General features: G+C 45.1%; 1 protein-coding gene across 2 annotated transcripts; it reads right to left on the bottom strand.

Annotated features, from left to right (window-relative positions):
- Window positions 1-65226: 65226 nt before the first annotated feature.
- LOC143815566 (uncharacterized) lies at window positions 65227-267193 on the bottom strand. 2 transcript variants are annotated; one of them, XM_077294889.1, is made up of 6 exons: window positions 267074-267193; window positions 180018-180058; window positions 152203-152296; window positions 77847-77944; window positions 68059-68135; window positions 65227-65610 (listed from the first exon to the last, which is right to left on the bottom strand). In XM_077294889.1, the coding sequence occupies exons 2-6, from the start codon at window positions 180040-180042 to the stop codon at window positions 65560-65562; spliced, it is 345 nt and encodes a 114-aa protein (XP_077151004.1). In that variant the 5' UTR covers window positions 180043-180058; window positions 267074-267193; the 3' UTR covers window positions 65227-65559. The 2 variants fall into 2 exon arrangements, with proteins under 2 accessions (XP_077151004.1, XP_077151006.1); XM_077294891.1 differs by having other exon boundaries at window positions 152209-152296.
- Window positions 267194-278104: the final 10911 nt, after the last annotated feature.

Genomic DNA, 278104 nt, shown 5'->3' with positions numbered 1-278104 from the left:
GCATGCGTTTTTTCCCCTATATTTAACATTGAAAACGCATGCATTTTTTTGTACGCGTTTGGTCGCGTTTTCAAACGCATGCGTTTTTTTTCTGCATGCGTCCATTTTCAAAAATGCAACCTGTAGTATTTTTTTGCGCGTTTTTTTTGCCGCGAAAAAACACATGCGTTTTTTCGCGGCAAAAAATGCATTGCTGTCTATGTAAACGCATGCGTTTTTAAGCACATGCATTTTTTGCGTTAAAAACGCATGCGTTTTTATAGAAAAAAAAACAGAAAACACACTGAAAAGCCACCCACCACCATCAAGGTGATAAAGGGATCCAAACCCTAACCCTAACTCTACCCCTAACCTCACCCCTAACCGTTTAATGAACATTTTCTGACAGTCATAGTGCCACGTATTTCAGTGCCACGTATTTCAGTGCCACGTATTTCAGTGCCACGTATTTCAGTGCCACATATTTCAGTGCCACGATATTTCAGTGCCACGTATTTCAGTGCCACGTATTTCAGTGCCACATATTTAAGTGCCACGTCTTTCAGTGCCACGATATTTCAGTGCCACGTATTTCAGGTTAGGGTTAGGGGTAGGGTTAGGGGTAGGGTTAAGGTTAGGCGTAGGGTTAGGGGTAGGGTTAGGGGTAGGGTTTTTTGTTTTTTTCTTGTTTTCTTGTGTTTTTCTATAAAAACGCATGCGTCTAAAAAACGCATGCGTTTTACCGCGTTTACATGCGTTTTTTCACACATGCGTTTTTTTAAAAAACGCATGCAGATAAAAACGCAAGTGTGAAACCAGCCTTAGTCCCTAAAAAAATAAATTTTGTAAATTTCCTTGAAAAAATGAAAAATGACTGCTACATTTTTACAGCTCCTAAAATGCTAACAAAATAAAAGAACATTTTACACATGGTGCTGATGTAAAGCAGACATGAGGGAAATGTTATTTATTAATGTTTTGCTGTGGCATGACTATCTGGATTTAAGGGATAATCATTCAAAGTTTGAAAATTGCTAATTTTTTAAAATTTTTCTCAAATTTCTGATATTTTTTATAAACACAAAACATATCGACCTAAATTTACCATTATCATAAAGTATAATGTGTCACGAAAAAAACATATCAGATTCACTGGGATTTGTTGAAGCATTCCAGAGTTATTACCACATAAAGTGACACTGCTCAGTAGTGTTGAGCATTCCGATACCGCAAGTATCGGGTATCGGCCGATACTTGCGGTATCGGAATTCCGATACCGGGATTCCGATACTTGCCGCGTATCGGATACCGGAATCGGAAGTTCCAAGATTCAAAATGCAGAAATTCAGCCAATGAGAATGATTCCAAGTGTGGGCACATCCTGTTTAGCATGGAGGGCATGAAACTACTGGCAAGGCTGTGATTGGCTGCTGAAATGATGTCATGATGCAGTTTAAAAGTCGCTGGCGCCATTTTGCGATCACTCTGCTGTGAATTCAGTTAGTGACAGGACGCTGTTTGCTGACTGAGGGACAGTTTAGAGATAGCGATTTGCTTCTTTGTGCTTTCCAAAGGCTAATTTAGCAACCGCTGTGTTCACCTACTATTCACCTTGCTTTTGCCTTGTAGCGCTGTTTTCACAGCGATCTGCAAGGTCTGTGTGTGTGTGTGTGTGAGTGCAGCCCACTCTCTAGTCTGAGTGCAGCCACATAGGCCATCCATAGCTGGTTGTATTCAGTTCAGGGAGGGTGGTTCATTGCCTCATACTGTTCTTTTTTTTTTTTTTTCCAAGTAGTGTAGTCTGCTGCTAATTTATTCAAAAAAATCCTATTAGTGTCTTTCCACCCGTCTCCAGCTAATTTGTGGAAAAACACTACATAGGATAACGTAGAGGAGGGTTTTTGGGCCTTGCAGCGCCGTTTACGGCTGTCTGCACGGTCTCCGTGTGACTGCAGCTCGCCCTGTAGTCTGAGCAGCCATAGCCTGGTTGTCTCCAGCTCAGGGTTGTTCACTGCGTCATACCGCCAAATCAATTTTCATTTTGTTTTAAGTAGTGCAGGCTGCTGCACATTTTTTACAAAAATTCCTATTAGTGTCTTTCCACCCGTCTCCAGCTAATTTGTGGAAAAACACTACATAGGATAACGTAGAGGAGGGTTTTTGGGCCTTGCAGCGCCGTTTACGGCTGTCTGCACGGTCTCCGTGTGACTGCAGCTCGCCCTGTAGTCTGTGAGCAGCCATAGCCTGGTTGTCTCCAGCTCAGGGTTGTTCACTGCGTCATACCGCCAAATCAATTTTCATTTAGTTTTAAGTAGTGCAGGCTGCTGCACATTTTTTCAAAAAAATCCTATTAGTGTCTTTCCACCCGTCTCCAGCTAACTTGTGGAAAAACACTACATAGGATAACGTAGAGGAGGGTTTTTGGGCCTTGCAGCGCCGTTTACGTCTGTCTGCACGGTCTCCGTGTGACTGCAGCTCTATCCGTTGTCAGTTCAGCCCCCAAAAAATAAATAAATAATAAAGTTCACCAAACACACCAGTTACACCACTTTACATTTGTGTAGGCCACATTAGCTCATATTAAAGTCTAGTCCACACTTTAGAAAATTAGTGTTTCTTATACCTGTTAGGAGGAGTTGCTCAGGAATAAGCACACAAAGCCGTTAGTACTTTTCTGCTTATCTTTATCAGTCAACCAAGATGAAGAAGGCAGTGAGTAAGGCACGTGGGCGTGGGCGTGGGCGCGGAGCAGGGAGGGGACGTGGGGATTCTGTGCCTGCTGCGGGCACCGGTGACTCATCAGCACCCACTTTCACCAGGCAACAGTCGTTCATGCGCAGCTTTGTGTCAGAGCGCCGTACACCGCTGCTGCGTGAAGACCAAATTGAAGCCGTTGTCGGATGGATGGCAGCTAATGCATCAACTTCAATTAGTGCCACATCCTCTCAGACACAGAGCACTGGAGAGCAGCCATCTGTCTCTTCACCACCTGCCAAATTGCCCAGGCAGACAGAGAGCCCAGGACAGGAGCCGTCTCTACTTCTGTTCTCTGAATCTCTTGGCTTGGAAACAGGGGGCCAGCCAAGCAGCATTGGAGAAATGGAAGAAGAGGCAGGGTGCAGTGATGCCCAACAGCTTTTTCTCTCTTCCTCTGAAGAGGCGGGTGGGCCAGTGACTCCGGTCACCACATCGCAGGCCGCATCAGCTGATGATGACACTCAGGTGCCACTTACTGGTGCGTGCTCTGCTGCTGAGACTACCCAGGAGGAGCAGTTGGGGGCAGAGGGTAGTGTAGATGATGAGGTCCTTGACCCATCTTGGCGTGAGGGACAGGAAGGTGGTGGGAGCAGCTCTGAGGAAGAGATTCCCCGTACGGCCCAAAGAGGGAGTGGGAGGGGGAAGACTGCGGATCCTGCAGCCTCCGCTTTGGCACCCGTTAGGAGCATGTCTCTTCCAAAAGCCAAAAAGGGCGCTCCCAAGACTTGCAGTGCCTGGTCCTTTTTTGACACAGTTGCAGATGACATTTGCTATGTCAGATGCAAGGTGTGTCATCAAAAAGTCAAAAGAGGTCGAAATGTCAGCAACCTCAATACCTCCAACATGTGGAAACATGTGCGCAACAGGCACCCGGCGGAGTTAGAAAAACACACTGAAGAGCTAGGCCAACCAACAGCGGCAGCTACCACCTCTTCAGCTCGTGTTGCCTCTTCCTCTAGCTCACACGCAGCTGGTTCGGCTTCCTCCCAGGATCGCCGTGGAAGAACCTCTGGCCCTGTTGTCCAGAGACCCGCTGTAATTCCACCCGCAGCACCACTTTCCCAGTCATCCACACACTCCCAGCCCAGTCTACAGCCATCGGTAGTACAGGCATGGGAGAAAAGGCGGCCTTTCTCGTCAAACCACCCACGAGCACAGGCTCTGACTGCAGGCATTGCCAAACTTCTGTCACTGGAAATGCTGTCATTCAGGCTGGTGGAGACTGACAGCTTCCGTGACTTGATGTCATTGGCAGTCCCACAGTACAATGTGCCTAGCCGCTTTTACTTCAGCAGGCAAGCCGTCCCTGCCCTGCACAAGCATGTGGAGGGACACATAAAACACGCGCTACTGAACGCCGTCAGTAGCAAGGTCCACCTCACCACCGATGCGTGGACCAGTCAACATGGACAGGGGCGATACCTTTCCCTCACTGCCCATTGGGTTAATGTCGTTGAGCCGGGTACAGACCGTGCGAGTGGCGCAGGACGTGTCCTGCCCACTCCAAGGATTGCAGGAATCCATTCTGTACGCATTGACTCCTCCTCTTACACCAGTTCCTCAGAATCATCGCTGCAGGAGCCGTCACAGTCCACCTCCACATGGACCCGTGATGAACGTGTACCTGTTACGACCGACATGAGCACAGCCGTGGCCAAACGTCAACAGGCCGTCTTGAAATTATTTTTTGGGGGGAATCGTAGCCACACAGCGCAGGAGCTCTGGAATGCCATCAAGCAGGAGAGCGATGTGTGGTTTGTGCCAGCGAATCTCCAGCCAGGCATGGTAGTGTGTGATAATGGCCGAAATCTGGTGGCAGCTCTGGGCCTCGGCAACCTCACTCACATCCCATGTCTGGCACATGTGCTCAATTTGGTCGTGCAGAGCTTTTTGAGGGACTATCCGGATCTTGATGCACTGCTGCACAAGGTCCGCCTAGAGTGTGCTCACTTGCGGCGTTCCAGCACGGCAAAAGCGCGCATTGCGGCTCTGCAGCGCCGACACCGCCTGCCGGAACATCGCATCATATGTGACCTACATACCAGGTGGAATTCCACGTTACATATGTTGGAGCGGTTGTGTGAGCAGCAGCAAGCTGTAATGGAGTACCAGCTGCATCAGGCGCAAAGAAGTCGCACTCCGTGCAGTTCAGACTTCACAACCACAGAGTGGGCCACTATGAATGACGTCTGCCAGGTTTTGCGTCCCTTTGATTATTCCACGCGGGTGCAGATGATGCACTAGTCAGCATGACTGTCCCCCTTATCTGCCTGCTTGAAAAATCACTGCAAGCGCTAAGGGATGATGTTGTGGAAGAGGTGGAGGATGAGGATTCACCATTTCCATCATCTTCTGGACAGTCAGCGCCACGTGGTTCCTCACAAACGCGTAGGCAGGGGACAGTTTGTGAGGAGGATGAGGAGGAGTCAATGGAGGAGGAAGACATCCGTCCAGAGGAGGGAGTTACCGAATTGTCCAGTACTCAGTGTGTACAGCGAGGGTGGGGTGATGACGAGCGGGCAGATATCACGCCTCCAGCAGGGGACAGCGTTTCTTGGGCAGTTGGCAGTCTGCAGCACATGGTGGATTACATGCTGCAGTGCCTGAGAAACGACCGCTGCATCGCCCACATTCTCAACATGTCTGATTATTGGGTGTTCACCCTCCTCGATCCTCGCTACCGGGACAACGTAGAAAGCCTCATCACACCGTTGAACCGGGAGCGAAAAATGCGGGAGTACCAAGACACACTGGTCAATTCCATCATCTTCTCCATTCCAACTGAGAGAAGTGCTGCTAGTGCATTCCAAAGCAGCTCAGTGCGTCCAGGCAGTGGTGGAGGCTCTGCACAAAGAGGGAGCAGAAGCAGTGCCTCTGCCCAAGGCAAGACCAGTATGGCCCAACTGTGGCACAGTTTTCTGTGCCCCCCACAAAAGTCTACACCATCACAGACGGCTCCAGTCAGCAGGAGGCAACGGTTCCGTCAGATGGTGACAGACTACATGTCTTGCCCTCTTGCTGTACTCCCAGACGGCTCTTCCCCTTTCAAGTTTTGGGTCTCAAAGCTGGATACATGGCCAGAGCTAAGCCAGTATGCATTGGAGGTGCTGTCTTGCCCTGCGGCCAGTGTATTATCAGAACATGTCTTTAGTGCTGCAGGTGGTGTACTAACTGACCGTCGCATGCGACTATCCTCCGATAACGTTGACCGGCTTACTTTCCTGAAAATGAACAAGGCCTGGATCTCGCAGGAATTTGCCACTCCTCCTCCTGATTAAATAATTAGGTCACTGTATACGTTATCCAGGTCTCCTGTTGTGTTCATCTTTCTACCACCCGAACTTAAATTCCTGGGCTCCAACACCGCCAGTTGAGGCTCAGAAGTGCCGTCTGCACAGTCAAAACATACGACCCAGTGTTATTGGGTTTCAGTAACGTCAGCTGATCCCCAGCTGTGTAGCCGGCAATGTGTCATGCGACCGCCACGCTGACACAACAACTGAAATGTAAGGGAATCTGTCCCCCCCCCCCCAAGGCGTTTGTTACTGAAAGAGCCTCCTTGTGCAGCAGTAATGCTGCACAAGGAAAAGGTAGCTATTTTGGTTTAGCTCCTTGCACACGCAGAACTTAACACTTATAAAATGTGTCCACTGATACCGTAAAACCGTCCCGGAGGTGGGACTTTCCTTCGTAATATGACGCAGCACAGCCGTCATTCCTCCCCCCCCCCGGCGCCGCGCCCCTGCTCCTCAGCGTTGTTTGATTCCGTCCCGGAGCCTGCGCTGTTATGTTATCCCGTGGCCAGGCACACTTAGCGCTGCCCGTCTTCTGGCATCATTTGGTGTCAGGATGGCTGCGCCTGTGCGGCCGCGCTGGCCGAGAGCCCGCCTCGCAGTGTCTTCTGATTTAATCCCACTGGGGGCCTGGGATCCATGGACATGCGCAGTGCATATCTGAACCTCCACCTCTCACTCATCTCCCTATGGCTTCTTCAGACTGTTTGGTGTCAGCTGGTCCCTAATAGCATGCCACGGCCGTGACACCGCACAGTCTGAAGAAGCCGTAGGGAGGGGAGTGAGAGGCGAGGATATGCACTGCGCATGGCCACGGATCCCAGGCCCGCGGTGGGATTACATTTGACGACACTGTGAGGCGGGCTCTCGGCCAGCGCGGCCGCACAGGCGCAGCCAGCCTGACACCAAATGATGTCAGAAGATGGGCAGCTGTTGTGAATTTGCTTTTTGCTCCCTCTAGTGGTTACTAGTTTTTTGACTCTAGTTTTTCTGTCATTCCTTTTATCCGCACCTGGGTCGTTAGTTAGGGGTGTTGCTATATAAGCTCCCTGGACCTTCAGTTCAATGCCTGGCAACGTAGTTATCAGAGCTAGTCTGCTGTGCTCTTGTCTACTGATCCTGGTTCCAGTTATTTCAGCTAAGTCTGCCTTTTGCTTTTTGCTATTTGTTTTGGTTTTGTATTTTTGTCCAGCTTGTTCCTAATCTATATCCTGACCTTTGCTGGAAGCTCTAGGGGGCTGGTGTTCTCCCCCCGGACCGTTAGACGGTTCGGGGGTTCTTGAATTTCCAGTGTGGATTTTGATAGGGTTTTTGTTGACCATATAAGTTACCTTTCTTTATTCTGCTATCAGTAAGCGGGCCTCTCTGTGCTAAACCTGGTTCATTTCTGTGTTTGTCATTTCCTCTTACCTCACCGTCATTATTTGTGGGGGGCTTCTATCCAGCTTTGGGGTCCCCTTCTCTGGAGGCAAGAAAGGTCTTTGTTTTCCTCTACTAGGGGTAGCTAGATTCTCCGGCTGGCGCGTGTCATCTAGAATCAACGTAGGAATGATCCCCGGCTACTTCTAGTGTTGGCGTTAGGAGTAGATATATGGTCAACTCAGTTACCACTGCCCTATGAGCTGGATTTTTGTATTCTGCAGACTTCCACGTTCCTCTGAGACCCTCGCCATTGGGGTCATAACAGGCAGCGCTAAGTGTGCCTGGCCAAGGGATAACATAACAGCGCAGGCTCCGGGATGGAATCAAACTACGCTTAGGAGCCGGGGCGCGGCGCCCGGGGGGGAGGAATGACGGCTGTGCTGCGTCATATTACGAAGGAAAGTCCCACCTCCGGGACGGTTTCACGGTTTCAGGGGACACATTTTATAAGTGTTTAGTTCTGTGTTTGCAAGGAGCATGATGAAAAGAGCCACCTTTTCCTTTTGCATCTTTTGTGCTGCACAAGCTGGCTCTTTCAGCTACAAACGCCTTGGGGGGGGGTTAAAGGTTCCCTTTCGACTTTCTCAGGCTTCGGCCTACATTGTGTTCCTCTGCTTTTCCACCTGTCCCTGGGCTCCAACACCGCCAGTTGCCGTCCAGAAGTGCTGTCCGCACAGTCCCAACAGTCCCTCCTCTGTTATTGGGGTTCAGTAACGTCAGCTGTTCCCCTGCTGTGTGTGTGGCAATCCCTCCTACCTCCTCCTACCTCCTCCTCCTCCACCTGTCCCTGGGCTCCAACACCGCCAGTTGCCGTCCAGAAGTGCTGTCCGCACAGTCCCAACAGTCCCTCCTCTGTTATTGGGGTTCAGTAACGTCAGCTGTTCCCCTGCTGTGTGTGTGGCAATCCCTCCTACCTCCTCCTACCTCCTCCTCCTCCACCTGTCCCTGGGCTCCAACACCGCCAGTTGCCGTCCAGAAGTGCTGTCCGCACAGTCCCAACAGTCCCTCCTCTGTTATTGGGGTTCAGTAACGTCAGCTGTTCCCCTGCTGTGTGTGTGGCAATCCCTCCTACCTCCTCCTACCTCCTCCTCCTCCACCTGTCCCTGGGCTCCAACACCGCCAGTTGCCGTCCAGAAGTGCTGTCCGCACAGTCCCAACAGTCCCTCCTCTGTTATTGGGGTTCAGTAACGTCAGCTGTTCCCCTGCTGTGTGTGTGGCAATCCCTCCTACCTCCTCCTACCTCCTCCTCCTCCACCTGTCCCTGGGCTCCAACACCGCCAGTTGCCGTCCAGAAGTGCTGTCCGCACAGTCCCAACAGTCCCTCCTCTGTTATTGGGGTTCAGTAACGTCAGCTGTTCCCCTGCTGTGTGTGTGGCAATCCCTCCTACCTCCTCCTACCTCCTCCTCCTCCACCTGTCCCTGGGCTCCAACACCGCCAGTTGCCGTCCAGAAGTGCTGTCCGCACAGTCCCAACAGTCCCTCCTCTGTTATTGGGGTTCAGTAACGTCAGCTGTTCCCCTGCTGTGTGTGTGGCAATCCCTCCTACCTCCTCCTACCTCCTCCTCCTCCACCTGTCCCTGGGCTCCAACACCGCCAGTTGCCGTCCAGAAGTGCTGTCCGCACAGTCCCAACAGTCCCTCCTCTGTTATTGGGGTTCAGTAACGTCAGCTGTTCCCCTGCTGTGTGTGTGGCAATCCCTCCTACCTCCTCCTACCTCCTCCTCCTCCACCTGTCCCTGGGCTCCAACACCGCCAGTTGCCGTCCAGAAGTGCTGTCCGCACAGTCCCAACAGTCCCTCCTCTGTTATTGGGGTTCAGTAACGTCAGCTGTTCCCCTGCTGTGTGTGTGGCAATCCCTCCTACCTCCTCCTACCTCCTCCTCCTCCACCTGTCCCTGGGCTCCAACACCGCCAGTTGCCGTCCAGAAGTGCTGTCCGCACAGTCCCAACGGTCCCTCCTCTGTTATTGGGGTTCAGTAACGTCAGCTGTTCCCCTGCTGTGTGTGTGGCAATCCCTCCTACCTCCTCCTACCTCCTCCTCCACCTGTCCCTGGGCTCCAACACCGCCAGTTGCCATCCAGAAGTGCTGTTTGCACAGTCCCAACAGTCCCTCCTCTGTTATTGGGGTTCAGTAACGTCAGCTGTTCCCCTGCTGTGTGTGTGGCAATCCCTCCTACCTCCTCCTACCTCCTCCTCCTCCACCTGTCCCTGGGCTCCAACACTGCCAGTTGCCGTCCAGAAGTGCTGTCCGCACAGTCCCAACAGTCCCTCCTCTGTTATTGGGGTTCAGTAACGTCAGCTGATCCCCTGCTGTGTGTGTGGCAATCCCTCCTACCTCCTCCTACCTCCTCCTCCTCCACCTGTCCCTGGGCTCCAACACCGCCAGTTGCCGTCCAGAAGTGCTGTCCGCACAGTCCCAACAGTCCCTCCTCTGTTATTGGGGTTCAGTAACGTCAGCTGTTCCCCTGCTGTGTGTGTGGCAATCCCTCCTACCTCCTCCTACCTCCTCCTCCTCCACCTGTCCCTGGGCTCCAACACCGCCAGTTGCCGTCCAGAAGTGCTGTCCGCACAGTCCCAACAGTCCCTCCTCTGTTATTGGGGTTCAGTAACGTCAGCTGTTCCCCTGCTGTGTGTGTGGCAATCCCTCCTACCTCCTCCTACCTCCTCCTCCTCCACCTGTCCCTGGGCTCCAACACCGCCAGTTGCCGTCCAGAAGTGCTGTCCGCACAGTCCCAACAGTCCCTCCTCTGTTATTGGGGTTCAGTAACGTCAGCTGTTCCCCTGCTGTGTGTGTGGCAATCCCTCCTACCTCCTCCTACCTCCTCCTCCTCCACCTGTCCCTGGGCTCCAACACCGCCAGTTGCCGTCCAGAATTGCTGTCCGCACAGTCCCAACAGTCCCTCCTCTGTTATTGGGGTTCAGTAACGTCAGCTGTTCCCCTGCTGTGTGTGTGGCAATCCCTCCTACCTCCTCCTACCTCCTCCTCCTCCACCTGTCCCTGGGCTCCAACACCGCCAGTTGCCGTCCAGAAGTGCTGTCCGCACAGTCCCAACAGTCCCTCCTCTGTTATTGGGGTTCAGTAACGTCAGCTGTTCCCCTGCTGTGTGTGTGGCAATCCCTCCTACCTCCTCCTACCTCCTCCTCCTCCACCTGTCCCTGGGCTCCAACACCGCCAGTTGCCGTCCAGAATTGCTGTCCGCACAGTCCCAACAGTCCCTCCTCTGTTATTGGGGTTCAGTAACGTCAGCTGTTCCCCTGCTGTGTGTGTGGCAATCCCTCCTACCTCCTCCTACCTCCTCCTCCTCCACCTGTCCCTGGGCTCCAACACCGCCAGTTGCCGTCCAGAAGTGCTGTCCGCACAGAGCCAAACACCTCGCCAATGTGTTAGTGGGGTTCAGCACCGCCAGCTGTTCCCCTGCTGTGCAGCCGGCAACGTGTACTGCGACCGCCACGCAGGCACAACAAGTTAAATTTAAGGGAACCTGCCCCCCCCCCCCAGGCGTTTGTTACTGAAGGAGCCACCTTGTGCAGCAGTAATGATGCAAAGGGAAAAAGTGCCTCTTTTCGTGGTGCTCCTTGCACATGCTGATCCTAACACTTATGAAAAGTGCCCCCTCCTACCGTGATACCGTACGGTTGGTGGAACTTTCCTTTGTGATGTGACGCAGCACAGCCGTCATTCTTACCCCCTTGGAGCCGTGCGCCGCCTCCTCAGCGTTGTTTGAATCAGTCCCGGAGCCTGCGCTGTTTGGTTAGCCCTTGGCCATGCACACATTTTGCGCTGCCCGTCTTCTGACATCATTTGGTGTCAGGCTGGCTGCGCCTGTGCGGCCGCGCTGGCCGAGAGCCCGCCTCGTACTGTCTTCTGATTTAATCCCACTGGGGGCCTGAGATTCATGGACATGCGCAGTGCATATCTGAACCTCCACCTCTCACTCATCTCCCTATGGCTTCTTCAGACTGTTCGGTGTCAGCTGGTCCCTAATAGCATGCCACGGCCGTGACACCGCACAGTCTGAAGAAGCCGTAGGGAGGGGAGTGAGAGGCGAGGATATGCACTGCGCATGGCCACGGATCTCAGGCCCCCAGTGGGATGAAATCAGAAGACAGTACGAGGCGGGATCTCGGCCAGCGCGGCCGCACAGGCGCAGCCAGCCTGACACCAAATGATGTCAGAAGGCGGGCAGCGCAAAATGTGTGCATGGCCAAGGGTTAACCTAACAGCGCAGGCTCCGGGACTGATTCAAACAACGCTGAGGAGGCGGCGCACGGCGCCAAGGGGGTAAGAATGACGGCTGTGCTGCGTCACATCACAAAGGAAAGTTCCACCTACCGGACGGTATCACGGTAGGAGGGGACACTTTTCATAAGTGTTAGGTTCAGCATGTGCAAGGACCATAATTAAAAGAGCTAAGTTTACCTTTTCCAGCATTAGTGCTGTACACGATGGCTCTTTCAGCTACAAACGCCTGGGGGGGGGTTAAAGTTTCCCTTTCAACTTGCTCCAGTGCAGGCTTCGGCCTACACTCTGCTCCCTCTCCTCCTCCTGCTGACCCTGGGCTCCAACACCGCCAGTTAGGGCCCGGTACTGCTAGCTGCACAGAGAAAAACACCAGCCAATGTGTCACTGGGGTTCAGCACCGCCAGCTGTTCCCCTGCTGTGTAGCCGGCATCGTGTCCTGCAAAAGCCACGCAGACACAAGGACTGAAATTGAAGGAAACCTGTCCCCCCTCCCCCAGGTGTTTCTACGTTTTACAGCCACCTTGTACGACAGTAATGCTGCATGTGTGCAAGGTGGCTCAGAAACTTAGTCTCCTTGCCCATGGGGAACTGAACACGTCTAAAATGAGTCCTCTGCGACCATTAAAACGTCCCTCAGGTGTGATTTTCCTTTTTATTGACACGCAACAAGCTCCTTGGTAGCGCTGCCCGTCTTCTGGCATCATTGTTTGGCTGCCTGCGCCTCTGCGGCCGCCTTGCCCCACACAACGCCCCTCGGTGTCTTATTTATTTGGACTGCGAGGGTGTGATTGATGGGCATGAACGGTGCATTACTTCGCCTGTCCCTCATCTCCTTCCGCCTTCTTCGGACTGTGCGGCTTCATGGCCGTGGCATGCGATAAGGGATCAGCTGACGCCGCATAGTCTGAAGCGGGTGTAAGAAACCAAGCGAGAGGCGAACATATGTACTGCACCAGGCCATGAATCCCAGCCCCGCAGTGTTTTAACAATGTTAAGACACTGCGGGGCTGGGATTCATGGTCATCGCAAACCGCACCGGCCGACATTACATGATGTCAGAGGATGGGCAGCGCTAACAGCGCAAGGCCAAGGGATAACACGACAGCGCAGACTCCTGTGCAACAAATAACGATGCTCAGGAGGCCGCGCCAAGCACCAAGGTGGCATTTTTGCCAGCTGTACTGCGTCTCTTTACGAAGGGAACTCACGCCTCAAAATCAGTTTGACTGTAAAAGGGCCTAAATGTTATACGTGTTCCTTTCAGCGTGTGCAAGGAGCAAAATTAAAAGAGCAACCTTTGACTTGTGCAGCATTACTGCTGCATAAGCTGTGGCTCTTCTACTTTGTAACACCTGAGTGGGGGTTAAAGGTTTACTTTAAAATTGGTTCAATTAGGCTTCGGCCTACACTCTGCTCCCCCTGCAGAGCCCTGGCTCCAACACCGCCAGTTGGGGCCCGGTACTGCTAGCTGCACAGAGAAAAACACCAGCCAATGTGTCAGTGGGGTCCAGCACCGCCAGCTGTTCCCCTGCTGTGCAGCCGGCAACGTGTCCTGCAACTGCCACGCAGGCACAACAGACCCAAAGCTGCCGCCAGTGCAGGCTTCGGCCTACACTCTGCTCCATCTCCTCCTCCTGCTGACCCCGGGCTCTAACACCGCCAATTGGGTCCCGGTACTGCTAGCTGCACAGAGAAAAACACCAGCCAATGTGTCACTGGGGTTCAGCACCGCCAGCTGTTCCCCTGCTGTGTAGCCGGCAACGTGTCCTGCGACCGCCACGCAGGCACAACAGACCCAAAGCTGCCGCCACTGCAGGCTTCGGCCTACACTCCCCTCCCCCTTGCTCCTCCTCCTGCTCCTCCTCCTGCTGACCCCGGGCTCTAACACCGCCAGTTGGGGCCCGGTACTGCTAGCTGCACAGAGAAAAACACCAGCCAATGTGTCAGTGGGGTCCAGCACCGCCAGCTGTTCCCCTGCTGTGCAGCCGGCATCGTGTCCTGCAAAAGCCACGCAGACACAAGAACTGAAATTGAAGGGAACCTGTCCCCCCTCCCCCAGGCGTTTGTACGTTTTACAGCCACCTCGTACAGCGGTAATGCTGCATGTGTGCAAGGTGGCTCATAAACGTATTCTCCTCGCACATGTGGAACTGAAAACACGTCTAAAATGTGTCCTCTGAGTGACCATTTAACCGTCCCGGTGGTGTGACTTTCCTTTGTAATGACACGCTGCAACCCCCTTGGTAGCGCTGCCCGTCTTCTGGCATCATTCTTTGGCTGCCTGCGCCTCTGCGGCCGCCCTGACCCACACAACGCCCCTCGGTGTCTTATTTCTTGGGACTGCGAGGGTGTGATTGATGGGCAGGAGCGGTGCATATCTTCGCCTGTCCCTCATCTCCTTCCGCCTTCTTCAGACTGTGCGGCTTCATGGCCGCGGCATGCGATAAGGGATCAGCTGACGCCGCACAGTCTGAAGCGGGTGTAAGGACCCGAGTGTCAGAGGCGAACATATGTGCTGCGCCAGGCCATGAATCCCAGCCCCGCAGTGTTTTAACAATGTTAAGACACTGCGGGGCTGGGATTCATGGTCATCGCGAACCGCACCGGCCGACATTACATGAGGTCAGAAGATGGGCAGCGCTAACAGCGCTAGGCCGGGGGATAACACGACAGCGCAGACTCCTGTACAGCAAATAACAACGCTCAGGAGGCTGCACCCAGCACCAAGGTGGGATTCTTGACATCTGTGCTGCGTCTCATTACAAAGGGAACTCGCACCTCCAACACAGTTTGACTGTATAAAGGGCTAAATGTTATACGTGTTTCATTCGGCGTGTGCAAGGAGCAAAATTAAAAGAGCAACCTTTGACTTGTGCGGCACTACTGCTGCATAAGCTGTGGCTCTTCTAGTTTGTAACCCCTGAGGGGGGGTTAAAGGTTACCTTTGAAATCGGTTCAATTAGGCTTCGGCCTACACTCTGCTCCACCGGCAGAGCCCGGGCTCCAACAACGCTAGTTGCTGTCCGGAAGTGCTGGCTGCACAGAGCCAAACACCTCGCCAATGTGTCAGTGGGGTCCAGCACCGCCAGCTGTTCCCCTGCTGTGTAGCCGGCAACGTGTCCTGCGACCGCCACGCAGGCACAACAGACCCAAAGCTGCCGCCACTGCAGGCTTCGGCCTACACTCTGCTCCATCTCCTCCTCCTGCTGACCCCGGGCTCTAACACCGCCAGTTGGGGCCCGGTACTGCTAGCTGCACAGAGAAAAACACCAGCCAATGTGTCAGTGGGGTCCAGCACCGCCAGCTGTTCCCCTGCTGTGCAGCCGACATCGTGTCCTGCAAAAGCCACGCAGACACTTGCTCTTGTACCTTCTGCTCCCCATCCTGGTTCCAGTACCGTCAGCTGGTTCTGGGCAGAGCCTTTGGCTTAGGTGCCTCCCTCTGGGTATCCGAGTTCCACCAACGTCAGGTGGTCCTTGGTAGTGCTTTCAGGCACGGGTACCTCCTGCTTAGTAACCGGGTTCCAGTAACGTCAGCTGGTCCTCGGTAGTTCCATTGGCTCTTGGACCTTCGGCTACCCATCCGGGTTCCAGCACCGTCAGCTGGTTCTCGGCAGTGTCTTTTGCTCTTGTACCTTCTGCTCCCCATCCTGGTTCCAGTACCGTCAGCTGGTTCCGGGCAGAGCCTTTGGCTTAGGTGCCTCCCTCTGGGTATCCGAGTTCCACCAACGTCAGGTGGTCCTTGGTAGTGCTTTCAGGCACGGGTACCTCCTGCTTAGTAACCGGGTTCCAGTAACGTCAGCTGGTCCTCGGTAGTTCCATTGGCTCTTGGACCTTCGGGTAGCCATCCGAGTTCCAGTTCCATCAGCTGGTTCTCGGCATTTTCTCAGCCTTCTTGTACCTTCTGCTACATTTCCAAGTTCAAGAGACTAAACACGATGACCCGGAAGACCACCCCTAAGATGACGACGACACCAGAGACGACAACCACCGTGATGACGACGACCCTGGAGACGATGACCCTGAAGACCACCCCGATGATGACGACCCAGGAGACGACGACCCTGGAGACGACGACGACCTGGAAGACCGAGAAGCAGAAGAACAAGAGGCTGCAGAACAAAGAGCAGAAGAACATTAAGCATAACACTAAATATCAGAGCAAAAAATATTATCTAAATTATAAGCAGAAGAAGACTAAGCAGTGTATGGGGGTGAGTCCGTTCCTCCTCGTGGTGCCCCTGGATAAAGCCTGATGCTGCAGGCCAAACTGAACGCGGACAAATGTAACTCTTTTGTGACAGGCAGAACGGAAGGTGTAATCTTCAAACTTTTATAGATAACAACTACGGGAATGCCTGTCACAAATAAGAATATGATGAAGAAGTAGAAAATGATGAAGATAATAGTAAAATAAAAAGAATATGAACAATGTAACCAAAAAAAATAATAGGTAGAAGATGAAGAAGAAGATGAATAAGGTGAAGATAGTTGATGTCAAAGAAGCTGATGATGAGGATAATGAAGAAGAAAGTGTGGGAGAAGTAAAAAAGAAGGTGAAGGGCGTGGAAGTAGTGAAACATCAATATCTGACAAAATAAAAAAAAAATTAACATAGTCAAAATCTTTCTACCGCCGAACGTCATAAAAAAAACCAAAATCCTGCTATTCTATTACATTGGGCTAAACCTCTGTGCCTTTAATGTCTCCGCCACGTCCCCCAATACATCCTACATTATTCTTAGTTGTTTTCCTTCATGTAGAATGAACCTACAAGTTTATAAAGGGTTTTTTTTAATTCCGATATTTTCGTCCCATTGACTTGCATTGGGATCGGGTATCGGTATCGGATTAGATCCGATATTTTGACGGTATCGGCCGATACTTTCCGATACCGATACTTTCCGATATCGGAAAGTATCGCTCAACACTACTGGTCAGATTTCAAACATTTTGCTCCGTCACTAGAGAACATGTTGTCAGGTTTTTCCCATATTACCTAAAGTCAACAAGTTCCCTTTAACTTGTTGCAGACAAAATACCTCTATAAGGTATGAAGGTACATGCAAATGTAATAGTGCTTGCATTACATGCTCAGCAGTTTTTTTTTGCCTCTTCTTATATCATTTATCATGAAAAATGTTACCCAATTAAAAATTATATGATTCACTTTGTTTTCAGGAACAAACAAAATAAAAGCAGAAGCAAAACTAAGAAAGTGAATAAAATAATAAAACTGGTCACATGCATTCAAAATGAGAATTTTATTTGAAAACAATTCTTCAACTATGATACATATTATATATGTTTTTTCAATGATATATGATATATAAAAGCAAAGTTTTGAGAAAAAAACTAAATGCATGACCTGATTTTATGCAAATTACTATGTTATTTTATTACTAGTGATGAGCAAATAGTGAAGTATTCGAATTCAGGAAAATCAGCGCAAATACTTTCTGACATCCATGTATTTGTACTAACCAGTCCAATCGTGACAACACCTCTCCATTACTAATCCTATAGTTATATGGTAAATAAAGACACAGCATTTTTTCAGAGCATATGAATGTTAACACCAAACCTTTTTCTCCACTCATGGTTAGTGGTTGGGTGAAACCATTTATTGTCAAACTACTGTGTTTTCTCTTTTAAAATCATAATGACAACCCAAAACATCCAAATGACCCTGATCAAAAGTTCACATACCCTGGTGATTGTGGCTTGATAACATGCTCAGAAGTTGACACAAATCGGTTTGAATGGCTACTAAAGATAACATCCTCTGGGATCCAGAAAGACTCTTGCATCTTTCATCCAGCCACTGACATTTCTGGATTGTTAGTAATGGGGAACGCAAAAGAATTATCACGGATCTATGGGATAAGGTAGTTGAACTGCATAAAACAGGAAAGGCATAGAGATATCCAAGGAATTGATAATGCCAGTCGGTAGCAATCAAACTGTGATTAACAAATGGAAAATCAGGGGCTCTGTAAAAACAAAACCAGAGTCAGGTAGACCAACACAAATATCATCCACAACTGCCAGGAAAATTGTTTGAGATGCAATGATAAACCCACAAATAATATCAGCTGAAATACAGGTCTCCCTGACAACTAGCAGTGTGGCTGTTTCAAGATGCACAATAAGGAAGCACTTGAATAAAAATCTTCAGCATAGTTGAGTCGCAAGAAGAAAGCCATTACTGCATGAATGAAGTATCTCACCTACAATACGCAAAACAGTACAAAGACAAGCCTCAGGACTTCTGGAACAAGGTAATTTGGAGTGATGAGTGTCTATAAAACACCTGTCAAGGAGTTACCGTGACAGAGCAGTACCAGAAGACCGCGGCATCTGATGGCTCAGCTTCGCCACTGAGAAGAAGCACTTCTCCAGTGTATGAAAGGTGTTGGGTTTCTTTCAGCAGGACGGGGATTAATAGGCCATGTGGAAATTCCTGCTTTCAGCTGTGCTTGGTTAGCTACTCCTCTCTCCTATAAAAGCTAGGCCTTCTGGTCATATCCTTGTCTGAGATAGCACTTGCTTGATAGACCTGGAGTAGTGAGAAGCTGGTGTTTGGAGAGCTGGAGGAATTTATTGTGCAACAGTTGTTTGGTTTTGTACGCTTGGAAATTCCTCATCCTTAAGCCCCCGTCTCACTAAGTGAGATCGCTAGCGAGATCGCTGCTGAGTCACAAGTTTTGTGACGCAACAGCGACCTCAGTAGCGATCTCGCTATGTGTGACACGTAGCAGCGACCAGGCCCCTGCTGTGAGATCGCTGGTCGTGTCGGAATGGCCTGGACCTTTTTTTGATCGTTGAGGTCCCGCTGGGTAGCACACATCGCAGTGTTTGACACCTTACCAACGACCTCGTTGACGACTCAGACACTGAATCGTCATAATAGCTCCCATGTGACATCGTTGTACAGGTCGCTACAGGTCGCTGGTGAGATGTCAAACAGCGAGATCGCAGCAGCAATCGTTGGGAAGATCTCACTGTTTGACATCTCACCAGCGACCACATAGCGACGCAGCAATGATCCCTGACAGGTCGTATCGTTGTTGGGATCGCTTTAGCGTCACTAAGTGTGACGGGGCCTTTACCTGCCTTATTTACTTCCCTCGTCCTTCACACCCTGGCGATTACCTGTTATTTGTGAGAGCATATTTTGTGTGAGTGGAGTTTACTTTTACCCATGTCTTGGTTCCCCTGTTTGTCGGGTTGGTGTACTGCGTACACGATAACGCCTCTCTTCCCCGGGTGGGGAAGGGGACAGATGCAGGGCTGCAGTTAGGAGACAGGGCAAGGGCAGAGGCCCCGGCATCCTCGTCATCTGAGGAATCCTGGGGAACAGGGCGAGTTAGGGCGCCCCCTGAGCTAGGGCCAGGAAAGGAGCCCCTGGTCCCAGTTTACTAACCAGTCCAATCGTGACAACACCTCTCCATTACTAATCCTATAGTTATATGGTAAATAAAGACACAGCAAAAATAAAGTCCTTTATTAGAAATAAAACACACTTTTCTATTATTATTTAACTATAGCAAACACAGTTATTTTCACCTAACGCCTAATTCCACTGAATCCCTCATCTCCTGTAATAAACCAAAAATAAAAAACAACAATATCCCTCACCTCTCCATTGTTCTGTCCCACGCCATAATCCATGTCTGCAGGATAAGCAATATTCAACCTGGATGGTGCCACGATGCAGCTGTCCAGGCTGAGAACCACTGGGGAATGAGCTGCTGCGAGCGCATCTTCAGTGACCAGCCGTAGTTACCTCCGGTCACTGAGGCTGCGTTCCCAGCCAGGCTGAACTGTGGTGACCTCAACACCGTGGGAAAAAGCCAGTGATGAGGTCCCTGCCGTTTAAGCTCAGTGACTTCACTGCAGATCATGGTGAGAAATTCTCATGGCAAAGGCAAGGCAGACACCTGCAGACTGATATTAATTGTCTTGGAAGTTACAATGGTTATTGGCCCCCTCACAAACTAAAAACATCAGCAGTCAGCATCCCAATTCTGGCTCTTAGCCTCTTCTCTGCCCACATGCCATGGTACATTGGCAAGTAGGGTAATAGGGTTGGGGTTGATGTTAGTTTTGTATTGGCAGATGACATAAGCCCAGCGGTTAGTAATGGAGAGGAGTCTATAAGACGCCCCCATTACTGACCCCATTTTTCTTTTTACTCAAAATAAAAAGCACAGTTATACTCACCTTAATGGCTAATCAACTGAAGCCCATGTCTCCTGTAAAAGAATAAAAATAAACAACCATATCTCTCACCTGTCCGACATGAAAATAATGTTCTGATGCCAATGTCCCCTGTAAAAGAGTAAAAAAAAAACATATTTCTCACCTCTCCAACTGTCTAGAAGATAATTCATTTGTCCCTTGACGAATTTATATTTGCTACATCTATTGCTAGACTGAACACTGGCATGATGCAAGCGCTCAACCTGCCAGCCAGCAGAGACACTGAGCTATGCATCATAGCATGGCATCAGTGCCTTGTCACGAGAAAGGTAAGTGGAGTTCATAACCAATGGACTCCGTTCACCTCAATGACACCATTGCTAGCGTAAGAAAGTCTTAGTGGTGATGTCAGTGAGGTGAACAGTCTGCATCGTAAAAGAACTCTGCCCACCTTATTCACGTCACCGCAAGACATAGATGCTGCACTATGGCGCATAGCTCAGTTTCCTTCCTGGCTGAATGCTTGCATCATGTCAAGGGACAAATCGATTATCTTCTCGTTGGGAGGAATATGGTTGTTTATTTTTTATTCTTTTACAGGGGATATGGGCATTGGAGGATTATCTTCATGTCAGACAGGTGAGGGATATGGTTGTTTATGATTTCAATTATTTTACAGGGAACGTGGGCTTTAGTGAATTAGGAGTCAAGGTGAGTATAATTTAGCTTTTTTATTTTTAATTAAAAAAGGTTTAGTGTCATTAATTAAATTAGAGTACTTTATTCATGATGTTTTTTATTTACAATATGACTACGAGGTTAGTAATGGGGGCATCTTAAAGATGCCTCTCCATTAGTACTCCCTGGGTTTAATGTCATCTGCCAATACAAAGCTGAAATCAACTCCAATAGGATTGCTGCACTTGCCAACGCACCAGAGCAAGTAGGATGAGCAAGGCTAAGAGACAGAATTGACAAATCTTATGCATACTCCTTATCTGGGGTGGGTGACAACTGATGTTATTAGTCTAGGAGGGGGCCAATATTCATGGCCCCTTACTAGCCTGTTAATATCAGCCCGCAACTGTCTGCCTAACTTTTGCTGGTTATTAATTACAGTGGAAACTCATGTAATTTTGGGGGGTGCTCCCCCATTTTGACCAGTATTAACTTGCTACAAGCTGATACAGTAGGAAAAAAAGGAATTAAGTCAGCCACCAATTGTGCAAGTTCTCCCACTTAAAAAAGATGAAAGAGGCCTGTAATTGACGTCATAGGTAGACCACAATTATGAGAGTCAAAATTGAGAAAACAAATCCAGAAAATCACCTTTTCTGATTTGGGGAGATTTATTTTGCAAATTATGGAGGAAAATAAGTATTTTGTCAGCTAAAAACATGCAAGATTTCTGGCTCTCACAGACCTGTAACTTCTTCTTTAAAAGGCTCCTCTGTCCTCCACTCATTACCTGTAGTAATGGCATTTGTTTGAACGTATTATCAGTATAAAAGACACCTGCCCACAACCTCAAACAATCACACTCCAAACTCCATTAAGGTGAAGACCAAAGAGTAGTGTTGAGCATTCCGATGCTGCAAGTATCGGGTATCGGCCGATACTTGCTGTATCGGAATTCCGATACCGGGATTCCGATACTCTTGTGGTATCGGATATCGGGTATCGCAACAACATTAATGTTAAAATGTGTAAAAGAGAGAATTAAAATAAAAAATATCGCTATCCTCACCTCTCCGACGCAGCCGGGACTTCAGCGAGGGAACCGGCAGCGTTGTTTGTTTAAAATTCGCGCTATTACTTGGTTACGTGAATTCCCGGCTTGTGATTGGTCAGGTCGGCCATGTTGCCGGGACGCGGACCAATCACAGCAAGCCGTGACGAAATTACGTCACGGCTTGCTGTGATTGGTCCGCGTCCCGGCAATATGGCCGCCCTGACCAATCACAAGCCGTGACGTCACGGGAGGCTGGACACGCGCCCATTTTAAAATGAGCGCGTCCAGCCTCCCGGCTTGTGATTGGTTGACCGCGGCGCAACCAATCACAAGCCGTGACGTCACGGGAGGCTGGACACGCGCCCATTTTAAAATGAGCGCGTCCAGCCTCCCGGCTTGTGATTGGTTGACCGCGGCGCAACCAATCACAAGCCGTGACGTCACGGGAGGCTGGACACGCGCCCATTTTAAAATGAGCGCGTCCAGCCTCCCGGCTTGTGATTGGTTGACCGCGGCGCAACCAATCACAAGCCGTGACGTCACGGGAGGCTGGACACGCGCCCATTTTAAAATGAGCGCGTGTCCAGCCTCCCGTGACGTCACGGCTTGTGATTGGTCAGGGCGGCCATATTGCCGGGACGCGGACCAATCACAGCAAGCCGTGACGTAATTTCGTCACGGCTTGCTGTGATTGGTCCGCGTCCCGGCAACATGGCCGACCTGACCAATCACAAGCCGGGAATTCACGTAACCAAGTAATAGCGCGAATTTTAAACAAACAACGCTGCCGGTTCCCTCGCTGAAGTCCCGGCTGCGTCGGACAGGTGAGTATAGCGATATTTTTTATTTTAATTCTTTCTTTTACACATTTATATGGTTCCCAGGGCCTGAAGGAGAGTTTCCTCTCCTTCAGACCCTGAGAACCATCAGGAATACCATCCGATACTTGAGTCCCATTGACTTGTATTGGTATCGGGTATCGGTATCGGATTAGATCCGATACTTTGCCGGTATCGGCCGATACTTTCCGATACCGATACTTTCAAGTATCGGACGGTATCGCTCAACACTACCAAAGAGCTGTCGAAAGACACCAGAAACAAAGTTGCAGCCCTGCACCAGTCTGGGAAGACTGAATCTGCAATAGGCAAGTAGCTTGGTGTGATTAAATCAACTGTGGGAGCAATAATAAGAAAATGGAAGACACACAAGACCACTGATAATCTCCCTCGATCTGGGGCTCCACGCAAGATCTCACCCCATGGGGTCAAAATGATCACAAGAATGGTGAGCAAAAACCCCATACGGGGGGGGCCTAGTGAATGACCAACATTGAGCTGGGACCACCGTAACAAAGACTGCCATCAGTAACACACTAACCCGCCAGTGACTCAGACTCCTGCAGTGCCAGATGTGTCCCCCTGCTTAAGCCAGTACATGTCTGGGCCTGTCTGAAGTTTGCTAGAGAGCATTTGGATTATCCAAAAGAGTATTGGGAGAATGTCAAATGGTCTGATGAAACCAAAGTAAAACTGTTTGGTAGAAACAAAACTCAAAAAACACAACATGAAGAACAAACTCACCAAAACCTTGTCAGATGACAAATGCACTCGCAGGGTGCAGCAGGCCCCTGATAATAAATGCTAAAGCAGCACAGGTGCAAGCTACTGATGAGAGTAACCACCCACTCGCCCAAACATTAGAGGGGTTGGCTGCCTAGTAGCAAAAATGCACACAGGTAGGGCTTGCATAAGACACTATTCACACAGATAAATGTGATGCACAGTTTTGTCATCTGACAAGGTTTTGGTGAGTTTGCTCTTCATGTTGTGTTTTTTTTTAATTTTTCTATGTTAGCTGTGTTAGAAACAAAACTCACCGTGTTTCGAGGAGACATAATGCTGAGTTGCATCCAAATAACACCATACCTACTGTGAAGCATGGGGGTGGCAATATCATGCTTTGGGGCTGTTTCTCTGCAATGGGTCCAGGATGTACATGAAAGAATGAATGGGGCCATGTATCATGAGATTTTGAGTGCAAACCTCTTTCCATCAACAAGGGCATTGAAGATGAAACGTGGATGGGTCTTTCAGCATGGTAATAATCCCAAGCACACCACCAGGGCAATGAAGGAGTGGCTTCATAAGAAGCATATGAAGGTCATGGAGTGGCCTAGCCAGTCTCCAGATCTCAACAAAATAGAAAACCTTTGGAAGGAGTTGGAAGTCTGTTATGATCCGGTGGTAGGATCTCCAAACTGACCTGACACATATGACCAGACTATAGGACAAGTTCTGGGGATGTGGAAACTATACTGACCGCAATCCTGATCCTATCCAAACACACTAAAGGCAGCCGTGGAGCGTTCCTGAAATCCTAGACGCCGCGTTCAAAGCCTGAGAAACTGACTACCCCTAGAGAGAAAGCAAAGACCTCACTTGCCTCAGAGAAATAACCCCAAAGTTTTAGATAGCCCCCCAAATAATAAAGGTGAGTTAAGGGGAAAAGACAAACGTAGGAATGAAACAGGTTTAGCAAATGAGGCCCGCTAATACTAGATAGAAGAAAATAGATAGGAGTCTGTGCGGTCAGTACAAAACTATCAAAAAAAAACAACCACGCAGAGAATACGAGAACCCCCACGCCGACTCACGATGTGAGGGGCGCACTCTGCACCCCAGAACTAACCAGCAAGCAAGGAATCACATAAAAGCAAGCTGGACTGAACTCATCATATACTGAAACATGTTCAAGGAAATAATGAGCAAAATGAACAAAGAAACTTAGCTTCTCCAGCGGAGACTGGTCACAAGGAAAATTCAGGAGAACTCAGAAACAGGACTGAATACACCGACAGCAGGCAACAAATGAAGGGCCAGGTGAATTAAATAGACCCAGAAAAGCAGGAAACGAAGCAGCTGACCAGCCATAATGCTAAAGGCCACCAGAGGGAGCCCCAGAACAAAACTCACACAGTACCGCTCACGACCACAGGAGGGAGCCCGAGAACGGAATTCACAACAGAAGTCCATGTTGCCCAGCGACAGGCCCAAAACATCACTGCTCTAGAGGAGATCTGCATAGAGGAATGGGCCAACATTACACCAACAGTGTGTGCTAACCTTGTGAAGACTTACAGAAAACGTTTGACCTCTGTCATTGCCAACAAAGGATATATAACAAATATTGAGATGAACTTTTGTTAATGACCAAATATTTATTTTCCACCATAATTTGCAAAATAAATCTTGCCAAATCAGAGAAGGTGATTTTCTGAATTTGTTTTCTCATTTTGACTCTCATAGTTGTGGTCTACCTATGATGTCAATTACAGGCCTCTCTCATATTTTTAAGTAGGAGAACTTGCACAATTGGTAGCTGACTAAATACTTTTTTCCCACTGTGTTAGTAGCCTGGGATTACTCCCCCCCTAGAGGCTTACAGTCATTTTTGTCAGAAATGTATTTATTTATTACTAAAATGCATTTCCCCTCTTATCTCCTCTTCCCACAATCGTATACAAGATTTCTCTCGCGTATCACCCCTACTCTGGAACCCTCTACCACAACACATCAGACTCTCGCCCACCATCGAAACCTTCAAAAAGAATCTGAAGACCCACCTCTTCCGACAAGCCTACAACCTGCAGTAACCACCAATCGACCAAACCGCTGCATGACCAGCTCTACCCTCACCTACTGTATTCTCACCCATCCCTTGTAGATTGTGAGCCTTCGCGGGCAGGGTCCTCTCTCCTACTGTACCAGTTATGACTTGTATTGTTCAAGATTATTGTACTTGTTTTTATTATGTATACCCCTCCTCACTTGTAAAGCGCCATGGAATAAATGGCGCTATAACAATAAATAATAATAATAATAATAATGTACACTAAGCTACACATGTGAATCACTGATTATATATCTCACATATTTCTATCCATTTATCTATTTCTCTATCTTTCTTATCTATACATTGTGGTAGATCAGCTCACTCAGCTGTACATGAAGGTAGACACATAAGCACTGTCTCTTGAAGACCTTCACTGGTTTATTGTATAAGAGACATAAACCATGGTGAAGTAAAAAATAAACATGGCCCTTTGAACAAAAAACAAGAAAACAAAATACAGTGGTATCACAAAGCACAGTCCTTGTGGTATAATACAGAATCACTAAGACAGAAACATTAAAATATCACGGGCCCCTGGAGAAGCCAATGCGAAACACCCGTTGGGGCAGCATTTGTGACACCACAGACTGAGACATGGGTAAGAGCCATTATATGATTTTCATGCTGCTGCAATCAATGCCATTATCTCTGCCACTGTTGATTCAGTTATGTACTACTTTACCTGTGTGCATTGAGGCGGCTCCATTAATCTCTCAAAGTACTTTTTATGAACTTGCAGCACTGTCACTATATATATACTGTATATATATACTGTATATATATATATATATGTTCTGCTACAAAGGTCTTCCCTACCAAACTAAATCTGTGGTGGTACATTATACTATTACCTTTGCACCCGATTTCCACTAAAAACGGTTCTGTCACTGATATGATCTTTTTACTCTATATTGCTTTGTATGTATTTTTTGATATATTAAAATAAATTTCATGTTTACTTTATTCTGGATTGGATTATATACTCGATTCTTTATGTATACAGTCCTTGTGGTAGCAGGGATCCACCTGCTCAGGATTAGCAAAACACATGGTTCAGTTTAGCAATACGAACACTTCTCTGGAGTTAGCTTCTTCAGACACATTGAACACTGAATGCCTCAGAAGGCAGACTATTTAAACCTCAGACTTCTCCCTGGGTTGGAGATAAGGTGGACAACCTCCCACCCCCTCTATGGTTTTCCTCAAAAACCCAGCCCTGAAAATGGCTTGATTAACCCCTCTCAACACGTAGTGTGTTGAAGCAAACTTCTGCTTTTCAAATCACTGAAGCTAATAGTCTGTTATGACCCCAATGGCAGAGGGTCTCAGGAATAATGCTAAGTCAGTAAATACAGAAAACCAGCTCATAGGGCAGTGGTAACTGGGCTGACCATATAACTAATCCTAGCACCACAAATACCAGCAGCCGGGGAACGTTCCTACGTTGATCCTAGACATCTCGCGCCAGCCGGAGAGCTAACTACCCCTAGAAGGGAAAAGAAAGACCTTTCTTGCCTCCAGAGGAAATACCCCAAAAAGTTGGATAGAAGCCCCCCACAAATAACAACGGTGAGGTAAGAGGAAAAGACAAACATAAGAAATGAGCTAGGAATATAGCAAAGAGAGGCCCACTAGCTAATAGCAGAATATAGAAAGATAACTTATATGGTCAGCAAAAAATCCTATCAAAAATATCCACACTGGAAATTCAAGAACCCCCGAACCGTCTAACGGCCCAGGGGGAGAACACCAGCCCCCTAGTGCTTCCAGCAAGGTCAGGAATCACATTTAGTACAAGCTGGACAAAAATGATAGCAAACAAATAACCCAAAAAACAAAGAAGCAAGACTTAGCTTAATTTAGCACGAACCAGGACCAGCAAACAGGAGCAAACAGAATGTGTCTGATAACACCGATGCCAGGCACTGGACTAAGGTTCCAGGAGGTTATATAGCAACACCCCTGAAGTAACGACCCAGCTGGGTGCAAACAGAGGGAAGGAAATCCCAGAGTCATATCACTAGTAACCACTAGAGGGAGCCAAAAAAGTCTAATTCACAACAATACCCCCCCCTTAAGGAGGGGTCACCGAACCCTTACCAAGACCACCAGGGCGATCAGGATGAGCAGCATGAAAGGCACGAACCAAATCGGCCGCATGCACATCAGAGGCAACCACCCAGGAATTATCCTCCTGACCATAACCCTTCCACTTGACCAAATACTGAAGCCTCCGCCTGGAGAGACGAGAATCCAATATCTTCTCCACCACGTACTCCAACTCGCCCTCAACCAACACCGGAGCAGGAGGCTCAGCAGAAGGAACCACAGGCACAACGTAGCGTCGTAACAAAGACCTATGGAACACGTTGTGAATGGCAAACGAAACCGGAAGATCCAAGCGAAAGGACACAGGATTAAGGATTTCCAATATCTTGTAAGGACCGATGAAGCGAGGCTTAAATTTATGAGAGGAGACCTTCATAGGAACAAATCGAGAAGACAGCCACACCAAATCCCCAACACGAAGTCGGGGACCCACACCGCGGCGGCGGTTGGCAAAACGCTGAGCCTTCTCCTGTGACAACTTCAAGTTGTCCACCACATGATTCCAGATCTGCTGCAACCTATCCACCACAGAATCTACTCCAGGACAGTCAGAAGGCTCCACATGTCCCGAGGAAAAACGAGGATGGAAACCAGAGTTGCAGAAAAATGGCGAAACCAAAGTAGCGGAACTAGCCCGATTATTTAGGGCAAACTCAGCCAACGGCAAGAAGGTCACCCAATCATCCTGATCTGCCGAAACAAAACACCTCAAGTAAGCTTCCAGAGTCTGATTAGTTAGCTCAGTTTGTCCATTAGTCTGAGGATGAAAGGCAGACGAGAACGATAAATCAATGCCCATCCTAGCACAAAAGGATCGCCAGAACCTGGAAACAAACTGGGATCCTCTGTCAGACACAATATTCTCAGGAATGCCGTCTAAACGAACCACATTCTGAAAGAACACAGGAACCAGATCGGAAGAGGAAGGCAGCTTAGGCAAAGGCACCAAATGGACCATTTTTGAAAAGCGATCACATTCCACCCAGATGACAGACATACCCCGAGACACCGGGAGATCAGAAATGAAATCCATGGAAATATGTGTCCAAGGCCTCTTCGGGACAGGCAAGGGCAAGAGCAACCCGCTGGCACGGGAACAGCAAGGCTTAGCTCGAGCACAAGTCCCACAGGACTGCACAAATGACCGTACATCCCATGACAAGGAAGGCCACCAAAATGACCTAGCCACCAGATCTCTGGTGCCAAAAATTCCCGGATGACCTGCCAACACCGAGGAATGAACCTCAGAAATGACTCTGCTGGTCCACTTATCAGGAACAAACAGTCTGTCAGGTGGACAAGAGTCAGGTCTACCAGCTTGAAATCTCTGCAACACACGTCGCAAATCAGGAGAAATGGCTGACAAAATAACTCCTTCTTTAAGAATACCAACAGGTTCTGTGACTCCAGGAGAGTCAGGCACAAAGCTCCTTGAAAGAGCATCAGCTTTCACATTCTTTGAACCTGGTAAATACGAGACCACAAAAACAAAACGGGAGAAAAACAATGACCAGCGGGCCTGTCTAGGATTCAAGCGTTTAGCAGACTCGAGATACATCAAATTTTTGTGATCAGTCAAGACCACCACACGATGCTAAGCACCCTCGAGCCAATGACGCCACTCCTCAAATGCCCACTTCATGGCCAGTAATTCCTGATTGCCCACATCATAATTCCGCTCAGCAGGCGAAAACTTCCTAGAGAAGAAAGCACATGGTCTCATTACCGAGCAACCAGGGCCTCTCTGTGACAAAACGGCCCCTGCCCCAATGTCAGAAGCATCCACCTCGACCTGAAAGGGAAGTGAGACATCAGGCTGGCACAAAACAGGCGCCGAAGTAAACCGGCGCTTCAACTCCTGGAACGCCTCCACGGCTGCAGGAGCCCAGTTAACAACATCAGAACCTTTCTTGGTCATATCCGTCAAAGGTTTAACAACGCTAGAAAAATTAGCGATAAAACGACGGTAGAAGTTAGCAAAACCCAAGAACTTCTGAAGACTCTTAACTGACGTGGGTTGAGTCCACTCATGAATAGCTTGGACCTTGACTGGGTCCATCTCCACAGCAGAAGGGGAAAAAATAAACCCCAAAAAGGGAACTTTCTGTACTCCAAAGAGACACTTTGAGCCTTTAACAAACAAGGCATTCTCACACAAAACCTGAAACACCATCCTGACCTGCTCCACATTTGAGTCCCAATCTTCAGAGAAAACCAGAATATCGTCCAGATAAACAATCATAAATTTATCCAGATACTTCCGGAAAATATCATGCATAAAGGACTGAAATACTGAGGGAGCATTAGAAAGCCCAAAAGGCATCACCAAGTACTCAAAATGACCTTCGGGCGTATTAAATGCAGTCTTCCATTCATCACCTTGCTTAATGCGCACAAGGTTTTATGCACCACGAAGATCTATCTTGGTGAACCACTTGGCACCCTTAATCCGGGCAAACAAGTCCGACAAGAGAGGCAAAGGATACTGAAATTTTACAGTGATTTTATTCAGTAGCCGATAGTCAATACAAGGTCTCAAAGATCCGTCCTTCTTAGCCACAAAAAAGAATCCCGCACCAAGAGGGGAAGAGGATGGACGGATATGCCCCTTCTCCAGAGACTCCTTGATATATGAACGCATTGCGGCATGCTCAGGTACTGACAGATTAAATAATCTTCCCTTAGGAAATTTACTACCTGGAATCAAATCTATGGCGCAGTCACAGTCCCTATGAGGAGGCAGAGCACTGGATCTGGACTCACTGAATACATCCTGATAATCAGACAAATACTCAGGAACTTCCGAAGGAGTAGAGGAAGCAATAGACACCGGCGGGGAATCAGCATGAATTCCCTGACAGCCCCAACTTGACACAGACATTGCCTTCCAATCCAGGACTGGATTGTGGGTCTGTAACCATGGCAGACCCAAAACGACCAAATCATGCATTTTATGCAGAACAAGAAAACGAATCACCTCCCGATGTTCAGGAGTCATGCACATGGTCACCTGCGTCCAAAACTGCGGTTTACTTTCCGCCAATGGCGTAGCATCAATACCTCTAAGAGGAATAGGATTTACTAACGGTTCAAGAACAAAACCACAGCGCTTGGCAAATGACAGATCCATAAGGCTCAGGGCGGCACCTGAATCCACAAACGCCATAACAGGGTAAGAAGACAAAGAGCAAATTAAAGTCACAGACAAAATAAATTTAGGTTGCAAATTACCAATGGCGACAGGACTAACAACCCTTGTTAGGCGTTTAGAGCATGCTGATATAACATGTGTAGAATCACCACAGTAAAAACACAACCCATTCTGACGTCTATGATTTTTCCGTTCATTTCTAGTCTGAATTCTATCACATTGCATTAAATCAGGTGTTTGTTCAGACAACACCACCAGAGGATTAGCGGTTTTGCGCTCCCGCAAACGCCGGTCAATTTGAATAGCAAGCGTCATAGAATCATTCAGACTTGTAGGAATGGGGAAACCCACCATCACATTCTTAATGGCTTCAGAAAGGCCATTTCTGAAATTTGCGGCCAGAGCACACTCATTCCACTGAGTAAGCACGGACCATTTCCGAAATTTTTGGCAATACACTTCAGCTTCATCCTGACCCTGAGAAATAGCCAGCAAGGCTTTTTCTGCCTGAATTTCAAGATTGGGTTCCTCGTAAAGCAATCCGAGCGCCAGAAAAAATCATATTCGCCAATGCCGGATCTCCTGGCGCTAGCGAGAAAGCCCAATCCTGAGGGTCGCCCCGTAAAAAAGAAATAACAATTTTAACTTGCTGAGCAGAATCTCCAGATGAACGGGGTCTCAGAGAAAGAAACAATTTACAATTATTCTTGAAATTCCTAAACCTAAATCGATCTCCAGAAAACAATTCCGGAATAGGTATTTTAGGTTCAGACATAGGACTACTGGTAACAAAATCTTGTATACCCTGCACACGAGCTGCCAGCTGGTCAACACTTGTAATCAAGGTCTGCACATTCATGTCTGCAGCAAGCACACGCCACTCAAAGGTAAAGGGGAGGAAGAGAAGGAAGGAAAAAAAAAATCTCAGAATTTCCTTTCTTATTATCCCACTTCTGCAATGCTTTAAACATTCAATATTGGCCTGGCATACTGTTATGACCCCAATGGCAGAGGGTCTCAGGAATAATGCTAAGTCAGTAAATACAGAAAACCAGCTCATAGGGCAGTGGTAACTGGGCTGACCATATAACTAATCCTAGCACCACAAATACCAGCAGCCGGGGAACGTTCCTACGTTGATCCTAGACGTCTCGCACCAGCCGGAGAGCTAACTACCCCTAGAAGGGAAAAGAAAGACCTTTCTTGCCTCCAGAGGAAATACCCCAAAAAGTTGGATAGAAGCCCCCCACAAATAACAACGGTGAGGTAAGAGGAAAAGACAAACATAAGAAATGAGCTAGGAATATAGCAAAGAGAGGCCCACTAGCTAATAGCAGAATATAGAAAGATAACTTATATGGTCAGCAAAAAATCCTATCAAAAATATCCACACTGGAAATTCAAGAACCCCCGAACCGTCTAACGGCCCGGGGGGAGAACACCAGCCCCCTAGAGCTTCCAGCAAGGTCAGGAATCACATTTAGTACAAGCTGGACAAAAATGATAGCAAACAAATAACCCAAAAAACAAAGAAGCAAGACTTAGCTTAATTTAGCACGAACCAGGACCAGCAAACAGGAGCAAACAGAATGTGTCTGATAACACCGATGCCAGGCACTGGACTAAGGTTCCAGGAGGTTATATAGCAACACCCCTGAAGTAACGACCCAGCTGGGTGCAAATAGAGGGAAGGAAATCCCAGAGTCATATCACTAGTAACCACTAGAGGGAGCCAAAAAAGTCTAATTCACAACATAGTCTCAGTGAAATGTATCTCCACTCTAGCACTTTACCAGTGACTTTGTCAAAATATATACAGTATATATGTATTGTAGAATCTTTCCTTTGAAAACTATCTTTAAAGGGAATCTGTCACCCCCCGGGACGTATATGATCCATTAATATGAGAGAAAAGGTCTTGCTTCAGAGAAATGTTATATTTAGTGATGAGCGAATATACTCGTTGCTCGGGTGACTTCCGAGTATTTGTTAGTGTTCGGAGATTAAGTTTTCATCGCAGCAGCTGAATGATTTACAGCTATTAGCCAGCTTGATTACATGTGGGGATTCCCTAGCAACCAGGCAACCCCCACATGTACTTAGCCTGGCTATTAGCTGTAAATCATTCAGCTGAGGCGATGAAAACTTAATCTCCAAACAACACTAACAAATACTCGGAGGTCACCCGAGCGTGCTTGGGAAAACCCGAGCAACGAGTATACTCGCTCATCACTAGTTATATTCTTTCTTTATGTTAATGATTTCTTCCAGGCTCTGGGGTGTGCTGTGCCTGGAAGAAAGCCCCACCTCCTGTCTTCATTGTAACAGTTACCCCCTCCCACTAGTGTTATGGCCCTGAAATCCTATGCCTGCACCCTTCACTCCCTCAGAAATACATACCTCATCTTCCCTTCTATGGGCTCTGCATTCAGGGATCTTCTGCACTGGCGCCAGCAACTTCTGCTCCAGTGACCTCCAGTGTGGGCCGATAAGGTGATCTCCCCTCTTCCTCCCTGCATAGTCATCAACATGTACACATGGTTCCTAGCGATGACTGTGCAGGAAGGAAGTGAGGAGAGCATATTATCAAGGCGCACACCGTAGGTCACAGGAGCAGGATTCCAGGGCCGTAACTGACGCTGATGGGAGGGGGTAGTACTGTAATGTTAACAGGAGGCAAAGATTTCTTCCAGGCACCGCAAGCCCCAGAGCCTGGTAGAAATCATTAACATAAAGAAAAAAATATAAAATTTCTCAGCATCAAGACCGTTAATATGAGGCATACAGGTAGGACTAGTGCAAAATTTCTATTGCCTGCATGCCCATATTAATAGGTCATATACATCCCAGGGGGTGGCAGATTCCCTTTAAATTACATAGAGTAATTCTCTATGTAAAAGCTCATGTTAAAATTGCATTGCATACGGATTTAATTCTCGTGTCATTCGGACGTCAGGTGATAAAAATTGCATTGTAGAAAAGCCGCGGAGACACCATCACGTGCTTCTCAACGCAAGCAATGAATAGCCAGGTCTTTCACCGGGAAGGAACAACCACGGGAAGGGCAGCATCCAATAAAGGAAAACCACCTATGCCAAAACATGGTATCCATCCACAGACAGCTGTTTCGGGGTATTTGCCCCTCATCAGTGTGGAGTAGGAGACTGGCTATTAGGAGCAGTGCCTAGTCAAAAGACTATAAACAAAAGGATGAATGACCTCGGGGAGATCAAAACATCCAACACTGCGGAGACACCATCACGTGTTTCTCAACGCAGTGATCCAGAACACTGCCCCTATCCCTAAAGTGAAATATGCAAATTCATGTAAAAAAGCCGCAGAGACACCATCACGTGTTTCTCAATGCAAGCAATGAATAGCCAGGTCTTTCACCGGGAAGGAACAACCACGGGAAGGGCAGCATCCAATAAAGGAAAACCACCTATGCCAAAACATGGTATCCATCCACAGACAGATGTTTCAGGGGATTTGCCCCTCATCAGTGTGGAGTAGGAAACTGGAGGGGCAATTACCCCGAAACAGCTGTCTGTGGATGGATACCATATTTTGACATAGGTGGTTTCACTTCGGACGAGTGAAATGCGATAAAAAATCAGATTGCACTCGCCCCAATGTTTCTCTTTCTGTATAGTTTTTGGAAGCGTTTTAGTTTTCCTGAAGATTTTCCTTTCCATGATGACGTTTTGGAAGGTTTTTCTTTTTAAGCCTTTGATTTGATAGCATAGCACCCAATTTAGCTTTCCTTCCAGATCTGTTTTAAAGAGGAGAAATGCATTTTTCAAAATCATTTCAAGAAAAAGAAACTACTCTTATGAACAGCAAAATAGTTTCCCCATAAAAATGAATTGGAAGAGTTTACAAAGAGTTTTTGAAGCAGCTTTTGAGGGAGATTTTGGAGCAGATACACTACAAAAAGTTCTTTAAAAAAGCTCATTGTGAACATATCTGTATAGTATGTTCACATAATGTTTGTTGTGGCAGGTTTGGAGCAGGTTAGCTTCGAAGACATCCTGAAAAGTGCTCAGAAACTGCTTCAAAGAATTTTTTTTTATTTGTATGGTTCACATGTTAAAATTTTTAAGCGTCTTTTATATGCTCCAGGTTTCCAAAAACGCCAATCTGTTAAAAGAAGGGATAAGTCCATTCGTCAGGTGTTTTCCACTAGACATTAAATACTATACAGTTAAAGTGAATGGCAAGGCTAACAAATAAATTGTTTTTGCTTCAAAAACACTAACATTTTCTTCATTGTTTAATGGATTATAAAAACCATCCGGAAAATGGCATTACAGAATGTGTAAAAAATACTGAAAAAAAATCTAGAAAAAACGGTGATGCAAAAAAAAGTAGAAAAAATGTTTAAGAGTCGACCAAATAATAATGCTAAAAAAGATGATTCAAGGTAACAAAACAACAGAGGAAAGGAGTGATACCTGAAGCATCTTCTACTTGGAAAATTGATCTTTTTGTTTGCCAGATAAAAAAGTTGTGTGAATCACACAAAATACGATAGTTAACAAATAAAATTCACCATATATATGTCTAGTTTCCTCAAGAACCATTAAAGACTTAAAAATTTAGCAGCAATTTTTTTCATTTTTTCAACAAAATTTACAAAACCAATTTTTTGCCACTAATTTGTTATGTTAGTCTATATTTTTTCATTTTCAGACAAAATAATAGTAGAAATGGAACTTACAATTTGTTTCCTAATTTTCTATCCCATACATTATGTGGTTAGAAAATACTGTTTGGGGACATGACAACACTCAGATTGGAAGAAACGCCATTTGTCTTTTGGAACACAGATTTTAGCAAAAATTAAGTTAAGGTAAATTTTTACACCAATAGCTTTTCCTGGAGTGTTCAATCTGTGGACAATCTTGCCTGATGCTCCAACAACAGTCGGCTATCATATGTACATCCCATCTACCCTGATACTATTCCTCCATGACCTTCAAATCTTGCTGAAATCGTTCACTTTGCTCATCACTGACTGCTCCATGGTTTTCAGGGAAGTTAGCAAGATGGCTATGTAGAAAATGCACCTTTATGCCCTTGTTGCATCCAAGCTTTTTATAGTTCTTCAAAAGTTTCTGGGAAATTTTGGTGTAATTGTTTGCTTGTGTATTTCCAAGAAAGTCCTTGACAAGCTCTTTGATAGCCAATCATTCTTTTGGAGTCCTAACTTTTTTCCAATGAAATGTTCATCTTTGATGAGCTGCTAAATTTTTGCACCATCAAACACACCAGTCTTTATCTTTTTCAAATGAAAGGCTATAAAATGGAAATATGAGGTACTTGAACCAGTCTCCTTTTGTTGGCAAAGCTTTAACAAATTGCTTCATGAGATCAAGCTTCATGTGCAGAGGTAGGAATATAATGTTATTTCTGTCAACAAGTGGCTCATGTACAATATTTGGATCAACACATCAGATCCAGGGCTGAGGTTAGATCCTGAAGGCCAATTCCTCTTCGCCCAATGTTTCTCACGAGCGCTACTTTCCCACATGTACATAAAACAAGAACACTTGTTGTATCCACCTTGCTGACCAAAAAGTAAGCATATTATTTTAAGGTCAACACAGATGATCCCCTTGTGTTTGCGATATTGCAACTACTCAGTGACTCTCTTTACATCTCTATGTTCTTCACAAAGAAAAAGTGACTATCCAATTGGGACTGCACCAAATAAATTGCCATTGTGGAGGACACACTTCAAACTCCACTTTGTTCTATCGTTAAGCAGTCTCCATTCGTTTGAGTTATTGATTGATATTCCCATTTCCCCAATTAAACTATGCATGTTATGACAAAGCCACTTTACTTCTGTATTGCAGAAATGCATTTTTTCTGGATCAAAATAAGATACGTAATTTTTACCCTTTTTCAGCAAGTTGTTTCACACAATGTTGATGCTAGGAGTTCTAAATAGTGATGAGCGAGTATACTTGTTGCTCAGGTTTTCCCGAGCATGCTCGGGTGGTCTTCGTGTATTTGTTAGTGCTCGGAGATTTCGTTTTCCGTGCCGCAGCTGCATGATTTACGGCTGCTAGACAGGCTGAATACATGTGAGGAATGCCTGTTTGTTAGGGAATTCCCACATGTATCCAGGCTGTCCAGCAGCCGTAAATCATGCAGCTGAGGCTGTTGTGAATTCTGTTCTTGAACTCCCTCCTGTGGTTATGAATGGTACTTCGGCGAGTTCTGCTCATGGACTCCCTCTGGTGGCTGTGAGTGGAGCTGCTGGTTCTGAGGTTCCTTCCCCAGCTGACCTCATTTAGGCCTTGGCTGGCTGCTCTATTTAATTCCACTCAGATCGTTACTTGATGCCAGCTGTCAATGTCCTAGTACTGGTTCAGTTCACGTGGATCTTTCAGATGACCTGTCTACTTCAGCAAAAGCTAAGTCCCTGCTAGCTTATTTGTTACCACTGTGTTTTTGTCCAGCTTGCTATTATCTTTTTGTCTTGTTAGCTGGAAGCTCTGGGATGCAGAGTGGCACCACCGCGCGGTGCTCTCTTTTGCCACACTCTGCGTGGTTTTTTGTTAGTTTTTTATGCTGACCGCAAAGATACCTTTTCTATCCTCAGTCTGTCTAGTTAAGCCTGGCCTCCTTTGCTGAAACCTATTTCATTCCTGTGTTTGTGACTTCCATCTTAACTCACAGTCAATATATGTGGGGGGCTGCCTTTTTCTTTGGGGAATTTCTCTGAGGCAAGGTAGGTTGTATTTTCTATCTTTAGGGATAGTTAGCTCTTAGGCTGTGAAGAGGCGTCTAGGCAGAGTCAGGAACGCTCCACTGCTATTTCTAGTTGTTGTGATAGGATTAGTGGTTGCGGTCAACAGAGCTCCCACTTCCCAGAGCTCGTCCTGTATTACTAGTTTGCTCATCTGGTCATTTCTAGTGCTCCTAACCACCAGTTCAATCATAACATGAGGCGACGAAAACGAAATCTCCGAGCACTAACAAATACTCGGAGATCACCCGAGCGTGCTTGGGAAAACCCGAGCAACGAGTACACTCGCTCATCACTAGTTCTGAAGCCCTTTTTGTAACATTCACTGGACTGATCTCTTGGGTCTTGCCAAACTATAGGTGTATCAAATGGTATCTTATCACATGTTACATTTGTCAACATCCGTAAACTCTTGGCACACTGCTTGCACACCATAAGGAACCCAAGACTTATCTTGATCACCAGGTTTTACTTAGAAATATGCAAAATATGTTGAAGTTCCTTTCATAGGGAATGGTGAAACAGCCACAGATATAACAAAAGGAATCAGGGCTGTTTAGGCACTTACGAGAAATAGCAGAGACAGACGTAATGTGAAAGGAAGTAAGTGTGTAAATAAATAAATAAATTCTGCTAACCCCTTGTTCATAGTTTCGGAATACATTTCACCATATAGTGCAGCACACAATCTCTCCCCACACTGTCTCATGTGTAACTGAATAGGCTGGACAAATAACAACCTATTGCCGGTTGCCAAGGTTGTCCTAAGCCCCTGTGTGCACTTTGTTACTACTGTAGCCAGTCACTGAGCTCAGTGGTGCCGCACACTGAGCCTATGTGCCATCAACTTCTGCATGAGCAATGAGTTCAGTGATATTAGTGACGCAGTCACAATACCGGAAGTGGAGCTGTATCAAGAAGATGGCACTGTAACCAGGAAGAGTGAGCAACTGCTGAGTTTGTTATTTTATGTACTTTACACACATTTGGGATCACGTATTAAAAGTAGTCATCCTTTTCAAAGCGAACATGTCAGATAATTCATACTTCTCGAATTACAGCATTTATTCAAAACATCTATGATGAAACATAGATGACAGCATGTAAATTAGAAAAATAAGCAAAAATCATTCAGCTCCCTGATTGAGGAATCCAAGTCAAGGAAACCAGCAGTGCAGCAGGAAAACGAATCAAATAGAAAATCCAGCTTCAAGGATCCTCTAAAAACATGCTTTTAAAGCAGTATATTAAAAATCAACAGAAATAGCATGGATTTCACAATCCCTATAGGTGAAATGTTGGTCTAGCAGATGCGTGCCAGACAGTAAGGTCTTTAGTCATTGCATATTGTAATGACCATTTGATCAGCATTATATACCATTTACTGTCAAGGACAATTGTGGCAAGCTAGATACGGAGTTAAAAAACATGAAAAAACATTAAAAACATGTATAACTATTGCAATAAGAACAATAAGAACGCATAATTTAGATGATTATAACAGAGAGAAAAAGCAGGAGAGTTATTTATAATGATGTACAGTATAAGGTTGTATTTAATATTCATGCCTAATGGAATCCTGGTTTGTAATAGATAAATCCACCAGGAATTTCGATTAAAAAGTTTCTTGCGGTAGTCCCCTCCCCTGTGTGGTTTATTGATGTGTTCGATACCTTTAACTTGGCATATTGTAGTATCCCCATTGTGGTAAACAGAAACATTTTTAAAATTTTGATGCTGCTGAACATTTAAAGACAAATTTATTTGTAGCATCTGACAAATGACATCTAGTTCTTGATTTAAGAGGGCCACTAGTGCAGCTAACATACCATATATTGCACATTGAACAAGCAATTAAATAAATATATATATGTCAAAGTGAAAATTATAAATTACACAGATCTACAAAAAATGTTTTTGTAATCATCGCAGGTGACTTTGTACTTTTCTGAATCATCTTTTTGTCCTGCTTTAAAGGGAACCTGTCACCACGTTTTTGGAAGATGGGATAAAAATAGCGTTAAATAGGGGCAGAGGTGGGCGTTACATTAGTGTGTGTGTTATGCGTTTATTACCCACCTAAGTTGCCGAAATAACTTTGCAAAGTCTCCGTTTTCGCCTGTCAATCAGGCTGGTCAGGTCACATGGGCGTTGTCTTCCCCCAGATTTGGCGTAGTTTTCCGTTGGTGGCGTAGTGGTGTGCGCATGCCCAAAGTCCGGAATCCTCTTCCAGGGGATTTAAAATAGCGCGGTGTTCGTTATTGCATTGGTGATCGGTGGGCGCGGCCATCTTCCTTTGGCCGCGCGTGCGCAGAAGCGGCGCTCTGCTGGCCGCGGCTTCAGGAAAATGGCCGCCGCGATATCCATCTGCGCACGCGCGGCATCCCGCGGCCATTTTCCTGAAGCCGCGGCCAGCAGAGCGCCGCTTCTGCGCACGCGCGGCCAAAGGAAGATGGCCGCGCCCACCGATCACCAATGCAATAACGAACACCGCGCTATTTTAAATCCCCTGGAAGAGGATTCCGGACTTTGGGCATGCGCACACCACTACGCCACCAACGGAAAACTACGCCAAATCTGGGTGAAGACACCACGCCCATGTGACCTGACCAGCCTGATTGACAGGCGAAAACGGAGACTTTGCAAAGTTATTTCGGCAACTTAGGTGGGTAATAAACGCATAACACACACACTAATGTAACGCCCACCTCTGCCCCTATTTAACGCTATTTTTATCCCATCTTCCAAAAACGTGGTGACAGGTTCCCTTTAAAAAAAAGTATATAGCTTTTCTGTAGCACGTATAGTTTCCATGGAGCAGCATCCTTTTTATAAGGTTATACTGTTATACTGGTGACATTAAGAAAACAGTAATCTACTTATCAGAAAAAATGCTTCACCTTACAAAACAGTATTTATTGAACCAAAATAATTTCACATGCAAAATAGAAACCAAAAAAGGAGCAGAAATTAAAAGTGCTTGACATTAGACTGTCGTTGATACAATTTTTCAGGGTTGTCAATCTATAACATCCAAAAGTAATCTGCCATCATTGAGTCATTCCAAAAACCCTGGTCCATTACGTTAATGTCCTGGTGAAACCACTCTCCTTGTTCATCGCTTACATCCCCAAGATTTTGAGGGAAGAAATCTAAATGTGAACTCAAAAAGTGCATTTTCAGAAACATGCGACATCCAAGACACTGGTATGCATTTAGCAGTTCCTCAACACCTTCAACATATTCTGGAGATTTTTGTTTTACTAAGAAGTTTTCTCAGATCCACTTGAAGCTTTTCCATGATCTTAATTCCTTATCATTTAGAGTTCCTTTAAACACATCATATTCTCATAAGCTCTCTGATCTAAGGACCAACAAATAACCATTCAGTTTTGCTGGTGAAATGCTGGAGAATTTCTGTGAAATGTACTGGAACCCTTGTGAATTTGTCTTTGCCATGGCTTTTACAAAGTTTTTAATCAATCCCAACTTTGTATGTAGTGGAGGAAGAAAGATTTTTTTGTTGAAGAAACTAAAGGATTATGGTGAACATTGTCTCTACCTGGAGCATAGATGTTTCTCTGTCCCTAATCACGACGAACATAATGCTCTACTGTATTTCTACTGTCCCATAAACACAGGAAGCGACAATATTTTGTGAAACCTCCCTGCATTCCCATTAGCAGACCAATCACTTTCATATCTCCACAGATATTCCATTGATGATGCTTATATTGTATAGCATCCAAAATAGCTCACAGATTTTCAGAACTTTCCTTTAGATGACACGAGTGAGCAATAGGGATTGATGGTTTCATATTTCCATTGTGAAGCAACACTGCTTTCAAACATCTCTGGGATGAGTCAATAAACAATTTGCAACAAAATACTCTTGATTCAGTTCCGCAATGAGGCCATTCACATTGTAACAGTACACCATTGGCCCATCAACTGTGAAAAATTATGTTAGTGTTACTTCTGTTTCGGTAACAACACACTTTCACATCATCATGAAGAAGATTCTTCTGTTTCAAAAGATGCAAGAAGTTCAGATTTATCTTTTGACAATGAAAGGTCTCTGATGAGATCATTTAATTCATGTTGAGTAAAGCGTTCTGGCTGCTCGGCTGATACATCAGGTACATACTCATCTTGACTTGAGGTCTCCATGTCTTCATCAGTAGCTTCAGCTCCATAGTCTTCATATTCTACTTCATTTTCATCCAATCCAGACAACGGTGGTACCGGAACTGGCAAGGTACCATCCTGTGGAACTGGCCTAATCGCAGATTCAAGTTCAGGGTTATTAATCTTATGTTTATTCTTTGTAGAAAAGCCCTTCAGTTTGACAAAAGAAAAGTAGCAATCATCACTATGATTTTTGGGTTCTCTCCAAATCATGGGAACAGCAAATGGCATAGCGACTTTCCTCATATTCAACCAGTCATGAAGACCATTTAAACAACTTGAGCATATCACATGAGGGGCCCAGCTTTTGTCTTGATCACCAAGTGGACACTTAAAGTACATCTGGTACATCTTTTTAATATCATGAGTGATTGAACATACTTGGCCTTTTGGTGTAAAAGAACCACACACATATCAGAATCTGTTCAAATGATTGATACACTGTTGGGGCATTTTTCTCCTTAAATCAGATAAAAAAGTAGAGTAAGTTCAGTTCAATGGTGGTGACAAACTAAAAAAAAATGTGATGAGCCGACCGACTATATGTAGATAATTCCCCAGAGATGACAGAGGCAGCTTGTATTTAAAACTGATTTTACTAGAAATAATCTGGTAGATACCTATATACAGTTGTGAGGTAAATGGGTCAGCCCATTCCTTACAGATGAACATTTGCAGACAGGCAGTTTCTCAGTATGATATTGGCTGCTTTCAAGTTTTATCTCTGTGGAGATCCTCACTCAGTTACACCTCAGTGGCTGAACTGTTTTCTTCCCTCTGAGCTGACTTGCCCTCCCAGAAATGCAGTGAAAATTCTCTCACAATGGCGGCCAGCTATCCACTGCCTACTATCTCCCTGTGGCAGGGCCCAGATCCCTGTAGAGGCCTGTCTCCTTTCAGAGTCCCACATACCAGTCCTTGCTGCCATCACCATCCTTTTCTTACTGACTCAAATCTTACCGCCTCATAACAGTTAGCTCCTCCCCCTAACATGTGACTTTGCGAGAAACAGTCATTGGTTGACTGCACTGTCAATACTCCTTCCCATAAAACTCACTAAAATCTTTACTGATATTGTCCTTGTAAGGAAATTCACAATTAAGTAAGACAAGCAAAGAAATTGAAATAACACAGAAAAAAACACATGCATTGAAAATGCAGAAATAAAGTAATAACAAAAATACTTCTATCTCAGAAATTTTATGTGATAAAGCAAAACTAAGAGTGTTTTTGGAATCAGCACATCAAACTCCATAAAACAGACATATTACCTTTGCTGATGATTTTTTTGTGTTGACCAGTGCTATTAATTTTATATGTCTTATTTGTGACTGCCGAAGTGAAATGTGTAGAATTCACTATATGTTTTCAGCCTGTGCAAATGTTGTGCCCGCATTTGAAAAATCCCTTAGTATGAAGCCAGTTGTTTTTAGGTTTATTTTCATAATTTAAATAAAGACTTGGTGAAAAAATGTTTCCTAGGGTAGGAGCTTTTTTAGCAGTAAATCTAACCGGATTGGCTAGAACAGTCATAAGTTTCTTGTCCTGATATAACATGGGAATATATTTCTGTATAATTTTCTTAATTTGAAAAAACTGTACCATATTGAGAGACAAATGAAATATTATTTCCATGTTTTAAATTTTTATTTTTATTTATTCGTGTAGTGAATTCCACTCATTTCATATCGACAGTCACGAATAAAACATATGAAATTAATAGTTTTATAAACTGCAATTTATAATTTGCAATTTGACATATATAGTTTATTTACTTGCTTGTTCAATGTGCAATACACGGTATGTTAGCTGCACTAGCGGCCCTCTTAAATCAAGAATTAGACGTCATTTGTCAGACGCTGCAAATAAATTTGTCTTTAAATGTTCAGCCACATCAAAATGTTTTTTTTGTATACCACAATGGGGATACTACAGTATGCCAAGTTATAGGTATCGAACACATCAATAATCCACACAGGCGAGGGGACGACCGCAAGAAACTTTTGAATCGAAACTCCTAATGGATTTATTTATTACAAACCAGGATGCCTTCAGGCATGAATATTAAATACGACCTTATATATCATTATGAATAACTCTCCTGCTTTTTCTTTTTGTTATAATCATCTAAATCATGTGTTTGTTTCTATTGCAATATTTATATATATTTTTCATGTTTTTCCATGTTTTTTAACTCTGTATCTAGCTTGCCAGCATTGTCTTTGACATATCGAGTGTCTTTAACAGTAAAGAGTATATATTGCCGATAAAATAGTCATTACAATATGCAAACGTGTCTGCTAGACCAACTTTCCCCATCTAGGGGTTGTGAAATCCATGCTATTGCTGTTGATTTTTTATATACTGCAATGAAGTCATGTTTTTAGAGGATCCTTGAAGCTGCTTTTTTTCTGCATTTGATAGTTGAAAGCATAGCTGGGAACAAGGTGACAGGTTCTAAAAGACATGTCCCTGCAGGACACCCCCCGTCAGCTCACCATGACTGACAGGTCTCTCTCTGTGTGTGTACAGTGTCACCTTATCCAGATCTTCAACTATGTATTTTCACTAAAATGCAACAATGTTTCAGGGTAAAACATAGATATATGTAAATCAGGGCCAGACCTCTGATTCACACTTCTGTTTCATGTTGGTCCGGGCAGAATGAATCACCAGACAGGTTATCTGTAACAAAAGTATTTAAAAAAAATAATTGTAAAACAATTTTAAGTGACAGCCGAAAAATGTCTTCTCTACTGCAAAAATTGCATAGGAGAAAATCATTAAAGTCTGCCTGTGTCTGCTTTCTTTTTACTATCATATTACCTTATTTATTATAAGCGTTGAGCAAAGTTATATGTCTGTCATAACTAGACAGTAAAACATATTTCCGTAGTTAAAACAGCCATCCAACAAAACAATGTCATTATTGGCACTGTTGTGTAATTGCGTATGAAGACACTGTCTGCGCCTTTACCACTGGGAAATGGAGTAATAGTGTCTTCGAATAGTGGGAGAGATAACAGTTTGCTAGCTACTTTTACTACAAACCAAAATACCTCATTTTCTATTCTCAAATAAATAGTTTGCCAGATTTGACATAACTAAAAGAAATAATTTGCAAAAATACACCAATTCCTGAAATCCCTGTCTCCTGCAACAAGAGTAATAGCAGGTTCTAATATATAATGAAGAGAGAGTAACAACATGACTAGAGGTGGCAGTTAGAATTTTTTTTAAAAAATGGAAATCAAACACATAATATAAGAACAAATGGAGAGAAAACAGTTACCGTTTGTTTCATCATGAGACGATAGAAGTATACAACAGCTGCAGGCTTATATTGTGTAGGGACTGTCTTTATCAGAGCATAGATGATGCTATGTTCTGAACTATATTGTATGACCTCTTTGCAACAGAAGGAATTCTGATTGGCATGACCATGAATACTGTATTCCATTAGATAAAAAAAAAATCCATAATGGTAGTAGATAAAATTCACTCTGATGTGTTTCTGGCATTACCCGTCGGAGTGAAATTCATCTACTGCCATCATAGATATATTTTAACAAACTGAAATAAAGTATTGAAGATTGTATCCTTGCTTATCCAAATTTATTCTTTTGCCCATGGTCAGCGGAGATTTAACTGCTACTGTCATATTCATCAAAGCAGTAATGAGTGGAGGCAGGGTTATCAGAGATTTGAAGCAGTGATTTAATGACTGGGCTTTTAGAGCTGTGTGTTTTTTGGTTGGTGCAGGATCAGGCTTTTTATCCTGACACAGCACCAACCAGGGAGCACAGAGCTCCAGGATCACGATCACTTAATTACTGGGTCTATTGCTTATAATTTTCTCTCTAATCTCCTGAGACAAGTCTCTCCTTTAGCTTTCTTTACTTCTTGTTCAGTGTGATTCACACCATGATATCAAACAGCCAATCAACAGTTGGGCGAATAAACACCCTCATTTTTTTGGAACTGGAGTGCTGCTATTTCTTTTTTTTCATATATAAATTGCCATTGCATAATGAAAAAAATGTACAAGTAGAATCAACATGTACAAACATAAATTTTTATTAAATGTCAAAAGTACTACACGTACATAGACTAAGCACATTAAAAAGTGGGAATCCACAAGGTGGCGCCAAAATGCTAAGAATCTCCACACACAGAGCTCAAAGTCATTATTGAATCTTAGGTTGGAATAGAAAAATTAGATAGACACATGTGGGGAGGATATACATAGAGTGAGGTAAAAAATTATTTGATCCCTTGCTGATTTTGTAAGCTTGCCTACTGACAAAGACATGAGCAGTCTATAATTTTAAGGGCAGGTTAATTTTAACATTGAGAGATAGAATAGCAAAAATAAAATCCAGAAAATCACATTGCATAAATTATATCAATTTATTTGCATTTTACAGTGAGAAATAAGTATTTGATCCACTACCAACCATTAAGAGTTCTGGCTCCTACAGACCAGTTAGACGCTCCTAATTAACTCGTTACCTGCATTAAAGACAGCTGTCTTACATAGTCACCTTTATAAAAGACTCCTGTCCACAGACTCAATTAATCAGTCAGACTCTAACCTCTATGACATGGGCAAAACCAAACAGCAAGGGACAAGATCATAGACCTGCACAAAGCTGGAATGGGCTACAAAACCATAAGTAAGACGCTGGGTGAGAAGGAGACAACAGTTGGTGCAATAGTAAGAAAATGGAAGAAATACAAAATGACTGTCAATCAACATCGATCTGGGGCACCATGCAAAATTTCACCTCGTGGGGTATCCTTGATCATGAGGAAGGTGAAAGATCAGCCTAAAACTTCATGGGAGGAACCTGTTAATGTTCTCAAGGCAGCTGGGACCACAGTCACCAAGAAAACCTTTGGTAACACATTACGCCGTAAAGGTTTAAAATCCTGCAGTGCCCGCAAGGTCCCCCTGCTCAAGAAGGCACATGTGCAGGCCTGTCTGAAGTTTGCCAGTGAACACCTGGATGATTTTGTGAATGATTGGGAGAAGGTGCTGTGACCAGATGGGACAAAAATTGAGCACACTGGCATTAACTCAACTCGCTGTGTTTGGAGGAAGAGAAATGCTGCCTAAGGCTTCTTTCACACTTCAGTTGTTTGGCGTCAGTCTGCTCCGCCATAATGACGGATCGACGGATCCGTCACAATTGCTGAGAAAACGGTTCTAACGGATCCGTTTTTTTTGACGGATCAGTTACTTGTGGGTTGTATATACTTTTTGGAGCATGCGCAATTGAAAAAACGGATTGGGGCGACGGATCCGCCGAAATGATGGTCGCGACGGATCCGTCGCCCATAGGTGGCCATTCAATGGAATGACGGACGCGACGGATCCGTCGCGATCCGCCATATCAACGCAGACAAAAAACGTTGCAATGACCGTCAATGTCTAGATGACGTCCGACAAATTTTGACGGATCCGTCACATGACGGATGGAACGGACAACCATCCGTCACAATCCGTCGCTAATGCAAGTCTATGGGGAAAATAACGGATCCGTCACAAAAAATGACGGATCCGTTATTTGAGGAAAATGGCGGTTTTAGACTGACGCCAAACAACTGAAGTGTGAAAGAGGCCTAAGACTGTTAAACATGCTTATTTCGCAAATTTGTTTAATCAGGACTGTTTACCCGATGTCTCATAAAAAATGTAGTGGTTTATTGGATTGTCCACCCAAAAGCATCATTGCAGCAAAACATAAAATAGATGAAATAGTTACAAAGAGATTGTCCATTTGTCCATATCAAAGTTTGCTCCCCATCTTTCCTGAGATTCTGAATGGTAAATGGCGTCTGTCTCTGTCATGGAGTAGAAGTCATCAAGAGGCACATAGCTACCAGCTGTTCATTCCGTCTGTTTGGAGTCTGTAATCCATAGAGAGTGAAGGAGGAGGCCCAAAGTGACAGCCCCCCACCCTCCTAGGAGCCGTGATCATATATGTCCCATAGAGCATGTGTTCTCTCTATATGGTGTTAACTTTTACTCAGAGCTAAATATACAGGAATAGCATTTGCAATGGCAGCCAAACCTTCCATGAGGCTCAGTACAGAATTGAGTATAATAATAATTCAATAATTAAAATTTAACAATGACCCAAAGAACACCGTCCCCACTGTCAAGCATGGCGGTGGAAATATATTTTTGGGTGTTTTTCTGCTAAGGGCACAGGACTACTTCACCGCATCAATGAGAGAATGGATGCAGCCATGTACCGTAAAATCCTGACTGACAACCTCCTTCCAGCAAGACAATGACCCAAAACATACAGCCAAGGCAACAAAAGGAATGTCTCTAAAAGAATCACATTAAGGTCATGGAGTGGCCTAGCAAGTCTCCAGACCTTAATCCAATAGAAAACTTATGGAGTGAGTTGAAGCTCCTAGTTGCCAAGGGACAGCGTCAAAATCTTAATGATTAAGAGATGATCTGCAAGAGAAGGGTATCAAAATTGAAAAACAAGGCTTTTGCCACTAAGTATAAAGGTTTGTTTGCCATAGGGATCAAATACTTATTGCTCACCGCAAAATGCAAATACATTTATATAATTTATACAATGTGATTTTCAGGATTTTTATGATATTTTATCTCTCTCAAAATTCACCTACCCTTAAATAATAGACTCTTCATGTCTTTGTCAGAGGGCAAACTTACAAAATCTGCAAGGGATCAAATAATTATTTCCTTCACTGTACAACTAAGGGATTAAATACCTATGGTTATCAACCAAAGGCCCTGCATGGCCAAGCATTGCTTGACACTTTAACAAAGCCACACTTTATGTACAACACTAGACTCATTCCACTTTGACAATGTACAAAATATTTTACACATGCAGTAATATCTCTAGTGTAGTATATAGCACACACCATAATACCCAACGCATGTTTCGGTGGTTAGCCATCTTCTGGTATCCTACCACACTGGTCAGTCCAACCATTTAACACAACCAAACACCAATCAGAGTGCTCATACATACCAGATGCTTAATGAATCATGCTAAAAAACCCTCTGCTAGACCCTTAGGTTATTACACTTGGGGCTATTTAGTTTGGAAAAACGAAGACTAAGGGGTGATCTTATGTTAATGTATAAATATATGAGGGGACAGTACAAAGACCTTTCTGCTGATCTTTTTAATCATAGACCGGTGACAGGGACAAGGGGGCATCCTCTACGTCTGGAGGAAAAAAGGTTTAAGCATAATAACAGACGCGGATTCTTTACTGTAAGAGCAGTGAGACTATGGAACTCTCTGCCATATGATGTTGTAATGAGTGACTCATTGCTTCAATTTAAGAGGGGACTGGATGCCTTTCTGGAAAAGTATAATATTACAGGGTATATATATTAGATTCCTTGATAAGGCGTTGATCCAGGGAACTAGTCTGATTGCCGTATGTGGGGTCGGGAAGGAATTTTTATCCCCATGATGGAGCTTACTCTTACCACATGGGGTTTTTTTGCCTTCCCCTGGATCAACATGTTAGGGCATGCTAGGCTATGGGTTGAAATAGATGGACTTAAAGTCTTCCTTCAACCTTAATAACTATGTAACTTAACCCCTTCATGACCGTGGGATTTTTCGTTTTTCCGTGTTCGTTTTTCACTCCCCTCCTTCCCAGAGCCATAACTTTTTTATTTTTCTGTCAATTTGGCCATGTGAGGGCTTATTTTTAGCAGGACGAGTTGTACTTTTGAACGACATCATTGGTTTTACCATGTCGTGTACTAGAAAACGGGAAAAAAAATCCAAGTGCGGTGAAATTGCAAAAAAATTGCAATCCCACACTTGTTTTTTGCTTAACTTTTTTGCTAGGTTCACTAAATGCTAAAACTGACCTGCTATTATGATTCTCCAGGTCATTATGAGTTCATAGACACCTAACATGACTAGGTTATTTTCTACCTAAGTGGTGAAAAAAAATTCCAAACTTTGCTAAAAAAAAAAATATATTGCGCCATTTTTCGATACTCGTAGCGTCTCCATTTTTCATGATCTGGGGTCGGTTGGGGGCTTATTTTTTGCGTGCTGAGCTGCCGTTTTTAATGATTCCAATTCGGTGCAGATACGTTCTTTTGATCGCCCGTTATTGCATTTTAATGCAATGTCACGGCGACCAAAAAAACGTAATTCTGGGGTTTCGATTTTTTTTCTCGTTATGCCGTTTAGCGATCAGGTTAATGCTTTTTTTAATGATAGATCGGGCGATTCTGAACGCGGCGATACCAAATATGTGTAGGTTTGATTTTTTTTTATTGATTTATTTTGATTGGGGCGAAAGAAGGGTGATTTAAACTTTTATATTTTTTTTATTTTTTTTCACATTTTTTTTACTTTTTTTTTTTTACTTTTGCCATGCTTCAATAGCCTCCGTGGGAGGCTAGAAGCAGGCACAACCCGATCGCCTCTGCTACATAGCAGCGATCTGCTGTTCGCTGCTATGTAGCAGAAATGCAGGTGTGCTGTGAGCGCCGACCACAGGGTGGCGCTCACAGCTACCGGCGATCAGTAACCATAGAGGTCTCAAGGACCTCTATGGTTACAATACTGAAGCATTGCCGACCTCCGATCATGTGACGGGGGTCGGCGATGACGTCATTTCCGGCCGCCCAGCCGGATGTGGTTGTTAAATGCCGCTGTCTGCATTTGACGGTGGCATTTAACTAGTTAATAGCAGCGGGTGAATCGCGATTTCACCCGACGCTATTGCGGGCACATGTCAGCTGTTCAAAACAGCTGACATGTCCCGGCTTTGATGCGGGCTCACAGCGGAGCCCTGCATCAAAGCAGGGGAGCTGACATCGGACGTACTATACCGTCCGATGTCAGTAAGGGGTTAACCATTACTGAGTGGAGGGAGGGGAGAAAGGGGGTAGAGAAAGGTTCTTATCCTATCAAAAGGTCCCAGTTATGATGTTCACATAGGGGTCTACACAGGTCCTGTGAAAGCCCCACCCATCGAGTCACGTCTGCGCGAGTTCGGTCATGTGATCCAGGCCCTGCCCCTGACATGCATCCTGAGAGCGCGGGTTGGAGCCAGCAAGACCCACACGCACAAGGCTGGTGGAGGGAGCTAAGTGCGGGGATGGGGACAGGAAGGTATACAGATCCGAGCAAATATATAGAACACAAGGAGCAAGAGTACAAATACAAGGATATGATCCCTCCATTCATAAATATATATGCAGGTGATGTCCTCTATTTCAGTAAACAGCAGAAGGTATGCATAGAAGTGACCAGGGGATTGTTAAAGGGATCGATGTACCCCATATGCCCACGTAAAAATAACAATAGAGCTAAGAAATCAATAAAGGTCCATACAAAGTGGACTAATATATACAGGTATATGCGTGAGAACATGGGGTCATGAAAAAAACATATACATGAATACGTGCACCCATGCACACATACAGTATATATATAATCCCCATGCATATATACAGAGGCAGAATATCCGATAGGTAGCACATGAAATATAACTACAAATAAAACAATGAATTGTACAGTCATGGGATACTGTTAACTCTACAGTGTACAACCTTGTTGGAAGAATTCCCAGGATAAGAGGATTCCACATCACTGTTGTTTGAATGGATCATCATAATCAACACCTCATGGAGGGTGCATGCGCAGAGCGACCGCCGAGATCTACCGATCAGCACCAGGCAACAATATGAGATTTTTCCTATTGGTTCATTTTGATCACTGTCATATACCGTATCACAATGATCAAAATAAAAAAAATAGTAAATGAAACCCCCCTTTGTCACCCTATTAGTTAGGTAAAATACTAAAATTAAAAAAAATTATTTTTTTCCATTCTTTGTGATTAGGGTTATGGTTGGGGTTAGAGATAGGGTTAGGGTTACTCTAGGGTTAGGGTTGGGGCTAGGGTTAGAGCTAGGGTTAGGGTTGGTCTAGGGTTAGGGATGGGTGTTATGACCCCAATGGCAGGGGGTCTCAAAGACAAATAGCGAAGTCTGCAAACATTAAACCCAGCTCATAGGGCAGTGGTAACTGGGCTGACCATATACCTGAACCTAGCACACAAATAACAGCAGCCGGGGAACGTACCTACGTTGATTCTAGACGTCTCGCGCCAGCCGGAGAACTAACTAACCCTAGCAGGGAAAAGAAAGACCTTTCTTGCCTCCAGAGGAAATACCCCAAAAAGTTGGATACAAGCCCCCAATAAATAATAACGGTGAGGCAAGAAGAAAAGACAAACGCGAGAAATGAACTAGGTTTTTAGCAAAGAGAGGCCCACTAACTAATAGCTGAATATAGGAAGATGACTTATATGGTCAGCGAAAACCCTCACAAAAAAATCCACGCGGAATATTCAAGAACCCCCGAACCGTCTAACGGCACGGGGGGAGAACATCCGCCCCCTAGAGCTTCCAGCAGTATCAGGAATCACATTTAGTACAAGCTGGACAAAAATAAGAGCACAGTAAATAACCAAAAACAAGAAAGCAGGACTTAGCTTAATTTTGCAAAGAACCAGGACCAGCAGAAAGGAGCAAACAGAAGGATCTGATTACAACGATGCCAGGCACCAGACTGAAAATCCAGGAAGTTCAAATAGTGACACCCCTGGACTAACGAGGCCAGGTGGGTACCAAGCAAGGGAAGGAATATCAAAGTGTCATATCACTAGTGACCACAAGAGGGAGCCAAAAGGTCTAATTCACAACAGTACCCCCCCTTAAGGAGGGGTCACCGAACCCTCACCAAGACCACCAGGGCGATCAGGATGAGCAGCGTGAAAGGCACGAACCAAATCGGCCGCATGCACATCAGAGGCGACCACCCAGGAATTATCCTCCTGACCATAGCCCTTCCACTTGACCAGATACTGAAGTCTCCGCCTGGAGAGACGAGAATCCAAGATCTTTTCCACCACGTACTCCAACTCGCCCCCAACCAACACCGGAGCAGGAGGCTCAACAGAAGGAACCACAGGCACAACGTACCGCCGCAACAAAGACCTATGGAACACGTTGTGAATGGCAAACGACACAGGAAGTTCCAAGCGAAAGGACACTGGATTAAGAATTTCCAAAATCTTATAAGGACCGATGAAGCGAGGCTTAAATTTAGGAGAGGAGACCTTCATAGGAACAAACCGAGAAGACAGCCACACCAAATCCCCAACACGAAGTCAGGGACCCACACTGCGGCGGCGGTTGGCAAAACGCTGAGCCTTCTCCTGTGACAACTTCAAGTTGTCCACCACATGATCCCAAATCCGCTGCAACCTATCCACCACAGAATCCACCCCAGGACAGTCAGACGGCTCCACATGTCCCGAGGAAAAACGAGGATGGAAACCAGAGTTGCAGAAAAATGGCGAAACCAAGGTAGCGGAACTAGCCCGATTATTAAGGGCAAACTCAGCCAACGGCAAGAAGGTCACCCAATCATCCTGATCTGCAGAAACAAAACATCTCAAATAAGCCTCTAGAGTCTGATTTGTTCGCTCAGTTTGGCCATTAGTCTGAGGATGAAAGGCAGATGAAAACGACAAATCAATGCCCATCTTAGCACAAAAGGATCGCCAGAACCTGGAAACAAACTGGGATCCTCTGTCAGACACGATATTCTCAGGAATGCCGTGCAAACGAACCACATTCTGAAAGAATAACGGAACCAGATCAGAAGAGGAAGGCAGCTTAGGCAAGGGCACCAAATGGACCATCTTGGAAAAGCGATCACATACCACCCAGATGACAGACATGCCCCGAGACACTGGAAGATCCGAAATGAAATCCATGGAAATGTGTGTCCAAGGCCTCTTCGGGACAGGCAAGGGCAAAAGCAACCCGCTGGCACGAGAACAGCAAGGCTTAGCCCGAGCACAAGTCCCACAGGACTGCACAAATGACCGCACATCCCGTGACAAGGAAGGCCACCAAAAGGACCTAGCCACCAAATCTCTGGTGCCAAAAATTCCCGGATGCCCTGACAACACCGAGGAGTGAACCTCGGAAATGACTCTACTGGTCCATTTATCAGGAACAAACAGTCTGTCAGGTGGACAAGAGTCAGGTCTACCAGCCTGAAATCTCTGCAACACACGTCGCAAATCCGGAGAAATGGCCGACAAGATTACTCCCTCTTTAAGAATACCAACTGGCTCTGAGGCTCCAGGAGAGTCAGGCACAAAGCTCCTAGAAAGAGCATCAGCCTTAACATTCTTTGAACCAGGCAGGTACGAGACCACGAAGTCAAAACGGGAGAAAAACAATGACCAACGGGCCTGTCTAGGATTCAGGCGTTTAGCAGACTCGAGATACATCAGATTTTTGTGATCAGTCAAAACCACCACACGATGCTTAGCACCCTCGAGCCAATGACGCCACTCCTCAAATGCCCACTTCATGGCCAACAACTCCCGATTGCCAACATCATAATTCCGCTCAGCAGGCGAAAATTTCCTAGAAAAAAAAGCACATGGTCTCATTACTGAGCAACCAGGGCTTCTCTGCGACAAAACGGCCCCTGCACCGATCTCAGAAGCATCCACTTCAACCTGAAAGGGAAGCGAGACATCAGGCTGACACAAAACAGGCGGCGAAGTAAACCGGCGCTTCAGCTCCTGAAAAGCCTCCACGGCTGCAGGAGCCCAGTTAGCAACATCAGAACCTTTCTTGGTCATATCCGTCAAAGGTTTAACAACGCTAGAAAAATTAGCGATAAAACGACGGTAGAAGTAAGCAAAACCCAAGAACTTCTGAAGACTCTTAACCGACGTGGGCTGAGTCCAATCATGAATAGCTCGGACCTTGACTGGGTCCATCTCCACAGCAGAAGGGGAGAAGATAAAACCCAAAAAGGGAACCTTCTGCACACCAAAGAGACACTTTGAGCCCTTAATAAACAAAGCATTCTCACGCAAAACCTGAAACACCATCCTTACCTGCCTTACATGGGAGTCCCAATCATCAGAAAAAAACAGAATATCATCCAGATAAACAATCATAAGTTTATCCAGATACTTCCGGAAGATGTCATGCATAAAGGACTGAAACACTGAAGGAGCATTAGAGAGCCCAAAAGGCATCACCAAGTACTCAAAATGACCTTCGGGCGTATTAAATGCAGTTTTCCATTCATCTCCCTGCTTAATGCGCACAAGGTTGTACGCACCACGAAGGTCTATCTTGGTGAACCACTTGGCACCCTTAATCCGGGCAAACAAGTCCGACAACAGAGGCAAAGGATACTGAAATTTAACAGTGATTTTATTCAGAAGTCGATAGTCTATACAAGGTCTCAAAGATCCGTCCTTCTTGGCCACAAAGAAAAATCCCGCACCAAGAGGGGAAGAGGATGGACAAATATGTCCCTTCTCCAGAGACTCCTTAATATACGAACGCATTGCGGTATGCTCAGGTACAGACAGATTAAATAATCTTCCCTTAGGAAACTTACTACCTGGAATCAAATCTATAGCGCAGTCACAGTCCCTATGAGGAGGAAGAGCACTGGACCTGGACTCGCTGAATACATCCTGATAATCAGACAAATACTCAGGAACATCCGAACGAGTAGAGGAAGCAATAGACACCGGCGGGGAATCGCAATGAATTCCCTGACAGCCCCAAGTTGACACAGACATAGCCTTCCAATCCAAAACTGGATTGTGAGTTTGTAACCATGGCAGACCCAAAACGACCAAATCATGCATTTTATGCAAAACAAGAAAACGAATCACCTCTCGATGTTCAGGAGACATGCACATGGTCACCTGTGTCCAAAACTGCGGCTTATTTTCCGCCAATGGCGTAGCATCAATACCTCTCAGAGGAATAGGATTAACCAAAGGCTCCAGAACAAAACCACAGCGCTTGGCAAACGACAGATCCATAAGACTCAGGGCAGCACCTGAATCCACAAACGCCATAACAGGATAGGAAGACAATGAGCAAATTAAAGTCACAGACAAAATAAATTTAGGTTGCAATTTACCAATGGCGACCGGACTAACCACCTTTGTTAAGCGTTTAGAGCATGCTGATATAACATGTGTAGAATCACAACAGTAGAAACACAACCCATTCTGACGTCTATGATTTTTCCGTTCAATTCTAGTCTGAACTCTATCACGTTGCATTAACTCAGGTGTCTGTTCAGACAATACAACCAGAGGATTAGCGACTTTGCGCTCCCATAAACGCCGGTCAATTTGAATAGCCAACGCCATGGAATCATTCAGACTTGTAGGAACGGAGAAACCCACCATCACATTCTTAATGGCATCAGAAAGGCCATTTCTGAAATTTGCGGCCAGAGCACACTCATTCCACTGAGTAAGCACGGACCATTTCCGAAATTTTTGGCAATAAACTTCAGCTTCATCCTGGCCCTGAGAGATAGCCAGCAAGGCCTTTTCTGCCTGAATTTCAAGATTGGGCTCCTCGTATAGCAAGTGCAACCCAAGCGCCAGAAAAAACGCATCAACATCTGCCAAAGCCGGATCGCCTGACGCTAACGAGAAGGCCCAATCCTGAGGGTCGCCCCGTAAGAAAGAGATAACAATTTTTACTTGCTGAGCTGAGTCTCCAGACGAACGAGGTCTCAGAGATAGAAACAATTTACAATTATTCCTGAAATTTCTAAATTTAAATCGGTCTCCAGAGAACAATTCCGGAATAGGTATTTTAGGTTCTGACATAGGACTGCTAGTAACAAAATCTTGAATACTCTGCACACGAGCAGCAAGCTGATCCACACTAGTAATCAAGGTCTGGACATTCATGTCTGCAGCAAGGCTCCAGCCACTCTGAGATAAAGAGGAGGAAAGAAGGAAAAAAAAAAAAAAAAAAACTCAGAATTTCCTTTCTTATAATCCCACTTCTGCAATGCATTAAATATTCACTTAAGGCCTGGCATACTGTTATGACCCCAATGGCAGGGGGTCTCAAAGACAAATAGCGAAGTCTGCAAACATAAAACCCAGCTCATAGGGCAGTGGTAACTGGGCTGACCATATACCTGAACCTAGCACACAAATAACAGCAGCCGGGGAACGTACCTACGTTGATTCTAGACGTCTCGCGCCAGCCGGAGAACTAACTAACCCTAGCAGGGAAAAGAAAGACCTTTCTTGCCTCCAGAGGAAATACCCCAAAAAGTTGGATACAAGCCCCCAACAAATAATAACGGTGAGGCAAGAAGAAAAGACAAACGCAAGAAATGAACTAGGTTTTTAGCAAAGAGAGGCCCACTAACTAATAGCTGAATATAGGAAGATGACTTATATGGTCAGCGAAAACCCTCACAAAAAAATCCACGCGGAATATTCAAGAACCCCCGAACCGTCTAACGGCACGGGGGGAGAACATCCGCCCCCTAGAGCTTCCAGCAGTATCAGGAATCACATTTAGTACAAGCTGGACAAAAATAAGAGCACAGTAAATAACCAAAAACAAGAAAGCAGGACTTAGCTTAATTTTGCAAAGAACCAGGACCAGCAGAAAGGAGCAAACAGAAGGATCTGATTACAACGATGCCAGGCACCAGACTGAAAATCCAGGAAGTTCAAATAGTGACACCCCTGGACTAACGAGGCCAGGTGGGTACCAAGCAAGGGAAGGAATATCAAAGTGTCATATCACTAGTGACCACAAGAGGGAGCCAAAAGGTCTAATTCACAACAGATGGGCTAGGGTTGGGCTACAGTTAGGGTTGGGCTAGGGATAGGGTCGGGTAAGGTTTAGGCTCGGAGTTAGCGCTACGGTTAGGGTTGGGGCTAGCATTAGGGTTGTGTTGGGGTTAGGGTTGTGTTGGGGTTACGGTTGCTGTGTTGGGGTTAGGGTCATGTTGTTGTTAGGGTTGTATTGGGGTTATGGTTGTGGCTAGGGTTGGAATTAGGGTTAGGGATGTGTTGGGGTTAGGGCTGTGCTAGGGTTAGAGTTCGAATTTGGGGGGTTTCCACTGCTTAGGTACATCAGGGAGTCTCCAAACGCGACATGGCATCCACCATTGATTCCAGCCAATTTTGCATTTAAAAAGTCAAACGGTGCTCCCTCCTTTCTGAGCTCTGCCATGCGCCCAAACAGTCTATTTCCCCCAAATACAGGGTATCAGCGTACTCAGGAGAAATTGCACAACAAATTTTGGGTTCCATTTTCTCCTGATATCCTTGTGAAAATAAAAAAGTTTGGTTCCAAAGTAAATTTTATGTGAAAAAGTAAAATGTTCATTATTTCCTTCCACATTGCTTTAGTTCTCGTGAAGCACCTGAAGGGTTAATAAACTTATTGAATGCGGTTTTGCGCACCTTGAGGGGTGGGTATTTTCTGTTATATTGACCCCCCAAAATCACTTCAACTGTGAGGTGGTCCCTAAAAAATTGATAAGAAATTGCTACCAAAACTACCTATCAAAAGTTGTGCTAATGTAAAGTAGACATGTGGGAAATGTTATTTATTAAGAATTTTGTGTGTCCTATTTCTCTGACTTAAGGGCATAAAAATTCAAAGTTTGAAAATTGCAAAATTTTCTAAATTTTGGCCAAATTTCCATTTTTTCCATTTTTTTTAATTCTACCACTATCTTGAAGTACAATATGTCATGAAAAAACAATCAGTTGGATCTGTTAAAGCATACCAGAGTTATAACCACATAAAGTGACAGTGGTCAGAATTGTAAAATTTGGCTTAGTCGTTAAGTACAAAATCGCCTTGTTCATTAAGGGGTTAAAAGCAATGTGATAAAAAGTAGGTCTATAGATGACTCAAAGGTAAGTGGCGAAATTTATAGTCTCATTGGGACCCAAGGGTTGTATGGACTGGAGAGTCCAAATCCACTTGGTCTCTAACTGATGAGGAAGACGGCTAGTTTGACCCCAACGAACACATGGTACAACACGGTCAATCCCCTTAACTAACAGATACTCTGCATTACATTTATGTAACTTTTTGAAATGTGTAGAGACTCGTTTGTCTCCTTGGCAGCCAAAATGTCCCATACGTGCTCACGGACATGCACTTTTTGTGCTCGTGTAGTCTGCCCAATATACAGTAGGTACGGAAAGAATACAGACCTCTATAAATTTTTCACTCTTTGTTTCATTGAAGCCATTTGGTAAATTCAAAAAAGTTCAGGTTTTTCTCATTAATGTACACTGCACCCCATCTTGACTGAAAAAAAACAGAAATGTAGAAATTTTTGCAAAATTATTAAAAAAGAAAAACTGAAATATCACATGGTCATATGTATTCAGACCCTTTGCTCAGTATTGAGTAGAAGCACCCTTTTGAGCTAGTACAGCCTTCTTGGGAATGATGCAACAAGTTTTTCACACCTTTTTCTTCCTTGCAAATCCTCTCCAGTTCCATCAGGTTGGATGGTGAACGTTGGTGGACATTTTCAGGTCTCTCCAGAGATGCTCAATTGGGTTTAGTTCAGAGCTCTGGCTGGGACAGGCAAGAACAGAGTTGTTCTGAAGCCACTCCTTTGTTATTTTAGCTGTGTGCTTAGGGTCATTGTCTTGTTGGAAGGTGAACTTTCGGCCAAGTCTGAGGTCCAGAGCACTCTGGAAGAGGTTTTCATCCAGGATATCTCTGTATTTGGCCACATTCATGTTTTCTTCAATGGCAACCAGTTGTCCTGTCCCTGCAGCTGAAAATTACCCCCATAGCATGATGCTGCCACCACCATGTCTCACTGTTGGGATTGTATTGGGCAGGTGATGCGCAGTGCCTGGTTTTCTCCACACATACCGCTTAGAATGATCACCAGAAAGGTCTATCTTCATCTCAGACAAGAGAATGTTATTTCTCATAGTCTGGGATTCCTTCATGTGTATTTAACAAACTTTATGCGGGTTTTCATCTGTCTTGCACTGAGAACAGGCTTCCGTCTGGACACTCTGCCATAAAGGCCCGACTGGTGGAGGGCGGCAGTGATATTTGACTTTGTGGAACTTTCTCCCATCTGCCTACTGAATCTCTGGAGCTCAGCCACAGTGATCTTGGGGTTCTTCTTTACCTCTCTCACCAAGGCTCTTCTCCCACGATTGCCCAGTCTGGCTGGACAGCCTGGTCTAGGAAGACTTCTGGTGGTCCCAAACTTCTTCCATTTAAGGATGATGGAGGCCACTGTGCTCTTAGGAACATTGAGTACTGCAGACTTTTTTTGTAACCTTGGCCAGATCTATGCCTTAGCACAATTCTGTCTCTGAGCTCCTTGGCCAGTTCCTTTGACCTCATGATTCTCATTTGGTCTGACATGCACTGTGAACTGTGAGGTCTTATATAGACAGGTATGTGCCTTTCCATACCAAGGCCTATCAGTTTAATTAAACACAGATGGACTTCAATGATGGAGTAGAACCATCTCAAGGAGGATCACAAGGAAATGGACAACATGTGACTTAAATATGAGTGTCTGAGCAAAGGGTCTGAATCCTTATGACTATGTGATATTTCAGTTTTTCTTTTTTAATAATATGCAAAAAATTCTACATTTCTGTTTTTTTCAGTCAAAATGGGGTGCAGAGCATAATGAGAAATAAAATGAACTTTTTTGAATTTACCAAATGGCTGCAATGAAACAAAGACTGAAAAATGTAAAGGGGTCTGAATACTTAACGTACCCACTGTAGGTTAGGTATTGTCGGTAATGTAATTTAACAAACCCCTTAAGCAGTAAAAATTGGGAACAAGTTCTAAAAATATTTTTGAGTTATTTATTTTAGTTTCTTTGCCATGCAGCATGAAGCATTTTTGATGGAAGAAACCCTGATATAATTATCTGGGAGAATTCTTGTAAATGTTGTTTAGTTCTATTTATTGCATTGCTTTAGTCCTTTCAGAAATAGATTCTGGTTAATTCAATATTTGCATTGGTGCACAAGATAGAAAGGGAAGCGAACCAACATAAGAAATTAACTTGTAGCAATTTGGCCTTTTTGAGGAAGTAAAATTCTTTAACTGCTATGGCTTTTTTAAACTTTAACATTTATTCAACTTTAAACAGGATATGTTGTAAAACAGTTTTACACTCATTCACTCATTCATTCACTCCAGCAGCACAGCCCATCTACTTGTTTATCCAACTAGATCAAATATCTCCTGAAGGATTTATCCACCAGCCATGGGGCAGCAGATATTTTTCTTAATGCCTATATTGGAGTTGTGCTTGTTGTCACACAACCAGATGAGCGTAAATAGCACTCTCTTACTCTCCCTCCATAGGTATCACCCTATTGTTTGCTCTATTTCTCACTCCTAGATTTACACAGCTCTTAAATGCCGGCATCCTGAGTGCCTCTTCTACTTACAAAGTCCCCAAACCCATAGGTGTCAGGGATCCCGGGTGTAACTACTTCCGGGAGGCTACTCGCCGCAGTAAGGGAGCCCAGAGCAGAATGGCAGAGAATTCACCAGGTAGCAAGCAGGACCTGAACCATGTGACAGAGGGGGAGTGACCAGGGGCAGAGCCTGGCACCGGGGTGCAAAGGAGGTAAACGGCGCCAGAGAGTATTCAAAGGTGCTGAGGTCAATAACCGGGAGATAAGCGAGGTACTGGAGGGTGAGACAGAAGGATAGTTTGGTGGAGGCCAGAGGTCAGAAAGCCGAGTAAGCAAATGACTAGAAACACAAAGCAGAGAAGCCGAGAGAATCAAACAGACCAGATCGAGCACAGAGAGCAAACAAACAACAGAGTATGCACACGCACACCAAGGGGTCAGGCACACAGACAGAACGAAAGTATAACTGACAGAGAATCCTAGTCCCGCGTGGGTATAAATATCCCTCCCAGATCCAAAAGGAGGCCACAACAATTAACCCTGAGAAGGCAGGGCATTAACCCTGTCCAAACCATGACAATAGGCACTAGGTCATGTCATCATGACTTTGCGAGAAACCAAGTAATCACAAGATGCACTAATGATGCAAGGATTTGCCGGCCAGTTAACGAAGTTATCAGTGCTTTTTTCCAGCTGCCATGAAGTATCAGTGTAGACGATGGTCCAGGGGAGTTTGAACCTTTTTGATCATTTCTATCATCTGCCTTATTTGGGTTACATAATTGGTTTCAGAATCAATCTTGGATGTCACAAATCTTTTTCTGGAGGAAAAAATGTGGCTGCATCAAAATGGTGCTGGCGTCTGCGCTTGCAGTAGCGCAGTAGCATCTATCTGTAAGAGCTAGATGTAAAAACTTTTTTCTAAGTCTAAAATTTATATGCATTATGTAAAATAGGGGACAGGTCACTGAAGGATTAGTGTCCTGTCATAAGCCCATAAGGGATGAATATGTGAACAGACCACCACATAAAGCCCCCCACACAGACTATCCCAGAGCATGAGAATCTCATTAACTGAAAACTACAAATGCAGATTAAACAACAACCACAAGACGGATTTCATCAACCAGGGTATCATTTTAATCAGTATAATTTGGGAGTATTTTTGGTCTAATGGGTAGGCGGTCCTATCAATGACTGACACCTATCTCCACAAGCACATTTACACAAAGAAAGCTGTCAGCCCCTAATGGGACCATCCACTGGGCTGAAAATCCCAGAAATAGCATGCTCTATAACATGGTTCCCACAGATTTGATTGCATTTTCATGATGTCATGATGTCAGTGGGAATATTAACACTAGAACCCCAGCAATCAAAACTTCTGGCCCCTCAAGTTTTCTAAAAGTTCATATACTTTTTAACCAAATAAAAAAGGTATTATTGATCACATAAATAAGACATTTTTGCAGATGCAAAGCAAATATTTTAGATCACTTGTACAAAAAGTATTATAACTGCACTTTCTAATGTATTGTTACTAGGACATAACCGGAAAATAAAGGAAAACCTTTTTTGCAATTGAAGGCTCTAGGAGTGAAGGGAACGCAGCGTTGCTCTTTGTACAGAAGCTTGGTCCCCCTTCTGGATTCAACAAGAAGAGAGTAGAGCTGTCATCGGAGATGAGGAGCTTCATGTGTGCATGCCACTAATATGGTATAACATACTACTTTCTTATTCAAATCATGGCTTTGTAAGAGATTTTGTCACAGAATGAAATGTTTAAATCATTATGGCAAGCTTCTTAATTTCCTGCTGCTGAAAGAATCACTTTCATATGAAAGAAAATAATTCAATTCAAGAAAAAAAAAAAAATCTGTGCATACTATTGCTGGACTAAAAATAATTAGTGTATGCCTTCAGTTCTGGCATGAGAAAAAATGACTTTTAGATACTTCAAAGTTTTCACAGATGTTTAAGTGAGCCCTTGCCTATCTGTGGATTTTTTATAAGGCTATGTTCTCATGTTCAGTATTTGATTTGTATTTCACATCAGTACTTGTAAGCCAAAACAAGGAGTGGAACAAACAGAGAAAAAGTATAATAGAAACACGTCACCACTTCTGTGTTTTTGGACCACTCTCGGTTTTGGCTTATAAATACTGATGTGAAATACTGCCTAAGTATTAAACATGGGAACGTGGCCTACAGGAACTATAGGATCAGTCTGCAGTTTGACTTTCTGCTTTTTGGAACTTTGTAAAAGAGAAGATGGCTTTATAGGGAACACAAGATCAGAGCCGGTGTTAGGGGTAGGCAATCTAGGCCCACTCCCAAAAGGGCCCCTAGTGGTGTGCTCCTTGTGGCGGCACACCACGTGGCCTCTATGAGGCCCATGAGTCAGGGAGGCTCAGTGGCAGTGCAGGCTCAGCCACTCACATCGCTCATTCAACTGTATCAGCATCATTCTTCCTCAGTTGGTATAAAGAGACCTGGAAACAAGTGTTGAACGACTTCAATGTTGTCGTCAAGCTCATTTAACGACTTGAACTCAGCCCATGTAAATACAACCAAAATGTTTCTCTATGATGATGCAATATGTTAGTCAAAATGACTTCAAATGAGTTGTGGTCCCTAAAAAAAATGGTGTTGTAAAAATGAGAAATTGCTGCTCAACTTTTAAGCCCTATAACTCCCTAGCAAAAAAAAAATTTTGGTTCAAAAATTGTGCTGATGTAAAGTAGACTTGTGGGAAATGCTACTTATTAAGTATTTTGTGTGACATACTGTATCTCTGTGACTCAAAATTTTCACGAAATTTCAGTTTTTTCACAAATAAATGCAAGTCTTATTGAAGAAATTTTCCCACTATCATGAAGTACAATATGTCATGAGAAAACAATGTCAGAATCATCAGGATCCGATGAAGTGTTCCAGAGATATAACCTCATAAAGGGACAGTGGTCAGAATTTTAAAAATTGGCCCGGCCATTAACGTGCAAACCACCCTTGGGGCTTAAGGGGTTAATAAATATGTTAAAAAGAAGAGGAACCAATACTGACCCCTCTGGTACCCCACTGCTAACCGCAACCCAGTCCGAGTGTGCTCCATTAATAACCACTCTTTGTTTCCTATCCCTGAACCAGCTCTTAACCCACTTACACATATTTTCCCCTATCCCCATTATTCTCATTTTATGTATCAACCTTTTGTGTGGCACCGTATCAAAAGCTTTTGAAAAGTCCATATCCAGTAAGTCCACTGGGTTCCCTTGGTCCAGTCCGGAACTTACCTCTTCATAGAAATTGATCAGATTAGTCTGACATGAACGGTTCCTAGTAAACCCATGTTGATATTGGGTCATAAGGTTATTCCTCTTCAGATACTCCAGTATAGCATCCCTTAGAATGCCCTCCAGGATTTTACCCACAGTAGAGGTTAAACTTACTGGCCTATAATTTCCGAGTTCAGTTTTTGTCCCCTTTTTGAATATTGGCACCACATTGGCTATACGCCAGTCCTGTGGTACAGACCCTGTTATTATGGACTCTTTAAAGATGAAAAATAACGTAGGCTGTATCCTGGATCTCATACCTCCCATAGCCACCGCTGTTATTAATCATGTACGTTCCCATTCCTGTCATCACCATGCCCCTTCTCCTGATCACTTCATCCAATGATTCGTCCACCATATTTTTACTAAAAACCTGTACCTTCCCAGCAGCAACTGTGTAGGAAAACACTTTACAGTTTTGCAAGGTGTTTATGATGCCTGTAAAAAAAATTTTTTGAAAAATTGCCACCTCCATGGGGAAATGTTTGTCAGCCCATGCACTTAGTGTATGGGCATTACAATTGTAGGAGACACAATCCTTTACATTGGGCCTAGGTTTTAATTAGCCCTTCAGCGGTGTTAGGGGTAGGCAATCTAGGCCCACTCCCAAAAGGGCCCCTAGTGGTGTGCTGCTTGTAGCAGCACACCACATGGCCGCTATGAGGTCCGTGAGTCAGGGAGGCTCAGTGGCAGTGCAGGCTCAGCTACTTGTATCAGCATCATTCTTCCTCAGTCGGTATAAAGAGACCTGGAAACAAGTGTTGAACGACTTCAATATTGTCGTCAATCTCATTTAACGGCTTGAACTCAGCCCATGTAAATACAACCAAAATGTTTCTCTGTGATGATGCAATATGTTAGCATTTGGGGCCCCACTTAAAAATTTTTCCCACGGCCCCACTTTGTCTAAAACCGACCCTGCTCGAGATGGCTACCATAATCAGCAGTGTTGAAGCATAGACAGGATTATTGTGTACTAATAGATGTTTTAGTAAAGAGTTTCATGTCCACGACAATGAAAACTGGAGTATTTTGCGTTAGTGTTAGTAGAGGCATGCACCAAGAATAAGTCAATCAGCTGTGTTAGGGCTTCCTTTATTCATTTATTTTAGGCCGTCAGTACTTGCTGCCCATAAAGTCCAGAAGAAAAACATTTTGAGCAGCTATTAAAGTTAATTGTGTAGTCATTGGATCTTATAAGACTTTTTAAATTATTAAGGGCAAATTCAGACACCCACGTAATACAGTGGACTTGCACTGGTCTTCTGACCCAAACATTACAGCTGCATGGACATATATAAGACTGTTGAGTCAGGCCGGGAGACCCACGACCAGTCCGTGATTGATGTTCCATACACAGAACGTGCTTCACGACCGTCTGAGATTGCAATAATGGTGGTTATGTTTTAAAACTTATGGTGGCGTATGACACATTTTCATCTGTAGTTTCCTGAAATAAAAGAAGACAAGGTTCACCATAAAATAGATGGCACAACTTCTATTAGTGCATGGAATTAAATATTAATCACACTGCTTTTTTTTTCTATTATATTTACCTTCATGCTTCCCTGCTGCTATTTTGTTTCCCTTAAAATCTATGGTAAGAATCTAAATGGCCATATACATACACCCATTGTCAGATCCTCAAAATGGGCACCACATCCTAGTAAATTTTGTGACAAATAAACATGGAAAGCTCTGTATCTGTTGTTTATGTATTATTGCTGTGAAGTTCCTTTTTCTTATGTTTTTTAACTTCAAAAATGCCTTATTATGGACAAAAAGTGTCCATAGTTATTAAGGTTGTGGATTTTAATAAGATGTAATAAAGAGAACCTTTGAAGATTATCTGTGCCTTGAAAATCAACTCTGATACTGAGGGATCAAATTATAGTTGCCTGTAGAAGTGTATAGAGAGGGGAGACTGGAGGGAGACAGCGGAAGAAACACAAAAAAGGTGAATTAGCATCTAGTGGATAGAGCCTGCAGAGGGGAAAGTGCTTACTTTTAGCACTAATTGCTAACCATTCCATTTACGGTAGATTACTTCCGTGCAAGACAAAATAGTTATAGTTACATTTTAAAAGCTGATGCTCATTATGCAGACACCATTTTCTCCCATACTGGTATACACATGCATGTTCAGCTTGCCCTTGGCACGTGTTCTCATAGTTTCATGGTTTTAAGGTTGAAATAAAACATAAGTTCATCATCATAATCTAACATGTTGATCCAGGGGAAGACACTTTCCCTGTGATGCAAATGCTAATTGAACAATATTAGGGGAAAAAAATTTTCTCAACTTCCCAACTCAACTGCAAATGGCAAGTAGACAAGTTCCCGATCAACGTCCCATCGGAGAATCTAGTAGCCATAATCTCCCATAACATCAAAATATCTGACATGTGTATATCAAGTATGCATTAACAGAGAGTTGGGATAATTCCATACATATTAGATGGTCAGCAGGTCTGAAAAATCCAGCTAATCACACTCTGATCAGAGTTTGATCAGAATGTGATGATAGTGTGATTCGATTTTCGCAGAAGACGAGCAGATTTTTTCAACAGACTCATTGACTTACATGGCCGAGTGCCATTAGAAAAACAGATGTAAATCGAGCACGCTGCGTTTTTTGCCCTCAGACAAACTCTGTCCAAGGAGAAAATCTGCTTGGCCCCATAGAATAACATTAATCTGAGCGCAATCTGATGTTTTGTTGGCTCGCACTAGGACCGAAAATACGGTCTTCTGTACATTCCTAAGGGTATGTGCACACAACATCTTTTTCAGGTGAATCCGCTCCGTAAGATGTCCGAAAAAGCACTAAATAAACTCCAAAAAGATGGAATATATGCGCTGCAGCGTAAAAGTTTCCAAAGATGAGAAACGATTAAACGAAGTGATAAAACCATTCTTCAGGAGACTTCTGCATGGAAGCTGATCACTAGGTTTTTTTTATATAATTTTACCTAAAGCCAGTAGTAAAAAGATGTTGTAAAAGCATGCCCAATCCTAACAGCGTTTCATATACTCACTGTCAGGATTCAGCTCTTCAGTTATCACATGGCCACTCATATGCGATTTTCATGCTTATGGTCTCCTGCGAACTAGCTTATCTACCTGCTTCTCTCAATGAAGCAGGTGCTGTAGCTTTTCACTGAACATCGAGGAGAGAATTGTGAAGAGTGGCTCGTCAGCACACAGATGTGCAATCTGTGTATATGCAATCACATGACGACAACTCAAACTGCCGGCCTGTGTATAAGAGGGGGCGCCAAACTGAATTATTTGCCAGAAAACCTAGAGCCGCCTCTGCATTGATCACAAGAATTACCGCAATAAAGCATTCATGAGAACTGGATGTGTCAACCTGACGATCTAGGGCACAGTAGAATTGTCGTTTTGATGTTACACTATATTGGATGACAGTGTTTTATAATAAGGTCCATAGTTTAGAAATGCAAGAAACATTTCTTATAACTACCCAATGAAACAATAAAATATTTAATCCATTACTTTGTGTGTTGAATTATTTTATTATATTATTATTATTATTATGATACTCATACAAACCTAAATAATGACATTTCTAGGCCATTTTTACCTTAAAATAAATGCCGCAAAACAAAACAAACAAAAGCAATTTTGGCATTGTATTTTTTTTACTATTTTAGCACACTTGAATTTTAAAATGAAAACTTGCCCTGAAAAAAAAGCCTCCTTTTGCTTAATTGATGGACAAGTGAAAGGGCTATGGTTCTTGGAAGAAGGGGAGTAAAATTTGATAGCACAGAAATGGGAAATTTTCCGGCCATTAGGGGGTTAATGTTTCATAGTCCATTATTATTATCGTCAGAGGATCATTATTTCCATAAAATTGCACGTGAGGTCTTACCAAGTGCTGACCACCAACACTGTTTGAAGTCTCCTGATTTTGACATCTGTATCCAGACTGTTCAGACTTCTTGTTAACTTAAAAGGATAAAAAATAATTTTTTAGCAACAAAAACATTGTTGTATTGCCACTTAGAATATGTTAAGAAACAGACAGATGATAGATTGTATAGTATCTAACCTAAGGCTAAGGCAAAATTTGAGAAACTTGCACTTTCAGCCAGAACATTTTTAATCATGGGCCAAAATATATGCATTGCTGGAGTAGTATCACCTATTGCTATAACATAAGAGACACAGAGATGCATAAATACAAACTGCGCTGTACATAAAATGGGCTGCCCAATATCTTTCTACCAGATACAAGTTTTGCATTTTACTAAATAAAGAATTTGTGTGGATCCTTCCATAAGGTAAAATTAAATTTTCATTTTTAGCACTTACCTTAATCTTTGACTCAATCATAGCATGTGATGTAGAACTTACGTTCAGTTCTCATCACTGTTAATCTTTTCCATTTGTCTGTTCCGTTTAGACTAGAAAAATGGAATTAGCCTCCTGTGCATTACTGTTTCAAATGGAAACAGAGGCCTCACTTATTTATAAGAGGTCCGTCTGGTTTCAGTTTGTTCCTTATTTTTAGAATAGAAGAAAAAGTCCTGCTTGCACAACTATCTAAAAGTAATCAATGGTCAGCCATTGGTTTGTAAGGGCTGATACCAACTAATTTATAGTGCTACCTCCTGTAGTTTTGATGATGTTTCTTTTTCTTATCCTAGGTCATATGGCAAGGCTCATTAAAGGGTAGATATTGACTTTTAGGATTGCTACATCCAATAGGCTAAATTAAAATACTTAAAGGGGTATTCCCATCTCCAAGATCCTATTCCACTATGTAGTAGGTGTATTAATAATAACATTAGCAAATACCTCCAATTAGAAATGTAGTATAGTTCTTCTCATTCGCTTTGTCACTTACCCAATGTACAAGACATTGTAGTAGCTTAGGTATTCATGGTTATGACTACTAACAGCTAACTGTTACTATATGAGTAGTAATAGATATAGATTACATCTATTTCAATTAATATTATAATAAAGTAGTATGCATTAGGATAGAGAACACTAGGATAAAGGGGACACTTAAACAACACATTATAACTCCATGTCAATCACACTTCTGAAATAAAAACTGTCCAGTTACGAAGCAACACCAATTGTGAATCAATTTCTCCTGCTGTTGTACAAATGTAACAGACAACAGACAGAAATGATAGACAATGAGCAAGACCCCTATAAAGGAGCAGTTTTGCAGGGGGTGACCACAGACCATTTATCTGTTCTCAGCTATCTGTTCTAGCTGGTGTTTTGGTCACTTTTGCATTTTGTTATAGCTTACACTCCTAGAGGTACTGTATAGTAGCAGGCTGTGTCTAAAACCCACATAAGTTGTTCCAAGTACTGCAGCTCATCCAGGATGGCATATCTGTGCGAGCTGTGGCAAGAAAGATAGCTGTCAGTATCATTCACATTTACAGTATTTTATATTCAGCCAGCCTGGGTTCAATCAATTCATAAAATATTTTTCAATGTTAATATTATTTGTATTACGGTAATTACAGTGCTACCCAGTTATTATAATGTCACTCCTGATTATAAGGGACAACTGTATCCCATAGACCAGAATTTAATTTGGGGACCCCAGCTTATCCTCTCCCACTTGATTCTTGGTCAGGGTGTTGTGGATTCTGTTTTTGGGCTCCCTCTGGTGGTTACAACTGGTACTGGGTGACTTTGGTGGGTGGCGGTCTCTGGTTTCCACCTGTCCATCAGAGGCTGGGTGTTTCCTATTTAACCTGGCTTTCCTGTCATTCCCTTGCCAGCTATCAATGTATCAGTGTGTCTCTGTTACCTGCTCCTAAAGCCTTCAAGACAAGCTAAGTTCTGATTTCCCTGTTTCATGTTTGCTTTCATGTTTTTAGTCCAGCTTGCAGATATGTAATTCTCTGCTACTGGTTGCTCTGGTGGGCTGAAATTACCACTCATGTACCATGAGTTGGCACATGAGTTCAAGTAATTTCAGGATGGTATTTTGAAGGGTTTTTAAGCTGACCGCGCAGTGCACCTTTTGTATCCTCTGCTATCTAGCTTAAAGCGGGCCTCATTTTGCTGAATCTATTTTCATAACTACGTTTGTGCCTTCCTCTCATTTCACCGTCATTATATGTGGGGGGCTGCTATTTCTTGGGAATATTTCTCTGGAGGCAAGATAGGTCTGTGATTCTTCTGATAGGGGAAGCTAGATCTCCGGCTGGCGCGAGGCGTCTAGAGTCCCCCCAGGAACGCTCCCCGGCTACTGTTAGTTGAGTGTTGAGGTTCAGGATCGCGGTCAGCTCAGGTTCCATCACCCTAGAGCTCGTCCTGTTTTTGCCCATGTTATTTGTTAAATTCCCTGCCATTGGGAACATGACAGTATAGCCGGCCCACAGAGTGTTAATTGTTTGGGCTGAAGCAGGAGGAAAAGAAGTGTTTAAGGGTAATTTTTTTTTTTTTTTTTTCCCCTCAGAGTTTTGCTGCCTAACCCTTAATTGCTGTCTAGCTGCTTCTTACCTCCTCTTAACCCTTGAATGGCTCTGACCTTAGCTGTTTAACATGGATGTCCAGAGTTTGGCTTCCAGCCTGAATAATCTTGCTGCAAAAGTTCAAAACATACAGGATTTTGTTGTTCACACTCCTATGTCTGAACCTAGAATTCCTATTCCAGAGTTTTTTTCTGGAGATAGATCTACCTTCCTGAATTTCAGGAACAATTGCAAATTGTTTCTTTCTTTGAAATCTCGCTCCTCTGGAGACCCTGCTCAGCAGGTCAAGATTGTAATATCTTTCCTGCGGGGCGACCCTCAGAATTGGGCATTTGCATTGGCACCAGGGGATCCTGCATTGCTCAGTGTGGATGCGTTTTTTCTGGCACTGGGATTGCTCTATGAGGAACCTAATCTGGAGATTCAGGCTGAAAAGGCTTTATTAGCCCTCTCTCAGGGGCAAGATGAAGCGGAAGTATATTGTCAAAAATTTCGGAAATGGTCGGTGCTTACTCAGTGGAATGAGTGCGCCCTGGCTGCAAACTTCAGAGATGGTCTTTCTGAAGCCATTAAGGATATTATGGTGGGGTTCCCTGCGCCTACAGGTCTGAATGAGTCTATGGCTATGGCCATTCAGATTGATCGGCATTTACGGGAGCGCAAACCTGTGCACCAGTTGGCGGTGTCTTCTGAACGGGCACCTGAGACTATGCAATGTGATAGAATTCAGTCCAGAAGTGAACGGCAAAATTATAGGCGGAAAAATGGATTGTGTTTTTATTGTGGTGATTCAGCTCATGTTATATCAGCATGCTCTAAACGCACAAAAATGGTTGATAAATCTTTTGCCATTAGTACTCTGCAGTCTAAGTTCATTTTGTCTGTAACTGATTTGTTCACTGTCATCCATTTCCGTCGATGCCTATGTGGATTCGGGCGCTGCCCTGAGTCTTATGGATTGGTCATTTGCCAAACGCTGCGGTTTTAGTCTGGAGCCTCTGGAAGTTCCTATTCCTTTGAAGGGAATTGACTCTACACCATTGGCTATGAATAAACCGCAGTACTGGACACAATTGACCATGCGCATGACTCCCGTTCATCAGGAGGTGATTCGCTTCCTTGTACTGTATAATTTACATGATGTACTAGTGCTTGGTCTGCCATGGTTACAAACTCATAATCCAGTCCTGGATTGGAAAACAATGTCTGTGTTAAGCTGGGGATGTCAGGCGGTTCATGATGATGCACCTCTGATTTCAATCGCTTCATCTACTCCTTCTGAGGTCCCTGCGTTTTTGTCTGACTATCGGGATGTTTTTGAGGAGCCTAAGCTCAATTCGCTCCCTCCTCATAGGGATTGTGACTGTGCTATAGAATTAATTCCTGGCAGTAAGTTCCCTAAGGGTCGTTTATTTAATCTGTCAGTGCCAGAGCATACTGCTATGCGGAATTATATTAAGGAGTCCTTGGAAAAGGGACATATTCGTCCATCTTCGTCCCCTCTGGGAGCAGGTTTTTTTTTCGTGGCTAAAAAAGATGGTTCCCTGAGGCCTTGTATAGATTATCGCCTTCTGAATAAGATTACAGTCAAATATCAGTATCCATTGCCATTATTGACTGATTTGTTTGCTCGCATTAAGGGGGCTAGGTGGTTCACTAAGATAGATCTTCGCGGTGCGTATAATCTTGTGCGGATAAAGCAGGGTGATGAGTGGAAAACCGCATTTAATACGCCTGAGGGCCATTTTGAGTATTTGGTAATGCCTTTTGGACTTTCTAATGCTCCTTCAGTCTTTCAGTCCTTTATGCACAATATTTTCCGTGAATATCTGGATAAGTTTATGATTGTGTATTTGGATGATATTTTGGTGTTTTCTGATGACTGGGAGTCTCATGTTCTACAGGTCAGGAAGGTGTTTCAAGTCCTGCGGGCCAATTCTCTGTTTGTGAAGGGCTCAAAATGTCTCTTCGGAGTCCAGAAGATTTCTTTTTTGGGGTACATTTTTTCTCCTTCTACTATTGAGATGGATCCCGTCAAGGTTCAGGCGATTTGTGACTGGACACAACCTACATCTGTTAAGAGTCTTCAGAAGTTTTTGGGTTTTGCTAATTTTTATCGTCGGTTCATTACTAATTTTTCCAGTGTTGTTAAACCTTTGACTGATTTGACTAAAAAGGGTGCTGATGTTGCTAGTTGGTCTCCTACGGCTGTGGAGGCCTTTCAGGAACTTAAGCGCCGGTTTTCTTCTGCTCCTGTGTTATGTCAACCAGATGTTTCACTTCCCTTTCACGTTGAGGTTGATGCTTCCGAGATTGGAGCGGGGGTGGTTTTATCACAGAGAAGTTCCGATGGCTCGGTGATGAAGCCATGTGCGTTCTTTTCTAGAAAATTCTCGCCCGCCGAGCGCAATTATGATGTGGGTAATCGGGAGCTTTTGGCCATGAAGTGGGCATTTGAGGAGTGGCGTCATTGGCTTGAGGGTGCTAGACATCGTGTGGTGGTCTTGACTGACCACAAAAATCTGATTTACCTTGAGTCTGCCAGGCGTCTGAATCCTAGACAGGCTCGTTGGTCGTTATTCTTTTCTCGTTTCAATTTTGTGGTTTCATACCTGCCAGGTTCAAAGAATTTGAAGGCGGATGCTCTTTCCAGGAGTTTTGTGCCTGACTCTCCTGGAGACTCTGGGCCTACTGGTATCCTTAGGGATGGGGTAATATTGTCCGCCGTCTCCCCAGACTTGCGACGTGCATTGCAGGAGTTTCAGGTGGATAAACCTGATCGTTGTCCACCAGAAAGACTGTTTGTTCCGGATGATTGAACCAGTAGAGTCATCTCCGAGGTCCATTCTTCTGTGTTGGCTAGTCATCCTGGAATATTTGGTACTAGAGATTTGGTGGCCAGGTCTTTTTGGTGGCCTTCCTTGTCAAGGGATGTGCGCACCTTTGTGCAGTCTTGTGAAGTGTGTGCTCGGGCTAAGCCTTGCTGTTCTCGGGCCAGTGGGTTGTTGTTACCCTTGCCTATCCCGAAGAGGCCTTGGACGCACATTTCCATGGATTTTATTTCAGATCTCCCTGTCTCACAGAAAATGTCCGTTATCTGGGTTGTGTGTGACCGCTTTTCTAAGATGGTTCATTTGGTACCCTTGCCTAAGTTGCCTTCCTCCTCTGAGTTGGTCCCTTTGTTTTTTCAGAACGTGGTTCGTTTGCATGGGATTCCGGAGAATATCGTTTCTGACAGGGGATCCCAGTTTGTGTCTAGATTTTGGCGGACGTTTTGTGCTAAGATGGGCATTCATTTGTCTTTCTCGTCTGCATTCCATCCTCAGACGAATGGCCAGACGGAGCGAACTAATCAGACCTTGGAAACTTATGTAAGGTGTTTTGTTTCTGCTGATCAAGATGACTGGGTTGCCTTTTTGCCACTGGCCGAATTTGCCCTTAATAATCGGGCTAGTTCTGCTACTTTGGTTTCTCCTTTCTTTTGTAATTCGGGGTTTCATCCTCGTTTTTCCTCTGGTCAGGTGGAGCCTTCAGATTGTCCTGGAGTGGACGTGGTGGTGGACAGGCTACATCAGATTTGGAATCAGGTGGTGGACAATTTGAAGTTGTCTCAGGAGAAGGCTCAGCAGTTTGCTAATCGCCGTCGCCGCGTGGGTCCCCGACTTCGTGTTGGGGACTTGGTGTGGTTGTCTTCTCGTTTTGTCCCTATGAAGGTCTCTTCTCCTAAGTTCAAGCCTCGGTTCATCGGTCCTTATAAGATCTTGGAGATTCTTAACCCTGTATCTTTTCGTTTGGATCTCCCAGCATCGTTTGCTATTCATAATGTGTTCCATCGGTCGTTATTGCGGAGGTATGAGGTGCCCGTTGTTCCTTCGGTTGAGCCTCCTGCTCCGGTGCTGGTGGAGGGAGAATTGGAGTATGTTGTTGAGAAGATCTTGGATTCTCGTGTTTCCAGACGTAAACTCCAGTATTTGGTTAAGTGGAAGGGTTATGGTCAGGAGGATAATTCCTGGGTGGTCGCCTCTGATGTTCATGCGACTGATTTGGTCCGCGCCTTCCATAGAGCTCATCCTGATCGCCCTGGGGGTTCTCGTGAGGGTTCGGTGACCCCTCCTCAAGGGGGGGGGTACTGTTGTGGATTCTGTTTTTGGGCTCCCTCTGGTGGTTACAACTGGTACTGGGTGACTTTGGTGGGTGGCGGTCTCTGGTTTCCACCTGTCCATCAGAGGCTGGGTGTTTCCTATTTAACCTGGCTTTCCTGTCATTCCCTTGCCGGCTATCAATGTATCAGTGTGTCTCTGTTACCTGCTCCTAAAGCCTTCAAGACAAGCTAAGTTCTGATTTCCCTGTTTCATGTTTGCTTTCATGTTTTTAGTCCAGCTTGCAGATATGTAATTCTCTGCTACTGGTTGCTCTGGTGGGCTGAAATTACCACTCATGTACCATGAGTTGGCACATGAGTTCAAGTAATTTCAGGATGGTATTTTGAAGGGTTTTTAAGCTGACCGCGCAGTGCACCTTTTGTATCCTCTGCTATCTAGCTTAAAGAGGCAAGATAGGTCTGTGATTCTTCTGATAGGGGAAGCTAGATCTCCGGCTGGCGCGAGGCGTCTAGAGTCCCCCCAGGAACGCTCCCCGGCTACTGTTAGTTGAGTGTTGAGGTTCAGGATCGCAGTCAGCTCAGGTTCCATCACCCTAGAGCTCGTCCTGTTTTTGCCCATGTTATTTGTTAAATTCCCTGCCATTGGGAACATGACATCAGGGATAGGGACAACTTTAATAGTACCGTAAGTATTTTAACATTGACAAAATTTACATTTTAGTAATATATATTCACACTCTTACTCATTTTCCCCTACTTTGTATTATTAGTCTACTGGTGGTGTACCTTCTATGGGAATAGACATGGGTGAGCGTATTTTGTATACATCCAATAGGTAGCTCTAGAGTTCAAGTTCAAAAAAGTCGAATACCTTAATGATGAAACTCTGATATAAAATGCTTGGCTGTGAATGATACATTACGATTACATTCTGTACAATTAATATTATCATTAAGATATTCCAGAATATGCACTATCATTAAAAGCATATGCTATTAGGATCTATAATATAACGCTGGGAGCATCACTCTGTCCGAAGCCTTTATAGACTGCGCAAGCGCAAGTGCCGGCGCAGTCTGGACCCCACAGAGCGACGCTCCCAGGAGATCGCGGTATGCGTAAGCACTGAACGCACACCGCGATCTCCAATGGAGAAGCAGGGACGAGCCAGGAGGGTGAGTATGCTGCTATATTTACCTGTCCCGTTCCAGCGATGCGCGCTGCTCTGTCCTCCACATCCTCTGCCTGTGACGTTCAGTTCAGAGGGTGCGATGACTCGCTTAATGCGTGCCGCCCTCTGACTGAACAGTGAGTCACAGCCAGAGGAGGTGGAGGATGGAGGAGCAGCGCGCACCAGTGGACCGGGAGGACAGGTGAATATAGCAAGTGCTGGGGGCCTGAGCTAGCGGCGACTCCCCCCCTGACCCCCACAGCGTGCCGGTGTCCCCGCCTGCTCAGGCCCCCGGCACTCGGCTCCCAGCACAGCCGCCCGCACTCACCACAGCCACGCACAGCCGTCCGCACTCACCACAGCCACGCACAGCCGCCCGCACTCACCGCAGCCACGCACAGCCGCCCGCACTCACCACAGCCACGCACAGCCGCCCGCACTCACCACAGCCACGCACAGCCGCCCGCACTCAGCACAGCCGCCCGCACTCAGCACAGCCATGCACAGCCACCCGCACTCACCGCAGCCACGCACAGCCGCCCGCCCGCACTCAGCACAGCCGCCCGCACTCAGCACAGCCACGCACAGCCGCCTGCACTCACCACAACCTCGCACAGCCGCCCGCACTCAGCACAGCCGCCCGCACTCAGCAACGCCACGCACAGCCACCGGCACTCAGCACAGCCACGCACAGCCTCCCGCACTCAGCACAGCCGCCGGCACTCAGCACAGCCACGCACAGCCGCCTGCACTCAGCACAGCCACGCACAGCCACCCGCACTCAGCACAGCCACGCACAGCCGCCCGCACTCAGCACAGCCGCCCGCACTCAGCACAGCCACCCTCGGGCACTAGAGCCCGCACTTAGCACAGCCGCCCGCACTCAGCACAGCCGCCGGCACTCAGCACAGCCACGCACAGCCGCCTGCACTCAGCACAGCCACGCACAGCCACCCGCACTCAGCACAGCCACGCACAGCCGCCCGCACTCAGCACAGCCGCCCGCACTCAGCACAGCCACCCTCGGGCACTAGAGCCCGCACTTAGCACAGCCGCCCGCACTCAGCACAGCCGCCGGCACTCAGCACAGCCACGCACAGCCGCCTGCACTCAGCACAGCCACGCACAGCCACCCGCACTCAGCACAGCCACGCACAGCCGCCCGCACTCAGCACAGCCGCCCGCACTCAGCACAGCCACCCTCGGGCACTAGAGCCCGCACTCAGCACAGCCGCCCGCACTCAGCACAGCCGCCCGCACTCAGCACAGCCGCCCGCACTCAGCACAGCCGCCCGCACTCAGCACAGCCGCCCGCACTCAGCACAGCCGCCCGCACTCAGCACAGCCGCCCGCACTCAGCACAGCCGCCCGCACTCAGCACAGCCGCCCGCACTCAGCACAGCCGCCCGCACTCAGCACAGCCGCCCGCACTCAGCACAGCCGCCCGCACTCAGCACAGCCGCCCGCACTCAGCACAGCCGCCCGCACTCAGCACAGCCGCACTCGGGCAGTAGAGCCAGAGAGAGAAAGATGGGAGCAACATATGGCAGAATGGAAACAGGAACAGGCAGAATGGGTGTAGCACATTACAACAGAATGGGGGCGCGGGATGGGAGCGGCACATGACAGAATGATTGCGCACGATGGGAGCAGCACATGACAGAATGGGGGCACAGGAAGAGAGCAGCACATGACAGAATGGGGGCACACACATGACAGGATGGGGGCGCAGGATGGGAGCACATGACAGGATGGGGATGCAGGATGGAGCAGCACATGACAGGATGGTAGAGCAAGATGGGAGCAGCACATACCAGGATGGAGACCATATACCAATATAAATGCTCGCCACCCGGGCGTAGAACGGGTTCAATAGCTAGTAATGGTATAAGACAAGAACACTAATTAGTAATTGAGTTTATGAAAATTCATACCTTTCTCTTTAATTTTAAATGCACAGAAGCCAACGGCAAAAAGGATGAGCGTAACCAATATTCCACCAAAAAATGCTAAAAGCAATTCAATAAGACAACTGCAAATAAAAGGGAAGAAAATAGTTATTAAGCTATTCTATAACGAGGTCTTCATATTATATAATGCCCGATTCTCCACGTATGGAGACGCAGTCCTGTGTTATGAATATGGCAACATTATGCATTCTTCAGACTCTTTGATTTACCACACTCCTGATCACTTATGTTTCTGGCTGGTTATAGATGAAGGGGGTTGAATTTGGAGAAGTGGTGCCGGTGGACTTAACAATTCTTGTGTCTTACTGCAGAGAGCCGTACGGTCAGACACAGATGAATTATTGAAAAAATACTGACAAATTCTTTGTATATTTTTAAGTTTAAAATTGCAATAAGATAATAAAATGCAAAAGCATCAATGAAAAGAGTAAAATAAAGTGAGGAAATCCTGGATTATTTTTTTATTGCATTTGTTTATTGTTTTGGTCTTTTTGAAGAATGCATCCAATATTGGCCTTGAATAAGCACAGAATGTTTTTTTCCCAATGTATTCAAATAGGAGGACTTCATTATTAAAATGACTTGTATTATTCCAGAGCACCATCTGGGAGTACGTATATCTTTCAACTTTTCAAAATTTTGTTTGGCCGGATAATTAGAAAAAAAGCAATGCCACTATCATACTTACTTATGATATGTACTTTTTTATGGAGAGAAAAAAAAGCACTTAACAATTTTCTCAAAGAAAACTTACAGGAATGATTTATGCAATGTATTAGAACCAGACTAATAGGCATTAACATATGGCAGTCCTTTGGGCCGTTCAAATGCCAAGGCCCCCACATATCATATGTCTACAAGCAAAAGGCATCATCGATGATAGAACAAAGGGTGATATTTTGGGCCCTACTGACCACAGACGCTGCCATGGGAAGTCAGCTTTAAATCACAGGGTGGACTCCTGTACCCATGTATGAAGGCACCATGTGGCTATAGGTCAGAAGTGCACAAGCCATGGCCCGCATACTGTCCCCATTGCTTCTAGTTTTGGCATGCACTGCTTCTACTTGTGGCCCACGCAGTACCGACCAGAAACAAATTATCACAAACCTTTGAGACCAGCTATGCCTGTCTCACTGCATGAAGTCGACTGGGGGCCGGCATCTTCTGTACTACTCAATAACCACCATTATGTGAGCAGTGTGTTCTGTATGTGTCAGATACGTGAGCGGTGTGTGTACTGGATGTGTCTGATATATGAGTGGTGTCTGTGCTGGATGTGTCAGATACGTGAGCAGTGTGTGTGCTGGATGTGTCAGATACGTGAGCGGTGTGTATACTGGATGTGTCTGATACATGAGTGGTGTGTGTGCTGGATGTGTCTGATATGTGAATGGTGTGTGTGCTGCGTGTGTCTAGAATCAAAGCAGTGTGTGCACTGCATGTGTCTAATATGTGAGCGATGTGTGCACTGCATGTGTCTGATATGTGAACGGTGTGTGCTGCATGTGACTAGACTGAGAGCAGTGTGTGAGTTGCACGTGTCTAATATGTGAGCCAGGTATGTGCAGCATATGCCTGATATGTGAGCGGTGTGCATGCTTCCTTTGTCTCATATGTGAGCTGTTTAAGCATACCTCCTAACTTTAGCAGCACGTGCAGCGCATCGCGGCAAATTCTAGGCCACAACTCTGACCACACCCATTTCACAGCTAGTGATGCCCCAACCACACCCATTTAGCACTTCTGATTACAATGCTTCATAAACAATAATTATAAACAAAAAAATATGGCCACACAGTGCTCCATACTGTATAATGGCCACACATGATGCTCCATACTGTATAATGGCCCCACATGATGCTCCATACTGTATAATGGCCCCACATGATGCTGCGTACAGTGTACTGGCCCCACGTGATGCTCCATACTATATAATGGCCACACATGATGCTCCATACTATATAATGGCCACACATGACGCTCCATACTGTATAATGGCCACACATGATGCTCCATACTGTATAATGGCCCCAAATGATGCTGCGTACAGTGTACTGGCCCCACGTGATGCTCCATACAGTATAATGGGCCCACATGATGCTGCATACTGTATAATGACCACACATGATGCTCCATACTGTATAATGGCTCCACATGATGCTCCATACTGTATATTGGCCACACAGTGCTCCATACTGTATAATGGCCACACATGATGCTCCATACTGTATAATGGCCACATGATGCTCCATACTGTATAATGGCTATACATGATGCTCCATACTGTATAATGGCCACACATGATGCTCCATACTCTATAATGGCCACATTATGCTCTATACTGTATAATAGCCCCACATGATGCTTCGTACTGTATAATTGCCACACATGATGCTGCATACTGTATAATGGCCACACATGATGCTCCATACTGTATAATGGCCACACATGATGCTCCTTACTGTATAATGGCTCCACATGATGATCCATACTGTATAATGGCCACACAGTGCCCCATACTGTATAATGGCCACACATATTGCTTCATACTGTATAATGGCCACATTATGCTCCATACTGTATAATGGCCCCACATGATGCTGCGTACAGTATACTTGCCCCACGTGATGGTCCATACAGTATAATGGCCCCACATGATGCTTTGTACAGTATAATGGCCCCACACGATGCTGGGTACAGTATAATGGCCACACATAATGCTGGGTACAGTATAATGGCCCCACATGATGCTCCATACAGTATAATGTGTTATGATCCTAATGGCAGAGGATCTCAGGAGTACCAGCTAAGTCTGCAAACACAAAAAACCAGCTCATAGGGAAGTGGTAACTAGGCTGACCATATACCTGATCCTAACACAAACAACTAGCAGCAGCCGGGGAACGTACCTACGTTGGTTCTAGACGTCTCGCGCCAGCCGGAGAACTAACTAACCCTTTCAGAGAAAAGAAGACCTCTCTTGCCTCAAGAGGAAAGACCCCAAAGTTAATACAAGCCCCCCACAAATAATAACGGTGAGGTAAGAAGAAATGACAAACGTAAGAATGAACTAGATTTAGCAAAGAGAGGCCCACTGACTAATGGCAGAAAATAGAAAGATGACTTATACGGTCAGCAAAAAACCCTACAAAATATCCACGCTGAATATCCAAGAACCCCCGCACTGACTAACGGTGTGGGGGGAGAATAACAGCCCCCCTTGAGCTTCCAGCAAAATCAGGAATCACATTTTTAACAAAGCTGAAACAAAATAAGGAAAATTCAAATGCACAAAAATAAGAAAGCAGGACTTAGCTTATCTTGCAAAATCAGGAGACCAGGAGACAGGAGAAAACAGACATGGTCTGATAACAACGATTCCAGGCACAATACAGAGTATCCAGGAAGTTTATATAGGCACACCCAAGGCCAAACGAATCAGGTGGGTGCCAACCTGGGGAAAGACACTCCAAGTGCCATACCGCTAATGACCACAAGAGGGAGCAAAGAAATATAGTTCACAACAGTACCCCCCCTTTAAGGAGGGGTCACCGAACCCTCACCAAGACCACCAGGGCGATCAGGATGAGCAGCGTGAAAGGCACGAACCAAATCGGCCGCATGAACATCAGAGGCTACCACCCAGGAATTGTCCTCCTGACCATAGCCCTTCCATTTGACCAGATACTGAAGCCTCCGTCTAGAGAGACGAGAGTCCAAGATCTTCTCCACCACATACTCCAACTCACCCTCAACCAACACCGGAGCAGGAGGCTCAGCAGCAGGAACCATAGGCACCACGTACCGCCGTAACAAAGACCTATGGAACACATTGTGAATGGCAAACGACACCGGAAGATCCAAACGAAACGACACCGGATTAAGGACTTCCAAAATTTTATAAGGACCAATAAAGCGAGGCTTAAACTTAGGAGAGGAAACCCTCAGAGGGACATACCGAGAAGACAACCAAACCAAATCCCCAACACGAAGTCGGGGACCCACACCGCGGCGGCGGTTGGCAAAGCGCTGAGCCTTCTCCTGTGACAACTTCAAGTTGTCCACCACAAGATTCCAAATCCGCTGCAACCTATCCACCACGGAATCCACCCCAAGACAGTCAGAAGGTTCAACATGACCCGAGGAAAACCGCGGATGAAAACCAGAGTTGCAGAAAAATGGCGAAACCAAAGTAGCGGAACTTGCCCGATTATTAAGGGCAAACTCAGCCAATGGCAGGAAGGTCACCCAATCATCCTGATCCGCAGAAACAAAACATCTCAAATAAGCCTCCAGCGTCTGATTAGTTCGCTCCGTTTGGCCATTAGTCTGAGGATGAAAGGCAGATGAAAATGACAAATCGATGCCCATCCTAGCACAAAAGGATCGCCAGAATCTGGACACAAACTGGGATCCTCTGTCAGACACGATATTCTCAGGAATGCCGTGCAAACGAACCACATTCTGAAAGAACAAAGGAACCAAATCGGAAGAGGAAGGCAACTTAGGCAAGGGCACCAAATGGACCATCTTGGAAAAACGATCACAGACCACCCAGATGACAGACATTCCTTGAGACACCGGAAGATCTGAAATGAAATCCATGGAAATGTGCATCCAAGGCCTCTTCGGGACGGGCAAGGGCAAAAGTAACCCGCTGGCACGAGAACAGCAAGGCTTAGCCCGAGCACAAATCCCACAGGACTGCACAAAAGATCGCACATCCCGCGACAGGGCGGCCACCAAAAGGACCTAGCCACCAAATCTCTGGTACCAAAAATCCCAGGATGCCCTGCCAACACTGAGGAATGAACCTCAGAAATAACTCTACTGGTCCATTTGTCAGGAACAAACAGTCTGTCAGGTGGGCAAGAGTCAGGTCTACCAGCCTGAAATCTCTGCAACACACGTCGCAAATCAGGAGAAATGGCCGACAAGATTACTCCCTCTTTAAGAATACCCGCTGGCTCTGAGACTCCAGGAGAGTCAGGCACAAAACTCCTAGAAAGAGCATCAGCCTTCACATTCTTTGAACCAGGCAGGTACGAGACCACAAAGTCAAAACGGGAGAAAAACAACGACCAACGAGCCTGTCTAGGATTCAGGCGCTTAGCGGACTCGAGGTACATCAGATTTTTGTGATCAGTCAAGACCACCACACGATGCTTAGCTCCCTCGAGCCAATGACGCCACTCCTCAAATGCCCACTTCATAGCCAACAACTCCCGATTACCAACATCATAGTTCCGCTCAGCAGGCGAAAACTTCCTAGAAAAAAAAGCACATGGTCTCATAACAGAGCAACCAGAGCCTTTCTGCGACAAAACAGCCCCTGCACCGATCTCAGAAGCGTCTACTTCAACCTGAAAGGGAAGTGAGACATCAGGCTGGCACAAAACAGGCGCCGAAGTAAACCGGCGCTTCAACTCCCGGAAGGCCTCCACGGCCGCAGGAGCCCAATTAGCAACATCAGAACCTTTCTTGGTCATATCCGTCAAAGGTTTTACAACGCTAGAAAAATTAGCAATAAAACGACGGTAGAAATTAGCAAAACCCAAGAACTTCTGAAGACTCTTAACGGATGTGGGTTGAGTCCAATCATGAATAGCTCGGACCTTGACTGGGTCCATCTCCACAGTAGAAGGGGCGAAAATAAAACCCAAAAAGGAAACCTTCTGCACTCCAAAGAGACACTTTGAGCCCTTCACAAACAAAGCATTATCACGCAAAACCTGAAACACCATCCTGACCTGCTTTACATGAGAATCCCAATCATCAGAGAAAACCAGAATATCATCCAGATAAACAATCATAAATTTATCCAGATACTTCCGGAAAATGTCATGCATAAAGGACTGAAACACTGAAGGAGCATTAGAGAGCCCAAAAGGCATCACCAAGTACTCAAAATGACCTTCGGGCGTATTGAACGCAGTTTTCCATTCATCTCCCTGCTTAATGCGCACAAGGTTGTACGCACCGCGAAGATCTATCTTGGTGAACCACTTGGCACCCTTAATCCGGGCAAACAAGTCCGACAATAGTGGCAAAGGATACTGAAGTTTGACAGTGATTTTATTCAAAAGCCGATAGTCTATACACGGTCTCAAAGACCCGTCTTTCTTGGCCACAAAAAAGAATCCCGCACGAAGAGGGGAAGAGGATGGACGAATATGTCCCTTCTCCAAAGACTCCTTAATATAAGCACGCATCGCGGCATGCTCAGGTACAGACAGATTAAATAGTCGTCCCTTAGGAAATTTACTACCAGGAATCAAATCTATAGCACAGTCACAGTCCCTATGAGGAGGAAGGGCACTGGACCTGGACTCACTGAATACATCCTGATAGTCCAGCAAATACTCAGGGACTTCAGAAGGAGTAGAAGAAGCAATAGACACCGACGAGGAATCGCAATGAATTCCCTGACAACCCCAACTTGACACGGACATTGCCTTCCAATCCAAAACTGTATTATGGATCTGTAACCATGGCAGACCCAGAACGACCAAATCCTGCATTTTATGCAAAACAAGAAAACGAATCACCTCCCGATGTTCAGGAGACATGCACATGGTCACTTGTGTCCAATACTGCAGCTTATTCTCCGCCAATGGCGTAGCATCAATTCCTCTAAGAGGAATAGGATTTTCTAAAGGCTCTAGGACAAAACCACAGCGCTTGGCAAACGATAAATCCATAAGACTCAGGGCAGCACCTGAATCCACAAATGCCATAACAGGGTAGGAAGATAATGAGCAAATCAAAGTCACAGACAAAATGAACTTAGGCTGCAAATTACCAATGGCGACAGGACTAACAACCTTTGATGGCCGTTTAGAGCATGCCGAGATAACATGTGTAGAATCACCACAGTAAAAACACAACCCATTCTGACGCCTATGATTTTGCCGTTCGGTTCTAGTCAGGATTCTATCACATTGCATTGAGTCAGGCGTCCGTTCAGACAACACCGCCAGAGGATTAGCAGTTTTGCGCTCCCGCAAACGCCGATCAACCTGGATGGCCAGAGCCATAGAATCTTTCAGACTTGTAGGAATGGGAAAACCCACCATCACATTCTTAATGGCTTCAGAAAGGCCATTTCTAAAATTTGCGGCCAGAGCACACTCATTCCATTGAGTAAGCATGGACCATTTTCGAAATTTTTGGCAGTACACCTCAGCTTCATCCTGGCCCTGAGAGATAGCCAGCAATGCTTTTTCTGCCTGTATTTCAAGATTGGGCTCCTCATAAAGCAATCCGAGTGCCAGAAAAAACGCATCAATATTTGCCAATGCCGGATCTCCTGGCGCCAATGAGAAAGCCCAATCCTGAGGGTCGCCACGCAAGAAGGAGATAACAATTTTAACTTGTTGAGCTGAGTCTCCAGACGAACAAGGTCTCAAACATAGAAACAATTTACAATTATTCCTAAAATTCCCAAATTTAAATCGATCTCCAGAGAACAGCTCAGGAATAGGTATCTTAGGTTCTGACATAGGACTGCTAATAACAAAATCCTGAATGCCCTGCACACGTGCAGCAAGCTGATCCACACTAGTAATCAGAGTCTGAACATTCATGTCTGCAGCAGAGCTTCAAGCCACTCAGAGATAAAGGGGAGGAAGAAAAAAAAAACAAAAAAACTCAGACTTCTTTTCTTATAATCCCGCTTCAGCAATGCACTTGTTTGGGCCTGGAATACTGTTATGATCCTAATGGCAGAGGATCTCAGGAGTACCAGCTAAGTCTGCAAACACAAAAAAACAGCTCATAGGGAAGTGGTAACTAGGCTGACCGTATACCTGATCCTAACACAAACAACTAGCAGCAGCCGGGGAACGTACCTACGTTGGTTCTAGACATCTCGCGCCAGCCGGAGAACTAACTAACCCTTTCAGAGAAAAGAAGACCTCTCTTGCCTCAAGAGGAAAGACCCCAAAGTTAATACAAGCCCCCCACAAATAATAACGGTGAGGTAAGAAGAAATGACAAACGTAAGAATGAACTAGATTTAGCAAAGAGAGGCCCACTGACTAATAGCAGAAAATAGAAAGATGACTTATACGGTCAGCAAAAAACCCTACAAAATATCCACGCTGAATATCCAAGAACCCACCGACTAACGGTGTGGGGGGAGAATAACAGCCCCCCTTGAGCTTCCAGCAAAATCAGGAATCACATTTTTAACAAAGCTGGAACAAAATAAGGAAAATTCAAATGCACAAAAATAAGAAAGCAGGACTTAGCTTATCTTGCAAAATCAGGAGACCAGGAGACAGGAGAAAACAGACATGGTCTGATAACAACGATTCCAGGCACAATACAGAGTATCCAGGAAGTTTATATAGGCACACCCAAGGCCAAACGAATCAGGTGGGTGCCAACCTGGGGAAAGACACTCCAAGTGCCATACCGCTAATGACCACAAGAGGGAGCAAAGAAATATAGTTCACAACAATAATGGCCCCACACAATGCTGGGTACAGTATAATGGCCACACATGGTTACCCCACCCCCATCATTGCCTTCTCCATCACTACACACACACACCTTTCACAGCGCACCCTCGCAGCAGCCGGCAGCTTCCACTCCCATGGCGCTGAATGGTGTCATCCAGCTACGCCGCTGACTGCTCACGTCGCTGCAGCAGTGATACACCACTGATAAAGACCTCTCCGTGTCTCCTGTGCCTGTCAGTGTCAGAGCGAGGAGCAATATCTGCTCCGATCCGACACAGCCAGCGTCCACTCCGTACACCTCGTACACATGCGACTCCGCTCCATACATCTCGTACACACACGACTCTGCTCCATACACCTTGCACATGCGGCTCCGCTCAGTACACCTCGTACACACAAGGCTCCTCCCCATACACCTTGTACACACACAGCTCCACTCCGTACACCTCATACACACACGGCTCCACTCTGTACACCTCGTGCACACACACCTCCGCTCCATACACCTCGTACACACACGGCTCCACTCCGTACACCTCGTGCACACACACCTCCGCTCCATACACCTCGTACACACACGGCTCCGCTCCGTATAACTCATACACACACGGCTCCTCTCCATACACCTCGTACACACACGACTGCGCTCCATACACCTTGCACATGCGGCTCCGCACCGTACACCTCGTACACACATGGCTCCGCTCCGTACACCTCATACACACACGGCTCCACTCCATACACCTCGTACACACACGGCTCCGCTCCATACACATTGCACATGCTGCTCCGCATACCTTGCACACACATGGCTCCACTCCGTACACCTCATACACACATGGCTCCACTCCGTACACCTCGTACACACACGGCTCCGCTCCGTAAACCTCGTACACACACGACTCCGCTCCATACACTTTGCACACGCTGCTCCGCTCTGTATACCTTGCACACACACACGGCACCACTCCGTACACCTCGTACACACACGGCTCCGCTCCATACACATTGCACATGCTGCTCCACTCCGTATACCTTGTACACACATGGCTCTGCTCTGCACACCTTGTACACACGTGGCTCTGCTCGGTACACCTCATACATGTGGCTCCGCTCCATACACCTCGTACACACACAGCTCCGCTCCGTACACCTTTCATACACACAGGGCTCCGCATACCTTGTACGCACATGGCTCTGCTCCGCACACCTCGTACACATGTGGCTCCGCTCCATACACCTCGTACACACACGGCTCCGCTCCGTACACCTTTCACACTCTGCTCCGATCCGCACACCTCTTACACACATGGCTCCGCTCTGTACATGTCTTACACACGCAGCTGTGCTCCGTACACCTCTTACACACACACGACTCCGCTCCATACACCTTTCACACGCTCCTCCGATCCATACACCTCGTACACACACGGCTCTGCTACATCCACACTTTAAACACCTCCTGACCTCACACATACGCTTACCCTCGTCCGGCGCCATGACAACCAGCAGAGTCCTGTACACAGAGGTCCTCCCGATCATGTGACCCCCTGACTCCTCCCATCCTGTGACTTCATCACAGGTCCTGTGCGCACAGAGCAGCCAATATGTGGTGTGCTGCTCTGCGGGTGCAGGGACTCAGGGAGCTGACCGGATGATATTACACACCTCCCAACCAGTGCAGGACAACTAATGTCACGCCCGGGATCGCGGGGCTGACTGTCAAAATCGTGACAGTCCCGCTGGATCCGGGACGGTTGGGAGGTATGAAAGTGTGTCTGATATGTGAGGAGTCTGTGTGCTGCATGTGTCTGATATATAAGCAGTGTGTATACTGCATGTATATGACATGTGAGCGATGTGTGTGCTGCATGGGTCTGATATGTGAGCAGTGTGTGTTTTGCATGTGTCTTATAAGTGAACACCATGTGTTTCTGATATGTGAGCAGTGTGTGCGCTGCATGTATCTAATATGTGAGCAATGTGGTTCTTGTGTGTGTCTGATAAGTGAGCGGTATGTATGCTTCATCACGTGTCTGATATGTGAGGGGTGTGTGTGCTGCTTATATCTGATATGTGAATAGGATATGTATCTGATATGTGAGCAGTGTGTGCTGCATCACGTGATATCTGAGGGGTGTGTGCACTGCTTGTGTCTGATATGTGAACAGTGTGTGCCTTGCATCATGTGTCTGACATGTGAGCAGTGTGTTTCTTGCATGTGTCATATGTGAGAGGTATGTGTGTCTGATATGTGAGCGGTGTGTGTGTGTGTTGCATGTGTCTTATATGTCAGTGGTGTATGTACTACAGTTGTGCTCAAAAGTTTACATACTCCGGCAGAATTTTTTGCTTTCTTGGTCTTTTTTTAGAGACTATGAATGATAATGTGTCGCCCCCACCGCCGCAGGGCCAAGGGGTACCCGGTACCGGGCCTCTAAGTCTATGCCCCGGGATTGTCACGGTGGCTGGACCCGGTCCATGACCCTGCTGAGGGGTGTCCAATGAAAGGTGTAGATGGTGGTGAGGTTGTGGTGCAGCGTAGGTCGCAGTAAATAACAAGGACACCAGGTTGCAGTCTCTTTACCTCTTTACTGAAGGCTTCGAGGTGCTCAATCCGGAGCACTGTTAACTGGGCTGTCTGAGACCGGCCGGTCCAAAGGCACATCAGGAGTTCTCTTTGCAGGTGGGAATCAGTGTCTACCTTCTAGCGCCTGTGTGTTGTAGTCCTTCCCTGCTGAGCACCCCGGGATAGTCCTCACAACTGCTGTGTCTGTCTCTGATGTTCGTTCTCTCCGTCCCCCAGATGCTATGGCTAGGACGCACCCGTATGACGGGGTAGGCCTGGAGTTCTTCCGGGACCCTAGAGTCGCCCCTCTCCCACAGCTGCCTCCGTTGTCTGCTTAGGTGTTTAAGTGAAACAGCCAACCTGTAATTGGCTGTCCGGCCGTGGTTTGAAGTATTGCTTATAGTCTCTTACTTGCTCGGTGTTCCGGCCACCGACTGTTTGCGCGCCTCAGTAGGATGTTGCCTCGTCTTACAGCACGACTCCTACTGGTATTCTCCTTGTTGCATTGATCTCGTTTCTCACTCAGCACAATAAACCTCGCTTCTTGTCCTTTCTTAGGGCACCGCCGCAATGACGTGCAGGCGCGGTCCCGTAACGTTCTCTCTGTTCGCTAGGCCTCTGTCAGGATCCCACCCCTGACAGGGACCCCTCTGAATCTTCCCCCTGCAACACCCTCTGCCACAGGATGTTGCCTGGTTCCAACCCAGTCAGCTTTCTGATCTAGCTTCCTATCCAACCCCCAGTTTTACCAGACTGTGAGGAGTGGCCTAATACATAGCGCCCTTAGCTCCCCCTGGAGGCCAGACTGTGAAGTGTATTGGTGTCTATGATACCTGGTCAGGTGAACTCCTTCAGTGCCATCAGACGTACCACAGCCCCCCTTAGTGGCGGAGCATCAGTACTGCAACGACCAGGACTCTGGGGCGCTGCAATAACACCAAAACGTTTTCTCCACTCATGGTTAGTGGTTCGGTGAAGCCATTTATTGTCAAAAGATGATGAAAATCCAAAACATCCTGTATATGTGTCTAATATTTGAGTGGTGTGTGCGCTACATGTGTCTTATATGTGAGTGGTGTATGCGCTACTTGTGTCTTATATGTGAGTGGTGTGTGTGCTATATGAGTCTAATATTTGAGTGATGTGTGTGCTGTATGTGTCTGATATGTGAGCAATGTGTGTTTCTGATATGTGAGGGGTAGGGCACTGGGGCATGATATTCCTTATAAGTAAACTGGTAGGAAGTACTAGATAAATCCTGCATGGAGCATGGTTACCCTAGGGGTGGTGGCACCGCAGCTCTCAGGTAGCCATGCTCCATGCAGGATTTATCTCCTCACAACTTTAAAACATTAGTGTTTTTCCCTTCTGGATTATGTAGTACTACCTACCAGTTTATGAATAAGGAATACCTGACCGCACTCTGCACATCTATGTCTTTTTCACATATTTGTGTATTATGTTTATCTATGCTGTTACCATTTTGTAGCTGCTCTGCTTCTTTCTGACCATTTTCTGTCATCACTCATTTTAATACCTTTTATGTATGTTCTATTTTAACAATTTTTGATTTAATAAAAAATACACTTTTTAACCTTATGTTCTGGTTCTGGGTGCCTGTTTTCCACTATATGCTCTTATAGGCCTCCATATAATAAAATGCACTCCCCATAGGCAGACTCTATATAGTATAATGCACTCCCCATAGACCTCTATATAGTATAATGCTCACCCCATAGACAGACTCTATATAGTATAATGCACTCCCTGTTAGGCCAGCGCCACACTGGCATATTGCATCCGATGTGAGAGCATCAGATGCGATATGCTAATGACACTCGGCTCCTGCTCGCAGCATAGCAGGAGCCGAGTGTCATGTGTCTGTGCTCCGATTCTCTCGCACAGGGAGGATCGGAGCACAGCTGCGGAGGAGGCGGAGAAATTAATTTCTCCATCTCCTCCATTGCTGGGGTCCGCTTATAACGCACATCACCCGGATGATATCCAAGTGATGTGCGTTGTCTCACTCGCACCCATAGGCTTATATGGGTGCGAGTGAGCCCAGAGTTTTCCTCGGTCCGAGACAATCGCAGCATGCTGCGATTGTCTCGGACCAAGGAAAACGGCTGACAAAAAGCGAGCTGGTGGGAGCTGCCCCATAGCTTAACATTGGTCCGAGTGCAATGCGATTTTTTATCACATTGCACTCGGCCATATGAAACGCCAGTCTTAGGTGTCAAGTTCCCGCCGCTGAACAGGGGGAATCTCGAGCCACCTCTGCTGCGGTCTCCCATTCTTCTTCAGCCACTGTGGAGCCTGCTCAGCAGAGACGTCGGTCCCAGCGTCTGGCTCAGTTTGATACTGTGCGCTTGGTTACTGCTGATCTTCCAGGCTCAGCCATTGTAACCAGCACTGTTCAGTGTCGAGCATTGGAGGTCGGGGGTCACATGCTCAGGTCCTGAAGCAGTTACAATTGGACCACTAGGAAGGTCCTGGAGAGCTTCCTCTATAAAAGCCTCGCATGGCCGCACGGCCATGCACTAGTATCAACCTATGTTCATGTGTGTATGAGCTTAGCTACCTCGTGGTCTTTGTCAGCATGTGCTCAGGGTCGGCTGTAAGCCATTAGAATTCCAGCTCCTCCGGAGAGGAGTTTGTGTGTATGAATTCAGGGCTGGCGTATAGCCACTAGAATTCCGGCTCCTCCGGAGAGGAGGAATTTGAGTGCTGTTGTGTTATGACCTGGTGGTTAAGAAGCAACATGGGACAAGCTCTGAGGAGGTGGTATCTGTACTGACCGCAGTTCCTAATCCTAACGCCAACACTAGAAGTAGCCGTGGGATGTTCCTGTCACTCCCTAGACACCTCATCACAGCCTGAGAACTACCTACCCCTAAAGATGGAAACAGAAAGCTATCTTGCCTCAGAGAAAACCCCCAAAGGAAAGATAGCCCCCCACAAATATTGACTGTGAGTGGAGAGGGAAATGACATAAACAGAATGAAAACAGGATTTAGCAAAGGAGGCCAAAACTACCTAAATAGACAGAACAGAAAAGGATACTGTGCGGTCAGTATTAAAAGCTAAAAAATTCCACGCAGAGTTTACAAAAATAATCTCCGCACCGACTCACGGTGTGGAGGGCAAATCTGCTTCCTCAGAGCTTCCAGCTAAGGTGAATATATCATACTGAAAAGCTGGACAAGAAAAAACATAACATGAGCTGAGCGATTAAGTCCACAGCAGGTGGACAACAAAAGAACAAGCAAGGACTTAGCTTTGCTGAAATGGACCGGCAATCAGAGAAATCCAAGGAGAGATCTGAATCCAACCAAGAAACATTGACAGCTGGCACTGGCTGAAGCCCAGAGCCAGGTTAAATAGCAGAGCCAAAAGAGACGATCAGTGGAAGCAGCTGCTAATGCTAAACCCAAGGAGCAGCAGTTCCACTCAAAACCACCAGAGGGAGCCCAAGGGCAGAATTCACAACAGTACCCCCCCTTGAGGAGGGGTCACCGAACTCTCACCAGAGCCCCCAGGCCGATCCGGACGAGCCAAGTGAAAAGCACGAACCAAATCGGCAGCATGGACATCGGAGGCAACAACCCAAGAATTATCCTCCTGGCCATAACCCTTCCACTTGACCAGATACTGAAGCTTCCGCCTCGAAAAACGAGAATCCAAAATCTTCTCCACCACATATTCCAACTCCCCCTCAACCAACACCGGAGCAGGAGGATCAATAGAGGGAACCACGGGCACCACATATCTCCGCAACAAAGATCTATGGAAAACATTATGGATGGAAAAAGAAGCTGGAAGGGCCAAACGAAAAGATACCGGATTGATAATTTCAGAAATCTTATAAGGACCAATAAAGCGAGGCTTGAACTTAGGGGAAGAAACCTTCATAGGAACATGATGAGAAGATAACCAGACTAAATCCCCAACATGAAGCCGGGGACCAACACACCGACGACGGTTAGCAAAACGTTGAGCCTTTTCCTGAGACAACGTCAAATTGTCCACCACATGAGTCCAAATCTGCTGTAACCTGTCCACCACAGAATCCACACCAAGACAGTCAGAAGGCTCAACCTGCCCTGAAGAAAAACGAGGATGAAAACCAAAATTACAAAAAAAAGGCAAAACCAAGGTAGCCGAACTAGCCCGATTATTAAGGGCAAACTCGGCCAACGGCAAAAAGGTCACCCAATTATCCTGATCAGCAGACACAAGGCATTTCAAATAGGTTTCCAAGGTCTGATTGGTTCGCTCAGTTGGGCCATTTTTCTGAGGATGAAATGCTGAAGAAAAAGACAAATCAATGCCCATTCTAGCACAAAAGGACCGCCAAAACCTAGAAACAAACTGGGAACCTCTGTCAGACACAATATTCTCCGAAATGCCATGCAAACGAACCACATGCTGAAAAAACAGTGGAACCAAATCAGAGGAGGAAGGCAATTTAGGCAAAGGTACCAAATGAACCATCTTAGAAAACCGGTCACAAACCACCCAGATAACAGACATCTTCTGGGAAACAGGAAGATCCGAAATCTTATGATCGGTCAAGACCACAACGCAATGCTTGGCTCCCTCAAGCAAATGTCGCCACTCCTCGAATGCCCACTTCATAGCCAACAACTCCCGATTGCCGACATCATAATTACGCTCAGCAGGCGAAATCTTTCTGGAGAAGAAGGCACACGGTTTCATCAAAGAACCATCAGAACTTCTCTGAGACAAAACGGCCCCTGCCCCAATCTCAGAAGCGTCAACCTCAACCTGAAAAGGAAGAGAAACATCCGGCTGACGCAACACGGGGCAGAAGTAAAACGACGTTTAAGCACCGGAAAGGCCTCAACAGCCGCAGAGGACCAATTCATCACATCAGTGCCTTTCTTCGTCAAATCGGTCAGGGGCTTAACCACACTGGAAAAGTTAGCAATGAAACGGCGATAAAAATTAGCAAAGCCCAAAAGTTTCTGAAGGCTCTTCACAGATGTGGGTTGAATCCAGTCATGAATGGCCTGGACCTTAACAGGATCCATTTCTATAGCCGAGGGAGAAAAAATGAAACCCAAAAAAGAAACCTTCTGAACTCCAAAAAGGCACTTAGAGCCCTTCACAAACAAAGCATTAGCACGAAGGATCTGAAATACCATCCTGACCTGTTTCACATGAGACTCCCAATCATCGGAAAAAAACAAAATATCATCCAAATATACAATCATGAATTTATCAAGATAATTCCAGAAGATATCATGCATAAAGGACTGAAACACAGATGGAGCATTAGAGAGCCCGAATGGCATCACCAGGTATTCAAAATGGCCTTCGGGCGTATTAAATGCTGTTTTCCATTCGTCACCTTGTTTAATACGAACAAGATTATACACCCCTCGAAGGTCAATCTTAGTAAACCAACTAGCCCCCTTAATCCGAGCAAACAAATCAGAAAGCAAAGGTAAAGGGTATTGGAATTTGACCGTGATCTTATTGAGAAGGCGATAATCTATACAGGGTCTCAAGGAGCCATCCTTCTTAGCAACAAAGAAGAATCCAGCTCCCAACGGTGACGAAGACGGGCGAATATGCCCCTTCTCCAAAGACTCCTTTACATAACTCCGCATGGCGGCATGCTCTGGCACAGACAGATTGAAAAGTTGGCCCTTAGGGAACTTACAGCCAGGAATCAAGTTAATAGCACAATCGCAGTCCCTATGAGGAGGAAGGGAGCTGGACTTGGGCTCATCAAATACATCCTGGAAATCCGACAAAAACTCAGGAACTTCAGAAGAGGGGGAAGAGGAAATTGACATCAAAGGAACATCACTATGTATCCCTTGACAACCCCAACTAGTCACAGACATAGATTTCCAATCCAGCACTGGATTATGTACCTGTAACCATGGAAAACCCAGCACAACAACATCATGCAAATTATGCAACACCAGAAAATGACAATCTTCCTGATGTGCTGGAGCCATGTACATGGTGAACTGTGTCCAGTACTGAGGTTTATTCTTGACCAATGGTGTAGCATCAATCCCCCTTAAGGGAATAGGGCTCTGCAAAGGATGCAAGGAAAAACCACAGCGTCTGGCGAACTCTAAGTCCATTAAGTTCAGGGCAGCGCCTGAATCCACAAATGCCATAACAGAAAAGGTCGATAATGAGCAAATCAGGGTAACAGACAAGAGAAATTTAGGCTGTACAGTACTAATGGTAACAAACCTAGCGACCCTCTTATTACGCTTAGGGCAATAAGAAATAGCATGAGCAGAATCACCACAGTAAAAACACAGCCTATTCTGACGTCTGAATTCCTGACGTTCTGCTCTAGTCAAAATCCTATCACAGTGCATAGGCTCAGGACTCTGCTCAGAGGACACTGCCATATGGTGCACCACCTTGCGCACGCGCAGGCGCCGATCAATTTGAATGGCTAGAGACATTGATTCGTTCAAACCAGCAGGCGTGGGAAACCCCACCATAACATCCTTAAGGGCTTCAGAAAGACCCTTTCTGAAGATTGCTGCCAGGGCATACTCATTCCATTTAGTGAGCACAGACCACTTTCTAAATTTCTGTCAGTATACTTCTGCCGCTTCCTGACCCTGACACAGAGCCAGCAAGGTTTTTTCTGCCTGATCCACAGAATTAGGTTCGTCATACAGCAATCCGAGTGCTTAAAAATGCGTCTACATTGAGCAATGCAGGATCCCCTGACTCAAGGGAGAATGCCCAGTCCTGAGGGTCTCTACGCAGCAGAGAAATGACAATCTTCACCTGCTGAATGGGGTCACCAGAGGAACGGGGTCTCAAAGCAAAAAACAATCTGCAGTTATTTTTAAAGTTCAAAAATTTGGATCTATCCCCAAAAAACAAATCAGGAGTAGGAATTCTAGGCTCTAAAGCCGGAGTCTGAACAACATAGTCTTGGATACTCTATACCCTTGCAGTGAGTTGATCCACACGAGAGAACAAACCCTCAATATCCATGTCAGCGCCAGAATCCTGAACCACCCAGAGATTAAGGGGGAAAAAAAGGACAAAACAGGCTGCAGAGAAAAAGAAAAAAAAATGGCTCAGAACTTTTTTTTTCCCTCTTTTGAGATGCATTCAACACATTGAGGGCCAGCTGTACTGTTATAAAGAAAAAACCTAGCACTCAACTGATGCTTATGTGCAAATTTTATTGTAGTACCCAAAAACGTTTCGGTCCCTCAAGCGGACCTTCATCAGTTACTACAGGTGAAAACAAATAACCAAAAAAAATACAGTAAAATTAACAAAAGTATTTACATAATATGGAGAGCAGAAAATAATATATATTCATATATATACAGCATCTATAGAAAAACAGGTCCAGTGCATAAGCGAAATATAAGCTGAAGTAGACCATACAAAATATAGAGGCATTAGGTTATCCACAGGGTGAAACAATGGAAGGAGTGAGTGTGTGACACGTACCGTACTAAACTGAAGCTCGGGCATAAGAGACAATATTGTCTCAGGGCACTTGTACCTGCAGCGTCTATAGATCATGGGAGAGTACAGATTAAAAGCATGCTACAAGGTGCTGTGGCCAGAAGGAGTGCTAGTGTGGGCATACCTTGGCTGTACTGGATAGAATGCTAGGGGTAGAAAGGGGTATGAGGTGAGAATAAATGCAGGAGCTATATGGAGGTGGTGCTGAGCCGTACTAAATGCATGTTACCTGTGGAGGATCAGGCGTGATGTGCTGCTGTCAGACGCGGTGTCCACCGCTGGTCTGTGCAGGGGATGTGGAAAATGCCATTAAATGAGCCTGGGGAGGGTCCGTGTCGGCGTTGTAGCCAATAGCCTGTGTAAGTCCGAAACCGGAAGTGACGTAATCGGAGCTATGTGTCACTGTTAGACAGGCGTGCGGCTGTGAAAGCAGCCTGCACAGGGAACTATGTAGCGGTCAGAATGGTTCCACCTGGTAGAAAGAGAACAAAGGTGCTGGCAGGGATAAACAGGGGGGCGGTGCCTAGCGGAGATACAGTGAGTGGTGGAGGATCTCCGGGGTGTAAATAGTCTTCCTGTACGGTATTCAGCCATGCAGATTAAGACATGGTGAAAAGAGAAGATCATGCTTCAGTGCGGATGGTGCCTATGCCAGTGGACAGTGGCAGAAAGTAGCTTCAGTATAATCGGCTCTATAGGTAGAGAGAAAAAAACAGTTACAAGTATGCCACTTAAAAATGTAACCTAATGATAACAGATTGTCGCCTGTGTAATAAAATGAGCAAATACATAGAATCATAGTATAGCAAAACAATAACACAGTATTTCATGTGATACATTCAATAGGAAAATCCAACACAGGGATAAAGGTTGCAATAATGAATATAAGAGGTCACAAATCGTACCATGAATAGTGTTGAGCATTCCGATGCTGCAAGTATCGGGTATCGGCCGATACTTGCTGTATCGGAATTCCGATACCGGGATTCCGATACTCTTGTGGTATCGGGTATCGGGTATCGCAACAACATTAATGTTAAAATGTGTAAAAGAGAGAATTAAAATAAAAAATATCGCTATACTCACCTCTCCGACGCAGCCGGGACTTCAGCGAGGGAACCGGCAGCGTTGTTTGTTTAAAATTCGCGCTATTACTTGGTTACGTGAATTCCCGGCTTGTGATTGGTCAGGTCGGCCACGTTGCCGGGACGCGGACCAATCACAGCAAGCCGTGACGAAATTACGTCACGGCTTGCTGTGATTGGTCCGCGTCCCGGCAATATGGCCGCCCTGACCAATCACAAGCCGTGACGTCACGGGAGGCTGGACACGCGCCCATTTTAAAATGAGCGCGTCCAGCCTCCCGGCTTGTGATTGGTTGACCGCGGCGCAACCAATCACAAGCCGTGACGTCACGGGAGGCTGGACACGCGCCCATTTTAAAATGAGCGCGTCCAGCCTCCCGGCTTGTGATTGGTTGACCGCGGCGCAACCAATCACAAGCCGTGACGTCACGGGAGGCTGGACACGCGCCCATTTTAAAATGAGCGCGTGTCCAGCCTCCCGTGACGTCACGGCTTGTGATTGGTCAGGGCGGCCATATTGCCGGGACGCGGACCAATCACAGCAAGCCGTGACGTAATTTCGTCACGGCTTGCTGTGATTGGTCCGCGTCCCGGCAACATGGCCGACGTGACCAATCACAAGCCGGGAATTCACGTAACCAAGTAATAGCGCGAATTTTAAACAAACAACGCTGCCGGTTCCCTCGCTGAAGTCCCGGCTGCGTCGGACAGGTGAGTATAGCGATATTTTTTATTTTAATTCTTTCTTTTACACATTTATATGGTTCCCAGGGCCTGAAGGAGAGTTTCCTCTCCTTCAGACCCTGGGAACCATCAGGAATACCGTCCGATACATGAGTCCCATTGACTTGTATTGGTATCGGGTATCGGTATCGGATTGGATCCGATATTTTGCCGGTATCGGCCGATACTTTCCGATACCGATACTTTCAAGTATCGGACGGTATCGCTCAACACTAACCATTAGTCCATGAGCCAAGAACCAAATTTGACGATATCGGTACCAAGCGGAGTGACTAATTCTCTTTGGTATTTTTAGGTAGATGCATGTCTGTAGTTTATTTTTTGATATGATAGCCCTTACATATACGTAGCTTATTAACCCCTTCAGCCCTAGGCCTATTTGTACCCAAGTGCCTAAGCCAATCTGACCTGTGCCACTTCATGGGCTAATAACTTTGGAACGCTTTCACCTATCCAAGCCATTCTGAGATTGTTTTCTCGTGACATATTGTACTTCACGTCAGTGCTAAATGGGAGTCAATATATTTTACCTTTCTATATAAAAAAAATGCTAAATATTCGGAAATTTTGGAAAAATCGGCAATTTTTTAACTTTGAAATTCTCTGCTTTTTACAAAAATACTGATACCCCCCATAATAGTTATTAATTTACACTCCCCACATGTTTACTTCATATTGGCATCATTTTGAAAATGAAACCTTATTGTTTTACGACGTAATAGGGCTTATAGTTTTATGCGCAATTTTTCACATTTACAGCAAAACCCACTTTTCAAAGGACCAAGTCACTTCTGAAGTCACTTTAAGGGGCTTACATAACAGAAACCACCCATAAATTACCCCATTTTGCAAACTACACCCCTCAAGCTGTTCAAAACTCATTTTTAAAAACTGTTAACCCTTTAGGTGTTCCACAGGAATTTTAGCATGAGCCAAGAACCAAATATGACGATATCGGTACCACCCGGAGTGACTAGATGTAGTATTTGTAACAAAATTTAATCCAAGTTATGTAAATACACACTGAACATGTCATGTGCATATATATATATATATATATATATATATATATATATATATATATATGTTACTCCATAATATCTTCAACATCGGACTCTGAATCTGACTGTTGTTCTACTGGCTCGTCTTCAGTACCCTTGTTCTGGCATGTCTGTAATCTGCACATGTCTGTGCACTTCAGGCCATTGCTGAGGCAAGTACACTGAGGAAGTTCACATGACCGCACACACTTGCAGGACAGTAGCTGTATAATAGCTTCTGGTGCTGGTGCCCCTTGCATCCACTTGACAACAAGCTTTCCGTCGTTATCTATCATCCAACCGCAGTCTGTTGGGTTTGCAACCCATGGCTGGCTCTGCAGACTTCTCCTCCAGATCGCAGCCTGGTAGTTTGCACGCAGTGCATGCATGAAAAGGCAGTCCTGGCAAGGAGGGAGTTGACTTGACTCTACCACTCCACGTCTGGCACAGAACAGCTGATAACGGAGCCTGTTTACCTCAGTTGTTTGGGTAGTTGGCAGGTACATGTGGCAGGTGATTTCCTGTAACTTCTCAAAAAGTTCGGTAGACACTTCCCATGAACGACCAACTTCCTGAAAGGCATCCTGGTATGTCTTGTTCATCTTCAACTGCTTGAGTGTCGTCATCTTCCCACGGCCAGCGAATGCACTGACGGTGTCACAGCCTGTAAATGCATGCATACCAATCAATGAATCACATACGCTGCCTCCCAATGTTCGGCTCAGAGTGGTGATATCCAGGAATCTTGTCCGGTTCTGTGTACCGCATTTCTGGAACAGGTGGGATGGGATTTTGTGGCACATGCCCAGACACAGGACCATGACATCAGTATCCTCCGAAGTGATGATGACCGACTTGTAACCAGATTCTGCTGCATGAAGAGCATGGAGAAGGAGGCGTGTGTCTGCTTCTTCTTGATTTGACTTAAGGTCAGCAGCCTCTTCCCACTGTTCTTTGGTGATCTTAAAGCAGAGCTGCTCACATGTGACATACAGCTCCTTCTCCTCAAGCTTCTCCCTGTGGTGTTTCGCCTTCCATTCTTCTACCAGAAACTTTATGAGACTTGCCTTGTTGGAGGAACTACTTAGAAGCTTTTTCCACTGCTGGATGTTGTGCCCATGTTGAATGTTCTTGAAATGGATCCCTGTGCCTTCATATCTGTTGACTCTTTCTGTATCTTTGATGGATGTCTCCTTGTAGACGTCAAAGACAATATCAATGCGCTTGCTCTTAGCACCCTCATGGATAGCGCGACTCATTGCTGTGCCTGCTAGCTGGCCAAATGTTGCATTGTTTCCCTTCAGTTTCTGAACCAGGCTCATCCCATCAATGATGGTTGCAGAGGGCTCGGGGATCACTTCTGCAGGACGAGCATTCCTCTCCAACTCCCTTGCGAGGGCAGCCTTGTTGGTCTTGCGGATAGACCCATCACCATTGGCAAGTGCCCATGGCAATGGACCCAGGGGATGAGTCAAGACATCACTCATTTGTAGCTTTCTGTTCTCAGCTACAAGTATCATCTGGCCAAATAGGTTTCTGTCAGCCTTCAAAATTACCTCCTTGCCAAGACCTTGTCTGCGTGTCTTCATTTGGATGTTAGAGAACGTTTTAAGTTTGTTCTTCGTCATCTTGTCATGAAACAATGTAGTTGGCTTATCGGTACCCAAACGCTCATCCTTGAATGTTTGATATGCATCCTCTCCTATACTGTATGCCCCTTGAAGGTCTTTGGCTACATCTGGTGGTGCTACAGTCGCTGTTGACAAACTGATAAGTTCACCATTATGCTCTTTGTTGAAGGGGTTCACCCAACCTGTCTCCAGCAGTTGAACGAAAGATTGGACATCGGCTTCATCTCTTCTAATCCTAGACACCTGTAGGTCTGAATGGCTGAAGTCAGTATATTGTTGGCCTACCAGGGCCCTCAGCTGCCTCAAGTACATACTGCGGTACTCTGATGTCAGGTAGAACCTGGAAACAGCTCCAACTTTGAGGCTGAAGCCTTTTGTGCCCCCTGGTGTCTGGGTGTCTTTGTTGATTGTCTCTTCAATGGTCTGGTCCACAGGAATTCGTCCAAAAGGATTCTTGCTACCGATCTGGACCGAAAAGCCACCTTGCATGAAGTATTCATGGACCTCTGGGTGTTCTATGGGCAGCCGAGACATTGTGGCATAGTAATAGGTTAGGTATCGGGCATAGTTGACCTTGTCATAGGCAAAACACCATGGTATCATCTGTCGGATTGCTCCTAGGTGAAGCATCCAGTTGCCTTCTCTTGAAGCTCGAACCAGGGCCAGCATGGTCTCGACCATGTCCAAGTATGACATCCAGAATGCTGAGAGTTGTTCATTTCTGAGGGTCTCAAGATAAACTTGAAAGAGCTTCAGGGTAAGTGTGCAAGATTCATTATCCAAGAGCTTTTCGAAGGATCCCTGCGACACACTGATGCGAAAGTTTGTGATGTTCTTCAGTGTTTCATCCAGATGGTGAAGGTCCCTTGCATGGTTTTCTTCTAGCCATGGAAGGAAGTTTTTCCATGCAAGCCTCATAAGTGCTTCATAGACCAGCTTGTGTAGTCTCACTGCTCTGTTGTACCTCCGGCCGTCCATCACTCCAGACACTGATCCTTCAGCGATTACACCGGATTCAACACACAGATCTCTAAGGCCTGCATCCTGAAATAGGTGTCAGCCTCTACAGAGGGAGATAGGAGCTCTGCAGAGAAGACCGGAGAGTCCTGTTCAGCACAGAACGTGTATGTGTCAGTGTGTGTGCGTGTGTTGGGGCACCTCAGGGTGTCTTCAAATGTGACATAGCCCCCTAGATTTCTTCCAGTAAAATTTGCACTCCAAAAGTCATTTGGCGCTCCTTCCCTTCCGAGGCCTGCCGTTCCCCAATACTGCAGTGTACGACAACATATCGGGTGTTGTTGTGTTCGGGAGAGATTGGTGAACAAATAGTGGGGTGCATTTTTTGCTGGTACACCTCTTAAAAATAAAAAAATGAGCCTAAAATGACACCTTCATGTAAAAAATGCACTTTTTCCATTTTCTCAACCAAGTGTTTCCAACTACTGTGAAACACTGGTTGGGTCAAAGTGGTCACTATACCCCCTAAAAGATTCCTTGGGGGTGTAGTTTCCAAAATAGGGTCACTTTTTGGGGTTTCCACTGTGGGGGTACCTCAGGCAGCCTTCAAATGTGACATGGCCCCCTAGATTTCTTCCAGTGAATCCGCCACCCAAAAACCACATAGCGCTCCTTCCGTGTTGAGCTGTGCTGTGTGCCCATACTTTAGTTTACGAGTACATGTGGGGTGTTTCTATAAACTGCAGAATTAGGGTAACCAAGTTTGGGTTTGCCGTTAACCCTTGCTAGGTTGCAGGTAAAATTGGATTACAATGTAATATCTGGAAAAAAAATGAAATTTTGAAATTTCGCCTTCATTCTGCTAAAATTCCTGTGGAACACCTAAAGGGTTAACAGTTTTTAAAAATGAGTTTTGAACAGCTTGAGGGGTGTAGTTTGCAAAATGGGGTAATTTATGGGTGGTTTCTGTTATGTAAGCCCCTTAAAGTGACTTCAGAAGTGACTTGGTCCTTTGAAAAGTGGGTTTTGCTGTAAATGTGAAAAATTGCGCATAAAACTATAAGCCCTATTACGTCGTAAAACAATAAGGTTTCATTTTCAAAATGATGCCAATATTAAGTAAACATGTGGGGAGTGTAAATTAATAACTATTATGGGGGGTATCAGTATTTTTGTAAAAAGCAGAGAATTTCAAAGTTAAAAAATTGCCGATTTTTCCAAAATTTCTGAATATTTAGCATTTTTTTATATAGAAAGGTAAAATATATTGACTCCCATTTAGCACTGACGTGAAGTACAATATGTCACGAGAAAACAATCTCAGAATGGCTTGGATAGGTGAAAGCGTTCCAAAGTTATTAGCCCATGAAGTGGCACAGGTCAGATTGGCTTAGGCACTTGGGTACAAATAGGCCTAGGGCTGAAGGGGTTAATAAGCTACGTATATGTAAGGGCTATCATATCAAAAAATAAACTACAGACATGCATCTACCTAAAAATACCAAAGAAAATTAGTCACTCCGGGTGGTACCGATATCTGGCCCGGCTCATGGACTACATGAACATTTGCCGACTTATGAGTCGGAGATAAGGGGATATAATGGAAAAATAATAAAATTATAAGTATCCAGCAGAATGTCACTATCCTAGTAAATGCTCAAAGGAATGACGCCAGATCATAATCCCTATTGAGGCCCAATGGGTGAAGGGTCTCGAACGTGTGGATCCAGAAGGCCTCCCTACGTTTTAAACGGGCCACTCGATTGCCACCCCGTCTCATGGGGGGATGTGTTCTATAACCTGGAACCGTAATTGTGAGATGTTATGGCCTTGGGTATTAAAGTGTGACGGAATGGGTAGTAAAAGATGTTTGCAACGGACAGTGGACTTATGTTTCGAAATCCGATCGCGTATAGGTTGCGTGGTTTCACCCACGTGTAATAGTCCACACGGGCATTTGATCAAATATATGACCCATGATGAGGCACAGGTGAAGTAATCCGAAATACGGAATGTTTTACCTGAACGAGGATGCTGAAAAGAGGAGCCCTTGAGGACATTATGACATTGTGCACAACTGAGACATGGGAAAGTTCCTGTACGGGGATTCTGTAAGAAACGTTGTCGGGGATGTGATTTATTTGATCCCAAATCAGCCCTCACCAATGAGTCTTTCAGATTCGGTGGGCGCTTGAAACAGGGGAGAAATCGATTTTGGAATTCAAGGACCTCCGGGTGGGCCTTTGACAGTAGGTGCTGTCATGATTCTCAATGGCGAGAGAACATAGCCCAGCATATATGAGAACTAGCTCTTGGAAGATGGAAACTATACTGACCATGAACTAAACCTGCCGCACAACTAGAAGTGGCCGGGTAGCATGCCTACGTTTTTTAACCCTAGATGCCCAGCGCCAGCCGGAGAACTACCTAATCCTAGCAGAGGAAAAGACAGTCCTGGCTCACCTCTAGAGAAATTTTCCCAAAAGGCAGACAGAGGCCCCCACATATATTGGCGGTGATTTTAGATGAAATGACAAACGTAGTATGAAAATAGGTTTAGCAAAATCGAGGTCCGCTTTCTAGATAGCAGGAAGACAGAAAGGACACTTTCATGGTCAGCAGAAAACCCTATCAAAACACCATCCAGAAATTCCTTTAAGACTCTAGCATTAACTCATAACACCAGAGTGGCAATTTCCGATCACAAGAGCTTTCCAGACACAGTAACGAAACAGCAGCTGTGAACAGGAACAAAATGCAAAAACACACAAGGACAAAAGTCCAACTTAGCTGGGAGTTGTCTAGTAGCAGGAACAAGCACAGAAGGCTTCTGATTACATTGTTGACCGGCAAGAAACTGACAGAGGAGCAAGGTTATATAGCGACTCCCACATCCTGATAGGAGCAGGTGAACAGAGGGGATGATGCACACAAGTTCAATTCCACAAGTGGCCACCGGGGGAGCCCAGAATCCAATTTCACAACAAGGTGCCAGTGTTTGCGTATGGACCTGTGTAGGATATAGGCGAATGGATGGTATGAATGTATGAATGGTATAAGATTGGTGGCTCTGTTGAGTTGTGGGAGCGGGGGTGAGATGGCTTCCTGGAGGTCGGATGACGGGTACCCACGTTGGGTAAATTTAGTGGCCATTTCTTGTAGACGGAGTGGCCGCAGATCCGTGTCAGACACAAGTTTTGAAACCCGATGAAATTGGGATTTAGGTACCGATTTCTTAGTGGCAGGGGGATGGAAACTCGTGAAATGTAACAAGCTGTTACGATCGGTGCTTTTCGTGTAGCGATCAGTTGAAATAGAGCCGTCCGGCTGAAGGATAACCAATGTGTCAAGAAAGTTAATCTTATTAGTATCATGTGACATGGTAAAAGAGATACCAGGCCAGGCTGTGTTGAGCCAGTCAAAAAAGGACGCGAGGGCCTCCAACGTGCCCCCCCATATGCAGAAGACGTCGTCTATGTAACGTCTCCAAAGGAGAACGTTACTGTGGAACAGAGAGTGGGAGTATATCTGACTCTCTTCAAAGTCAGCCATGTAGCAGATCTGTAAGTAGAAGTCATCCTGGAACATGAAATAATTGCGGGTAAGGATAGTGGAACCACCATCCTTACCCGCAATTATTTCATGTTCCAGGATGACTTCTACTTACAGATCCGTGGCACCGCTATGGGCTCCAACGTAGCGCCCCCCTATGCAAACTGCTACATGGCTGACTTCGAAGAGAGTCAGATATACTCCCACTCTCTGTTCCACAGTAACGTTCTCCTTTGGAGATGTTACATAGACGACGTCTTCTGCATATGGGGGGGCACGTTGGAGGCCCTCGCGTCCTTTTTTGACTGGCTCAACACAGCCTGGCCTGGTATCTCTTTTACCATGTCACATGATACTAATAAGATTAACTTTCTTGACACATTGGTTATCCTTCAGCCGGACGGCTCTATTTCAACTGATCTCTACACGAAAAGCACCGATCGTAACAGTTTGTTACATTTCACGAGTTTCCATCCCCCTGCCACTAAGAAATCGGTACCTAAATCCCAATTTCATCGGGTTTCTAAAATTGTGTCCGACACCGATCTGCGGCCACTCTGTCTACAAGAAATGGCCACTAAATTTACCCATCGTGGGTACCCGTCATCCGTCCTCCAGGAAGCCATCTCACCCCCGCTCCCACGACTCAACAGAGCCACCAATCGTATACCATTCATACATTCATACCATCCATTCGCCTATATCCTACACAGGTCCATACGCAAACACTGGCACCTACTGTCAAAGGCCCACCCGGAGGTCCTTGAATTCCAAAATCGATTTCTCCCCTGTTTCAAGCACCCACCGAATCTGAAAGACTCATTGGTGAGGGCTGATTTGGGATCAAATAAATCACATCCCCGACAACGTTTCTTACAGAATCCCCGTACAGGAACTTTCCCATGTCTCAGTTGTGCACAATGTCATAATGTCCTCAAGGGCTCCTCTTTTCAGCATCCTCGTTCAGGTAAAACATTCCGTATTTCGGATTACTTCACCTGTGCCTCATCATGGGTCATATATTTGATCAAATGCCCGTGTGGACTATTATACGTGGGTGAAACCACGCAACCTATATGCGATTGGATTTCGAAACATAAGTCCACTGTCCGTTGCAAACATCTTTTACTACCCATTCCGTCACACTTTAATACTCAAGGCCATAACATCTGTTGTGGACTGTGTTTCTGGGCTCCCTCTTGTGGTCACGAATTGTATTGTATGAGTCATGTCTTTCTGCAGGCCTGGGCTTCAGCTGTTTCATTAAGCTGTGGGTGTTCCCTATTTAGTCCTCCTTAGGACTCAGTCTCTTGCCTGGTATCGATGTATTCAGTCCAATTTGGTCTCCTCCTGATTCCTTGCCATCTGTCTCATGCAAGAAAAGCTAAGTCCTGTTTGCATACTTTGGATCATTTGCATTATCAGTGTTTTTTGTCCAGCTTGCTCAAAATGTGATTTTCTAGCTCGCTGGAAGCTCTAGGGTGCTGATATTCTCCCCTCACACCGTCAGTCGGTGCGGGGGTTCTTGAATACTCAGCGTGGATGTTTTTGCAGGGTTTTCTGCTGACCGCATAGTTCACTTTCTATTTTCTGCCTATCTAGATTAGTGGGCCTCACTTTGCTGAATCTAGTTCATCTCTACGTTTGTGTTTTCCTCTTACCTCACCATTATTATTTGTTGGGGGCTTTCTATATCTTTGGGGTTAATTTCTCTGGAGGCAAGTGAGGTCTTATTTTCCCTGTAGGGATAGTCAGTTCTCCGGCTGGCTCGAGACGTCTAGAATCAACGTAGGCTGGTGTGAACTATATTTCTTGGCTCCCTCTTGTGGTCATTAGCGGTATGGCACTTGGAGTGTCTTTCCCCAGGTTGGCACCCACCTGATTCGTTTGGCCTTGGGTGTGCCTATATAAACTTCCTGGATACTCTGTATTGTGCCTGGCTTCGTTGTTATCAGACCATGTCTGTTTTCTCCTGTCTCCTGGTCTCCTGATTTTGCAAGATAAGCTAAGTCCTGCTTTCTTATTTTTGTGCATTTGAATTTTCCTTATTTTGTTCCAGCTTTGTTTAAAATGTGATTCCTGATTTTGCTGGAAGCTCTAGGGGGGCTGTTATTCTCCCCCCACACCGTTAGTCGGTGCGGGGGTTCTTGGATATTCAGCGTGGACATTTTGTAGGGTTTTTTGCTGACCGTATAAGTCATCTTCCTATTTTCTGCTATTAGTCAGTGGGCCTCTCTTTGCTAAATCTAGTTCATTCTTACGTTTGTCATTTCTTCTTACCTCACCGTTATTATTTGTGGGGGGCTTGTATTATACTTTGGGGTCTTTTCTCTTGAGGCAAGAGAGGTCTTATTTTCTCTGAAAGGGTTAGTTCTCCGGCTGGCGCGAGACGTCTAGTACCAACGTAGGTACGTTCCCCGGCTGCTGCTAGTTGTTTGTGCTAGGATCAGGTATACGGTCAGCCTAGTTACCACTTCCCTATGAGCTGGTTTTTTGTGTTTGCAGACTTAGCTGGTACTCCTGAGATCCTCTGCCATTAGGATCATAACAGTAGGCACGTTCACCGGCTACTTCTAGTTGTGTGTTAGGATCAGGTATGCGGTTAGCCCAGTTTCCACCTCCCTAGAGCAGTTCTATGTTTTTGCAGACTTAGCCGGAATACCAGAGATCCTCTACCACTAGGATCATAACAGTATACCAGGCCCAAAAAGGAAATGTTTAATGCATCGCAGAAGCGGGATTAAAAAGAAGTTCTGAGTATTTTTTTTATTTTTTTTTGTGTTGTTTTTCCTTGCTGCAGTCTGTCTAGCTTCTTTCATCCCCTTATACTCTGAGTGGCTTTGAGCTCTGCTGCAGACATGGATTTTCAGACTCTGACTTCTAGTGTGGATCAGCTTGCTGCAAGGGTGCAAGGCATTCAGGATTTTGTCACTCATAGTCCTATCTCTGAACCAAAAATACCTATCCCTGAGCTGTTTTTTGGAGATAGAGCTAAGTTCCTGAATTTTAGGAATAATTGTAAATTGCTTCTGTCTCTGAGACCTCGTTCCTCTGGTGATTCCACTCAGCAAGTTAAAATTGTTATCTCCTTCTTGCGTGGCGACCCTCAAGATTGGGCTTTCTCTCTGGCGCCAGGAGATCCTGCATTGGTGAATGTTGATGCGTTTTTTCTGGCGCTTGGTTTGCTTTATGAGGAGCCTAATCTTGAAAATCAAGCTGAAAAGGCGTTGCTAGCTATCTCTCAAGGTCAGGACGAAGCTGAGGTGTATTGTCAAAAATTTCGGAAATGGTCCGTGCTTACTCAATGGAATGAGTGTGCCCTGGCCGCAAATTTCAGAAATGGTCTTTCTGAAGCCATTAAGAATGTGATGGTGGGGTTTCCTATCCCTACAAGTCTGAATGATTCAATGGCTCTGGCCATTCAAATTGATCGGCGTTTGCGGGAGCGCAAATCTGCTAATCCTTTGGCGGTGCTGTCTGAACGGACACCTGACCCTATGCAATGTGACAGAATTCTGACCAGAGCCGAACGGCAAAATCATAGACGTCAAAATGGGTTGTGTTTTTACTGTGGTGATTCAACGCATGTTATCTCAGCATGCTCTAAGCACTTAAAAAGACTTGTTAATCCTGTCGCCATTAGTACTTTACAGCCTAAATTTATTTTGTCTGTGACCTTAATTTGTTCATTATCTTCTTACTCAGTCATGGCTTTTGTGGATTCTGGTGCTGCTCTGAGTCTGATGGATTTGTCGTTTGCCAGGCGCTGTGGTTTTGTCCTGGAGCCTTTGGAAATTCCTATTCCTCTTAGAGGAATTGATGCTACGCCATTGGCGGAGAATAAACCTCAGTATTGGACGCAGGTGACCATGTGCATGACTCCTGTACATCAGGAGGTGATTCGCTTCCTTGTTCTGCATAATTTGCATGATGTTGTCGTTTTGGGTCTGCCATGGGTACAGACCCATAATCCAGTTTTGGATTGGAAAGCTATGACTGTTTCAAGTTGGGGTTGTCGGGGGGTTCATGGCGATACTCCGTTGGTGTCTATTGCTTCTTCCACTCCTTCTGAGACGCCTGAGTTTTTGTCGGATTACCAGGATGTATTTAGTGAGCCCAGGTCCAGTGCCCTTCCTCCTCATAGGGACTGTGATTGGGCTATAAATTTGATTCCTGGTAGTAAATTTCCTAAGGGTCGACTCTTTAATTTATCTGTACCAGAGCATGCCGCGATGCGGAGTTATATAAAGGAGTCTTTGGAGAAGGGACATATTCGCCCATCCTCTTCAACTCTTGGTGCAGGATTCTTTTTTGTGGCCAAGAAAGACGGGTCTTTGAGACCTTGTATAGATTATCGTCTTCTGAATAAGATCATGGTCAAATTTCAGTATCCTTTGCCATTGTTGTCTGATTTGTTTGCCCGGATTAAGGGTGCCAGTTGGTTCACCAAGATAGATCTTCGTGGTGCGTATAACCTTGTGCGCATTAAGCAGGGAGATGAATGGAAAACAGCATTTAATACGCCCGAGGGTCATTTTGAGTACTTGGTGATGCCTTTTGGACTCTCTAATGCTCCTTCTGTGTTTCAGTCCTTCATGCATGACATCTTCCGGAAATATCTGGATAAATTTATGATTGTTTATCTGGATAATATTTTGTTTTTTTCTGATGATTGGGAGTCCCATGTGAACCAGGTCAGGATGGTGTTTCAGGTTCTGCGTGATAATGCTTTATTTGTGAAGGGCTCAAAATGTCTCTTTGGAGTACAGAAGGTTTCTTTTTTGGGTTTTATTTTTTCCCCTTCTACTGTGGAGATGGACCCAGTCAAGGTCCGTGCCATTCATGACTGGACTCAGCCTACGTCTGTTAAGAGCCTTCAGAAGTTCTTGGGCTTTGCTAATTTTTACCGTCGTTTTATCGCTAATTTTTCTAGCGTAGTTAAACCTTTGACGGATATGACCAAGAAAGGTTCTGATGTTGCTAATTGGTCTCCTGCGGCCGTGGAGGCCTTTCGGGAGCTGAAGCGACGGTTTACTTCAGCACCAGTCTTGTGCCAGCCGGATGTCTCTCTTCCCTTCCAGGTTGAAGTTGATGCTTCTGAGATTGGTGCGGGGGCCGTTTTGTCGCAGAGAAGCTCTGATGGCTCTGTGATGAAGCCATGCGCTTTCTTTTCAAGAAAATTTTCGCCTGCTGAGCGGAACTATTATGTTGGTAATCGGGAGTTGTTGGCTATGAAGTGGGCATTTGAGGAGTGGCGACATTGGCTCGAGTGAGCTAAGCATCGTGTGGTGGTCTTGACTGATCATAAAAATCTGATTTATCTCGAGTCTGCCAAGCGTCTGAATTCTAGACAGGCTCGTTGGTCGTTGTTTTTCTCCCGTTTTCACTTTGTGGTCTCGTACCTGCCTGGTTCGAAGAACGTGAAGGCTGATGCGCTTTCTAGGAGTTTTGTGCCTGACTCTCCGGGAGTCTCAGAACCGGCTGGTATTCTCAGAGAGGGAGTGATTTTGTCTGCCATTTCCCCAGATTTGCGGCGAGTGCTGCAGAAATTTCAGGCTGATAGACCTGATCATTGCCCACCAGAGAGACTGTTTGTCCCTGATAGATGGACCAGCAGAGTTATTTCCGAGGTTCATTCTTCGGTGTTGGCGGGGCATCCTGGGATTTTTGGTACCAGAGATTTGGTTGCTAGGTCCTTTTGGTGGCCTTCCTTGTCGCGGGATGTGCTTTCCTTTGTGCAGTCCTGTGGGATTTGTGCTCGGGCTAAGCCTTGCTGTTCTCGTGCCAGCGGGTTGCTTTTGCCCTTGCCTATCCCGAAGAGGCCTTGGACGCACATTTCCATGGATTTCATTTCGGATCTTCCAGTATCTCAGAAGATGTCTGTCATCTGGGTGGTGTGTGATCATTTTTCTAAAATGGTCCATTTGGTGCCCTTACCTAAGTTGCCTTCCTCCTCCGATTTGGTTCCTTTGTTCTTTCAGAATGTGGTTCGTTTGCACGGCATCCCTGAGAATATTGTGTCTGACAGAGGATCCCAGTTTGTGTCCAGATTCTGGCGATCCTTTTGTGCTAAGATGGGTATTGACTTGTCGTTCTCGTCGGCTTTTCATCCTCAGACTAATGGCCAAACCGAGCGAACTAATCAGACGTTGGAAACTTATTTAAGATGTTTTGTTTCTGCTGATCAGGATGATTGGGTGACCTTTTTGCCACTGGCCGAGTTTGCCCTTAATAATAGGGCTAGTTCTGCCACTTTGGTTTCGCCCTTTTTCTGCAATTCTGGTTTTCATCCTCGTTTTTCCTCGGGCCAGGTTGAACCTTCTGACTGTCCTGGGGTTGATTCTGTGGTGGATAGGTTGCAGCGGATTTGGAACCATGTGGTGGACAATTTGAAATTGTCACAGGAGAAGGCTCAGCGTTTTGCCAACCGCCGCCGTGGTGTGGGTCCCCGACTTCGTGTTGGGGATTTGGTTTGGTTGTCTTCTCGGCATGTTCTTTTGAAGGTCTCCTCTCCTAAGTTCAAGCCTCGCTTTATCGGTCCTTATAAGATTTTGGAAATCCTTAACCCGGTGTCTTTTCGTTTGGACCTTCCAGCGTCATTTGCTATTCATAATGTGTTCCATAGGTCCTTGTTGCAGCGGTACGTGGTGCCTGTGGTTCCTGCTGTTGAGCCTCCTGCCCCGGTTTTGGTTGAGGGCGAGTTGGAGTACATAGTAGAGAAGATCTTGGATTCTCGTATCTCTAGACGAAGACTTCAGTATTTGGTTAAGTGGAAGGGCTATGGTCAGGAGGATAATTCCTGGGTTGTCGCCTCTGATGTTCATGCGGCTGATTTGGTTCATGCCTTTCACGCTGCTCATCCTGATCGCCCTGGGGGTCTTGGTGAGGGTTCGGTGACCCCTCCTCAAGGGGGGGTACTGTTGTGGACTGTGTTTCTGGGCTCCCTCTTGTGGTCACGAATTGTATTGTATGAGTCATGTCTTTTTGCAGGCCTGGGCTTCAGCTGTTTCATTAAGCTGTGGGTGTTCCCTATTTAGTCCTCCTTAGGACTCAGTCTCTTGCCTGGTATCGATGTATTCAGTCCAATTTGGTCTCCTCCTGATTCCTTGCCATCTGTCTCATGCAAGAAAAGCTAAGTCCTGTTTGCATACTTTGGATCATTTGCATTATCAGTGTTTTTTGTCCAGCTTGCTCAAAATGTGATTTTCTAGCTCGCTGGAAGCTCTAGGGTGCTGATATTCTCCCCTCACACCGTCAGTCGGTGCGGGGGTTCTTGAATACTCAGCGTGGATGTTTTTGCAGGGTTTTCTGCTGACCGCATAGTTCACTTTCTATTTTCTGCCTATCTAGATTAGTGGGCCTCACTTTGCTGAATCTAGTTCATCTCTACGTTTGTGTTTTCCTCTTACCTCACCGTTATTATTTGTTGGGGGCTTTCTATATCTTTGGGGTTAATTTCTCTGGAGGCAAGTGAGGTCTTATTTTCCCTGTAGGGGTAGTCAGTTCTCCGGCTGGCTCGAGACGTCTAGAATCAACGTAGGCACGTTCACCGGCTACTTCTAGTTGTGTGTTAGGATCAGGTATGCGGTTAGCCCAGTTTCCACCTCCCTAGAGCAGTTCTATGTTTTTGCAGACTTAGCCGGAATACCAGAGATCCTCTACCACTAGGATCATAACAAACATCTCACAATTACGGTTCCAGGTAATAGAACACTTCTCCCCCATGAGACGGGGTGGCGATCGAGTGGCCCGTTTAAAACGTAGGGAGGCCTTCTGGATCCACACGTTGGAGACCCTTCACCCATTGGGCCTCAATAGGTATTATGATCTGGCGTCATTCCTTTGAGCATTTACTAGGATAGTGACATTCTGCTGGATACTTATAATTTTATTATTTTTCCATTGTATCCCCTTATCTCCGACTCATAAGTCGGCAAATGTTCATGGTACGATTTGTGACCTCTTATATTCATTATTGCAACCTTTATCCCTGTGTTGGATTTTCCTATTGAATGTATCACATGAAATACTGTGTTATTGTTTTGCTATACTATGATTCTATGTAATTTGCTCATTTTATTACACAGGCGACAATCTGTTATCATTAGGTTACATTTTTAAGTGGCATACTTGTAACAGTTTTTTTTCTCTCTACCTATAGAGCCGATTATACTGAAGCTACTTTCTGCCACTGTCCACTGGCATAGGCACCATCCGCACTGAAGCATGATCTTCTCTTTTCACCATGTCTTAATCTGCATGGCTGAATACCGTACAGGAAGACTATTTACACCCCGGAGATCCTCCACCACTCACTGTATCTCCGCTAGGCACCGCCCCCCTGTTTATCCCTGCCAGCACCTTTGTTCTCTTTCTACCAGGTGGAACCATTCTGACCGCTACATAGTTCCCTGTGCAGGCTGCTTTCACAGCTGCACGCCTTTCTAACAGTGACACATAGCTCCGATTACGTCACTTCCGGTTTCGGACTTACACAGGCTATTGGCTACAACGCCGACACGGACCCTCCCCAGGCTCATTTAATGGCATTTTCCACATCCCCTGCACAGACCAGCGGTGGACACCGCGTCTGACAGCAGCACATCACGCCTGATCCTCCACAGGTAACATGCATTTAGTACGGCTCAGCACCACCTCCATATAGCTCCTGCATTTATTCTCACCTCATACCACTTTCTACCCCTAGCATTCTATCCAGTACAGCGTTCTGCCAAGGTATGCCCACACTAGCACTCCTTCTGGCCACAGCACCTTGTAGCATGCTTTTAATCTGTACTCTCCCATGATCTATAGACGCTGCAGGTACAAGTGCCCTGAGACAATATTGTCTCTTATGCCCGAGCTTCAGTTTAGTACGGTACGTGTCACACACTCACTCCTTCCATTGTTTCACCCTGTGGATAACCTAATGCCTCTATATTTCGTATGGTCTACTTCAGCTTATATTTCGCTTATACACTGGACCTGTTTTTCTATAGATGCTGTATATATATGAATATATATTATTTTCTGCTCTCCATATTATGTAAATACTTTTGTTAATTTTACTGTATTTTTTTGGTTATTTGTTTTCACCTGTAGTAACTGATGAAGGTCCGCTTGAGGGACCGAAACGTTTTTGGGTACAACAATAAAATTTGCACATAAGCATCAGTTGAGTGCTAGGTTTTTTCTTTATTTGGATTAAGGTGTGGGAGCCTACCTTAGCACCATTTGACCAGTAGTGCACACGCTATTTTCTACTAGCTGTACTGTTATGACCTGGTGGTTAAGAAGCAACATGGGACAAGCTCTGAGGAGGTGGTATCTGTACTGACCGCAGTTCCTGTTATGATCCTAGTGGCAAGGATCGCAAGCCGGACTAGCTAAGTAACTAAACAGACTACAAACTCTGGGGAAGTGGTAACTGAATTGACCGCAACCTGATCCTATCCGCACACAACTATAGGTAGCCGTGGAACGTTACCTGAAAATCCTAGACGTCTCTTCACAGCCTGAGAAACTGACTATTCCTAGAGGGAACGAAAGTCCTCACTTGCCTCAGTGAAATGACCCCAAAGATATAGAATAGCCCCCCACAAATATTAACAGTGAGTTAAGGGGAAAGCACAAACGCAGAGATGAAATTAGATTTAGCAAATGAGGCCCGCTAACACTAGATAGCAGAAAATAGAAAGGGAACTGTGCGGTCAATTAAAAACCCTATTCAAAATATCCACGCAGAGATTGCTCGAGCCCCCGCACCAACTAACGGTGCGGGGGAAGCAACTCTGTACCCCAGAGCTTACCAGCAGCAAGAAATCACATATTAGCAAGCTGGACTAAACTCATCATACACAGAAATCATATTGCAGACTGATGAGCAAAAAATAATTAAACAGAACTTAGCTTCTCCTGAAGAGACTGAAAACGAAGATAATCAGGAGTAATCAGAATAGCACTGAATACATTGACAGCCGGCAACAAGTAGAAGTGAAACAGAGCTAAATAGGAAACTCCCAAGTGAATAACGAGGCAGCTGATCCAGCCACAGACCCGCAGGACAACAAACAAAGCCACCAGGGGGAGCCCAAAACAAATGTCACACAATACCACCTGTGACCACAAGAGGGAGCCTGAAAACAGAGTTCACAACAGTACCCCCCCCCCCTTGAGGAGGGGTCACCGAACCCTCATCAAAACCCCCAGGGTGATCAGGGTGAGCCACATGGAAGGCACGAACCAAATCGGCCGCATGAACATCAGAGGCGACAACCCAGGAATTATCCTCCTGACCATAGCCCTTCCACTTAACCAAATACTGAAGCCTCCGTCTAGAAATACGAGAATCCAAGATCTTCTCCACCACGTATTCCAATTCTCCCTCAACCAGCACAGGGGCAGGAGGCTCAACCGGAGGAACCACAGGCCCCACATACCTCCGCAACAATGACCAATGGAACACATTATGAATAGCAAACGATGCTGGGAGGTCCAAACGAAATGACACAGGGTTAAGGACTTCCAAAATCTTATAAGGACCGATAAACCAAGGCTTGAACTTAGGAGAGGAGACCTTCATAGGAACAAAGCGAGAAGACACACCAAGTTCCCAACGCGAAGTCGGGGACCCACACAGCGACGGCGGTAGGCAAAGCGCTGAGCCTTCTCTTGTGACAGCTTCAAAATGTCAACCACATGATTCCAAATCTGATGCAACCTATCCACCACAACATCCACTCCAGGACAGTCAGAAGGCTCCACCTGACCCGAGGAAAAACGAGGATGAAACCCCGAATTACAAAAAAAAGGAGAAACCAAAGTAGCAGAACTAGCCCGATTATTAAGGGCAAACTCGGCCAATGGCAAAAAAGTCACCCAGTCGTCCTGATCAGCAGAAACAAAACATCTTAAATAGGTTTCCAAGGTCTGATTAGTTCGCTCGGTTTGGCCATTCGTCTGAGGATGGAAGGCCGACGAAAAAGACAAATCAATGCCCATCTTAGCACAAAAGGTCCGCTAAAATCTAGACACAAACTGGGATCCTCTGTCGGAAACAATATTTTCAGGGATCCCGTGCAAACGAACCACATTTTGAAAAAACAGCAGAACCAACTCGGAGGAGGAAGGCAACTTAGGCAAGGGCACGAAATGGACCATCTTAGAAAAACGATCACACACCACCCAGATGACAGACATTCTCTGAGAGACAGGGAGATCTGAAAAAAAATCCATGGAAATGTGCGTCCAGGGCCTCTTCGGGACAGGCAAAGGTAACAGCAAACCACTGGCACGAGAACAGCAAGGCTTAGCCCGAGCACAAATTCCACAAGACTGCACAAAGGAACGCACATCCCGCGACAAGGAAGGCCACCAAAAGGACCTGGCCACCAAATCTCTGGTACCAAATATTCCAGGATGGCCCGCCAACACCGAAGAATGAACCTCGGAAATAACTCTACTGGTCCATCTCTCCGGGACAAACAGTCTCTCCGGTGGACAACGGTCAGGTCTATCCGCCTGAAACTCCTGCAGCACTCGTCGCAAATCTGGGGAGATGGCAGACAAAATCACCCCTTCTCTGAGGATACCAGCCGGCTCTGAATCTCCAGGAGAGTCAGGCACAAAACTCCTAGAAAGAGCATCAGCCTTTACATTCTTCGAACCAGGCAGGTACGAGACCACGAAATCAAAACGAGAGAAAAACAACGACCAACGAGCCTGTCTAGGATTCAGCCGCTTGGCCGACTCGAGATAAATCAGATTCTTGTGATCAGTCAAGACTAGGGTTGAGCGACTTTCATTTTTTTAAGATCGAGTAGGGTTTTGGGAAACCCGATTTTGTCCAGAGTCGAGTCGAGTGCAGTCGGCCGATTATCGCTAAAAGTCGGGGATCGACCGAAACACGAAACCCAATGCAAGTCAATGGGGAAGCATAGTCGGCAGTGAGTGGAGGCCAGGAAAACACCTACAGTGCCCATTTTAATGCCAAAAACATCCATTCTTGTTTCTGAAGCTTGCCAATCTTAATTAACTGTATAATAATAGTTGGGCATAGGGAATTGGGGGAAAGTTGTGGGGGGAGTAGGGCTGGCTCAAGTTTTTCGTGGGCCCAGGAAATGCGGACTACGTCACGGCGGTGTTGCAGGGAAAGGTAAGTATTTAAAAGTTGCAAGTGCTGTGATCCTGAGCAAGCAGGGGGGGGCCCACTCGTTCGCATTGCCACTGGCACAGGGCCCCTCAAAGTACGGCGGTGTGTTTGCATGGCGGGGGCGCCTCCCACCAGCAGCGACACTTTTGCGTACTCTGAGGGGCCCTGTGCCAGTGACGTCGCCAACGAGTATGCCCCCCCACCTGATGAAGGAACCTGCACTTTCATCTGCACCTTCCTCTTTGTCCCTGTGTAAGGTGGTATAACATGCGGGAAGGGGAACCTTACTTTCAGCAGGGACAGATTCTGGCTGTGTAGAGTACAAGGGGAATGTAGTGGTCTAGGTCAATGTACCAGCAGACTCATTTAGCAGTGGCTGGGCAATGGGCAGGATGAGGAGGAAACAGATATAGGGCCAAAGAATAAAGTAGGCTACATGCAGTTCAAAATTGGTAACAGGACTAAACAGGCGGCATTGCTTTGTTCAGTGGAGTAGCAAACCCAAGAGCAGCAGACACTGTTTCAAGGGCCTAACCACACTAGTAGGCCAAATGCAGTTTAATATCTGATAGTATAGGGCGAAAGCCAGAATGTGGAAGCTCAGCTTTGTTCAGTTGAGGACAACACCAGGGAGGGGCAGACACCTTTAGTAGGCCGGAAAAGCCTATTGCATTTTTTAAAATGGTAATTTGGAGCAGAAGGTTGAAGCTCAGCTTTATTTAGTTGAGGGCAACACCAGGGAGGGGCAGAAGCCGTTAGTAGGCCCTAACCACCATTTTTTTTTTAAAAACCACTTAATGAGAGCCGGAAGGTTGAAGCTCAGCTTTATTTAGTTGAGGACAACACCAGGCAGGGGCACACAGACAGACACCTTTAGTAGGCCGGAAAAGCCTATTGCATTTTTCAAAATGGTAATTTGGAGCAGAAGGTTGAAGCTCAGCTTTATTTAGTTGAGGGCAACACCAGGCAGGGGCACACAGACAGACACCTTTAGTAGGCCGGAAAAGCCTATTGCATTTTTCAAAATGGTAATTTGGAGCAGAAGGTTGAAGCTCAGCTTTATTTAGTTGAGGGCAACACCAGGGAGGGGCAGAAGCCGTTAGTAGGCCCTAACCACCATTTTTTTTTTTTAAAACCACTTAATGAGAGCCGGAAGGTTGAAGCTCAGCTTTATTTAGTTGAGGACAACACCAGGGAGGGGCAGAAGCCGTTAGTAGGCCCTAACCACCATTTTTTTTTTTAAAACCACTTAATGAGAGCCGGAAGGTTGAAGCTCAGCTTTATTTAGTTGAGGACAACACCAGGGAGGGGCAGAAGCCGTTAGTAGGCCCTAACCACCATTTTTTTTAAAAAAACCACTTAATGAGAGCCGGAAGGTTGAAGCTCAGCTTTATTTAGTTGAGGACAACACCAGGCAGGGGCACACAGACAGACACCTTTAGTAGGCCGGAAAAGCCTATTGCATTTTTCAAAATGGTAATTTGGAGCAGAAGGTTGAAGCTCAGCTTTATTTAGTTGAGGGCAACACCAGGGAGGGGCAGAAGCCGTTAGTAGGCCCTAACCAAAGTTGAAGGCCAAATGCAGTTTAATTTCTGATACTATAGGCCGAAAGCCAGAAGGTGGAAGCTCCGATTTAGACAGTGGAGGACAATTTGAATTAGGGACTGCAGACAGACTTAGTAGGCTGTCCCCTGTGGACCATGCATCCACCACATTAACCCATTGCGCCGTAATGGACACGTAATCTTCCGTGGCCATGCCTACAGGTCCATGCGTCTGTTGTCAGGTGCACCTTTGTACTCACAGATTGCCAGAGTGCATGGACAATGCGGTCTTCTACATGCTGGTGGAGGGTTGGGATGGCTTTTCTCGCAAAAGAAGTGTCGACTGGTTAGCTTGTAGCGTGGTACAGCGTAGTCCATCATGGCCTTATTAATAGTAAATAAAATATATAACTAGGCTCTATGAACTTTTAAATAGGTTCCAGGGGTACACGGGCAGCATTGGTGTGGTCAGTGGAGGAGTATTGCAAGTAGGGGCTGCAGACAGGCTATCAAAGGCCTAAAATAACAAACAGTAGGCAGTCATGGCAGTTTTACATCGGTTACATGGATACACAGGCAGGCACTCCAGGCAGCATTGTGGTCAGTGGAGGAGTATTGCAAGTAGGGGCCGCAGACAGGCTATCAAAGGCCTAACATAACAAACAATAGGCTCATGGCAGTTTTACAGCGGTTACATGGATACACGGGCAGGCAGCTTGGTGGTCAGTGGAGGAGTATTTAAAGTAGGGACCGCAGACAGGCTATCAAAGGCCTAACATAACAAACAATAGGCTCATGGCAGTTTTACAGCGGTTACATGGATACACGGGCAGGCAGCTTGGTGGTCAGTGGAGGAGTATTTAAAGTAGGGACCGCAGACAGGCTTCAAAGGCCTAACATAAGAAAATGGGCTGGCTGTAGGCACTTAATAATTGGTTCCAGGGGTACACGGGCAGCAGTGGTCTGGTCAGTGGAGGAGTATTTAAAGTAGGGACCGCAGACAGGCTATCAAAGGCCTAAAATAACAAACAATAGGCTCATGGCAGCTTTACAGCGGTTACATGGATACACAGGCAGCTTGGTGGTGAGTGGAGGAGTATTTAAAGTAGGGACCGCAGACAGGCTATCAAAGGCCTAACATAACAAACAATAGGCTCATGGCAGTTTTACAGCGGTTACATGGATACACGGGCAGGCAACTTGGTGGTGGTGAGTGGAGGAGTATTTAAAGTAGGGACCGCAGACAGGCTATCAAAGGCCTAAAATAACAAACAATAGGCTCATGGCAGTTTTACAGCGGTTACATGGATACACGGGCAGGCAGCTTGGTGGTCAGTGGAGGAGTATTTAAAGTAGGGACCGCAGACAGGCTATCAAAGGCCTAACATAACAAACAATAGGCTCATGGCAGTTTTACAGCGGTTACATGGATACACGGGCAGGCAACTTGGTGGTGGTGAGTGGAGGAGTATTTAAAGTAGGGACCGCAGACAGGCTATCAAAGGCCTAAAATAACAAACAATAGGCTCATGGCAGTTTTACAGCGGTTACATGGATACACGGGCAGGCAGCTTGGTGGTCAGTGGAGGAGTATTTAAAGTAGGGACCGCAGACAGGCTATCAAAGGCCTAACATAACAAACAATAGGCTCATGGCAGTTTTACAGCGGTTACATGGATACACGGGCAGGCAGCTTGGTGGTCAGTGGAGGAGTATTTAAAGTAGGGACCGCAGACAGGCTTCAAAGGCCTAACATAAGAAAATGGGCTGGCTGTAGGCACTTAATAATTGGTTCCAGGGGTACACGGGCAGCAGTGGTCTGGTCAGTGGAGGACTAGTGGAAGGAGGGACCGCAGACAGGCTTCAAAGGCCTAAAATAACAAACAATAGGCTCATGGCAGCTTTACAGCGGTTACATGGATACACAGGCAGCTTGGTGGTGAGTGGAGGAGTAGTGCAAGGAGTGTCTGTCCCAGTACTCCCAAAATATAAATAGATGTTAATGTCTCGCAAAACAACCACAACAAAAAAAAAGGTGGCATACTTAGGTACAGGGGTGGGCTCATCTACTGAGTTTCTGACATAGTAATTTGGCAGTAACTATTTAATGGTGCCAATATAGGACACAGACACAGACTACTTTAAGTTGCATCATAGATGTCTACAAATTTGTATTGTCAGTGCCAGACATTGAATGATGTCAGCGAATAGACTAAAGATTGGTGGAGCTGTGCGACATAATTTTGGACGTGGTAGAGCACATTTTGAGCTGGGGTAGGGGGGAACTCTCTTGAGGCCGGCGGGACCGCCCCAGGGCCCCTCATGTTACAACGGTGTGTCTGACGTTGGGTGCGCACCACCACCGCCAGAGACACTACATTGTACTATGAGGGACCCAGTAGCAATGCCGTCAACCAAAAGCGAGCACACCCACCTCTTCAGACAAACAGCAGTCTCACGGGTGCTTGCGCCAAGTCGCGATACCACGGCCCCGTGTGGGGAGTTTTGCCATTTAGGGAGGTGTAAACATGTCGTATGCTGTACAATCAGCTGCAGCAAATTAGACATTAGAAAAGTAATTCACAGGCAAGAGCTTTTCATAGGAAAGCTAGGTGTCGGCCGGGCAAGGTGGGGCAAAAGATTTCGAAATCCAGTTGTGGTTCATTTTAATGAATGTTAGATCGTCAACATTTTGGGTAGCCAGACGAGTCCTTTTTTCGGTTAATATTGAACCTGCAGCACTGAATACTCTTTCTGATAGGACACTTGCTGCCGGGCAAGCAAGCTCCTGCAATGCATATTCTGCCAATTCTGGCCAGGTGTCTAATTTGGAGGCCCAGTAATCAAATGGGAATGACGGTTGAGGGAGAACATCGATAAGGGATGAAAAATAGTTAGTAACCATACTGGACAAATGTTGTCTCCTGTCACTTTCAATTGATGCAGCAGTACCTGTCCTGTCTGCGGTCATAGCAAAATCACTCCACAACCTGGTCAGAAAACCCCTCTGTCCAACGCCACTTCTGATGTGTGCACCCCTAACACTCCTAGTCTGCTGCCCCCTGGAGCTCGTGTGAGAACGATCACGTGCGCTGTGTGCTGGGAATGCCTGAAGCAAACGGTCAACAAGAGTTGATTGTTTGGTTGCTAATATTAGTTCCAAGTTCTCATGTGGCATAATATTTTGCAATTTGCCTTTATAGCGTGGATCAAGGAGGCAGGCCAACCAGTAATCGTCATCGTTCATCATTTTCGTAATGCGTGTGTCCCTTTTTAGGATACGTAAGGCATAATCCGCCATGTGGGCCAAAGTTCCAGTTGTCAAATCTCCGGTTGTGATTGGTTGAGGGGCAGTTGCAGGCAAATCTACGTCACTTGTGTCCCTCAAAAAACCAGAACCCGGCCGTGACACGCAACCAATTTCCTGTGCCCCCGGGAAAGGTTCGGCATTAAAAATATACTCATCCCCATCATCCTCCTCGTCCTCCACCTCCTCTTCGCCCGCTACCTCGTCCTGTACACTGCCCTGACCAGACAATGGCTGACTGTCATCAAGGCTTTCCTCTTCCTCTGGTGCAGACGCCTGCTCCTTTATGTGCGTCAAACTTTGCATCAGCAGACGCATTAGGGGGATGCTCATGCTTATTACGGCGTTGTCTGCACTAACCAGCCGTGTGCATTCCTCAAAACACTGAAGGACTTGACACATGTCTTGTATCTTAGACCACTGCACACCTGACAACTCCATGTCTGCCATCCTACTGCCTGCCCGTGTATCCTCCCACAAATAAATAACAGCACGCCTCTGTTCGCACAGTCTCTGAAGCATGTGCAGTGTTGAGTTCCACCTTGTTGCAACGTCTATGATTAGGCGATGCTGGGGAAGGTTCAAAGACCGCTGATAGGTCTGCATACGGCTGGCGTGTACAGGCGAACGTCGGATATGTGAGCAAAGTGCACGCACTTTGAGGAGCAGGTCGGAGAACCCAGGATAAGTTTTCAATAAGCACTGCACCACCAGGTTTAAGGTGTGAGCCAGGCAAGGAATGTGTTTCAGTTGGGAAAGGGAGATGGCAGCCATGAAATTCCTTCCGTTATCACTCACTACCTTGCCTGCCTCAAGATCTACTGTGCCCAGCCACGACTGTGTTTCTTGTTGCAAGAACTCGGACAGAACTTCCGCGGTGTGTCTGTTGTCGCCCAAGCACTTCATAGCCAATACAGCCTGCTGACGCTTGGCAGTAGCTGGCCCATAATGGGACAACTGGTGTGCAACAGTGTCATCTGCCGATGGAGTGGTTGGCAGACTGCGTTCTGTGGAAGAGCTGTAGCTTCTGCAGGAGGACGAGGAGGAGGAGGAGGAGGGGGTGCGAACGCCTACAGCCAACTGTTTCCTAGACCGTGGGCTAGGCACAACTGTCCCTAAATTGATGTCGCCTGTGGACCCTGCATCCACCACATTCACCCAGTGTGCCGTGATGGACACATAACGTCCCTGGCCATGCCTACTGGTCCATGCATCTGTAGTCAGGTGCACCTTTGTACTCACAGATTGCCTGAGTGCATGGACGATGCGCTGTTTAACATGCTGGTGCAGGGCTGGGATGGCTTTTCTGGAAAAAAAGTGTCGACTGGGTAGCTCGTATCGTGGTTCAGCGTACTCCATCAGGGCTTTGAAAGCTTCGCTTTCAACTAACCGGTAGGGCATCATCTCTAACGAGATTAGTCTAGCTATGTGGGCGTTAAAACCCTGTGTACGCGGATGCGAGGATAAGTACTTCCTTTTTCTAACCAGAGTCTCATGTAGGGTGAGCTGGACTGGAGAGCTGGAGATCGTGGAACTTTCGGGTGTGCCGGTGTACATGGCAGACTGAGAGACGGTTGGAGACGGTATTGTTTCCGCCGGTGCCCTAGATGCAATATTTCCTCCTACAAAACTGGTGATTCCCTGACCCTGACTGCTTTTGGCTGGCAAAGAAACCTGCACAGATACTGCCGGTGGTGCGGAAAATGGTGGCCTTACAGTGACGGAAGGGATGTTGCGTTGCTGACTAGCTTCATTGGCCGAGGGTGCTACAACCTTGAGGGACGTTTGGTAGTTAGTCCAGGCTTGAAAATGCATGGTGGTTAAGTGTCTATGCATGCAACTAGTATTTAGACTTTTCAGATTCTGACCTCTGCTTAAGCTAGTTGAACATTTTTGACAGATGACTTTGCGCTGATCAGTTGGATGTTGTTTAAAAAAATGCCAGACTGCACTCTTCCTAGACTCGGATCCCTTTTCAGGGATTGCAGACTGAGCTTTAACCGGATGGCAACGCTGTGCTCCAACAGGTTTTGGCTTTGACACGCGTTTTGGGCCAGATACGGGCCCGGCAGATGGAACCTGTTGCGATGTTGATGCCTGCTGCGGCCCCTCCTCCACCTCCGCTTCTGAACTACTGCCGCCTGCATCCTGTTCCCCCAATGGCTGCCAATCGGGGTCAATAACTGGGTCATCTATTACCTCCTCTTCGAGCTCGTGTGCAACTTCGTCTGTGTCACTGTGTCGGTCGGTGGTATAGCGTTCGTGGCGGGGCAACATAGTCTCATCAGGGTCTGATTGTGGATCTGTACCCTGAGAGGGCAATGTGGTGGTCTGAGTCAAAGGAGCAGCATAGTACTCTGGCTGTGGCTGTGCATCAGTGCACTCCATGTCAGAATATACTTGTAATGGGCATGGCCTGTTAAATGTTTCACTTTCTAAGCCAGGGACGGTATGTGTAAAGAGCTCCATGGAGTGACCCGTTGTGTCGCCTGCTGCATCCTTCTCTCTTGTTGTAGTTTTTGCTGAGGAGGACAAGGAAGCGACTTGTCCCTGACCGTGAACATCCACAAGCGACGCGCTGCTTTTACATTTACCAGTTTCGGAAGAGGAGGCAAAAGAGCTAGAGGCTGAGTCTGCAATGTAAGCCAAAACTTGCTGTTGCTGCTCCGCCTTTAAAAGCGGTTTTCCTACTCCCAGAAAAGAGAGCGTTCGAGGCCTTGTGTAGCCTGACGACGAAACTGGCTCCACAGCTCCAGACTTAGGTGGAATATTTTTATCCCCACGACCACCTGATGCTCCACTACCACTACCATCATTACCAGCTGACAATGAACGCCCACGACGACCTCTTGCACCAGACTTCCTCATTGTTTTAAAATCTTAACCAAAGTAACTTTATTTGTTGCTGTCAAACAACTTACACGGTGAGCTATAACTTCAGTATGATTTCAATATCCCTTAACAGGTTGGTGAGACCACAAGGAAAATCAGGCACAATGTTACACACTCTGTTTTCTGTGGCACAAAATCACAGAGATGACACACACGCAGGACTGTCACTCAAGCACTAATGTCAATATTAATCTCCCACCTAATTTATGTATTTTTTTTTTTCAGGGAGACTTTAGAAACCAAATAATAAGAAAAAAAATAAATAAATAAATAGGCTTTCTATAGCCCACTGAATGAGAGATAGCACACACAGCAGTGGCACACAAGCCCTGACTGAGGCCAATATTTTTCTCCCACTGATTGATGTAGTGTTTTTGTGTTGAGGTAGAATTTAGAACACAAATCACGGAAAAAATAAATAGGCTTTCTATGGCCCACTGAATGAAAGGGAGAGAGGTGGCACACCCAGGAGTCAAGACTGGCACACAAGCTGAAAGGGCAATATTACTCTCCCACTGTTTTTTGTATGTTTTTTTTTTTTTTTTCAGGGAGACTTTAGAAACCAAATAATATTAAAAAAACCAAAAAAAAAATAGCCTTTCTATGGCCCACTGAATGAGAGAGAGAGGTGGCACACCCAGGAGTCAAGACTGGCACACAAGCTGAAAGGGCAATATTACTCTCCCACTGTTTTTTTAGGTTTTTTTTTTTTTCAGGGAGACTTTAGAAACCAAATAATATTAAAAAAAACAAAAAAATAAATAGCCTTTCTATGGCCCACTGAATGAGAGAGAGAGGTGGCACACCCAGGAGTCAAGACTGGCACACAAGCTGAAAGGGCAATATTACTCTCCCACTGTTTTTTGTATGTTTTTTTTTTTTTTTCAGGGAGACTTTAGAAACCAAATAATATTAAAAAAACCAAAAAAAAAATAGCCTTTCTATGGCCCACTGAATGAGAGAGAGAGGTGGCACACCCAGGAGTCAAGACTGGCACACAAGCTGAAAGGGCAATATTACTCTCCCACTGTTTTTTGTATGTTTTTTTTTTTTTTTTCAGGGAGACTTTAGAAACCAAATAATATTAAAAAAACCAAAAAAATAAATAGCCTTTCTATGGCCCACTGAATGAGAGAGAGAGGTGGCACACCCAGGAGTCAAGACTGGCACACAAGCTGAAAGGGCAATATTACTCTCCCACTGTTTTTTTATGTATTTTTTGTTTTTTAAGGGAGACTTTAGAAACCCAATAATATTTTTTTTAAAAAATAAATAGGCTTTCTATGGCCCACTGAATGAAAGGGAGAGAGGTGGCACACCCAGGAGTCAAGACTGGCACACAAGCTGAAAGGGCAATATTACTCTCCCACTGTTTTTTGTATGTTTTTTTTTTTTTTTCAGGGAGACTTTAGAAACCAAATAATATTAAAAAAACCAAAAAAAAAATAGCCTTTCTATGGCCCACTGAATGAGAGAGAGAGGTGGCACACCCAGGAGTCAAGACTGGCACACAAGCTGAAAGGGCAATATTACTCTCCCACTGTTTTTTTATGTATTTTTTGTTTTTTAAGGGAGACTTTAGAAACCCAATAATATTTAAAAAAAAAAATAAATAGGCTTTCTATGGCCCACTGAATGAGAGGGAGAGAGGTGGCACACCCAGGAGTCAAGACTGGCACACAAGCTGAAAGGGCAATATTACTCTCCCACTGTTTTTTTAGGTTTTGGTTTTTTTTTCAGGGAGACTTTAGAAACCAAATAATATTAAAAAAAAAAAAAAAAATAGGCTTGCTATAGCCCACTGAATGAGAGATAGCACACACAGCAGTGGCACACAAGCCCTGACTGAGGCCAATATTTTTCTCCCACTGATTGATGTAGTGTTTTTGTGTTGAGGTAGAATTTAGAACACAAATCACGGAAAAAATAAATAGGCTTTCTATGGCCCACTGAATGAAAGGGAGAGAGGTGGCACACCCAGGAGTCAAGACTGGCACACAAGCTGAAAGGGCAATATTACTCTCCCACTGTTTTTTGTATGTTTTTTTTTTTTTTTCAGGGAGACTTTAGAAACCAAATAATATTAAAAAAAACAAAAAAAAAATAGCCTTTCTATGGCCCACTGAATGAGAGAGAGAGGTGGCACACCCAGGAGTCAAGACTGGCACACAAGCTGAAAGGGCAATATTACTCTCCCACTGTTTTTTTAGGTTTTTTTTTTTTTCAGGGAGACTTTAGAAACCAAATAATATTAAAAAAACCAAAAAAATAAATAGCCTTTCTATGGCCCACTGAATGAGAGAGAGAGGTGGCACACCCAGGAGTCAAGACTGGCACACAAGCTGAAAGGGCAATATTACTCTCCCACTGTTTTTTGTATGTTTTTTTTTTTTTCAGGGAGACTTTAGAAACCAAATAATATTAAAAAAACCAAAAAAAAAATAGCCTTTCTATGGCCCACTGAATGAGAGAGAGAGGTGGCACACCCAGGAGTCAAGACTGGCACACAAGCTGAAAGGGCAATATTACTCTCCCACTGTTTTTTGTATGTTTTTTTTTTTTTTTCAGGGAGACTTTAGAAACCAAATAATATTAAAAAAACCAAAAAAATAAATAGCCTTTCTATGGCCCACTGAATGAGAGAGAGAGGTGGCACACCCAGGAGTCAAGACTGGCACACAAGCTGAAAGGGCAATATTACTCTCCCACTGTTTTTTTATGTATTTTTTGTTTTTTAAGGGAGACTTTAGAAACCCAATAATATTTAAAAAAAAAAATAAATAGGCTTTCTATGGCCCACTGAATGAAAGGGAGAGAGGTGGCACACCCAGGAGTCAAGACTGGCACACAAGCTGAAAGGGCAATATTACTCTCCCACTGTTTTTTGTATGTTTTTTTTTTTTTTTTCAGGGAGACTTTAGAAACCAAATAATATTAAAAAAACCAAAAAAAAAATAGCCTTTCTATGGCCCACTGAATGAGAGAGAGAGGTGGCACACCCAGGAGTCAAGACTGGCACACAAGCTGAAAGGGCAATATTACTCTCCCACTGTTTTTTTATGTATTTTTTGTTTTTTAAGGGAGACTTTAGAAACCCAATAATATTTAAAAAAAATAAATAAATAGGCTTTCTATGGCCCACTGAATGAGAGGGAGAGAGGTGGCACACCCAGGAGTCAAGACTGGCACACAAGCTGAAAGGGCAATATTACTCTCCCACTGTTTTTTTAGGTTTTGTTTTTTTTTTCAGGGAGACTTTAGAAACCAAATAATATTAAAAAAAAAAAAAAAATAGGCTTGCTATAGCCCACTGAATGAGAGATAGCACACACAGCAGTGGCACACAAGCCCTGACTGAGGCCAATATTTTTCTCCCACTGATTGATGTAGTGTTTTTGTGTTGAGGTAGAATTTAGAACACAAATCACGGAAAAAATAAATAGGCTTTCTATGGCCCACTGAATGAAAGGGAGAGAGGTGGCACACCCAGGAGTCAAGACTGGCACACAAGCTGAAAGGGCAATATTACTCTCCCACTGTTTTTTGTATTTTTTTTTCAGGGAGACTTTAGAAACCAAATAATATTAAAAAAACCAAAAAAAAAATAGCCTTTCTATGGCCCACTGAATGAGAGAGAGAGGTGGCACACCCAGGAGTCAAGACTGGCACACAAGCTGAAAGGGCAATATTACTCTCCCACTGTTTTTTTATGTATTTTTTGTTTTTTAAGGGAGACTTTAGAAACCCAATAATATTTAAAAAAATAAATAAATAGGCTTTCTATGGCCCACTGAATGAAAGGGAGAGAGGTGGCACACCCAGGAGTCAAGACTGGCACACAAGCTGAAAGGGCAATATTACTCTCCCACTGTTTTTTGTATGGTTTTTTTTTTTTTTTTCAGGGAGACTTTAGAAACCAAATAATATTAAAAAAACCAAAAAAAAAATAGCCTTTCTATGGCCCACTGAATGAGAGAGAGAGGTGGCACACCCAGGAGTCAAGACTGGCACACAAGCTGAAAGGGCAATATTACTCTCCCACTGTTTTTTTATGTATTTTTTGTTTTTTAAGGGAGACTTTAGAAACCCAATAATATTTAAAAAAATAAATAAATAGGCTTTCTATGGCCCACTGAATGAAAGGGAGAGAGGTGGCACACCCAGGAGTCAAGACTGGCACACAAGCTGAAAGGGCAATATTACTCTCCCACTGTTTTTTTATGTATTTTTTGTTTTTTAAGGGAGACTTTAGAAACCCAATAATATTAAAAAAAAAAAAAAAAAATAGGCTTGCTATAGCCCACTGAATGAGAGATAGCACACACAGCAGTGGCACACAAGCCCTGACTGAGGCCAATATTTTTCTCCCACTGATTGATGTAGTGTTTTTGTGTTGAGGTACAATTTAGAACACAAATCACGGAAAAAATAAATAGGCTTTCTATGGCCCACTGAATGAAAGGGAGAGAGGTGGCACACCCAGGAGTCAAGACTGGCACACAAGCTGAAAGGGCAATATTACTCTCCCACTGTTTTTTATGTATTTTTTGTTTTTTAAGGGAGACTTTAGAAACCCAATAATATTTTTAAAAAAAATAAATAGGCTTTCTATGGCCCACTGAATGAGAGGGAGAGAGGTGGCACACCCAGGAGTCAAGACTGGCACACAAGCTGAAAGGGCAATATTACTCTCCCACTGTTTTTTTAGGTTTTTTTTTTTTTTTCAGGGAGACTTTAGAAACCAAATAATATTAAAAAAAAAAAAAAAAAAATAGGCTTGCTATAGCCCACTGAATGAGAGATAGCACACACAGCAGTGGCACACAAGCCCTGACTGAGGCCAATATTTTTCTCCCACTGATTGATGTAGTGTTTTTGTGTTGAGGTAGATTTTAGAACACAAATCACGGAAAAAATAAATAGGCTTTCTATGGCCCACTCAGTGAGAGATGGCACACACAGGGATGGCACTGTAGCAGAAATGCCAATCTTAATCTCCCACAAAAAAAAACAAAACAAAAAAAAAAACTGTCCTACAATTACTATCTCCCTGCAGTAATGTAAGCCAGGTATGGCAGGCAGCAATAGGAGTGGACTGATGCACAAATTAAATAAAAAGTGTGGACAAACAAAAAAGATAGCTGTGCAGAAAGGAAGGAACAAGAGGATATGTGCTTTGAAAAAAGCAGTTGGTTTCCACAGTGGCGTACACACAGCAATACAGCTATCACGGAGCCTTCTAGGGCAGCCCAATGAGCTACAGCGCTGAGGGGAAAAAAAAAAAAAATAGCTTCCACAGTCCCTGCACACCGAAGGTGGTGTTGGACAGTGGAAATCGCTGCAGCACAAGCGGTTTGGTGGTTAGTGGACCCTGCCTAACGCTCTCCCTGCTTCTGACGAAGCGGCAGCAACCTGTCCCTAAGCTCAGATCAGCAGCAGTAAGATGGCGGTCGGCGGGAACGCCCCTTTATAGCCCCTGTGACGCCGCAGACAGCAAGCCAATCACTGCAATGCCCTTCTCTAAGATGGTGGGGACCAGGATCTATGTCATCACGCTGCCCACACTCTGCGTTCACCTTCATTGGCTGAGAAATGGCGCTTTTCGCGTCATTGAAACGCGACTTTGGCGCGAAAGTCGCGTACCGCATGGCCGACAAGCACAGGGGTCGGATCGGGTTTCATGAGACGCCAACTTAGCCAAAAGTCGGCGACTTTTGAAAATGATCGACCCGTTTCGCTCAACCCTAGTCAAGACCACCACACGATGCTTAGCTCCCTCGAGCCAATGTCGCCACTCCTCAAATGCCCACTTCATAGCCAACAACTCCCGATTACCGACATCATAATTCCGCTCGGCAGGCGAAAACTTTCTTGAAAAGAAAGCACATGGCTTCATCACAGAGCCATCAGAGCTTCTCTGCGACAAAACAGCCCCCGCTACAATCTCAGAAGCATCAACCTCGACCTGGAAGGGAAGAGAGACATCTGGCTGACATAAGACTGGAGCCGAAGAAAACCGGCGCTTCAGCTCCCGAAAGGCCTCCACAGCCGCAGGAGACCAATTAGTAACATCAGAACCCTTCTTGGTCAAATCCGTCAAAGGCTTAACAACACCAGAAAAATTAGCGATGAAGCGACGGTAAAAATTAGCAAAACCCAAGAACTTCTGAAGACTCTTAACAGATGTAGGCTGCGTCCAGTCATGAATAGCCTGAACCTTGACTGGGTCCATCTCAATAGTAGAAGGAGAAAAAATGAAACCCAAAAAAGAAACCTTCTGGACTCCAAAAAGACATTTTGAGCCCTTCACAAATAAAGCATTGGCACGCAGGACCTGAAACACCATCCTGACCTGCTTAACATGGGACTCCCAATCATCAGAAAAAAACAGAATATCATCCAGATACACAATCATAAATTTATCCAGATATTCGCGGAAGATGTCGTGCATAAAGGACTGAAAGACAGAAGGAGCGTTAGAAAGTCCAAAAGGCATCACCAAGTACTCAAAATGGCCTTCGGGCGTATTAAATGCAGTTTTCCATTCATCACCCTGCTTAATACGCACAAGGTTATACGCACCACGAAGATCTATCTTGGTGAACCAACTAGACCCATTAATGCGAGCAAACAGATCAGATAACAATGGCAAAGGATACTGAAATTTGACCGTGATTTTATTTAGAAGGCGATAATCAATACAAGGTCTCAGGGAACCATCCTTCTTAGCCACAAAAAAGAACCCCGCACCAAGAGGGGAGGAGGAGGGGCGAATAAGTCCTTTCTCCAAAGACTCCTTTATATAACTCCGCATGGCAGCATGCTCCGGCACTGACAAATTGAAAAGTCGTCCCTTAGGAAACTTACTACCAGGAATCAAATTTATAGCACAATCATAATCCCTATGAGGAGGTAGAGAACTGAGTTTGGGCTCATCAAATACATCCTGGTAGTCTGACAAAAACGCAGGGACTTCAGAAGAAGTGGATGAAGCAATTGACACCACAGGAGCGTCGCCATGAATTCCCTGACAACCCCAACTTGACACAGACATTGCTTTCCAATCCAGGACTGGATTATGAGTCTGCAACCATGGCAGACCCAACATGACAACATCATGCAAATTATGCAGTACAAGAAAGCGAATCACCTCCTGATGAACAGGAGTCATGCACATGGTCACTTGTGTCCAGTACTGACGTTTATTCATAGCCAATGGTGTAGCATCAATTCCCCTTAGTGGCATAGGGAATTTTAAAGGCTCCAAAACAAAACCACAGCGCCTGGCAAATGACAAATCCATCAGACTCAGGGCAGCACCTGAATCTACAAAAGCCATAACCGGGTACGATGACAGGGAACAAATCAGGGTAACAGACAAAATGAACTTAGGCTGTAAAGTACCGATGGTGACAGATTTATCAACCTTTTTTTTGCGCTTAGAGCATGCTGAGATAACATGAGCTGAGTCACCACAGTAAAAGCACAACCCATTTTGCAGTCTATAATTTTGCCGTTCACTTCTGGTCAGAATTCTATCACATTGCATAGACTCAGGTGTCTGTCCAGAAGACACCGCCAAATGGTGCGCAGGTTTGCGCTCCCACAAACGCCGATCAATCTGAATGGCCAGAGTCATTGACTCATTCAGACCTGCAGGCGTAGGGAACCCCACCATGACATTCTTAATGGCTTCAGAAAGACCTTTTCTGAAATTTGCATCCAGGGCACACTCATTCCACTGAGTAAGCACCGACCACTTCCGAAATTTCTGGCAGTACACCTCTGCTTCATCTTGCCCCTGAGAGAGGGCCAACAATGCTTTTTCAGCCTGGTTCTCAAGATTAGGTTCCTCATAGAGCAATCCAAGGGCCAGAAAAAACGCATCCACACTAAGCAATGCAGGATCCCCTGGCGCCAATGCGAAGGCCCAATCTTGAGGGTCACCACGCAAGAAAGAAATAATAATTTTAACTTGCTGAACGGAATCACCAGAGGAACGAGGTTTTCAAAGAAAGAAACAATTTACAATTGTTCTTAAAATTCAGGAACCTAGATCTATCTCCAGAAAACAACTCCGGAATAGGTATTCTAGGCTCTGACATAGGACTGTGAACAACAAAATCCTGAATACTTTGCACCCTTGCAGCAAGATGATCCACACTGGAGGCCAAACTTTGAATATCCATATCAGCAGCTGAATTCAGAGCCACACCAAGATTAAGAGGAGGAGAGAAGCTAGACACACAGCAGCTAGACACACGGCAGCAAAAAAAAAAAAAAAAATTCTCAAGGCTTCTTTTCTCCTGCTTCTGCCATGCAATTAACACTTTACTGGCCGGCTGTACTGTTATGATCCTAGTGGCAAGGATCGCAAGTCGGACTAGCTAAGTAACTAAACAGACTACAAACTCTGGGGAAGTGGTAACTGAATTGACCGCAACCTGATCCTATCCGCACACAACTATAGGTAGCCGTGGAACGTTACCTGAAAATCCTAGACGTCTCTTCACGGCCTGAGAAACTGACTATTCCTAGAGGGAACGAAAGTCCTCACTTGCTTCAGTGAAATGACCCCAAAGATATAGAATAGCCCCCCACAAATATTAACGGTGAGTTAAGGGGAAAGCACAAACGCAGAGATGAAATTAGATTTAGCAAATGAGGCCCGCTAACACTAGATAGCAGAAAATAGAAAGGGAACTGTGCGGTCAATTAAAAACCCTATTCAAAATATCCACGCAGAGATTGCTCGAGCCCCCGCACCAACTAACGGTGCGGGGGAAGCAACTCTGTACCCCAGAGCTTACCAGCAGCAAGAAATCACATATTAGCAAGCTGGACTAAACTCATCATACACAGAAATCATATTGCAGACTGATGAGCAAAAAATAATTAAACAGAACTTAGCTTCTCCTGAAGAGACTGAAAACGAAGATAATCAGGAGTAATCAGAATAGCACTGAATACATTGACAGCCGGCAACAAGTAGAAGTGAAACAGAGCTAAATAGGAAACTCCCAAGTGAATAACGAGGCAGCTGATCCAGCCACAGACCCGCAGGACAACAAACAAAGCCACCAGGGGGAGCCCAAAACAAATGTCACACAATACCACCTGTGACCAAAAGAGGGAGCCTGAAAACAGAGTTCACAACAGTACCCCCCCCCCTTGAGGAGGGGTCACCGAACCCTCATCAAAACCCCCAGGGTGATCAGGGTGAGCCACATGGAAGGCACGAACCAAATCGGCCGCATGAACATCAGAGGCGACAACCCAGGAATTATCCTCCTGACCATAGCCCTTCCACTTAACCAAATACTGAAGCCTCCGTCTAGAAATACGAGAATCCAAGATCTTCTCCACCACGTATTCCAATTCTCCCTCAACCAGCACAGGGGCAGGAGGCTCAACCGGAGGAACCACAGGCCCCACATACCTCCGCAACAATGACCAATGGAACACATTATGAATAGCAAACGATGCTGGGAGGTCCAAACGAAATGACACAGGGTTAAGGACTTCCAAAATCTTATAAGGACCGATAAACCAAGGCTTGAACTTAGGAGAGGAGACCTTCATAGGAACAAAGCGAGAAGACACACCAAGTTCCCAACGCGAAGTCGGGGACCCACACAGCGACGGCGGTAGGCAAAGCGCTGAGCCTTCTCTTGTGACAGCTTCAAAATGTCAACCACATGATTCCAAATCTGATGCAACCTATCCACCACAACATCCACTCCAGGACAGTCAGAAGGCTCCACCTGACCCGAGGAAAAACGAGGATGAAACCCCGAATTACAAAAAAAAGGAGAAACCAAAGTAGCAGAACTAGCCCGATTATTAAGGGCAAACTCGGCCAATGGCAAAAAAGTCACCCAGTCGTCCTGATCAGCAGAAACAAAACATCTTAAATAGGTTTCCAAGGTCTGATTAGTTCGCTCGGTTTGGCCATTCGTCTGAGGATGGAAGGCCGACGAAAAAGACAAATCAATGCCCATCTTAGCACAAAAGGTCCGCTAAAATCTAGACACAAACTGGGATCCTCTGTCGGAAACAATATTTTCAGGGATCCCGTGCAAACGAACCACATTTTGAAAAAACAGCAGAACCAACTCGGAGGAGGAAGGCAACTTAGGCAAGGGCACGAAATGGACCATCTTAGAAAAACGATCACACACCACCCAGATGACAGACATTCTCTGAGAGACAGGGAGATCTGAAAAAAAATCCATGGAAATGTGCGTCCAGGGCCTCTTCGGGACAGGCAAAGGTAACAGCAAACCACTGGCACGAGAACAGCAAGGCTTAGCCCGAGCACAAATTCCACAAGACTGCACAAAGGAACGCACATCCCGCGACAAGGAAGGCCACCAAAAGGACCTGGCCACCAAATCTCTGGTACCAAATATTCCAGGATGGCCCGCCAACACCGAAGAATGAACCTCGGAAATAACTCTACTGGTCCATCTCTCCGGGACAAACAGTCTCTCCGGTGGACAACGGTCAGGTCTATCCGCCTGAAACTCCTGCAGCACTCGTCGCAAATCTGGGGAGATGGCAGACAAAATCACCCCTTCTCTGAGGATACCAGCCGGCTCTGAATCTCCAGGAGAGTCAGGCACAAAACTCCTAGAAAGAGCATCAGCCTTTACATTCTTCGAACCAGGCAGGTACGAGACCACGAAATCAAAACGAGAGAAAAACAACGACCAACGAGCCTGTCTAGGATTCAGCCGCTTGGCCGACTCGAGATAAATCAGATTCTTGTGATCAGTCAAGACCACCACACGATGCTTAGCTCCCTCGAGCCAATGTCGCCACTCCTCAAATGCCCACTTCATAGCCAACAACTCCCGATTACCGACATCATAATTCCGCTCGGCAGGCGAAAACTTTCTTGAAAAGAAAGCACATGGCTTCATCACAGAGCCATCAGAGCTTCTCTGCGACAAAACAGCCCCTGCTACAATCTCAGAAGCATCAACCTCGACCTGGAAGGGAAGAGAGACATCTGGCTGACATAAGACTGGAGCCGAAGAAAACCGGCGCTTCAGCTCCCGAAAGGCCTCCACAGCCGCAGGAGACCAATTAGTAACATCAGAACCCTTCTTGGTCAAATCCGTCAAAGGCTTAACAACACCAGAAAAATTAGCGATGAAGCGACGGTAAAAATTAGCAAAACCCAAGAACTTCTGAAGACTCTTAACAGATGTAGGCTGCGTCCAGTCATGAATAGCCTGAACCTTGACTGGGTCCATCTCAATAGTAGAAGGAGAAAAAATGAAACCCAAAAAAGAAACCTTCTGGACTCCAAAAAGACATTTTGAGCCCTTCACAAATAAAGCATTGGCACGCAGGACCTGAAACACCATCCTGACCTGCTTAACATGGGACTCCCAATCATCAGAAAAAAACAGAATATCATCCAGATACACAATCATAAATTTATCCAGATATTCGCGGAAGATGTCGTGCATAAAGGACTGAAAGACAGAAGGAGCGTTAGAAAGTCCAAAAGGCATCACCAAGTACTCAAAATGGCCTTCGGGCGTATTAAATGCAGTTTTCCATTCATCACCCTGCTTAATACGCACAAGGTTATACGCACCACGAAGATCTATCTTGGTGAACCAACTAGACCCATTAATGCGAGCAAACAGATCAGATAACAATGGCAAAGGATACTGAAATTTGACCGTGATTTTATTTAGAAGGCGATAATCAATACAAGGTCTCAGGGAACCATCCTTCTTAGCCACAAAAAAGAACCCCGCACCAAGAGGGGAGGAGGAGGGGCGAATAAGTCCTTTCTCCAAAGACTCCTTTATATAACTCCGCATGGCAGCATGCTCCGGCACTGACAAATTGAAAAGTCGTCCCTTAGGAAACTTACTACCAGGAATCAAATTTATAGCACAATCATAATCCCTATGAGGAGGTAGAGAACTGAGTTTGGGCTCATCAAATACATCCTGGTAGTCTGACAAAAACGCAGGGACTTCAGAAGAAGTGGATGAAGCAATTGACACCACAGGAGCGTCGCCATGAATTCCCTGACAACCCCAACTTGACACAGACATTGCTTTCCAATCCAGGACTGGATTATGAGTCTGCAACCATGGCAGACCCAACACGACAACATCATGCAAATTATGCAGTACAAGAAAGCGAATCACCTCCTGATGAACAGGAGTCATGCACATGGTCACTTGTGTCCAGTACTGACGTTTATTCATAGCCAATGGTGTAGCATCAATTCCCCTTAGTGGCATAGGGAATTTTAAAGGCTCCAAAACAAAACCACAGCGCCTGGCAAATGACAAATCCATCAGACTCAGGGCAGCACCTGAATCTACAAAAGCCATAACCGGGTAAGATGACAGGGAACAAATCAGGGTAACAGACAAAATGAACTTAGGCTGTAAAGTACCGATGGTGACAGATTTATCAACCTTTTTTTTGCGCTTAGAGCATGCTGAGATAACATGAGCTGAGTCACCACAGTAAAAGCACAACCCATTTTGCAGTCTATAATTTTGCCGTTCACTTCTGGTCAGAATTCTATCACATTGCATAGACTCAGGTGTCTGTCCAGAAGACACCGCCAAATGGTGCGCAGGTTTGCGCTCCCACAAACGCCGATCAATCTGAATGGCCAGAGTCATTGACTCATTCAGACCTGCAGGCGTAGGGAACCCCACCATGACATTCTTAATGGCTTCAGAAAGACCTTTTCTGAAATTTGCATCCAGGGCACACTCATTCCACTGAGTAAGCACCGACCACTTCCGAAATTTCTGGCAGTACACCTCTGCTTCATCTTGCCCCTGAGAGAGGGCCAACAATGCTTTTTCAGCCTGGTTCTCAAGATTAGGTTCCTCATAGAGCAATCCAAGGGCCAGAAAAAACGCATCCACACTAAGCAATGCAGGATCCCCTGGCGCCAATGCGAAGGCCCAATCTTGAGGGTCACCACGCAAGAAAGAAATAATAATTTTAACTTGCTGAACGGAATCACCAGAGGAACGAGGTTTTCAAAGAAAGAAACAATTTACAATTGTTCTTAAAATTCAGGAACCTAGATCTATCTCCAGAAAACAACTCCGGAATAGGTATTCTAGGCTCTGACATAGGACTGTGAACAACAAAATCCTGAATACTTTGCACCCTTGCAGCAAGATGATCCACACTGGAGGCCAAACTTTGAATATCCATATCAGCAGCTGAATTCAGAGCCACACCAAGATTAAGAGGAGGAGAGAAGCTAGACACACAGCAGCTAGACACACGGCAGCAAAAAAAAAAAAAAAAATTCTCAAGGCTTCTTTTCTCCTGCTTCTGCCATGCAATTAACACTTTACTGGCCGGCTGTACTGTTATGATCCTAGTGGCAAGGATCGCAAGTCGGACTAGCTAAGTAACTAAACAGACTACAAACTCTGGGGAAGTGGTAACTGAATTGACCGCAACCTGATCCTATCCGCACACAACTATAGGTAGCCGTGGAACGTTACCTGAAAATCCTAGACGTCTCTTCACGGCCTGAGAAACTGACTATTCCTAGAGGGAACGAAAGTCCTCACTTGCCTCAGTGAAATGACCCCAAAGATATAGAATAGCCCCCCACAAATATTAACGGTGAGTTAAGGGGAAAGCACAAACGCAGAGATGAAATTAGATTTAGCAAATGAGGCCTGCTAACACTAGATAGCAGAAAATAGAAAGGGAACTGTGCGGTCAATTAAAAACCCTATTCAAAATATCCACGCAGAGATTGCTCGAGCCCCCGCACCAACTAACGGTGCGGGGGAAGCAACTCTGTACCCCAGAGCTTACCAGCAGCAAGAAATCACATATTAGCAAGCTGGACTAAACTCATCATACACAGAAATCATATTGCAGACTGATGAGCAAAAAATAATTAAACAGAACTTAGCTTCTCCTGAAGAGACTGAAAACGAAGATAATCAGGAGTAATCAGAATAGCACTGAATACATTGACAGCCGGCAACAAGTAGAAGTGAAACAGAGCTAAATAGGAAACTCCCAAGTGAATAACGAGGCAGCTGATCCAGCCACAGACCCGCAAGATAACAAACAAAGCCACCAGGGGGAGCCCAAAACAAAAGTCACACAATACCACCTGTGACCACAAGAGGGAGTCTGAAAACAGAGTTCACAACAAGTTCCTAATCCTAACACCAACACTAGAAGTAGCCGTGGGATGTTCCTGTCACTCCCTAGACACCTCGTCACAGCCTGAGAACTAACTACCCCTAAAGATGGAAACAGAAAGCTATCTTGCCTCAGAGAAAACCCCCAAAGGAAAGATAGCCCCCCACAAATATTGACTGTGAGTGGAGAGGGAAATGACATACACAGAATGAAAACAGGATTTAGCAAAGGAGGCCAAAACTACCTAAATAGACAGAACAGAAAAGGATACTGTGCGGTCAGTATTAAAAGCTAAAAAATTCCACGCAGAGTTTACAAAAATAATCTCCACACCGACTCACGGTGTGGAGGGCAAATCTGCTTCCTCAGAGCTTCCAGCTAAGTTGAATATATCATACTAAAAAGCTGGACAAGAAAAAACATAACATGAGCTGAGTGATTAAGTCCACAGCAGGTGGACAACAAAAGAACAAGCAAGGACTTAGCTTTGCTGAAATGGACCGGCAATCAGAGAAAACCAAGGAGAGATCTGAATCCAACCAAGAAACATAGACAGCTGGCACTGGCTGAAGCCCAGAGCCAGGTTAAATAGCAGAGCCAAGAGAGACGATCAGTGGAAGCAGCTGCTAATGCTAAACCCAAGGAGCAGCAGTTCCACTCAAAACCATCAGAGGGAGCCCAAGGGCAGAATTCTCAAAAGTGCCATTCACAACCACTGGAGGGAGCCCAAGAACGGAATTCACAACACTGTTGCTGACTATACAATCCCTGTATGCTACCTGCTCCGTTTATGAGCTTTGATCCCCTGTGAGGTTAACAGGGCACAGCATCTTCTTTAATCCCGGCGACTCTTTGAAGTAACAGAGTTTGCTCCTGTGCAGGCCGGGTGACGGGATCCATGTCTATTCAGGCGTAGTGCCGCCATTTACTAGCAGCAGGTTCCACTCCTGCACGGTGGACCCTGGGATGCGATTGCACCTATTCTACCTCAATATTTACTCGCTGCGTTCCGCCAGCCCTAACACTCCTATAGGCCTCCATACAGTATAATGCACTCCCCATAAAAAAATACAATACTCACCTCTCCAAATTGTTCTCCCACTGTGCCGAGCTCATGCACATCTCAGGAGAGCGGGTGCCAAGTAATGATGTCATCGCACCCGCTATCAGTGTCTGCATCAGTGATGTCAGACGTACACTATATTCCAAATTATTATGCAAATGACATTTTTCTCGGATTTTCCTAAATGGTCAGTGCAAATGACAGTCAGTCATCACCCGTTAGAGTATACATCGAATTTTATTGAAGAAACCTCCCAATGATAACAGTATAATCTCCAAAATTAATAAAACCTCAAAGTGCACTGTTCCAAATTATTAGGCACAGTAGAATTTCTAAACATTTGATGTGTTTTAAAGAACTGAAAATGCTCATTTGTGGAATTTGCAGCATTAGGAGGTCACATTCACTGAACAAAAAAGCTATTTAACTCCAAAACATCCTAACAGGCCAAGTTACATGTTAACATAGGAGCCCTTCATTGATATCACCTTCACAATTCTTGCATCCATTGAACTTGTGAGTTTATGGAGAATTTCTGCTTGTATTTCTTTGCATGAAGTCAGAATAGCCTCCCAGAGCTGCTGTTTTGATGTGAACTGCCTCCCACCCTCATAGATCTTTTGTTTGATGACACTCCAAAGGTTCTCTATAGGGTTGAGGTCAGGGGAAGATGGTGGCCACACCATGAGTTTATCTCCTTTTATGCCCATAGCAGCCAATTACTCAGAGGTATTCATTGTCATGCATGAAGATGATTTTGTTCCTGAAGGCACGTTTCTGCTTTTTAGACCATGGAAGAAAGTTGTCAGTCAGAAACTCTATTTACTTTGCTGAGGTCATTTTCACACCTTCAGGAACCTTAAAGGGCCCTACCAGCTGGTTCCCCATGATTCCAGCCCAAAACATGACTCCTCCACCTCCTTGCTGACGTCGCAGCCTTGTTGGGACATGGTGGCCATCCACCAACCATCCACTACTCCATCCATCTGGACCGTCCAGAGTTGCTCGACACTCAAACTAAACTAATGAAATAAACCAATAAGGTTGAAATATTGTAGAACTCACAAGAACCTTATATCCAAAGGGATAATAATAGATAAAACTATTTTTATTTATGAATAATTAAAAACCTGTACCACACAGCAAAAAGACATACAACCGTGCACACTACAACCGTCCCTCACACTATTGCCACTGGATTACCCTGCCTATACAGCGGAGGTTGGCACCCTAGATATACAAGAGAGGCGCCCCCGCTCCTCGAAGACTAGCCCTACCGCTCCTGCACTCTTTTCCTATAGAAAGTGATACAACTATACGACAATCTCACGCGGCAGGAGATAGAGAAAAGGTTATAATTACTTAATGGAGCATTCGGTAGGCATATGGTAAGCAGTGTGAGAGGGAGTGATGCCGTGAACTAAAGTGCAAACTTATAGTGCATAAAATCAGACAGACAACCTGACTAACGACTGATCCCTATTCTCTGACCACCTACCTAGCTGTGGAGGTTGGCACCCTACTGTACAGCGGACTGGCACCCCCACTCAATGAGGGCTGACCCTATCAATGTCCCTATCACCAGAAACACCGGCCAATAATTGTATAGCCTGGTGTAAATACTAATGGGTGGGGGCAAACCCAAATTAGATGCAAATTACTACCATCATTTATCAGAGCCTCCTGATGATCCAGTTGGTGAAACGCGTTGAGGCATGAGGCATGGGTCCTCGAGAACATCGATCATGATGAGTATCTCTGACTATAACTGACATTGACATATATCATGCTCTGGATGTGCAGTTTCATTTATACTGCTACACAGATTTATCCTACCTACAGTGGGGCAAAAAAGTATTTAGTCAGTCAGCAATAGTGCAAGTTCCACCACTTAAAAAGATGAGAGGCGTCTGTAATTTACATCATAGGTAGACCTCAACTATGGGAGACAAACTGAGAAAAAAAAATCCAGAAAATCATATTGTCTGTTTTTTTATCATTTTATTTGCATTTTATGGTGGAAAATAAGTATTTGGTCAGAAACAAACAATCAAGATTTCTGGCTCTCACAGACCTGTAACTTCTTCTTTAAGAGTCTCCTCTTTCCTCCACTCATTACCTGTAGTAATGGCACCTGTTTAAACTTGGTATCAGTATAAAAAGACACCTGTGCACACCCTCAAACAGTCTGACTCCATACTCCACTATGGTGAAGACCAAAGAGCTGTCAAAGGACACCAGAAACAAAATTGTAGCCCTGCACCAGGCTGGGAAGACTGAATCTGCAATAGCCAACCAGCTTGGAGTGAAGAAATCAACAGTGGGAGCAATAATTAGAAAATGGAAGACATACAAGACCACTGATAATCTCCCTCGATCTGGGGCTCCACGCAAAATCCCACCCCGTGGGGTCAGAATGATCACAAGAACGGTGAGCAAAAATCCCAGAACCACGCGGGGGGACCTAGTGAATGAACTGCAGAGAGCTGGGACCAATGTAACAAGGCCTACCATAAGTAACACACTACGCCACCATGGACTCAGATCCTGCAGTGCCAGACGTGTCCCACTGCTTAAGCCAGTACATGTCCGGGCCCGTCTGAAGTTTGCTAGAGAGCATTTGGATGATCCAGAGGAGTTTTGGGAGAATGTCCTATGGTCTGATGAAACCAAACTGGAACTGTTTGGTAGAAACACAACTTGTCGTGTTTGGAGGAAAAAGAATACTGAGTTGCATCCATCAAACACCATACCTACTATAAAGCATGGTGGTGGAAACATCATGCTTTGGGGCTGTTTCTCTGCAAAGGGGCCAGGATGACTGATCCGGGTACATGAAAGAATGAATGGGGCCATGTATCGTGAGATTTTGAGTGCAAACCTCCTTCCATCAGCAAGGGCATTGAAGTTGAAACGTGGCTGGGTCTTTCAACATGACAATGATCCCAAGCACACCGCCAGGGCAACGAAGGAGTGGCTTCGTAAGAAGCATTTCAAGGTCCTGGAGTGGCCTAGCCAGTCTCCAGATCTCAACCCTATAGAAAACCTTTGGAGGGAGTTGAAAGTCCGTGTTGCCAAGTGAAAAGCCAAAAACATCACTGCTCTAGAGGAGATCTGCATGGAGGAATGGGCCAAAATACCAACAACAGTGTGTGGCAACCTTGTGAAGACTTACAGAAAATGTTTGACCTCTGTCATTGCCAACAAAGGATATATTACAAAGTATTGAGATGAAATTTTGTTTCTGACCAAATACTTATTTTCCACCATAAAATGCAAATAAAATGATAAAAAAACAGACAATGTGATTTTCTGGATTTTTTTTCTCAGTTTGTCTCCCATAGTTGAGGTCTACCTATGATGTAAATTACAGACGCCTCTCATCTTTTTAAGTGGTGGAACTTGCACTATTGATGACTGACTAAATACTTTTTTGCCCCACTGTATGCTAATTATTGTTATTTGGTTGGTTGTTTATATATATTAGGAAATCTGTAATTAATACACTGCATGTCAAGAGTGTGCAATTGTTACAGTTATCTGCATCTAAATTGAAATTGGAGTTTGCCCCTACTTATCAGCTTCATCATGATTCGTACTTATACCGGGTTATAGATTATTTAGATGGTGTCATCATCTATACTGCCTTATAGATTTATCTTACTCATGTTAATGATTATCAATCTGTTGGTTTCCTTGTTTGTCTATACATGGGAAATATGTGATTAGTACATTACATGTCAGCAGTGTTTAGTTGGGTAGTAATTTGCATCTAATTTGGGTTTGCCCCCACCCATTAGTATTTACACCAGGCTATACAATTATTGGCCGGTGTTTCTGGTGATAGGGACGTTGATAGGGTCAGTCCTCGTTGAGTGGGGGCGCCAGTCTGCTGTACAGTAGGGTGCCAACCTCCACAGCTAGGTAGGTGGTCAGAGAATAGGGATCAGTCGTTAGTCAGGTTGTCTGTCTGATTTTATGCACTATAAGTTTGCACGTTAGTTCACGGCATCACTCCCTCTCACACTGCTTACCATATGCTTACCGAATGCTCCATTAAGTAATTATAACCTTTTCTCTATCTCCTGCCGCGTGAGATTGTCGTATAGTTGTATCACTTTCTATAGGAAAAGAGTGCAGGAGCGGTAGGGCTAGTCATCGAGGATTCATTGATTTCAGTGATTCATTGAGCCCTGAGACACAATACCATCCACGAGTTTATTTGAAAAACAAAACAATTAAATCTTTAAGACACTTAAATCCAATTTGCGTAATAATTTGGAACACAGTGTAGAGGGGCAACGATGGGAGTGGGAGCATGACACACCATGTCTCATCATTGCTATCAACTGTATCGGCATCCAGCTGATAAAGTTGAACTTACGGTGACAGGCGGGGGGCCTGGTGCCCCGGCTCTCGGGTCGCATAGTGGCTTTGTGGGTGTGCAGGGAGATCAAGTCTGCCTGCTCAGCTGCAGAGTCTAACTGTATGGGCACGCAAGCCCATTCATTCAACAGTAGCATAGCTCTGGGTGGGCCCCTCAGAGTGCAGGGCGATAATTCCCTCTGCCCTTCCTGGTAGTTATGCTACTGGCTGCTGCCTGTAGTTACTAACATGTCATATGGGTAGTACACATGGACATTACAAGAAAGATTACCCTCTAGGAGCTTGGGGCATCACTGCATGAAGCATTTAATATGGGACTTCCACCTCCAGAGCATGCACACATAGGATATGAAGCTGGGACGTACACCCAGATTCAGTGCACATGCCCAGTAAGCTTAAAGTCGTGCAAGCGGGATCTGCTGGGAGATTGCGGTGACGTAGGCGTAGGGAGCAATTGTAATGTGATGGCCATGGAGAATTTGAAAAAGACATTTGACTGACAGTGACTGAAAGCTAGAGATCCCCACCCCTGTGACTGAAACAGATGGTATGTGGGTCAATCCTCATAGTTTATAAAATTATTTTTTGCAATAAATACTGGGACGTTTTGCTTGAGATAAACATGTTAGTGATGCAATGTGCATCACTAACAACTTCATTAGGGCAATTTAATAGCAAAAAAGGATGCGACAGGTTCCCTTTAAGTATAGATTAGTGGTATGTGCTTGTTATACACTTATTTGTAACTATTGAAGCTGTCTTGCCACGATGGCTCAGACCTTTGTCTTCTCAAGCCACTTGAAGTTTCTTTTAATTCAATGAGTCAATGGTCACTGGAGCGTATCAAAAAAATCTTATTTTCGTTAAAAATACTCAGACGATTTTCCATCTGTATTGTTAGCCATGTGCATTTGTTTTTTATATATCAGCCAGTGATTAAAATTTGTAAAACCAAATACAGTTACCTATGTAAAAAAAATTGTAATGTTTCCATAAAATCAGATGCAATACAGTTGGATCAGCATGGGATCAGATTTTTTGTGCTCCTGCACTCTTGCATAGACAAGTCTAATGTAAAATACAGAAGTGTCTAGTGCACACTGAAAATTCATTTTTCCACATGGATATTCGATCTATATACAAAAACGGTCATCTGAACAGCACAATTGAATAACAATGGTTTGAGTGCTGACCGTTGTTTTGACAGAGAGCGCTTAGATAAAACATACCGTCGTATGAACGTAGCCTTAGGGTATGTTCAAACACTGTGTTTTTGCAGCAGCTATTTTCAATCCCATATTTGTATTAAAGGCATGCCCACTATATTTTTTCTTGTATGCGGGTGAAGGAATGCACATTGCAGCCTACATCATCACAATGATCACTGCATTTACACATTTAGTCCTTAATTGCAGTCTTCCAGTACTTTAAAGTTAAGTTCCCATGATGAGTTTTTGGTGAGTTCTTGATGCTCCATTTTTTCACTCACCAAAAACTCAGAGTCTTAGGCTGGAGGTCACATGAGTATCGATTATGCCAATGACACTCGATCAGTCTCTGATCAGAAGAATTTGAGAAGAGTGTCAACTTCCCTTGAATGAGAGAATCAGAGCACAGATGAGAAGATGGAGAGCTTAATTTCTCTATCACCTCTCATTGGGGGACACAGGAACCATGGGTGTATGCTGCTGCCACTAGGAGGCTGACACTATGCACAAAAAAAGTTAGCTCCTCCTCTGCAGTGTACACCCCACCGACTAGCATTAAGAACTTCAGTTTAGCTTAGTGTCAGTAGGAGGTGGACACGGGTCTTTCTTTAGACCCTTATCTACCTCAATGTGCGTCGTTTTTCTTTTAGGTTTTCCGGAGGGATACAGGGTGAACAGTCACACCTGTAGTCCCACAATACGGACTATGAGTACGGCGTGTACTGCCACCCCATGTCCTCATAGATCCCTCAGCAGGACGAAGATCCTAGCACACAAGCATGCTCAGAAGTCCGGTCCTGGCTCCATCCCCCACCCACTCGCCCACCAGAGCCTGTCGGTTGCGGAGACGAGGACGTCCATCAGCTCCCTGGACATCTCATTCCTCTTCAGGTTAGAAATGGTGTGGGAGGTTTGAGGTGAGTATTTCCCCATCCCATCCCAGATTATTCAAGGGGGGGTTTTGCTAGGGGCTCCCAGAATACCTGGTCGTCGCTTGCACCCAGTTTGCAGGAGCATGGCCCGGGATTGCTGTATTGCACGGCGGCCTTTGCAAGCAGCTGCGTTTCTTCCTTCCCATGCGGCAACTGCGGTCCCTCTGCCTTCTATTCCAGTGCGGGGCCTTTACAGGCTGCCGCGCCGCTTCTTACCCCCTGCGGTTTTCACGGCGGCCGCACCACCTTCTCCAGTGGGACAGCCCTGACAGGCTGTCGTGCCGCTTCTTCTGCGGCGCACTGCTCCAGCGCCGCAGTTTTAATGGTGGCCGCACTACCTTCTCCAGTGCGACAGCCCTGAAAGGCTGCTGTGCCGCTTCTCCCTGCGGCGCACTGCTCGGCGGCACGGGTTTCACGGCGGTCTGCTCTACCTCTCCAGCATGACAGCCCTGACAGGCTGCCGCGCCGTTTTCTAACTGCGGTGCACTGCTCTGGTGCCGTGGCTCTTTCATCTGGCGGTTGCTGGCCTCTAATTTAGGCCCCGGCTTCTGCCCGGGCCTACTTCCGGCGCCACGACTCGGCCCACTTCCTCTTTCATCAGGCGGGCTTTCTCCCGCCCGACAATCTGTCCTGCACTATCCGCCCACCGGCGCCATCTTGGTGCTCCTGGGTGCACGGCTCTCTCCGCCCCTCCCTCTACGCCACTGCTTGGTGCCACACATCGCACTCCGCCCCTTCCAGAGCACACATTCCTGCGCCCTTTCAACAGTCATCATCTGCGGTTCACTCCTGGATTGCAGCAGGAGCTCACGCCTAAAGACCTACTTCTCTCCGGAGGTCCACCCGCAAGCCGGACAGCTTCTTCCACCTGGAATCCGTTTTTTTGTCTGCCGTGAGTAGCTCTGCACTGCAGACTGAAACTCCCCTCTGCCCCCTTGTCCCCTAACCCTCTGGCATTTTCTTCAGGGACCCTTTAAATGTCTACCTCTAAGGTAGGCCGCTCTCGTCCTCCTACTTCTTCCTCTGCTTCTTCTGCCTTAGTCAAATACTTTGCATGTTCATCCTGTAACTGCAAACTTCCCTCAGGTCAGTCCTCTCCACGCTGTGAGACCTGCAGCAACCCGATTATTCCCACCGCCCAGGATCCCCCAGCTGCTCCGCTTGAGAGTGATACCCCCACCCCTAGCTGGGCCTCCTCTCTGTCACAATCGGTAGCGGATCTAACTCGGGTGTCTCAAACTCTGGTGTCCGTGCTGGATTGATTAACCCTGCAGACCCCCCGCAGTAGCCAGCAGGTCGCAGAAACCTCCGTCAGAGCCCTCCATTATAAGTCATAAAAGGTCCAGACAGGAACGCCGGTCTGAGTCCTCTTCTCGCTCCATCTCGCCCCATGGTCCTTCTCTGCGGTCGACTTCCTCCCGGCCCTCCTCCCCTGAGTCAGGCGAGGCATTCTCTGATGCGCCCTCGGAGGATATTTCAGAGCTGGATTCTAACCAAATCGCTACCATGAGGGATATGGTTCAGAATCTCATTGGAGCGATAAATCAGACCTGTGGCATCAAGGATACCTCTACGGAACCCGCAGATCAGGCGGTTTCGTTTAGACGGGCTAAACCACCTTCCAAGTTTTTCGCTCCTCACCCTGAATTCGAGGAGATCATGATCAGAGAAAGAGGATCCGACCAGATGCTTTCAGAGAGGAAAGAGACTTGGCGTTTTATATCCCTTTTCTCCGGAGCTCACCGCTAATTGGACTGCTTCTCCTTCAGTGGATCCTCCAGTTTCCAGGCCATCCACCAACACGGTCCTTCCACTGTCCGGCGGAGCTTCTCTGAAGGATTCTAACGATAGAGTCATAGAATCTTTCGCAAAGTCAGCCTTTGAATTGGCTGCAGCTACTCTATGCCCGGCTTTTGCTTCCACTTGGACTTCAAATTCCATATCCAAATGGGCCAAACAACTCCGTCGGGGCATCCTGGATGAGGCTCCACCCGGACAGCTGGCGAAGCTTGCCAACCAGATTTCTCATGCGGGTGAATACCTGGTCTCCGCCTCCCTGGATGCCACGTCTTTTGCGGCTCAGGCATCCAGCAATGCTGTTGCCATCCGCAGGACCGTTTGGCTCAAGGCCTGGCAGGCAGATTTGTCTTCTAAAAAGTCGCTTACCAGCCTGCCTCTTCAAGGATCATTTCTCTAAGCTGGACCAAATCATTAAGGATGCCACAGGGGGCACAAGCTCTCTTGTTCCCCAGGCCAAACCTCGTCGCCCTCCTCCTAGACGGCAATTTGCTCCTTTCGGCCCTTTTGTCGCTTCACGGCGTCAAACTCCTTTTCCCAGCAGCAATAGAGGCCACAGGCAAGTCAAGAGAAGAAGACGGTATTCTTTAGACCCACTCCTTCCTGGCGTCCTCGCTACTCCCAGGGTAGATCCTCCAGGTCCAGGACTGGAAGATCCACCTCTAGTTCCGGGTTTCTTCGCAGCCATCACTTCTCTCCTCAAAGCCGGGGTGATCGTTCCCATCGCAGGAAAAGAATGGTTCACAGGTTTCTATTCAAATCTTTTTGTGGTACCGAAAAAAGATGGCAAGGTTCGTCCCATTCTGGATCTCAAATTGCTGAACAAGAGAGTTCGTCTGAGACACTTCAGGATGGAATCCCTTCGTTCAGTAATTGCTTCCATGGAGGCTCAGGAATTTCTGTGTTCCAAAGATATTCAGGACGCCTACCTCCATGTTCCGATATTCCCGGGACATAACCGATTCCTGCGCTTTGCGGTGCTCCAGGACCATTTTCAGTTCGTCGCCCTGCCGTTCGGTCTTGCAACCGCTCCCAGGGTTTTCACGAAGATTATGGCGGCGCTGATAGCCATCTTGAGGGTCAGAGGCCTGGTTCTGTTTCCGTACCTCAATGACATCCTCATCAAGGCTCCGTCTTTTTCTCAAGCTCACGAAAGTCTGTCCATTGACTTCGACACCCTAGCCCGTTTCAGGTGGCTGGTCAACCGGAAAAAGTCCTGCCTTATTCCTTCTCAGCGCATCGTTTTTCTTGGCATGCTCTTCGACACTCGTCAGACCAAGGTTTTCCTTCCCGAAGACAAGAGATCCATCCTTCGTCGGGACGTACGATTGCTCCAGGGTCCTTGGCTTCCCTCCTTCCTGTCGGCCATGAAGGTTCTGGGGAGGATGGTAGCAACATTGGTAGCGATTCCCTTCGCCCAATTTCACTCGCGACCTCTTCAGCAAGCCATCCTGTTTTAGTGGGACAGGTCTCTCTTTTCCCTGGATCATCCAATCCGACACTCTCCCCGGGTCAAACGGTCTGTCCACTGGTGGCTGTCTTCCCCTCTCATCTTCCAGGACAGGTCCTTCCTTCCAGTTCACTGGCAGGTGATGATGACAGACACCAGCCTGCTCGGCTGGGGTGTGGTGTTTCGCCACCTGACTGTTCAGGGTCGTTGGTCGGCGCAGGAGTCAACTCTGCCGATCAATGTCCTCAAGATTCGGGCCATCTTTCTGTCCCTTCGTCACTGGAAAAGGATTCTCAGGGGTCTACCAATCCGAATCCAGACGGACAATGCCACGGAGGTGGCATATGTCAACCATCAGGGGGGGACTCGGAGCTCCTTGGCCTTGGCCGAGGTATCCAAGATCTTCCTCTGGGCAGAGGCAACGGTTCCGGTGATATCAGCGGTGCATATCCCCGGCGTGGACAATTGGGCCGCAGACTTCCTTAGCCGCGAGGGTCTCGCGGCAGGGGAATGGTCCTTGCATCCGAAGGTTTTCCATCAGATTTGTCTTCGATGGGGGACTCCGGACGTGGACCTCACAGCGTCCCGAATGAACAGCAAGGTTCCTCAGTTTGTCTCTAGGTCTCGCGACCCCCTTGCGGCGGGCGTCGATGCTCTGGCCATTCCTTGGCCGCAGTTCGTGCTGCCCTATCTGTTCCCACCCCTGCCCTTACTTCCCAAGCTGTTGAAAAAGATCAAAGCGAAAGGGGTGCCAGTCATTCTGATTGCCCCGGATTGGCCCAGGAGAGCTTGGTTTGTTTACAGTTCTCATGTTTGTGATTGTTATTTCAATCTTATTGTTTTCTCCTACTGCTTTCTCACTAACTGAAGTTCTTAATGCCAGTCGGTGGGGTGTACACTGCATAGGAGGAGCTAACTTTTTTTTTGCATAGTGTCAGCCTCCTAGTGGCAGCAGCATACACCCATGGTTTCTGTGTCCCCCAATGGAGGCTCAGAGAAACAGATTTTACGGTAAGCAACCAAAAATCCTGTTTTTTCCATCTTCTTCATTGTTGGACTGCACTTGCATGCAGAAAACAATAGCAGATGTGCACTGCCCATAGTACATAATTGGTTCGAGTACTATCCGATAAAACATTGGATAGCACTCGGCCTTGTTATACGCTCATATGAGTGAGCACTTGCACTTCTAGCAAAGTGGTTTGGATTTATAGAAATCTCATGCCGATTGTGCTTTTTTTTATGCTGTCTGCAACATGTCAATATCTCATGTGGGTGCGCTGAGTTTTATATGCAGGTTTTACCCATAGAATTGCATTAGATACAGATCTGTTGCTGAAACGTACTAAAAATGAATGTAGTCCAAGAAAAAATGTTACCTACCTACCTAAAAAGTGAAGAAATTCTACAGAAAATCTACAACATCAAAAACTCACCAAATGCTCATCCCAGGAAAGTATCCTACATGTATCATGCATGGCACCAAAGGGTCAATCTCAGTGATCTCTAGTTCAATCGCTATGATCACTGGTTTCTAGTGATGAGCGAGTGTACTCTTTGCTCCGAGTATTTGTTAGCATTCAGAGATTAAGTTTCATCGCCTCAGCTGAAGGATTTACAGCTACTACCCAGCCTGAGTACATGTGGGGGTTAATCTCCAAACACTAACAAATACTCGGAGATCACCTGAGCATGCTCGGGAAAACCCAAGCAACGAGTGTATTCGCTCATCACTACTGGTTTCCTACCATAGGTCCTTTTGTTATTGCCTATTTTTTATATTCCTGTAGTATTATAAAACTGAAATATGTAACTTCTAATATTTTAAAGAAAAAACTATGCAGCTTATTTACTATCAGCTTTACATACTCGCAATCTTCTGTACAGTGACAAACAGTTGTTGTCCGAGTTGAAAATGTTGAAATTGTTGTTGGGACAGTTGTTGTAGTCAAAAGCGGAGCGTCTGTGAAAAGATAGGGTACAATACAGTCAGTCTATTATCAATGTATGTATTCATTACTTAAAGGTAACCTGACAATGGATGCATGTTGCCCAATTTTTGTATGTTTTACTCCAAAACCCTGCAGCATTTCCGAGAAAGGCATACTTTAAATTTGCCTGGGACTGAGCTGTACAGTCTCTCATGCGACTTAATGTATGTTTCTGTCTGGAACACTGCAGTGTTTTAAAGTCAAACATACACAACCGAAATCCTTCAGCCATTGCCTCACACATGCTGCACGTGCCATCAGATGTCAGGTTCCATTTAATAAAAAAATATATATACAGGAAATAAAAACTATAGATTATTATTATATTTAGTAGCCGTGTCTCTTATTATATTTCTGGAATTAGGAACAACAGACTTTCCACTTGTGACATACTGGCATCCTAAATGTTTTCAATCTAGGAGTTAATGCTTTTTTAAAGGTCAACCCCCACATTTTTCATTGCATTTTATTAGCTTTTTCTCAGCTTTTTTACATACAAGTGTTACATTGAAGTCCATAGAGCAATGCGAAACGCATTAATAAATAAATGCTTTGTTTAGTGGTATTTAGTTGTCATTTTTAGGATTTTTTTTAAATACAACATGGTACGGATATTATGTTTTTTCTCTATCGGATTTGAAAAACATTAGGAAAAAACATTGGTACAAAATGACAAATATTGCACATATGCACACAAAACATCACAGAAAAAGGCAGCCTTATTTACCAAGACCAGGTCACAATACTAATGCACTATACACTCGTGTATTTTATACATCTTTTGTATCTTTTGTATCAGACCTTTTAATTGAGTTGCATATATGAAAAACAGCTCAAGATTTTCACTAAAAGATGTTGCCTGGGCTTTAAAGCAGTATACAGCACAGTATCAATCCCCTCAAGCTATTAAAAGCATGTTGTCCTTTAAAACGCCGCAGAGTTTCAGAGTCAAACATACATGGCTGTGAACGTACAGCCGGTGCCTGGTACATGTTGCCTATGGTTTGGGCAACATGTATCACCTGTCAGGTTTACTTTAAAATATTTAGAAAACCATGTATCATTTCCTTTACACTTCACAAATGCTTGCTACTTCTTGTTAGTATATCACAAAAAATATATATATTTAAGTTTGTGGGTGTCACTCCAAAAAATGTGGAAAAGTTCACGGGGTATGAATAGTTTTTCAAGGCATTGTATGTGTATATTGTGGCTCAATTATAACAAAAACTCTATTTTATCTATTGCTTTACTGTATATATACATATCTACTTAAGATTGTTACTATTATTTTTTCACTTCTTCTATTTGATATCATAATCTAATGCAGCCTTCTGAAACAATACAAACCACAGCATTATACAAGTAGACTTATTGTTGGAGAACTGACCCAATGAAATATATCCAAAAATATATTTAGGGAAGCTTTTGAGTTTGCTTTAACAATAAATCACATGATTTCTGTAATAAATGATGTACCGTAATTAATTACCAAATTTATATAGGGTAAGAAATATGTATTTTGATTCCTTCATGTTTATTTATCTTGTTAAAATCTTATTGGTTATTTTCTACTTTCTACTGCTTCTATTATAAATGCAGTTTAAATAGCCCAAAACCATGAGTTTGTCCCCAGAAACTTTAATATCCAAACCAAGTACCTGTGCATTTTATTTCTCCAGCTAGCCATTCCCCAACACAAGAGGGAGAAAACTTACACTTTCAAAAAAGGAATCCCCAGATAAATGGCTGTAGTGGATTTAAAAAATGTAGTTCTTGGAGTGACCACCCTTTGCTAAACAGCATCAAAGCATTTATTTATTATGACTGTGTAGCAACTCACTAGGGAAAATAAGATTACCGTATTTTTCGGACCATAGGACGCACCGGACTATAAGACGCACCCAGGTTTTAGAGGTGGAAAATAGGGAAAAAAATATTTGAAGCAAAAAAAATGTGGTATAATATTTAATAACATAAATAACATACTATTATATGTGGTGTTATTATATATAATAGTGTGTTATTATGTTGGAAGCTGTGGGACGAGTGTGGTGTCTGTGAAGTACCATATGAAGATGCTGGAGGGTGAGTATAAGGGCTCATTTCCACATGCAAGGCACACGTCCGTATCTCGCATGTGGAAACCAAGCTCTGGCGCCGGCACTTTTGAGCGGAGCTGTGCAGCTCCATGTGTTCCTATGCGGCCGCACGCTCCGCTCTGGAGTGCCGACGCCACAGCTTGGTCTCCACATGCGAGATACGGACGTGTGCCTCGCATGTGGAAATGAGCCCTAAGAATGGGGGCACAGGGCCTATAGTGAAAGCACCACTCCAGCACTGCAAAATAACACTGGAGTGCTGCTTTAAAATCCCATGGGAGAACTATAACTCCCAGCATGTCTTGCAGATCCTAGGACATGCTGGGAGTTATAGTTCACCAAAGGAGTGGCAGAGTGCTTTATAGTGTTTTGGAAAGACTGACCTCTTAATTGTGGCAGCCACACTGTGCTGAGGTAAAAGCTGGAGCATCCCATGGCTGCACACACAGAGCCCTCCCTGTTGTTGTTGCCTTTCCACAGCGCAGGACATAAGAGGAAGCTGCAGATTCTAGGTGGGAGTCTGAAGGACCTGTGATGATGTCAGAAGAGGGAGGGCTCTGAGCTGTCATGTGATGCTCCAGCCCGCCCACTCCTGACATCATCACAGGTCTTGATTGTGCACAACACTCGGCATCCAGGCATGGCAGGCAGGTATGCAGCGATCTCCTCTCTCCTCTGGCCCCCGCTGCTGCTTCCTCCTCCCCAGGACACACAGATTCTCCCCAGAATCAGTGCTGGGGAAACTGTGTGTCGCTGCTTAAGTGCAGTATTCATTTGCTGCTCCCGGCTCACCGCTCAGCTGATCGGTGGGCGAGGAGCCGCTAATGAATATTCACTGCACTTAGCATCAGCGGGGCCATGTGCTTTCCCGAGCAGCTGATTCCGGGCAGCGGGGACATCCTGAAGTGGGATAACAGTGCGATCCCACTCGCTGCTGCCCCCCTCCCCACATGCTATATCCGGACTATAAGACGCACTCACACTTTCCTCCCAAATTTGGAAGAAAAAAGTGCGTCTTATAGTCCGAAAAATACGGTATATACTAAAAACTGAAAGTGACCCCACCAGTTCATGTACAGTCTATATGTCACAGGTTTACCAAGACAGAGAGGAGCCAGAAGACTGCAGTGTCTGATCTCTCCCACTCCTGCACTGATTAGAAGCACTTCACTTTCATATAAATTGGTGCAATTTATTTTAGCAGTGCAGGGGTTAATCTGCTCTGTTGAGTGCTCCTGGAAGCTTTCCAGCATTAAGGCTCAGCTGTTCACAGTTAGCCACTCCCATCTCCTATATAATCTGGGCCCTGGCAAGCACTCGTTGTCAGCTAGCATTTGCTGCATGGCTGAAGGTAGTTGGTTTGGTGGATTTATCTGTGACTGTTGCTTGGTTTTTAGGTTTTTATTGTGTGATAATTTCCCTTCTTCACCTACTTTGGTTTTACCCCATCCTCCACTCCCCGGTGTATATTCCTGTTGTTTATGTAAGTATATTTGTGTGATTGGCATTTTCCTTTATCCCTTTATTACCTTATTAGTCTGGTTGGTGTATTACACAACACTTCTACTCCCCTCTTCCCTGGGTAGAGGAAGGGTACAGACTGAGGGCAAATTCAGGAGCTAAGGCAAGGTACGTGGCCCCGGTGTCTTCACCATCAGAAGTAATCCAGGGAGCAGCGAAAGCTAGGGTGTTATGGACAGGGAAGGAGCCCTTGGTCCCAGGACACCCGACAACAGAGTCGTGAGACTAGGTATTCTGACTCCAAAGTAACTAGCAGTGCCTAATCACATACTAGGAGAAGGCAACTCGGACCTAAACTAAATATACTGCTTAAAGATAAACAGGATATAGAAGCAAATTTTAGCAATGAAACAGCAAAGTGAAAACCCTTACATGGAATTTCATAGACCAGCTATAAACATCAACAGAATGTAAGAATATTCAAATGATATCACCAGGAGGGGGACATAATATAAAACTGCATCCAAAAGGTGAAAGGCAGACAAATTAAAACATCTGTGTTAAGCTAGACAGACTGCAGCCAGAATAGCAGAACCCAAACAAGAGAAAAGGTGTGTCTCCTGTGGCTCAACAGAAAGAGAAGCCAACCACAGAACACAAGCTCCAGGGATTGAATCTAGGCCACTGGACCCTCAGAAATCCCCAGACCGAAACTTTAACACTTGTCACGTTGTTGCTGTCGACGTCTGATACATCTGGAACCCAACATTTGCTCCCCCTTATACTCCGGAACAAAACTACGTGATAAAGCAACAGCATCATAATTTTTAGTATCAGGGAAATATGTCACTGAGAAATCAACATCAGGTTGACTGAGGAAGGAGCTTTAGAAAAGGCTATCTTGTGGGCATAAAAAGCATCAACAGAGTCATGTACACCAACAGGAGAAGTTGGTACCCTTCTTGATCACAAAAGTAAAAGGTTTGACTATGACCGAAAAGTTCTTAATGAACTTATGATAAAAATGAGCAAACCCTAAGAACCTCTGTAAATGTTCAAGATTCGTTGGTTGTACCCAATCAAGAATGGCCTGTACCTTAACGGGATACATCTTAGCACAATTATAATACCTATGCAGTAGAAGAACTTCACACTCAATCTCAGAAAAAAACACCCTGATAATCATGAACAAAATCTGGAGGAGTTCTCATAAATGACAAAGGTTTAGCTAAACAATTGAAAAATAGAAATTCACCCAAGACTTCACCTAGCGAGGGAATTTCTGATGTTCCACTTCCTGTAGAGAGTAGATATCCTGACTCTGTAGTTAGTAGTGGTTCCTGCGGGTGCAGAGTTAGCCTAAGCAAACTAGGAGATGGCAACTCGGACTTGAACTGCCTAAAAGGTTGCCGAATTGCTTGACGGACGTCCTAAAGAACTGGAGGGCAGAGCAGAGTGTGAATTATCTAAAAGAGAAGAAGTGTGCTGAGCAAAGTAAAGATCCTGGAGTGAGTTAACCAAATAGATGCTGACCATAGAACACAAGCTCAAGAGATTGAATCAAGGAGCATGACAATTTTTCTAAATACACTTACAGACAGTTTTAAAGCGAAGAAACTCAGCAGAGTGGTTGTTCCAAACATCATAAAAAATGGACCACAGATCTTCTGTGGATCGATCTAGGTTTGCACAAATCTTTCTGTCTCTTCAAGTAATCCCACACAAGCTCAATGAAGTTGCTATCAGGTCCCCATGAGGTCATAAAATCAGTTCCAGTACTCTTTCTTTTTCTTTATGCTGAAAATAGTTCTTAATGGGATTTGCTACATGTTTGGGGTCAATGTCCTGGTTGCATAATAAATTTGGAGCCAATCTCCCTTATAGTACTGCATGATGGCTATACCCATCTACTGTTTGGAGAAGTCTGGCTAGCAATGGTCTTCACTGGAGAATTGTGGCCAAAAATCATCCATTTGACATGGAAACAAAGCCAAGTGACCCAACTATGCAAGAAAACAAAATCTGGGATACGGAAAAATGGCAGATGTTCTAGACTGATGGGGAAAATGTGAGCTATTTGGCTGAAATAGAAGGCAGTTTGTTTGCTTAGGGGCTGAAGAGCAGTACAATGATGAATGTCTTTCGGTAACAGCGAAGCATGGTGTAGGATCCTTTAAGTTTGGGGTTGCATTTTAGAAAATGGAGTTGGAAATTGAGTTAAGGTGAATGGTGTACTGTTGTGAATTCCGTTTCCGGGCTCCCTCCTGTGGTCATGAGTGGTACTGTGTGAGTTCTGTTCTTGGGCTCCCTCTGGTGGCCTTTAGCGACACGGCTAGTCTGTATCTGGGTTCCAGCTGCCTGGTTTTCTGCCACTCTGGCTCCTATTTAACTCCACCTGGACCTTTACTTTTTGCCAGCTGTCGTTGTATTCAGTACTGGTTTGATCTCTCTTGGACTTCCCTTGTGACCTGTCTCCTCCTGGAGAAGCTAAGTCTTGCTTGTTCATGTTTGCTCATTGTTTCCCTGAAAATGTTTCTCACTATATGATGAGTTCAGTCCAACTTGCTTATATGTGATTTTCTTGCTTGCTGGAAGCTCTGGGATGCAGAGTGCGCCCCTCACATCGTGAGTCGGTGTGGGGGTTCTTGTATTCTCTGCGTGGATAATTTTTGATAGCATTTTGTACTGACCGCACAGATTCCTTGCTATCTTCTGACTATTTAGTATTAGCGGGCCTCATTTGCTAAAACCTGTTTCATTTCTACGTTTGTGTTTTCCCCTTCACTCACCGTTATTATTTGTGGGGGGCTGTCTAAACTTTGGGGTTTTCTCTGAGGCAAGTGAGGCTTTGCTTTCTCTCCAGGGGTAGCTAGTTTCTCAGGCTGTGAAGAGACGTCTAGGTTTTTAGGAAACGCTCCACGGCTGCCTTTAGTGTGTGTGGATAGGATCAGGGTTGCGGTCAGTAAAGTTCTCACATCCCCAGAGCTAGTCCGATATTCTGGTTTACTTATCGGGTCAGTTTGGTTATCCTTACCACCAGGATCATAACAGTGTACTCAATGATAAGAAATATAGGCAAATACTTATCATTATGCAATATTATCAGGGAGGCATCTGATAGGCCCAAAATGTATTATCTAAAAGGACAATGACCTAAAAAAATGTTATTAAGAACTATCTTAAGTGTGAAGAAGAACAAAGAGTTCTTTAAGAGATTATATGGCTCACACACAGCGCTGATCTCAACATCATTCAGTCTTTCTGGGATTATACTGATGGATTAAGGGCAGCCCGCTTTTTCCTTGAAGGTACCAACTGGGATGGCCACTTTTCAGAATTTATTTTGGAGTTATTACAGTTTATTTTGACTCACAATTATTTTGTATTTAAAGATAGATTTTATTTACAGGTGCAGGGTACTGCAATGGGTGCGGCATGTGCCCCGACATATGCAAATTTATTTTTGGGATACTGGGAAAGACACATTTTTCAGGGGGACGGGGTACATGCCGCAGACCCAGTGGTGGGCTGGTTTCGTTACATCGATGACGTCCTTATGATTTGGAACGGTGATGAGACCAGCCTAGCCAGATTTATGCAGGAACTCAATAATAATATTTTTAATTTGAAACTCACTTACACTTGGCACAGGAGTCAGATTGAATTTTTAGATATCACATTATATGTTGGTAAAGATGGGTTTATTGAAACTGATTTATTTAGGAAAGAAACATCGGTCAATTCCTTGTTACATGCATCATCGGCACATAATTATTCAATAATAATTAAAGCCATCCCAGTTGGACAATTTTGAGGAATAGGCGGGTGTGCTCGACAGAGGCCCGCTTTGAGAGACAGTCTTCCATCCTCACTAAGCGATTTGAAGATCGATGATACAGCCGTCGGTGCATCAGGGCAGGATATAGACGGGCCAAGTCAGCACGTAGGGGTGACTTATTGCTACAATCTAAGAAAACTGAGTCACCCAGTGAATTTGGGGTTAGATTTATTTCCACCTCTAACTGTCACTGGGGTCGGATCCGTGAGAGTCTTAACAAACATTGGTCTGTGTTGTTGACCGACAGAGTTTTGGCATCGCAGCTTCCCAAATCTCCTTTAATGACACAACAGAGAGGTAGGAATCTTAGAGATGATTTGGTGAGAAGCCACTATGTGGCTAAAACAAAAAATCCTTTTGGTGCAAACAAACCATGACGGGGTTGTTATCCTTGTGGGGTGTATGTCGCGTGTCCTAACATCTTGACATGTGAGACCTTTAAAACATCAGATGGGAGCAGGGAGTTTAAGATCCGAGAGTATATTTCGTGTAGCTCTACGTTTGTGGTATATTATGCCACATGTCCCTGCTCTCTTATATACATTGGTCTCACATCAAGAGAGCTTAAAGTTAGGACACGTGAACACGTACGCGATATTGTGGCTGCCAAAGAAGTGATAGACTTGTCTAGTTTAAAAACTCTGCCGAGACATTTTCGGACACATCATGGCTCCGGCCCTAGTGGTTTAAAGGTGAGGGGCATAGATAGGGTCCATGGAGGTATCAGGGGTGGTAATATGACTAAGATCCTGGCACAATGTGAGTGCAGATGGATTGTCACCATTGATACCCTTGCCCCCAGAGGACTCAATGAACAACTGAGTTTTGCCCCTTTTTTGTGACTGGTTTTGTCACAGTATATAGTGTACATCTGATATATTCCATTTTTCCATCCGTCTGTGTGGCATTCCATATTTGGTTAAGTATTTTTGGGTGTTTTTCCTCTCTCTGTTGTTATCCCCCTATTTCCACTCAATTTTAATAGTTCTTTTTATTCATGTTTGTCTTTTTGTGTTTTTTCAGTTCTTTTATCCAATTTTTCATGACCACGGGCTCAGAGTTTGCAAGCTATATGGAAGGTTTCTCAAGTCTACACATATGGATCACAGAGAATAAGAAGACTGTTTGTCTATTTTTGTCGTACTGTACATGGAATGCACTTTTAGCACCTTATCAGGATTTGACATATTTAATTTTATCTCTCTTTTCTTACTGTTGAATGAGTATACAGGCTCTTTTGTCGTACTGTACATACAATGCACTTTTAGCACTTTATCAGCATTTGACATATTTAATTTTATCTTCTTTTTCTATTGTTGAATGAGTATACAGGCTCTTTTATTGCCTAATATCACTTGTATCTAGTCACTTCTGTTTATCTTAGGCACGTTTATCACTTTACCTTGTCACAAATATAGTTGTTGTAAACATGGCTGCGCCCTTGGTCTCCGGAAAAATGGCGGCTGGTAGAGCGCATGCGCAGCTGTCGGCCCTGACGCCCGCGCCCCCCCTGGTGGCTATCAATATGAGCGGTACGCCCATGTTATGAGACGTCATCTGGCGGATTTCCGCCCACATGGACGCTCTGCTATGACGGCCACTGATGGGGAGGAGGAGAATGTGCGAGCCGCAACTGCGCATGCGCCATTGTTTCCGGCCTCACTTCCAGTATTATTTAGATATAAGCACTATAGACGGGCACTACTTTGATCCCTGTTGAAAAAGCTCACCGCGAAATGCGCGTCCAGGGTATTCAGGTGGAGTGTGGCCGGGTGTCCCCTTGATACATGGGTAAGTTTGCACTCTTTACAGCACATTTGTACGCCATATGGTCATTTATGTGGGATAGTCTGACGTGGTTTTGATGCTCTGCTGAGCTATTTTTGCAGGCCCTCTGACCTGGCAATTAGAGACCTATCTTAGTGCACACTATAGAGATGTTTCCCTGCAATACCACATCCACCTGTTGTACTGTCATGTTCTCCATATTCCATACTCCTGTCTGATATATGCTGCATACAGCAGATATATATATGTCTATATGATTCAATGGTTATTTATTAATAAATTGTGTATTTATTTTACTATGTTGTTTGGGACTGCTTTACTCCGTTTTCTTTTGTTATATTTCTGGGATTACATGAATGGAACAGGCAGAAGGAGTTATTTAAGAAGGGCATACTGATCGTGGACACAAAGGATCCATGCAGGAGGAGCCGCAGATGCCTATTTCAGCTGGTTGCATGTCTGATGATGCACATTCAGCTGAAATGTATTGTGCCGCAGAGACCCACTGAGTCCCTACACGCTGCCGGCCAATCAGAGGATGGCAGCTGACATTGGCATGTCAGTCACAGGTGGCCTCCATATTCATGAGCTTTATATTATGCCATAGTGATGAGCGAACGTGCGCGCCACTACTCGGTACTCGCCCGAGTATCACTATGCTCGGTGTACTCGGCGAGCAGCGAGCATTTCCGGGATTATTAGGCGGGAGCTCGGGTCTCTGCCCTGAAATTCTTGTGCTCTTTAGAGCACCAATGACAGTGCAGGGATTGTCAGCCATGCACTGTAATGCCGCAGCCATCTTTGTTGTGGTATTACAGTGATTGGCTGGCCGCACAGCATCATCAGATCTATAAGAGACCTGGCGCCGCCCTGCTCACCGCATTCTGCTCCGGACTTAGTGGGTGTAGGGAGAGCTGCTGCTGAGATAGGGTCAGAATTGTCCTTGTAATAGTTAGTCCAGGTCTGCAATTGTTCAGTCCACAACTCCTGAGAAACCAACAGTCCTTTTTAGGGCTTATTCTGGGGTCCCGAGATTTCAGCGCTAGGTATGCAGGGGAGTCTATGTGCACATATCCATATCAGTGCAAGGCCTGCAGGCACTGTATGTCAGTACATAGCTCTCACTGCATACCTCCCAAAGCTCCATAACTGTCTGCTGCTGCTGCTGCTTATTTACTATATACCGAGCTGCAGTGTTCCTTTTTTTTTTTCAAAAATTCACCAAAAAACAAAAAAAAATGTATACAGTCTGTTATGTCAGACTGAGGCCTGGTGTATTTGTATAAAAATCATAGTTTTGCAGGCATAAGTAGCATAGTTCATTGTGCTAGCCTTGTTCTACTCTTTTTTTTTTTTTTAATTCACCAAAAAGCAAAAAAAAAATTTAAAGGGCCACTGTCACCCCCCCCCCCAGCCGTTATAAACTAAAAGAGCCACCTTGTGCAGCAGTAATGCTGCAGTCTAACAAGGTGGCTCTTTTAGTTTTTGATTCATTTATTACCTCAATAAAGCATTTTAAAAATTGGCCACAAATACCAGATATTGTACCTGGAGGCGGTCCGAATCGTCCTCTATGAAGCTCCCAACTGCCGTCACTCTTCTCTTCAGGGGCGATGGTCGCCGCCCCCTTCGCGCTGTTGCTTCTTAAATCCGGCGCCTGCGCTGTGCGTGCCTGCCTGGGGCAGGCGCAGTCTTCATTGTCAGTCACAGCTCAGACGCAGGGTGCCTGACTGCGCCTGTGCGGGCAGTGCGGCCACCCTGTTACTGAATCCCCGCCCCGCACTATGTTATTCATTATGCACAGTGCGGGGCTGGCATTCCTGGGCATGCGCACTGCGCTGTTCAGGCGCTTCCCCATCTCGGACGCTCCCCCATCTCTGACGCTCCCCCAGCTCCCCCGCCTTCCAGCATTGTTATTTGCGCTGCCACATTACAAACGCTGGTGAGGATTAGTGTATATATATACAGGGTGGCCGCACTGCCCGCACAGGCGCAGTCAGGCACCTTGCGTCTGAGCTGTGACTGACAATGAAGACTGCGCCTGCCCCAGGCAGGCACGCACAGCGCAGGCGCCGGATTTAAGAAGCAACAGCGCGAAGGGGGGCGGCGACCATCGCCCCTGAAGAGAAGAGTGACGGCAGTTGGGAGCTTCATAGAGGACGATTCGGACCGCCTCCAGGTACAATATCTGGTATGTGTGGCCAATTTTTAAAACGCTTTATTGAGGTAATAAATTAATCAAAAACTAAAAGAGCCACCTTGTTAGACTGCAGCATTACTGCTGCACAAGGTGGCTCTTTTAGTTTATAACGGCTGGGGGGGGGGTGACAGTGGCCCGTTAATACAGTCTGTTATGTCAGGCTAAGGCCTGGTGTATCTGTGTTTGAAAAATCGTATTTCCACAGGCATACATAGCATAGTTCTGTGTGCTAGCCTTGTTCAATTTTTAGTTTTTTCTTAAATTCACCAATAAACAAAAAAAATTATACAGTCTGTCTGGCTGAGTCCTGGTGTATCTGTGCTTGAAAAATCATATTGTCGCAGGCATACGTAGCATAATTCTGCCGCTGGTGGAATTATAACAGATAAGCGCATCAACTGTCAACTGAAAATGATGACAGGCTGACTCATAAAAAATGAACAAGGGCTGGATTGGGAAAGACTTCTGTACACCATCAAGTGAAAACAGCGAAACATAACCTCAAATACATTCTCTGTTTTGGGGAGGTTTATTCTCATGCACCTCTTCACAACCACATATGGGTATACGCTTCCAGATTTGGTCTGTGTGTTGTTATCCTCCTCCTTAGGGCTCATTTCCACATGCGAGACATACGTCCGTAGATGAATTGAATATTCTTAGCGCATAAATTGGCCAATTCATGTGTGCCCATCAACCATGGCAAAAAATATATTTGAGAAGTATGATTCATATTGGATATTTGTCTGTGTTTTCACATGGCCTAGATTCATGTACATGTGCAGCTGTGTTCTTTTTTATCTATATTATGCAGTTTGCAGCGTGCACGTGTTCACATTAGGAGTGCTGGTTGTTTTTTTTCCCTCTATATACATATATATTTATACAGTATACAGTGGGGCAAAAAAGTATTTAGTCAGTCAGCAATAGTGCAAGTTCCACACTTAAAAAGATGAGAGGCGTCTGTAATTTACATCATAGGTAGACCTCAACTATGGGAGACAAACTGAGAAAAAAAAATCCAGAAAATCACATTGTCTGTTTTTTTTATCATTTTATTTGCATTTTATGGTGGAAAATAAGTATTTGGTCAGAAACAAAATTTCATCTCAATACTTTGTAATATATCCTTTGAAGAAAGGAGAAAACTAGGAGCGTATGGATATTTAAATAGTAGAAAATGCTTTATTAAATAACATATGGTTAACAAGCTTAGTAGCAAAATACAAGAAAGCACAAGACATACATAAATGTGTACACTATAAAAGGATGTTTAAAAAGAGGAGTGGGTAACCCCCGGTGTGCACTTGCAAGGAAACCACCATACATGGCTACATATTGTGAAGACAACTGCTACAAACACCTGTACCACTGTGATAGCAATAGATGTGCCATGTGGCGTGTGGTAGAAAGTTAAAGGGTTAAAGGAGCAGCGCTTACCCGTAGGAGGCACCAGGCAGAGCACACCAGTTAGGGTCCACAAAACGCGACCCCCGACGCGCGTTTCGCCCGCAAAGAGACGGCTTTTTCAAGGATCCCACCCCTGACAGGGACCCCCCCCTGAATCTTCCCCTGCAACACCCTCTGCCACAGGATGTTGCCTGGTTCCAACCCAGTCAGCTTCTGTTCTAACTTTCTATCTAACCCCCAGTTTTACCAGATTGTGAGGAGTGGCCTAATACATAGCACCCTTAGCTCCCCCTGGAGGCCAGACTATGAAGTGTATTGGTGTCTGCGATACCTGGTCAGGTGAACTCCTTCAGTGCCACCAGACGTACCATCACTCCCCTTAGCGGTGGAGCATCAGTACTGCAACGACCAGGACTCTGGGGTGCTGCACTTTCACTGACAAACATTTGAGAATAATCAAACATAAAGCGACCAGGAACATATTATCCTCCAGAGCTGTCATAAACTAGGACTATAACCTACCTGTAGTGCCTAGAAGTACATGGTGTTCAGTGCTCAGAGACCACCACTGAGCAAGACACAGAAACTGGGCCAAGAAATATCTAAAGACAGATTTTTCAAATATTTTATGAACTAATGAGATGAGAGTGACTCTTGATGGTCCAGAGAAAATGAAACCATGGCTGGATGGGTAGCAGGCATAGACCTCCACTTCTACTCAAAACACCAGCAAGATGGAGATTGGGTACGGCCATCAGCTAGTATTATTAAAAATAAGCTAGCTGGACCTTTTTTTGGTTGAAGGTGGACTCAAAATCAACTCCCAAACCAACTGACTTCAGAATACATGTTCTTAAAGCAGTAGTACAGGAAAAATCTTTCAAGAAAACAATGATTTTTATGCAGGACAATGCTCCACTATATGCATCAAAGTATTCACTTCTTGGCTAGCCAGTAAAGGCCTTAAAAGAGTTTTCCCACAAACAAAATACATTTTAAGTAATAGATATTGGAATAAAAATAAGCTCCACAATTTGATTGGTTACAAATATGTCCCTGTACTGAGATAATCTTATAAAAGTGTCCCTGCTGTGCGCTGTGTAATGGCTGTGTCTGACCATACAGGGACATGGTTTGATCATACCACAGCTTCTCTAGAGGAAAGGACGCAAAAGAGTATACTGACAGGACAGCATGTGACCACAGATGATTCTTTTTGTGAGGTAAAACATGTTTAAAAACAAGCAGCAAATGCTTAACTGCACAGAAATCTTTTTTTAAAATGTCATAAATGTAATTTGTACATTTTGAGTTGTTTGGTTATTATTCTTAATTTAACTGATGAAAATAAACCATTTAGATGTGAAAATTTAAGTTTTTCATTTAGTTGCATAATAATTCTGCAGCATAAATATTCTCCTAAGACAAAGCCTCACATTCTTTCTTAAATATTCAGGTTTTAGATTTACTAGACTTTTGGATTGACCTACAGCACCACAGTTGGTCAATAACAAAATTATTCATCAAAAATACAAATTACCTAATAATAGTTGACACAGTGTAAGTGTAAATGTTAAGGGACTGTCCGGGCATATGTACTGAAGAACTATTCACAGAATAGGTGGTTGTCAATTAGTGGTTGTCCGACACCTAGCGTTCACACCGATCAGCTCCAACACCAAGTGCTCATATCGATCAGCTCCAACACCTAGCGCTCACACCGATCAGCTCCGACACCTAGCGCTGACACCAATCAGCTCCAACACCTAGCCCTCACATTGATCAGCTCCAAAACCTAGCACTCACACAGATCAGCTCTGACACCAAGTGCTCATACTGATCAGCTCTGACACCTAGCACTCACACCGATTAGCTCCAACACCTAGGGCTCACACCGATCCACTCCGACACCTAGCGCTTACACCAATCAGCTCCGACACCTAGCGCTCACATTGATCAGCTCCAAAACTTAGCGCTTACACCGATCAGCTCCGACACCTAGCGCTCACACCGATCAGCTCCGACACCAAGTGCTCATACTGATCAGCTCTGACACCTAGCGCTCACACCGATCCGCTCCGACATCTAGCGCTCACATTGATCAGCTCCAAAACCTAGCGCTCACACAGATCAGCTCCGACACCAAGTGCTCATACTGGTCAGCTCTGACACCTAGCGCTCATACTGATTAGTTCCAACACCTAGTGCTCACACCGATCAGCTCTGAAACCTGGCACTCACACCGATCAGCTGCTTTTTTTGCCCTGGTGGCAGCCGGAAGTAAATACTTTGAACGAAGTTGCAGAGCACAACTCAGAACAAAGTATAGTGATCTCAGCTGACCACTGCTGGTGACTGCAGCACAGCTTCCATTCGAAGGAATCAGCTCAACTGCTACACCATGAGTGTGTAAGGGGTTGCAATGTGATATCTGCCTTTAACCCCTTTCTTGGTTTGTCCCGATGTTTTATATTGACATTGTATATTCTTGTTGTCTAGTACTGTATATTTATGTTAAGTATTTTTCTGCTTCTGAAATGTATAGACTGTAGTAATATAGGGAAAGTGCAGTGTTCCTGTCTGGCCACTAGATGGTGCCCAATAAACATAGTATAGTAGGAATAAGGAAACCAGTATGTAGATAGTTAAACATAGGAGGGGCACGGTGGTTGAGACAGAGAGAACTTCCTGACAGGAGTTAGTTGGAACCAGGGCGCCCATTAGCTCAGGTGGGCTAGCTAGCCCTGGGCTACATCATGCCACGCAACATTAGAAGAAGTAAAGGGCCCAGCCATATAGCATCTCTGGTCAGGACCTTATCAGAAGAAGCAACAGCAACGTACTAGCGGTAAAGTATTATTGGTACTGCAGTTGGTAGAAAAGGCTAAGCAGTAGGGGCAGGTCGCTCATCATGTGGCAGCTTATTGGGTGGGCTGGCACCCTCAGAACCGGGGCAAAATGGCTGAGGAAGTCCCCAAACGGAGTAAGGCTGAGCAGAGAGGATGCTGAGGGATTGAAAGGTAAGGTCTGTCCCGGAAGCAAGCTTAGCGACAGAGAGAGGAGGACAGGGACAGGAGAGGAGCTGCACGTTGTGAAAACTGATGCTGATGCTGGTAAGAATCTGGATATGCTGTGTAAGGAACCCAGTAAAGCAGTTGTTGTTAAAGTTGAGCTGGACTGTGTCTCTCTTTGTGTGATACCGACGACAAGGAGCCTTCAGCAGCCCAGAGAGGAACCTGATGGCGCAGAGACCCAGAACGCAGGTATGCCGAGGGAGAGGCACTATTGTACAGTGGGAAGAGGCCAGGGTGTGATACAGGGATCACTCTCAGCCATGACTACCACCCTGACCCACCCCAACAAGTGTTTATGTGGCGCCCCAGGGTCCTGGTCGTCACAGTAGCATTGCTTTCCTCACGGGGAGAGTGATGTTACACTTGGAGGCAAGGACGGATAAGTGTCACCAGGTAAACACAAGCATGCAACACATTCACACTCCAGGCCACCAGGGGGAGCTTTTGATCCTATTTACTAGGTGACTCCCCCTATATATATATGGTAGTTTTGGAGGGAAAGGGAGAGAACAGTTCTTGCCAGGAAACAGACTGGATCAGTCTGAGGCAGAAGAGGGTTTAAGGAGCTGTGTAGCCACAGTGCAGCAGCTCCTGGAAAGAGACTTACAGAAAGCCAAATATATTGCAAAGAGCGTGTAGGAGAGCGAAGCACAGGAGAAGATACCAGTGGGACACCAGCCACGAGCAGGCTGCCTCCTTCTGAGGCGCAGAGACCGGTAGCCGGAGCACAGAGGTTGTAAGGAACTCTACGACTTACATCAGAGACCGGCAGGACAGCTGAACTTCACATTACCTGTCCGCCTTAATACCCAGGAGACACGGTGACACCTTTAGAGCTCGGGGCATGCTAGAGTCCCTATAAACAGGCTCAAGTCACCAGTCATACGGGTTGTGTCCTATCCTATACGGGGGACAGAGAGAGAACATCTGTGAGGGCCTTATCTGAAGCCATAGGCAGTAAATGACTACAACACCACGGTGCTAGAGGAAGGCCTTGATTTCCACCTGGATAAGGGGACTCCAAACTTGCCTCCAAGCCAGCAGGACCCTGCCTGCCCTGTGATCTGGTGCCCTGGACTGTGGTTGCCTGAAGTCATCAGTAAACAAGGTAAATAGACTGCAACCTGTGTCCTTGTTTTTTACTGCACCATTCACCATCTTCCATCTACACACCGGGAGCCCTGGGGATATACTTCACCTGTGGGAAGTTACACCATCTAACTGTCATAACATCACCCCAGAGGACCCCTTAAAGCAGCGTCAGTCACCACTGACCGAATACCACAGGTGGCGTCACGAACATAAAAACTTTATTCCCTATAAAAGACCTTTCCCTTTTACATGGGCGCCCAGGGCCATGGACCGGGTCGCCACCGTAACATCCCCCTGTGAACACCGGACCCGGGTACCCCACGGCCCTGACGGGCGACTCATTTACAGCCGAATGGAGGAAAAAACAGATGATCTGTGAGTGTGCCACATGTCAGAACGACCCACATCAATCTGGTATGTGTTATGTATCCTGTAGACCACCCCTTTAACGTCTATCCGAGCACAGCTTAGTGTAAATACATTCGCATATGGGCCCAGTAGCATGCAGAATCAGACATCTGATTCACGAAACTGGCTTCTAATACAAAAGAAGTTGTAGAAAATGTTTCCAGGATTGCATCTGGAAAATAGCTACTGCAATACCACGATAAAAACCCACAAGTAGAGTTGCACTTATGTTTCTCACTGCAGTTACATTAGTCATGATGGAGCCAGTGAGAAAAAGAAAAAACACAAATCTAACACAAACAGGGCATGCTGTAATTTTTATGCAATCTCGTTCACAACAATGCAACCTGGCCAGTGTGAAAATACTTTTTGGAGACTAACCACATGCGGTCTAATGCTTTGGTGCTCAATGTAGCTTTCACCAGTTAGAAGTTGGATAATCCCAATGTCTTAATTTTGTCTGTAGAGAGAAAAGTGTTTACTATCCTCAAGAATAAGGTTTTTTTTATGTACAGACATACAACACAATTAAAAAAAAATAGTTTTTGATAATTTGTAATGCATATGTGGCGCCCCTGTGGGTCCAGTCGCCACAGAGATACAGCACCTCAGCCAGAGGTGTGGTAATCTGCTCTCAGGTAAGGAGGGGGGCACTACCCGAAACCCACACTAGCATCCAACACCACACCACTCCAGGCCATGGGATCTGGGCGGACCCTATTGAGGGAGGGCCCCATCTCAGGCTAGAGGGGGAACTAGGTAGAGGGGGTTGATGGAGAGAGTGACAGTTAGAGGACGTGTCATGGAAACAAGAGGGAGGAGTTAGTCAGTCAGTTAGAGAGTAGGTGGGGAGGAGTTGAGGAAAGCAGACGTGAAGGAAGGAGCTCCTGAGAGAGAGGGTCCTAGGGGCCTGGGAAGTGAGGAATCCACCCATGGCGCCCGAATTCACTCCGACTGTAGTCGGGTGGAAGGACCAGGTCTCAGTGGGGGGACCGGCCCCCAGACTAGTGGAGAACTGCAAGACTCAGCTAGCAAACCGGAGGCTGTGGTATCTGTAAGTGCCACAAACACTTCCACACATATTTGCTGAAAAGGCGGCCACATAGGATCAAGGGGACCAGGAGAAGGTGGCCCAACAGGAACCAAGGCTGCTGGCTTGGGACACTGTGTGTGAGGCGCAGGGCAGGAGGGCTAAACCAGCACAGAGAGACAGCCAGGGAAGGTACATAAGAAAAGAGAGTCTCGGAAAAGTGCACCCAAATTACCTGAGAGCTGGCTGGATCACATACCAGGAGGACACGGCACCCGAATGGTGATTGTACTTAAGAACTGTGAGTAAAGTGTGAAAACTGCACCATGCTATGTCCTCAGAATTATTACTGTGCCACCTGCCCTGCACTACAACATTCAGCATTATTGACTTTAACACTTTAACTGCCCTGGGGCCTTGCTCTACCCGTGGAGAGATGTAACATCTCTGCTGCGTCACCAATTGCCCCAGTGGACCTGAACCGCAGCGTCGGCAGTTTTCCTTATTACTGAACACCACGGGTGGCGTCACAAATTAATCCCCTATAAAATTTATTTCCTTTACCCTTCATTTCAATTTTATTGGATGCCCAGGGCCACGGACCAGGTCACTGCTGCCTTGACAACCCCCTGAAGAACCGTCGGACCCGGGCCGAGTACCCCACGGCCATGGCGGGCGCTCCACATATGTTTAAATAAAATACAGGATTAGGGTTGAGCGACCTTTACATTTATAGGATCGGGTCGGGTTTCACGAAACTCGACTTTTTCAAAAGTCGGGTCGAGTGAAATCGGCCGATCCTATAAAAAAGTCGGGGTCGGGGTCGGCCAAAACTCGAAACCCAATGCAGTGCATTGGGTTTCCAATGGTTCCCAGGGTCTGAAGGAGCGGAAACTCTCCTTCAGGCCCTGGGATCCATATTTAAGTGTAAAATAAAGAATTAAAATAAAAAATATCGCTATACTTACCCTCTGATGCGCCCTGGTACTAAGCGGGAACCTTCCTTCCTTAGAATCAGCCTTCCAGGACCTTGCGGTGACGTCGCGGTGACGTCGCGGCTTGTGATTGGTCGCGCGGCCGCCCATGTGACCGCTCGCGCGACCAATCACAAGCTGCGACGTCACCGTGACGTCACCGAAGGTCCTGGAAGGGTTGATTCTTAGGAAGGAAGGCTGCCGGAAAGAAGCCGAGGGTGAGTATATTCCTATTAGGTATATACTCATCCTCGGACGCGCCCTGCTTCTTTCCGGCAGCCTTCCTTCCTAAGAATCAGCCCTACCAGGACCTTCGGTGACGTCACGGTGACGTCGCGGCTTGTGATTGGTCGCGCGAGCGGTCACATGGGCGGCCGCGCGACCAATCACAAGCCGCGACGTCACCGCGACGTCACCGCAAGGTCCTGGAAGGCTGATTCTAAGGAAGGAAGGTTCCCGCTTAGTACCAGGGCGCATCAGAGGGTAAGTATAGCGATATTTTTTATTTTAATTCTTTATTTTACACTTAAATCTGAATTCCGATACCAATTCCCGATATCTTAAACATATCGGGAATCAGTATCGGAATTCCGATTCCAGATTCAGAAGATCGCCGACTTCATGGCCGACCCCACACAGGGGTCGGGTCGGGTTTCATGAAACCCGACTTTGCCAAAAGTCGGCGACTTCTGAAAATTGCCGACCGGTTTCGCTCAACCCTATACAGGATAACAAGTTCATTAATCGAATTATTCACCTAGAAAAATGTCTGCTTTTACAAAAAAACTATGTCATGTCTGTAGTGTGACTAGTATTGCAGTTCAGCCATATTCACTTGAATATGGGCAATTAGAAAGCTATAAATTTTTTGTGACCTGAAAAATATACAACACTAATTCCGAAAAATTTGAAATTCTGTGTAGAATGTAAAGAAAAAAAAAAGAATGCAATGATTTAGTAATCTCTTATTGACATATATTACACAACAGAACATGGCTCACATATAAGAATGTAAAGCATGCCATTTTAATTGAAACAATAACTCATTTAAAAATTGACAACAGTAACACCTCTCAAAAAAGTAGGGATAGGGTTAACAAAAGGCTGGAAAGTAAGTGATACTAATGAAAAATAGTTGAAGGGCCAATGTTCAACTAGCTAAGGCTAGTTTCACATTTGCGGTTAAGTCTGCAGCGTATCGTCCAAAACCGCAAACGCATGCAAAAACGCATGCAAACATATGATAACGCAGAGTTTTTTATCTGCATCAGCTTACACTTGATGGTAAAAAAATGCAGCGTTTGTATGCGTTTTTACATGTGTTTGCGCTTTTTATGTGCATGCGTTTGATATTTCTAGGAGGGTGTGTCTTTAATTGGCATGTCTAAATCAGTTCCTGGACATTCGCAGTCCAAAGTATGCAAGCGCATCAAAAGCATGCGTATGCAAATACATGTGTACGCATACATTCCCATAGACAGTAATGCGTTTTTTTGCCGCATTCCTTGAACAACCGCATACATTTCTAGGCGGCAAATTGACGCCTCTAAAATTACTACATGTAGCGTTTACGGCGCCAAGCTGCAGACGACGAAACGACGCATGCGTTGTCAAACGCGGCACAACGCAACCAATCGCAGACACATGCATACCTAATGTTAAAGATAGGAATACACGACGCATGCGGCAAATTGTGGCACAAACGCTGCGGACACAACCGCAAATGTGAAACCAGCCTAACATGACCCTATAAAAAGAGCATGTAAGAGAGGCAGAGTCTCTCAGAAGCAATGATGGTTGGGGTACATCAATCTGTGAACAATTGCATCCAAAAATTGAGAAACAGTTCCTGAAACATGTTCCTCAACATAAAATTGGAAAGACATTAAATATTCCACCAACAACTGAACATAGCAAAACCAAAGAAATGAGCAGGAACATAAGGAACATAAGTTGGTATACGTGTAATGTGTAAGAGCAAGTTCACATTATGGTCATTTAACAGACAAAACCTAAGATAAAAACAAGTTTAGAATACATAATATTATAAAAAGGTGCCAGAAATTTTGAGAGAAATCCATGTCCACAAGGGTCAAACCCGACGGTCAATAATAGATGCTCATAATCTGTGAACCCGCAGGCGCACTATATTAAAAACAGACATGATTCAATTGAGCAAATCACTGCATGAGCCCAGGAATACTTCCAGAAATCATTGTCTGTGAACACAGTTTGTTGTGAAATCCGCAAATGCAAGTTAAAACTCTATCATGCAAAAAAGAAGCCATATATCAACACAATTCAGAAACGCTGCTATCTTTTCTGGGCCAAAGCTAATTTTAAATAGAGGCAAAATGAAAAAGTGTTTCATAGTCAAATGAGACAAAATTTGAACTTATATATTTATACCACAGAAGCGGTGTCCTGGGTACTCTAGATGAGAGGGACCATCCAGCTTGTTATCAGCGCACAGTTCAAAAGCCGGCATCTCTGATGGTGTGGGGTTGTATTAGTGCCTATAGCATTTGCAGCTTACACATCTTGATAAGCTGCATATAGCATAGGCATTATATAGAGGTTTTGGAACAACATATACTCCCATCCAGACAATGTCGATGTCAGGAAAGGCCTTGCATATTTCAGCAAGACAATTCTAAGCCACATACTGCATCCATCAGAACACCATGGCTTCCCAGCAGAAGAGTTCAGGTGATGACCTGGCCACCTGCAGTCCAGACTTTTCACCAATAGAAAAGATTTGGTGCAATATAAAATAAAAACTTCGGCAAACCTGAGACTGTTGAGCAGTGAGAATACTACTTCAGACAAGAATGGGATAACATTCCTATCCCAAAACTCCAGCAATTGGGCTCCTAATGTCCAACATATTTACAGACTCGCAAAAAGAAGAGGGGATCCTGCACAACGGTCAACATAGTCCTATCCATACTTTTTTGAGATGTGTTGCTGCTAACAGTTTCTAAATTAGTTACTGTAATTTCTTAAAATGAAATGCAAAATGTCTGACTTTCATCTTCTGCGTCCTATGTTCTGTTGTGAATAAAATATGCCTACTAGAGATTTCCACATCATTGCATTCTTCTTTTCTTTTACATTTTACACAGTGTACAAAGATTTGGGTAATTGGGGTTGTATATACAGTATCTAGTTTAAAATGTACGTAATAAACCACAATTTTGACCATGCAAGAAATAGTCTATGTCTCTTTTGAAAGATCGTTGAGGAATGTAGTAATAATGTCTACTAGATACATCATATTTATAGGAAATTGGCCAACCTGAGCACTTCTGACAAATTCTAGTAACTATTAATCTTCCTGTGTCAGCAAAGCAAGTAACAATATTCTTGGTATTACATAATTCGGATATATCCAATCTCTTCCTTGAGCATTAAGTTGTTTGGTAATAACCTGCTCGTTAGGTATTTTGAAACAGTGAGTACAAGCAAACTTTTTCATTTGTTGTGTATCACTGCATTTCCACATTTAGATTGCATGATATCCTATCAATTTTATATTTTTTCATACATGCTATCCATGCATTTATTATATACTGTATGTACGCTACTAATATTTAATTGACTCCATATATATTTATTTTTTTAATTCAAGTGAACCTCTTGAAAACAGAAACTGTCGGTAAATGTTCTTAAAAATTCTAAAAAAAAATAGGGTATTTTATGCTGCTTAGTAGCACAGTAGACTTAGCTTTCAATTCAAGTTTCTGTAGGCTATGAGTATTAGTGACTTCTAAACTGATGTCATATATACAGTACAGTGCATAGGCCCCGATTTTTTAAGACTGGAGGTGTTCACGCCAATCTTGAATAAGAGATTTGCTCTTGTTTCAAGAAGAGCACACCTCATAATGAGTCGGACTCTGTGTATGCCTCACCACAAATCTTATTCCAGTCCCTGCTAGAGTAAGATTTGTGGCATAGCTAATGTCGCCACTTGTCATTAATTTGACGAGCGGTGGGTGCCACTACTTCCCTGTACCAGCCCAGCTCTACCAATTCATGAAAGCTGGGTAAAAATTACGTGAGGACACCAAAAAAGTCACAAAATTTGAGTACTGCCTCAAGTTATACCAAAATTATGCAACATTTCAAACGTTTTACACCTGAATACTGGTGTTAAAGTTTTGATGAACTGGACCCATGGTCTCTACACCTACAAATTACTCAGGAGAGAACACAGACAGAAGAGGACCCTTGTGCAAGAACAATATATGAGCCCTTTGCAGTCAATTAGCTCATCATAATGCACAATTCCAGCTTTGCCCCCTTTCCTCTTGTGTCCCTGTGCGGCTGCACAGGTTACACTAATAGTTTCTCCGCCCTTGAGTCTACCTTTCATAAAAACAGTACACAAACTTAACAATTCTCTTATATTCCTTATGGGACTTTCCCTTCTGCCATTTTTAGTAAGAATTTACAGGAAGATGTCAGACTTATGCAAAAACATAAAACGTTTATTTTGCAAGGGCTATCATTTATTCTTACTTATAACTATTTATCCTTTCGAAAGGACATGCACCTTCCGCCCTGTGGTACTGCGATATTGTTTAAAATATATATTTTATTTATATCACCAAATTCAATATTTTTACAAAAAGTTATTATAATGATGCCTCCTATCTAGAACAGATCAAATGTGGTCCCCAAATTACGAGTGACATATATTATATAACAGATGGCAATCATGCCTTAGGTAATGTCCCTCATACCACTACTGTTAGAATCATAAATAATATCCAAGAAGGAATATCCTCTGGAAAGTCCAAAGCAAAGTGCTTGAGTGCATGTAAACATTACCAACCGTATAGGTATAATAAAGTGCTTATCTAGACATAATTATGTCTATGGGAAAACCACAAAGGACCTGCTTTCTACCCCAACACGCGTTTCAGTAAGTTCTTCTTCCGGGGTTTATTGAATTTGGTGATATAAATAAAATATATATTTTAAACAATACATTCTGTTGCCTGTCCATTATGGTGGGAGGTTTTGGTTTCTAGAAGTATGAATATGTAGGCAGGTTGCGGGATGCAGTGACAGACAGAAGGCAGAGCAAGAGTTAACAAATTTAACAGTTTCAATTTAACAGGGGGTTAACTGCTCGCAGGGAGATGAAGGGTTAAACAGGGGAATAGCAGTCCAATTGGGGAGAATATGCAGGGTAAATAAACAAAGTGACAGTAGTTCTGTGATGCACTTATCGTGTCAGAAGTTCTTCAGAATGCAGGTACCATGTGGGGGTTGGTAGAGCCGTCAACGGCTGGCATGGTGTTTGTCCAAGAGGATTAAGCTGGGAATCGCGGTCCGTCTTCTGGCGGCAGCGGTCGGTCTCTGGTACCTTCCGCTGAGCCCCTAGTCCATGAACATAGGCAGCCAGAGCAAACAAGGCCGCAGCACTATCAAGGGCCTCTGCAGGCGGGAAGGCGACTGATGGTAAGGTGGGTCACAAACGTCTGTTCAATAGCTGGTTCTCTCTTTGCGCCACGGGTGCTGTACTCACAGTCACGAAGTGCACGGCACGTCGCTCACTGCCAGTTACCGGGCGCTCAGTACTTCTCTCTCTGCAATCCCTGCTGGTCACAGCGGGAGTACACAGACGCGGGCCGGCGCAGCCCCAGTGCTTAAGGGCTGGAGCACATCTCTGTGCTGTGCACTGCCTGTTCCCAAGACTGACTGCTTCCGTGCATGCTGTGGCTGTTGCCATTTAGCCACATCCCTTACTTCCGAGTGCAAAGGTCTGTCTGGTCTATTATTCCTTCCCCTGGACAACAGAGGAGACAGCCTCGACAGTTCCGGACCCGGCATAGGACAGGTACCCACGGCCCAGTTCTCCTCCTTACAAATACATCCTAACCATACAGAATTTGCTGTTTGTTAGCAATGGCTCCAAAACTGGGCAGATGTCTCCTTGCTAGTTTAGTTATGATAAACATACTGGAGAATAAGATAAAGTTTTGTGAAATTGTGCAAAAAAAGCGTACTCTACACCCCGGACCCCGCCTGTGGGGGTACTGTTAATTTAAGCCGCTCTGTGTTTTCTGCTAGTCTGAAAAACAAATAATTGGCATCAGCTGTCTCATTGCCATTAGTAGGCCAAATAAACAATTTTTCCAGACCGCTGTGTGTTTTCTAGTAGTTTTAAGAATCAATATGCTCTGTGAGTGAAATTTGTAAGCTGCTTCGGAGGGGGTACTCTGCCACATGTTCTGTGGGTGAAATTTATAACTGGACTGGAAGTAGCTAGCATCATTCTCTGTGAGGAGACTGTTAAAATGTTTATGTTATTCATTTACTTCCTGTTTTACCATGATTGCTATGTGACATTTAGCTTTCTTTTTCAGCCCCCCAGCCCTTACTATGATGATTTTACAGCCATTTTAAAGCACCAAGGTTCAGGTCCCCATTGACTTCTATTGGGTTCCAGTCCGGGGTCAAGTCCGAGGTCAAGTTCAGACCCAAACTGAACTTTTTACTGTATGTTCATCGAACCTGGCGAACCCGAACAGCCACGAGTTCGCTCATCTGTATGCACGAGGGCTTGTCTTTTGCACCCTGAACTTTTCTTTTAATTGATACCAATTTGGTGCAGATACAATGTTTTGTTAGCATTTTGTTAGTATACAGCAAAAATCAAAGTCTGCTATGAATGCCAGTAACATGCCGGCTTTCACAGGAGTCTATCATTCATAACTGTCACAGGGATATTCTGCAGACCTTCGGCAATCACGACAACTTATAGGAGTCCGGTAATCGCTTTGCTTTTAGAGGAAGATGATGGCTAAATAATGCAGCCATCATCTGCCAACAGAGATTCTGCAACACTACATTATTGCAGTATATAGTAAAAATCATGGCCTCCTACGAAAACCAGCCACAGTATGGTCTTCATAGGAGTACCGTCATCACAGGCACGAGGGTCTTCAGCTGTCATGGCAACCCATTGACATCTTGAAATCACATCATGGTGGAGGCGATGGGCATGTGGAATAGCATGCCACCAGGTCTCATGCTATGAGTGCTAATGTCAGAAATTGACAGCGACATTTTAGAAATTAACGGCAGCTGGCCAAGCTCAGCACCACCCATTTATGTTAGAAACAGCTGATGGCTGAATAATACAGACATCATCTGCCAGTAATAATGCAGACTCAACTTCTGCTTGAAAGACAGGGATCCGTCATGTGACGTAATAGTAAGCCTTATGTTAAGAACGGGTTAAAGGGTAACAAGATGTGTAATGAATATGCAGTACATTAAAGTGAGTGTGTTTTTCATGAATATACTGTCCTTCCTGAGATTTATTTTGTGGTCAGAAGAAGCATTTCCTCGTTATTTCCAGTTTGAATCCATTGTTATATTGAGCCCTGCTCTTCTGGGCAGAGCTTAAGATGGCCATATAGAGTACATTAGATAAAGTTGGACCAACAAATGAACATTTATTCGTTCGGTTTTGGGCCCATACACACCTTAGGTTTTATCAATCTGCATTCGCTTTAAATCAAACAGTGGTTTGATGCAACAAGTGCAGACCATCAACCAAAAAAATCAACATGCCTGACTAGTGTTTTCAACGATTACAAATGTTTGGCGGTCGAAAAGATTAAACGCTCATTTAATCAATCAAGCTAACAATCGCTTGATAGGATCAACACACGCTAGTGTCGGGAACTGCACCAAACTGAGACGGCTTAGGGAGCTCTTGCACATACAACTGTAGGGAGAAATCAGTGAAGTCGTCTAAGGAAGTGGAGTGGACCAGATAGATTTCATTGATCTCTTGTGCAAGTGCTTCCTAAGAAGCCTGTGCAAGTAATCATGGGGATGGTAGTCAGAACAGAAGCCCTGGAAAATGGATAGATTCAGATAGGCAAGGGAATTACTATATGAAAAAAAACTGTAGAAGTTTCAGTATTGCTTACTACCTTCAGTCTGCAAAAAAAAGAGACACTTGGAAAGGAAATTAGAGTAAAATGTGTCCCAATGCAGCCTAAGGTTTCCCCTGTGTTATACTGACAAATAAGAACACGGCTGCAAGGTACATGAGTTCATTTTGAGCAATACATACATGTCTTGTATATTGCGCAGCCTGGGAGGAAGCAGTGAGCATTGCTGCAAATAAAAAGTTGCTTACTCTGTGCGACACTGGAGGGAGGGAAAGTTTTATTCAAACACATTCATTTAAAAAAAACCTCCTATTTGTAATGGCTAGGAGGACTAGCTAGAAAAATATTAATTCCTTTTAAAAAGGGATTTGTAAGGTGCAGAACTAGAGCTTACCAGGTTTAGAAGATCCTGATCCCATTCTTTTCTTTTGGTTTCTAGGGAAAAAAAATAGATTTGTATCAATACCAAGCACTGCATCATCATATGTATTACGGAGATGGCTGCACCCCTGACCTACTGTACCTCCTTATGGAGCGGCCCCCAGACGCAGGACGGCGGGGTACTCGGTATCGGATCTATCGGTTCTGAGGCCCGACCCGGTCCGTGGTCCTGCTAAGGGGCGCCCAATAAAAGGTGTAGGTGGTGGTGTAGGTCGCAGCAAATAACGAGGACACAGGGTTGCAGTCTCTTTACCTCTTTAGTGAAGGCTTCGGCATCCGCAATCCAGAGCACTGTTAACTGGGCTGGCTGAGACCGGCCGGTCCGAAAGCACATCCAGAGTTCCCTTTGCAGGTGGAAATCAGTGCCTACCTACTAGCGCCTGGGTGTTGTAGTACTTCCCTGCTGAGCACCACGGGATAGTCCTCACAACTGTTCTGTATGTTTCTGTTCTTTCTCTCCGTCCCCCAGATGATATGGTTAGGACGCACCCGTATGACGGGGTAGGCCTGGAGTTATTTTATAGGGACCCTAGAGACGCCCCTCTCCCACAATTGCCTCCTATGTCTGCTTTGATTTAGGTGAGGCAGCCAACCTATAATTAACTGCCCTGCCGTTGGTTTGAAGTAATGCGTGGAGCCCAATACTTCCTCAGCGTTCCGGCCGCCGGCTACGCGCCTCAGTAGGATGTTGCCGATCTCGGGGCACGACTCCTACTGGTTCTATTGCCTTTGTGCTGTGATCTCGTTTCTCACTTCTCCACAATATACCTCGCTTTGTGTCCATTCTTAAGATGCCGCCGCAATGAAGTGCAGGCGCTGCTCCGTAACGATCTGTCCTTTTCGCTAGGCCTCTGCCAGGATCCCTCCCCTGACAGGGACCCCCCTGAATCTTCCCAAGCAACCTCTTCTCTCACAAGGTGTTACCTGGGCAAAACCCAGTCAGCTTCTCCCTAACTTCCTATCCAGCCCCCAGTATTACCAGAGTGTGAGGAGTGGCCTAATACATAGAACCCTTTGCTTCCCCTGGTGGCCAGAGTGTGAAGTGTAATGTGTGATTGTGATACCTGGTCAGGTGAACTCCTTTAGTGCCATCAGACGTACCATCACTCCCCTTAGTGGCAGAGCGTCAGTACTGCAACGACCAGGACTCTGGGGCGCTGCACTTAACATGACAAAATCAGCTATGGCCAAATGGACTAAGAAAAATGTAAAATAGCTCCATGTAAGCAACTGGTTCAGGTTGCCCCCAACTTTCAGAAAGAATCAATTTGTACTCCACTCCAAACGGACGCCTCAGAAGTCGTATTAGTAGTGGTCCTTTCTCATGAGATACACAAGGAGGAGCACCCCTTCCTCTACCTGAATAGAAAACTATCGGCATGTGCGAATTATTCCATTGTAGAAAAGGAATGCTTGGCTATAAAGTGGGTAGGGGACACATTATGATACTTTCTGTTAGTGCAGAAATTTAAATTAGTATCAGACTATGCTCAACTCGGATGAGAGAGAAAAAGGGGGAAAATGCTTGATTTACCTGCTGGTTTCTTGCCCGGCAAGATTTCATCTTCCATGTAGAACATAGAGCTAGAAAGCTACATGGCAATGCCCTCTCGAGAATCCCATGTCTGGTGGTAGAAGGTGCCAACCCCACCGCTTTAGGCAGAAAGGGAAGTATGTAAGTTGGCTGCCGGGCACATAGTTGATGGGAGGTATGTATCACAGAGGTGTTTGTCCTCTGTGATGTAAACCTTAAGTAATGCTGTAGTACACATAGTACTAAGAGGCTTGACTCTGCATCTGGGCCAGGTTTACGGGAGAGACGGGCGGGTCTGGTTGCCCACATACTCCTCCCCTGGGTGTGGTTCACATTCTAAAAGGGAGTCTGTTGGTGTCACACCTAGTCTTTGTGTGGTGGTAAGAAGGCCTCCTGTGTGATGTTTCCAGCCTGAGCTGGTATACTGGATGCTATCCAGCCTGTGTATCGTGGACTATTTCTAAAGTGACGTTGTTGGAACTGCTTACTTAGTTTTGTCTGCATTGACAGGCCGATTAAATCCTTTGCTTGTGGCATGGTTTCACATATATATACTGTATGTGTGAATGGCAAAAGGATAACATTGTTTTAACCCCTTAGTGACAGAGCCAATTTGGTACTTAATGACCGAGCCAATTTTTACAATTCTGACCAGTGTCACTTTATGAGGTTATAACTCTGGAACGCTTTATCGGATCCCGCTGATTCTGAGATTGTTTTTTCGTGACATGTTGTACTTCAAGATAGTGGTAACATTTCTTCGATATTACTTGCGATTATTTATGAAAAAAATGGAAATATGGCGAAAATTTTTAAAATTTTGCAATTTTCAAACTTTGTATTTTTATGCCCTTAAATCAGAGAGATATGTCACAAAAAATAGTTAATACATAACATTTCTCACATGTCTACTTTACATCAGCACAATTTTGGAAACAATTTTTTTTTTGTTAGGGAGTTATAAGGGTTAAAAGTTGACCAGCAATTTCTCATTTTTACAACACCATGTTTTTTTTAGGGACCACATCACCTTTGAAGTGATTTTGAGGGGTCTATATGATAGAAAATAACCAAGTGTGACACCATTCTAAAAACTGCACCCCTCAAGCTGCTCAAAACCACATTCAAGAAGTTTATTAACCCTTTACGTACTTCACAGGAACTAAAACAATGTGGAAGAAAAAAATGAACATTTTACTTTTTTTTGCAAACATTTTACTTCAGAACCATTTTTTTTAATTTTCACAAGTGTAAAAACAGAAATTTAACCACAAATTTTGTTGTGCAATTTTTCCTGAGTACACCGATACCCCATATGTGGAGGTAAACCACTGTTTGGGCGCACCGCAGAGCTTGGAAGTGAAGGAGCACCGTTTGACTGTTTCAATGCAGAATTGGCTGGAATTGAGATCGGACGCCATGTCGCGTTTGGAGAGCCCCTAATGTGCCTAAACAGTGGAAACCGCCCACAAGTGACACCATTTTGGAAACTAGACCCCCCAAGGAACTTATCTAGATGTGTGGTGAGCACTTTGAACCCCCAAGTGCTTCACAGAAGTTTATAACGTAGAGCCGTGAAAATAAAAAATCGCATTTGTTTTCACAAAAATGATTTTTTCGCCCACAAATTCTTATTTTCACAAGGGTAACAGGAGAAATTAGACCACAAAAGTTGTTGTGCAATTTCTCCTGAGTACGTCGATACCCCATATGTGGAGGTAAACCACTGTTTGGGCGCACCGCAGAGCTTGGAATTGAAGGAGCACCGTTTGACTTTTTCAATGCAGAATTGGCTGGAATTGAGATCGGATGCCATGTCGCGTTTGGAGAGTCCCTGATGTGCCTAAACAGTGGAAACCCCCCACAAGTGATACCATTTTGGAAACTAGACCCCTTAAGGAACTTATCTAGATGTGTGGTGAGCACTTTGAACCCCCAAGTGCTTCACAGAAGTTTATAACGTAGAGCCGTGAAAATAAAAAATCTCATTTTTTCTACAAAAATGATCTTTTTGCCCCCAAATTTTTATTTTCACAAGGGTAACAGGAGAAATTAGACCACAAAAGTTGTTGTGCAATTTCTCCTGAGTACGTCGATACCCCATATATGGGGGTAAACCACTGTTTGGGCGCACCGCAGAGCTTGGAAGAGAAGGAGTGTCGTTTTACTTTTTCAATGTAGAATTGGCTGGAATTGAGATCGGACGCCATGTCACGTTTGGAGAGCCGCTGATGTGCCTAAACAGTAGAGACCCCCACATATGACACCATTTTGGAAACTAGACCCCTTAAGGAACTTATCTAGATGTGTGGTGAGCACTTTAAACCCCCAGGTGCTTCACAGAAGTTTATAACGTAGAGCCGTGAAAATAAAAAAATCGCATTTTTTCTACAAAAATGATCTTTTTGCCTCCAAATTTTTATTTTACCAAGGGTAACAGGAGAAAATGGACCCCAGAAGCTGTTGTACAATTTGTCTTGAGTACGCCGACACCCTATATGTGGGGGTAAACCACTGTTTGGGCGCATGGCTGAGCTCGGAAGCAAAGGAGCGCCATTTGACTTTTCAATGCAAAATTGACTGGAATTGAGATCGGACGCCATGTCGCGTTTGGAGAGCCCCTGATGTGCCTAAACAGCAGAAACCCCCCAAAAGTGACCCCATTTTGGAAACTAGACCCCCCATGGAACTTATCTAGATGTGTAGTGAGAACTTTGAATGCCCAAGTGCATCACAGAAGTTTATAATGCAGAGTCGTGAAAATAAAAAATATATATTTTTTAACAATAAAGATTTTTTAGCCCCCAAGTTTTTATTTTCACAAGGGTAACAAGAGAAATTGGACCCCAAAAGTTGTTGTCCAATTTGTCTTGAGTATGCTGGTACCCCATATGTGGGGGTAAACCACTGTTTGGGCGCACGGCAGAGCTCGGAAGGGAAGGAGCGCCATTTTGGAATGCAGACTTTGATAGAATTGTCTGCGGGCGTTATGTTGCGTTTGCAGACCCCTAATGTACCTAAACAGTAGAAACCCCCAACAAGTGACCCTTATTTTGGAAAATAGACCCCCCAAGGAACTTATCTAGATATGTGGTGAGAACTTTGAATGCCCAAGTGCTTCACAGAAGTTTATAATGCAGAGTAGTGAAAATAAAAAATATTTTTTTTCCCACAAAAAAGATTTTTTTTAGCCCCCAAATTTTTATTTTCACAAGGGTAACAGGAGAAATTGGACCCCAAAAGTTGTTGTCCAATTTATCCCGAGTACGCTGATGCCCCATATGTGGGGGTAAACCACTGTTTGGGCGCACGGCAGAGCTCAGAAGGGAGGGAGTACCATTTGACTTTTTTAGCGCAAAATTGGCTGTCGTGTTTGGAGACCCCCTGATGTACCTAAACAGTGTAAACCCCCCAATTCTAACTCCAACCCTAACCCCAACACAGCCTTAACCCTAATCTCAACCCGATCCATAATCCTAATCACAACCCTAACGATAATCACAACCCTAACCCCAAAACAGCCCTAATCTCAACCCTAACCATAACCCTAATCAAAACCCTAAATCCAACACACCCCTAACCCTAATCCCAACCCTAACCCTAATCCCAACCCTAATCCCAAACGTAACACTAATCCCAACCCTAATCCAAACGCTAACCCTAATCCCAACTCTAACCCTAACTTTAGCCCCAACCCTAACTTTAGCCCCAACCCTAACCATAACTTTAGCCCCCGTCGTCACAAAAAAAGTTCAATGTAACCTTTTTTTTGTACGTCGCGTCCGCCATTTCCGCGGATGCGTGGCCGTAACTCTGCCCCCTCCTCCCCAGGACATAGACTGGGCAGCGGATGCGTTGAAAAACTGCATCCGCTGCCCACGTTGTGCACAATTTTCACAACGTGCGTCGGTACATCGGGCCGACGCATTGCGACCGCCCCGTACCGACGCAAGTGTGAAAGAAGCCTAAGGCTACTTTCACACTAGCGTCGTACTCGGCCCATCGCAGTGTGTCGGGCCGACGTACCGACGCTAGCGTTGTAAGCGCCGCACAACGGGTGCAGCGGATGCTGTTTTTTCAATGCATCCGCTGCCCCATTGTGAGGTGCGGGGAGGCGGGGGCGGAGTTCCGGCCACGCATGCGCGGTCGGAAATGGCGGACACGTCGCACAAAAAAGTTACATGTAGTTTTTTTTGTGTCGACGGTCCGCCGAAGCACGACGCATCCGTCGCACGACGGATGCGACATGTGGCAATCCGTCGCAATGCGTCGCTAATGCAAGCCAATGGAGAAAAAACGCATCCTGCAAGCACTTTTGCAGGATGCGTTTTTTCTCCAACGACGCATTGCAACGGAAGCCAAAAAACGCTAGTGTGAAAGTAGCCTAACTCTAACCCTAGCCCTAACCCTAACCCTAAATTTAGCCCCAACCCTAACCCTAACCCTAACTCTAACCCTAACTCTAACCCTAACCCTAACTCTAACCCTAACCCTAACCCTAACTCTAACCCTAACTCTAACCCTAACCCTAACTCTAACCCTAACCCTAACCCTAACTCTAACCCTAACCCTAACCCTAACCCTAACTCTAACCCTAACTCTAACCCTAACCCTAACCCTAACCCTAATTTTAGCCCCAACTTGTCTTCTCCTGCCGGCCGGCAGATGGCAGCAGATGGCGGGCGCACTGCGCATGCGCCCGCCATGATGAAAAAGCCGGCTGGCAGGAGAAGACAGAAGAGGACCCAGGGACCCCGGGTGAGTATGATAGGGTCCCCGAATCCCCCTATTTCTCTGTCCTCTGATGTGCGATCACATCAGAGGACAGAGAAATAACTGATCGCTTTTTTTTTTTTTTTGCGGTCGCCGGTAAACTGTTAATTACCGGCGATCGCAAAGCAGGGGTCGGTGCAAACCGACCCCGATCATGTTCTTTGGGGTCTCGGCTACCCCCGGCAGCCGAGACCCCAAAGAACATCCGGGTGCCGGGCGGCGGGCGCACGCCGCGTGCGCCCGCCATTTTTTCCCGGAAAAAAGATGGCGGCGCCCATGGGGAGACACGAGGAGCACCGGGGGAGATAGGTAAGTATTGGGGGGCTATTGGGGGCCATCGGGGACCACATTTCTCTGTCCTCCAGAGAAATTAAACGGCAAATCGCGTTTTTTTTTTTTTTGTTGCGACCGCCGGTAAACGGTTAATTACCGGCGATCGCAACTCGGGGGTCGGTAAAAACCCCCCGAATCATGTTCTCTGGGGTCTCGGCTACCCTCGGCAACCGAGACCCCAGAGAAAATCCGACTCTGGGGGGCGCTATTCACTTTTTCCACAGCGCCGTTAATTAACGGCGCTGTGGATTAAGTACCCTTAGCGGCCGCCGTTAAAAGGCGTATCGGCGGTCGTTAAGGGGTTAAACTTCTGACTATAATCATTTTATAGTCAATCACCTTGGCTATCTCATACATAAATCTGACTTACAACTATTTAGGATATGATTAGTTATGCTCCTGGTGGTAGAAAAATCTTTCTCTTCGTGTATACTACAAAACACAATCTGGTCTCACATTCCCTAATAGCTCAATGCGTTATTAGGTTGATTCCCAAGCAGAAGGTCACTGGTTCAAATTAAGGTGCGACCATGAAGAGGATTTCCAAAGAAAAGAGAAACAGCATCATTCAGCTCATCGATAGTGGTCTCTCAGCCAAGAAAATTGCCAAACTGTATCATATGAGTACCATGACAGTTGAAAGAATATGAAATGAACAATATACGAAAATGGTTGCACTCAATCGTGTTAAAGCATGTCAATGTGAAATCTATGAAATGTGAATAGCATAGTTTTCTGCTATTTGTATGCTAGCTTTCTGACTGAGCACTCCGCCCTTCATCATGTGTGGTGATTTTAATTACGGCTGGTTCCTTCCAACCCATAAATGCAGGCTTTACTGAGAGAGGTGTCCACATTTACCCATGCATTCAGACATTAGCCTTAGAGAGGTGTTCACACTGGTCAGGGACCCATCAGACTCATGGGGCCACATTGACATTGATTGATGGGCAGGCATTATTTGGCCAAATTTTGTGCAAAGCATCTCGTATTTTTCAGGTATTTTTCCTAATATTCAAAAGCCATTTTTGCTATTCACATTTCATATATTTCACATTGACATGCTTTAACACGATTGAGTGCAACCATTTTCGTATATTGTGCATGTAAGTAGCTGTTTTTTGGTATGCACCTGTTCAGACTATTTTTCCATGTGCCGGTCAGTTTTCTGTTATTTGTATGCTAGCTTTCTGACTGAGCACTTCGCCCTTCACCATGTGGTGATTTTAATTACAGCTGGTTCCGGCCAACCCATAAATGTAGGCTTTACTGAGAGAGGTGTCCACATTCACCAATGCATTCAGACATTAGCCTTAGAGAGGTGTTCACACTGGTCAGGGACCCATCAGACTCATGAGGCCACCTTGACATTGGTTGGTGGGCAGGTATTATTGGGCCAAATTTTGTGCAAAGCATCTCATGTATTTTTCGTGTATTTTTCCTAATATTCAAAAAGTCATTTTTGCTATTCACACTTCATATACTTCACATTGGCATGCTTTAACATGATTGAGTGCAATCATTTTCGTATATTGTACATGTAAGTAGTAGTGTTGAGCATTCCGATACCGCAAGTATCGGGTATCGGCCGATATTTGCGGTATCGGAATTCCAATACCGAGTTCCGATATTTTTGCGATATCGGGAATCGGGATCGGGATCCATATTCATGAAAAAAATAAAGAATAAAAATAAAAAATATGGATATACTCACCCACCGACGGCCCCTGGCTCGCAGCGGTGCAACCGGCAGCCTCCGTTCCTAAGAATGCAGTGAGTGTAGGACCTGCGATGACATCGCAGTCTTGTGATTGGTCACGTGACCGCTCATGTGACCGCTCACGTGACCGCGACGTCATCGAAGGTCCTTCACTCTCTGCATTCTTAGGAACGGAGGCAGACGCTTGCAGCGGTGACAGCCAGGGCTCGTCCAAGGGTGAGTATATCCATATTTTTTATTTTTATTCTTTATTTTTTACATGAATATGGATCCCAGGGCCTGAAGGAGAGTTTCCTCTCCTTCAGACCCTGGGAACCATCCAGGATTACTTCCGATATTTGTGTCCCATTGACTTGTATTGGTATCGGGTATCGGTATCGGCGATATCCGATATTTTTTGGATATCGGCCGATCCAATCCAATACCGATACTTTCAAATATCGGAAGGTATCGCTCAACACTAGTAAGAAGCTGTTTTTTGGTATGCACCTGTTCAGACTAGTTTTTGATGTGCTGGTCAGTTTTCTGTTATTTGTATGAAATTAAGTCAATCCATACATTCAAGAGCCAAGAGGTGGACGTCCAGACTAAATATCGGAGTTACCAAGTCGGCTCAAAACAAGGTCTATCAGTTCTGGAGCGACAACACGGCAGTAGAGGGTGCTCTTATGCTACATAATAGTGAGATCACAGCCAACCATTCAAGCACCCTGCGATGCACGTTACACATGTGTGAAATGAAAAAAGGTGAAGGAGCCTTGACTTCAATATCATCATAAGAAGGATTGGCTCGAGTTTGCAAAAAAGCATGAAATAGTGGATAGTAGAAAATTGGAAATAGGTGATTTGAAGTGATGAGACGAAAGTCAATAGACTAGGTTTTCATGGTTGCAAATGGGTCTAGGAGGAACAAGGGAAAAAGGGGTTAACGGCTAGAGAAATTGAAGACACTATCAAGTTCGGTGAAGGAAGCCTGATAATATGGGGTTGTTTCACAGCTAAAAATATTGGATACTTGACCAGGATTGTTGGGGTCTCAATGCTGAGCTATATTTGAGTACTATGGGTATGAAAAGGATGACACAGGGTTCCAGCAGGACAATGACCCAAAGCATACGTTGAGATTAGCGAAGAAATGGTTCACTGACGATGAAGTAAAAGTTCTGGATTGGCCCCCACAGTCCACAGACCTCAACCGAATCGAACTCTTGTGGGTAGAGTTGAAGAAAAAACTGTATATATACTGTTGTGAATTCCGCTCTTGGGCTCCCTCCGGTGGTTGTAAGTGGCACTTTTGTGAGTTCTGCACTTGGGCTCCCTCCGGTGGCTTTAAGTGGAATGGCTGCTCCTTGGATTTAGCAGTCAGCAGCTGCTTCCACTGATCGTCTATTGTGGCTCGGCTATTTAAGCCTGGCTCTATCCTTCAGCCAGTGCCAGTTGTCAATGGTTCCTGGTTGGATTCACATCTCTGCTTGGATTTCCCTGATGTTCTGACCAGTTCAGCAAAGATAAGTCCTTGCTTGGTTCTTTTGCTGTCCACATTTTGTGGACTTTATCGTTCTGCAATTTCTATGTTTTTTCTTGTCCAGCTTGTCAGTATGGATTTATTCAGTTAAGCTGGAAGCTCTGGGAAGCAGATTTACCCTCTACACCTTTAGTCAGGTGTGGAGATTTTTGTAAACTCTGTGGTGGATTTTTCTAGTTTTTTAATACTGACCACACAGTATTCTGTCCTATTCTATCTATCTAGCTAGAGTGGCCTCCTTTGCTTCATCCTGGTTTCATTCTGCGTATGTCATTTCCCTCTCCACTCACAGTCAATATTTGTGGGGGGCTGTCTATCCTTTGGGGATTTTCTCTGAGGCAAGATAGCTTTCCTGTTTCTATCTTTAGGGGTAGTCAGTCCTCCGGCTGTGACGAGGTGTCTAGGGAGTGACAGGAACATCCCACGGCTACTTATAGTGTTGTGTTAAGCTCAGGAACTGCGGTCAGTACAGGTACCACCTCCTCCAGAGCTCGTCCCATGTTGCTCCTAAACCACCAGTTCATAACAGTACAACTGGCCAAAAATGAATTAAATGCATCTCAAAAGAAGGAAAAAAAAGTTCTGAGCCATTTTTTTTTTCTCTGCAGTCTGATTTTGTCTTTTTTTTCCTCTTAATCTCTGGGTGGTTCAGGATTTTGGCGCTGGCATGGATGTTCAGGGTTTGTTTTCTCATGTGGATCAACTTGCTGCAAGAGTACAGAGTATCCAAGATTATGTTGTTCAGACTCCGGCTTTAGAGCCTAGAATTCCTACTCCTGATTTGTTTTTTGGGGACAGATCTAAGTTTTTGAACTTTAAAAATAACTGCAAATTGTTTTTTGCTTTGAAACCCCGTTCCTCTGGTGATCCCATTCAGCAGGTTAAAATTGTCTTCTCGCTGCTGCGTGGTGACCCTCAGGACTGGGCATTCTCCCTTGAATCAGGGGATCTGGCATTGCTTAATGTAGACGCATTTTTTCAAGCGCTCGGATTATTGTATGACGAACCTAATTCTGTGGATCATGCAGAAAAAACTTTGGTGGCTGTTATGATCCTTAGTGGTTGAGGATCACGAATTACTCCAGCTAAGTAACAAACATAGGACAAGCTCTAGGGAGGTGGCAAACTGGACTGACCGCAAATCTGAACCTATCCAAACACACTAGAAGTAGCCGGTGAACGTGCCTAAAAATCCTAGACGTCTCGAGCCAGCCTGAAGAACTAACTACCCCTAGAGAGAAAGAAAGACCTCTCTTGCCTCCAGAGAAATAATCCCCAAAGATATAGAAGCCCCCAACAAATAATAACGGTGAGGTAAGAGGAAGGCACATACACAGGGGTGAAAACAGATTCAGCAAATGAGGCCCACCAATACTAGATAGCAGAAAATAGTAAAGGGGTCTGTGCGGTCAGTAAAAAAACCCTTACAAAATATCCACACTGAGATTTCAAGAACCCCCGCACCAACTAACGGTGTGGGGGGAGAAACTCAGTCCCCTAGAGCAACCAGCAAGCGAGGAGATCACATCTTAGCAAGCTGGACAAGAAACATGATGATGCTGATAATCAAAAATGAACGGACAAAAAACTTAGCTTGTCTTGGAGAGGCTGGGAGCAAGGTAATCACAAGGAATCTGAAGAGCACTGAATACATTGATAGCAGGCAAGGAACTGAGTATCCAGGTGAGCTAAATAGGAAACCAACCAAGGATAACGAACCAGCTGATGCAGCCAACCTGCAGAAAGACAACACTACACAGTACCACTTGTGACCACTAGAGGGAGCCCAAAAATAGAGTTCACAACAGGTGGCCCTGTGTCAGGGTCAGGAAGCGGCAGAATTATACTGCCAGAAATTTAGAAAATGGTCTGTGCTCACTAAATGGAACGAGGATGTCTTGGCTGCAATTTTCAGAAAGGGTCTTTCTGAAGCCCTTAAAGATGTTATGGTGGGGTTCCCCGCGCCTGCTGGTTTGAGCGAATCTATGTCTCTAGCCATTCAGACTGATCGGCGCCTGCGCGAGCGCAAAGTTGTGCACAATATGGCGGTATCCTCTGAGCAGAGTCCTGAGCCTATGCAATGTGATAGGATTTTGACTAGAGCAGAACGGCAGGGATTCAGATGTCAGAATAGGCTGTGTTTTTACTGTGATGATTCTGCTCATGTTATTTCTGTTTGCCCTTAACGCACTAAGAGCGTCGCTAGGTCTGTTACCATCAGTACTGTACAGCCTAAATTTCTCTTATCTGTGACCCTGATTTGCTCATTATCATCCTTTTCTGTCATGGCATTTGTGGATTCAGGCGCTGCCCTGAACTTAATGGACTTGGAATTCGCCAGGCGCTGTGGTTTTTCCTTGCAGCCTTTGCAGAGCTCTATTCCTTTGAGGGGCATTGATGCTACACCGTTGGCCAAGGATAAACCTCAGTATTGGACTCAGCTGACCATGTGCATGGCTCCAGCACATCAGGAAGATTGCCGTTTTCTGGTGTTGCATAATTTGCATGATGTTGTTGTACTGGGTTTTCCATGGTTACAGGTACATAATCCGGTGCTGGATTGGAAATCTATGTCTGTGACTAGTTGGGGTTGTCAAGGGGTACATAGTGACGTTTCTTTGATGTCAATTTCCTCTTCCCCCTCTTCTGAAGTCCCTGAGTTTTTGTCGGATTTCCAGGATGTATTTGATGAGCCCAAGTCCAGTTCCCTTCTTCCACATAGGGACTGTGATTGTGCTATTAACTTGATTCCTGGCTGTAAGTTCCCTAAGGGCCGACTCTTCAATCTGTCTGTGCCAGAGCATGCCGCCATGCGGAGTTATGTTAAGGAGTCTTTGGAGAAGGGGTATATTCGGCCGTCTTCGTCACCATTGGGAGTGGGATTCTTCTTTGTTGCCAAGAAGGATGGCTCCTTGAGACCCTGTATTGATTATCGCCTTCTTAATAAGATCACGGTCAAATTCCAATACCCTTTGCCTTTGCTTTCTGATTTGTTTGCTCGGATTAAGGGGGCTAGTTGGTTTACTAAGATTGACCTTCAAGGGGCATATAATCTTGGTCGTATTAAACAGGGTGACGAATGGAAAACTGCATTTAATACGCCTGAAGGTAATTTTGAATACCTTGTGATGCCTTTCGGGCTTTCTAATGCTCCTTCTGTATTTCAGTCCTTCATGCACGATATTTTCCGCAATTACCTTGATAAATTCATGATTGTGTATTTGGATGATATTTTGATTTTTTCCGATGATTGGGAGTCTCATGTGAAGCAGGTCAGGATGGTATTCCAGATCCTTCATGATAATGCTTTATTTGTGAAGGGGTCTAAGTGCCTATTTGGAGTTCAGAAGGTCTCTTTTTTGGGTTTTATTTTTTCTCCCTCGTCTATAGAAATGGATCCTGTTAAGGTCCAAGCCATTCATGACTGGATTCAACCCACGTGGATCTGTGAAGAGCCTTCAGAAATTTTTGGGCTTTGCTAATTTTTATCGCCGTTTCATTGCCAACTTTTCCAGTGTGGTTAAGCCCCTGACCGATTTGACGAAGAAAGGCGCTGATGTGACGAATTGGTCCTCTGCGGCTGTTGAGGCCTTTCAGGAGCTTAAACGCCGATTCACTTCTGCCCCTGTGTTGCGTCAGCCGGATGTTTCTCTTCCTTTTCAGGTTGAGGTTGACGCTTCTGAGATTGGGGCAGGGGCCGTTTTGTCACAGAGGAATTCTGATGGTTCTTTGATGAAACCGTGTGCCTTTTTTTCCAGAAAGTTTTCGCCTGCAGAGCGCAATTATGACGTCGGCAATCGGGAGTTGTTGGCTATGAAGTGGGCATTTGAGGAGTGGCGACATTGGCTTGAGGGAGCCAAGCACTGCGTTGTGGTCTTGACCGATCATAAGAATCTGATTTACCTCGAGTCGGCCAAGCGGCTGAACCCTAGACAGGCTCGATGGTCCCTGTTTTTCTCCCGTTTTGATTTTGTGGTCTCGTATCTTCCGGGATCTAAGAATGTTAAGGCTGATGCCCTCTCTAGGAGTTTTTTGCCTGATTCTCCTGGAGTCCTTGAGCCGGTTGGCATTCTTAAGGAAGGGGTGATTCTTTCTGCCATCTCCCCTGATTTATGGCAGGTGCTTCAGGAATTTCAGGCTGATAAACCTGACCGCTGTCCAGTGGGGAAGCTGTTTGTTCCTGATAGATGGACAAGTAAGGTAATTTCTGAGGTTCATTGTTCGGTGTTGGCTGGTCATCCTGGAATTTTTGGTACCAGAGATTTGGTTGCTAGGTCCTTTTGGTGGCCTTCCTTGTTGCGGGATGTGCGTTCTTTTGTGCAGTCCTGTGGGACTTGTGCCCGGGCCAAGCCTTGCTGTTCCCGCGCTAGTGGGTTGCTTTTGCCTTTGCCGGTCCCCATATTTCCATGGATTTTATTTCGGATCTTCCTGTTTCCCAGAAGATGTCTGTTATCTGGGTGGTTTGTGACCGGTTCTCTAAAATGGTCCATTTGGTACCTTTGCCTAAATTGCCCTCCTCCTCTGATTTGGTTCCATTGTTTTTTCAGCATGTGGTTCGTTTGCATGGCATTCCGGAGAATATTGTGTCTGACAGAGGTTCCCAGTTTGTTTCTAGGTTTTGGCGGGCTTTTTGTGCTAGGATGGGCATTGATTTGTCTTTTTCTTCGGCGTTTCATCCTCAGACAAATGGCCAAACTGAGCGAACTAATCAGACCTTGGAAACCTATTTGAGATGCTTTGTGTCTGCTGATCAGGATGATTGGGTGGCTTTCTTGCCGTTGGCCAAGTTTGCTCTTAATAATCGGGCTAGTTCGGCTACGTTGGTTTCGCCTTTCTTTTGTAATTTTGGTTTTCATCCTCGTTTTTCTTCGGGGCAGGTTGAGCCTTCTGATTGTCCTGGTGTGGATTCTGTGATGGACAGGTTGCAGCAGATTTGGACTCATGTGGTAGACAATTTGACGTTGTCTCAGGAAAAGGCTCAACGTTTTGCTAACCGCCGTCGGTGTGTTGGTCCCCGGCTTCGGGTGAGGGATTTAGTCTGGTTATCTTCTCGTCATGTTCCTATGAAGGTTTCTTCCCCTAAGTTCAAGCCTCGGTTTATTGGTCCTTATAAGATTTCTGAGATTATCAATCCGGTATCTTTTCGTTTGGCCCTTCCAGCCTCTTTTGCCATCCATAATGTTTTCCATAGATCTTTGTTGCGGAGATATGTGGTGCCCATTGTTCCCTCTGTTGACCCTCCTGCCCCGGTGTTGGTTGAGGGGGAGTTGGAATATGAGGTTGAGAAAATTTTGGATTCTCGTTTTTCGAGGCGGAGGCTTCAGTATCTTGTCAAGTGGAAGGGTTATGGCCAGGAGGATAATTCTTGAGTTGTTGCCACCGATGTTCATGCCGCCGATTTGGTTCGTGCTTTTCACTTGGCTCGTCCTGATCGGCCTGGGGGCTCTGGTGAGGGTTCGGTGACCCCTCCTCAAGGGGGGGGTACTGTTGTGAATTCCGCTCTTGGGCTCCCTCCGGTGGTGGTAAGTGGCACTTTTGTGAGTTCAGCTCTTGGGCTCCCTCCGGTGGTTTTAAGTGGAACGGCTGCTCCTTGGATTTAGCAGTCAGCAGCTGCTTCCACTGATCGTCTATTGTGGCTCGGCTATTTAAGCCTGGCTCTATCCTTCAGCCAGTGCCAGTTGTCAATGGTTCCTGGTTGGATTCACATCTCTGCTTGGATTTCCCTGATGTTCTGACCAGTTCAGCAAAGATAAGTCCTTGCTTGGTTCTTTTGCTGTCCACATTTTGTGGACTTTATCGTTCTGCAATTTCTATGTTTTTTCTTGTCCAGCTTGTCAGTATGGATTTATTCAGTTAAGCTGGAAGCTCTGGGAAGCAGATTTACCCTCCACACCTTTAGTCAGGTGTGGAGATTTTTGTAAACTCTGTGGTGGATTTTTCTAGTTTTTTAATACTGACCGCACAGTATTCTGTCCTATTCTATCTATCTAGCTAGAGTGGCCTCCTTTGCTTCATCCTGGTTTCATTCTGCGTATGTCATTTCCCTCTCCACTCACAGTCAATATTTGTGGGGGGCTGTCTATCCTTTGGGGATTTTCTTTGAGGCAAGATAGCTTTCCTGTTTCTATCTTTAGGGGTAGTTAGTCCTCCGGCTGTGACGAGGTGTCTAGGGAGTGACAGGAACATCCCACGGCTACTTCAAGTGTTGTGTTAAGCTCAGGAACTGCGGTCAGTACAGGTACCACCTCCTCCAGAGCTCGTCCCATGTTGCTCCTAAACCACCAGTTCATAACAATATACCAAGTGAGCTGACCTGTATGCACCAACTTTGGGAATGTGTAGAAGAGACCTGGGATCAGATTTTGGACGAGACATGTTTGAATCTGATCGAGAGCATGCCCAGAAGGATTCAGGCAGTATTGGAAGACAAAAGTGGATTTTCAAAATAATAAAAATTTAAATTTAGATTTTTAGGAGCAAAATAGCAACAATGCAGTGACATGACAAGAATCTGAATAATCAATCATATACCAAAAAGTTGCAAGTCAAATTTATGTATGAGATAGCCAAGATGATTTTCTATACACTGACGGTAGTCTCACATTCAAAGCAGTAGTGGATGGCGAGATAAGGACTAGGAGCCTAAAAGTCAAAAGTTCACAACGTTGTTACCCTTTTGCTTATATTTCTAAAGGTGCTATTGATGTAAGGGGTTGAGTATTTTACCCCTTTAAACCCTATATTGTTGCACTTGTATGTGCATATTTATTTATATATTTTATGCCGTTGTTACGTGTTGTCGTGTATTCCATTATGTCATATCACCTATGTAATATATGTTATACTAGGGATTAATAGAGACAGTGCAGTTTGGGAAAGGGTCACTAGATGGGGGCACTGAGCTCACTGTATAGTAGGCTTAGCTGTAGGACATATAAGGGTTAATTGTAGGAGGGGATAGTTGGGGAATAAGGCAGGAATATTTCCTAGTGCTTGGGTGGCCTATGGCGCGAGCTGCTTAACTTCCCCGTAATGTTCAAGATTATGCCCAGCCCTCCAAGGGGAAACATTGAGTAGAGAGTAAGGAAGAAAGCACAGTATGAGCTGCGGAAGAGAAGAGACTGAGGAAGATAATATAAGGAGATAGAGAGAGAGTAACTGTAAAAGTGTACTGACAGGTCAACCGTTTATGTGGTAGAGAACTATGGAAGTAGTACATCAGAAGTCTGGCAAAACAGGCAGAAGAAGGCTACAACGTAGGTAGTGACATTCTACCGGGCACTTCGCCCCACAGAAACACTTAATGACACAAAGAGGAGAGAAGGGAAAGACAGGGAAATGGGCTGTCTATACCGTGAAGACAATGATGGAAGATTGGATGTGCTGTGTTCTAAGGAGAATAAATCCGTTTTGTTAGAAGTTGCTTTGGATAAAATATAATAATGTAGTAAAAATATATAAGTACAATACACAGCTCAGTGAGAAAAAACTCACATTATCACAAAATGTCCCACGACTATATCAAAACCTCCAAATAAAGGACATAATACCACAATATCCAAAACCACTGTTAAATAGTTTATTAAATGTATTTTTTAAGTTAAAAAATGGAGAAACTAACAAGATAATCCACTATACATATCACTTTACAAAAAACATCATATAGGGTACAGATCAAAATATACTGGAAAAGTAATCCCCAATGAGAAAAATAGGTATATAAATATATCATGAGCAGTCTCAAAGAGACCAAATAAGGTGCAAAAGAGAATGTCTCTAGATAAACAGTAATACCAGTGAAAAGATGATCCGTGGTTCCCCTGGACTCCAGCTCCAACGTACGTTTCGCCTGTGGCTTTTTCAAGGAGTCAAAAAAAAGCCACAGAGGTGAAACGTACGTTGGAGCTGGAGTCCAGGGGAACCACGGATCATCTTTTCACTGGTATTAATGTTTATCTAGAGACATTCTTTTTTGCACCTTATTTGGTCTCTTTGAGCGACAGGCTTAGTCTGCCCGTGAATTGGCCCCTCCCTACTCTCCTGCAGTCAGTGCCCCCTCTGTTAGGGACCTGGTGGTTAGGTGCACCTGGAATGACCTGATGGTTAAACTAAAGACAGGACGAGCTCTGGGAAGTGGAAACTCTGCTGACCGCAAATCCTAATCCTATAACACACACACTAGAAATAGCTGTGGAGCGTACCTAACTCTCCCTAGATGCCTCTTCACAGCCTAAGAGCTAACTACCCCTAAAGATAGGAAAATAAGCCTTACCTTGCATCAGAGAAATTCCCCAAAAGGTAAAGGCTGCCCCCCACATATATTAACTGTGAGTTAAGAGGAAAGTCACAAACACAGGGATGAAACAGGTTTCAGCAAAGGAGGCCAGACTTACTAGATAGACCGAGGATAGGAAAGGGATCTATGCGGTCAGCACAAAAAGCTACAAAAAGCCACGCAGAGTGTGCAAAAAGACCCCCGCACCGACTCACGGTGCGGAGGTGCCACTCTGCAACCCAGAGCTTCCAGCTAGCAAGACAATATCATGTTAGCAAGCTGGACTGGAACTTAGCAAGTACTAAGAAATATATTCAGTACAAAATGAACAACAAAATGAACTAGCAGGGACTTAGCTTCGCTGGAGTAGACAGGTCATCAGAAAGATCCGAGAGAGATCTGAACCAGTGCTAATACATTGACAGCTGGCATGGAGTAACGATCTGAGTGGAGTTAAATAGAGAAGCCAGCCTAGCCGCAAACGAGGGCAGCTGAGGGAGCAACCTCAGAACCAGCAGTTCCACTCACAGCCACCAGAGGGAGTCCACGGACAGAACTCGCCGAAGTATCATTCATGACCACAGGAGGGAGTTCAAAAACGGAATTCACAACAGTACCCCCCCCCCTTGAGGAGGGGTCATTGAACCCTCACCAGAGCCCCCAGGCCGATCAGGACGAGCCAAATGAAAGGCACGAACCAACTCGGCCGCATGGACATCGGAGGCAAAAACCCAGGAATTATCCTCCTGACCATAGCCCTTCCATTTGACCAGGTACTGAAGTTTCCGTCTCGAAATACGAGAATCTAAAATCTTCTCCACCACATACTCCAACTCCCCCTCGACCAACACCGGAGCAGGAGGGTCAACGGAGGGAGCCATAGGCGCCACATATCTCCGCAACAACGCCCTACGGAACACATTATGGATGGCAAAAGAAGCTGGAAGGGCCAAACGAAACGACACAGGATTGAGAATTTCGGAAATCTTATAAGGACCAATGAAATGAGGCTTAAACTTAGGAGAAGAAACCTTCATAGGGACATGACGAGACGACAACCAAACCAAATCCCCAACACGAAGTCGGGGACCAACACAGGTTGGCGAAACGTTGAGCCTTCTCCTGGGACAATGTCAAATTGTCCACTACATGAGTCCAAATTTGCTGCAACCTATCCACCACGGAATCCACACCAGGACAGTCTGAAGGCTCAACCTGCCCAGAAGAAAAACGAGGATGAAAACCAGAATTACAAAAAAAAGGTGAAACCAAAGTAGCCGAACTGGCCCGATTATTAAGGGCAAACTCAGCCAATGGCAAGAAGGTCACCCAATCATCCTGAACAGCAGAAACAAAGCATCTCAGATAGGTCTCCAAAGTCTGATTAGTTCGTTCGGTTTGGCCATTTGTCTGAGGATGGAAAGCCGAAGAGAAAGACAAATCAATGCCCATCTTAGCACAAAAGGACCGCCAAAACCTTGAAACAAACTGGGAACCTCTGTTCGACACGATGTTCTCCGGAATGCCATGCAAACGAACCACATGCTGGAAAAATAGTGGAACCAAATCAGAGGAGGAAGGTAACTTAGGCAAGGATACCAAATGGACCATCTTAGAGAAGCGATCACAAACCACCCAGATGACCGACATCCTTTGAGAGACAGGGAGATCTGAAATAAAATCCATGGAAACATGCGTCCAAGGCCTTTTCGGGACTGGCAAGGGCAAAAGTAACCCACTGGCACAAGAACAGCAAAAATCCCAGGATGACCAGCCAACACCGAACAATGAACCTCAGAGATAACTCTACTAGTCCATCTATCAGGGACAAACAGTTTTTCTGCTGGACAACGGTCAGGTCTATCAGCCTGAAACTCCTGCAGCGCCCGCCGCAAATCAGGTGAGATGGCAGACAGAATTACCCCCTCTTGGAGAATACCAGCCGGCTCAGGAACTCCCGGGGAATCAGGCACAAAACTCCTTGAAAGGGCATCGGCCTTCACATTCTTAGAACCCGGAAGGTATGAAACCACAAAATTGAAACGGGAGAAAAACAGCGACCATCGAGCCTGTCTAGGATTCAACCGCTTAGCAGACTCGAGATAAGTCAGATTTTTGTGATCCGTTAAGACCACTACGCGATGCTTGGCTCCCTCAAGCCAATGTCGCCACTCCTCGAACGCCCACTTCATAGCCAACAACTCCCGATTGCCAACATCATAATTACGCTCAGCAGGCGAAAACTTTCTAGAAAAGAAAGCACATGGCTTCATCACAGAGCCATCAGAAGATCTTTGAGATAAAACAGCCCCTGCTCCAATCTCAGAAGCATCAACCTCGACCTGAAAAGGGAGCGAAACATCTGGCTGACACAACACAGGGGCCGAAGAGAAACGTTTCAACTCCCGAAAAGCCTCAACGGCCGCAGAGGACCAATTCACCACATCAGCACCTTTCTTGGTCAAATCAGTCAACGGTTTAACAACACTAGAAAAATTAGCGATGAAGCGACAGTAAAAATTAGCAAAGCCCAAGAATTTCTGAAGGCTCTTCAAAGATGTAGGCTGAGTCCAATCATAAATGGCCTGAACTTTAACAGGATCCATCTCGATAGTAGAAGGGGAAAAAATGAAACCCAAAAAGGAAATCTTCTGAACTCCGAAGAGACATTTAGACCCCTTTACAAACAAAGAATTAGCACGAAGAACCTGGAACACCATTCTGACCTGCTTCACATGAGACTCCCAATCATCCGAAAAGACCAAAATATCATCCAAATATACAATAATGAATCTATCCAAATACTTTCGGAAGATGTCATGCATAAAGGACTGAAACACAGATGGAGCATTAGAAAGCCCGAATGGCATCACCAGGTACTCAAAATGGCCCTCGGGCGTATTAAATGCTGTTTTCCATTCATCGCCCTGTTTAATACGCACAAGATTATACGCCCCTCGAAGATCTATCTTGGTGAACCAACTAGCCCCCTTAATCCGAGCAAACAAATCAGACAGTAGAGGCAAAGGGTACTGAAATTTGACCGTGATTTTATTGAGAAGGCGGTAATCTATACAAGGTCTCAGAGAACCATCCTTCTTGGCCACAAAAAAGAACCCTGCTCCCAACGGTGACGACGACGGGCGAATATGCCCTTTCTCCAAGGACTCCTTTATATAACTCCGCATAGCGGCGTGTTCCGGCACAGATAAATTGAAAAGTCGTCCCTTAGGAAATTTACTACCAGGAATCAAATTAATAGCACAATCACAATCCCTATGAGGAGGTAGGGCACCGGATTTGGGCTCATCGAATACATCTCGGTAATCCGACAAAAACTCAGGGACTTCAGAAGGAGTAGAAGGACAAATTGACAACCACGGAACGTCACCATGTACCCCCTGACAACCCCAACTGGACACAGACATTGATTTCCAATCCAATACTGGATTATGGACCTGTAGCCATGGCAAACCCAACACGACCACATCATGCAAATTATGCAACACCAAAAAGCGAACATCTTCCTGATGTGCAGGAGCCATGCACATGGTCAACTGAGTCCAGTACTGAGGCTTATTCTTGGCCAAAGGCGTAGCATCAATTCCCCTTAATGGAATAGGATACTGCAAGGGCTCCAAGAAAAAACCACAGCGCCTGGCAAACTCCAAGTCCATCAAATTCAGGGCAGCGCCTGAGTCCACAAATGCCATAACAGAGTAGGACGACAAAGAGCAAATCAGAGTAACGGACAAAAGAAATTTAGGCTGTACAGTACCAATGGTGACAGACCTAGCGAACCGCTTAGTGCGCTTAGGACAATCAGAGATAGCATGAGTGGGGTCACCACAGTAAAAACACAGCCCATTCTGACGTCTGTGTTCTTGCCGTTCAGCTCTGGTCAAAGTCCTATCACATTGCATAAGCTCAGGCCTCTGCTCAGAGGACACCGCCAAATGGCGCACAACCTTGTGTTCACGCAAGCGCCGATCGATCTGAATGGCCAAGGACATTGATTCATTCAGACCAGCAGGCGTGGGAAACCCCACCATAACATCCTTAAGGGCTTCAGAAAGACCTTTTCTGAAAATTGCTGCAAGGGCATACACTGTTATGATCCCTAGTGGCTGAGGATCACAAATAGATCAGCAAGTGATTAAACTAAGGACGAGCTCTAGGGAGATGGTAACTGGACTGATCGCAAATCTGAACCTATCCAAAACAACTAGAGGTAGCCGGTGAACGTGCCTAAAAAATTCCTAGATGTCTCGAGCCAGCCTGAGGAACTAGCTACCCCTAAAGAGAAAGAAAGACCTCGCTTGCCTCCAGAGAAATAATCCCAAAGATACAGAAGCCCCCAACAAATATTAACGGTGAAGTAAGAAGAAGGCACATACACAGGGATGAAATCAGATTCAGCAAAAGAGGCCCACTAGTACTAGAAAGCAGAAAATAGAGCAGGGGTCTATGCGATCAATAAAAAACCCTTACAAAATATCCATCCTGAGATTTCAAGAACCCACACACCAACTAGCGGTGTGTGGGGAGAAACTCAGCCCACTAGAGCAACCAGCAAGCGAGGGAATTACATTTTAGCAAGCTGGAACAGAAAACATGATAAACACTGCTGATCAAAAAATGAACAAACAAAACTTAGCTTATCCTGGATGGACTGGGAGCAAGATACTCAGAAGGAATCTGAGTAGCACTGATTACATCGACAGCCGGCAACAAGTGAAAGTAAAACAGAGCTATATAGGAACCTCCCAGAGGATAACGAACCAGCTGATAGCCAGAGACCAGCAGTATAACAGGCAAAGCCACCAGGGGGAGCCCAAAGCAAAAGTCACATCATACCACCAGTGACCACAAGAGGGAGCCTGAACACAGAGTTCACAACAGTACCCCCCCCCCTTGAGGAGGGGTCACCGAACCCTCATAAAAACTACCAGGGCGATCAGGATGAGCCACATGGAAGGCACGAACCAAATCGGCTGCATGAACATCAGAGGCGACAACCCAAGAATTATCCTCCTGACCATAGCCCTTCCATTTAACCAAATACTGGAGCCTCCATCTAGAAATACGAGAATCCAAGATCTTCTCCACCACGTATTCCAATTCTCCCTCAACCAGCCCTGGGGCAGGAGGCTCAACCGGAGGAACCACAGGCACCACATACCTCCGCAACAACGAGCGATGGAACACATTATGAATAGCAAATGATGCTGGGAGGTCCAGACGAAATGACACAGGGCCAAGGACTTCCAGAATCTTATAAGGACCGATAAACAGAGGCTTGAACTTAGGAGAGGAGACCTTCATAGGAACGAAGTGAGAAGACAACCACACCAAGTCCCCAACGCGAAGTCGGGGACCCACACAGCGACGGCGGTTGACAAAGAGCTGAGCCTTCTCTTGAGACAGCTTCAAATTGTCCACCACATGATTCCAAATCTGATACAACCTATCAACCACAACATCCACTCCAGGACAGTCAGAAGGCTCCACCTGACCCGAGGAAAAATGAGGATGAAACCCCGAATTACAAAAGAAAGGAGAAACCAAAGTAGCAGAACTAGCCCGATTATTAAGGGCAAACTCGGCCAACGGCAAAAAAGTAACCCAGTCGTCCTGATCAGCAGAAACAAAACATCTTAAATAGGTCTCCAAGGTCTGATTAGTTCGCTCGGTTTGGCCATTCGTCTGAGGATGGAAGGCCGACGAAAAAGACAAATCAATGCCCAATTTAGCACAAAAGGTCCGCCAAAATCTAGACACAAACTGGGATCCTCTGTCAGAAACAATGTTCTCAGGAATCCCGTGCAAACGAACCACATTTTGAAAAAACAGTGGAACCAACTCGGAGGAGGAAGGCAACTTAGGCAAGGGCACCAAATGGACCATCTTAGAAAAACGATCACACACCACCCAGATGACAGACATTCTCTGAGAGACAGGGAGATCTGAAATAAAATCCATGGAAATGTGCGTCCAAGGCCTCTTCGGGACAGGCAAAGGTAACAGCAAACCACTGGCTCGAGAACAGCAAGGCTTAGCCCGAGCACAAATTCCACAAGACTGCACAAAGGAACGCACATCCCGTGACAAGGAAGGCCACCAAAAAGACCTGGCCACCAAGTCTCTGGCACCAAATATTCCAGGATGGCCCGCCAACACCGAAGAATGAACCTCGGAGATGACTCTGTTGGTCCATCTATCCGGGACAAACAGTCTCTCCGGTGGACAGCGATCAGGTCTATCCGCCTGAAACTCTTGCAGCACACGTCGCAAATCTGGGGAGATGGCAGACAAAATCACCCCTTCTCTAAGAATACCAGCCGGCTCTGAATCTCCAGGAGAGTCAGGCACAAAACTCCTAGAAACAGCATCAGCCTTCACATTCTTCGAACCAGGCAGGTACGAAACCACGAAATCAAAACGAGAGAAAAACAACGACCAACGAGCCTGTCTGGGATTCAGCCGCTTGGCCGACTCGAGATAAATCAAATTCTTGTGATCAGTCAAGACCACCACACGATGCCTAGCTCCCTCGAGCCAATGTCGCCACTCCTCAAATGCCCACTTCATAGCCAACAACTCCCGATTACCGACATCATAATTCCGCTCGGCAGGCGAAAACTTTCTTGAAAAGAAAGCACATGGCTTCATCACAGAGTCATCGGAGCTTCTCTGCGACAAAACAGCCCCCGCTCCAATCTCGGAAGCATCAACCTCCACCTGGAAGGGAAGTGAGACATCTGGCTGACATAAGACCGGAGCCGAAGAAAACCGGCGCTTCAGCTCCCGAAAGGCCTCCACAGCCGCAGAGGACCAATTACACATCAGAACCTTTCTTGGTCAAATCCGTCAAAGGCTTAACAACACCAGAAAAATTAGCTATGAAGCGACGGTAAAAATTAGCAAAACCCAAGAACTTCTGAAGACTCTTAACCGATGTAGGCTGCGTCCAGTCATGAATAGCCTGAACCTTGACTGGGTCCATCTCAATAGTAGAAGGAGAAAAAATGAAACCCAAAAAAGAAATCTTCTGGACTCCAAAAAGACATTTTGAGCCCTTCACACATAAAGCATTGTCACGCAGGACCTGAAAGACCATCCTGACCTGCTTAACATGAGACTCCCAATCATCCGAAAAAACCAGAATATCATCCAGATACACAATCATAAACTTATCCAGATATTCACGGAAGATGTCGTGCATAAAGGACTGAAAGACTGAAGGAGCATTAGAAAGTCCAAAAGGCATCACCAGGTACTCAAAATGGCCTTCAGGCGTATTAAATGCAGTTTTCCATTCATCACCCTGTTTTATACGCACAAGGTTATACGCACCACGAAGATCTATCTTGGTGAACCAACTAGACCCCCTAATGCGAGCAAACAAATCAGTTAACAATGGCAAAGGATACTGAAATTTGACCGTGATTTTATTCAAAAGGCGATAATCAATACAAGGTCTCAGGGAACCATCCTTCTTAGCCACAAAAAAGAATCCCGCACCAAGAGGGGAAGAGGACGGGCGAATATGTCCCTTCTCCAAAGACTCCTTTATATAACTCCGCATGGCAGCATGCTCCGGCACAGATAAATTGAAAAGTCGTCCTTTAGGAAACTTACTACCAGGAATCAAATTTATAGCACAATCACAGTCCCTATGAGGAGGTAGAGAGATAAGTTTGGGCTCCTCAAATACATCCTGGTAGTCTGACAAAAACGTAGGGACTTCAGAAGGAGTGGACGAAGCAATTGACACCACAGGAGCGTCACCATGAATTCCCTGACAACCCCAACTTGACACAGACATAGCTTTCCAATCCAGGACTGGAATATGAGAACCATGGTAGACCCAACACGACAACATCATGCAAATTATGCAATACAAGAAAGCGAATCACCTCCTGATGAACAGGAGTCATGCACATGGTCACTTGTGTCCAGTACTGAGGTCTATTCATAGCCAATGGCGTAGAGTCAATTCCCCTTAGTGGAATAGGGAATTTTAAAGGCTCCAAATCAAAACCACAGCGCCTGGCAAATGACCAATCCATCAGACTCAGGGCAGCACCTGAATCTACAAAGGCATTAACCGGGTAAGATGACAGGGAACAAATCAGGGTAACAGACAAAATGAACTTAGGCTGTAAAGTACCAATGGTGACAGATTTATCAACCTTTTTTTTGCGCTTAGAGCATGCTGAGATAACATGAGCTGAGTCACCACAGTAAAAGCACAACCCATTTTGCCGTCTATAATTTTGCCGTTCACTTCTGGTCAGAATTCTGTCACATTGCATAGATTCAGGTGTCTGTTCAGAAGACACCGCCAAATGGTGCACAGGTTTGCGCTCCCGCAACCGCCAATCAATCTGAATGGCCAGAGTCATTGACTCATTCAGACCTGCAGGCATAGGGAACCCCACCATGACATTCTTAATGGCTTCAGAAAGACCTTCTCTGAAATTTGCAGCCAGGGCACACTCATTCCACTGAGTAAGCACCGACCATTTCCGAAATTTCTGGCAGTATACCTCTGCTTCATCTTGCCCCTGCGAGAGGGCCAATAACGCTTTTTCAGCCTGGTTCTCAAGATTAGGTTCCTCATAGAGCAATCCAAGGGCCAGAAAAAACGCATCCACACTGAGCAATGCAGGATCTCCTGGCGCCAATGCGAAGGCCCAATCTTGAGGGTCACCACGCAAAAAGGAAATAATAATCCTAACTTGCTGAATGGCATCACCAGAGGAACGAGGTTTCAAAGAAAGAAACAACTTACAATTGTTCTTAAAATTCAGGAACCTAGATCTATCTCCAGAAAACAACTCCGGAATAGGTATCCTAGGCTCAGACATAGGACTGTGAACAACAAAATCCTGAGCAGCAAGATGATCCAGACTGGAAGCCAAGCTCTGGACATCCATGTCAGCAGCTGAACTCAGAGCCACACCAAGATTAAGAGGAGGAGAGAAGCTAGCACAGCAGCTAGACACACGGCAACAATAAGAAAAAAAAAAAAAATTTTCAAGGCTTCTTTTCTCCTGCTTCTGCCATGCAATTAACACTTTGCTGGCCGGCTGTACTGTTATGATCCCTAGTGGCTGAGGATCACAAATAGATCAGCAAGTGATTAAACTAAGGACGAGCTCTAGGGAGATGGTAACTGGACTGATCGCAAATCTGAACCTATCCAAAACAACTAGAGGTAGCCGGTGAACGTGCCTAAAAAATTCCTAGACGTCTCGAGCCAGCCTGAGGAACTAGCTACCCCTAAAGAGAAAGAAAGACCTCACTTGCCTCCAGAGAAATAATCCCAAAGATACAGAAGCCCCCAACAAATATTAACGGTGAAGTAAGAAGAAGGCACATACATAGGGATGAAATCAGATTCAGCAAAAGAGGCCCACTAGTACTAGAAAGCAGAAAATAGAGCAGGGGTCTATGCGATCAATAAAAAACCCTTACAAAATATCCATCCTGAGATTTCAAGAACCCACACACCAACTAACGGTGTGTGGGGAGAAACTCAGCCCACTAGAGCAACCAGCAAGCGAGGGAATTACATTTTAGCAAGCTGGAACAGAAAACATGATAAACACTGCTGATCAAAAAATGAACAAACAAAACTTAGCTTATCCTGGATAGACTGGGAGCAAGGTAGTCAGAAGGAATCTGAGTAGCACTGATTACATCGACAGCCGGCAACAAGTGAAAGTAAAACAGAGCTATATAGGAACCTCCCAGAGGATAATGGACCAGCTGATTGCCAGAGACCAGCAGGATAACAGGCAAAGCCACCAGGGGGAGCCCAAAGCAAAAGTCACACCATACCACCAGTGACCACAAGAGGGAGCCTGAACACAGAGTTCACAACAATACTCATTCCATTGAGTAAGCACAGACCACTTTCTAAACTTCTGGCAATATACCTCCGCTTCATCCTGACCTTGACACAAAGCTAGCAAGATTTTCTCTGCCTGATCCACAGAGTTAGGTTCGTCATAAAGCAATCCAAGCGCCAGAAAAAACGCATCAACATTAAGCAATGCAGGATTTCCTGGCGCAAGGGAGAATGCCCAGTCTTGTGGGTCGCCACGTAATAAAGAAATAATGATTTTTACTTGCTGAATGGGGTCACCAGAGGAGTGGAGTTTCAAAGCAAGAAACAGTTTACAATTATTTTTGAAATTCAGAAATTTAGATCTATCTCCAAAAAACAAATCAGGAATTGGAATTCTAGGCTCTAACATAGGATTCTGAACTACATAATCTTGAATGCTTTGTACCCTCGTAGTGAGGTGATCAACACAAGAGGACAGACCTTGAATGTCCATATCTACACCTGAGTCCTGAACCACCCAGAGGTTAAAGGGAAAAGAAAGACAAAACACACTGCAGAGAAAAAAAAATGGTCTCAGAACTTCTCTTATCCCTCTATTGAGATGCATTAACACTTTGTGGGCCAGCTGTACTGTTATGGACCTGGTGGTTAGGTGCACCTGGAATGACCTGATGGTTAAACTAAAGACAGGGCGAGCTCTGGGAAGTGGGAACTCTGCTGACCGCAAATCCTAATCCTATAACACACACACTAGAAATAGCTGTGGAGCGTACCTAACTCTCCCTAGACGCCTCTTCACAGCCTAAGAGCTAACTACCCCTAAAGATAGGAAAATAAGCCTTACCTTGCCTCAGAGAAATTCCCCAAAAGGTAAAGGCAGCCCCCCACATATATTAACTGTGAGTTAAGAGGAAAGTCACAAACACAGGGATGAAACAGGTTTCAGCAAAGGAGGCCAGACTTACTAGATAGACCGAGGATAGGAAAGGGATCTATGCGGTCAGCACAAAAAGCTACAAAAAGCCACGCAGAGTGTGCAAAAAGACCCCCGCACCGACTCACGGTGCGGAGGTGCCACTCTGCAACCCAGAGCTTCCAGCTAGCAAGACAATATCATGTTAGCAAGCTGGACTGGAACTTAGCAAGTACTAAGAAATATATTCAGTACAAAATGAACAACAAAATGAACTAGCAGGGACTTAGCTTCGCTGGAGTAGACAGGTCATCAGAAAGATCCGAGAGAGATCTGAACCAGTGCTAATACATTGACAGCTGGCATGGAGTAATGATCTGAGTGGAGTTAAATAGAGAAGCCAGCCTAGCCGCAAACGAGGGCAGCTGAGGGAGCAACCTCAGAACCAGCAGTTCCACTCACAGCCACCAGAGGGAGTCCACGGACAGAACTCGCCGAAGTATCATTCATGACCACAGGAGGGAGTTCAAGTACGGAATTCACAACACCCCTCCCTACTCCCCTCCAGTCAGTGCCATTGTTTCGCCCCATCCCGGACCAACTTTTTACTATTGAAGCTGCCTATGCAGCATCAATAGTAAAAAGATATAATGTTAAAAAAATTAAAAAAAATAAAAAATTGTGCTATTCTCACCTTCCGACATCCACCGATGCGCGCGATGCTGCTGCCAGCTTCCTTTTCCGGAGATGCATTGCGAAATTACCCAGATGACTTAGCGGTATCGCTAGACCGCTAAGTCATCTGGGTAATTTCACAATGCATCACTGGAAACGGAAGCTGGCGGCTGCATAGCGCGCGTCGGGACAGCTTTGGTGGACGACAGAGGGTCAGTATATAACTATTTTTTTATTTTAAATCTTTTTTTTACAGGGATATGGTGCCCACACTGCTATATGCTACGTGGGCTGTGTTATATACTGCGTGGGCTGTGTTATATACTGTGTGGCCTGTGTTATATACTATGTGGGCTGTGTTATATACTACGTGGGCTGTGCTAGATATTATGTGAGCTGTGTTATATATTGCCTGGCTGCTATATACTATGTGGGCAGTGTTATATACTGCGTGGCCTGTGTTATATGCTATGTGGGCTGTGATATATACTACGTGGGCTGTGTTATATATTACGTGGGCTGTGCTATATATTATGTGGGCTGTGTTATATACTATGTAGCTGCTATATACTATGTGGCTGCTATATACTATGTGGCTGTGCTATATACTACGTGGCTGTCTGTGTTACGTAGGCTGTACTATATACTATGTGGCTGCTATATACTATGTGGCTGCTATATACTATGTGGCTGTGCTATATACTATGTGGCTGTGCTATATACTACATGGCTGTGGTATATACTATGTGGGTGTCTGTGTTATATACTAGATGGCTGTGCTATATACTACGTGGCTGTGCTAAGCACGACGTACATACATACATACATATTCTAGAATACCCGATGCGTGTTATATACTATGTGGGCTGTGCTATATATCACGTGGGCTGTGTTATATACTGCCTGGCTGCTATATACTACGTGGGCAGTGTTATATACTGCGTGGCCTGTGCTATATACTACATGGGCTGTGATACATACTACGTGGGCTGTGCTATATATTATGTGGGCTGTGTTATATATTGCCTGGCTGCTATATACTATGTGGGCAGTGGTATATACTGCGTGGCTTGTGTTATATACTACGTGGGCTGTGTTATATACTACGTGGCCTATGTTATATACTGCATGGGCTGTGCTATATATTACGCGGGCTGTGCTATATACTACATGGCTGCTATATACTATGTGGCTGCTATATACTACGTGGCTGTGCTATATACTACGTGGCTGTCTGTGTTACGTGGGCTGTGCTATATAGTATGTGGCTGCTATATACTATGTGGCTGCTATATACTATGTGGCTGCTATATACTACGTGGCTGTGCTAATCGCGACGTACATACGTACATATATATTCTAGAATACCGATGTGTTAGAATCAGGCCACCATCTAGTATTAGTATAAATACATAAGTACAAATGTATCTAGAAGAAAAATTTGTCCAAATTTGCACAAAGGAGGTGAAGAGAAATCAAATGACAGTGTCGAGTAATAACCACCAGTAAGACATAGGTATACAAAGCTGAATTAATATAAATAAGGCATAGTTACCAAGGAGGCACACCCGAGGAACCCACCACACCCGACGCGCGTTTCGCACTGAAATGCTTCATCCAGGGGTGGAGGGGTACTGGCCAGTTAGGGTATTTATATAAATGATGACCAATTACTAAAGGAGAAACAAATAACACCCTCCCATTCACCTGTGGTGAAGTTTATTGATTGGACACGGACCGCTGTAATGATGATGACAAAATACAACTTATTTGGTTGCCAGGAAGAAGTCACTGCTGACCCGGTAGTAGATGGAGTCTTTCCAGGACAAAGGAGCTAACTCATGCGCATATAGGTAATCTAAGTGTTTTACATGGCATCCGAAGATGCTATGTGTATTGCTATGGCAGCAGTCGGATTCAGAATGTCATATCCGGTTGTCCACCCAAAACGTCATTTCCTGCTGCGGCATGGTGTATTGCCATAGCAACCACCAAAACAAAAGAACTTTACGTAGCATACAAGTACCTAATCTAGCATCCAGAGATGATATATATGTTGCTATGGCAGCAGCGGAATACAACATGTTATATCCAGTTAGGTGTCCGTAACGTTGCTTCCTGCTGTCACCCAATTTATTACTAAACCAAGAATACTTAAAATCACGCATGAGGCATGAGGGTGTGGTGGGTTCCCCAGGTGTGCCTCCTTCGTAACTATGCCTTATTTATAATTCAGCTTTATATACCTATGTCTTACTGGTGGTTATTACTAGACACTGTCATTTGATTTCTCTTCGCCTCCTTTGTGCAAATATGGACACTTTTTTGTTTTAGATACATTTGTACTTATGTATTTATACTAATATTATTATTATATTAATTGACTACTTATATATTTTTACTACATTATTATTATATTTTATGCGTCCTTGTTTACATACGGAAGGTGAATTATTTTGTACTTTTGGCAACATTTCAATATTTAATATTCTGTATATTATTACCGTATATACTCGAGTATAAGCCGAGATTTTCAGCCCCAATTTTTGGGCTGAAAGTGCCCCTCTCGGCTTATACTCGAGTCATGATCGGTGGTGGGGTCGGCGGGTGAGGACTGTCATATACTTACCTGCTTCCGGGGCTCCTGGCGCCCCCCCTCCACGTCCCACTGTCTCCGGGTGCCGCAGCCTCTTCCCCTGAGCGGTCACGTGGGACCGCTCATTAGAGAAATGAATAGGCTGCTCCACCTCCCATAGGGGCGGAGCCGCTTATTCATTTCTGTAATGAAGCGGTGCCGGTGACCGCTGATAGAGAAAGAGGCTGCGGCACCGAAGACAGGCAGGGGGAAGGAGCGGGACGCCGGGAGCAGGTAAGTATGACATATTCACCTGTCCTCGTTCCACACGCCGGGCGCCGCGCCATCTTCCCGGCGTCTCTCTGCACTGACTGTGCAGGTCAGAGGGCGCGATGACGCATATAGTGTGCGCCCCGCCCTCTGCCTGATCAGTCAGTGCGGAGAGACGCCGGGAAGATGGCACCGAGGAGCTGCAAGCAAGAGTTGTGAGTATGTGTTTTTTTTTTTTTTATTGCAGCAGCAGCAGCACAGATTTATGTGGAGCCTCTATGGGGCAATGGTGCAGAGCACTATATGGCAGAGCTATGGGGCAACGGTGCAGAGCACTATATGGCACAGCTATGGGGCAACGGTGCAGAGCACTATATGGCACAGCTATGGGGCAACGGTGCAGAGCACTATATGGCACAGCTATGGGGCAACGGTGCAGAGCACTATATGGCACAGCTATGGGGCAACGGTGCAGAGCACTATATGGCACAGCTATGGGGCAACGGTGCAGAGCATTATATGGCAAAGCTATGGGGCACCGGTGCAGAGCACTATATGGCACAGCTATGGGGCAACGGTGCAGAGCACTATATGGCACAGCTATGGGGCAATGGTGCAGAGCACTATATGGCACAGCTATGGGGCAACGGTGCAGAGCATTATATATATCGCACAGCTATCTATGGGGCAACGGTGCAGAGCATTGTATATATGGCACAGCTTTATGTGGAGTATCTATGGGGCAACGGTGCAGAGCATTGTATATATGGCACAGCTTTATGTGGAGAATCTATGGGGCCATAATGAACGGTGCAGAGCATTATATATGGCACAGCTTTATGTGGAGCATCTATGGGGCCATAATGAACGGTGCAGAGCATTATATATGGCACAGCTTTATGTGGAGCATCTATGGGGCCATAATGAATGGTATGGAGTATCTATTTCTAATTTTGAAATTCACCGGTACCTGCTGCATTTTCCACCCTAGGCTTATACTCGAGTCAATAAGTTTTCCCAGTTTTTTGTGGCAAAATTAGGGGGGTCGGCTTATACTCGGGTCGGCTTATACTCGAGTATATACGGTATATCTTGTGGTATACTCTGCCTTAAGGGGCTTTTCTCCGTGGGTGTCCCACCGTTTTTTCTCTTGTACTTGTGGTATCTGCCTTGTTTGTAATGGTTATATGCATTTCAATAAAGATATTTTTATTATGATAACTTGGCCTTGTGTGAAGGGTTGTTGTTGGTTTAGAAATGAGACAGGGAAAAGTTATTGAACACCTGAAGAAAGGCAGGTGCAAAAAGCCATGGAAAATCATGACACCAGTTGAAATCTTTTCGTTATTAAAAATCTATATTGCCACTTAGTAAAAAATAATATTAGTTGGTTTCTGCCTTGTTTTCAAAGGTTATATGCATTTCAATAAAGATATTTTTATTATTATAACTTGGCCTTGTGTGAAGGGTTGTTGTTAGCTTTCATATGGTTTTTCTTCATGGCCTTATAGGGGATATAATCAGGTGTTTTTGTATCTTTCAATTTCAGATTGAATTGATATCCCGGTCCAATATGGACTTTAGAAGCAGAGATGCTTCTTGGACTATACATGCACAAAATGTTTTTGGCAGTACTACTCCACTGGTACAGGAGTCAGTTCAGAAGACAGCATTGAAAAAAACTTTTAAAAACCTGTTGAATCATCGCACCAGGTTATGGTGGAATAAAACATCTTTAGAAAATTATATATAGAAAAATCTTATCCCTAGAGGATTGAGAGTCCAGATTTTTCCTTCATTTCCTGTTAATGATATATCTATGCGGTCTCGATGGGAGGCAGCATGTCATACATGCTGCACTACATTCATGACCATTTTGATTGATATTAATGGCAGACCCATAAATGATTTGGGTTTAGTAATTGATGAAATATATAAGAAACTTCAGAAAGAATACTCACAAGAAGATTTTGAAGCATTTAAGAAGAAATGGATGACTGCTGTGATGAATGAGAGAAGGATATTTCCAGTAACAAAAATAAAAAGTTCCCGCGAGACTTGCAAGACAAAAATGACAATAAATTGTATAAATGGAATCCTGTTGATACAATAAGCAAAGGAGGCCCTACACCAGAATCCATCGGTACATCGAGTGTTGGGACATCAATATCGTCGGTGAATCAGAATGTGGAACATCATTTGAGATTTAATCAAAGGAGAAAGGATGGCCGTTTTCGGGTGAACAATACGAGGAGACTTCTAAAGAATATGAGTTCTGATATGAAGAAGAACCTCAGAATAATTCTATGAAGGTAATTAACCTTTCTGATATTGTACTGTCACTGGCTCAAGTATCCTTAGGGTACCGTCACACAGTGCCATTTTCATCGCTACGACGGCACGATTCGTGACGTTGCAGCGTCGTATAAGTATCGCTCCAGCGTCGTATACTGCGGTCACACGTTGCAATACACGGCGCTGGAGCGATCATTTCATGACGTATTTGCGATGTAGAAGCCGTTGGTTACTGTGCGCACATTGTATACAACCTGTGTCACACAATGCAATCATGCCGCCACAGCGGGACACTAGACGACGAAAGAAAGTTTCAAACGATCTGCTACGACGTACGATTCTCAGCGGGGATCCGGATCGCAGTAGCGTGTCAGACACAGCGATATCGTAAATGCATCGCTGGAACGTCACAAATCGTGCCGTTGTAGCGATCAAAATTGCACTGTGTGACGGTACCCTTACTTAAGAAAGTCCTTACTTTCTCTCCATCTTCTGCCCCTGATCAATTTACTATCTTTAAAGACATGCAACTATTTGCTAGAAAGCTGTTTTTTAAAAAAAAGTACCATCATGAAGCATGTGATGACCTTTCTCCAACAGAAGCAGAGGCGGAAGCGATCCAGATTTTAGAGGAATTGGCAGAAGAGGCAGGAGGGCAAAAAAACAATGGATATTCGAAACATCTCCTTCCAAGATCTAAGAAATTTCCTCAGATCAATACTGTGCCTGTTATTGATCTTTTTGTATAACTGGTGATGCAGGAGGTACAGAAATTTCCTGAAACTATTAAGAGAGATAATTTCAATCAAGATGAAAGTCGTGTCCTTAGGGAACTAAGAAACCTCAAAGAGATAATTATTAAACCATCTGATAAGTGTGGTAATGTGGTGGTGTGGTCTGTGGCTGCTTATGAAAAGGAGATGATGAGACAGCTTAGAAACACTTTATGTTACAAAAAGTTAACCTTCAATCCGTTGTCCAAATATAGGAGTGAACTCCGGGATCTTTTACAAGAGGCCGTAGCAGATGGAGCGTTAACATCTAAACAGATGGAAGGGTTGTGGATTGAGGATCCTATGATAGCGAGTATCTATCTGTTACCAAAAATACATAAGGATCCAAGAACACCCCCAGGTAGGACCATAGTATCAGGGATCAATAATATCTCTGATCCTATTTCCAAATTAATTGATTTTTTTCTTAAAACCGCTGGTAGAGACCTTGCCTTTCTTTCTTAAAGACACTACTGATACCTTGAGAAAAATTGATGGTATCCAATTGGAGGAGAATATGGTTCTTGTTACTTGCAATGTCGAGTTGTTATACAACTCGATCCGACATCATGATGGCATGGAAGCCGTTACCTTCTTTCTTGGCAACAGTGGCCTGGATGAGAATTTATGTGTTTTTCTCATCAAGGCTTTAAGATTTGTTCTGACACACAATTTTTTTATGTATCATGACTTGTTCTACCTTCAGATGCAGGGCACTGCAATGGGGGCGTCTTGTGCGCCCTCATATGCAAGTTTATTTTTAGGACTCTGGGAATGGGAAATTTTCCAAACTACACCACACCAATTGAGTAATGGGGTGTTAGGTGTCGAGTTCCCACCTCTACACAGGGGGAATCTTGAGCCATCTCCGCTGTGGTCTCCCATCCTTCTCCAGCCGCAGTAGAGCCTGCTCAGTGGAGACATCGGTCCCAGCGTCTGGCTCAGGTGGATACACTGTGCCTGGTTACTGCTGTTCTTCCAGGTTCTGCCATTATAGCCAGTACTGGTCAACGGCGAGCAGACGTCTCTGGGACTAAGTCTTGCTTTTCCCCTTCTGAGCATGCCCAAGGTAAGACCTCTCATTGGGGGTCAGGGGTCACATGCTCAGGTACTGCAGCAGCTTCCATTGGTCCTCTAGGAAGGTCCTGAAGTTGCTCAGGTACTGTGGCAGCTCTCATTGGTCCTCTAGGAAGGTCCTGAAGTTGCTGCAGCTATAAAAGGTTCACATAGCCGCATGGCCATGCTCTAGTATCAACATGTGTATGAGCTTTGCTATTGTGGTCACGGCTGTATGTGGACAGGGTTTGGCTGAAATAAGCCCTAGAATACCAGCACCTCTGGTGAGGAGTTTTGTATGAATGTATTCAGGGCTGGCTCATAGCCTCTAGAATTCCGGTTCCACCGTAGAGGAGTGTTTTGTGTGCTTCTCTGAGTGCGTGACCACTGACTGCCATCAGCTTAGCAGTTACCTGTGTTCCCCTGTGATGTTAACAGGGCACAGTATCTTCTTTCTGTGCAAGTCTGTGAAGTAACAGAGTTCACTTATACCACTTTTGTGAATTCTGTTGTGGGTTCTGCTCTTGGGCTCCCTCCGGTGGTTATAAGTGGTAGTGCTGCTGTTTGTCCTTCACAGCATTCATCAGGTGCGTCCACTTCGGACGGTGTTGTGAACTGTGTTTCTGGGCTCCCTCTGGTGGTCACTAATGGTATTGTATGAGTCATGTCTTTCTGCATGCCTGGGCTTCAGCTGTTTCATTAAGCTGTGGGTTTTCCCTATTTAGTCCTCCTTAGGACTCAGTCTCTTGCCTGGTATCGATGTATTCAGTCCTATTTGGTCTCCTCCTGATTCCTTGCCATCTGTCTCATGCAAGAAAAGCTAAGTCCAGTTTGCATACTTTGGATCATTTGCATTATCAGTGTTTTTTGTTCAGCTTGCTCAAAATGTGATTTTCTAGCTCGCTGAAGCTCTAGGGTGCTGATATTCTCCCCCCACACCGTCAGTCGGTGCGGGGGTTCTTGAATACTCAGCGTGGATGTTTTTGCAGGGTTTTCTGCTGACCGCATAGTTCACTTTCTATTTTCTGCCTATCTAGTTTAGTGGGCCTCACTTTGCTAAATCTAGTTCATCTCTACGTTTGTGTTTTCCTCTTGCCTCACCGTTATTATTTGTTGGGGGCTTTCTATATCTTTGGGGTTAATTTCTCTGGAGGCAAGTGAGGTCTTATTTTCCCTCTAGGGGTAGTCAGTTCTCCGGCTGGCTCGAGACGTCTAGAATCAACGTAGGCACGTTCACCGGCTACTTCTAGTTGTTTGTTAGGATCAGGTATGCGGTTAGCTTAGTTTCCACCTCCCTAGAGCAGTTCTATGTTATTGCGGACTTAGTCTGAATACCAGAGATTCTCTACCACTAGAATCATAACAGTATACCAGGCCAAAAAGAAAATTTTTAAAGCATCGCAGAAGCGGGATTAAAAAGAAGTTCTGAGGTTTTTTTTTTTTTTTTTGTTGCAGTCTGTCTAGCTTCTTTCTTCCCCTTATACTCTGAGTGGTTTTGAGCTCTGCTGCAGACATGGATTTTCAGACTCTGACTTCTAGTGTGGATCAGCTTGCTGCAAGGGTGCAAAGTATTCAGGATTTTGTCACTCATAGTCCTATGTCTGAACCAAAAATACCTATCCCTGAGCTGTTTTTTGGAGATAGATCTAAGTTCCTGAATTTTAGGAATAATTGTAAATTGTTTCTGTCTCTGAGACCTCGTTCCTCTGGGGATTCCAGTCAGCAAGTTAAAATTGTTATCTCCTTCTTGCGTGGCGACCCTCCAGATTGGGCTTTCTCTCTGGCGCCAGGAGATCCTGCATTGGTGAATGTTGATGCGTTTTTTCTGGCGCTTGGTTTGCTTTATGAGGAGCCTAATCTTGAAAATCAGGCCGAAAAGGCCTTGCTAGCTATCTCTCAAGGTCAGGACAAAGCTGAGGTATATTGTCAAAAATTTCGGAAATGGTCCGTGCTTACTCAATGGAATGAGTGTGCCCTGGCTGCAAATTTCAGAAATGGTCTTTCTGAAGCCATTAAGAATGTGATGGTGGGGTTTCCTATCCCTACAAGTCTGAATGATTCAATGGCTCTGGCCATTCAAATTGATCGGCGTTTGCGGGAGCGCAAATCTGCTAATCCTTTGGCGGTGCTGTCTGAACGGACACCTGACCCTATGCAATGTGACAGAATTCTGACCAGAGCTGAACGGCAAAATCATAGACGTCAAAATGGGTTGTGTTTTTACTGTGGTGATTCAACGCATGTTATCTCAGCATGCTCTAAGCACTTAAAAAGAGTTGTTAATCCTGTCGCCATTAGTACTTTACAGCCTAAATTTATTTTGTCTGTGACCTTAATTTGTTCATTGTCTTCTTACTCAGTCATGGCTTTTGTGGATTCTGGTGCTGCTCTGAGTCTGATGGATTTGTTGTTTGCCAGGCGCTGTGGTTTTGTCCTGGAGCCGTTGGAATTTCCTATTCCTCTTAGAGGAATTGATGCTACGCCATTGGCGGAGAATAAACCTCAGTATTGGACGCAAGTGACCATGTGCATGACTCCTGTACATCAGGAGGTGATTCGCTTCCTTGTTCTGCATGATTTGCATGATGTGGTCGTTTTGGGTCTGCCAAGGCTACAGATCCATAATCCAGTTTTGGATTGGAAAGCTATGACTGTGTCAAGTTGGGGTTGTCGGGGGATTCATGGTGATACTCCGTTGGTGTCTATTGCTTCTTCCACTCCTTCTGAGACCCCTGAGTTTTTGTCAGATTACCAGGATGTATTTAGTGAGCCCAGGTCCAGCGCCCTTCCTCCTCATAGGGACTGTGATTGTGCTATAAATTTGATTCCTGGTAGTAAATTTCCTAAGGGTCGACTCTTTAATTTGTCTGTACCAGAGCATGCCGCGATGCGGAGTTATATAAAGGAGTCTTTGGAGAAGGGACATATTCGTCCATCCTCTTCTCCTCTTGGTGCAGGATTCTTTTTTGTGGCCAAAAAGGACGAGTCTTTGAGACCTTGTATAGATTATCAAATGTAGAAAAAGGAAGCAGCATCCGTTCCAGGTGAAAAAAATATAAAGATTCTTTATTCTGCCATAGTCACATACAACGTTTCGGCCATGTTGGCCTTTATCAAGTATACAATACATAACACCTGACCACCTTAAATAGTGTGGAGCCTGAACAAGCCCCAATCACTAACAAAGGGCGGCCCTAATATATTTACATAAATAAGTACAAAAAAGTGCAAAAAGACCACACAAAATACAATTTTAAAACCAAAATGTAATCAGTACATCGATACCACATCATATAATATAATAAATTCTCTACAATAGGAAAGGGATAATCTGCTGTTCAGGCCACAGACCAATCGCGGCGTTGCTGTTCCAGTTGTCATAGTAACCGCCCACTTGTTATTCTGTCCTTTATCTCCATGCAATGTAATCTCAGATCGCATCCGATCTTCATGCCAATACGTCACCTATAGATCATAAAACCCCCGCATATCATACACATTTCTCACATCTACCTCAAGAATCCGCCGATCAGGAACCGCCAGAGCAGGCGTGTGGGTACATCACATGTCAGCGGTCACATGACCGCAACAGCGATGGGCCCCACAGCGCATGCGCAAGCCGCGCCGGACCAGACACCGCTTCCAGCAATGTTAGGGCTGACATGCAACCTCGTAGGAGACAGGGAGGATCCAGGGCAGTGCGTCCTGTCCAACCCCCAATCCCCACGTGACGCCACAGTCCCAACATGCACGGGAGGACCGGATATAGCCAATTCCATGGCAACAAAGGCATCTATAAACATAAGCATAGATAGCGATTTGACACATAAAAGGAGAGAAACCAACAGGCATCTTATGACTAGCCCAAAAGGCAGGACAACATATCATTTACTCAAAAACCCCCAGATATTAAATATCAGATGTAATATAGGAAAAACAGTTAAAAACACACACTTAAAAACAAATATACAGATTCAGGCGCCACCTATATAGAGAGGGAATTAAGAGATACATAATTGTAAATTGTACTCAATATTCAACCCTTTCGGTTGCAAAGTCTCCAGTATGGAGATCCATCTGAGCTCTTTTTGCTTCAATAGCCGTGTCCTATTCCCACCCCTTCTAAGTAATGGGACCCCATCAATCACTCTGAATCTCAATTGATTCACAGAGTGCCGACACTCATCAAAATGTTTAGGGACAGGTAGTTCAAGTAATTTGGTTCTTATTGTGCTCTTATGCTTGCTTATACGTGCCCGAACCTCCATCGTGGTCTCCCCTACGTACATCAGTCCACAAGGACATACAATCAAATAGACCACGAAACTGGAGGAGCACGTATAGCGATCTTTAATTAGAAATTTTTTTCCAGTACGAGGGTGATAGAAACTATCACCCTTCAGCATATTACTACAGCAGGCACAGTTGAGACAAGGAAAATTGCCCATCCTAGGTGGACATAAAGTCCTTTGGAGGGCAACTTTCCTGGTCCCAGCATCAGATCTAACCAGCCTGTCTTTCAAGTTACGTCCCCTTCTATAAGAAAGAATAGGTCGTGAGTGAAATTGATCAATCTGCGGTAGCCCTCTGTTCAAAAGACCCCAATGCTTATTTAAAATATTGGCAATCCCCCCACTTACTGGGCAATAGGTTGACACAAAAGGAACCCGTTTCTGCATTGCTCTATTTTTCTTTGTTTGTAGCTCACTATTTGGTATTTCGGTCACCCGATTCTTATGGGAAATGACCTTCTTTTCAGGATAACCTCTACAAATAAACTTGTTACACATTTCATCCAACCTGACGTCGCATATGTCCTCATCGGACACAATGCGACGTACCCGTAGCAGCTGGCTCCAAGGGAGCGAATCCATCATCCTCTTCGGATGATAACTCCCATACTCCAAAAGACTATTTCTATCGGTTGTCTTCACGAATAAATCAGTGTATAGTCTATCATCTTGCTTATATACCACAGTATCTAAAAACTGTATTCTATCCACAGAGTGGGTAACAGTAAATTTTAACTGTGGATGTACATTATTCAATTCCGATAGAAAATCAAAGAGATCAACTAGGGTCCCTTCCCATATACAAAAGATGTCGTCGATGTAGCGCCACCAAGCTCGGACGTGGCGCCAGTAGCTGGAATTGTACACAAATTGATCCTCAAGTACCGCCATATAGATGTTTGTAGAGGTTATCCTGAAAAGAAGGTCATTTCCCATAAGAATCGGGTGACCGAAATACCAAATAGTGAGCTACAAACAAAGAAAAATAGAGCAATGCAGAAACGGGTTCCTTTTGTGTCAACCTATTGCCCAGTAAGTGGGGGGATTGCCAATATTTTAAATAAGCATTGGGGTCTTTTGAACAGAGGGCTACCGCAGATTGATCAATTTCACTCACGACCTATTCTTTCTTATAGAAGGGGACGTAACTTGAAAGACAGGCTGGTTAGATCTGATGCTGGGACCAGGAAAGTTGCCCTCCAAAGGACTTTATGTCCACCTAGGATGGGCAATTTTCCTTGTCTCAACTGTGCCTGCTGTAGTAATATGCTGAAGGGTGATAGTTTCTATCACCCTCGTACTGGAAAAAAATTTCTAATTAAAGATCGCTATACGTGCTCCTCCAGTTTCGTGGTCTATTTGATTGTATGTCCTTGTGGACTGATGTACGTAGGGGAGACCACGATGGAGGTTCGGGCACGTATAAGCAAGCATAAGAGCACAATAAGAACCAAATTACTTGAACTACCTGTCCCTAAACATTTTGATGAGTGTCGGCACTCTGTGAATCAATTGAGATTCAGAGTGATTGATGGGGTCCCATTACTTAGAAGGGGTGGGAATAGGACACGGCTATTGAAGCAAAAAGAGCTCAGATGGATCTCCATACTGGAGACTTTGCAACCGAAAGGGTTGAATATTGAGTACAATTTACAATTATGTATCTCTTAATTCCCTCTCTATATAGGTGGCGCCTGAATCTGTATATTTGTTTTTAAGTGTGTGTTTTTAACTGTTTTTCCTATATTACATCTGATATTTAATATCTGGGGGGTTTTGAGTAAATGATATGTTGTCCTGCCTTTTGGGCTAGTCATAAGATGCCTGTTGGTTTCTCTCCTTTTATGTGTCAAATCGCTATCTATGCTTATGTTTATAGATGCCTTTGTTGCCATGGAATTGGCTATATCCGGTCCTCCCGTGCATGTTGGGACTGTGGCGTCACGTGGGGATTGGGAGTTGGACAGGACGCACTGCCCTGGATCCTCCCTGTCTCCTACGAGGTTGCATGTCAGCCCTAACATTGCTGGAAGCGGTGTCTGGTCCGGCGCGGCTTGCGCATGCGCTGTGGGGCCCATCGCTGTTGCGGTCATGTGACCGCTGACATGTGATGTACCCACACGCCTGCTCTGGCGGTTCCTGATCGGCGGATTCTTGAGGTAGATGTGAGAAATGTGTATGATATGCGGGGGTTTTATGATCTATAGGTGACGTATTGGCATGAAGATCGGATGCGATTTGAGATTACATTGCATGGAGATAAAGGACAGAATAACAAGTGGGCGGTTACTATGACAACTGGAACAGCAACGCCGCGATTGGTCTGTGGCCTGGACAGCAGATTATCCCTTTCCTATTGTAGAGAATTTATTATATTATATGATGTGGTATCGATGTACTGATTACATTTTGGTTTTAAAATTGTATTTTGTGTGGTCTTTTTGCACTTTTTTGTACTTATTTATGTAAATATATTAGGGCCGCCCTTTGTTAGTGATTGGGGCTTGTTCAGGCTCCACACTATTTAAGGTGGTCAGGTGTTATGTATTGTATACTTGATAAAGGCCAACATGGCCGAAACGTTGTATGTGACTATGGCAGAATAAAGAATCTTTATATTTTTTTCACCTGGAACGGATGCTGCTTCCTTTTTCTACATTTGTGAGTATTGTCCAAATTGGATCCTTGGACTTTGGAGCGTGCATCCTAACACTTCGGTGCTGTTGGTTGTTGTGTTTTTTTACTTGTATAGATTATCGTCTTCTGAATAAAATCACGGTCAAGTTTCAGTATCCTTTGCCATTGTTGTCTGATTTGTTTGCTCGGATTAAGGGTGCCAGTTGGTTCACCAAGATAGATCTTCGTGGTGCGTATAACCTTGTGCGCATTAAGCAGGGAGATGAATGGAAAACAGCATTTAATACGCCCGAGGGTCATTTTGAGTACTTGGTGATGCCGTTTGGACTCTCTAATGCCCCTTCTGTGTTTCAGTCCTTCATGCATGACATCTTCCGGAAATATCTGGATAAATTTATGATTGTTTATCTGGATGATATTTTGTTTTTTTCTGATGATTGGGAGTCCCATGTGAACCAGGTCAGGATGGTGTTTCAGGTTCTGCGTGATAATGCTTTGTTTGTGAAGGGCTCAAAATGTCTCTTTGGAGTACAGGAGGTGTCTTTTTTGGGTTTTATTTTTTCCCCTTCTACTGTGGAGATGGACCCAGTCAAGGTCCGTGCCATTCATGACTGGACTCAGCCCACGTCTGTTAAGAGCCTTCAGAAGTTCTTGGGCTTTGCTAACTTTTACCGTCGTTTTATCGCTAATTTTTCTAGCGTAGTTAAGCCTTTGACGGATATGACCAAGAAAGGTTCTGATGTTGCTAATTGGTCTCCTGCGGCCGTGGAGGCCTTTCGGGAGCTGAAGCGCCGGTTTACTTCAGCACCAGTCTTGTGCCAGCCGGATGTCTCTCTTCCCTTCCAGGTTGAAGTTGATGCTTCTGAGATTGGTGCGGGGGCCGTTTTGTCGCAGAGAAGCTCTGATTGCTCTGTGATGAAGCCATGCGCTTTGTTTTCCAGAAATTTTTCGCCTGCTGAGCGGAACTATGATGTTGGTAATCGGGAGTTGTTGGCTATGAAGTGGGCATTTGAGGAGTGGCGTCATTGGCTCGAGGGAGCTAAGCATCGTGTGGTGGTCTTGACTGATCATAAAAATCTGATTTATCTCGAGTCTGCCAGGCGCCTGAATCCTAGACAGGCTCGTTGGTCATTGTTTTTCTCCCGTTTTGATTTCGTGGTATCGTACCTGCCTGGTTCGAAGAACGTGAAGGCTGATGCGCTTTCTAGGAGTTTTGTGCCTGACTCTCCGGGAGTCTCGGAACCGGCTGGTATTCTCAGAGAGGGAGTGATTTTGTCTGCCATCTCCCCAGATTTGCGACGAGTGCTGCAGAAATTTCAGGCTGATAGACCTGATCGTTGCCCACCAGGGAGACTGTTTGTCCCTGTTAGATGGACCAGCAGAGTTATTTCCGAGATTCATTCTTCGGTGTTGGCGGGGCATCCTGGGATTTTTGGTACCAGAGATTTGGTGGCTAGGTCCTTTTGGTGGCCTTCCTTGTTGCGGGATGTGCTTTCCTTTGTGCAGTCCTGTGGGATTTGTGCTCGGGCTAAGCCTTGCTGTTCTCATGCCAGCGGGTTGCTTTTGCCCTTGCCTATCCCGAAAAGGCCTTGGACGCACATTTCCATGGATTTCATTTCGGATCTTCCAGTATCTCAGAAGATGTCTGTCATCTGGGTGGTGTGTGATCGTTTTTCTAAAATGGTCCATTTGGTGCCCTTACCTAAGTTGCCTTCCTCCTCCGATTTGGTTCCTTTGTTCTTTCAGAATGTGGTTCGTTTGCACGGCATTCCTGAGAATATTGTGTCTGACAGAGGGTCCCAGTTTTAGTCCAGATTCTGGCGATCCTTTTGTGCTAAGATGGGTATTGACTTGTCGTTCTCATCGGCTTTTCATCCTCAAACTATTGGCCAAACCGAGCGAACTAATCAGACGTTGGAAGCTTATTTAAGATGTTTTGTTTCTGCTGATCAGGATGATTGGGTGACCTTTTTGCCACTGGCCGAGTTTACCCTTAATAATAGGGCTAGTTCTGCCACTTTGGTTTCGCCCTTTTTCTGCAATCTTGGTTTTCATCCTCGTTTTTCCTCGGGTCAGGTTGAACCTTCTGATTGTCCTGGGGTTGATTCTGTGGTGGATAGGTTGCAGCGGATTTGGAACCATGTGGTGGACAATTTGAAATTGTCACAGGAGAAGGCTCAGCGTTTTGCCAACCGCCGCCGCGGTGTGGGTCCCCGACTTCGTGTTGGGGATTTGGTTTGGCTGTCTTCTCGGCATGTTCCTTTGAAGGTCTCCTCTCCTAAGTTCAAGCCTCGCTTTATCGGTCCTTATAAGATTTTGGAAATCCTTAACCCGGTGTCTTTTCGTTTGGACCTTCCAGCGTCATTTGCTATTCATAATGTATTCCATAGGTCCTTGTTGCGGCGGTACGTGGTGCCTGTGGTCCCTGCTGTTGAGCCTCCTGCTCCGGTTTTGGTTGAGGGCGAGTTGGAGTACGTAGTGGAGAAGATCTTGGATTCTCGTATCTCTAGACGTAGACTTCAATATTTGGTTAAATGGAAGGGTTATGGTCAGGAGGATAATTCCTGGGTTGTCGCCTCTGATGTTCATGCGGCTGATTTGGTTCATGCCTTTCACGCTGCTCATCCTGATCGTCCTGGGGGTCTTGGTGAGGGTTCGGTGACCCCTCCTCAAGGGGGGGTACTGTTGTGAACTGTGTTTCTGGGCTCCCTCTGGTGGTCACTAATGGTATTGTATGAGTCATGTCTTTCTGCATGCCTGGGCTTCAGCTGTTTCATTAAGCTGTGGGTTTTCCCTATTTAGTCCTCCTTAGGACTCAGTCTCTTGCCTGGTATCGATGTATTCAGTCCTATTTGGTCTCCTCCTGATTCTTTGCCATCTGTCTCATGCAAGAAAAGCTAAGTCCAGTTTGCATACTTTGGATCATTTGCATTATCAGTGTTTTTTGTTCAGCTTGCTCAAAATGTGATTTTCTAGCTCGCTGAAGCTCTAGGGTGCTGATATTCTCCCCCCACACCGTCAGTCGGTGCGGGGGTTCTTGAATACTCAGCGTGGATGTTTTTGCAGGGTTTTCTGCTGACCGCATAGTTCACTTTCTATTTTCTGCCTATCTAGATTAGTGGGCCTCACTTTGCTAAATCTAGTTCATCTCTACGTTTGTGTTTTCCTCTTGCCTCACCGTTATTATTTGTTGGGGGCTTTCTATATCTTTGTGGTTAATTTCTCTGGAGGCAAGTGAGGTCTTATTTTCCCTCTAGGGGTAGTCAGTTCTCCGGCTGGCTCGAGACGTCTAGAATCAACGTAGGCACGTTCACCGGCTACTTCTAGTTGTTTGTTAGGATCAGGTATGCGGTTAGCTTAGCTTCCACCTCCCTAGAGCAGTTCTATGTTATTGCAGACTTAGTCTGAATACCAGAGATTCTCTACCACTAGAATCATAACAGGATGGGGCTATTTAGTCTGGCCTCACCCTTTGGTGAGTGCCAGTTGTTCATTGTTTCTGGAGGATTCACATTCCTTCCTGGTCGCCCCTGCTTGCAGTTCATTTCTTCAAGATAAGTCCTGCTTGTTTTTCTGCCCACATGTTGTGGGCCTCATTGTTCAGTGCATTGCATGTTTTTTCTTGTCCAGCTTAATCTGTGTAAGGATTTATGCAGCCGAGCTGGAATCTCTGGAGAGGCAGATTTACCCTCCAAGTCTTTAGTTAGATTTGGAGGTTTTTTTGTATTATCTGTGGTGGACATTTCTTAGTATTTTTAATACTGACCGCATAGTTCTCTGTCCTATCTTTTCTATCTAGCTAGATTGGCCTCCTTTGCTAAATTCTGTTTTCAGCCTGTGTATGTTCCTTCCTCTCCTCTCACAGTCAATATTTGTGGGGGGCTGCCTATCCTTTGGGAATTTTCTCTGAGGCAAGATAGTTTTCCCTTTTCTATCTATAGGGTTAATTAGTCCTCCGGCTGTGACGAGGTGTCTAGGATTGGTAGGTACATCCCACGGCTACTTCTAGTTGCGGTGTTAAGTCCAGGGTTTGCGGTCAGTACAGTTACCACATTCTCCAGAGTACGTCTCATGCCGCTCTTAGGCCACCAGAGCATAACATACCACCATATAGTGCCGTCATTTGCTAGCAGCAGGTTCCTCCTGCACGGTGGACCCCGAGCTGCAAACGCACCAATAATAACATCTTTATTTACTCGATGCATTCTGCTAGCCCTAACATGGGGTTGTCACCTGGTCGAGGTACATTGATGACGTCCTAATGATATGCCAAGGGACCCAGGGATAATTGAGTGAGTTTTTTAGAATTTTGAATTGCAATTTCAAGAATATCAAACTCATATATAAATATGATGCTAAGAAAATTGAGTTTTTAGACATTACCATCACTGTTGATGAAGAAGGTTTTTTACAAACAGACCTGTTTCGCAGAGAGCACGACTGTTAATTCATTATTACATGCTTCCTTACAACATCCTCAACATCTAATCAGGAATATTCCAACTGGACAATTCCTGCGTGCTAGAAGGATCTGTTCGTATAATGATCTCTTTGGAAAACAGGCTCTGGATTTCTGCAAGCGTTTTAAGGATCAAGGTTATGGGAGAAAAACTATTTGTCATTCTAATCAGTGCGCTTATAGGAGTTAAAGAACTGAACTGCTGCAAAAATGAAAAATCAAAGAACAAAAGGACCAGGTACGGTGCATCCTTGATTTCAACTCCAGGAGCAGTGAGATTAGGGATGCAATTACTAAACACTGGCATATTCTACAATTAGATGGTACTATTTCTAAATTCATCAGTAAGACTCCTGTAATTACATTTAGGAAATATCAAAGCCTCAGAGACCAATTGGTTCACAGTCACCATAAAGGTGAAGGTTCGAAATTTATTTTTGGATCCAAGGGCCCAAAATGGGGATGTACTAGATGTGGGAGATGTGTAGCCTGTAAGAGCAACTGTGACACTACTCAGTTCTCTAATTCCAGAAATGATAGGATATATAAGATTACACATACCATCATGTGTACTACCAGGGCAGTCGTATATTATGCAACTTGTCCCTGTGGCTTAATTTACATTGGCATGACATCACGGGAACTCCGTCGTAGAGTCCGTGAACATGTCTTAGACATGGAAGGTGCAACTATGGAAGATGATCTCCAGAAATTGAAACCAATCCCACAACATTTTAAGATGGCACATGGTTGTGATCCAAATGGTTTCATTGTAAAAGGGAATGATAGGGTCTTTATTGGATCCAGGGGCAGCAATTGGAAAAGATTGCTGGCACAAAATGAGGCCAAGTGTATTTACAAATTGGATACCATCACACCACTTGGCCTTAATGACCATAATAGTTTTGCCTCCATTTTGCCAGTGTAGTTTAGTATTCTTTGCTACTATCTTTGTTCAACAGTTTTTTAATGCTGTCTTCTGTTGTTTTTAATCTGGTTTTTATTTTTTAATCTCATTTTATTATCTTTTTTATTTTTTTTATACGGTTATCAATTGATGGCTTGTTCCCCTCCTCCCCATTTCTGCTTCTCTTCGTGACTCTGTGATGTCTCATGGTTGAGCGTATCTATTCTGACTCATGGGTATGTAGAACGCAGTGGTGCCTGGATAGACCTATTCTTTTGGGCACTTCCGTATTGACCTGTACTCACGTTCATACCGATTTATCAGATAGCTTAACTCAGCCACCTTCTCATGTAAGAAGACTCCAGGAAAAGAGGATTGCTTTAACCGAAATTCTTGTATTATGATGAAAGTAGCAGGTAAAAAGGAATATTCAACAGAGGACATGTAATAGGATGCATACAGATATGGGGATGATGACAAAATGGAGAATAAGGGCGTGAACAAACATACATCACAGGACTACAGTGAGAGAGTTGGGACAAAATACAGGGAAAAGCAAACTTCTGTCTAGAAAGAAGGATAGAACACAAGCAATGCAAACATTAAATGATTTCTCAAGTCGTGGGACATGACACTCCCTGTCTGAAATCCTTGGATTTCACGATGTCCGTAATTTTTCGAAGTCGTTCGAACCTGAAAAAACAAGAGGAAGAAAACATGCATGCAATAATAAACATAAAAGATTTTTAAGTCCAAACTCGTTGTTGTCGACCCGTAGATCACACCGAAAGATAAGTTCAAGTATATAAAACCCATCTTCAGATTGGGGAAGCCGCAAACATGCAAACTCTTCCACCAACCCAGAATCCAATGGGAATGTTAAGGGTTCAATCCAATGGAAAATGTCAACATTCAATAAACTGGGGAATGAGGAGGAATGCTCCCCGCCGTGAGCAACGTCCAGGAGCATGTTCAGTTCATGTGATGTCCTCCTTTCGTAGAAGCAGCACGAGTTCGGTGACCGGGCGGAAGAAGGTTCGGGTAGAGCCCCCTTTAGTCACCTTAACTTCTACCTTACGAGTTTTTCCGTCCTCACCGGGTAGGACCTTGGTGATAAGTCCCATTGGCCAGTCATTACGATGAGCCTCTGTATCCTTTAAGAGAACAAGGTCTCCTTCTTCGAGATTGGGACTGGGCGTCTGCCATTTGTGACGGTTTTGAAGCAAGTGTAAATATTTGGTCTTCCATCGATGCCAAAACACGTTAGCCAGGTGTTGTACTTGCCTCCACTGACGTCTGTAAATGTCCTTATTATCGAAGTTCCCAGGCGGAACTGTAGCAGCTCCAATCTTCTGTGTGAGAAGTGTGGCTGGAGAAACATCAGAACCCAAGTTGAGGTCCTTTAGGTTTGTGGCGTGGTCCTCAGATGGAAACGCGTTCATTACCTCTTGACTGTTAGAGATAATCTTGTGGAGTCTGAGGTTTGATGTGGATAGCATTTCCTGTGTCCTGGAGAGTAGGTCAATTGCATCTTCGCTTGTGGGCAAGGACTTGAGCCCATCGTCCACGTAGAAGTTCTTCTCTACAAATTGTCGAGCATCGGATCCGTACTCTCTCTCACCTTCCTGGGCTGTCCGTCTCAGTCCATAGATCGCCACAGCAGGTGAGGGACTGTTGCCGAAGACATGGACCTTCATCCGGTAGTCTATGACCTGATTGTTGACATTGTTGTCTTTGTGCCATAGGAACCTAAGATAGTTTCTGTTGTCTTCTTTCACAATGAAGCAATGAAACATCTGCTGAATGTCGGCCATTATGGCAACAGGTTCTTGTCTGAAGCGGATCAATACTCCAAGGAGGCTGTTGTTCAGGTTGGGCCCAGTTAGGAGCAGGTTATTGAGAGAGAGGCCTTCAAACTGAGCACTGGAGTCAAACACCACTCTGATCTGATTAGGCTTGCGAGGGTGATAGACACCAAAGGATGGAAGATACCAACATTCTTCTCCCTCCCTCAGTGGTGGCGCAGGTTCAGCATGATTTCTGTCAAAGATGTTCTGCATAAAGTCAATGAAATGCTTCTCCATCTCTGGTTTCCTCTTTAGGGTACGCTTTAAGGATGAGAACCTTGCAGTTGCTTGCTGCAGGTTGTTCGGCAACCTCACTCTTGGGAAACGAAAGGGTAAAGGAGCTACCCAACTGTTGGAGTCGTCTTGAACAAATTCTTTATCCATAACCTTTATAAATTCTTTATCTTCCCTTGTGGGTGCCAACTTGTTGTCATTACTTGTGGAATCGAACACTGATGACCCGAGGTTTTCTTCCCAGGACTGGAGTGTGTTCATGTTGTTGAAGGATTCCTGTTGCCACTTGGTGTTGCTCACTTTCTCTTTCACCCAGTAGTGATGTGGGCATGGTTGGAAATGGGTGCTGCGACCATTTGACAAGATGTGTGTCTTGTAAGAGGAGATGTTGTTAGGTCTCTTCATCTTGTGTATGCAAACATTGCCTATGATTACCCAGCCTAGATCTAAGCGTTGGGCAAATGGTGCATCGTGTGGTCCATTAATTTGCTGACGCACCTTGTGCAGCCGGAGGATGTCTCTGCCAAGCAGAATCAGGATATCTGCACTGTTGTTGAGGGCTGGTATCTTGTTTGCTATCCCCTTGAGATGTTGGTGATGAAGAGCAGCCTCTGGCGTTGGGATCTCTTCTCGATTGGATGGAATCTGGTTGCACTCGACCAGTGTAGGTAACGGTATCTCGACGGTGTTCTCGAGAGATGTCGCTGTAAGACCACTGGCCCTTCTCCCATAAACCTCTGTAACACCACTGCAGGTACCTAAGGTGTAAGGGTAGGCATTTCCCTTTAAGTTAAACATATCAAAGAGTTCTGACCTTGCAAGTGATCGGTTGCTCTGATCATCCAGAAGGACGTACACCTTCACGGCTTTCTCTGGGTGACCGTTGGGATATACGTTCACCAGGCAAATCTTCGCACAGGACTTGTCCCAGAGGTCTTCTCCGCAGACTTCTGTGCATGAAGAAGATATTGTGGTATGGCTTGCAGTTTGAGCTGCGTCCTCCCCGCCATGGCTCGTGGTGGGGGAAGGAGTAAGTGTAGAGTCAGGACGGAATGGGTGGAGTGCTTGTACGTGGTCCTCACTGTCACACTCCATGCACTTAATTGTAGTTTTACAGTCTTTAGCAAGGTGTTCAGTAGAAGCACAACATCTGTAGCATACCCCGAACTTCTTTAGAAGCTCCTTGCGTTCTAGGAGCGGTTTCTTCCTGAAGCCGATGCACTTTTTTAAGGGATGTGGCTTCTTGTGGATGGGACACTCACGATTTGGGTTCTCTATCTTTTCACCTTTGTTACTCTTGTCTGGGGGTGATGTTGGTAAGGGAAGAATATCCGTCTTCTTCACTGACACTGGACCCCTGCGGTTTCTATCATTCGAGCGTGCGCTCACGTATTTAGAAGGAGGTGAAGCTGGGCCACTGTATTCTTCATAGGAAAAGCTTGGGTCATTCTTGCGCTCTGCCACATCTTTTATAAACTCACAGAAGTAGGAGAACGGAGGAAATGACACTTGATGGTCTTTCTTGTATTTTGACCCTAGTGTAGTCCACCTTTCTTGTATGTTGTATGGTAGCTTGGAGATAATGGGATTTACTCCACGAGCAGTGTCCAGATAGCTGAGGCCAGGTAGGTGGGTGTCTGCCTTGGCCAGCTGGAGCTCTAACAGCAAGTCACTGAGCTCTAGGAACTTTGAACTGTCCTTGCTTGATATCTTTGGAAAACTCTGTAGACGCTTGAACAGTGCATCCTCTATGGCTTCTGGACTGCCAAAGTTTTTCTCTAGTCTTTCCCATGCAGCCATGAGACCAGCCATTGGATTACTGATATGTACAGACCTGAGTCTCTTGACATGCTCTGTGGATTGTGGTCCTAGCCATCTGATTAGCAGGTCCAGTTCTTCGGCAGCAGTGATGCCGAGGTCACTAGTTACGGTTCTAAAGGCATTTTTCCAACCTCTGTAATTTTCAGGTTGGTCGTCAAACCTTGTGAGACCGGTTTTAGTAAGTTCGCGGCGAATCATGTACCTTGCGAAGTCGGACATGTCTGTTCTTTCTGACTTAGGATGCACGAATGTGGGCTGAGCGGTGTTGTACATAGGAGTGGAGACGTCTTGGCCTTGAAACGTGGGTAAATATGGAGTGGCATATGCATTTAGTCCAGCAACCGGTTTGGTGGGTATAGTCTCTGCTACATGCGGAGCTGGCACTATGCGGTTGTCGAGAGTATAATGACCTGCCGGTATATTGGGTTGCGTGTAGATAATAGCCTGTGGAGTTTGATGAGATGCAGGGTCTTGGCGCATACCGGAATACGAAGGAAGTTCAAGTTTGGGAGCATTGTACTGACCTTGAGTGTAGGGTTCTGTAAGTGGATCGGCATCCTGGTGCCCTGGAGAAGCATGAACGCCATCAGGAGTGTTAGTGATGATCTGCGGTTCGCCATTTTGGCTTAGCACGTAGTCTCTTGTGCGTTCAATAGGGTCCTCTGCCTCCACTTCACACAAACTGATGCTGTCTCTTTGACTCCCACTGATAGCTCGCTCCAGGATCCTTAACTCCGCCATGGCTGTTGCGTGCTCACATTCCTTCTCCAGAGCTTCCTTGCGTGCTGCATCCGCATCCATGTCTGCTCTCCTTTGTGCTGCATCCATTTCTGCTCTCTTTTGTGCTGTGGCTGCGTCCATATCTGCTCTCCTTTGCGCAAAGGCTGCTTGTATCTTAGACGTTTCTGCCTTAGCACGTGCCCTTATAAGCTGCTGGCTGAGAGTGGAATATTTTGATGAACTTGACCTAGATGAGCGTTTTGAGTGCTTAGACGATTTGGATGAGCGAGATGATGCATCTGGTGTCCGTGCAATTTTAGCCTCTATCTTGGTTTTAATGTCACGTACGGTGCAGTCCCTTTCAGAATTAAGTTGCTGGAAACTTTGCAATTCGTTTAAAGTCTCTGGCAGATTCAGTTTTTTCAGGAGAGTAATGTATTGGTCAGTCTTCTCCATATACATTTGGTATGCTGTGCATAATTGTTCTAGGACTCCCTCTAGTGGTAACTCATGAGAAGCAGGCCTTGATACAGTGTCTATGTGACTCAGCACTTTCTCCCACAGTGAAGACACATCACGATATACGACACCTTTTGCAGTCTCTAAATTCTCCATGACTTTCCATGTAGGTTTAACTGTACGTTTTCCTCTTTCACTAGCTGGTGGATGGGGATCTGGGTCTCTGTCCTGTGTTTGTAAGTCTGGTAGGGACATTGTATTCCTTGCTTCAGACGTGATTTGCTTGCAGGCAGGAAGAGTGGATGATGAGGGTTATACTTCTCACTGTTTATCTGCAGTGTGTGCTTCTATGCACGCTGGGGCCTGGCTGGGAACTGGGTTACTGTGTATCTGGGAAATGTCCTTTTCCACTGAGATTCAGCACAGACCTTGAGTTACTGTCTCTGAAGGCAGGCTATTCCTTTTTACTATTCTGACTCATGGGTATGTAGAACGCAGTGGTGCCTGGATAGACCTATTCTTTTGGGCACTTCCGTATTGACCTGTACTCACGTTCATACCGATTTATCAGATAGCTTAACTCAGCCACCTTCTCATGTAAGAAGACTCCAGGAAAAGAGGATTGTTTTAACTGAAATTCTTGTATTATGATGAAAGTAGCAGGTAAAAAGGAATATTCAACAGAGGACATGTAATAGGATGCATACAGATATGGGGATGATGACAAAATGGAGAATAAGGGCGTGAACAAACATACATCACAGGACTACAGTGAGAGAGTTGGGACAAAATACAGGGAAAAGCAAACTTCTGTCTAGAAAGAAGGATAGAACACAAGCAATGCAAACATTAAATGATTTCTCAAGTCGTGGGACATGACACTCCCTGTCTGAAATCCTTGGATTTCACGATGTCCGTAATTTTTCGAAGTCGTTCGAACCTGAAAAAACAAGAGGAAGAAAACATGCATGCAATAATAAACATAAAAGATTTTTAAGTCCAAACTCGTTGTTGTCGACCCGTAGATCACACCGAAAGATAAGTTCAAGTATATAAAACCCATCTTCAGATTGGGGAAGCCGCAAACATGCAAACTCTTCCACCAACCCAGAATCCAATGGGAATGTTAAGGGTTCAATCCAATGGAAAATGTCAACATTCAATAAACTGGGGAATGAGGAGGAATGCTCCCCGCCGTGAGCAACGTCCAGGAGCATGTTCAGTTCATGTGATGTCCTCCTTTCGTAGAAGCAGCACGAGTTCGGTGACCGGGCGGAAGAAGGTTCGGGTAGAGCCCCCTTTAGTCACCTTAACTTCTACCTTACGAGTTTTTCCGTCCTCACCGGGTAGGACCTTGGTGATAAGTCCCATTGGCCAGTCATTACGATGAGCCTCTGTATCCTTTAAGAGAACAAGGTCTCCTTCTTCGAGATTGGGACTGGGCGTCTGCCATTTGTGACGGTTTTGAAGCAAGTGTAAATATTTGGTCTTCCATCGATGCCAAAACACGTTAGCCAGGTGTTGTACTTGCCTCCACTGACGTCTGTAAATGTCCTTATTATCGAAGTTCCCAGGCGGAACTGTAGCAGCTCCAATCTTCTGTGTGAGAAGTGTGGCTGGAGAAACATCAGAACCCAAGTTGAGGTCCTTTAGGTTTGTGGCGTGGTCCTCAGATGGAAACGCGTTCATTACCTCTTGACTGTTAGAGATAATCTTGTGGAGTCTGAGGTTTGATGTGGATAGCATTTCCTGTGTCCTGGAGAGTAGGTCAATTGCATCTTCGCTTGTGGGCAAGGACTTGAGCCCATCGTCCACGTAGAAGTTCTTCTCTACAAATTGTCGAGCATCGGATCCGTACTCTCTCTCACCTTCCTGGGCTGTCCGTCTCAGTCCATAGATCGCCACAGCAGGTGAGGGACTGTTGCCGAAGACATGGACCTTCATCCGGTAGTCTATGACCTGATTGTTGACATTGTTGTCTTTGTGCCATAGGAACCTAAGATAGTTTCTGTTGTCTTCTTTCACAATGAAGCAATGAAACATCTGCTGAATGTCGGCCATTATGGCAACAGGTTCTTGTCTGAAGCGGATCAATACTCCAAGGAGGCTGTTGTTCAGGTTGGGCCCAGTTAGGAGCAGGTTATTGAGAGAGAGGCCTTCAAACTGAGCACTGGAGTCAAACACCACTCTGATCTGATTAGGCTTGCGAGGGTGATAGACACCAAAGGATGGAAGATACCAACATTCTTCTCCCTCCCTCAGTGGTGGCGCAGGTTCAGCATGATTTCTGTCAAAGATGTTCTGCATAAAGTCAATGAAATGCTTCTCCATCTCTGGTTTCCTCTTTAGGGTACGCTTTAAGGATGAGAACCTTGCAGTTGCTTGCTGCAGGTTGTTCGGCAACCTCACTCTTGGGAAACGAAAGGGTAAAGGAGCTACCCAACTGTTGGAGTCGTCTTGAACAAATTCTTTATCCATAACCTTTATAAATTCTTTATCTTCCCTTGTGGGTGCCAACTTGTTGTCATTACTTGTGGAATCGAACACTGATGACCCGAGGTTTTCTTCCCAGGACTGGAGTGTGTTCATGTTGTTGAAGGATTCCTGTTGCCACTTGGTGTTGCTCACTTTCTCTTTCACCCAGTAGTGATGTGGGCATGGTTGGAAATGGGTGCTGCGACCATTTGACAAGATGTGTGTCTTGTAAGAGGAGATGTTGTTAGGTCTCTTCATCTTGTGTATGCAAACATTGCCTATGATTACCCAGCCTAGATCTAAGCGTTGGGCAAATGGTGCATCGTGTGGTCCATTAATTTGCTGACGCACCTTGTGCAGCCGGAGGATGTCTCTGCCAAGCAGAATCAGGATATCTGCACTGTTGTTGAGGGCTGGTATCTTGTTTGCTATCCCCTTGAGATGTTGGTGATGAAGAGCAGCCTCTGGCGTTGGGATCTCTTCTCGATTGGATGGAATCTGGTTGCACTCGACCAGTGTAGGTAACGGTATCTCGACGGTGTTCTCGAGAGATGTCGCTGTAAGACCACTGGCCCTTCTCCCATAAACCTCTGTAACACCACTGCAGGTACCTAAGGTGTAAGGGTAGGCATTTCCCTTTAAGTTAAACATATCAAAGAGTTCTGACCTTGCAAGTGATCGGTTGCTCTGATCATCCAGAAGGACGTACACCTTCACGGCTTTCTCTGGGTGACCGTTGGGATATACGTTCACCAGGCAAATCTTCGCACAGGACTTGTCCCAGAGGTCTTCTCCGCAGACTTCTGTGCATGAAGAAGATATTGTGGTATGGCTTGCAGTTTGAGCTGCGTCCTCCCCGCCATGGCTCGTGGTGGGGGAAGGAGTAAGTGTAGAGTCAGGACGGAATGGGTGGAGTGCTTGTACGTGGTCCTCACTGTCACACTCCATGCACTTAATTGTAGTTTTACAGTCTTTAGCAAGGTGTTCAGTAGAAGCACAACATCTGTAGCATACCCCGAACTTCTTTAGAAGCTCCTTGCGTTCTAGGAGCGGTTTCTTCCTGAAGCCGATGCACTTTTTTAAGGGATGTGGCTTCTTGTGGATGGGACACTCACGATTTGGGTTCTCTATCTTTTCACCTTTGTTACTCTTGTCTGGGGGTGATGTTGGTAAGGGAAGAATATCCGTCTTCTTCACTGACACTGGACCCCTGCGGTTTCTATCATTCGAGCGTGCGCTCACGTATTTAGAAGGAGGTGAAGCTGGGCCACTGTATTCTTCATAGGAAAAGCTTGGGTCATTCTTGCGCTCTGCCACATCTTTTATAAACTCACAGAAGTAGGAGAACGGAGGAAATGACACTTGATGGTCTTTCTTGTATTTTGACCCTAGTGTAGTCCACCTTTCTTGTATGTTGTATGGTAGCTTGGAGATAATGGGATTTACTCCACGAGCAGTGTCCAGATAGCTGAGGCCAGGTAGGTGGGTGTCTGCCTTGGCCAGCTGGAGCTCTAACAGCAAGTCACTGAGCTCTAGGAACTTTGAACTGTCCTTGCTTGATATCTTTGGAAAACTCTGTAGACGCTTGAACAGTGCATCCTCTATGGCTTCTGGACTGCCAAAGTTTTTCTCTAGTCTTTCCCATGCAGCCATGAGACCAGCCATTGGATTACTGATATGTACAGACCTGAGTCTCTTGACATGCTCTGTGGATTGTGGTCCTAGCCATCTGATTAGCAGGTCCAGTTCTTCGGCAGCAGTGATGCCGAGGTCACTAGTTACGGTTCTAAAGGCATTTTTCCAACCTCTGTAATTTTCAGGTTGGTCGTCAAACCTTGTGAGACCGGTTTTAGTAAGTTCGCGGCGAATCATGTACCTTGCGAAGTCGGACATGTCTGTTCTTTCTGACTTAGGATGCACGAATGTGGGCTGAGCGGTGTTGTACATAGGAGTGGAGACGTCTTGGCCTTGAAACGTGGGTAAATATGGAGTGGCATATGCATTTAGTCCAGCAACCGGTTTGGTGGGTATAGTCTCTGCTACATGCGGAGCTGGCACTATGCGGTTGTCGAGAGTATAATGACCTGCCGGTATATTGGGTTGCGTGTAGATAATAGCCTGTGGAGTTTGATGAGATGCAGGGTCTTGGCGCATACCGGAATACGAAGGAAGTTCAAGTTTGGGAGCATTGTACTGACCTTGAGTGTAGGGTTCTGTAAGTGGATCGGCATCCTGGTGCCCTGGAGAAGCATGAACGCCATCAGGAGTGTTAGTGATGATCTGCGGTTCGCCATTTTGGCTTAGCACGTAGTCTCTTGTGCGTTCAATAGGGTCCTCTGCCTCCACTTCACACAAACTGATGCTGTCTCTTTGACTCCCACTGATAGCTCGCTCCAGGATCCTTAACTCCGCCATGGCTGTTGCGTGCTCACATTCCTTCTCCAGAGCTTCCTTGCGTGCTGCATCCGCATCCATGTCTGCTCTCCTTTGTGCTGCATCCATTTCTGCTCTCTTTTGTGCTGTGGCTGCGTCCATATCTGCTCTCCTTTGCGCAAAGGCTGCTTGTATCTTAGACGTTTCTGCCTTAGCACGTGCCCTTATAAGCTGCTGGCTGAGAGTGGAATATTTTGATGAACTTGACCTAGATGAGCGTTTTGAGTGCTTAGACGATTTGGATGAGCGAGATGATGCATCTGGTGTCCGTGCAATTTTAGCCTCTATCTTGGTTTTAATGTCACGTACGGTGCAGTCCCTTTCAGAATTAAGTTGCTGGAAACTTTGCAATTCGTTTAAAGTCTCTGGCAGATTCAGTTTTTTCAGGAGAGTAATGTATTGGTCAGTCTTCTCCATATACATTTGGTATGCTGTGCATAATTGTTCTAGGACTCCCTCTAGTGGTAACTCATGAGAAGCAGGCCTTGATACAGTGTCTATGTGACTCAGCACTTTCTCCCACAGTGAAGACACATCACGATATACGACACCTTTTGCAGTCTCTAAATTCTCCATGACTTTCCATGTAGGTTTAACTGTACGTTTTCCTCTTTCACTAGCTGGTGGATGGGGATCTGGGTCTCTGTCCTGTGTTTGTAAGTCTGGTAGGGACATTGTATTCCTTGCTTCAGACGTGATTTGCTTGCAGGCAGGAAGAGTGGATGATGAGGGTTATACTTCTCACTGTTTATCTGCAGTGTGTGCTTCTATGCACGCTGGGGCCTGGCTGGGAACTGGGTTACTGTGTATCTGGGAAATGTCCTTTTCCACTGAGATTCAGCACAGACCTTGAGTTACTGTCTCTGAAGGCAGGCTATTCCTTTTTACTATTCTGACTCATGGGTATGTAGAACGCAGTGGTGCCTGGATAGACCTATTCTTTTGGGCACTTCCGTATTGACCTGTACTCACGTTCATACCGATTTATCAGATAGCTTAACTCAGCCACCTTCTCATGTAAGAAGACTCCAGGAAAAGAGGATTGTTTTAACTGAAATTCTTGTATTATGATGAAAGTAGCAGGTAAAAAGGAATATTCAACAGAGGACATGTAATAGGATGCATACAGATATGGGGATGATGACAAAATGGAGAATAAGGGCGTGAACAAACATACATCACAGGACTACAGTGAGAGAGTTGGGACAAAATACAGGGAAAAGCAAACTTCTGTCTAGAAAGAAGGATAGAACACAAGCAATGCAAACATTAAATGATTTCTCAAGTCGTGGGACATGACAGTATCATCCTTTCAATTTCGGAAGTTGATATCACGAAGAGGCCTTTTCTTGGGGATAGATGCTTCATTTTTTTCTTAATCATCAATGTGAATAATATATTGTTAGGTTTTTCATATGAACACAATCGTCTTTGTATTCACGTATGGGTGCTGTTATTGTGTTTAGGCATGTTTTGCATATATGTGTATTACATGTGCATATATATATATATATATGTATATATATATATATATATCATTCGTATGGATTTGTATTGCTTTGGCACTTTATTATTAATAGCCCCTTTTCGGCACATATTTCATACGTATCATATTTGTATGGATATTTATCAATACTGCACCAGTCACTTTATATTTATAGGTATAGTATAACTATTAATCACTATAACTAATCACCCCTTTTCCTATGAAGCCCCTAAAATTTTCTGGTGCAAGCAATTACCTTCATAAGTCACTTGTAGGGTTGAGCGAAACGGGTCGTTCATTTTCAAAAGTCGCCGACTTTTGGCAAAGTCGGGTTTCATGAAACCCGATCCGACCCCTGTGCGGGGTCGGCCATGCGGTAATAATAATAATAATAATAATCTTTATTTATATAGCGCCAACATATTCCGCAGCGCTTTACAGTTTAACAGTTTCAAACACAACAGTCATAGGTAACAATGTTAACAATACAGCAATAAAGCAAGCGGTACGCGACTTTCGCGCCAAAGTCGCGTTTCAATGACGCGAAAAGCGCCATTTCTCAGCCAATGAAGGTGAACGCAGAGTGTGGGCAGCGTGATGACATAGGTCCTGGTCCCCACCATCTTAGAGAAGGGCATTGCAGTGATTGGCTTGCTTTCTGCAGCGTCACAGGGGCTATAAAGGGGCGTTCCCGCCGACCGCCATCTTACTGCTGCTGATCTGAGTGTAGGGAGAGGTTGCTTCAGCTTCTTCAGAAGCAGGGATAGTGATAGGCAGGGTACATAAAGCTGCAAACCGCTTGTGCTGTAGCAATTTCCACTGTCCAACACCACCTTTTGTTTGCAGGGACAGTGGAAGCTACATTTTTTTTTCCTCAGCGCTGTCGCTCATTGGGCTGCCCTAGAAGGCTCCCTGACCCTGATAGCTGTGTTGCTGTGCCTGTGTGTGTACGACGCTGTGCAAACCAACTGCTTTTTTCAAAGCACAAATCCTCTTGTTCCTTCCTTTCTGCACAGCTATCTTTTTTGTTTGTCCACACTTTTTATTTAATTTGTGCATCAGTCCACTCCTTATTGCTGCCTGCCATACCTGGCTGAGATTACTGCAGGGAGATAGTAATTGTAGAACAGTCCCTGTTTTTTTTTTTTTTTTGTGGGAGATTAAGATTGGCATTTCTGCTAGAGTGCCATCCCTGTGTGTGACATCTCTCACTCAGTGGGCCATAGAAAGCCTATTAATTTTTTTGCTTGATTTGGGTTCTAAAATCTACCTGAAAAAAAATCACTACATCAATCAGTGGGAGAAAAATATTGGCCTCAGGGCTTGTGTGCCACTCCTGACTCCTGTGTGTGCCATCTCTCACTCAGTGGGCCATAGAAAGCCTATTAATTTTTTTGCTTGATTTGGGTTCTAAAATCTACCTGAAAAAAAATCACTACATCAATCAGTGGGAGAAAAATATTGGCCTCAGTCAGGGCTTGTGTGCCACTCCTGACTCCTGTGTGTGCCATCTCTCACTCAGTGGGCCTTAGAAAGCCTTTTTTTTATTATTTGGTTTCTAAAGTCTCCCTGAAAAACAAAAAAAAAATTCAATCAGTGGGAGATTAATATTGCCCTTTCTGCTTGTGTGCCAGTCTTGACTCCTGGGTGTGCCATCTCTCTCTCAAATTGTGGGCCATAGAAAGCCTATTAATTTTTTTGCTTGATTTGGGTTCTAAAATCTACCTGAAAAAAAATCACTACATCAATCAGTGGGAGAAAAATATTGGCCTCAGTCAGGGCTTGTGTGCCACTCCTGACTCCTGTGTGTGCCATCTCTCACTCAGTGGGCCATAGAAAGCCTATTAATTTTTTTGCTTGATTTGGGTTCTAAAATCTACCTGAAAAAAAATCACTACATCAATCAGTGGGAGAAAAATATTGGCCTCAGTCAGGGCTTGTGTGCCACTCCTGACTCCTGTGTGTGCCATCTCTCACTCAGTGGGCCATAGAAAGCCTATTTATTTTTTTGCTTGATTTGGGTTCTAAAATCTACCTGAAAAAAAATCACTACATCAATCAGTGGGAGAAAAATATTGGCCTCAGTCAGGGCTTGTGTGCCACTCCTGACTCCTGTGTGTGCCATCTCTCACTCAGTGGGCCTTAGAAAGCCTTTTTTTTATTATTTGGTTTCTAAAGTCTCCCTGAAAAACAAAAAAAAAATTCAATCAGTGGGAGAAAAATATTGGCCTCAGTCAGGGCTTGTGTGCCACTCCTGACTCCTGTGTGTGTCATCTCTCACACAGTGGGCCATAGAAAGCCTATTTATTTTTTTGCTTGATTTGGGTTCTAAAATCTACCTGAAAAAAAATCACTACATCAATCAGTGGGAGAAAAATATTGGCCTCAGGGCTTGTGCGCCACTCCTGACTCCTGTGTGTGCCATCTCTCACTCAGTGGGCCATAGAAAGCCTTTTTTTTATTATTTGGTTTCTAAAGTCTCCCTGAAAAACAAAAAAAAAATTCAAACAGTGGGAGATTAATATTGCCCTTTCTGCTTGTGTGCCAGTCTTGACTCCTGGGTGTGCCATCTCTCTCTCTCAAATTGTGGGCCATAGAAAGCCTATTAATTTTTTTGCTTGATTTGGGTTCTAAAATCTACCTGAAAAAAAATCACTACATCAATCAGTGGGAGAAAAATATTGGCCTCAGTCAGGGCTTGTGTGCCACTCCTGACTCCTGTGTGTGCCATCTCTCACTCAGTGGGCCATAGAAAGCCTATTTATTTTTTTGCTTGATTTGGGTTCTAAAATCTACCTGAAAAAAAATCACTACATCAATCAGTGGGAGAAAAATATTGGCCTCAGTCAGGGCTTGTGTGCCACTCCTGACTCCTGTGTGTGTCATCTCTCACACAGTGGGCCATAGAAAGCCTATTTATTTTTTTGCTTGATTTGGGTTCTAAAATCTACCTGAAAAAAAATCACTACATCAATCAGTGGGAGAAAAATATTGGCCTCAGTCAGGGCTTGTGTGCCACTCCTGACTCCTGTGTGTGCCATCTCTCACTCAGTGGGCCATAGAAAGCCTATTAATTTTTTTGCTTGATTTGGGTTCTAAAATCTACCTGAAAAAAAATCACTACATCAATCAGTAGGAGAAAAATATTGGCCTCAGTCAGGGCTTGTGTGCCACTCCTGACTCCTGTGTGTGCCATCTCTCACTCAGTGGGCCATAGAAAGCCTATTAATTTTTTTGCTTGATTTGGGTTCTAAAATCTACCTGAAAAAAAATCACTACATCAATCAGTAGGAGAAAAATATTGGCCTCAGTCAGGGCTTGTGTGCCACTCCTGACTCCTGTGTGTGCCATCTCTCACTCAGTGGGCCATAGAAAGCCTATTTATTTTTTTGCTTGATTTGGGTTCTAAAATCTACCTGAAAAAAAATCACTACAGCAATCAGTGGGAGAAAAATATTGGCCTCAGTCAGGGCTTGTGTGCCACTCCTGACTCCTGTGTGTGCCATCTCTCACTCAGTGGGCCATAGAAAGCCTATTAATTTTTTTGCTTGATTTGGGTTCTAAAATCTACCTGAAAAAAAATCACTACATCAATCAGTGGGAGAAAAATATTGGCCTCAGTCAGGGCTTGTGTGCCACTCCTGACTCCTGTGTGTGCCATCTCTCACTCAGTGGGCCATAGAAAGCCTATTTATTTTTTTGCTTGATTTGGGTTCTAAAATCTACCTGAAAAAAAATCACTACATCAATCAGTGGGAGAAAAATATTGGCCTCAGTCAGGGCTTGTGTGCCACTCCTGACTCCTGTGTGTGCCATCTCTCACTCAGTGGGCCATAGAAAGCCTATTAATTTTTTTGCTTGATTTGGGTTCTAATATCTACCTGAAAAAAAATCACTACATCAATCAGTGGGAGAAAAATATTGGCCTCAGTCAGGGCTTGTGTGCCACTCCTGACTCCTGTGTGTGCCATCTCTCACTCAGTGGGCCATAGAAAGCCTATTTATTTTTTTGCTTGATTTGGGTTCTAAAATCTACCTGACAAAAAATCACTACATCAATCAGTGGGAGAAAAATATTGGCCTCAGTCAGGGCTTGTGTGCCACTCCTGACTCCTGTGTGTGTCATCTCTCACACAGTGGGCCATAGAAAGCCTATTTATTTTTTTGCTTGATTTGGGTTCTAAAATCTACCTGAAAAAAAATCACTACATCAATCAGTGGGAGAAAAATATTGGCCTCAGGGCTTGTGCGCCACTCCTGACTCCTGTGTGTGCCATCTCTCACTCAGTGGGCCATAGAAAGCCTTTTTTTTATTATTTGGTTTCTAAAGTCTCCCTGAAAAACAAAAACAAAAATTCAAACAGTGGGAGATTAATATTGCCCTTTCTGCTTGTGTGCCAGTCTTGACTCCTGGGTGTGCCATCTCTCTCTCTCAAATTGTGGGCCATAGAAAGCCTATTAATTTTTTTGCTTGATTTGGGTTCTAAAATCTACCTGAAAAAAAATCACTACATCAATCAGTGGGAGAAAAATATTGGCCTCAGTCAGGGCTTGTGTGCCACTCCTGACTCCTGTGTGTGCCATCTCTCACTCAGTGGGCCATAGAAAGCCTATTTATTTTTTTGCTTGATTTGGGTTCTAAAATCTACCTGAAAAAAAATCACTACATCAATCAGTGGGAGAAAAATATTGGCCTCAGTCAGGGCTTGTGTGCCACTCCTGACTCCTGTGTGTGTCATCTCTCACACAGTGGGCCATAGAAAGCCTATTTATTTTTTTGCTTGATTTGGGTTCTAAAATCTACCTGAAAAAAAATCACTACATCAATCAGTGGGAGAAAAATATTGGCCTCAGGGCTTGTGCGCCACTCCTGACTCCTGTGTGTGCCATCTCTCACTCAGTGGGCCATAGAAAGCCTTTTTTTTATTATTTGGTTTCTAAAGTCTCCCTGAAAAACAAAAAAAAAATTCAAACAGTGGGAGATTAATATTGCCCTTTCTGCTTGTGTGCCAGTCTTGACTCCTGGGTGTGCCATCTCTCTCTCTCAAATTGTGGGCCATAGAAAGCCTATTAATTTTTTTGCTTGATTTGGGTTCTAAAATCTACCTGAAAAAAAATCACTACATCAATCAGTGGGAGAAAAATATTGGCCTCAGTCAGGGCTTGTGTGCCACTCCTGACTCCTGTGTGTGCCATCTCTCACTCAGTGGGCCATAGAAAGCCTATTAATTTTTTTGCTTGATTTGGGTTCTAAAATCTACCTGAAAAAAAATCACTACATCAATCAGTAGGAGAAAAATATTGGCCTCAGTCAGGGCTTGTGTGCCACTCCTGACTCCTGTGTGTGCCATCTCTCACTCAGTGGGCCATAGAAAGCCTATTTATTTTTTTGCTTGATTTGGGTTCTAAAATCTACCTGAAAAAAAATCACTACATCAATCAGTGGGAGAAAAATATTGGCCTCAGTCAGGGCTTGTGTGCCACTCCTGACTCCTGTGTGTGCCATCTCTCACTCAGTGGGCCATAGAAAGCCTATTTATTTTTTTGCTTGATTTGGGTTCTAAAATCTACCTGAAAAAAAATCACTACATCAATCAGTGGGAGAAAAATATTGGCCTCAGTCAGGGCTTGTGTGCCACTCCTGACTCCTGTGTGTGCTGTTGTGAATTTGCTTTTTGCTCCCTCTAGTGGTTACTAGTTTTTTGACTCTGGTTTTTCTGTCATTCCTTTTATCCGCACCTGGGTCGTTAGTTAGGGGTGTTGCTATATAAGCTCCCTGGACCTTCAGTTCAATGCCTGGCAACGTAGTTATCAGAGCTAGTCTGCTGTGCTCTTGTCTACTGATCCTGGTTCCAGTTATATCAGCTAAGTCTGCCTTTTGCTTTTTGCTATTTGTTTTGGTTTTGTATTTTTGTCCAGCTTGTTCCAAATCTATATCCTGACCTTTGCTGGAAGCTCTAGGGAACTGGTGTTCTCCCCCCGGACCGTTAGACGGTTCGGGGGTTCTTGAATTTCCAGTGTGGATTTTGATAGGGTTTTTGTTGACCATATAAGTTACCTTTCTTTATTCTGCTATCAGTAAGCGGGCCTCTCTGTGCTAAACCTGGTTCATTTCTGTGTTTGTCATTTCCTCTTACCTCACCGTCATTATTTGTGGGGGGCTTCTATCCAGCTTTGGGGTCCCCTTCTCTGGAGGCAAGAAAGGTCTTTGTTTTCCTCTACTAGGGGTAGCTAGATTCTCCGGCTGGCGCGTGTCATCTAGAATCAACGTAGGAATGATCCCCGGCTACTTCTAGTGTTGGCGTTAGGAGTAGATATATGGTCAACCCAGTTACCACTGCCCTATGAGCTGGATTTTTGTATTCTGCAGACTTCCACGTTCCTCTGAGACCCTCGCCATTGGGGTCATAACAGTTTGCCAGGCCAGTATTAAATGTTTAATGCATTGCAGAAGAGGGATTATAAGAAAGAAGATTCTGAGTTTTTTTTTTTTTTTCTTTCTCCTTCCCCTTTACCTCAGAGTGGCTATGCTTGCTGCAGACATGAATGTCCAGACCTTGATTACAAGTGTGGACCAGCTGGCTACTCGTGTGCAGGGCATACAAGACTATGTTATCAGAAATCCTAGGTCAGAACCTAAAATACCGATTCCTGAACTGTTTTCCGGAGACAGGTTTAAGTTTAGGAATTTCGTGAATAATTGTAAATTGTTTTTGTCCCTGAGACCCTGTTCATCAGGAGATTCTGCTCAGCAAGTAAAAATTGTTATTTCGTTCTTACGGGGCGACCCTCAGGATTGGGCTTTTTCGCTGGCGCCAGGAGATCCGGCATTGGCTGATCTTGATGCGTTTTTTCTGGCGCTCGGTTTACTTTATGAGGAACCCAATCTTGAGATTCAGGCAGAAAAGGCCTTGCTGTCTATGTCTCAGGGGCAGGACGAGGCTGAAGTGTATTGCCAAAAATTTCGGAAATGGTCCGTGCTGACACATTGGAACGAGTGTGCACTGGCCGCTAATTTTAGAAATGGCCTTTCTGAAGCCATTAAGAATGTTATGGTGGGTTTTCCCATTCCCGCAGGTCTGAATGATACTATGGCACTGGCTATTCAAATTGACCGGCGGTTGCGGGAGCGCAAAACCGCAAATTCCCTCATGGTGTTGTCTGAACAGACACCTAATTCGGTGCAATGTGATAGAAAAACCGCAAATTCCCTCATGGTGTTGTCTGAACAGACACCTGATTTAATGCAATGTGATAGAATCCTGACTAGAAATGAGCGGAAAATTCATAGACGCCGGAATGGCTTGTGCTACTACTGTGGTGATTCTACACATGTTATCTCAGCATGCTCTAAACGTATAGCTAAGGTTGTTAGTCCTGTCACCGTTGGTAATTTGCAACCTAAATTTATTCTGTCTGTAACTTTGATTTGCTCACTGTCGTCTTATCCTGTCATGGCGTTTGTAGATTCAGGTGCTGCCCTGAGTCTTATGGATCTGTCATTTGCTAAGCGCTGTGGATTTACTCTTGAACCATTAGAAAATCCTATTCCTCTTAGGGGTATTGATGCTACACCATTGGCAGCAAATAAACCGCAGTATTGGACTCAGGTTACCATGTGCATGACTCCTGAACACCGCGAGGTGATACGTTTCCTGGTTTTACATAAAATGCATGATTTGGTCGTTTTGGGGCTGCCATGGTTACAGACCCATAATCCAGTCCTGGACTGGAAGGCTATGTCAGTCTCAAGTTGGGGCTGTCGTGGTATTCATGAGGATTCCCTGCCTGTGTCTATTGCTTCTTCTACGCCTTCGGAAGTTCCGGAGTATTTGTCTGATTATCAGGATGTCTTCAGTGAGTCTGAGTCCAGTGCACTGCCTCCTCATAGGGACTGTGACTGTGCTATAGATTTGATCCCAGGCAGTAAATTTCCTAAGGGAAGACTGTTTAATCTGTCGGTACCTGAACATACCGCTATGCGTTCATATATCAAGGAGTCTCTGGAAAAAGGACATATTCGTCCGTCTTCTTCCCCTCTTGGTGCGGGATTCTTTTTTGTGGCAAAAAAGGACGGATCTTTGAGACCTTGTATTGATTATCGGCTTTTAAATAAGATCACTGTCAAATTTCAGTATCCTTTACCGCTGTTGTCTGACTTGTTTGCCCGGATTAAGGGTGCCAAGTGGTTCACCAAGATAGACCTTCGTGGTGCGTACAACCTTGTGCGCATTAAGCAAGGTGATGAATGGAAAACCGCATTCAATACGCCCGAAGGTCATTTTGAGTACTTGGTGATGCCTTTTGGGCTCTCCAATGCGCCTTCAGTTTTTCAGTCCTTTATGCATGACATTTTCCGGAAGTATCTGGATAAATTTTTGATTGTTTATCTGGATGATATTTTGGTTTTTTCTGATAATTGGGATTCGCATGTGGAGCAGGTCAGGTTGGTCTTTAAAATTTTGCGTGAAAATTCTTTGTTTGTCAAGGGCTCAAAGTGTCTCTTTGGTGTACAGAAGGTTCCCTTTTTGGGGTTCATTTTTTCCCCTTCTGCTGTGGAGATGGACCCAGTCAAGGTCTGAGCTATTCTTGATTGGACTCAGCCCTCGTCAGTTAAGAGTCTTCAGAAGTTCTTGGGCTTCGCTAACTTCTACCGTCGTTTTATCGCTAATTTTTCTAGCATTGTGAAACCTTTGACGGATATGACCAAGAAGGGCTCCGATGTAGCTAACTGGGCTCCTGCTGCCGTGGAGGCTTTCCAGGAGTTGAAACGCCGGTTTACTTCGGCGCCTGTTTTGTGCCAGCCTGACGTCTCACTTCCCTTTCAGGTTGAGGTGGATGCTTCGGAGATTGGGGCAGGGGCCGTTTTGTCGCAGAGAGGCCCTGGTTGCTCTGTTATGAAGCCTTGTGCCTTTTTCTCTAGGAAGTTTTCGCCTGCCGAGCGAAATTATGATGTGGGCAATCGGGAGTTGTTGGCCATGAAATGGGCATTTGAGGAGTGGCGTCATTGGCTCGAGGGTGCTAAGCATCGTGTGGTGGTCTTGACTGATCACAAAAATCTGATGTATCTCGAGTCTGCTAAACGCCTTAATCCGAGACAGGCCCGCTGGTCATTGTTTTTCTCCCGCTTTGATTTTGTTGTCTCGTATTTACCAGGTTCAAAGAATGTGAAGGCCGATGCTCTTTCTAGGAGCTTTGTGCCTGATGCTCCTGGAGTCGCTGATCCTGTTGGTATTCTTAAAGATGGAGTTATCTTGTCAGCTATTTCTCCGGATCTGCGACGTGTGTTGCAGAGATTTCAGGCTGATAGGCCTGAGTCTTGTCCACCTGACAGACTGTTTGTCCCGGATAAGTGGACCAGCAGAGTCATTTCCGAGGTTCATTCCTCGGTGTTGGCAGGTCACCCGGGAATTTTTGGCACCAGAGATCTGGTGGCCAGGTCCTTTTGGTGGCCTTCCTTGTCAAGGGATGTGCGGTCATTTGTGCAGTCCTGTGGGACTTGTGCTCGAGCTAAGCCTTGCTGTTCTCGTGCCAGCGGTTTGCTCTTGCCCTTGCCTGTCCCGAAGAGACCTTGGACACATATCTCCATGGATTTCATTTCTGATCTTCCGCTATCTCAGGGCATGTCCGTTATCTGGGTGATATGTGATCGCTTCTCCAAGATGGTCCATTTGGTTCCTTTGCCTAAGCTGCCTTCCTCTTCCGATCTGGTTCCTGTGTTTTTCCAGAACGTGGTTCGTTTGCACGGCATCCCTGAGAATATTGTGTTAGACAGAGGATCCCAGTTCGTTTCCAGGTTCTGGCGATCCTTTTGTAGTAGGATGGGCATTGATTTGTCGTTTTCGTCTGCTTTCCATCCTCAGACTAATGGACAGACGGAGCGAACCAATCAGACTTTGGAGGCTTATTTGAGGTGTTTTGTCTCTGCTGATCAGGACGATTGGATGACATTCTTGCCGTTGGCTGAGTTTGCCCTTAATAATCGGGCTAGTTCCGCCACCTTGGTTTCGCCTTTTTTCTGCAACTCTGGTTTCCATCCTCGCTTTTCTTCGGGTCATGTGGAGCCTTCTGACTGTCCTGGGGTGGATTCTGTGGTGGATAGGTTGCAGCAGATCTGGAATCATGTGGTGGACAACTTGAAGTTGTCACAGGAGAAGGCTCAGCGCTTTGCCAACCGCCGCCGCGGTGTGGGTCCCCGACTACGCGTTGGGGATTTGGTGTGGCTTTCTTCCCGCTTTGTTCCTATGAAGGTCTCCTCTCCCAAATTTAAACCTCGTTTTATTGGGCCTTACAAGATATTGGAAATCCTTAATCCTGTATCTTTTCATCTGGATCTTCCTGTGTCGTTTGCTATTCACAATGTATTTCATAGGTCCTTGTTGCGGCGGTACATTGTGCCTGTAGTTCCTTCTGCTGAGCCTCCTGCTCCGGTGTTGGTTGAGGGCGAGTTGGAGTACGTGGTGGAGAAGATCTTGGATTCTCGCCTCTCCAGGCGGAGGCTTCAGTACCTGGTCAAGTGGAAGGGCTATGGTCAGGAGGATAATTCCTGGGTGGTCGCCTCTGATGTTCATGCGGCCGATTTAGTTCGTGCCTTTCATGCCGCTCATCCTGATCGCCCTGGTGGTCGTGGTGAGGGTTCGGTGACCCCTCACTAAGGGGGGGGTACTGTTGTGAATTTGCTTTTTGCTCCCTCTAGTGGTTACTAGTTTTTTGACTCTGGTTTTTCTGTCATTCCTTTTATCCGCACCTGGGTCGTTAGTTAGGGGTGTTGCTATATAAGCTCCCTGGACCTTCAGTTCAATGCCTGGCAACGTAGTTATCAGAGCTAGTCTGCTGTGCTCTTGTCTACTGATCCTGGTTCCAGTTATATCAGCTAAGTCTGCCTTTTGCTTTTTGCTATTTGTTTTGGTTTTGTATTTTTGTCCAGCTTGTTCCAAATCTATATCCTGACCTTTGCTGGAAGCTCTAGGGAACTGGTGTTCTCCCCCCGGACCGTTAGACGGTTCGGGGGTTCTTGAATTTCCAGTGTGGATTTTGATAGGGTTTTTGTTGACCATATAAGTTACCTTTCTTTATTCTGCTATCAGTAAGCGGGCCTCTCTGTGCTAAACCTGGTTCATTTCTGTGTTTGTCATTTCCTCTTACCTCACCGTCATTATTTGTGGGGGGCTTCTATCCAGCTTTGGGGTCCCCTTCTCTGGAGGCAAGAAAGGTCTTTGTTTTCCTCTACTAGGGGTAGCTAGATTCTCCGGCTGGCGCGTGTCATCTAGAATCAACGTAGGAATGATCCCCGGCTACTTCTAGTGTTGGCGTTAGGAGTAGATATATGGTCAACCCAGTTACCACTGCCCTATGAGCTGGATTTTTGTATTCTGCAGACTTCCACGTTCCTCTGAGACCCTCGCCATTGGGGTCATAACAGTGTGCCATCTCTCACTCAGTGGGCCATAGAAAGCCTATTTATTTTTTTGCTTGATTTGGGTTCTAAAATCTACCTGAAAAAAAATCACTACATCAATCAGTGGGAGAAAAATATTGGCCTCAGTCAGGGCTTGTGTGCCACTCCTGACTCCTGTGTGTGCCATCTCTCACTCAGTGGGCCATAGAAAGCCTTTTTTATTATTATTTGGTTTCTAAATTGTCCCTGAAAAAATCATTTTATCTTATTTGGTTTCTAAAGTCTCCCTGAGAAAAAAAAAAAAAATAGGTGGGAGATTAATATTGACATTTGTGCTTGAGTGACAGTCCTGCGTGTGTGGCATCTCTGTGATTTTGTGCCACAGAAAACAGAGTGTGTAACATTGTGCCTGATTTTCCTTGGGGTCTCACCAACCTGTTAAGGGATATTGAAATCATTCTGAAGTTATAGCTCACCGTGTAAGTTGTTTGACAGCAACAAATAAAGTTACTTTGGTTAAGTTTTTAAAACAATGAGGAAGTCTGGTGCAAGAGGTCGTGGCCGTGGGCGTTCATTGTCAGCTGGTAATGATGGTAGTGGTAGTGGAGCATCAGGTGGTCGTGGGGATAAAAATATTCCACCTAAGTCTGGAGCTGTGGAGCCAGTTTCGTCGTCTGGCTACACAAGGCCTCGAACGCTCTCTTTTCTGGGAGTAGGAAAACCGATTTTAAAGCCGGAGCAGCAACAGCAAGTTTTGGCTTACATTGCAGACTCAGCTTCTAGCTCTTTTGCCTCCTCTTCTGAAACTGGTAAATGTAAAAGCAGCGCGTCGCTTGTGGATGTTCACGGTCAGGGACAAGTCGCTTCCTTGTCCTCTTCAGCAAAAACTACAACAAGAGAGAAGGATGCAGCAGGCGACACAACGGGTTACTCCATGGAGCTCTTTACACATACCGTCCCTGGCTTAGAAAGTGAAACACTTAACAGGCCATGCCCATTACAAGTAGATTCTGACATGGAGTGCACTGATGCACAGCCACAGCCAGAGTACTATGCTGCTCCTTTGACTCAGACCACAACATTGCCCTCTCAGGGTACTGATCCACAATCAGACCCTGATGAGACTATGTTGCCCCGCCACGAACGCTATACCACCGACCGACACAGTGACACAGACGAAGTTGCACACGAGCTCGAAGAGGAGGTAATAGATGACCCAGTTGTTGACCCCGATTGGCATCCATTGGGGGAACAGGGTGCAGGCGGCAGTAGTTCAGAAGCGGAGGTGGAGGAGGGGCCGCAGCAGGCATCAACATCGCAACAGGTTCCATCTGCCGGGCCCGTATCTGGCCCAAAACGCGTGTCAAAGCCAAAACCTGTTGGAGGACAGCATGGCCATCCGATTAAAGCTCAGTCTGCAATCCCTGAAAAGGGATCCGATGCTAGGAAGAGTGCAGTCTGGCATTTTTTTAAACAACATCCAATTGATCAGCGCAAAGTCATCTGTCAAAAATGTTCAACTAGCTTAAGCAGAGGTCAGAATCTGAAAAGTCTCAATACTAGTTGCATGCATAGACACTTAACCACCATGCATTTTCAAGCCTGGACTAACTACCAAATGTCCCTTAAGGTTGTAGCACCCTCGGCCAATGAAGATAGTCAGCAACGCAACATCCCTTCCGTCACTGTAAGGCCACCATTTTCCGCACCACCGGCAGTATCTGTGCAGGTTTCTTTGCCAGCCAAAAGCAGTCAGGGTCAGGGAATCAAAAGTTTTGTAGGAGGAAATATTGCATCTAGGGCACCGGCGGAAACAATACCGTCTCCAACCGTCTCTCAGTCTGCCATGTCCACCGGCACACCCGAAAGTTCCACGATCTCCAGCTCTCCAGTCCAGCTCACACTACATGAGACTCTGGTTAGAAAAAGGAAGTACTTATCCTCGCATCCGCGTACACAGGGTTTTAACGCCCACATAGCTAGACTAATCTCGTTAGAGATGATGCCCTACCGGTTAGTTGAAAGCGAAGCTTTCAAAGCCCTGATGGAGTACGCTGAACCACGATACGAGCTACCCAGTCGACACTTTTTTTCCAGAAAAGCCATCCCAGCCCTGCACCAGCATGTTAAACAGCGCATCGTCCATGCACTCAGGCAATCTGTGAGTACAAAGGTGCACCTGACTACAGATGCATGGACCAGTAGGCATGGCCAGGGATGTTATGTGTCCATCACGGCACACTGGGTGAATGTGGTGGATGCAGGGTCCACAGGGGACATCAATTTCGGGACAGTTGTGCCTAGCCCACGGTGTAGGAAACAGTTGGCTGTAGGCATTCGCACCCCCTCCTCCTCCTCCTCCTCCTGCAGAAGCTACAGCTCTTCCACAGACCACAGTCGGCCAACCACTCCATCGGCAGATGACACTGTTGCACACCAGTTGTCCCATTATGGGCCAGCTAGTGGCAAGCGTCAGCAGGCTGTATTGGCTATGAAGTGTTTGGGCGACAACAGACACACCGCAGAAGTTCTGTCCGAGTTCTTGCAACAAGAAACGCAGTCGTGGCTGGGCACAGTAGATCTTGAGGCAGGCAAGGTAGTGAGTGATAACGGAAGGAATTTCATGGCTGCCATCTCCCTTTCCCAACTGAAACACATTCCTTGCCTGGCTCACACCTTAAACCTGGTGATGCAGTGCTTATTGAAAACTTATCCTGGGTTCTCCGACCTGCTCCTCAAAGTGCGTGGACTTTGCTCACATATCCGACGTTCGCCTGTACACTCCAGCCGTATGCAGACCTATCAGCGGTCTTTGAACCTTCCCCAGCATCGCCTAATCATAGACGTTGCAACAAGGTGGAACTCAACACTGCACATGCTTCAGAGACTGTGCCAACAGAGGCGGGCTGTTATGTTTTTGTGGGAGGATACACATACACGGGCAGGCAGTAGGATGGCAGACATGGAGTTGTCAGGTGTGCAGTGGTCGAAGATACAAGACATGTGTCAAGTCCTTCAGTGTTTTGAGGAATGCACACGGCTGGTTAGTGCAGACAACGCCATAATAAGCATGAGCATCCCCCTAATGTGTCTGCTGATGCAAAGTTTGACGCACATAAAGGATCAGGCGTCTGCACCAGAGGAAGAGGAAAGCCTTGATGACAGTCAGCCATTGTCTGGTCAGGGCAGTGTACAGGACGAGGTAGCGGGCGAAGATGAGGTGGAGGACGAGGAGGATGATGGGGAGGAGTATATTTTTAATGCGGAAGCTTTCCCGGGGGCACTGCAAATTGGTTGCGTGGCAAGGCCGGGTTCTGGTTTTTTGAGGGACACAAGTGACGTAGATTTGCCTGAAACTGCCCCTCAACCAATCACAACCGGAGATTTGACAACTGGAACTTTGGCCCACATGGCGGATTATGCCTTACGTATCCTAAAAAGGGACACACGCATTACGAAAATGATGAACGATGACGATTACTGGTTGGCCTGCCTCCTTGATCCACGCTATAAAGGCAAATTGCAAAATATTATGCCACATGAGAACTTGGAACTAATATTAGCAACCAAACAATCAACTCTTGTTGACCGTTTGCTTCAGGGATTCCCAGCACACAGCGCACGTGATCGTTCTCACACGAGCTCCAGGGGGCAGCAGACTAGGAGTGTTAGGGGTGCACACATCAGAAGTGGCGTTGGACAGAGGGGTTTTCTGACCAGGTTGTGGAGTGATTTTGCTATGACCGCAGACAGGACAGGTACTGCTGCATCAATTGAAAGTGACAGGAGACAACATTTGTCCAGTATGGTTACTAACTATTTTTCATCCCTTATCGATGTTCTCCCTCAACCGTCATTCCCATTTGATTACTGGGCATCAAAATTAGACACCTGGCCAGAATTGGCAGAATATGCATTGCAGGAGCTTGCTTGCCCGGCAGCAAGTGTCCTATCAGAAAGAGTATTCAGTGCTGCAGGTTCAATATTAACCGAAAAAAGGACTCGTCTGGCTACCCAAAATGTTGATGATCTAACATTCATTAAAATGAACCACAACTGGATTTCGAAATCTTTTGCCCCACCTTGCCCGGCCGACACCTAGCTTTCCTATGAAAAGCTCTTGCCTGTGGACTACTGTGAATTACTTTTCTAATGTCTAATTTGCTGCAGCTGATTGTCCAGCATACGACATGTTTACACCTCCCTAAATGGCCAAACTCCACACACGGGGCCGTGGTATTGCGACTTGGCGCAAGCACCCGTGAGACTGCTGTTTGTCTGAAGAGGTGGGTGTGCTCGCTTTTGGTCGACGGCATTGCTACTGGGTCCCTCATAGTACAATAAAGTGTCTCTGGCGGTGGTGGTGCGCACCCAACGTCAGACACACTGTTGTAACATGAGGGGCCCTGGGCCTGTACCGCCGGCCACAAGAGAGTTCACCCACCCCCAGGTCAAACATTGGTCTACCACTTCCACAGTTATCTCTCACACTTCCACCAATGTTTAGTCTATGCGCTGACATCCTTCCATACCTGCCACTGACAATACCATTGTGTTGACATGTATGATGGTACTTAACATAGTCAGGGGCAGTGTCCTCTATTTACCACAGTAAATACTTTGCGCTAAATTAGTAGGTCTGAAACAACGCAGAGGATCCCACCCCTGAACCTAATGATTGCACCCTTTAGTGTTTTTGTTTTGTTTTAATGCGAGACATTCACATTTATTTGTTGTTTTGGACTACTAACTGGCAGACACTCATTACAATCGGCCTCCGTTGACCAGACCACTGCTGCCCATGTACCCCTGGAACCAATTATAAAGTGCCTACAGCCAGCCCATTTTAGTATGTTAGGCCTTCGAAGCCTGTCTGCGGTCCCTCCTTCCACTAGGCCTCCACTGACCTGACCACTGCTGCCCGTGTACCCTTGGAACCAATTCTAAAGTGCCTACAGCCAGCCCATTTTAGTATGTTAGGCCTTCGAAGCCTGTCTGCGGTCCCTCCTTCCACTAGGCCTCCACTGACCTGACCACTGCTGCCCGTGTACCCCTGGAACCAATTCTAAAGTGCCTACAGCCAGCCCATTTTAGTATGTTAGGCCTTCGAAGCCTGTCTGCGGTCCCTCCTTCCACTAGGCCTCCACTGACCTGACCACTGCTGCCCGTGTACCCCTGGAACCAATTCTAAAGTGCCTACAGCCAGCCCATTTTAGTATGTTAGGCCTTCGAAGCCTGTCTGCGGTCCCTCCTTCCACTAGGCCTCCACTGACCTGACCACTGCTGCCCGTGTACCCCTGGAACCAATTATAAAGTGCCTACAGCCAGCCCATTTTAGTATGTTAGGCCTTCGAAGCCTGTCTGCGGTCCCTCCTTCCACTAGGCCTCCACTGACCTGACCACTGCTGCCCGTGTACCCCTGGAACCAATTCTAAAGTGCCTACAGCCAGTCCATTTTAGTATGTTAGGCCTTCGAAGCCTGTCTGCGGTCCCTCCTTCCACTAGGCCTCCACTGACCTGACCACTGCTGCCCGTGTACCCCTGGAACCAATTTTACAGTGCATAGAGCCTATTTTTTTATTTTATTTAATATTAATAAAGCCATGATGGACTACGCTGTACCACGCTATGAGCTACCCAGTTGACAATTCTTTTGCGAGAAAAGCCATCCCACCCCTCCACCAGCATGTTAAAGACCACATTGTCCTTTCATTCTGTCAATCTGTGAGTCCAAAGGTACACCTGACAACAGACACATGGAGCGGTAGGCATGGCCACGGAAGGTTACTTGTCCTTTGTGGCACAATGGGTTAATGTATTGGATGCATGGTCCACACAGGGGACAGCCTGGTAAGTCTGTCTGCAGTCCCTAATTCAAGTTGTCCTCAAAAGAATAAATCTGAGCTTCAACCTTCTGGCTCTCATTAAGTGCTGTGTTTTTAAAAATTGGTGGTTCCGGCCTACTAACGATGTCTGCCCCTGCCTGGTGTTGTCCTCAAATGAATAAAGCTGAGCTTCTACCTTCTGGCTCTCTTTAAGTGCTAAGTTTTTAAAAGATTGGTGGTTCCGGCCTACTAACGGTGTCTGCCCCTGCCTGGTGTTGTCCTCAAATGAATAAAGCTGAGCTTCTACCTTCTGGCTCTCTTTAAGTGCTGTGTTTTTAAAAATTGGTGGTTCCGGCCTACTAACGGTGTCTGCCCCTGCCTGGTGTTGTCCTCAAATGAATAAAGCTGAGCTTCTACCTTCTGGCTCTGATTAAGCTTTTTGTCTTTTTTTTTTTTTTTTTTAATTGCTGGATGTGGCCTAATACCTCTGTTTGCTGCTCCCTGGTGTTTGTCCTCAACTGAATAAAGCTGAGCTTCTACCTTCTGGCTCTCTATAAGTGCTGTGTTTTTAAAAGATTGGTGGTTCCGGCCTACTAACGGTGTCTGCCCCTGCCTGGTGTTGTCCTCAACTGAATAAAGCTGAGCTTCTACCTTCTGGCTCTCTTTAAGTGCTGGGTTTTTAAAAGATTGGTGGTTCCGGCCTACTAACGGTGTCTGCCCCTGCCTGGTGTTGTCCTCAAATGAATAAAGCTGAGCTTCTACCTTCTGGCTCTCTTTAAGTGCTGTGTTTTTAAAAATTGGTGGTTCCGGCCTACTAACGGTGTCTGCCCCTGCCTGGTGTTGTCCTCAAATGAATAAAGCTGAGCTTCTACCTTCTGGCTCTCTTTAAGTGCTGTGTTTTTAAAAATTGGTGGTTCTGGCCTACTAACGGTGTCTGCCCCTGCCTGGTGTTGTCCTCAAATGAATAAAGCTGAGCTTCTACCTTCTGGCTCTCTTTAAGTGCTGTGTTTTTAAAAATTGGTGGTTCCGGCCTACTAACGGTGTCTGCCCCTGCCTGGTGTTGTCCTCAAATGAATAAAGCTGAGCTTCTACCTTCTGGCTCTCTTTAAGTGCTGTGTTTTTAAAAATTGGTGGTTCCGGCCTACTAACGGTGTCTGCCCCTGCCTGGTGTTGTCCTCAAATGAATAAAGCTGAGCTTCTACCTTCTGGCTCTCTTTAAGTGCTGGGTTTTTAAAAGATTGGTGGTTCCGGCCTACTAACGGTGTCTGCCCCTGCCTGGTGTTGTCCTCAAATGAATAAAGCTGAGCTTCTACCTTCTGGCCTTTTTAAGTGCTGGGTTTTTAAAAGATTGGTGGTTCCGGCCTACTAACGATGTCTGCCCCTGCCTGGTGTTGTCCTCAAATGAATAAAGCTGAGCTTCTACCTTCTGGCTCTCTTTAAGTGCTAAGTTTTTAAAAGATTGGTGGTTCCGGCCTACTAACGGTGTCTGCCCCTGCCTGGTGTTGTCCTCAAATGAATAAAGCTGAGCTTCTACCTTCTGGCTCTCTTTAAGTGCTGTGTTTTTAAAAATTGGTGGTTCCGGCCTACTAACGGTGTCTGCCCCTGCCTGGTGTTGTCCTCAAATGAATAAAGCTGAGCTTCTACCTTCTGGCTCTCTTTAAGTGCTGTGTTTTTAAAAATTGGTGGTTCCGGCCTACTAACGGTGTCTGCTCCTGCCTGGTGTTGTCCTCAAATGAATAAAGCTGAGGTTCTACCTTCTGGCTCTCTTTAAGTGCTGTGTTTTTAAAAATTGGTGGTTCCGGCCTACTAACGGTGTCTGCCCCTGCCTGGTGTTGTCCTCAAATGAATAAAGCTGAGCTTCTACCTTCTGGCTCTCTTTAAGTGCTGTGTTTTTAAAAATTGGTGGTTCCGGCCTACTAACGGTGTCTGCCCCTGCCTGGTGTTGTCCTCAAATGAATAAAGCTGAGCTTCTACCTTCTGGCTCTCTTTAAGTGCTGTGTTTTTAAAAATTGGTGGTTCCGGCCTACTAACGGTGTCTGCCCCTGCCTGGTGTTGTCCTCAAATGAATAAAGCTGAGCTTCTACCTTCTGGCTCTCTTTAAGTGCTGTGTTTTTAAAAGATTGGTGGTTCCGGCCTACTAACGGTGTCTGCCCCTGCCTGGTGTTGTCCTCAAATGAATAAAGCTGAGCTTCTATCTTCTGGCTCTCTTTAAGTGCTGGGTTTTTAAAAGATTGGTGGTTCCGGCCTACTAACGGTGTCTGCCCCTGCCTGGTGTTGTCCTCAAATGAATAAAGCTGAGCTTCTACCTTCTGGCTCTCTTTAAGTGCTGTGTTTTTAAAAATTGGTGGTTCCGGCCTACTAACGGTGTCTGCCCCTGCCTGGTGTTGTCCTCAAATGAATAAAGCTGAGCTTCTACCTTCTGGCTCTGATTAAGCTTTTTATTTTATTTTTTTTAATTGCTGGATGGGGCCTAATACCTCTGTTTGCTGCTCCCTGGTGTTTGTCCTCAACTGAATAAAGCTGAGCTTCTACCTTCTGGCTCTCTTTAAGTGCTGTGTTTTTAAAAGATTGGTGGTTCCGGCCTACTAACGGTGTCTGCCCCTGCCTGGTGTTGTCCTCAACTGAATAAAGCTGAGCTTCTACCTTCTGGCTCTCTTTAAGTGCTGGGTTTTTAAAAGATTGGTGGTTCCGGCCTACTAACGGTGTCTGCCCCTGCCTGGTGTTGTCCTCAAATGAATAAAGCTGAGCTTCTACCTTCTGGCTCTCTTTAAGTGCTGTGTTTTTAAAAATTGGTGGTTCCGGCCTACTAACGGTGTCTGCCCCTGCCTGGTGTTGTCCTCAAATGAATAAAGCTGAGCTTCTACCTTCTGGCTCTCTTTAAGTGCTGTGTTTTTAAAAATTGGTGGTTCCGGCCTACTAACGGTGTCTGCCCCTGCCTGGTGTTGTCCTCAAATGAATAAAGCTGAGCTTCTACCTTCTGGCTCTCTTTAAGTGCTGTGTTTTTAAAAATTGGTGGTTCCGGCCTACTAACGGTGTCTGCCCCTGCCTGGTGTTGTCCTCAACTGAATAAAGCTGAGCTTCTACCTTCTGGCTCTCTTTAAGTGCTGGGTTTTTAAAAGATTGGTGGTTCCGGCCTACTAACGGTGTCTGCCCCTCCCTGGTGTTGCCCTCAACTGAATACAGCTGAGCTTCTACCTTCTGGCTTTCGGCCTATAGTATCAGATATTAAACTGCATTTGGCCTACTAGTGTGGTTGGGCCCTTAAAACAGTGTCTGCTGCTCTTGGGTTTGCTACTCCACTGAACAAAGCAGTGCCGCCTGTTTAGTCCTGTTACCAATTTTGAACTGCATTTAGCCTACTTTATTCTTTGGCCCTATATCTGTTTCCTCCTCATCCTGCCCATTGCCCAGCCACTGCTAGATGAGTCTGCTGGTACATTGACCCAGACCACTACATTCCCCTTGCACTCTACACAGCCAGAATCTGACCCTGCTGAAAGTAAGGTTCCCCTTCCCGCATGTTATACCACCTTACACAGGGACAAAGAGGAAGGTGCAGATGAAAGTGCAGGTTCCTTCATCAGGTGGGGGGGGCATACTCGTTGGCGAGGGGCCCTGTGCCAGTGCCAATGCCAACGAGTGGGCCGCCCTGCTTGCTTAGGATCACAGCACTTGCAAACTTGACATACTTACCTCTCACTGCTCCACCGCCGTGACGTAGTCCACGTTTCCTGTGCCCACTAAAACCTTGAACCAGCCCTACCCCCCACAACTTTTGCCAAATGACCCCCAATTTCCAATGCCCAACTATTATTATAAAGTTAATTAAGATTGACAAGCTTCAGAAACAAGAATGGATGTTTTTGGCATTAAAACGGGCACTGTAGGTGTTTTCCTGGCCTCCACTCACTGCCGACTATGCTTCCCCATTGACTTGCATTGGGTTTCGTGTTTCGGTCGATCCCCGACTTTCAGCGATAATCGGCCGACTGCACTCGACTCGACTCTGGACAAAATCGGGTTTCACAAAACCCGACTCGACCTTAAAAAAATGAAAGTTGCTCAACCCTAGTCACTTGCTTAGTGAATGATAATCCACCTGTTTGCAATAAGTGTCACATTTTTTGTCAGTATATACACACCTTTTCTGAAAGGCCACAGAGGCTGCAAAAACATTAAGCAAGAGGCACAACTAGGCAAACACCATAAAGACCAAGGAGATCTCCAAACAAGTCAGAGACAAGAGTTGCTGAGAAGAACAAGTCAGGTTTGGATTATAAAAAAAATATTTAAATCTCTGATGATCCGCAGCAGCACTATCAAATCCATTATCATCAAATGCAAAGAATATGGCACCACAATAAACCTGCCAAGAGAGGGCCGCCCACCAAAACTGTCAGCCTGGGCAAGGAGGGTATTAATCAGAGAGGCAGGACAGAAACCAAAGGTAACCCTGAAATAGCTGTAGAGTTCCCAAGCAGAGACTGGAGTATCTATATATATGAGGGTGAATACTTTCACTAGCCACTGTATATAATTATTATACTTTTGAACAGTGGAAAAATGAAAGCAGTAATGTATGTTGTGACATATTTATCAAGGGAGGCACATACTGCATATACAAGTAGCAACCAAATGTATGACTAAATGTCAGTTGGCACATATAATTGACTGAAATTATTCTTCTTGCTAAACATGATGATGTTCTTCCTGCATTTGTATCATGGAAATCTTCATATGTTGCAGATTTGTAGCAAAAATCACTGAGACTCTTCAATGGATCTGAATGAGGCTTGTAAAAATTACCCACTCATATATGTGGCATCAGATGTACCTGTGCCCACTATTGATGTGGAGCGCCCCCACTGCCGCAGGGCCGAGGGGTACCCGGCACCGGGCCTCTGAGTCCCTGTTCTGGGGTTGTCACGGTGGCTAGGCCCGGTCCATGACCCTGCCGGTCAGTGGGAGACGTCCGGTGAGTGAGTGGTGAATGGTGGTGTAGTTGTGAAGTGCCGGTCGCAGTAAATAACGAGGACACCAGGTTGCAGTCTCTTTACCTCTTTACTGAAGATCTCTGGGTCCTCAGTCCGGATCCCGGATAACCAGGCTGCGCAAGTCCGGCCGGTCCAATGGCACCTCCAGAGTTCTCTTTGCAGGTGGAAATCTGTGCCTTCCTGCTAGCGCTATGTGTTGCGGTCCTTCCCTGCTGTGCTTACGGAAAGTCCACACAACTGTTGTGTCTGTTTCTTAAGTTCCCTCACAACATGATTAGATGATGTTCTGCTAATCTTCCGTCCCTCCCTGATGTTACGGTTAGGACGGCACCCGTTTGACGGGTAGGCTCGGAGCTCTTCCGGGACCCTAGAGTCGCCCCTCTCCACAAGTTGCCCCCCAAGACTGCATAGGTGATTTAGGTGAGACAGCCCGCCTATGACTGACTGTCCTGCCGTAGGTTCGAAGTATTGCCTGAAGCTGTATATAGAAATACTTCCTTCGGCGTTCCGGCCACCGGTTGTTTGCGCCTCAGTAGGATGTTGCCTCGGTCTTACAGCACGACTCCTACTGGTATTCTCCTTGTTGCTTTGATCTCGTTTCTCACTCAGCACAATCTATCTCGCTTCTAATCCTTCCTTGGGCACCGCCGCTATGCTGAGCAGGCACGGTCCCGTTACGTTCTTTCCTGTAGCCAGGCCTCTGTCAGGATCCCACCCCTGACAGGGACCCTACCGAATCTTCCCCTACAACACCCTCTGCCACAAGGTGTTGCCTGGTTCCAACCCAGTCAGCTTTCTCTCTAACTTCCTGCCTGACCCCCAGTTTTACCAGTATGTGAGGAGTGGCCTAATGAATAGAACCCTTAGCTCCCCCTGGAGGCCCGGCTGTGAAATGTATTGGTGTCTGTGATACCTGGTCAGATGAACTCCTTCAGTGCCATCAGACGTACCATGGCTCCCCTTAGTGGCGGAGCCTCAGTACTGCAACGACCAGGACTCTGGGGCGCTGCAGATGCCCTCAATAAAATATGTTGTAGCATATGCATGTGCTATCACAGAATAGTTGTGAATGGTGTTATTTGTGTATTTGCCGGTATTAAAGCACCTTTGCAGCTCATTGGTACAGAGTTGCAGTACTCAATACAATACATTACCTTTATTTTATGATATCATAGCAAATGTATCAAATAATGAATAAAATGCTACAGCAATTCCCAACATATATATATAGAAGCTTGTTTATGCATATATATGCATATATATACAGTAGCGACCAGAAGTTTTGAATTATTTTTAAAAGTGTGATTACTTCTGTCTGGTTGTTGTCATGCATTTTTCTGATGATTTTATTAAACCGTAAGCAAATGGTTGTCAGCTATAAGGATGAAAATTGTGTTTGACATTGTTTTATCCCTTTATGTGTTAGTTTTCAACATTCGCTGGGCCAAATGTTTTGCATATTTTGTCATGGGTAGTCAAATTTTGCCTAAAATTTATATATTTTTTTTTGCTTGTGTGTTTTGAGATTAAAACATGGCAAAGCCAAAGCCAAATTTATCATTAACTGTCAGGAAGCTTGTTTTTCTGAGAGTGAAGTCAAGCAAAAGCCAAAAACTGGCAGCTATGGATTTCAACTGCTCTCAGAGTCAAGTGTCACGTATAATAAAGAAAAAAAAAGAAGGTTATGGAACAGCTGACAAACCTAGAAGTGGACGACTAAGGAAAACTTCCTCCAAAGTTGATCACATTATTAAGAAAAAGTCAGTATCTAATGTCCATAAAAGTGCTGGACAGATTTCACACGAAATGAGCGAAGAATGTGGGGTCAACTTGAGTCACCAATCTGTGGTGCGACGGCTAAGAGCAGTAGGGTTGAATGCACAAGTTCCAGTCAAGATGCCTTTTATCTCTGCCATGAACCGGAAGGTCCGACTTGAGTTTGTCAAAGTACACAGCCAATGGAAAAAGACAGATTGGTCTAAGGTGATGTGGTTGGATGAATCCAAGTTCAAACTGTTTGGAAGTGATGGCATGCACTATATATACTGCCCAATTGGAAAAAGTAATGATGCAAGGTACCATACACCTACAGTGAATGATGGTGGCAGCAATGTCATGGTTTGGTGCTGCTTTTCTACATCTGCCATTGGCCTTCTGCATAAAATTGATGGAAATATGAATGTTGCCATGTACAAGGATATACTGGAAAATATAATGCTGCCACATGGTAAAACCAAAGCAGGCAAGGGCTGAAAATTCCATCAAGACAATAATTCTAAGCAGATATCCAATTTAATCAAAAATGTGTTTGCAAAGAAAAATGTTTGACTGTTGCAATGGCCAAGCCAATCACCTGATTAAAACCCTATAGAGCCCCTCTGGGATGAGTTAGGGCAATGAGTTGGGGCCAGTACTCATAGAAATGAAGATGAATTGTTATTCATTAATTATTATTGTTTGCAAATTTGCAAATAAAATAGAGCAAGATCCCTCAGGATGTCTTGAATACTCTGGTGGCTTCAATGCCCCGTCATTGTGGTGCAGTGATTAGAGCAAGAGGCTATGCTGCAAAATACTAAGTTATGGCATTGTAAACAGTGAATTACTCTCTATGTTGTGATCAAGAAATAGTATATGCAAAACTTTTAGCCATCAGTTTTCTTTAATTAAATGACCGTTCCTATATTCTAAAGCATTTTGGTTAAAATTAAGGTCTTGCCTGATGACAATGTCACGCACTTTCAATTTATCACCAGGAGAATGACATCACTACAACCAGTCAGAAGTATAATAACACTTAAAAAAATCTAAACTTTAGTTCACTACTGTGTATAATTGCTGTAGTATTTTATTCATTATTGGATAAACTTATTAAGCATATATTTTTTACAGGCGACCAGGTAAAGAAATTTAATAAACCATAAAAAACTTTTTTCACTTTACACCTCATTGCTATGATGTTCTACGTCTGGGTCAATGGGGAGTAGAAGTGCAATTTTTTTTCTCATTTGCTCTATTGCATTTTGCAAATTTGTGTAAGGCCGGCTTCACACGTCTGAGGTTCACAGTGAGTTTACAAATCACAATTTTAGGACCGTCCACTGGTCTCCGGACCCAAAGTCAATAGTCCCATTGGCAAATATGAGGATGTTTATCGCAGGTCTTGGAGACATGCAACGTTTCTAGAAATCTCAGTCCATATACAGATCATGTAATTCAGCAGGAGCCTGGTATCACTGAGTGCGGCCTAGTTATTGTTTTGAAGAGTAAATATTCTGGGAATCTGCATAAAAATCCACATGTAATACATTATGTTGAGAACAGACCCTGGCTACAGTACACTGAAATTATTGGAAATCCCAGTAAAAATACATGGCATTTCCACAACAGAAGGTCTGCAGCCGGCAGAAAATGTCTGCAGGATGGTGAAAACTCTGTTCCTGCAAACTCTTTTCCTTACATAGAAATGTTCTTTTGTCTGAAGGATTTGTATTAAATCATTGAAATGTGTCTGTTTTATATCAACACAAGTCTATGGGTCTGGGGAAATCACAGCACACGGACGGCATCAGTCCTCATGGTGTCTGTGATTAACATTGTAATGTGTAGTAGAAGCTTTGCCATTTGTTTTCCTTTCAGACGTGAAACTCATCAATGAAATACTGAAGATCAAAACTGACACATGAACCAAATACTGATGTAAAATACTGACAACACTTGGACTGATTTTTGTTTACATAAAAAGTCACTGACATCTGAATGAGGCCAAAATATGATAACATTTCAGCAATTAATCCTTCTCTGTCTCTAAGGGACAAATTCATTAAAAGCGCAAAAATGTAGTTGAACATAAATTTTTCAACTTTTGCAATTTTTATGCCAGCTCTGCCCAAATGGATATAGCCAACGTGGTCCTATAAACTCATCATATCTTACACCAGTACATTTCTGACACTGCCACACACACGGGAGATCAGAGATGCGCCAAATTCAGTATAAGACCTCTTAATGAACTTAGTGAATCTTAGAATAGAGTATCCTGGATCCAGATTGGGGTACAAAATGCCAATCTTAATTACTCGACCCACCTGTGCCACCAGAAACAGGATACTTCAGATACAATCTCATTTTCCCCTGTTGTTTCTGTTTTTAACCTCAAGGTACCCAAGATGGAGTATTTAACCCATCTTCTCACTCACGGTGTCCTAAATTCTAGGTCTATGAGCTATGCAGTGCCCTAAGGATGGAAATCCGCATTATAAGCATCACATGGCACAACTGATCCTTTCAACCAGTACATCCATACCTAGATAGAGTTTATTAAAACAGTGAAATTCAGGGTTCCTAATGTTTCCCATGTATTCAAAACTAATAGTAAGCAAAAGTTCCAAAATTAACAGTTATATACGAGCAGAGAAAAAAAACAAGAGAATTAAGATTTCTTACCAATAGGTGCCGTTTTGTTGAAGCTTCTTTCTGGAGATAAATCTTGATGGCTTAAAGCACGAATTTGTGGAGCATTCGAAGTGTCTGAACCCAGTGTGTATGAGACAGTGTGAGTATACGCATGTACTTTTATTTTTTTCTATCTACAAGCTTCTCACTTCTGCTTTATACTGAGTCACTCCTGCTTACCGTTGGACACAAGAAATCATTTGCATTTGTTTTGTATCCAGTTCACTTTTTACTTATCAGGTAAGCTCTTATTAACTACCATTCATACATCATAGCAACAAAGTAACCAAAAATACCCTCAGTCAATCTCTTGACGTATCCTATGTGTACAAAATTATTTCATTTATTACTTTTTTATATACATTAAAAAAATGTATTTATTTATTTTACTATGTTGCTGGATAGTGAGGAGCGTCACGCCAGCCAACAGATCTACTACACAGAGTTGTTGACTGCTCTATTCATAATCCCATAAGTCAGTACCATCTAAATGTTGGATGGCCCTAAAATCTACCATTCTGGTCAAAATGTCGATGTCAATTCTCTGATGTCCAGAATCCCAGAGCATCTATCACTCATAAACTCCTTCTCATTACGCTGTCTAAAACTCAATGTGGACAAAACCGAACTAAACATTTTTTCCTTAATCTCAAGCCACCTACCCAATCCATCACAATAAATTACATCACATTTTCCCCTGTACCACAATTCTGCTGCCTTGGAGTAACCCTTTATGCTGCCCTGTCCTTAAAACTGCACATCCAAGCTCTTACCACTTCCTGCCGCCTCCGATTCAAAAATATTTCCAGAATTCGTCCCTTCCTTGACCCTGAATCTATGTTAGTGCATGCCCTCATCATCTAATCCTAATGTCTGGACTACTACTACTTCTTTGTGGCCTGCTGACTAACACTCTTGCACCTCTCCAGTCCAAAATTAATCCTGCTGCCAGATTAATCCACCTCTTCCTTCCCTACTCCTCCACCTATCTCCTCTGCAAATCCTTTCATTGGCTCCCAATTCCTCAACAAATCCAGTTTAATCTACTAACAATGACCTGCAGGGCCATCCATAATTTGTCTTCTCCATACATCTCACGATATCTTCCCACTCGTATTCTCCAGTCCACACAAGAACCCCGTTTTCTCCTCTGCTGATAAACTTTTACTCTTCCAATTGCCTCTAAAGGCCCCGTCTCACATAGCGATTTACCAACGATCACGACCAGCGATATGACCTGGCCGTGATCGTTGGTAAGTCGCTGTGTGGTCGCTGGGGAGCTGTCACACAGACCGCTCTCTCCAGCGACCAACGATCAGGGGAACGACTTCGACATCGTTGAAACTGTCTTCAACGATGCTGAAGTCCCCCTGCAGCACCCGGGTAACCAGGGTAAACATCGGGTTACTAAGCGCAGGGCCGCGCTTAGTAACCCGATGTTTACCCTGGTTACCAAAAAAAACAAACAGTACATACTCGCCTTTCGGTGTCCCTTGCCGTCTGCTTCCTGCTCTGACTGAGCCGCCGTACAGTGAGAGCAGATCACAGCAGTGACGTCACCGCTGCGCTCTCACTGTACGGCGGCTCAGTCAGAGCAGGAAGCAGACGGCAAGGGACACCGAAAGGCGAGTATGTACTGTTTGTTTTTTTTGGTAACCAGGGTAAACATCGGGTTACTAAGCGCGGCCCTGCGCTTAGTAACCCGATGTTTACCTTGGTTACCAGTGAAGACATCGCTGGATCGGTGTCACACACACCGATTCAGCGCTGTCAGCGGGACCTCAACGACCAAAAAAAGGTCCAGGCCATTCCGACACGACCAGCGATCTCGCAGCAGGGGCCTGATCGCTGGTACGTGTCACACATAGCAAGATCGCTACTGAGGTCGCTGTTGCGTCACAAAACTAGTGACTCAGCAGCGATCTCGCTAGCGATCTCGCTATGTGAGACGGGGCCTTAAGACTTCCCCCAAGCATCCTCTATCCTTTTGAATTTCATGCCTCAACATGTCCAATTATCTTACACATTTGGAACCTTCAGATGCAACCTGAAAACTCATCTCTTCAGCATTGCCTATAGCCTGCAATGACCCTGCTGTCACATCACTACCATTGGAGCTGCTGCAACCCCCCAACCTACTATCTCCTTCCCCATCATCCTGTAGATAGTAAGCCTGCAAGGACATAGCCCTCTCACCTCTGTACCTGTCTGTCACTGTTTATTCTTTGTAATTTACACATGTAATTTATATGTAAACCATTTTCATCTGAACAGCATCATGGAATCAAAGGTGCCCTAAAAATAAATAATACTACTACTACAATCAACATCACTGCTGGTGTTAGATACAGAGTCATTTTAGACTTAAAGTAGCCCTCTATGTAAAGTGGCTTGTGAAAGTATTCACCTTCTAGGCCATATTGGTGGAATATTCAAAGCAGCGCAATATGGCATTATATGTCTCGTATGGAGGCCCAGTCATTTGTGGTGAAGTGGTGATGTTCTACAGTGCGACTCAACTGTGCAAGCTGCAGCTAAAACTCCATTATTGCCTTCTGCTGCTTACACAATCTCTCCAGCATATGCAAGGTGGAGTTCCACTTTGTTGGTATGTCACATATCAGCCAGTGACCGGGAAGGCAGAAGTGATTCTGCAGCACAGACAGGCGAGCAGCAGCAGGGTGAGAGCACCAAAAGTGGCAAACACTGCCCGCACTTTCAGCAGCAGCTCTCACATGTGTTGGTAGTTTTGCAGAAAGCTCTCCACCACCAAGTTTAGCACATGCACCAAGTAAGTGATATGCGTCAAAGCAGCTAGGGCAGAGCTGCTAGGAGATTTCGCCCGTTATCGCACACCGCCAGACCGGGCTTGAGGTTCACCCGCACCAACCACTCGTCTGTCTTCTGTTGTATCCCAGTCACAGCTTCTGAGCCCTGTGGGATTTCTCCACCAAACAGAGGAATTGAAGAACAGTCTACTGTCATTTCCCCCTGGCTGTGCTTAAGTTGGTGGTGCAAGTCTTCCTGTGATGGAATGAGGAGGTGGTGGAGAAAGAAGAGTAGGACTAGGAGGCAACATAGAAAGATAAACGTCAACCAATACTAGGTGGTAGGACATGAGCTAAGATTCCTCCCACCTCTGCCTCAGCTGCCACTACATTTACCCAGTAGGCAGAAGTTATGGAGATGTAACATCCCTGGCCATGCTAACTGGTCCACATATCGGTGGCTATATGTACCTTGCCACTGTTGGCATTGTGCAGTGCACACTTGATTTGGTCTGCAACATGTTTGTGCAGGGCAGGGATGGCCCGCCTGGAAAAGTAGTGGTGGCTAGTAACAATGTATTGTGAGACAGCCATCGATATTGGTTTTTTAAAACTGTCCATCTCCACCAACCAGAATGGCAGCATGTCAAAGACCAGTAATTTGGAAATACTGTCATTCTGAACCATGGCTCATGGATGGCTAGGTTGATATCTTCTCCTTCTCTTGAGGATTTGGGGGATGGAAAGCTGAACACTTTCATGGGACAGTGGAGGTGCTCGGTGACACTAGTGGTGATGATAATGCTGTCGCATCTTCTCTTTGCGGGGAGTCAGGTGGCCCTGCTGATCGTGAGCAGGAGGAAGAGGCTGAGACCGCAGAAAAGTGAGCAGGAGGAGGCTCAGATCTTTCATGTGGAATTCAGATGCTTTCTCATACAGGTGGTGCTCAGGTTCAGAACATTTATGCCTCGCTTCAGGGTCTGATGGCACAGAATGCAAACCACCAGTTGCTTCTCGGCAGCACATTCCCTGAAGAAATGCCACGCCAAGGAGTTCTTTTGAGCTGTCTTTGGTGTGCTTATATCAGCGGTGTGGTGGACAGTAGCAGCCAATGTACTGGCTAGAGGCTGCCCGCTGTGCCTTTGCACCTTGCTTCCTCTGTTGCAGTGCTCTTGTGGCAGCGTGGCCATCTCCTTTTCCTCCAAACTGCACACATCACTAAGATGGCCTCCACTCCATGTGGTGTCTAGCACATCATCATGCCCCGCATCATCTTCCGCCAACTCCTCAACCCTGCCCTCCTTGCCAGTCTAAAGATGCTGCAGTTGGCAACTGAGTTTCGTCATCATCTGACATGTGCTGTGGTGGTCAACTGACTGTGTATACTAATCCTCCCACGAACTTATCATCCAACCTAACAAGTGATTGGGCACTTGGGCAGTTCACTCAGTCTTTTCCACTCCGTGGTGCAGGGGCAGGTGGGCACAGAACCCAAGCCAGCGGAGTCAAGAAAAAGCAGAAGAGACTGCTACATGACTTGGGGCGCAGACTGCTTGGCTGATTTGCAAGGGGGTAAGGTGGAAGCCAGATGACCATGGACTGGGTGGAAGATATTGTGAAGGAACTGGAGCCACTCTCAGCCATCCAATGGTGTTGAATTTGGGCACGTAGCAGGTACAGAACAACCACGTCCTCTCCCTGCATCAGCTACACTACCATCATCATCAGCAGCTATGTAAGCACCAGCACTGCCACGTCTCTTATTTGATGTTCTCCTCATTTTTGGAAGTTGATTTTCTAAACACATTGCACTTTATTTTTTGGGCCTAGAAATGGCAGCTAGATGGCTGATGCCAATTATTTATTTCTCAGACTAATAAGAAAAACATACACCAGACCAGAAAAATTATTTTTGGGGCCTAGAAATGGCAACGAGATGGCCGATTAGATATATTGATTTGCAAAACTACTAGAAAACACACAGCAGTCCTGACAAATTATTTAAATCATATACAGTACTCCCACGGCAAGGGGTGCAGAGTACACACAGCGGCTAAAGGGACAGCACTCTCACAGATAGGGGGATGCAAAGTACAGACAGCGGCTTTTAGCACAGTACTAGCAGAATACTACACCAGATATGGGTGTTAGAGGTTGCTGTATTTGCAGAGTGCTCATCTGCGGCCTATTATTACACTAATGAGAGCATAATTGCAGCAGCATTCATGATCTGGCCTTTATAAAGGCCGGGTCACGTGCTGTGCCGGCAAATCACAGCCATGCCAATACTCCATAAGTGACCACAGTCAAAAAGCTTGATGATTAAATGAGCTGAAGCCTTTCAACAAGCTTTATTAGAATGACGAACCTGTTGTGCATAGGGGAAAGGCGCCATGATGCCATTCTCCTGCGCTGTTTCTACGTCCATTTGGCCTGTATGATCTTATGCTGTGTGACTCCAGCCATTCACACTCCTTGCCACTCTCTGTTCTGAAGAAGGCCATTTGTGGCCAAAATATAATTTTTTTGCAACAAAGTTGTTACTACATGAAATAAATTATTTTTGCATCATTATCTGGAGTGCCAACTTTCTTATACTATATACATAGAACATAAACACATATATGTCTACTGTATATATATATTTTCAGCCAGTGTTATTTTAATTAGTCTTTCATTTCCAAATTATATATTTCTTCTCCTTAGTATCCCCGCAGCCCCCACCTGCCATATACAAACTCTCCTACTCCTTTGAAATGTTTGTCTTTCTGTTTTCTCACGGAGGTCACAAGATCTTTACATTATGATGAAACTAGCTAGCTAAACTGTACCACAAAAGTTCCCCATATTGGGAAACAAACTCTCATTACAGTTACTGATGAGAAGAAAGCTAAAGTCTCACTTTGGAATTAACCCCTTCCTGTGCCCAGCAAGAGCTCAGCTTAATCCCTGCAGGGACAGCTTGGGTATGTGACAGCACCATATGCAGTTTTATTGCCATAGCAGAAAATAGTAAATAAACATTTACTATATTTCTACTTTATGGCAAATTTAAGATATTATCATATCTAAATTTACCACTAACATAAAGTACAATGTGTCACGAAAAAACAATCTCACAATCACTCATATGTAGAAGCATTCCAGAGTTAGCCTAATCAAGAAGGTGAAAACGGGTTTTGGTGGAAAGGGGTTAAAATAGCACTCCAGGCATGTTTAGCATTTAGAATTAATTCTGTCACTAGTCCCTATATATATGTATTTTGTAACAATGCTACCCACTTGGGAGCGAGATCAGGTATCACAGGATCCTTTTCTATTTAAAAGTCTGGGTAGTTTATTTCAGTCTTCATAAACCACATAACAGAAAAACTGAAATACTTCCTTTGGCACAAAGCGAAACAAATTAACAAGTCCATACAATAGTGCGGGCTCGCCAACTTGAGTTAGAGTCCATCTTCCTAGTCCTTTAGCAAAGGCACACAATCCTTGAGGTCTGCAAACCTGCACACACACTCCTTGTGTGAGACAAACAGGCCTCATTTTACAGTGAAGCACACCCAGAGGTGGGTATATGGTGAGCCATCTCTCCCAACTCTGCTGCTCACAATCAACCTTTCATGGTCGATTAACCCTTTTAGTCCTATATGTACTTAAGCATTACTACTCCCCCATCCATGTGTCCAACCGCCATCTTACAACATATATATATATATATATATATATATATATATATATATATATATATATATATATATATATATATATATATATATATACTCACCGGCCACTTTATTAGGTACACCATGCTAGTAATGGGTTGGACCCCCTTTTGCCTTCAGAACTGCCTCAATTCTTCGTGGCATAGATTCAACAAGGTGCTGGAAGCATTCCTCAGAGATTTTGGTCCATATTGACATGATGGCATCACACAGTTGCCGCAGATTTGTCAGCTGCACATCCCAAAGATGCTCCATACAAGGCAGGATGGATCCATGCTTTCATGTTGTTTACGCCAAATTCTGACCCTACCATCCGAATGTCGCAGCAGAAATCGAGACTCATCAGACCAAGCAACGTTTTTCCAATCTTCTACTGTCCAATTTCGATGAGCTTGTACAAATTGTAGCCTCAGTTTCCTGTTCTTAGCTGAAAGGAGTGGTACCCGGTGTGGTCTTCTGCTGCTGTAGCCCATCTGCCTCAAAGTTCGACGCACTGTGCGTTCAGAGATGCTCTTAGGCCTACCTTGGTTGTAACGGGTGGCGATTTGAGTCACTGTTGCCTTTCTATCAGCTCGAACCAGTCTGCCCATTCTCCTCTGACCTCTGGCATCAACAAGGCATTTCCGCCCACAGAACTGCCGCTCACTGGATTTTTTTTCTTTTTCGGACCATTCTCTGTAAACCCTAGAGATGGTTGTGCGTGAAAATCCCAGTAGATCAGCAGTTTCTGAAATACTCAGACCAGCCCTTCTGGCACCAACAGCCATGCCACGTTCAAAGGCACTCAAATCACCTTTCTTCCCCATACTGATGCTCGGTTTGAACTGCAGGAGATTGTCTTGACCATGTCTACATGCCTAAATGCACTGAGTTGCCGCCATGTGATTGGCTGATTAGAAATTAAGTGTTAACAAGAAGTTGGACAGGTGTACCTAATAAAGTGGCCGGTGAGTGTATATATATATATATATATATATATATATATATATATATATATATAATTACACCTATAAACCGCACCTAAATCATTATTACGCCAGGCAAGTAGTCATAAATACACCAAAGAAAAAGCACTAAGCGAAAAAATAATAAAATATATAAATTTTATTATAACACCAATAAAATCAATCAAGTAAATACCATATATAACCAAGGGGAACCAAAAAATACAGAAAAACCACAAGGTATGGCAGGAAAAAGTGGTAACAGTCCAGCTGGAAGAAGCTTTCCTGAGCGAAACGTGCGTCGGGTGTCGTGGGTCCCTGGCTGGTGGTCTATACTGGGTAAATATGTTCCCTTTAATTGCTTTTTTCTAATGCTGTTATTATATCCTCTGATGCTTCGGCTCACAATGATTCTGAACCCTTAAAAACGTTACCATTTGTTGATACTTATATTTATTCCTAGCTGGTACTTTGCACTTTATCTTTATATAAACTATTATTTTATCATATATATGCACTGGCTTTGGGTTCATTGTCATTGACGGCTGTGGTATCAGGTGTATTATTAATGTTTTATATATAAGTCCTTTGAATATGTGGTTACTTTGCTGTCATTATGATGATGCTGATATTGTGAAGGTTACTCCATATTGACTGTTACCACTTTTTCCAGCCATACCTTGTGGTTTTTCTGTATTTTTTGGTTCCCCTTGGTTATATATGGTATTTACTTGATTGGTTTTATTGGTGTTATAATGAAATTTATATATTTTATTATTTTTTCGCTTAGTGCTTTTTCTTTGGTGTATTTATATATATGTAAGAGGCATCGTGATTACTCGCTAATCCCAGCCCCTGCACAGTAGCTCCGCCCCCACCACATCACCACAGATAATCCCGCCCCCCACCACATTACCACACATAATCCCGCCCCCCCACCACATCACCACAGATAATCCTGCCCCCCACCACATTACCACAATTATTGTTATTAACTTCATTTTAAGTTAATTTACCACCTGTGTAAGCGTTATTGAATGTTGTCATTATTTACTTTAGTTTGATCACCAGCAGCGTTAATTAGATAGCAATGAGTGTGCCGAGCGTTAGATGGCTGAAAACCGCTAGTGTATATATATATATATATATATATATATATATATATATATATATATATATATATAAACTGTTCAGAAAACTAAAAGGGAACACTTAAACAACACACTGTAAATACTCACAAAGTGACATGCAAAAGTTTGGGAACCGCTGGTCAAAATTACTGTTATTGTGAACACTTAAGAAAGTTGAAGATTGAATTATCTTTAAAAGTGCTAAAGTTAAATATTACACATTTCCTATGGATTTTAGGAAAAACAATATTTATATACTGTATATGTCATTTTTTTTACATTTTAAAAATTACAAAAAAGAAAATGTGCCTGTGCAAAGTTTAGGCATCCTGAATGGCTAGTTTCTTTTGCAAGGCAAATATCACATCTTGTAAACGGTTTTTGGTGCCAGCCAAGAGTCTTTCAATTCTTGTTTGAGGGATTTTCATCCATTCTTCTTTGAAAAATTCTTCCAGTTCTGAGAGATTTCTGGGTCGTCTTGCATGCAATGCTATTTTGAGGTCTACTCACAGATTTTCAATGATGCTCAGATCATGGGACTGTGACGTCCATTGTAAAACCTTCAGCTTATGCCTTTTGAGGAAGTCTACTGTGGATTTTGATGTGTGTTTAGGATCATTATATATATGTAGAAGCCATCCTCTTTTCAACTACAGCACTTTTACAGATGGTATTATATTTGCATTAAGAATTTGTTGAAATTTCATTGAATCTTTTATTCCCTTTACCCATGAAATGTTCCCTGTGCCATTGGCTGCACCACAACCCCAAAGCTTGATTGATCTACCCCTATGTTTAACAGTTGGTGAGATGCTCTTTTCCTAAAATTCTGTGCCCTTTTCTCCCTACAGATACCTTTGATCATTGTGGCCAAAGAGTTCTATTTTAACCCCTTCATGACCGTGGGATTTTTCATTTTTCCGTGTTCGTTTTTCGCTCCCCTCCTTCCCAGAGCCATAACTTTTTTATTTTTCCGTCAATTTGGCCATTTGAGGGCTTATTTTTTGCGGGACGAGTTGTAATTTTGAACGACATCATTGGTTTTACCATGTCGTGTACTAGAAAACGGGAAAAAAATTCCAAGTGCAGTGAAATTTCAAAAAAAGTGCAATCCCACACTTGTTTTTTTGCTTGCCTATTTTGCTAGGTTCACTAAATGCTAAAACTGACCTGCCATTATGATTCTCCAGGTCAATACGAGTTCATAGACACCTCACATGTCTAGGTTATGTTTTACCTAAGTGGTGAAAAAAAATTCCAAACTTTGCAAAAAAAAATAAAAAATTTGCGCCATTTTCCGATACTCGTAGCGTCTCCATTTTTCATGATCTGGGGTCGGGTGAGGGCTTATTTTTTGCGTGCCGATCTGGCGTTTTTAATTATAGCATTTTGGTGCGGATACGTTCTTTTGATCGCCCGTTATTGCATTTTAATGCAATGTCGCGGCGACCAAAAAAACGTATTTCTGGCGTTTCGATTTTTTTTCTCATTACGCCATTTAGCGATCAGGTTAATGCTTTTTTTTATTGATAGATCGGGCGATTCTGAACGCGGCGATACCAAATATGTGTAGGTTTGATTTTTTTTTTATTGATTTATTTTGATTGGGGCGAAAGGGGGGTGATTTAAACTTTTATGTTTTTTTTATTTTTTTCACATTTTTAAAAACTTTTTTTTTTCACTTTTGCCATGCTTCAATAGCCTCCATGGGAGGCTAGAAGCAGGCACAACCCGATCGGCTCTGCTACATAACAGCGATCATCAGATCGCTGTTATGTAGGAGAATTGCAGGTGTGCTGTGAGCGCCGACCACAGGGTGGCGCTCACAGCTACCGGCGGTCAGTAACCATAGAGGTCTCAAGGACCTCTATGGTTACCATTCAGAAGCATCGCCGACCTCCGATCATGTGACGGGGGTCGGCGATGCGCTCATATCCGGCCGCCTGGCCGGATGCGGTAGTTAAATGCCGCTGTCTGCGTTTGACAGCGGCATTTAACTAGTTAATAGGTGCGGGCAGATCGCGATTCTGCCCGCACTTATTGCGGGCACATGTCAGCTGTTCATAACAGCTGACATGTCCCGGCTTTGATGCGGGCTCACCGCGGAGCCCTGCATCAAAGCAGGGGACCTGACGTCGGACGTACTATCCCGTCCGACGTCAGGAAGGGGTTAAACTCATTGATCCACAGGACTTGTTTCCAAAATGCATCAGGCTTATTTAGATGTTCTTTTGTATAGTTCTGACGCTAAATTTTATGATGAGGACACAAGAGAGATTTTCTTCTGATGACTCTTCCATGAAGGCCAAATTTGAGCTGGTGTCTCTGAACAGTAGAACAATGTACCACAACTCCAGAGTCTGCTACATCTTTCTGAAGTTCTTTTTCAGCCAAGCTGGGGTTCTGATTTGCCTCTCTAGCAATCCTAGGAGCAAGCTGAAATTTTCCTTGGTCTTCC

Source organism: Ranitomeya variabilis, chromosome 3, assembly GCF_051348905.1.
Source record: "Ranitomeya variabilis isolate aRanVar5 chromosome 3, aRanVar5.hap1, whole genome shotgun sequence".
Classification (NCBI taxonomy): Eukaryota; Metazoa; Chordata; class Amphibia; order Anura; family Dendrobatidae; genus Ranitomeya; species Ranitomeya variabilis.
The sequence above is the reverse complement of the archived record's forward strand: the minus strand, read 5'-3'. Positions and strand labels throughout refer to the sequence as shown.

Excerpts from the sequence above, each read along its gene's own strand:
- LOC143815566 (XM_077294889.1), bottom strand. The coding sequence starts at position 180,042 with ATGGGATCAGGATCTTCTAAACCTG. Across the intron at positions 77,945-152,202 it reads CACTGTACAGAAGATTGCGA|TTGTCTTATTGAATTGCTTT; the intron begins GTATGTAAAGCT and ends TTTTATTTGCAG. Across the intron at positions 68,136-77,846 it reads ATTTAAAATTAAAGAGAAAG|TTAACAAGAAGTCTGAACAG; the intron begins GTATGAATTTTC and ends TATCCTTTTAAG.